Genomic DNA, 288,358 nt, shown 5'->3' with positions numbered 1-288,358 from the left:
TGCTAGGAGCCTCAAAAGAAGAGAAGTCACACAACTGAAACACAAATGCAGAGGGCCCAGGTCATTTCCATGCAAGTTTTCTGAGGCCCATGAAGCCATGTCAGTTGACTCCGTGTTTTCCTTGGTCCTTCTGGCTCCCGTATGCCTGCCTCTCCCTCCTCCACAGTACTTCCCAAGGTCTGTCTAATGTTTGACTATGGGTCTCTGTATCTGTTTCTATCAGTTGCTAGGTGAAGCCTGTCTGATGATAATTGGGCTAGGCAATGATCTGTGAGTAGAGTAGAATGTCATCAGGAATCATTTCATTGACTTTCCCCCCTTTTTCTCCAGTCATGTTTGGTTGTATGCTAGGTCTCTGGTATGTCCACCCTTTGGGTCCTGGCCCTCCAGGTATTGTCAGGGATGGGTTTCAAAAATGGGTTTCAAGCTGGACCAGTCATTGGTTGGCCATGCCTATAATTTCTGTGCCACTCCTGTTCCAGCATATCTTGTAGGCAGGGCAAATTGTAGGTCAGAGGTTATGTGGCTGTGTTGGTTTACCAATACTTCCATTCTAAGCCTTTGTTTTTTTTATTTTTTTAAGACAAGGTTTCTCTGTCACTTTGAAACCTGTCCTGGAACTAGCCTTAGTAGACCAGGTTGGCCTTGAACTCACAGAGAGCCAACTGCCTCTGCCTCCTGAGTACTGGCATTAAAGGTGTGCACCACCACCACTTGAGTGAATCCTGAGTTCCTGTCTCCTTGCACCTTATAGTCCTGTCTCTGCCCAGCCATATCACTTTCCGTTTCTACCTCCCTAGAGACGGGATTAAAGGTGTGGGATCCCAAGTGCTGGGATCACCTTAGTACGAGCTCTTTTTCTCTTTTAGACAGATTCAATCTTGTGTAGCCCAGGCTGACCTTGAACTCACAGAGATCTGCCTGCCTCTGTCTTCCGAGTACTAGGATTAAAAGTACGTGCCTCACTCTGTGGCTAACTAATGGCTCGCTCTGCACGCTGATCTTCAGGCAAGTTTTATGTGTTAAAGCACAAACAAAACATCACCACATTACTTTTGAGACCAGATTTTCTATGTAGTTCCTAGGGAGTTAGTCCTCCTCCCCTTTGCAATGAAAATATGTTTTCTAACTTCCTTGCCTCTTTAGCATTTCATATCCTATAGACTTAAATCCTGGCGCCTGGCTTGGCTCATACAGCTCTGTGTGTTTTACTTCCCCAAGGGTAGTTATACCACTTCTGAGATGAGATCAATATAGAATAGGGCTCTCTAAGAAGAACTCTGCACCAGACACAGCCTTTGGTGACTTCCTGTTGTGATGTTCAACACAGCAATAAAGCTGACTAATACCAGGATTTGATCTTTGCAGAGGTCGCGGTTACAAGAAACTGACAGGTTCTTTACCCTTGCCACGGTGTCTGAAGAGCTTTATTTTTTTTTACAATAGATTTCAGTGGAATTTCCCTTTGAAATTTTAAACACCTGATCAAACCACATTCCTCATTATGAACAAAGAAAGGCATGGATGTTACCGGTTGTGTAGTCGTCACTAGAGTGAGAACTGGGGACCACCTGCCATGCTTTAATTTCTTCATGGCTTTGAGAGTGTACCCTGGGATGCTTATCATATAGGAGATAGCAAATGCTCTTTGCATGCCTTTTATCTAATTCTCAGAATGATCTTTTCAATCCTGTTTCATGTATGGGAGACTATAGGATGAGAGGACTTTAAGCTTCTCACCCAAGGGCCAACACAGTTAAATAATGGACCTTGGATTGATCTGTGTGCCTGAATTGGTCTAGAATGTATTAGAATTGTATTCACCCGTATGTGTCCTTGTGGCTTTTCTTTTTCGTTTCTTTTCTTTTTACAGTGATTATTTCTTGCTTTTGTTCCCTGGCTTGGTAACACATTTTAGTTTAGTGCTGACTGATAATGCACTGTCTGGATGTACGAGAGCTCCTGGAGACAACTCAATTGCTTCAAGTTTTGGCGATTTTGAATAAAGCTGCTGTGAACATGTCTGCCAGGTCTTGTATGGCCTTACATGTTCAGCTTCTTTGTGTAAGTAGCATGGGGTGGAATTGCCAGATTGTGTGGTCTATCAGCTATTTTCTGTTCCTGTGATAAAACACTATGACCAAAATCAACTTACGGAAGAAAGACTTTATTTTGGCTATGGTTCTTGGTATAGAAGAGTCCAGCATGGTAGGGAGATACTGCCAGCAACTGGCAAGCATGGTGGCAGGTAGAGGAAGCTTCGAGATCACATTGCCACCCTCATGCAGAAAGCAGAGAGGGTGAACTAGACGTGGGGCGAGGTCATCAACTCTCAAAGTTTGTCTTTGCTGGCTTACTTCCTGCAGCGAGGCTGTACCACCTCCCCAAACAGTATCACCAGTCAAATACCTGAGTGTCTGAGGGACATTCTTGTTCAGACTACCACATGTAGGAAGAATATGTTTAATTTCAATGAATTGGCTGTAGAAATTTACATTTCCATTGGCAATGAATGAAGCTTCCCACTACTTCACATCCTTACAAGCATTCGGTACAGAAATGTCTTGGATTTGGACAGTTCTGTTAAGTGTGCATTGGTGCATGTGATCTTTATATATGCTATAATTTGCAATGCCTGACCTACACATGATGTTGAACACTATTTTTCATGCTTATTTGTGGTGTTTTGTCTTCTTTGCTCTCTTTGCAGGCCACTGGGATAGTCTTAAATTAGTTTGTTTCTTATTGATGAGTTTTAAAATTTCTTTGTATATTTTGGACAAAACCCCCTATCAGATGTATCTTGTGAAAAAAAACTTCTTTTCTCAATGTGTAGTTTATCTTCCTATTCTTTAGATTTTTTTTCTTTCAAGACCAAAAGCTTTTAACTTCGGTCAAGTCTATCATAGCTATTCCTTAGTCATTCATCATGACTTTCTAGGTGTTGAACCCAGAAAACTGCTAAACTATGGGCTGAGCTCATATGTGAGGCCCATGTGGTCCCCAGTAAAACACACACACACACACACACACACACACACATACACACACATACACAAACAGGCCTTTTGCTTCAACAACAGTTAGGTTTCTGTTGCAGTGATAAATGTTGTTACTGGGTTACAGTTAGGGTTAGGATTAAGGTTAGGGTTAGGGGTTAGGTTTAGATCGAAGAAGAGTTGTTTTTCATTTCTGATGTCTCACTGAGAAACTCAAAACATGTGGAACTTTTAGCCTATAGTTTCCTACTAGTTATTGAATTAGGTTGAATTCTGTGTGGTGGCATGCCTGGGATGTATGAATGAAAGGATGTGTGATTATTTTTTTATTAAAGAGTTCGATTCTAGCAGGTAGAATAAGTGGAGGGAGGTGGGGGAAGAAGGAGAGATAATATGGATGTGAGTTACAAACCCAACCACTCCTTAAGTTATTGCTCAATTCCTAGGAGTCCCTGAAAAGGCCATATAAGCATTTACTGTTCAATTGAGTCTGAGAGCTTGCGTGGGGGAATCAGGCTTTACCTGCTGACCCAGTATCCTGAATCAAAAGTTCACTCTGAAGTTTAGTCATTTCATCTGAACTTCTGGATCAGACATGGTTCAGGGGAAAGAACCATATCACTGTCTTCACTGGAGCATTCTCCTGAAAGTAGGGTCTGAATGATTGGGTGTGGTTATCTCATTCTGATGGGCAGTGATCTCAGGAAGCAAGAGTGAGGGGTAGACAGAGAGGGGGACAGAAGGAAAAATTAGGTCAAGAAGAGTGGAATACATGACTGAGGTCCCTGCTGTAAATGCAGACATGTGAGAAGTATATAGATGGTCTCTCAGAATTGACAATCCAATAAAAAAAGAGGTTGATCAATTTATTGTTGCATGGTAGTGTTGACCCAATGTTCCATTCCATATAAAATGTTAATTGCTCCTGGTGACCACTAATTTCTTGCAGTTGTCCTTAAATGGACATCTAGGATTTTACAGAGGGCTCCTAGTTGGAGAGATCTTCCATGCCAAAGGAATACCAGGCTTATATGCCATTGTTCAAAGAGAAGTGGGTTGAAAGAATGACACGTGGATTGTCGGATGCCTTGGGGAACAGGAACATCAGGAGAAATGATAGAATGTTTATCTTTTGTGGGTAGTGTGAGATTATATCTCTAGAATGGCACTCAGACGCTGACAGGGTGACTCACATTGTTTATATAATCAAAGGCCCTCCTACAATATTTGTTCAGGACTTTTCATACCCTAGAAAGAGCCTTGCCTATATGTAATAAATTGAAACTATGTAGATTTTCTGGTCATAGTTCAATCTGTAACATAAAAGTAAGATATAATTGAATCATGGAGGTAGTCAATATGCTTGTTTAAATGCTTCTCTGGAAAGGATTTTTTTTTCTGGAAGGTTTTTAGAGTTGTTTTTTCTATACTTGTAGAATAACATTTGACATTTTTTTATAAATGAGTTCACAAGTGAAATGAGCTGGAAAAAATGTTTAGCTTCAAATTCTTCTCCTTGTGTGGACACCCATTGAGAGGTGGAGACTTTCTTCACCCTCTTAAACGTGGACTAGTAGATAAATTTGTATAAGTCTATAGATAACAAGCCAGCAGAGATGTCATTTTCAAATTCTGAAGCTTGGGCCCCATCAGGTCTTGCAAGTTCTGTTTTAACATTCTCCAGTGAGACTACCATGGAGGCAGAGTGTCTAATCTACATGGTCAGATAAGAGTTCATGTAGACAATGACTGAATTACTTTAGCTAATGACCAGTACTCCTATTAGACATGTGCTTACAGCCACTGTTGATCTTTCAGTCTTCTTACTCCTGAACCTCAGTGTGACCACACAACGAAGACTAGGCAGAACTGGAGAGGGCTGCAGCAAGCCTCCAAGATGATGAAAAATACTGAATCCTTGATTCAATACACTCAATTTTGGGTTGTTTGATATATAGAAAAATACATGTGGATAAGTTCCTAATACCCTTTGGAATTATATCATGCCTCAACTAAATTGATGCTAAATTAATGCTTTCTGGAGAGTTCTATATTAAAGCAAGGAAGAAACTGTAACTGTGGAGTTGCTGCTCCATGTCTAAATGAAATCCTATGAAAATAATGCTCAGTGAAATAAAACACAAATATTAATGTAAGTTAATTTGTGAAACTACAAAAGATGATATACATATGTATGTACAAGCTCTTCTTGGTGTATAGGGAAAGAATATCAGTTTAGTGACTGCTGATTTGACATTGTAGACAGTTTAAGTCTGTAGTGTGGTCTGACTATAACTGATTTGGTTGATCATCACCAGAATGGTATGGTTGGTAGTTATCAACATTTACTGCAGGGATTTATGGGGACAGAACTATGGTGGTTGAGTTGAGACTGACATATGGTGTGAATATTGTGAAGGGTTCATAGGACAGCAGTGATAGGAGTGCAGAAAAGCCAAACAAAACAGATTCCTTATCTTTATGGTTTTGACTGTGTCTAGAATGCCCAAGCGGTCAGGGATATCAGATTTCTTCCTGATGATAGGGCACATCTTGCTTCCTGTTATTTTAGTTTGTATCAGCAGAAATTTGAATTTTATTATAAAATGGAGTGAAGAGTAAAGGTAAATTTTTACAAGATTAATAATTAAAAGAAGTCATTTCTGCAGAGTATCTTGTACAATAAATCGGTTCTTCTTTTTTTAACAAATAAAAAGTGATTATCTAGATCACACAATAAGAAGCGAGAAAAGTTCACAGTTACAAAACTACAAGGACATGTATATTTTGCTTTTGGTTTCCTGCGGAAGAAAACCTGAGTCACCTAAATGAAGCAGCAAAGATGAGTTATGAGAAAAAGCCAATTGAAGAGACTATTGTAGACTTTGAAGTCACTCATGTGTGTGCTGTTTAGGGATAGGGTATGCTCTGCTCATCTTTCCCAATGCTGAGTGGGAGGAGTTCCTTCAGTTTTTACAGAAACCATCAAAACCCAAAAGATCTGGTGTTAGGTTTTGTTAATAAGAAGGATTTGAATAAAAAATTATTACAAGTAATATGTTTTTAAAAACATGATTTAAATTTGAAACTATAAACTATATCCATTATGTTGTCTAAAAACTATAAACTTATTTTAGAGAGGTAAGGTGTATTACAATAAAGACAGTTTTTTAGTTTTTACAGTTGGGGAATTATTTTATTTAATTGCCCTTAAATAAATATATACAAGCAAACAAACAAACAAACAGAAAAGAACCACTCTGAATCTGCCCCCAAACAGAAGCTGACTATTGGAGTCATGATCCTGAGAGTTACATGCCTGCACATGTGTTTGTTCATTTACTGACAGCTTGGTATCTTTAAAGGACACTGTGGTGGCTAGAGAGAAAATGACCTCCAAAGGGAGTGGCACTAAGAGGAGGTTTGGCCTTGTTGGAGTAGGTGTGGTCTTCTTGGAGCAAATGTGTGACTGAGGAGGGAGGCTTTTATATCTCATATATGTTCAAGCCATGACTGTTCAATACTTCCTGTTGACTGTGAGTCAGGGTGTCGGAATCTCAGCTTCTTCAGCACCGTGACTGCCTGCACACAACCATACCCCTGGCCACCATGTTCCCCACCATGATAACGGACTAAACCTCTGAAACTGTAAGCCACCACCTCAGTGAAGTGCTTTCTTTATAACAGTTTCTCTTCCAACAGCAATAGGAACCCTGACTAAGACATACAGCTTTGTGTTTCTGCTTCTCATTAGGCAGAAGTATTTCCAGTGCTAAACACAGATAATGGCCCTTCCCATTATAATAACCATTGAGTTGGTTTTCAGATTTCTACAAGTCAGAAAACGAGAAAGATCTTCTTTCCAAACTAGTGGGTATGCTACTGTGTGAGTGGACATAGGTCATAGAGGAAAGTGCTTCCAGTCGTTCTAGGTGACTTCAAGGCATGGAGACATAGTGCTCTTTTTTTCCCTTAAAACTTCATTGAAAATTCCAGTGAAATTTAAATAATATGGAACACTCTGTTTGGCTAATATTTGATAAATGGAAACTATGAGTCCAAGATATCAAATCAAATAGCTGGTCTCTCAAAGCTGAGTGCCCTGGGTGAGAGATGAACATATATGCATGACCACATCAGAGGTAAACATTACAGGGGCGGATGCTAGGCACAGTACCTACAAAGGACATGAGTAACAGAGGTTGGAAAGTCAAACCAGGAAGGGAATTGGCAACATTCTAACAAAGTGGCTGCCAACATGTATTTTGAAGTAAGAAGTAAGAATTATTCAAGAAAAGAAAACAGCCAAATACTGGCATGCCTTGAATATTAAGGAATTTGGACTTCTTCAGATCTGAGGTCTTTTCTTGTAGCTCCATAAAAGGATTTTAAACAAGAAAGAGTCTTCACCTAAATTCTCTTTTATGATGAGGACTTTGGTAACTGTATGGAGGATAAGTTAGGAGGCAGGCAAAGTCAAAGAAAAGGGTGGCTAGGAAGAAATAGTTAAAGTAACTAAGATAATAAAGATAAGCCAGAATCACACAGGTGTGTGTGTGTGTTTCCAAATATATTAAGGAGAAAGAGAATCCATACTCAGAATTGGTTGTATGTGTGTGTGTTTCCAAATATATTAAGAAGAAAGAATCTATACTCAGAATTGGTTGTATACACTGAGTTAAGAATTTAATGGAGTCAGTGGTGTTCTCAGTATTCCTGTTTGAGTGGCTGTATGAATCCAACACTGTAGATATGTATGAATAAGATGGGAGAATTGAACCTTAGGAGCCAAAGGACAGTTGAATCTTTGGATGTCTTAAATATGATAGGCAAGTGGAAATTATACTTAATCTTTGAGTATGGAGACTTGGAGAATAGGGAACAGAGAAATAGATCAATTGCAAGAAAATGTTTTGAATTAATTATTTTTATTAATTGACAGTTTCATATGTGAACATAACACATTCTGGTTACTCTCACTCCCTATCCTCTCTTACCTTTCTTTCTCTAACCCTACTAATCCATCTTCCTCCCTCAAGTCATGTTTATGTTTTTTATTTTATTCTGTAACTATGGTTAACTATGACCTTCTGTAGGATTGTATGCATACTGTGGAACTAGTCATTCAAATAGTGAGCTCACCAATGGGTTTAAAATGACGGCAGTGACTTCCTATCCCCCAGAATTTGTAATGATCAATAGTTTCCTCTCTGGAATATCTTATGTTCCCTTTTATACATACGTCACCCATGTTTGATTAGAGCCAACCTTAATGATGTTATTTCAGTTGTCTATTGAAAGACCTGTGTCCAACCATCACACATTCTGAATTACCAGAGGTTAGAAATTCACCATATGAATTTGGAAAGGGCATTATTTAATATATAAAGTCACAAAAATCACTTCATGAAAACTCCCATATCTATTTATATAAAAGAGTAACTCATCATGATTTCTCTTCATTTTCTAAATGGTTATGCACACATTTTACCCAGGGTTTATCTTAACTTTTAATAAAATTGCATTACTGCATCTAACCACAGTGTCTCTAAAACCATGGAACGACTGCACTACGGAGTAAGGCTGTTCACAAGTCCTTGAACATTCTCACTACTGACAGGTAAAGGCCACATGTCAGTGTCTCTTCTTTGGACTCTGGCTGGGTTCTGTGAGTCAGGGCTGTTTTAGATAATAGTCTTAAAAGATTAGTAGTCAACACTTCATGTTACTTGGAATACTGCCTCTGGAAGGCTCGGATTGCCATGTCAAAGTCCACTCTCCTGAAATATCTTCTAGAAGAACATGTGAAGATCTATTACTGTGTGTCTCAAGCCATTTGGGATCTTTTACCTTCCAGTTGAATTTAGTCAATGGAAGATTGTCACTGGAGAAATGTTTTCTAGATTCTTTCTCTTGGAAATGAAGCCGTGAGTCATTTCTATACATTATTTTGGTTAATATGCAGCTGTCTCCAGTATAGAAGTCTTCTGTATATAGCTACAAACTAGATCCCATTTTAGTTATTTTGATTGTTAGAGGATATTTGTGTATGAATATCTAAAACCAAAGATTAGCTTTACTAATTGGGTATGTGTATCTTTTATCCAAGGTATATTTTGACTCAATATTTGACCAATATATCTCTAAAATCATGTATACCTGGTTCAGTCTTTCTTCCAGAATTAGAGAAAAGGAAGCTACTCTGTGACAAAAAGAACATGAAAAGTTCCCACGGAATTGGAAAAGTCACCAAGTAACAAGCTGGGACCAATGTTTCTGGAGAGTTTATATATCAGAAGGCCAAAATTTAATCCTGAATCCTTAACTTTAATTAATTACAGAAAGAATTCTCAACTGAATATCAGGATAATATAGCTTTATAAAACAGGTTTTACTCCAATATTAACTCTCTGAGAACAATGGCAAGAGTGGACATACTACTTTTTGATAACTACCCTTCTACTTTTACAATGGCGCCTCATAAATGCGACGTTTCACCTTAATGGTTGACCCATGTCATTATTTTCATTTCTGTGATTACTGCCTGTACTTTCCCTTGTCACCCTGCCAGTTGCTCCACCCAGTCTGCAAGAATATTCTGCATGCAATTCTTCCCTTCTCATGATGCTGACAGATGAACGAGCCCTCGGCATGTTTTACCATGAAGTTTGTGAGTGGGAAGGAGATGACGATATAGGAATGCATGAATATGAGTTGCGTAGTCAGTAAACAAACAAAATACCGTCAGTAGGAGTATCAGATACTTGTGCATCTTATGAAGGAAATGAGGTGGATTGGCAAAATAAGAGGAGCCGCTTGAGCTCGGATGGGTGCGGACACTCAATAAAGTGAGTAAGAATAGCAATGCAGCCTTTTCCTTGATGCTTTTGAAGCATTTGTAAGCCCCAAGTAAGGTGGCAAGCTCTCCCTCTTTTTTAGGAACATGATGGCTTGGAGTTTACCAGCACGGATTACTTTTCAGTGCACATGTGTTAGTGGCACACATCTCAGAAATAGCACAGCTTGTTGCTGCGCTTGCTGACTCTCTTGTGATTTATTAAAGCATAATGAACTAGGATAAGATTATATCTGGAGGATGTCCTTATCTGGACGTGTAAAAACATAATAGTTAACCTGGGCAGGGTGACTCAGGTGTAACTCCACCCCAGAAACCTCAGCCAAGAGGTGCTATGAACTTCAGTCTGACCTGGGTTATAGTGTGAGAACTTACTTGAAAAACTAAGCAAACAACCAGCAACCCCCCGAAGTTCATAGTAAAAATTTACTAAATACTCCATAGCTATGTGCTAGCTAATTCTTCTTATAGTCCTAAACAATATGGTCATATCAGAGATGAAGTAGGTTAGGCCAGAAGAGAACAGATTGTCTCTGTGACACAGCTTGAAGTTTAGGGAACAGGATATAAATGCCACACTCAAAATGCTATCACACTCTGTATACTATAGATTCATGGAATAATAATTTTTCCCGTATTCAAGGCTTAGTGTGACAGTATCAGTTGAGATTTTTAAAAAATATGGCGTGATCTTTTTCTGTTTAGAATAGTATTTTCATTTTTTTTTTCCAAAGTCCACAACCCTTTACTTGGTCTTGGGGAATTAAAAAAAAAAGGCATGCTTTTTAAAAGAAAATATGCCTTGAGGAAAAAAAAATGTGTTACATCCAAGCAAATATTCGGTGTAAACAGAAAAAGAAAGAAAGAAAGCAAAATGTTCATGGCAGTTTAGCAGCAAATGGGATTATTTGACCTGAAGCTTCCACATGGTTTCCCAAACAGCATGAATAATTTATTTTGAAAACATAGAATGATACGGGTTATGTTGTAATGTTTGATGATAAACTGCCACCAGAATTGGAGAAATCGCTTTTCCGTTGAAGGATAACCCGTGGAGGGAGTTGCTGCTCTCAGGATATTGTTTTTCCTCCTTGAGAATCTTGACTAAAACAACCTGTGAGTGATGGATGCCTGCTTTCCCTCAGCTGTGTTGCACAAGTTCGCTGCATTTTCTAGAAGACTCAGAGACCGTTGTACATCGAGCCCCTCCTGGCCTGTGGGCTGTTTTCTGGGAGCTGCTCCTCCAGTCCCACCCTCACATGCCAGAACTGCGGTTACATTTCCAGGGTCTTCACGAATGCAATGCTTTCCAAAAAACCAGGAGAAGCTGTCAATTTGTAGGGCAGTTCGGTTACGCCTTGGAATTTATGCCCTACGGGACCAGCACTCTACACAGAATTTTGAAAGCTGACAGCTTAGAGTTGGCAGCTGAGTTTTGACACGCACGCTGTTATCTAAACTCCCCACGACAGCTGACGCTGTAGGTATGTGACAGTTAAGCCTTCTGCGAGGCATGTTTATCTGGCAGGAAAAATGCTGTCAGTCCCCTTATTATTCTATTATCCTGAGCGGTTCAGCTGCCTTTTTGTTAATCAGCTAAAATGAACACAGCTTTTGAGGTATCTGACACGACAAGGCAAATGAGGAGCCTGGGTTAGGATTGCAGCCTTCTCAACATGGGGCTCAGGATGCTGGGAGGGAAGAGCCAGGGTTAGGATGAGGCCTTCTTAACATGGGGCTCAGGATGCAGGGAGGAGCAGCCAGGGTTAGGATTGTGGCCTTCTTAACATGGGGCTCAGGGTGTTGAGAGGGAAGGCCTGTTTCCTTCAAAATATTAGCTTGGAAAATTTACCTGTGGTTCTGGAAGAATGTAAAACCAACCCAAACACTCACACAGTTTATTGTCTTTATGAAGCTCACACTTGGTCCTGCCCCTGTGGACTTCAAAAGAGGAACTAAATGTCCCATTTTTACCCAGGATAGAGCTGACATAATTAGACATGCTGATACCTGAACATACATTTTATCAAGCAGAAGAGCTCTAAGCTGAAATGTTTGAAGAAGTATAACATGAACCTCAATTTGAATTCTATTATATGTTGAAACAAATCAATATTAATTAAGTGAAAAGGGAATTCGAATTCTTTTGAAAAAAATGTAGTAGACAGATTTTTTTGAGCAAAGTAATAGTCCTGCAAATACTGCTACTTTTTTGACTTTATTATTTTTCTTAGTGAAAAAACAAAACTAACCTACTAATGTTAAAGGAATTCATCTTTTAGTAAAATTGTAATTACCTTCTCACCTTAGGAAACATGCAAAATACACATGAGTATACATACGAGCCGCCCCCCCCACCCCCACCACCACACATACTCTTACCTACATTAACCACACCAAGTCAACTCAGAGACACAGAAACTTGCCCTCATCAAAGAACGCAGCAAAGAGCCCTATTGTACCCCGAAACACCGCAAAGGAACAAAATGTCACGGAAATAACTAGCAACAACATTCACTGCTTTCTATAAACCGAATGCAAAGCCTTGACCCTATCCTATAGCCATACTGATGAATATCTCGCATATCACCATAGAACCTTCATCTGGTGATGGATGGAGATAGAGACAGAGACCCACATTGGAGCACCGGACTGAGCTCCTAAGATCCAAATGAGGAGCAGAAGGAGGAGAACATGAGCAAGGAAGTCAGGACCACGAGGGGTGCACCCACCCACTGAGACAGTGGGGCTGATCTATTGGGAGCTCACCAAGGCCAGCTGGACTGGGACTGAATAAGCATGGGATGAAATCAGACTCTCTGAACATGGCGAACAATGAGGGCTGATGAGAAGCCAAGGACAATGGCACGGGGTTTTGATCCTACTGCATGAACTGGCTTTATGGGAGCCTAGTCAGTTTGGATGTTCACCTTCCTGGACCTGTATGGAGGGGGGAGGACCTTGGACTTCCCACAGGGCAGGGAATCCGGACTGCCCTTCAGACTGGAGAGGGAGGGGGAGAAGGAGTCGGGGGGAGGGGGAGAGGAGTGGGAGGAGAGGGAGGGAAATGGGAGGCGGGGAGGAGGCGGAAATATTTTTCAATAAATAAATAAATTAATTAAAAAAATAAAATAAAATAAAAAGCCTTGAGAAGCTGGTGTTCTTTTGTTCCTGGGAACTGAACTTGATGGAACGGCTTGGAAATGGATCATAATCTTATTCCCTCGTGTACTCAAAACCAAATAGGCAGTCCATCCAATAAACAAAACTTCCTCAAAAAAAATGCTCAGTGAGAAACAATGAAATATATGAAGTAAATATAATAATTTTCTCACGAAGATGCCTTGAAGACAGCAATCTGGAACTAACAAGAGCCGTGTGTTGCCTGAGCTGGAGGCTAGGTTTGACGCGGCAGAATTAATGACTTTCCTCACCACCGTGTCAGAACCCTGACACAAACAACCTAAGTGAAGAAGTGTTCATTTTGTCTCATGTTTTAAGGGGATAAAGTCCCCTTTATGGACATAGGGACACAGGACAGGCATGTCAGCAGGGAAAAGTGTGTATATTGAAGCAGGAGTGTAATGTATGAGGTGCACTAGACAGGAAAGAAAGCAGAGAAACTGGAGTTGGCAGCCAGGCTGAGGCATACTCCTCAAGCCCAATTCTCAAGAGACACTTTGCCAGCTAGGCCCCGCCCTGGGAAATTTCTAGAACCTCCCAAATAGCATCACCTATGCGAGAACCAAGTCTTTAAACACGAGTCTATGTGGGAAGTTTTATAAGCATTGCTTGCCAGTGTCCTTGCAATGCTCTACCAGTAATTAGCAGCAATCACAGTAGTTAATATTACTAGTGATGGATGAAGTATAGTTTAAGCCCCCCCCCCCCCCGGTGTGTGTATACACGTTATGTACACACATGTACACTCAGTTGTAATGTTGGATCCTCAACATGTTTGAAGTTTGTAGATGCCGACACAGTTACTCTTTAGAGGAGGAAGTAAAGGTTCAAAGAGGTTAAATAGTTTGTCCAAGGTCACAAAGCGAGGAAAGCAGAAAATAAACCTGGACCATCTGACTGTAAAGCCTGCTCTCTCTCTCTCTCTCTCTCTCTCTCTCTCTCTCTCTCTCTCTCTCTCTCTTTTATTTTTTTTTAAAAATAAAACGTTATCATTATATTCTACTGCACCTTGAGCCACCAGAGCATTTGCATGCTAAAATATGTTAATCCAGAGTTTATCTGCAGTGCAAGGATTTCAGAATTCCATATGAGTTCCTTAAAAAGGTGGCCACCGTAGTGAAAAGAAACAGCCACTATAAGCGGTGGTGTTTTCAGTTCCTCCGTACAGACATGCCCGGGGGCTAACTCGATAACGGAAACATATTGATGGGTTTAAAAGGCGGTGGACTTCAGCTCCGATGACTGCCAAATCTGGATCTCGGCAGCTTCCCTCACGGATTTTCTAATTCCCGTTGCCGCGTGTGAAATGCTGTTTTTTTTCTTTCTTTCTTTCTTTCTTTCTTTCTTTCTTTCTTTCTTTCTTTCTTTCTTTTTTTTCTCTGACGCGATGACAGAAGTTTTACAGAGGCAGCCCTAATCACAGCTGTCAGTTAGATTAGTGCAAAGAAAATTTCTTTTGGTCTCTGCCACACATCTGTTCTAGCTTGTATTTTTTTTTTTTAAAGATTTATGACTGGCGGGATGTAGCGTAGTGTAGAGAGTTTTCTTTTCTGCATTTAGAGCATTTTTCTGTGCTCTCTGTTTTCACAACGTTGCCTCATTTCCTGAAAGTTGTTCCATTACTGCAGTGTGGTCCCTCAGCTTCAGGCAGGCATGCAGGAGCAAAGAAAACTATATGTGTGGATGCCTCAAGTAGAAGAAAGATTCACTGGCACCGAACGAAATCTGCCTGGCTTTCTTGTTTTTATATTTGTATGTGGTTTGTCCTATGTCACTGTGCATGTTGGAGTTTGGAATGTTATTATAAGCCTTATTCCAGTACTGAGATAAAAGAGCTTTGAGGTTAAAGGTTGTCTTTCTCTTTCCCCTAAGATTTCTTTTTCTTTTCATTTTTGGTCAGGAAATGATATAATCCTGTCTCATTTCTTACTAATTTGCAACACACACGTGTGCATGCCTGCTTGGACACCCCCCCCCCCCAATACAGAAGAATAATAAGCAAGCTAGGCTTTGGCTGAAGAGAAGGCTTTTAGATTGCTTAGCTTTATATTTGCCGGAGGTATTTTCCTGAAAGTTTTTAAAGCACATTTATATTCAGTTGCTTATTTACACTATTGGCATAGAATTGAGCTCTGTTTGGAGATGCCAGTTAGGAAGACGATTTGAATATTTTCATCCTCCTGTCTCTAAATCTTCAGCAGAGAGCACTGTCTCAGGGGTGGCTATCTATGGCCATCATTCTACTCCACTTTTAGCACTTGGGAAGAGAGATAAATACAGCGGGGGTGATATGTTTGCTGATTTGCTTATAGGAATCATCTAGTAGCAACGCTGGTAAGGGGCGGGCATTGATTTGTATGTTGAAACTCATCAGGACTCATAACAGTCACTTCTGTAATCTAAAAGCTCCTGCCAATGCTTGGCCCTCTGGCCACCTCTGCCTCTGTCTAGATGGCAATCACGAAAAATGGAAAACATATAGACTTATACTGAGACTTAAGAAGTCTCAAATGCCATTCCAAATGGTTCTGGGGATTTGAAATTTGCTTTTCAAACCCTGACCCTCTGTTTTCTTTTTATTACAGTGAGAATAAAGCTATCTACTTATTTTTTTCCAAGGGCTAAAATGAGATGAAAACCTCTGATTTTTTTTGAGTCTCTTGATAAATGTTTCCGAGTTTCTCGATAAATAAATATATATATATATGTATGTATATATATATATATTTGCTTTGATACTAGTCTGAAAACAATTTCTACTTTTAGAATCATCATAAAGATAATAAAGTAGCTAGTCATAAAGAATAAGGAAATAGACATTGATGAATATATATTTTTGTTGGGTCAAGAAATCTTCTTATTCATTAGGACCCATCCTCTGGATTGGGTAACGACTGGCATTAGTATTTTTCAAAATATAGTATGTGGATAATTTATGTCAGGATCACTTCTGGTTCACGGTAGAAAAACCCAATGACTTGTTTCTCTTCCGGACTTATTGACTCATGATATCTCGGGAAGGTACCTGGAGAGGGGGAGATGTACTTAATAATGACAGCATCAGGAGGACCCTTCTCCCACACTAAAATTTGAAAGGCATTGCCTTACCTTGCAGATAGTGCATATAATTCACAAATCAAATTCACAGTGATAATGCCATGTGACTCTGCAACCTTGTTAAATTTAATGTGCTTATAGCAAGTATTTCCATAGAATTGATGGGGAAGCAGAAAGAGAGAGGTTTCTTACCCAATGTTACACAGGCAGTAAGAGGCAAGACTTAAGTCTTCAGATCAGGTCTGTATTCCAGTTCTACTTGCAATACATTTCTTTCTAGAGGAGGAAAAGGATTTTTAGCTAGAATCTGCCATAGAACGAATCTGAGCAGATGTCTCAGTTCAAGGGCGATGAGGTAAGAGTGAACAGGTGCATACTTTTATTGTAGCAGGTCTTCACCTGAATGGAGAGGCACTCTCATAGTATGAAGTACCATCCACATTAGGAGGTCTGCTTATGTAAATGATAAAATAATACCCTGACAGAAACATCCTGATTAATATTTGATCAAATACTCAGGCACCATAGGATCCAGTCATGTTGATTCATGAAAGTATGGTGTGGGAGTTCCTTCTGTTTATGTGTTGCTCTTATTGGTTAATGAATAAAGAAACTGCCTTGCCCTGTTGATAGGGCAGAACTTAGGTAGGCGGGGAGGGGCGGACAAACTGGACTGAATGCTGGGAGGAAGAAGGCAGAATAGGGGACTCCAAGGATCCACTGCCGGAGATAGATGTCCTGAAACTTTGCTGGTAGGCCATGACTTTGTGGTGATATACAGATCAATAGAAATGGGTTAAGATGTAAGAGTTAGCCAATAAGAAGCTAGAACTAATGAACCAAGCAGTGATTTAATTAATACAGTTTCTGTGTGATTATTTTGGTTCTGGGTGACAGGGATGAACAAGTGGCTCCCTGCAACAAACGTAGCCATTGCAGTCACCATTATCACCATCAGCACTGCTGCAATCATTATCATCGTCATCATCATCATCATCATCATCATCATCATGGTTTTCTTGTTTCTCAATGAAGTTTATTTTCTTAGCTCAATAATTTTTTTTCCCCGAACCTTAAAGGTCTAAATTAAAAATTAATCCAGGGTCGCAATGCATCACCACACTAGTTTGAGGTCTGTGAGTGAAACAGGTTTGGGTACCCATAGCGAGTAGATTAAGTTGGTAGCCTTCTTAATTAGACCACCATCATCGTTTTTCTTTTCCCCTTCCTTCCTTCCTTCCTTCCTTCCTTCCTTCCTTCCTCCCTTCTTTCCTCCCTTCCTCCCTCCCTCCCTCTCTCCCTCTCTCCCTTCCTTCCTTCCTTCCTTCCTTCCTCCCCTCTTTTTTTTTCTTCTTCTTTGGACAGGGCCTCACTATATAGCCCTGGTGAGCTCTGAATTCACAGTTATCTGCCCATTTCTATCGACAGAGGATAGGGATTAAAAGTATTAGCTACCATAGCTAGCTACACCCTCATAGTGATGATTAATAGTTGCCAGGAAAAGTGAGCACAGTCAGGCCCTTAAAAGCTTGTGAGAAACACAAGGAGCAAAGCTGACCCTGAAACTGCTGTCTTTCTCCTTGTTGCACTGTTTGCAGTAGTCATTTCACGTGATTTTGAGTATTGTTTGTAGCATATAGTCCGATTTTAGATGGATTTTCTCACTCACTCACAAGAAAGCAAGTCAGTTTCATAGCCTTCAGTCTCACAGTCTGCAAAGTCCTTATTGAACTGGTTCCCAGTCAGCCAAGGCAAGGAGGAGGAAATCTGCCCAAACTATTTGGGTTGTTTAAATAAAACAATCAGCTGGTTGACTTAATTCCCTACTTTCAGCCAGTAGACATCATGGTTACACAGATGAAGAGATATTCCAGAGCCAACTCCATCCCCAAAACACATTGGGCAGACACCACAATCCTGGAAAGATATTGTAGTCTTGGTGCCCAGAAGTCTAGCACACACAGGCTTTGTCAAAATGGTGGAGAAAATAAACGGCAGACACAGTGCTTTCCAGGAAAAGGGCTCCCTTTTCCCCCCTAGAAAACAAAGCTGGAAAATTTCTTTTAAAGGAATCCAGAAATCCACTTGTGTGTATTCTAACCTGTCACCTGTTGGACTGAACTGACCCATACATCTATGATTATTACTAACAAGTTGTTTGGACTGACACAGAAGGTGTAATCATTGGGCCATCAAGGTCTTACCAATGTGGTAAGGAAGTCATATTTCTTAGGGTGTCTCCCATTGTATATAGAACAATTGTCCTAAGACTGCCAAAAGGACATGAGTCACCAAAAATGTAGCATCATAGCACATACTTGGAGTGTTAATAAGAAGATCCACAGGCTAGAATGACTCCTGTCACTTTATTCTAAAATAAATTTAAAAATCAAATGCTCTTTCTTTTTTTGTTTGTTTTGGGGCAGTGTCTCACTATGTATTCCTGACTGTCTTGGAGCTTGTTATGTAGCCGCAAACTCACAGAGATCCTTCTGCCTCTTCCTCCTGAGTGCTGGAATCAAAGGCATGAACCACCCATTCTGGAGCAAATAAAATATATTTTATCATATAAAAATATAATAGGTTGTGATGTTTATATAAACTTTATATAAATATATGTCTTTAACAATGCACAGGCTTTGAACAAAACAAGTGTTTGAAGCCCTGTCAAAGGTGTATTGCTATCTTTGCTTGCTTCCAAAGGTAAGTAAATTCTATTTTGTGTCCCATGATGACTGTTGCTGGAGCCACAGAGAAGCTAAGCCACAGTCACTTGGTGATTTGGACACCAACACTTATTACGCCACTATGTAGGGTAGCACACCCATCAACCATAGGAATGTAAACTTATGACTTACAAGGAAATCATAGGCTGTTTATTGAGTTTTATAGTTACTGTGATTTACCAAAGGAAGGGTTCTGCACTGTTCGTCTACAGAGCTAAAAGAAAAAGCCTACTAGCATATACATAGTCATTAACATCTCACTTAGATCAATGTAGTCATATTTAGCAGGGGAGGATATATTTCACTCTAAACTAGTTACTCCCTTTATGAAGTTCTATGAGGATTTGGATATATATTATAAAAAAAAAACCTCTCACCTGGAAGTTTCCCGCAAAGTCATGTTTTAAAGTGGTTCAACTCACAAGGTATCATATAGGTGAGGGGAGAGAGTTAAGCTATAGGATGTTATAAATACTTAAAAATCAATTTGCTGAAAAGAAAACATGAAAAATTATACATATAGTACACATGAATTTTAACTAATATGAAGATTGTCAAGCATCCATAAGTAATTAAATATTTAGTAACCTTGATTATAATTATAAACTCCATATAGTTATAATGCATTCATTGTTGATTCTTTTTTTTTTGCCAAACATTTGTATTCCCTAGTCAAACTATGATTACAATTAAAGAGCAATTGCGAGAATGACGTGAATGTTAGTTGCTATTTCCAATCAGTAAAACATCAAAGGTATATTTTATAGCTTCATTCATTTCTCACTGGTTTGAGTGAGTTATTTAATAATGTAGTAGTTTTAAAATACTCAGTGTAAAGGGAAACCTTCAGTCACCATGGAAACACTTCTTTGGGTTTGTCTGTGAGGATATTTCTAGAAAGGGTGAGCTGAGGAGAAAAGACCTTTCCTGAATGGAGTGCTGATGGTGGGCATTACCCCATGGGTCCTAGAGTAGAAAGAAGAGAGAAAGCTGAGGCCAATCTCTCTCTGCTTCCTGACTGCCCAGGGCATGTGACTAGCTGACTCCCACTTCTGCCATGACTTGCTTGTCACAATGGATTGTGCCCTCATGCTGTGAGCCTGAATTCATCCTTACCTGTTTAGGTTATTGTCATCAAGTATTTTTGTCACCGCCATAGGAAGACTAATACACTGGAAGAACATTGCAGGTTTTCTCAACTGGAATGAGAGAGAGATGGACACCATTAACTTTCCTTCACACTTACAGCAGGTTTTCTTGGATCTCCAGTCACCAAATCATGAAATGGAGACTTATCATTAGTCATGAATGCTTGATATTTTGCTTAGCTTGTATCCAGCTGCCTTTTACACTTCAATTATCTTGTTTCTCATCTAAAATTTGCCTTGGGGCCTTTTACCTTTCATTCTGTATGTTCTACTTTCCTGCTTTCTCTGTGTCTAACTGCCTGGCTCTTTCTCCTTTGTTTTCTCCTCCCAAGCCTAGATTCCTCCTCCTTCTCCTCCTCCTCCTCATTTTCTCTGCCCCCCTAGCCCCACCTATCCCACTACTGCCTAACTATTGCACATTCAGCTTCTTATTAGACCAATCAGATGCCTTAGGCAGGCAAGGTGAAACAAATGTAATACATCTTTACATAGTTAAACAAATGCAACATAGACAAAGGTAACACATCTTTCCCCAGTTAAACAAATATTCCACAACAAACATTGCTGACAGTGTACTTTGTTGTTTTCCTAAGTCTCAGTTCAGGAAAATAGCAAGCCTATTACTCAGCCCTTGCTGATTTCAAGGGTGTCAATCTTTCATCATGGCTGACTTCAGGCCACTAATATGATGTTACTGGGCCTGGGGAGACATGGTCACTAGTCTACCATTGCTTATTCCCGTCATAATGACAGACATAAGTAAGCAATGGGAAAACAACAGTGAAATGTGGTGAAGCATAAAGAATTAATGGATTTATGTTTTTATTGCCTTGTTTTAATTTATGTAAGCTTAAATCATTTAAGTTTTACGTACTAATTGTGTTTCTCAGCTGACTCTTGAAAACCCCGAAAAATCAAACAACTTTCTGGGCTGCTGGTGCAAGCCAGCTCTTACTTGCCACTGGAGTGGGGATAAGATCATTTTTCTTTTAATCATATGTAGCCTTCACCAACTTCGATTTGATTTCACATAATTATATTTCTTTAACTCCTAAAGTCTTTTCAATTTCCAATAATATTTTTGATACTGTAAATGAAGTTGCAAATTTCATCAGTCAGCATCCATATTATCCTAATATGGTACCTCAACAAGCTCCCAGCACAACACACACTGCCATAGACACACACAGCACTCATTAAGCAAGCCTCTACTGAATGCAAGTAAAAATGCAGTGGTCTCTAATTTAAATTATACCTTAAGTACGTTCATCTTGAACTTGGGTTTAGCACTGGTTGATGTCTACAAGCTGAAGGTAATGCTGACTGAGTGGACCAGGATGGACAAGCAGCAGAGTGTGGTAGGCTCGAGAGGTTCATCCCTACTGAGCACTGAACACAAGAGGAACAACACTCATGTAGACTTAGAATTTAGTCCCCCAATGATCATAGGTCATGCATTCATTTATGATCATAACCAATGTTCTTGATTACATGAGGAATCAGAGACACAGCATTGTAAAAACCCAAGCCTAGTTCCTTTCAGAGCTTACGTCTGTGAGTCTAAGCACTTGTAGAGGCCAGGCATTGCAGAGACATGTACTTAAAGGCAAGTAAGGAGGCCACTGTAGCTAGAATGAGTCAACAAGATGAGGGTGTTAGGTGATAGGTCAGAGAATTAGCAATGGGGAAGGCAAAAAACAGACCCGATTGTTGATCTGTGAGTCACCCTCCTCTTTATCTAGTCTGGGTCCTAAATCCGCCTAGGATTTCCTAGGCTGCTCTTGATACCAAGTCCTTCTCTTCTTGTTTCCCACACTGCTTTGCATGCTGAATTTAACTACAGTCTCAGACTTGGACTCCTACCATTACATGAAGGTGGCCACACTCTCTATGTTCTGGCAACCTTGGTCATGAATGCTGGGTAATAGTTTCAATCAATAAAATAGTAAAGTCATATTTTGGAATTTCACTTGCTTCTCAGTAATAAGAGTGGGTTATTTACTGAGTTTTAAAATGCTGAGTGAAATGGTTGTGAGAAAATGATGCTCTCAGTATTATTTACCCAGCTAGCAGAAAGAATATCTTCTTTTGTGACTCAATAAGTATACTCAAGCTGCAGAAACAGCAAGTTCTGTTGTCATATTTCATACAGCATTTTAGACAGTTGAAAGGCATTGAAATGAAAATGGGATTTAATTGGTACACAGGGCAAGGCATGTTTCACATGAGCCTGATGCACAATGTAAATGCTTAAGAACAGGATCTGTTAGACCCCACCCAACACCCCAGCTTGGGGCTTCAGGATGGTAGTACATTTAGGTTCCTTCTTATGATCAAAAGTTAGTAGCTCCAGATCTAAGTTTTTTTCATGTTCACATCTAAGAGAAAAAGAGAGTTTCTTTTCCACTATTATCCTCATTTTGTCTGAGGTTTCTCAAAAAGCAGTGTTTGTCCTATTTATTTTGCTAGCTTTGATTACCCGTCTCTAATCCAATCGTAATTACAGGAAAATATGAAGCTGGGATTTGAATCAAAGCATGCATGCACCTATGTCATGTTCCCTTTTCTAGTTCCCTTTCGTACTTCCTCCAGGTCTGAACCCTCAATGTCAAAGAGCGCTCATGGCATCCACTCATCCCCCACTAACTGACTTCTGCTGTCACTTTCATGGTTCTTGCAGGATCCTTGAGGCTTGAACCTCTCCATGGTTCATTACAAGTGAAGTCAGCACCATCAAGAAGAGACCAACATAATTTTAAAGCCTTCCGCTCTCCATCCCAGCTGCCTCCCACAAAGTATCTGATATGCAGATGGAGAGCCAAAGACAGGGCCAAATATCATAGTTTGACAACTGTGTTCTAGGAGTTTAGAAATTTAAATGAGGTGGGATAACAGTGCTGCCTCTTCTGGAGTAGAACCACCATCTCAATGTCCTGAGAAGGACACCGAGGCTCTGAATTTCTGGTCTGCTGTAATCATTCCATAGATGAGAGTGCCATAGAAGGACAAGTCTATTTCTTCACTGCTTAAACCTGGGACTGAGCTTCCTCCTGGGGCAGGATGGGCAAGGCTGACATACTGTTCCCCCTTGAAAGAAAATCATTTGCCTGGAGCTAAGACAGAAGAGACCGTGTGTTGGCAGCTGAAGCATCTGTGCCAAGTATCTTTACCTTGGGCAGTGGTCTTGGTTCATAGTCTACAGTTTTCACTCTTACAGAGTTTTCATAGATATTTTTCTTAAGCAGATATTTCTTAGCCATTCCTTCTGATAGGAGCCCATATGAAAGGACATGAAAGATGGAAACTTTTCGCCTTTTGACTCTCCCTAACAGGTTCATCTATCCTGTTTCTGGGCACTATTGCTTTGCTGCTACTAGAACTTATTTCTTCAGGATTCCAATGCAGACTGAAGACCAGAAGCTTTCTATGAATCCGTTGAGACTCCAGGAGTTCAGACTGGGACTGCTGAGACATCTAGTCTAGTTGATGGAGCAATGACTGGATTCTTGGTCTTTTATTGGAAGACAATCATTGTTGGACTAGTTAGATCACAGCTTGTAAACCCCACTAATAAAAGCCATATAATAAGTATGCATATTCATTATGTCAATTCTGTTTCTTTAGATAACTTAATATACCCAAAGACCATTTCCACAGACTTTTCAATTTATTCATTTTTCCTTCCTTCCTTCCTTCCTTCCTTCCTTCCTTTATTCATTTTTGAGACAGTGTACTGTGGGAGTGCCTTCCACTCCTTCAGGCAGTAGCCTTTAAGATACTAGTCCACTTGGGGCGTGTTCTCTTACACTATAAATGCAGCTGTAAAGCCTGCACTTGCTCTCTCACATCCAGCTCTCATTTCTAGCTGCTAGACTCTGTTCCTGTTCCTCATTCATACAGAGGACTGTGATCTAGGACAGTGATCTGTAAGTCTCCCCTAAATAAATAACTCTTTATTATACATGATTCTGAATTAGTGTGAGATTATTTTGTAGCTTCCACCATCATCTGATGCCCAAACATGTGGACAAGTCCACACTTTTGGGATCGGTCCACCAGCTGTGTGGCACATTGGGCACTGACTCTCCTGCCCGCAGCTCTAGTTGGCCTGCAGACGCAGAAGGCTGCTGTTCAGTGTCCCTCTGCTCACGACCTGCAGGCTACTTCTTGGTGCTTTACAACCAGCCCACACACTGCTGGCTGTGATCCCCATGGTATACATAGTCTGCAACTCACACTGAGGGAAAACTTTGGGTTTTCTTTTCTTTTTCCTGGGCCCCAACTCTTGGAATCATTTGATCACCTTAATAACTGCTATTAATTTTTTAAACAAAGCATATTTTTCAGTACCTACATAAGCAAAACATGCTGTTTACTGCTGCTAACATCTCTCAACCGCATGGCTGCAACTGCAATACCTGCTGGCTAGCGATTATTATATCTACTCCAATTCATTGTAATTACTTTAAGACATTTAAGTTTTGAAAAGCTACAAAAATTACTGATAACATCCAGGATTTCAGTAATTATTTTGCTCATACTATGGAAAGTATTGTGCAAGACTTATGTGATTTTCCTTCTCTTTATTTGATTCTAGGAATTAGCTTTGTTTTCAATATTATCTCATTAAAAATATTCAATATTATAGAGAGGGATAGCATCAATTTGATAAAATTATCTGGAAGAATTTGTGTTGTTGAATCTAACTATTGAAATCTGTTAAAAAGTTATGATATGTCCAAGGATGAGACATTATCTTTACTGGACAAGTTTCATACCTCAGTACAGAATACTGGACAGGAGATTCAGACTTTTAAAAAGGCAGTAGTAAAATGATTTGAAAAGATTGAAGAATTTATTGAAATTGATGAGCAGGGACAGAAGGTACAAGGACAAGATTTAGCCTCATCAGTACATGCCAGACCCCAGGATGACTTACATAGACTTTCAATTGCATATCCGGTAATTTCCTCAGAAAGATCATCTGGCACAAAGTACCCTAAGGTAGTCAAAGAATATGCATGGGAACGAATATATGAGCAATCTAAAAGAAATACAACAAGCAATAGTTTCTTATGGACTACATTCACCATTTGTCAGGGAACTGGTGAAAACGTGGGCTTCAAGCTCTAAGGCAATCTCAGATGATTGGCTTCAATTAATATCAGCCATCCTAGAAAATGGACCTCAGCTGATTTGGAAATGTTATTGGAGAGAAGAGGCAAAAGTTTAAGAGCAACAGGGGAAATCAAAAGGATGTGAGACTTTCCAAGATCAAATTCTTGGCAAGGGTCATTACTCTGATCCTCAGAAACAGGCCCACTATGTTGAATGCACCTTGTTCCTATATAGCACAGCAGCTTTAAATGCATGAAACAGGATTTAGGAACCAGAAAGAGGACGGAGTCATATATTAGGGTTAGACAGGGCCAGAGAAAACCCTTTACTGACTTCTTACAAAGATTAACTAAGGCTGTACAATTAAGAGTGACAGACCCTGAAGCTAGACATGTACTAATTGAATCCTTGGCTTTTGAAAATGCCAACTTAGAATGTAAGAAGATTCTTGGGTCTAAAGGTTAGATCAGCACTCATAGATGAATGGATCTTGCATAAAATTAATGTTGAAACATTTGTCTATAGTACTGAAGCTTGGGTAGGATAAACAATTTCCAACGGTATGAGGAGACACCAAAATATTAAATGTTTTTATTGTGGAAGAATAGGACATCTAAGAAGGGACTGTAGATAAGGAATTCCTAGGAATAATGTCTCCTCTAGGAATGGCAAGAATAGGAAGACTCAGACTTCGGGTATATGTAGGAGGTGAGGCAAAGGCCAACATTGGACTAATGAATGTAGGTCAACAAGAGACAGACAAGGTAACCTGATACTAGCAGGAAACTCCTTGGGGAACCTCTTGCAGGCCCCAATGTCCAACAAGGCCCAGTCATTCCCAGTCACTGTAGAGAACATGTCTCACCTGAAGAATTAAACAATCCAGTGCCTACTGTAAAAAAGCTGTACTGTTTGGATGATAGAATAGACCTGGAAGATGAGTCAAAAATTCCAGTAGGAAAGAGGAAATATATATTTTGTCAGACTTCTATAAATGATCAAAGCTCAAAGCTAAGAGTGCATATAAATGACATTGTAATTGAGGGATTACTAGACACGGGTGTAGATGTGACTATCATTACTCCAGAATCTTGGCATCAAGATTGATCTCTTCAAGAGGCAGATATTCAATTTCTAGGAAGTGGAACCCTATCTCAAGGAAAACAAAGCCTGAGGTAGGTTTAATTCATAGGACCAGATGGACAGAAAGGAAGGCCAAGGCCAATGTAGCTAATATTCCAGTGAATTTATGGGACCATGACCTAATGTGACAATGGAATACCCAGGTTAATATTCCTGAAGTTCTCAAAACTCATGTTTCTGGGAAGGATATTATAAAATATTATAAACAAAGGTCACCAGTCATTCAGGCTGTACAAGAACATAAAGCATCAAGCAAACCTTCAGAGGTACTAACAGCTTTTCCTTTAAAATGGTTAACTGAGAAACTCATAAGGGTTAAACAGTGATCTTTAATGGAAAACAAACTGCAGGCTTTAGAACAGCTGGTACAGGAGCAATTAGATGCTCACCATATTGAAAAATCAATGAGCCCTTGGAATTCTCCTATATTTGTTGTTAAAAAGAAATCTGGAAAATGGAGATCTAAGAGCTGTCAACAAGGTTATCTAACCTATGGGACCTCTACAGTCTGGAATTCCTCTGCCTTCTCTATTACCAAAAGGATGACCTTTTATTGTTATTAATTTAAGGGATTGTTTCCTTACTATATCTTCACAGGAAAAGGATTGAGAAAAATTTGCTTTCACATTGCCTACTTATAATAATTCTCAGCCTACTAGGAGATACCAGTGGACCATCCTCCTACAGGGAATGCTCAATGGTCCCATGCTGTGCCAATACTTTGTAAATCAGCCATTGGAAATGACATGTAAGCAATTTCCTAAGTCTGTAATTTATCATTACGTGGATGGCATCTGTTATCTGACTCAAATGCAGATACTTTAGAAAGAATGTTTGAAGAAATAACAAAACTTTTGCTTAAATGAGGACGACAAATTGCTCCTAAAAAATACAAAAAAAGAGATTCTGTCAATTAACTAGGTTACAGAATAGGTTTACAGAAAATTAGAACACAAAAGGCACAAATTAGGAGAGACCAATTTCAGACTCTTTTTTTCTATTTTTTTTATTGAGAAAAGAAAAAAAAACAAATTTCCTCCTCCTCCCAGCCTCCCATTTCCCTCCCTCTCCTCCCACCCTTCCCACCATTCTCCCCCTCCTCCCACCCTTCTCCCCCTCCCACCACTCCTCTCCCCCTCCCTCTCCAGCCCAAAGAGCAGTCAGATTTCCCTGCCCTGTGGTAAGTCCTAGTTCCACCCCCCTCCGTCCATTTCTAGGAAGGTGAACATCCAAACTTGCTAGGCTCCCACAAAGCCAGCACATTAAGTAGGATCAAAACCCCCTGCCATTGTCCTTGGTTTCTCATCAGCCCTCATTGTTCGCCATGTTCAGAGAGTCCGGTTTTATCCCATGCTTTTTCGGTCACAGTCCAGCTGGCCTTGGTGAGCTCCCCGTAGATCAGCTCCACTGTCTCAGTGGGTGGATGCACGCCTCGTGGTCCCGAATTCTTTGCTCATGTTCTCCCTCCTTCTGCTCCTCCTTGGGACCTTGGGAGCTCAGTCCAGTGCTCCTGTGTGGGTCTCTGTCTCTATCTCTATCCATCACCAGATGAAGATTCTATGATGATATGCAAGATATTCGTCAGTGTTGCTCTAGGATAGGGTCATTTCAGGTTCCCAATCCTCAGCTGCCCAAGGAACTAACTGGGAAACTCATCTTGGGCTCTAGGGAGCCCCTCTAGGGTCAAGTCTCTTGCCCACCCTAAAGTGGCTCCCTTAACTAAGAATTGTGGTTCCGTGCTCCCCTATCCACCTTTCCTTTATCCCAATTCTCCTGTTTTCCAGGTCCCCCCTCCTTCCCTTCTACCTTTTCTCTCCCCATCTCCCCTTACCCCCATCCCACCCCACCCCCAAGATCCCATTTTCTCCCCGGAAATTTGGTCTACTTCCCTTAGCCAAGAGGACAACTATATGTTTTTCCTTGGGTTCACCTTCTTACTTAGCTTCTTTAGGTTCACCTATTGTAGACTCCGTGGTCCTTATTTCCACTCTACAACCTGCTGTTGGGATAACACATGACCTAATTGCTCATTTAAACAAAACCTTAGATGGTGGCAAAAACTTAAATAGTCCCAGAGAATTTACAGCTGAAGTGGAAAAAGAATTAATGGTCATTGAGGAGAAATTACAGGAGGCCACAAGTAGATAGAGTGAATCCAAATCTTAATTATATTCTAGTCATATTGCCTTCCAGAATTCCCCTACAGGAATTTTAATGCAGAGGGAAGATTTTATTATCTTAGAATGGATCTTTTTACCATATAAACCAAGTAAAAAATTAAAAACTTATGTGGAAAAAGTCTTTGAATTAATTATAAAAAGAAAATTAAGACTTTATCAACTAGCAGGTATAGACCCAGCAGAGATTATAGTTCTTTTTACTGCTGATAAAATTTAAAAAAATATGGCGAGACAATGAACCATAGCCAAGAGCTTGTGCTAAATTTTTGGGAGAAATTAATAGCAATTATCCCCAAAGTGATAGAATTAACCTTATAAATAGAGCTACTTTGATTCTCATCAAATTGTATGTGATGCACCAATAACTGGAGCCCACACATTTTATACAGATGCAAAAAATCAGGAAAGGCAGGTTACAAATCAGAAAAATTAAGTGAGGTGGAACAAAGCCCTGATAATGCTGTCCTAAAGGCAGAATTATATGCTATTCTCATGGTACTAAGGGATTTTAAAGAACCTCTCATTATAGGTACTGATTCACAATATAAAGAAAGAGTTTTCTTGCATATTGAAACTGTTGAATTTATCCCAGATTATACAGAATTGACTTCATTATTCATGCAGGTTCAAGATATAATCAGAAATAAGCTTTTTCCCATATACATAACACATATCTGATCCCATATGGGTCTGCCAGGTCCTCTAGCAAAAGGCAATGTAGAAATTGATTGATTATTGATTGGAAGTGTGCTGAAGGCCTCAGAATTTCATAAGAAACATCATGTCAATAGCAATGGTTTAAAGAAAGAGTTTTCTATTACATGACAACAAGCCAAGGGAATTTTAAAGAGATGTCCTACTTGCCCTTTCTATAACCAAACACCATTAGCAGCAGCAAGTACTCAAAGGGTACTCAAAGGAATGAGATCTGGCAGATGGATGTGTTCAACTTTATAGAATTTGGAAAATTAAAATATGTACACCACACCATTAACACTTACTCAGGTTTTCAGTGAGCAACTGCTTTGAACTCAGAAATGGCTGATTCAGTAATCATGCATTTATTAGTTGTAATGGCCATCATGGGTATACCTGCACAAATAAAGACAAACAATGGTCCAGCATGTGTGTCAAAGAAAATGAAACAGTTTTATGCTTATTATAATATAAAGCATATTACAGGTATACCAAATAATTCTATAGGTCAGGCAGTTATAGAAAGATCAAATTGAACTATAAAGGGTATGCTAAACAAACAGAAAGGAATGGAAAAATTGAATTTTCTTAATGCTAATGAGAAAGTAACAACAGCAGCAGAGAGACATTGGATAATAGAAAAAACTTCTGAATTAAATCAGCCAGTATATTTTAAGAATGTGCTGACCTCACAATGGAAACCAGGAGATGTCCTACATTGGGGAAGGAGTTTTGCTCTTGTTTCCATAGGAGAAGAAAAGCTATGATACCATCAAAATTGATAAAGATTTTGTTTTTAAAAAGAGAAACCTCTTGGGAAAGAAAATGATGGCTCATCCACAGAGGTGACATTTATACAGGTGGTAAGAAAACCTCATAATGGCTGGGGCAGGGTTCTGTTCTTGTCTTTGCAGGAAAATAGTCATCTTCAAGGAATGGAGAGACCTTGGACATCTAGATGCCTAAAGATAAAAGGATAGCTATCCAGTAAGAATCAACATGCAAATAGTAATCTGCCTTGTGATGCTGTATTATCTGCATAGTAAAATTTGATTATTTGGACTTGTATACATCCCTCCTTACAAATGAGATCTGGCTTTGGAGTTGGGCAATTCCTATCCTTCTCTAAATCCAAGTATGTTGTTAAAAGAAAAGCTCAGAATTTCTGTTTTATGGTCAGGAGCCATCTGGTATGGGATAGAAAGAAGATAAATTTTAAGGAAATATTTTACTTTTCTCCATACCCATTTTGTTTATATCATATCTTTCATTGAATATATGTTTATATGAATAATGCTTAAGTGTTCCACAATGAACAGTAGATTTTCCTGCAGTAATCTTTGAAGCTTTCAGGAAGAAGATGGGGCTCCACAACAATGACTCCACCTGGTTGATATGATGTCATGATGCTGATAGCACTACTATGAGACCAGTTTTTAGGTACCAGCTGAGGAAATGGTGCACCTTTTTACAATGTTCTGGCAAGAACTTCAAAACAAATAAACAAACAAAATGATCCTATCGACTACTCAGAGACCATTTGCAATTATACAAAACAGCAATCTTGATACTTAACCATCATTTTACTTTTAAATAGATCTTATAGAAAAAACATCACCCCAAAGACAGCAGGAAGCAATTCTATAAAGCGACGTCCCTGCTCCCAACAAAGTTTGTCCTCATGGTTAGAGATACCATTTATGGGTTGATTATTACTTGTATAGGGATGGGGGTTGGGGTGGAAATTATGTAGGCCTAGAGATCTCAAAGAAAAGGGAAGATTGAATAGGATAATAGGTAATTTAGTGTGAACTTATTCACACTAATAATAATAACAGTGAGTAATATAGTGAATACTTGTGAGCTATTATTTATGGACAATTTACACTGGTATAATTTCTTGTATATTGATATTGATATAAGTTCAAATTAGATTTGCTATTTCTGTTTACAATATTTGTACACCTATGCAAAGTTATTTTTGTCATATTGTATATATGCATGTTTCTACCACTGTTTAAGACATTTTGGTACAATTTTAGGATATATTTGCCATAATGCATTATATATTTCTACCTTTGAGTAAGATATTTATACAATGTTTACATTTTGATGTTATTGTCCTCCTTTACTGCACAGTTGTTGAAATATTATTTAATATTCTGATATTAAGTCTTAATCTTTAAGTTATATAGGTATTAAGTATTATAGGTCAATAGTCATTCATGTTTGTTAAACTTTTAGTAAGACTAATTAGGTTCTTTACATACATAGAGATTGTATTCTGCATAGATAGGTAACCTTCAACCACTTCAATGATCTGTAGAACATGATGTTTAAATAGCTTAGTATTCTGTTGACATGAGACAGAATTCCTCTTGGCAGCACTAATCTATTCCTGAGAGAGTGTTGAGCACCAAAGACACTCCACTTGGAGTTTGTCTTCTTGTCACAACTGGCCTTTGGGCAAGAAACTGCCCATGCCTCGACCACTCACAAAGTGCATGATATCTGAACTGGACAAGCAGGATACAAGAAAAAAAACTGTCAAATCTTGCCAAGACTGGGTAAAATGGTTTTGAAAAATTTCCTGCCACTGAAAATGGTCTGTAAGTTACTCTAGGCCTTAGCCAAAGTTGGTTGCTTCAACATTGCAAATGAGACTTTAGGTGATTGCTCAGGCAGTCAGTTGACTTTGTCATTTACTGCACATTTTGGAAGCTGCTTGATTGCACTTCCTTACTACTCAAGTAATATTATCTCCTTTCTCAGGCTTTCAATGGGATTGAAGATTAGATAGTCATAGTTATCATCCTCTTATGATCTAGTCAAGTCATTTCCAATATAAGACTTAGACTCTTTAGGATAGAATGTTTATTAAAGCATTTAGCAAGCATTCCTTGCTTAATATTGCTTATGCTGGTTGTAATTCTAATCTTAAACTTGATATCTGTTCCTAGTGTATATAGTTTTGTATTGCATTTGGAACTCTCTTATTTAAACAAAAAGGGGAGGTGCTGTGGGAGCTCCTTCTGCTCCTCCAGCCAATAGCTTTTATGATACCAGTCCAGTTGAGCATGGTCTCTCATACTATAAATGCAGCTGTAAAGCCTGCACTCAGTCTCTTGCTTCAGGCTTTCACTTCCGGCTGTTTCTGTTCCCCATTTGTGCAGAGCACTGTGGTCTAGGACAGTGATCTATAAGTCTCCCCTAAATAAATAACCCTTTATTGTACGTAATTCTGAACTAGTGTGGGATTATTTCGTATCTTCCATCATCAACAATGTTTTTCTCTGTATTCCTGGCTGGCCTGGAAATTGTCTTTTAGACCAGGATGACCTTGAACTCACAGATCACCACCTCTCTCTGCTTCCACACCTTGTTGGGATTAAAGGCCTGAGCTATGGCAACCCCAGCTCCCTTAGACTTAAAATGGTTGTTTTTCAAGAGCGATTTTCTACTTTCACTAGGAGTCAATCAGCAAAGCGTCTAGGTCTAGCTTTGCCATGCCAGAAGTCAATTACCCTATACAAGATTTCAAGGGAAATCAATTATTGTTTAATTTATGCCAAAAGTTTAGTGTGCTCTTTGAGCTACACAGGGCTTGACTGTTCACACCTGAGGAAGTCCTCTGTGTCCCAGCCAAGATGCTGGGTCTCAGGCATGCTGGTCTGACCTGAGACTTCTGACTTCGTTAGAAGTTCTGTTTGGCAATGAAGAATTTCTAGTGCCCTGAGCACATAGGCAAGAACTATGATGGAGCAATATCAGCAGGCAGAAAGGAGGGATATGAGACAACCACCTACAACATCTTGTTCAACATTAACCCAGTCCATGTCAGCTGAAATTACCATTGGTGGCCCCTTTCAAGTGTACACTGATGCCTTGTGATAAGGTCCACGTTTCTGTGATTTCACTTGAAGCAGCCATGCAGAAGTTTCTGTTCTCTTGATTAAAGGTGTTATTCTTAAGTGCTCACTATTCAGGGACACTTGGTGAAGATCACAACTCTCTGGCAAACAAGTATGTTGTCTCAGAGCCTTAATAGTCTCCAGTGTTGAACAGGTGCAGCCTGTAGATCAGGACTACCTCAGTTATAGCTCTCAGAATGCCTGGGGCATAGTGAACCCTGAACTGTCATTCACTTTTGCAGTTTGGAGACAATGGCTGTTCATGTATTCAGCTGATAGAAACTGAACAACTACAAGTCCCTAGGTACTTTTAAAGGACTGGGGCACTGCGGCAACCATCACAGCTCTGCAAGAAGTTTATGTTCGGGTGGAGGAAGTGAAAAAGTAAGGAGTAATTATAATGCCATGAGATATGTGCCAGGAGTGGGAAAACACAGACTGCCTGTTTCAGCCACCACCCCCTCGCACTGCTTTCCAGAAGCAATGCTGAGATTCCATAAAAGGGTATGGGAAAGTGGTAGGGTGTAGATCCTTTTTTTTTTCTTGGCCCTCTTTAAGGCTGAGGAGTGAGATGGGAATGAAAATATACAGGAACATGTCCAGGTAATCTTTTTATTTCTCTCTCTCTCTCTCTCTCTCTCTCTCTCTCTCTCTCTCTGTACTAGTTCATGGAAAGAAGGGTCTCTACCCTTGCCAGAGTAAAGCTGAGCTGTGGTATATGGCTCTGATTCACCAGTGTGAACCATGAGCCCAGGAAGACATTCTCTTTGGCAATGTGTAGAATGTAGCTGAGAGGTGTGGCATAGGAAATCGACTGTTTATCTGTCTTGTTCAGCCTTTCATGGCTCTTTAGGATCTGCAGCATGAAGCTCCTTAGCCCAATGCACAGATCCTGCACTGCTCTCCTGTACCTTGCTCCTTACTAAGAAGCTGTTACTCTTAACATGGACACATTTTATGTTCTAGGAGACAGAGTGTTCTGTCTCTCTCTGTGTGTATCTCTGTCTCTCTCACACACATACACACACATGGGTGAGAGGGAGGGAGGGAAGGAGAGAGAGAGAGAGAGAGAGAGAGAGAGAGAGAGAGAGAGAATGTCCTGCTCTACCCCAATGTCTCAGTGTTCTGCTTTTATGGCATTTTACCTTTGCTTACAGTTTTCCCTTGGGAGCATCCTGTTTCTAGCCGTCTCTCTTCTTCTAGGCATCAGTTGCTCTATGATGTCATCTCTGATTCATTAAATGCTCTCACCCTATGGATTCTGCAGTCAGTCTAATCCTACACTGACCATATTCGACCATATTATAGTGAATGTGTACATCTGCTAGCTCCCTAGGCTATGTCTTATCTATATTTATATAAACCCTAGCTGAGCACAGTTCCTGGGCAGAATTATTGCTCTCAAAGTATTTTGTTGTATAAATGAATCAAGTGATCCTTAATTGTCTCCTAAATGGGAAACACTAGACAGTATCAATTTTGTTTTCAACTAGAATCTGGAAGCAGGATTGAACTTTTGGACACAGGAATGTAGCAATCCATAGCCTGCCAGGCTGAATGCACCTGAAAGCCTTAGGAAATCTTGTCACTGTGCATTTTATTATGTGTCTACAATTCAGGTTGAATAGAGAGAAATGTATCCTGGCCAGCACCGAGCATCATGCCAAGAATAGAACAGTGGACTATTGCAGTCAACGAAACAAAAGGTTACCATGGTATGGCCAGGCAGGACTTTTGAACTGTGGATAGGCCATGCAGTCAGCAGCATACAAGGTTACCATGGTGTGGTCAGGCAGGACTTTTCAACTGTGGAGAAGCAGTGCAGTCAGCAGCACATAAGGTTACCATGGAGTGATCAGGCAGGACTCTTGAACTGTGGATAGACCATGCAGTCAGCAGCACACAAGGTAACCATGGGGTGACCAGGCAGGGCTCTTGAACTGTGGTGGAATCACATCTCCTTCCATCACTCCAGACTCTGCTGCCACCCTCAGCATTTCAAATGCATATAGGGATGTAGCATACCCCTTCAGCCTCCCCCCATGCATGGGTTGCTTGCTCTTGTCTCTCAGCAGAAAAGGGAATGTGGTCACTGCCCCAGGAGGCTGCACAAACACCATCTGACATGCAGTGTCTCAGTCAGGGGACAGAACAAGAGCTTGTCCCCCGGCAGCATTTCTACTCAAGACTCCCTTTCCTTTCTCTGAACTTAAGCTAGGTGGACCTCACTTAGCTCTTTCCTGAGGAGAGGGTCGGAAGGGTTAAACAATTGACCTGAGATTTTTTCCACCTGTGTGAGGATGGATGATAAGTGGGACTGCAGGGCAGGAGAGAGAACACAATGCACTCTCAAGTGTTAGTGAGGACATTTGCTGCTTCCTTCACAGTACCAAATGATTTTTTTTTCTTATACAAATGAGACTCTTAGATAACATCTAATTTTGAAATCCCACAAAAGCAAAACCTAAAGGAAACAAGAAGATCTCATATGATCTGCACCATAAAGGCCATCTCTTGAATTTGGACATTTCCCAGCGAGGCACATTCAGGGTGTCATTGCTAGCACTGCAAACCCAGAGCCAGCAACCTCCACACTGTGATTTAAAGCAGGGAGGGACTGGGAGTATTTTTGTCAGAGGAACTGTTTCTCTGCTCAGCCTCAATATTTCATAAAAAGCTCATTGCAGCAAATTTTTCATGTGGTGGCATCTGCTGTGCTATCATCTTTATATCCTCACATCGAAAGACACTGTCCCTTCGAGGTCACAAGAAGGCCAATTGACAGTGACTAATTAATTATCAGCTACCGTTAGTCCTATATATCTTTTTTTTTATTGAGAAAAAAAAATTCCGCCTCCTCCCAGCCTCCCACTCCTCCCCCCTCCCCCCACTCCTCTCCCCGTCCCCCCACTCCTCTCACCGTCCCCCCACTCCTCTCCCCCTCCCCCACACCTCTCCCCCTCCCTCTCAAGTCTGAAGAGCAGTCAGAGTTCCCTGCTCTGTGGAAAGTCCAAAGTCCCCCCCCCCCTCCATCCTGGTCTAGGAAGGTGAACATCCAAACTGGCTAGGCTCCCACAAAGCCAGAACATGAAGTAGGATCAAAACCCAGCGCCATTGTCCTTGGCTTCTCAGCAGCCCTCATTGTCCGCCATATTCAGAGAGTCCGGTTTTATCCCCAGCTTTTTCAGTCCCAGTCCAGCTGGCCTTGGTGAGCTCTCAATAGATCAGCCCCACTGTCTCAGTGGGTGGGTACACCCCTCTTCGTCCTGACTTCCTTGCTCATCTTCTCCCCGCTTCTTTTCCTCATTGGGACTTTGGGAGTTCAGTCCAGTGCTCCAGTGTGGGTCTCTGTCTCTATCTCCATCCATCGCCAGATGAAGGTTCTATGGTGATACGCAAAATATTCATCAGTATGGCTATAGGATAGGATCATTTCAGGTTCCCTATCTTCAGCTGTCCCAGGAACTAACTGGGGACCTCGCCTTGGGCACCTGGAAGCCCCTCTAGGTCCAAGTCTCTTCCCAACCCTAAGGTGGCTCCCTTAATTAAGATATGAGCTTCCCTGCTCCCCTATCCAACCTTCCTTTATCCCAATCATCCCGTTGCCCCAAGTTCTCCCCATAAAATGCTATTTTTCTTCCCTGTAATGATGCAGGCAAACGACACCATCAGCAGTGCTTTCAGGAGAAGAAAAAAACGTGCAGGCCTCCCAAAATTGAAGGGTAAATAAAAAGTCCAATTTTAGGATCTGAGGGGGATGATAGCAAAATGTTACAGCTGAGACTGACAGTTCCATCTCGAGCAATGTATTCCACGGTGACTCTGTTTCTAAGGATTATGAGCTATGAAACTGTGTATGGAACTTTCTTTTCTCTTATTTTTTTTTAAATTTAACTTTATTTTATGTGCATTGGTGCGAAGGCGTCAGATCTCCTGGAACTGGACTTGCATACAGTTGTGAGCTGCCAGGTGGGTGCTGGGAATTGAACTGGGGTCCTCTGGAAGAGCAGCCAGTGCTCTTAACCACTGAGCCATCTCAGTGAGGACAATGAGGACTACTGAGAACTCAAGAACAATGGCAATGGGTTTCTGATCCTACTGCAAGTACTGGTTTTGTAGGAGCCTAGGCAGTTTGGATGCTCACCTTACTAGAACTGGATAGAGGTGGGGGTTCCTTGGACTTTCCACAGGGCAGGGAACCCTGATTGCTCTTTGGGCTGAGGAAGGAGGGGGACTTGATTGGGGGAGGGGGAGGGAAATGGGAGGCAGTGTCGGGGAAGAGACAGAAAATTTTAATAAATAAATAAATTAAAAAAAATAGAATGGGTTAAATTAATATGTAAGAGTTAGCCAATAAGAAGCTAGAGCTAATAGGTCAAGAAGCGATTTAATTAATATGGTTTCTGCGTGATTATTTTGGGTCTAAGTAGCCAGGTGGCTGGGAAGAACAAGTGGTCCTTCCCTCCAAAAAGGTAACACCCTGTCACAGAGAAAATACAGGGCAGGGCCTCCTGACAAGAGCTAAAGCACAGACCAAGAGCATCACTGCTTACTTGTTTGCTCCTCAAGGCTTGTTCAGCCTGCTTTGTTATATAACCCAGGACCACCAGCCTAGGGGTGGTACTGCCTAAAGTGGGCTGGGATTTTCTACATCAATTCTTGATCAGGAAAATTACTTCACAGGCTTGCCTACAGGTCAGTTCGGTTTGGCCTTATCTCAACTGAGGTGCTTTCTTATCAAATGATTCTAGCTTATATCAAGTTGACAGGAAAAAACCAAATTAACCAGGACAATCTCTTTTTTTCTATAAGTTATTGAAGAACATCCAAAATATTGCAAAATACTGAAAAGGATATGGGGGAAAGGAATGTAGGATTTGTTGCTGCTGTCTGCTTACTTGTGAGTCTTTAAATAATAGAACAGCAGCTTCTTGAATGGATTATTGAATGAGGAGGAAATCATGGATTGTCTAAGTTTAGGGAAAGAGCTCACTGTGCTCAGAGATTAATTGAAGAGGAACTAAGCCTGTTTCTAATTTCAGTGGTAGCAGTGGGTACTACAACCATCCTAGGTTTTTTTTTTTTTTGTTTTTTTTTTTTTGTTTTTTTTTTTTTTTTCAGGCTTCTTTCAAGATGATCTGAAGAACCCTAGCAAGCAAAGGGCAGGATGTCAGGGGAACTAAACTTGGCCCAATGGCCCTTCCTGAAATAGTGTAGAAACATTGACTCCTAAACCCTCTTAGGAGGCAGAATACTCTATTTAAGGATGTGAGTGCTTGATTCTGGAATTCCGCCTCTAACCCTGAACATAGGAAAAGGTCACAGAGTCATTCAATCAGTGTTTCTATGAAAAAAACATCAGAAGAGTGTAAAAGAACAGTCATAGATTCTGTTACTGGAAGGACCATACTGTATTATGAGTGGAGACAACATATTTCATGGGATGGTGGGTTTGCTTGGGTGGTTTGGGCAGGTTTACTTGTCAGGAGCCACGATTAATGATAAGTTAAACTCCTGGGATCTCTGTACACACTGGTGATGCTGCACTGGAATTTTCAGTATGGACTTTTGTTCCCACCCTGACAGCCCATGCAGTTCTGCAGAGGTCCTTCTTGCATGTAATGGCAGTTTTGAGTACCCCAACAAAAGGACATCTTCAGAAACACCTTTTGTTGGTCATCTTACGTAGAATTCAGCTTCATTCTAAGAAACGGACTTGTCTCTGGCCTCAAGGTTTATAGGATTCACAGAAGTCTGCAGCTGTAGTTCTTCTTCCATGAATGGGTCGATCAGTTGTCACATTGGATGTGAAGCTGATAGGCATCACGGAAATGATAGGCCACAGAGACCTGTGTCCACAGACCCTACCTTCATTGACCTTGGCTTGTGAGGAAGGTAAAGACTGGAGAAGTTAAAAATGGATTCACGATGTTACCTGTGAGATTTGTTTTAAATATTTTGTTTATATTTAGGGTTGTATCTTGGAGAAATAGAAGTTTCGGATTGGTAAAACCTGATATCGATTGTTCTTCCCTTCTTAGCAGGCCTGTCTTGCAGTTTCGGTTCAGTGATGTAGACCAATCATGATCTCTCATACTGTTTGTCTAAAATGAGTTAGCTGGGTTGGGTGGGCTATGAGGGATTGGGGAAGAAAAGTAGAGCTGAGACATGAACTTGACCCTTGGCTTGTCTTTTAAAAGTAAAGATCATTGGGCAGTGGTGGCGTACCCCCTCGATCCCTGCACTTGGGGCAGAGGCAGGCTTTCTGCAAAGGTACTGAAAACATTTTCTGTTGCTGAGAAGTTGGGAATCATTTGGTATTGTAAAGGTTAGCAAGCTGGGACCACAAAAAAAAATTGGCTTCTTTGCTTGTTTTAAGTAAAATTTTATTAGAACACAATCAGGGTCATGGCTTGGTACTAAGACAGCAGAGGTGAATAGTTACAAAAGTAGCCCACTAATTGTGTTTGTTATTTGTCCCTGTAGGAAATGTCTTGACTCTGATGCTACTTTCCATAGGTGCCCATTCTGAAGACCTTTGGATCTTTGGTGATCTGCTGTGTTCTGAGTTACTTTAGATGTGAGAGGTTTTTTGTTTGTTGTTTGTTCCCATCCTTTTTTCCCCTTTTCCTGTTTGCAATTTGTTTGTTCTTTTTCTAATTATTATCCCTAGTGCCCTCATATATTTTACCTACTCCTTTTCTTTTCTGCTCTTGAAACTCTGATTAAATCCACCCGGTAGCCTCTCATTTCATTCTTCAAGGTTATTCGATTATACATACAATTATTCATACCAAAGTCTCTTATAATCCTATCTTCTTATGTTATTAGTTATACTATCTCATATTTAATTTCTCATTTTATTTACTTGGGTCATCTCTCTTTTTGTAAGTCAACCTAAGTATTTGTCCATTTTGCTTATGTTTTTCAAAAAGACAATTTTGTCTGTGGATCTTTTATTTTTCTTCTAATGTTTATTTCTGCACTGATACTTGTTATTCTCTGTTTTCTTTTTTTTAAAACTTTTTTTTTATTGAGAAAAGGAAAAAAAAAACAAATTTCCTCCTCCACCCAGCCTCCCATTTCCCTCCCCCTCCTCCCACCCTTCTCCCCCTCCTCTCACCCTTCTCCCCCTCCCCCCACTCCTCTCCCCCTCCCTCTCCAGCCCAAAGAGCAGTCAGGGTTCCCTGCCCTGTGGTAAGTCCTAGGTCCTCCCCCCTCCGTCTTATTCTCTGTTTTCTACCATCTTTTGCCTAAGTCTTTCTTTTTCTAGCTCTTTGACGTGGAACATTAGGCTGTTTATTTGAGATCATGATTTTATTTCTTCATGTAAACATCGCTACTGTAAGTCTCTTTTTTTGGGACTGCTTTTACTGCATCTAATAAGACTGTTGTGCTGTGCTACAATTTTCTCTAGTCTCATGATTTTTTTCCTTTTTCATATTTCTTGACTAACACTTTATTAATATCTACATACTTTGAGTGTCTCTACATTTTTTCCATTGATTTCTAATGCCATGCTATTGTATTTGGGGAAGATATTTGATAATGAAGTTTTATAAATCTTGTTAACATATGTTTTTTGACTTTACTTTTACTCTATCCTGAAAATGTGTGCTTGAGAAGAATGTATATATTATGGTTGCTGGGCAAAATGTTCTGCTTGTCTATTAGGTCCATTTGGCTTAAGGTATAGGTTAAATCCAATGCTTTTAGTGACTTTTCCCCTCCACAGACAATCAATGCACTATTTAAAGGAACAACATAACTACAAAACAGAAAGAAAAAATAACGAACAAATTTGACAAAATAAGTCCTTATCTCTCATTAATTTTCTTGAATGTAAACTCTCAGTCATCAAAGGATAGAAAGTAGCTGAATGGGGAAAAAGACCCAAATGTGTGCAGTTTAAAATACATTCATTTCTTCTTTAAGTACATATACAGATTGATATAATATAAGATACATTTCATTTGTGCTTTAATAAAGAAAGCTTGCCTGAGCATCAGAAAAGTAAATCAGTTACACTGACCATCCGTACAGACTGGGGCAGCAATGACACACACCTTTAATCCCAGTAGCCACACTAGCTTGCCGTAGAAACCAGGCAGTAGTGGTGCATACCCTTGTTCTTAGAACTAGAGAGGATTGTAAAATGGGAGGAGACAGCTCTCACACACAATCTCATTCTGAGATTCCTGGAAGCAGGATTGCCATTTTGGATTGAGGTAGAGGTTCTGCTTATCTGATCTTCAAATTGAACCCCAATTTCTGACTCTCAGTTTTTATTAATCCTGCTTTAGATTGAGAAAAGTGCAGGAAAGTTATTCTGTGCAAAGGAAAATCAAAGGACACAGAAGTATGTTACATGTACACTTAGACAAAATGAAATCTTAATTTAAAAAATATATAGAGGTTTTAATAATGCCATTAAGTAATTTAAAAAATGTCTCATTATGCTGACATTCTCTCTAGCCTTTGAGAGGCAGATGAAGGAAGACCGCTGCGAGTTCAAGGCCAGCATGCTCTGTAATGTGAAATCCTGTCTCAAGTAAGTAGAAATCAAAAAACAATCAACCCAATTAAAGAATACAAAATTATAATAATGTATACACCCAACATGAGAGACCTAAAAATAGAAAGCAAATACTAGCATACCCAAGAATCCATAACACAATAATTGTTGATGAATTCATGTACTGCACATGAATTATTGTGAGTCACAGGATACTATGTTATGTATAATCTTTTGCATAATCTATCATTGAGGTTTTACATTCAATGATTGTGATTTTCACCCCAGATCTAAACATCTCATTTGCTTCTTTTAGGAATCTATTTGGTCACCTTAGTTATATTTCATATCTCTTTTGATTATTCAAGTTATTTTAGAGTAGTTATTTTATTGTATGTGTATGAGTGTTTGCTTACATGTATGAATGTACATCATGTGTGTACCTGTTCCTGTTTATAGATCTCAGAAGAGGTCTCTGGGTTTCCTGGAACTAAGGTTATGATGTTTGTGAGCTACCATGTAGGTGCTGGAAACTGAACCCAGGTTCTCTGAAAGAGCACCAAGTGATAATAACCACTGAAACAATCCGCCAGCCTCTCTTTTGATTCTTTAAATATATCAGGAATGTTTCCTTTAAATTCTGTACTGTTAATTCTAGAACACAAAGCTAATGTAGGTCTGATTCTTTTCGTTTATCCTCATGGGATCTCTAAAAGCTTGCTTACTTATGAGTTTTGTTCTGTTTCTAGTGGTGATCTCATGTTCCTTGAGTATTTTAGTAGAAATTCGTTGAAAATCTTTAGTTGACATTCAGGATATTCAGTATACTGTAACCACAAGCAAATTGCTCTGAACCACCTTTTCCATACCACATTTTCCATCGATCCATAAATGTGGAAGAATATTTAACAGTTTCCCGGTAAGGCAAAATCGTTGATGTTAAATTGTCTTAAGTTTTTTTTTATAATGCCTTCAAATCTTTTATTTAAATCTCTAAGAAGGCAAGGTAAGTCTTCCATTTCCCTTGAGAGCCACAGAGAATGATGGAGACTAAGCATCACTCTATGGTTGGAGAGGTTTTGTTTGACTGTTCTTCAAGTTCATTTTGTTACAACTCCTCCTCAGCTTCTCAGAATTGAGCATAAATTTGCATCACCTTATTCCTGAGAGTTACACCAGAGGACCATTCTTCCCCTGCCATTGCAAATTATTCCGCTCTCCTGAGGCAACTGACACCTGGCTTAACTTTTTACCTCAGACTCCTTTCTTGAATTTGACACTCTTGTTTGCCCACTGAAGAGTCTACATCTGACTCACGAGTTTTGGTTCCATTTCTAGTTCTGATTAGCCCTGGCTAACTTCAAAATCTCATAGTTTTCCCTTTTCGATTTTCAGAATAAACTCGACCAGTCTACTGCAACTGCCTATTTCTGTGATCTCAAAGAACTTAACCGTCTTGAAAAACATCATACAACTGGGGATTCCCCTCTTAAATCACAACTTCCTATTTCTGTCCTGACCCTTTCATAATGTATCAGCTCTTTAACCTCATGGAGATACCCATTCTATTTATCTGTGCTTTCAATGTTTCAAATACTTCTCACAGTTTCTATCATCTCTACATTTATCTCAAATTTTATAATTCAAAACTTCAAGCACTGCTTCTTTGGTAACTAACTTGCCTAATGTTTCTGTTATCCTCACTTGGCAAAACTGTAGTCCTAGATGAAATAAAAATCTCCATTTCTTTACTTTGCTACCTGGGCTAATCAATGGTTCTAAAGTAGTTTCTACTTTGATAATGGTTGACTAGATTATTTGAATAATTTTTTTCTGATGAAAACTTCTAAACACAGTGAATACGTTATAACACATATTCCTTAAAACATCAAAGAATCTCAAATAATTTAAGGAATTTCAGGTCAAATTTAAGAACAAGTGAAAACTCAAAGTAAGCTAAGCTCTGAAGCCACTTGTCCCAGAGGGCATTCTTTAATGTGAGAAAATTAAACTCAGGTTTTGGTGGCCTCCCTGGGTAAAGGATCTTAAGGTGCAGAGTCAACTCGAGCAGAAAATCTAGTGAGAGGCTGATTGCATTTCTCGCCATAATTGCAAAGTGCTGCCTGTCAAAGAGAAAGATGAGTCACAAATAATCTATTAGAAAGGTTGCTTTGGAGCTGAACAGGGGAGGGAAAAGCAGGAAAAGAATAAGATTGCTCTTGGGACACTTGTGGTTACAGGCTTAGCTTTAAACGAAATAAGTCCTCATGTTTTGCGAAGCCTAGAAAAACTCAAGTAGCTTTGACTTAAGGCAGTTCTACACGGACAATGCCCATGGATTTCATCCAAAGGAAAAAAAAAACCCTCAAATTCTCTTTGAAGGAAGATAATCTTATTCTAGGTCTACAAGAATCTCTAGGTATAGTTCACAGAAAGTGAGAAGAAAAAAATGTAAGGTTGAATCCAGGCAAAAGAAAATCATGGGGAGAAAATGAAAGGAATAAGTGGGAATAGGTTTATGAAGTTTTCATGTACTGAAATCATTGCATAGTAATTATAAATATCCATGCTAACTTTATTTAAAGAGCATAAGAGATTTGAAGCTTGATCTAATAGAACTGAAAAAAAGAGTAAATGTCTATTCATGAAAAGTAGAATTACCCAAATTAAACTTAGTGTCTGAACTAAGCAAAGTTTACAAACAAGAGTAGAAGAAGGGCAGGTGAAATACAGGTGAGAAAGGGGGGCTGGTGGCACATACCTGTAAATTCTATCAGTCCAGAGGTGGAAGCTGTAAGATCACAGATCCAAGGCAGCCTGCCTTATATGGGCTGTGAGCCTGACTCGAAGCAACAGCAACAGCAACAGCAACAGCAACAAAAGATGTGAAGATGAAAAAAAAAAAAAGTAAAGGATGTACCGCAGGGACACAAAGAGTTGAAAGGTATAAAAGAAGAGGATGCAAGTCCTCGAAAAAGGCATGGATGAAAGTGAGAGCAGAGAGAATGAAGGCAAAGACAGTGTTTGAAGAAACAATTGAAATATACTATTTTTCCTGTAAATATTTGCCTTGAATAATACATTTGCAAGATGCCGTGAGCTGGGCATAGCGGTGAATACCTTTAATTCCAGCACTTGAGAGGCAGAATGAGGCAGATCTGTAAGTTTGAGACCAGTTTGGTCCACATAGTGAGTCTCAGGCAAGCCAGAGCTACATCATGAGACTGTCTCAAGAAAATGATAGTTTTAAAAATTCTTTTCCATCTAGGCATCCAGTTTTCCGAGCACCATTTGCTGACAATGCTGTCTTTTCTTCAATATGTGATTTTGGCCTCTTTGTGAAAAATCAGATACGGGATATTAGACATATTTTTCTTTTATTGTTGTTTGTTTTTCATGCTAATACCATATTGCTTTTATTACTACAGCTCTACAATAGATCTTGAAGTCTGGAATAACATCCTTCTAGTAGTCTTCCTTTTGTTCAAGATTGCTCTGGATACATAGTTTTTTTTTTTTCTGTTTCCATATATAGTTTTAGTCCCCCCCCCCCCCCATTTATCTAAAATAAGTTCTGGGAATTTTGATTGGTATTGAACTGAATCTGTAGATTGGTTTTGGTAGGATGGTTATTTTCACAATATTAATTCTACTCATGCATGAACATGGGGTGTCTGTCCATATTCTAGTGTCTCACGTCTTGTTTAAGTTTGTACAAAGATATTTTATTGTCTTTGACGACTGCTGAAAATAGGGGTGTGTGCGTGATCTCTTTCTCAATGTGTTTCTTGGTGGTGGCAGAGAAGATATATATTTTTGTAAGCTGACTTAGTACTCTGCCACTCTGATGAAACTGTTGATTGTTTCTAGAAGTTTTGGAATCTCTATATATATACATCATATATAGACTATATCATATGTAAATAGGGATAATTTGACTCTTTCTTTTCCTATTTGTATTCCTTTAATTTCTTTTTCTTGTCTTATTGGTCCAGCAAGAGCTTTCAGCACTATATTGGAAAGGGGTGGGGATAATGGACAGTATTGTCTTATTCTATATTTTAATGGGATTGATTTGAGTTTTCCTCAATTTAGAATAATGCTGTTTTTGAGTGTCATATATTGACTTGATTTTGCTGAGGTCTGTTCCCTTCAGTCCTATACTATTTAGGGCATTTATCATGAAGTCATGTTGGATTTTGTCAAAGTATTTTTCTGCATTTGTTGAAATGATCATGTGATTTCTTTTTGTTTTTAAGTCCATTTATGTGGTTTATTACATTTGTGTATACTGAACCAACCCCTGATTTTTGGGATAAACACAATTGGATCATGGTAGATGATCTTAATACCTGTTTATATTTGGTTTGCTAGCATTTTGTTGAAGATTGTTGAATTTACATTCATCATTGATATTGCTCTGTGATTTTTGTTGTTGTATCTTTACCTGGTTTGGGTATTTGAGTTTCTATTTTTCTAAAAAGTTTACGAAAGTTTGGTTGTATTTATTTCTTGAAAGTCTGGTAGAATTCTGCTGTAGAACCATTCAGGCCTAGCTTTTTTTTTTTCCGTTAGAATTTGTTTTTATTAGTGTTTCAATCTCCTCCTTATTATAGGCTTGTTTAGATTGGGAGCCTCTCCTTGATTTGATTTTGGTAGTTTGGATTAATTAAAATATTCATCTATTTCTTTTATATTTTCTGATTTAATGAAGTGCAAGTTTTAAAAAGTATTCCCTTATGATACTCTGAATTTCTCTTGTGTCTGTTGTGATGTTTCCCTGTTTATTTCTGATACTGCAGATTTGGGTCCCTCTCTCTTTCTTTCTTTAGGTTAGTTAGGTCAAGGGTCTTCTGATCTTGTTCATCTTCTCAAGGAACCAGCTCTTAAATTCATTGGCTCTTTGTATTCCTTTCCTTGTTTTTATTTTATTAATTTCTGCTCTGATTTTATTATTTATTGCCATCAACTAGGTCTGAACGTGGTTTGTTCTTTTGTTGCCAAATTTTTGAATAGCATCATTAAGTCATTTGTGCTCTTTCTGATCTTTTAATGTAGGCACTTACGGCTATAAACTTCCCTCTTAGAACTGCTTTTAATGTGTCTCAGAGGTTTTGTTGTGTCGTGTTTTCCTTTTCATTTGGTTCCAGCAATATTTCTATTTCTTTTTTGAGTTTTTATTTGACTTAGTCACCATCCAGTGAAGAGATGTTTACTTTTTGTAAGTTTATACACTTAATTAACTTTTATTTGCTGCCCGTTTTAAGTTTTATTGCTTGGTGACTAGATAGGATACATGGAATTATTTCAGTTTTTATATTTGCTAATGTTTGTTTTGTGTTTTACTGGAGGGTCTATTTTAGTGAAACTTCTACATGCTGCTGAGTAGAATGTATATTTTTTGGCCTTTGGGTGGAATATTGTGTAGAGATCTGTTAGGTCTGTTGGAATCAAGATGTTAATTAATTCTGAGGTTTCTCTGTTTGTTTTTGTCCAGGTGACAAATACATTGGAGAAAATGGAGACTAAAATCACTATTATTGACTTTGTGTTAATTTTTGTCTTTAATTCTGTTAGTAGGATATTTATGAAGTTGGTGGCATGAGAGTTTGAGGAGCATATGTTTAATATTGTTATATTTTCCTGATAAACTGACCTCTTGATTAGAATGAAGGACCCTTCTTTGTCTCCTCTGATTAGTCTTAATGTGAAGTCTATTTTGTTAGATATTAGGATGGCAATGCCTGCTTGCTTCTCTATTCCATTTGTGTCAAGCACCTCTTTCCATCCTCTCTTTTAAGGTGATGCTGTTTTTAGAGTTAAGCTAAGTTTCTCCTCCATAACAAATAGAAGAATTTTGATTTCTTTGTCTAGTAGCCTAGATTGTGTGTTTTGATTAAATAGATGGTCATTAATTTTAGTTATTATTGAAAGGTGTGTGTAGATTACAGTCATTTTGATGTTTTTTGCTGGTTTGTGTTTTTAATTGTGCTTTGTATTTCATTAAATTACAACCGTTTTGTTTTTATTCAAGACTCTCATGACTGAGCTTTTTATACTTCATTTGAAATATTATTTTCTTTACCATTCTTTTGTTGGGTATGACATTTTAGAGACTGTTTTGACTGTAAAATTTAAAAACGTTTTTCAATTATTGCTGACAGTTTTGGTTTTTCTGGGTTCTGTAGTCTTTATTAGCCATTGCGGTCTTTTAGAATTTGGAATTTTCTACTTCAGAATCTTCTGTCCTTTGGAGTTTCCATTGATAATCAGATGTCATTGTAATGAGTTTTCTTCCTTTATATGTAACTTGTGGTTTTTTTCTTTTGTCGTTTTCAATATTTTTCTTTGTTCTGCATAGTGTTTTAGCTATGATATGCTGCCATGGGGTGTTTTCCTTTTTGGTCTTATCTAGTTGGGGTTATCTGTGCTTCCTGTATCTACATGGGTATTTGTTCCTAAGTTTGGAAAAGATTTTTTCTGTGATCTTGTTAATGATCTTGTCTGTGCCATTGACTTAAGAAACTTCTTCTTCATCTATGCCTATAATGGAAAGATTTGGTCTTTGATGGTATTTTACATTCCCTTCATGTTTCTTTTCCATGGTCTTAAAAGATTTCATCTAGATTCTCTGCTTTGTCCCTTGAGTCCTGCTATTCTATCTTCTGCTAGATTTATTCTACTTCTAAGGCTTTGTCCTGAGTTTTCTAGTTGGGATATTGGCCTTTTCAATTCTGTCTCCATTTTAGATTGTAGTCTCTTCAATATTTTTATTGCTCTATTCAATTAAGTTTTAAAATCCTGAATTATCTTCATCATTTCACTCAGACATATATTTTTATTTTCATGGACAGCACATAAGCATTTGCTATTATCATTCTTGAAGTGAAGTGTTTATGTCTTCTGCGTTTTGTAGTAGATAGTTTGAAAAACATGGATCTGGAGATAGGACTGTAGGTGCAGAATAGCAACAGGCAGAGAGAAGGATGAAGGATGAAAGTAGAATCTCACCAGTCAGAGGTCACTCTTGAATAATGAAATTAGACCTACATCTATTACCCTACAAAAAATAGATTCAAGTGAATAAAAAACCTCAATTTGAAACCTGAGGTACTAATATTACCATAAGAAATCTTAGGCAGTACCTTGTACAGGTATAAAAAAATGACTTTTTGAATAGGATTGTTGCAAACAAGGGCTGCATGTTTGTCCTGGTGGCCTGGCTATCTTAGCCCTGAAATAACCACACAGAAACTGTATTAATTAAATCCCTGCTTGGCCCATTAGCTCTACTTTCTTATTGGCTAATTCTTACATCTTAATTTAACCCATTTTTATTAATCTGTACATTGCATGCGACAATGGCTTACTGGGTAAATTCCCAGTCTGTCTTTGGTGGATCAATGACAGCTCTCTGACTCCACCCTTCTTTCTCCCAGTATTCAGTTCTCTGTCTTCCCTGCCTACCTAAGTTTTGCCCTATCAACAGGTCCAAAGCAGTTTCTTTATGAACCAATAAAAGCAACACAAAGTGTGTGGGTGCACCCCTCGTGGTCCTGACTTCTTTGCTCATGTTCTCCCTCCTTCTGCTCCTCATTGGGACCTTGGGAGCTCAGTCCAGTGCTCCAGTGTGGGTCTCTGTCTCTGTCTCCATCCATCACCAGATGAAGGTTCTATGATGATATGCAAGATATTCGTCAGTATTGCTATAGGATAGGGTCATTTCAGGTTCCCTATCCTCAGCTGCCCAAGGAACTAACTGGGGACCTCAGCTTGGGCATCTGGGAGCCACTCTAGGTTCAAGTCTCTTGCCAACCCTAAGGTGGCTCCCTTAACTAAGAATTGTGCTTCCGTGCTCCCCTATCCAACCTTCCTTTATCCCAATTCTCCTTTTTCCCCAAGTTCCCCCCATTCTCCCCTTCTCCCTTTTCTCTCCCCATCTCCCCTTACCCCCATCCCACCCCACCCCCACGATCTCAATTTTCTCCCCGGCCATTTTGTCTACTTCCCATAGCCAAGAGGACAACTAAATGTTTTTCCTTTGGTTCACCTTCTTACTTAGCTTCTTTGGGATCACCAATTGTAGACTCCGTGACCCTTGTTTATGGCCAGAAACCAATTATGAGTGAGTACATCCCATATTCATCTTTTTGGGTCTGGGTTACCTCACTCAGGATTGAGACAGTGGAGCTGATCCAGCTTACCAAGGCCAGCTGGACTGTGACTGAAAAAGCATGGGATAAAACTGGACTCTCTGAGCATGGCGAACAATGAGGGCTTATGAGAACCCAAGGACAATGGCACGGGGTTTTGAACCTATGTAATGTGCTGGCTTTGTGGGAGCCTAGCCAGTTTGGATGTTCACCTTCCTAGAAATGGACGGAGGGGGGAGGACCTAGGACTTACCACAGGGCAGGGAACCCTGACTGCTTTTTGGGCTGGAGAGGGAGGGGGAGAGGAGTGGGGGAGGGGGAGAAGGTTGGGAGGAGGGGGAGAAGGGTGGGAGGAGGGGGAGGGAAATGGGAGGCTGGGAGGAGGAGGAAATTTGGTTTTTTTTTCTCCTTTTCTCAATAAAAAAAAAGTTAAAAAAAATAAAAAGCAACACAAAGGTAGAAGGACCTCCTATACCGTAGGACCCTTCTTTTTCCTAGGAATGAAGGCCAATAATTGACAACGGGGATCTCATGGAACTAAAAAGCTTCTGTACAGCTAAGGAAACTATCGATCCAATGAAGAAGAAACTCACAGATGGAAGAGAATCTTTGACAGTTATACATCTGAAAGATGATTAATATCCAGAACAATGGCTCTCAAACTGTGGTCAGGACTCCCCCTCCTCTACCTGAGGGTCACATATCATATACTCACATTGTGATTTGTTTCAGTGGCAAAAATACAGTTGAGAAGTAAAGTGAGAAGGGGAGGATGGGGAGAGCTTGGGGGAATGGGATGCTTGGAATAAAGGAAGGGTGGATATGAGAGCAGGGAAGCATATATCTTAATTAAGGGAGCCATTTTAGGGTTGGCAAGAGACATGACTCTAGAGGGGTTCCCAGGGGTCCAGGGAGATGTCCCCAGCTAGTTCCTTGGGCAGCTGAGGAGAGGGAGCCTGAAATGGCCCGATCCTATAGCCACACTGATTAATATCTTGCATATCACCATAGAACCTTCATCTGGCGATGGATGGAGATAGAGACAGAGACCCACATTGGAGCATCGGGCTGAGCTCCCAAGGTCCAAATGAGGAGCAGAAGGAGGGAGAACATGAGCAAGGAAGTCAGGACCACAAGGGGTGCACCCACTCACTGAGACGGTGGGGCTGATCTAATGGGAGCTCACCAAGGCCAGCTGGACTGGAACTGAAAAAGCATGGGATAAAACCGGACTCTCTGAACATGGCAGAAAATAAAGGCTGATGAGAAGCCAAGGACAATGGCACTGGGTTTCAATCCTACTGCATGAACTGGCTTTGTGGGAGCCTAGCCTGTTTGGATGCTCACATTCCTAGACCTGGATGGAGGGGGGAGGGCCTTGGACTTCCTATAGGGCAGGGAACCCTGACTGCTCTTTGGACTTGAGAGGGAGGGGGAGGAGAGTGGGGGGGAGGGGGAGGGAAATGGGAGGCCGGGAGGAGGCAAAAATTTTTAATAAAACAAACAGAAAAAATAAATCATTTACAAATAATAATAAAAAAGAAGTATCAATGGTATAAGTACATGGTTGGGGGTTACCACAGCATAAAAAACACTCTATTAAAGGGTTGCAGCATTAGGAAGGTTGAGAACCACTGATCCAGAACAAAGAATCCAAAAAATAAGAGTCAGGGCAACAAAAAAGCCAAATTGAAAATGGGATTTGAATCTAATAAATAAACCTCAACAGAAGAAATAAAATGAAAAAGAAATACCTTTAAAAATGTTTATTATTCTAGCACTCACATGTCAATATCTGTCTAGTTGGACTTAAGGATGACATGACTGGAGGAAAATGATGCCTGGGACTGGAAACCTAGCCTTCTTCCTGGGCTGAATGAAGTCATTGGCCTTAGAAAAAGAGTCTACTACTATCGTGTTGCTAGACCAGCATAAATTCTTTTTTATGTTCTAACTCTTGTGCATATACACACAGACTTGTGGCCACCTAACCCCATAAAAGAGATTTCTCTCCACAGCAAATGGAGACCATCAATGAAAATCATAACTTGATGCAATACAGAGCTCAAAAGACTATGAGGAACTCAACCTCAGTGGACACTTCTGCATCATAGTACTACGTCTAGGGCTCAGGAGAGAGGACTGTAAAATTGTAAGAACCAGGATACCAGAAAGTCTGCTGGGAAAGCATCTGTTTTAGGAATGGCTGCATGAGTAAGACTAGAACCACCACAATACCAATGAGGATGCTAATATGGAAGGAGAAGTTTTCAGGAAGTCTCATCCATAGCCAAAGAACTATAGGCAGTTAATGATGCTGAGATAGGGAGAATTAGCCTCTTCCAGTGATGAGGCTCCTTGTAGCTTGTCCATTGCAAAGTGTCCAGCCCTGAAACTATACACACACACACACACACACACACACACACACACAAATGAAAACTGAGGAAGAAGGTTGTATTTATATATTTCTGTATACATTAATGCATGTATATGTGACAATAATAATAGAGGAAAAGAAGTTATCAGTCTGAGAGTCAGTGAGCATAGAGGAGTTTGAGGGAGGGTACCTGGGAGTGGCTGGAGACAGGAGGGGAAAATATATAGTTCTATTTTAATTAAAATGCACTGAAGTAAACCAAAACAAATATGATTTGACTTAAAGTTTATCATTTACATATCTTTTTTTTTCCTGGAAAGTATCTACTATATAAAACAAATACAAGTAAGAAAACAGTCCTGTGGCCTGGAAATGAAAAAAAAAATTATTTTCTAGAACACATTTTTTCTCTTTCTTTCTTTCTTTCTTTCTTTCTGGTTTCTTTTAGGGGTGTTCAAGAAAGGGTTTCTCTTTGCTATCTTGGAACTCACTCTGTAGACCAGGATGGCCTCGAACTTAGAGATCTGCCTGTCTCTACCTCTTGAGTGCTGGGATTAAAGATGTGCGTACCACCAGCTGGCTGGAAAAAAATCTTAAGGAAGAATATATCAGTTAAAAGATTCAGAAGCTATCTAAATTGTTTCAATAGCCATATTAATCTCTCTAGTTTTTGAAACTTTGAAGCTTTTAAATCGTTGTGCATTGTTTGTAGCAAATAGACTGACCTAATTATGGTCTCTTCATCCAGTAAATAAGGTACTTTGATTGTATTTTCTATCCAGAGAAACCACACTTAATCCTTTCTTTAAGGTCACTTTCCTTTCCTCTAATAGTCCCTTTTCTGCATTCTTTCCACGTGTGAATGAAAACAAAGTACTTACCTCTCTCAATCTGCTTTATTTTGTTTAACACAACTGCCAGCTTCACCTATTTTCCTGAAAAAGATAGGATAGAATTTTGTTCTTTTTAATGTGCTCCAAATACTCCATTGTGAACATATGCCACGTTTTCTAATTCCATTCATCCACTGATGAGCACCTGGGCTGATTCACATGGCTGCAGTGAATAGAACATTTATTGTCATCTGACCTCGATTCTGTTGGGTGTCTACCCAGGAGTGGTACAGATGGATCATGCTGGGCTTCTAATTTAACTGGAAGTGATCAAATACAAATTCTATTTCTTGATGCTTTACAACAAAACCACAGAGTACTAATGAACAAAACAAAACTTTCCAAGTTGCCAGAGGACATGGTCAGACCCCTTTCAAAGAAGCAAGTTAGGGTGATTGCTGACTTCTTGACACAAGCAATGAGCACAATTGGTTATTAGAATATTTCAACTGTTTTTCATAAGAAAATAACTGTCAATTAACAATTCTAATGCGAAAGGAAATTCTTAAAAATTATGATATAATATACAAAATGGTGTATATTTTAAGACAAATGAAAATATGGTATGCTTACCTAGCATTTTATTATCAATGGAAGAAATTCTAAGAAAACTTGAGCACAGGTGGAAAGACTAAATGAAAGAAGGAACGATGAGCAGAGAAAGAGATAAACAGAAAATAGGTAAATATGAAGGGACACTTATTAGACAAAACATACACATATTGTGGAATTTAATTCCTTCTGGGACACTTAAGAATGTATGTTGCATTACTAAGTCCAGTAAAAGCTACCTGTAGCCCTTACAGTTTGATATGATGGTAGACTATAGAGAGACTTTAGAAATATTTGTTGTAGTCTAAATGTGATATATATATATATATATTTCTCTATGTTGTTATATTTTACAATAAAATATATTCAACCAACTTCTTTCACACACTGTAACTTGTGGGCTTCAGTTTCAGTCCATGAAACCATTAGTGTTCATGGAAGAGTCTCCTGGTTACAATCATCATGGTGTAGTGATATTTCATTTATATTTTAATAAATAAAACTTGCCTAAAGATCAGAGAGTAAAACAGCCCCACTGGCCAGCCTTACAGACAAGGCAGTGGTATCACACACCTTTAATCCCAGCAGCCACATTTGTTGCCATAGAAACCGGGAGGTGCATGCCTGCCTTTAATCCCAGTGGCGCACGCCTTTAACTCCAACCCTAGAGAGGAATATAAAATGGGAGGAGACAGTTTACAGACACAGTCTCATTCTGAGATTCCTGGAGGCTGGATTGCCATTTCAGACTGAGTTCTAGGTAACAGCCAGTGGCTGGATGTTTTGCTTTTCTGACCTTCAGGTTGGACCCCAATTTCTTTCTCTGAGATTTTATTAATCATGCTCCATCATGGTTTTTACATTTCCCAAGGGACTACAAGCAGATATCTCTCTTTACCTTACCACAACTTTTCTTTCCTCCCAATTCCTCTACTTCCTACCACAGAAACTAAAATTGTCTCAACATCAGAATCCACTTCTCCTGTCCTAACAATAAAGTAGCAACTGCTATGATCATGATTTAAAACAAACTCTTCTAATTTTCCCAAAGGATTTCATTCTCTCTCCTGTTTCCCACATTTCTCATGTAACATTCCTCTTTTCAGTGAACCCCTGGGTTTAGATGGCATTTGATCCTGGCATGTTTAAATACCCCACTTTTACCAGACATGCCCAAGTCCGAAAGTTATTTTTCTACTAATATCAATTTTATTTGCTTTTCATGACTAAATGTCCTGGCTAGTCTTCATTGCCCCCTTGACAGGAGTTAAAGTCATCTAGTCATCTAAGAGATTGATGAGTGTAGTGTGATGTTTTTCGAGGAGATTTGAAAAATTGTCTGTTCTGCCACATAGGGCACCAAAGCAGATCAAAGCTGTAGTTCCCTCCAGGTCCGTCCATCTTGGTGAACCAATGAGTTTATTAGGGAAGGAGTAAAACAAAGAGAGCTGCTTCGCTGGAAAATTTACCCTAGAGAAAAATCTACCTAGTGCTATCTCACAAAAGCCGAGTTTGTAGAAACCTCTGTTTCACTTGTAGGCAGCCTCTGCTGGACAGTCTCTTCTCTCCACAGATGATTTTTTTCTTTATAACCTCATAAATCTTATCACTACTAGGCTTCCTGAATCTCATAAGCTGTCTGCCCCCTTCCATGATGGAATGTTTTAATACAGAAGAGAGAGACGCCATTGTGAGGCATGTCTGGATGGAGGGTTGCGGGTACTCCCAAGGAGAATTTGCTGAGGGGAGAAGATCCACCCGCGGAGTGGGTGTCACCTCTTTGAGGTGGGGGTCTGAACAGAATAAAAGGAAAAGGAAGAAAACAGGAAGAGCCCCGGTGTCCCCCTTTCTTGTCCTCGTGGCCCCTGGTGATGGGAAATCCTCAGCCGAGCCCTAGCCTTCATCATCAGGATTGAACCCTCTGAAACTGTGAACCCAGATATATCATTCCTCCATGAAACTGTTTCTGTCAGGTATCTTGGTGACAGTGACATAAAACTAACTAAAGCAAAGACCCCTTTTCTTAAAGGACCCCTGTGGGGACTGATCCCTTAACATTTCTGCCTTTGTGAGAAAAAATCCAAACAGCACAGTCAGTATTAGCTCTGCCATTATTTTCCTGACCCCTAAGTTCTCTTGGTAATTGTGAAAGACTTAGCTAAATCCAACTGGAATTCATTTTGAATTTCTTTTTCTTAATTTAAGGCAGGATCTCATCTAGGTCAAGCTGGCCTCAAACTCACTATGCAGTTGATTCTGGTCTTGAATTCCTAATCCTTCTGCCTCCACCTCCTAAATTTTGAGATTACGGTTATGCACCAGCACCATAGCTGTTACATTTCTCTTGACATGAAGGTAGAGTGGGAACTATTTTGAAGAGGAAGGATACAAGTGGAGAGGGAGGTAAGGGGTAATACAAGGTGAATATTATTAAGATATATAGGTATATGAACATGTCTAGTGACATTTGCACAGTTATACATTAGGAAGTTTAAAAATTTATTTCAAACTTTGAAATGTTTCTTGTTTAGGTACTTTTTATAGATTTTCGATAAAAATGAATTAATCATTATGAAACAGACAAAAAACAATCCACCCAAATTTAGAAGACATGAAAAAAAGGGGGGGGGGGAAGGAGGTCTAATTTCACACTTCAACTCCTGTATCTAAGAAACCGCCCCTGGTGTCTACAGAAGACTTTCTGCTTGAGATCCTAGGATGCTAAAAGTGATTTCTCAAGGGGCGATATTACTCTGAGAAGTCCATGTTAACAGCAAATTAAAATAAGGCTACAGTAGAATATTAGCATTGTAACCAAATGTCATGGTTTAATTCCACCATCAGGAGAAGAAAAGGTCTGCCAGGATTCCAGGGGGAGGTGAGGCTGTGCAGGTGAATACTAATTTGTCAGGGTCTTGTTATAAGACTGTCTGGCCCTTGTCACTGCTGAATGGAGAGTTTTCTTTTTATTCCTGGCACCTAGCACTTATGTATATTTAAATATATATGATAAAAATGACTTGCAGAAAATTTTGCTGTTTGTATGAATGGTGCTGCAGCCTGATATTTCTGATGTTTCATTCAATTGCCCAGCCTGCCAATCCTTCTCTACCCCAAGACCTGAGGTAGGATGGGCAGAAGCAATGAAGGGGGCAAGGATGGGAGCAGGTAGGCCCCAACTGAGAACACAAACGTTCGAGTGCTTCTTGCAGATTTCGTATCTATGTAAGCCACCTCGAAGACAGTTAGCAACACTGATTTAGCTGTTAGAAATGGCATGGGCTGTGGTTGACGGTAGTGTGCTGGTAGATTAAAATTCGGTGCCTGGTTGCCACCTAAGAAGTTGCTTACTCTACAAAGCAACATTAAATTAAACGGTGATTTCATTCTTCCTAAGTACACCTAGAACAAGCCAACACAATACAAACCTTGATTTCCATCCAAGTTTACTGTTTAAATCTCAAGTACGGCAAGACAGGCAGAGAGAGCAACTTCCCCACAAAGCCTTAAGCGAGCCCTTTGTAGCCGCCAGCTTCCACTGCCTGTATGGGTTGCCCTAGTGATGAATGTCTTGCTTTGTGTGGTTTCAGCATTTCTTCTGGAGAGGGTGTTTTAATGAGAAGGTGAAGAGAGAGGGCTTCTTTTGAGACTGGAATAGCAGGAGGGTCACTTTTACAAATGTAGGCACAATGCTGCCGATTCCTTCTCACGGAGCTCTGACAGCCTGGGTCTGTGTCTTGGTCCCTGTCTCTCTCACTCTGTTTCCTTCTCTCTTTTCTTATCTTTTATTACTGGGTAGTTTTTGAAGCCTACATTGGCTAAGTACTATTTCAGAATGCCCTGTGGTCTCAAAGCCCTGGGATTCCTTTAGAAGAGAAAAGTAACTAGCCAGACTCCCCCCCCCCCCGTCTCTCTCTCTCTCTCTCTCTCTCTCTCTCTCTCTCTCTCTCTCTCTCACACACACACACACACACACACACACACACACACACACGCACACACTCACACACTCATGAAAGGGGGATGTGAGAATACTTTTCATACTTTTCATCTATTTGGTCATTTTGTCTGTAAAAACTAATTGAGAAATCTTCTGCAATGAAGATACAGCAGTAACCAACACAGCCAATGACACTGGATTCCATCCGTACAATAATCGCAATGGTAATACATCCTGCAACAGCACCATTCAATGCAAATATTAAATATCACTCATATTTTTTGCCATTTTGTGGCCTTAGTTGGGAGCTTTAGACTCTTACTTAGATGTAAGTATAGGACAGCATGCTCTTTAGATTACCTACCTTTCACTAAACCTTACTGGTTTCCTGTTTTCTATAGTTCATCATGGAAATAGGAGAAGATAAAGAGAACATATAATGAAGGCACCAGGAGCCTGCCAGGTATATTTGTAGTGTGGGAGTAGGAGGCAAAACATTGCTCTCTGCCATTTTACCTACAGAGGCAAACCCTGGCAACCCAAAAGTAATTTCCCTATTATCATTTGAAGTAAAGCTACCTGCCATTGCTTTTAAAAAAAAAACCCACACAGCACATTTCAAAGTCAGACGGAAATACTCACAGAGTCTGAATTACTCCTCCTTCCATTAGCAAGGATAATCAAGAGTTTACTGTGTGTGTTCAATCAAGTCTAGCCCCAAGTGAGCCCTAAAATATAGCAATTACGGACGTTCCTCCCACTCCTGCCCGGCATAATGGATCTGGAAGGAGAAAAGGTGCTGAAGCCCACAGCAGTGTACTTCCTAGTGCGTGGGTAAAGTTGAGAAAGCCCTTTCTCATAGGCAGGTGGAAGGAACGAGAGTCTGGGAAAACCAAGACTCAGTCCTTTGGGCATGAGTGATGACATTGGGAAGGAGAGGTGTGCGTGCGTGTGAGCGTGTGGCGTGTACACTGTTGCCATACCCATCCAGATTTGATTATACATTGACTATCCAAATCCATGCCCTCATGCTTACTGTCTGAGCCATCTCCCCAGTGCTTGCCCTCTACTGATTATTTCACTGGTTCATTTACATATAAACATTATGTATGACCTACCTACCTTCTAAGCAGCAATTCCTTATAAAGTCTCAATGGCATGTATAACACCAGGAGGGCTTTTCCGTGAACAATCTTGTTCAATTTCTGCTGCTTTGCACTCTGCTGACTTGTCAGAGAAAGTTCTCATCATCTTTCCCAAGGGCAGCTTTTCTCGGGTGGTTGGTGACAAAGCGGCACGCTGTTCGTGAGCCATTTCTGTCACTCCATCTAACCTGTCACAGGGTGGTTGTGTGTGATAAAGCACTCACTGCACAGACTAATAGGAAACTCACACCAGCTCTGCTCCCGCCAGCCAATTCTTGCCTTAATAACTCTCTCCTGTGTGCCACGCCAGTTGAGAAGAAACCAGAAAGGTCGAATTAGGATGGTACTCTCCTTTGTCACTTGTTTAGAAGAAGATGAGATGGCGAGGGCACAACAACTGGGTGGCTTCTAGTTCCACCAGAGGAGCCAGACACTCCCTCCCCTGCATGCACGGTGCTGGGGTTGAGCTAGCTGCTTGGCTTTAGAGAAAAGCCAGGATTGAGAACAGACCTTCTTTCACCCATTTTGATGGAGGAAGGCCATTGGCTAATAAAGAAACTGCCTTGGCCCATTTTGATAGGCAATCCCTTAGGTGGGTGGAGTAGACAGAACAGAATGCTGGGAGAAAGAAGCTGAGTCAGGCAGTCTCCATGATTCTCCCACTCCAGACAGATGCAGGTTAAGATCTTCCCTGGTAAGCCTCCTCGTGGGCTACATAGGTTATTAGAAATGGGTTAAATCAATATGTAAGAGCTAGTCAATAAGAGGCTAGAACTAATTGGCCAAGCAGTGTTTAAAAGAATATAGTTTCCGTGTAATTATTTCGGGGCATAAGCTAGCCGTGCGGAGCTGGGCGGGAACACAGCCTGCCACTCCGGGAGCCCTCCCTGGTGGTGGGACACAGCTCACCGCCACTCCTATTACAACACCATTTCACAAATGGATATTGGGAGGCCCTCACAGCTCACTTCCCCCATCTTTAAAATATTCATTGCAATAATATCTATTTCATCAGTAGAATTGACTTCTTGAGGGTCTGCAAATGGGTTTCCTTTCTTATGACCCCGGATTCCATCCCCATCTGCTGTGAGCAGTAATCATGGTGGACAACTTCAGCACTCTGTGATTTAATCCTTACACCAACTTATTTGTCCTATCGAGGAAACAGAGGCTCATGGAAGTCAAGCCATATATTTAGCATTACAAAGCATCTGGAGTCCTGGAGTATTCAATCTTTATCGTCTTCCTTGTATTGTATTCTCTCTGGGGTGTCAGGAACTAAACAATTTAAAGCCACTTAATAGCTATGCCTTACCAAAGATATATTGTACCTGAGCATTTTGGGGGAGTTGAAACAGAAAACAGTGGTTTGTTTAGCCAACAGGGCATCTTCTCTTCTTACATCGTTGATGCTGGTAGGGCTCAGCTGGGGTGATACTCAGAGACCTTGACCCTGTCCCAACCTGTGGGGGTTGCTATGTCATCATGCCGTAGCTCCCATTACAGCATTATCTAAGACCGGAATATTTAGATATATTTGTTGGTTTGCATCTTTGTGCGTGTCACACCATCTCACGGTGAGGTGTTTAGAAGAGATTTTTCTTTGTTTGCAGATACATTTTACACACAGGATGCAGAAGGGAACGGGGGTCTTAATACATAGGGGGATGATTTACATTGAAGAAGTCCAAGTGTTGTGCGGTTGCTGTGAAAGGCAAGCTGTCACACTGCCAGGTTTCCAGTTCTTAGGAGACAAAGAGATGGGGGTTGGGGGAGGAAAAGTTGCCTGAATCCTTTTCAGGGGTAGGTCTGCTTCGTGGCCTTTTCATGGCAGGCAGGAGAGAGCTGTCCTGATTGTATTGCCAGGGAATGAGAGCTTGAGGTGCAGCCTGTGGCTAAATATGCCCCAGCTCAGCTCTACTCCATCCTCATTAGCGCCACTTCATAGCTGGCCAGGGGGAAAGATTAATTTAGTGACCAAGCTTAATAAAGAGATGCTTCAGGTCCTACATTTCATGCATTGCCCTCAGAGTCAGGGAACTCATTGAAGCGCCAGCTTCAAGATGTCAAGGGCAAACAGCTGGGCTTAGGGGGAAGTGCAGAGATATTTCTGCTGAGTGTTGTAATCACCCAAAACTGCAGCTATGACAAGAAAGAAACATCAGTATTTATTATCTGTGCAGCCGAAAAACCACGCTCCTGAACTGGCTCGCCTTTGGGAGGCATGGCCACATGCGTGATTCTCCAAGCACTCTAATACACTTATCTAAGATACGCTGTCAAAAAATTGGTGACTTTGTCACTGTATGGCACCTCACAGAAATCTTTACTTTCTCCCTGCTAAAGGGTCTTAGCAAAAGTTTCTCTTTGGGAGAAGATTGCTTTGAGGTGGCTATCTCTAGAGAAAATTAAGTATGAGGTACAAGAGAGTAAACAACATCATGTTCCACAGGGGCTGAAAGGATTGGAGAAAATTCTGATGTGATTCCATGGCAGCAGCATTACAGTGTGTGTGTGTGTGTGTGTGTGTGTGTGTGTGTGTGTGTGTGTGTGCAAGCACGTGCAAGCATGTGTGTGCTTGCCCATGTATATGAACAATTGTATTGCAATGTATAATTAATATAGCTAAAATTAAACTCCTGTTCTAACAGATACTGGCATGTTAGAACAGCAGAGAAACATTAAACTCAGATAGCTTGTTTTCAACTGCTTAAACACACACTGCTTCTCTGGGCTTTGTGTGTGTGTGTGTGTGTGTGTGTGTGTGTGTGTGTGTGTATGTACCACTGAGAGTGTGGTTTTTGTTGTTGTTGCTGCTAACATTTCAGCCTTGAGGAATTAGAATTTTTGCAGTTCATACACCTTCTTTCCCCAGTGTCAAAGGAAACTTCTCTTCATTTAATCCTGTCCTCAGGCCACCTACTCTCTTCGGGATCCCTGTTAATTAATTCCTCCCAAATGGGGCTACTGACAAAGCAGGCGGCAACAGGGCACAAGCACAGCTCTTTTCTGTGCAGCCCTTTGCACAGAGAAGTACATGACCTTGCTCATGGTGACCTTGAATAGAGGCATCCATTAGACATCATTGTTTCTTTGATGATGAATGGAAGTTAGACACTGGGAGCCGGTGTCTTCTAAACAACCATCAAAATGACATAGCTTATTTTAATGTTTCAAAGTCAAGCATTATTTTAGCATATGTTTTATCAGTTGTGCTAACTATATTCTTTTTCATTTTAATTTTTAGAGAGAAGGTTTCATTATGTCATCCACCCCAGCCTCCAACTCTTGATCTCTTGCCTTGGCCTTTGGAGTTATGAGATGTATGCCCAGACCAGTCTTGCATGTACAGTCTTGAAGAAGTTGGAGAAAATATCATTGTCAGCCCTCTTTTCTTAGTGGGTTGAAAGTCACTGACAAGAGTGAGTGAGACAGAAAACTGGCAAGCTATGGCTGTTTTATCTGGCTTTACCGTTCATGCATCATTGACTCCTGGGCCTGTTTTGGTTGTGCCTCTATTAGTCTCACATATCTCTTTGTCTGTTTCATACATTCATTTTGTTTTCGCCATGTGAACATTGATCTTACTTTGCACTGGTTCTAATATTCTCTATCTTTTGGTTTAAAGGATGATTCTAGACCCCTCTTGCTCATTTTTAACAGGTGTGCTATGTACTAGTCACAACATCCTATGGTTTTCCCTGAATTCCAGTGGGGGTAGGGAGAAGAAGGAGAGAAGGGGGGTGGAGGTATAAGATAAAATAGAAAAAGAGGGGGAAAGACTTTTAGTTTGATATCAAATCTTCTGCATCAGTAGCAGAACTCAAAACAGATAAACCACCACCTCATGGTGCAGGAGAATATCTTTATTCTGTCAATCATGTTTTAAATAAACGCTGATTGGCCAGGGAGGAAGTATAGGTGGGTCAACTAGCCAGTAAGTAGAGGTGGAGCGATGAGAACAGGAGAATTCTAGGAAGAAGGAAGCCCATTCCTCCAAGTCTTGCCCAGAACATGGAAGAAGCAAGATGTGACCTTGCTGAAAAAGGTACTGAGCCATGTGGCTAATATAGACTAGAATAATGGGTTAATATAAGTTATAAGAGTTAATAAGAAGTCTGACCTAATGGGCCAATCAGTTTATAATCTTATGGAAACCTCTGTGTGATTTTCTTTGGGACTTGCTGGCTGTGGGAACAGGGAAGGACAGAAACCCCAACAAGCAGACCCTCATGTTACAACCTCAGAATGTATCTTGGTATCAATTATGATATATGTCTTGTCACTGGAAAGTCCATTTGAAAATATTAGTTTGCATACCACATCTGTTCATATAAAATTACCAACTTGGACAGTTGAATTATTTTTCATACTTTTACTAAAAGAACTTCTAGAAAGTTTCAAAGAACTTCTTGAAAATGCCATTTAATAAAAATGGGAAATAAAATACTAAAATAATACTACAAAATATATCATTGACTTAAGTATGGGTGATTGTATCGCTAGTCACATTTATTGATGGTCATTGGTATAATATGTCATTTTACTGTTAGGGTTAGTAGGACATGTTTATATTTGTTACCTAAGGTTATTCATAAAATTGAGATGCTTAAGTGACACTTGATTGTAGACTCATAGTGTCTGTAGAATAGTAATCAGGTTGGGTAGAAGACCCAGAACCAGTTTTAAAGTTGCGTTTGTTTAGTTTCTCTGCTCTTCTAACCCGCTTCTCCAGAATGATTGATGCTGAGGGGAAAGGTGTGTATCATAATACAATATTCAGTTGTAATCATAATATTATTACTTGGCTAGTATTTGATCAGATTGAGGGAGCAGGGGTGAAGTTGCAGTTGAATCTGCTTTTATCACCACCAAAGATAAATTCTGTTCAAGGTGTGTTTAGAGGTTTTGTTTTAAGATGCATTTCTTTGAAATACCGAGTTTAGATTAGATGTGTGAAGATTTCAAATGTTGCCTCTAGCTCTACAACTTGGAATGATTTTCCTTTTTTGGATGCAAGGTGTTTGAAAAACAGCTGAGAGTTCCAAATGTGCTCTCAGACTTAAACACGTGTTGTGACTTGATTCCTAAGACAGCATGTGTGCCGGCGATGCTTGCTCACTTAAACTTGAATGCTGGAATAATCCAAAAGTTCTTGACCTCTGTGTTAAATATGGTGAATTTACAGCTTATATTTCAAACTTCCGAAAATTACTGTTAGCATTTCAGAGAATAGTGATGGTATCCAGGAAAAGGTGGAATGGTGGAAAACAGGTTGACTAAGTACCTGACTTGACTTTGAGCCATGCTGTCCTCAAAACCTGCATCTTACACACGATGCCTAAAACCTTACATTGCCTAATATCTTTGTATAATTTACTACAGTTAAAATGCAGCCTGAGAGAAATTGAAATATATGTAACAAATCTGTGCACTAAGATTGATATTTAGTCATGGATACATCTGCCTTAAGAACTACACTCATTTTCGGATCAAGCAACTAAGCTTTGTATATTGAGGAATGACAGAACAAAGAGTTACTGTGCGTTTCTAATTTGGTGAATCAATAACATCAGTACAACAGTTAGTACTCTTTGAAAGTATAAGGTCTAGACATCAAGATTAAAGTTAAAAAAGATGCAATTACAATGTACTTTCCACACAAATAGCTATTGCAATTGTACAGTGACACCATTCTTGATTCTTCCAAAAGGCAGTTTTTAGATAGGAGCCCTTCTGAAATAGGTGAACATCAAAACTTAGAATATGGTAAAATATGCTAACAGATTTTTCCAACAATGTAACACAGTGTTTGTTCTTTGAACAGTTGTTGACATAGCTCTGAGAACATATTCTGTCAATTTGAGTTCTTACAATCATCCTCTCTTATGACAAACAGAGAAGGAAAAAAAGATCCGACTTCAGTATCCTTACAGACACAACACACACATCAGACAACAGTAGGAGCTTGTCCCCCTTTGCCCTATTTTCCCTACCTGGTCACTGAATTAGGGTTACTATGTGAACATACTGTGTCATTCCCAGTCCACTGTTTTAACATTTGTGGAGTTTTCAGCTTATTCTAATATTTCTAGATTGTAAAATTGCCTACTTTTGCTTTATTTTTTCATGTAACACGTCCCTCAGGAGAGGAAGAGAGGAAAGAGAAAGAGGAAAGGGCAGGGAAGAAGGAAATAAAAGAGAGGAAGAAGGAATGTAAGGAGGAGAGGAATCCTGTAGATTGTGTAGTTTGTTTGAATTGTCAACTAGAAGCACCTATGTTAATACAAGATGATTAGGTTGGATTGTGGGGGACTGTCTTAATTATGATAACTGATGGTGAGAATGTAGCCTGCTGTGGGTAGTACCATTGCTTGGGCAGGGGCTTATAAACCGCACAGAGTGACAAAAGTGAGCTAAGCACTGGGGGTATGCATGCAGATATTTTTCTCTGCTCTTGAAGTAATTGGCTCCTTTTAGTTTCTACTGCCTTAACTTCTCTACCATGGTGGACTGTTACTCAGAACTGGAAGCTAAAATCAACTCCTTCTTCTTTCAGTTGTTTTTGTCAGGTTTTTTAAAATCATAGATTAATATCCAAGAAGTAGATTAATTATGAGACTGGCTACAAGGTGGACATGAACAATAGACTAATATGGTGGGTGTGTGCTTTTGATGTTCTTCTTGACATTGAGCTAGAACGATTAAGAAACAAACAGTGACGGTTGGTGAGACAGTTCAATCCCCAGCACCCATGTGAAAAAGTCAGGCATGGTAGTATGGGTTTGTAACGCCAGTGCTAGCAGGGTACACACAATCAGATAGCAGGAGCTCAGGGGCTAGATAGCCTAGCTTGATGAGCGAGTATTAGCCAGCGAGAGACCTTGTCTCAAAAACAAAAGACAAAGTAAGAATCCAAGAAGGATGACAAGGTCTGAGGCAGACCTCTGACTTTCATAAGCATGAAGCATGTGCACACACATTCATGTACACCTTCGTGAACAGAGTAAGAGAAGGAAGGGAGGGAGAGGGGGAGGCACACAGAGAAGTGAATGGTGATAAAACAGAACAAGCCCACATCTTTTTTTTAGCAGCACTTACTATAGAAAGAAAATGGGGGTGAAGTTTGCACTGTGGATGCTCAGTCCCTTTCAGACTCATTGGTCCTCCTCCTACAGGAGGAGGATGGAGGGAGGGGTAGAGGGAGAGGAGAGGTGCTACTCTAGGTACTTCCTAGACTTACCGTGGTGAAAACATGGCATGTAATTAAGGAATCTTATCAGTTAATAGTTTCAATTTATGAGAGGGAAAAATGAAATGGATAATTTAGGTTTGTAAAAAGGAAAAGGAAAAGGTGCATTCTGGATAGGAGACCCATGGAATGAGAGAGTCAGTTAATACTTGGTAAGGTGTGGAAATCTAGTCAACGTAGAGAATGCCACCAAGAGAAGCACAAAGAACATTTCAGCTTTGGCATGAACATTCAGATGATTCATCATTAAGTCTGGCTGTTTTCTTTTAAAACTCAAGTTCTTGGTCTAACTAGATTTGGGTGCCCACACCTGAATTTTAGAATTTATGGTTTATTGACAAATTCAACAATGTCATACAGGATAGGAGTTTTTCGCCAAGTGAAACACCCTGCCTTTAAAGGACTGCCATTATCAGTTAGGATAGCAGACATCAAAAGGCTATAAGAAATAACCTGTCATTCATTGTATAATGGGGACGTACTGAGAAATGTGTGTTCTGATGATTTATTATTGCTTGGTATCTTAAAACACTCACAGAGACCTAGATGGCATATGCCAGTTGATACTATAAGATAGGTGAGGCAAATGCTAGAGTAAAATAAGATAATCTTTTGCAGTAAAATTTCATTTCAAAAATTACTTTTTAAAAGACACAGGAGTAGGAACTAAAACAGCAATAGGGTCTGGCTTTGTCTCAGCAGTTACTTAGCAGCTTCAAGGCTCAGGGTTCTAGTCTCACACCATGACATTAAAGAATAAATAACAGAAGACATAGTCAATACATAAACCAATATTGTATTCATTTATTTTTAGTCTCAATTGGTATGTGTTATACATAATTACATGGTATATACATTTTTATGTGACTGAAAGCATGAGGGCCTAGGCAGTGTGTTCACGGCAACATCATCACAGATAGGTATTTATATTAAAATGTCTTCTACACCACTAAGCAACAGAAATTTCTCAGCACCATCACAACGGTGTGGGATTACTGACTGCTGTCTATGTGCCTAATTATTGGCAGGGATGGACACAGATGTTTGTTTTATTTTATTATTATTATTTTTTGTGTGTGTCTCCCTGTGTTGTCCTGGCATGCTGTGAACTTTCAGGCACAAGCAATCTTGTCACTGCAAACGAAACCTCTCAGGTTAACTGGGACTTCAGCTGTATGTGACTGTTTTCAATTTATACAATTTCTTTTTTAAAAAATTGAAGAAAAAAATCTATTGTGTAGTTCAGAAAACAAATTAGCTTTTTTTGGTTGTTGTTCTAGATTGTTAAGCATTTCAAAGTTTGATACTGAAGGTCATCCAGCATGTCTCATTTTCCCTTGGGTTCTGGGAAATTGTGAAGCTTAAGAGTTTTGCTCAATTATTATATGCCCTCATGGCCTAGATGTTTCTATTATGTGTCTTTTTGTGCTTTTATCCCTGATTAAATCATATTTAAGCCTCCCACATTACAGCCAATTCAAGCTCCTTTTGGACGTAGGAGGGCTACAAAGTTAACATAATTATTTGGTGAGATGTTTGACTGAAATGTTTTAATGTAGCTGTAGCTGAATCAGTTCTGGGAAACAGTATGCAATACTAAATATCAATTGATATTAACATATCTCTCTTATCTAGATTGATACTTCACATTGTGATCCGTCATTTTTCCAAATCTTATGACTTGACTAAATTTTGTTACTGTCTCAGTTTAAAGTAATCGACCACTGGGGAAGAGTGGAGGATTTAGGGTCAGACCTAGTGAAGATTCCCTGATGAGCTCAGCGCTTTCCTTAGCATTGCAGCAGGCTGGGACACAGTGCCATTGCTCCTGTGTCAAAGAGTAAAGATGCCTTTTCTCCTCTGCTCCCCTATTATCTTCATTATCATCCAACCATCCATTTGGCTCTTTGAGCCCATACCTGTCTGTGGGAGTCTGAAAGAAAATGACCTCCAAGGGAGTCACACTGTTAGGAGTTGTGGCCTTGTTGGAGTAGGTGTGGTCTTGTTGGAGGAACTGTGTCACTGTGGAGGCAGGCTTGGAGGTCTCATATATGCTCAAGATACTGCCCAGTGATTTAGTCCATGTCCTTTTGCCTTCTAATCAAGATGTAGCCAGCACCACGTCTGCCTGCATGTCACCACGTTCCCCGTTATGATGATAGTGGACTACACCTATCACCTCAGTTAAGTTTTCCTTTTTAAGAGTTGCTGTGGTCTATGTGTCCTCACTAAGAGACTCTATCTAAGACACTGTCCGACATTTTAAAAAGAGGCAGGGCTTAAAGTTGGGAGCTCTGTGGGGGTGCTGTGAAGGGGAAGAAGGGTGGTGTATGTGATTGCGATACATTATACCAATACATGACATTTTCAAAGGAGAAATTGTTAAAAATTAAAAATAACAATAGTTACTCAAGATATTTAAGAAAATAGAGCATGAAAGCTGTTAAGGTAGAGACTGAGGCTCAAATGAGTGGATGTACTAGAGTAGTTGCTGTCTTCAGCTTGGGGGATGGTAACGTGCAATCTGCTAGAACAAACAAGTAAAGGAAAATTAAGTCTATCTGTCTCTTTCTTCTGTCCTCTCCTCTCATATCTATCTTTCTCCCTTTCTTTCCTAGAATGGGATAGCCTTCATCACTTGAGTTCGACCACCATAACCCTAGAATCTCAAGCCTTCAGGTCTGGGTCTTATACCAGCAGTGCCTAAAAGCGGCCAGGTCTCCAGTCTTTGACTGCGGGTCACACCAATGCAACACCTGCTTTGGGGGTTTTGAAATTTGGACTAAACCATACTATTGAACTTTGTAGGTCTTCTGATTACATAGAACCTTCACAGGATTTATTATAATCAATAATCTTGTATTCCAGAACATTTTAATTGATTTTATTGAGCTATACATTTTTATCTGTTCCCGCCCCTGCCTCTCCCCTTCCCTTCAAACCTCTCTCATGATCCCCATGATCCAAATTTACTCAGGAGATCTTGTCTTTTACTACTTTCCATATAGATTAGATCCATATATGTCTCTCTTAGGGTCCTCATTGTTGTCTAGGTCCTCTGGGATTGTGACTTGTAGGCTCGTTTTTATTGCTTTATGTTTAAAAACCACTTATGAGTTAATCCACATGATAATTGTCTTTCTAGGTCTGGGTTACCTCACTCAATATGATGTTTTCTAGCTCCATCCATTTGCCTGCAAATTTCAATATGTCATTATTTTTCTCTGTGTGTAGTACTTCATTGTGTAAATATACCACATTTTCTTTATCCATTCTTCAGTTGAGGGGCATTTAGGTTGTTTCCAGTTGTGATTATGACAAACACTGCTGCTATGAACAAAATTGAACACATGTCCTTGTGGTATGATTGAGCATCCTTTGGATATATACCCCAAAGTGATATTGCTGGGTTTTGAGAAAGGTTGTTTCCTAATTTTTGGAGAAATTGTCATACTGATATCCAAATGGGCTTGTAACATGAGGGCCTGCTTGTCGGGGTTTCTGTCCTGCTCAGTACCTGCAGCCATTTAGCCCCAAAGAAATCACACAGAGGTCTTCAGAAGATTATAAACTGATTGGCCCATTAGCTCAGGCTTTTTATTAGCTCTCTTAGCTTATATTAACCCATTATTTTTTTTTTTATCTATGTTAGCCACATGGCTCAGTACCTTTTTCATCAGGGCAGGTCACATCCTGCTTCTTTGGTGTTCTGGGCAGGACTGGGGAGGAATGGGCTTCCTCTTTCTCAGCATTCTCTTGTTCTCATTGCCCCATCTTTACTTCCTGTCTGGTTGTCCCACCTGGGGCTGTACCAGCATGCACTTTTACGAGCAATGCAGGTGTGTTTCCTTTACCCCACAACTTCTCCAGCATAAGTTGTCATCAGTGGTTTTGATCTTGGCTCTGTCGAAAAGTTTGAAGTCAGGGATTGTGATGCCTCCAAAAGTTCTTTTATTGTACAGGATTGTTTTGGCTATCCTGGGTTTTTTGCTTTTCCTAGACAGTTATGGTGCTGGAAAACAAATTCTGCTTATATATTTTAATATCTAGGTAATATAATTTTTCATCAAATGAAGCACCCCTTGGTGGGCTTCTAGATGAAACATGGCTGGAGCTTTAGCCTATTTGTCAGAAAGGGATGACGGGTTTGAAAAAGAATTAATACTTGATCATGTCTATTTACTGCAGCCTCAGTAAAGGTCCCTGAACTATGAGATTCAGAGTACCCACGTTGACAAGTACACATATATACCGAGAGGCTGATGAATCTTAAATAAGTAGAATAGAAGCTCCAGTGCCCAAGATCCTTCCAGATTTCATCTCATAAACTCCTGTTATGTCTCTGAGTTCTGCATCATCATATTAGTCCGTCAGTCAGTAATCATAGGGGAAGTTGTCTCTTTGAGTTCTGAGAGAGACTCCAACGAGTTCAACGAGCACAGTAGAGGCTTCTGAGAGTCACTAATTTACAGCCAATTAGTTAGAAGTGTGGGCTATATCCAAGGGTTAAAGGAGTGATATCTGGATTATGAACAACCTTGTCAGACCGAGTCTCTATCCTGGTATCATTTGCTACTACCACCAGGTAGATAATGTCAAGACTTACAGGACATCCTGTTGCTCTTCATTGAAGAAATGGTTGGCGGATATGTTGTGACATTATGCTAAACATATGATATCAGAGGTGTTGGTTTTGAGTTGTCTGTGACTAGAGGCATGAAAAGTTTTTTTTTTTCTGTTATACTGCTATGATACTTAGTCTGGTTTATTTCTCGTTCCTTTTGACCATTTATTTATAGTCATGCATATGTATTTATTTAGCATCCACTGAATTCCAGATAATGTGTTAAGCTCAAGAGACACAATGGGGGAAGCCAGATATAATTATTATTTTTGAGAAACTTTTATTAAGTTGGCCAAGTAAATTACTCAATAAAAGACCCTTAAAACTAAAACCCAACAGACAAACAAACAAAACACAGAGCAGTGTCATGGCAGTAATGATAAGAAATCAGAAAGCATATCTGGGTGGCAAAACAGACCTAAGTGCACCTGGCTGTGGGGCTCCATGAAGTCCTCACTGTTTGCCTTCTGGAAGTTTTACCGATTAAAGTTACAGCTCATTGACAGTGGATAAAGGCACTTGTCATCAACTTGATGATAAGAGTTTAATTCCCTGAAACCACATAGCAGTAGAGAACCAACTCTCACAAGCCATGATATGCGTGTGTATCTGTGTACAAGTGCACACGCATGTACACACAACACACACACATTGAATAAATAAATAAGCGTTAAGATGCTTAAATTGACCTTCAGCAATTCCTATCAAAATCTTATTAAATGATAAGACCAGTTTTTCTGTCATAGTTTGACAATTTGGCTGGGAAGCTAAATGTTCATTAAGATTACTTTTCCATTCTATGGTCATCTTTTCTCAACTGAATTACTCCTCCACACACACTTTTTGTGAGAAATCAAAAATAAGGTGAACAAAATAGCATGAATATTGTTTGTTGGACTCTTCGGCAATGTTGAAATAAGCAAATGCCACACAGAGAACCCCTTCAAAAAGGCAGGGATTAAGTGGGGACTGTAAACTGGACACTGTAAACAAGAAGCTTCCAGCTGTGTAAGTGGATTTTCTAGGTTTCCCCTGGCTGGCATTGGAACAAGAAGTAATTTTGGCTGCTGAGGTCATAGACCAGAACACCCAGGTGTGCTCTCCCACTGTGCTGTCTCAGTGAGAGCCTGTGTAGCAGGACTTGCTGCTGAGAGCAGTTTAGGCTTGCAAATGAGGTGGCTCTTTTTGCCTACTGTGGGAAATTTCTCCCAATTGGTCCTTAGCTGGCATCTTGCCCCAAATAAAATCGATGTAGTATAGTCTGTTGAATCTGGGCATGAGGCCAGCATGCAGAAGTATGGTTCTCATGTAGAAAGATGGACATGAGAGATATGCATTACATTATCTCAACAGTCACCGACAGGCTCTAAAATTGAAGAATTACACTAAAGAATGGGCATTAGGGACAATTGTTCTTCTAGTCTTCACACGGAAAGAAGATTCAGTGAGCATTTGTGGAGCAGTTTATTTGTTGTTTAATTAATCTGTTTGAACATATTTAAATTCCTACAATATAGTAGTGCATTGGCTGTTTTTTTTTTTTTTTTTTTTTTTTTTTTTTGTCAGCTGGACCCAACCTAGAGGCAACTGAGAGGAGGGAACCTCAATTGAGAAAGTTCCACTACAAGATCAGGTTATGAGCAAACCTGCAGGGTATTTTCTTAATGATTGATGTGAGAGGGCCCATCCCATTGTGTGCGATATTACCCCTTGGCTGGTGGTCCCTGGTACTTTAATAAAGCAGGCTGAGTAAGCCATAAGGGGCACTGTGCCATGACCTCTACATCAGCTTCTGCCTCCAGGTTCCCTTGGTGATGAGCTGAATTATGGAAGTCTGAGCAAAAGAAACCCTTTCCTTCCTAAGTTGCTTTTGGTCACTTTTGGTCATGGTGTTCCATCTTTCATGACAGCAAGAGAAAGCCTAAGTCACTCAAGTAGATACTGTTTGTAGGAAACAAACAGTTTAATGCTCTCATCAGAGGGACCTGTAGGCAATTCTGTGTGGCATTACTAGCTATTTTCTACCTGGTATCTTATAGTAAACAAGATGCAGAAGGTGCCTGCTGTCATGGAGATTATATTTTTGAAGAGGCAGAGGAGACACAAATAAACCTGAGTCAATAGGTAAGCAGTGATCAGGTGGTAAACAGTACTTACAGAATGAGGAGGATGTACTAGGAAGCATGTGGGCTCTCCAAAGGATGCTCATGAGAAAAGTTGAATTCTAGGGTGAAGTTACAGGTAGTGGGAAGGGAAGTCTGGGTGAAGATGGATGCCTACATTGGTGGCCATGCTGTGACTATAAAGAATAATCAGCTCCTGGCAAGTCTGAGTGATGAGACACACCTGCCCAGTGATCAACAGGAGGGGAGGGCAATAAAGATGAGCAAGACTCCCTTTAGATGGGAAGCAGTGGCCCAAGGCCCCTGTTGTCATGGCTCCCACTTCTCCCAAGAGGTGCCGTGTTGTGTGGGCTGAAACAAACTGCGGATGCTGCGTCTCATGAGGCAACCAGGTAACAGTTTCCAGGAAAATGAGCTCTCTTCCCACACACTGTCATCATTTCCCCAAGGGACTGCTCACCCAACACTTGCAGTATTTATGACCTCATCCCTTAGAGAGGTTGTATGAGCAAGAGATACATGATTTTTCCATCCTGTATATACACCTGCTATTAAGACTGGTAAGAGATTTCCTCTCATTGTGGGGTCAAGAAGTAAACAAATTGTGCATATTGTTAATTAAAAGTGTTACTGGTTCCTCCACATTTCCTTGTGTGTTTATCTAAATGTGTCCATAAGGCCAGTCATTACCAAGCCATCTAAAGTATCTGCCCCACCCTACCCATTCACTTCACATTCCTATTATTTCCTCCTTTTGGGCTTAGTTTTAAATTTTTAACATGAATTTATTTAGTTAATTGCTTTCACTATTAGAATATGTATGTATATACATATACATAAATATGTGTAACAATCATAAGAGTTTATGAACTTGAGAGGCAGTAAAGGAGATGTAAAAAGAATTGGAGGGAAGGGGTCAGATGAAAATGGCATAAATACAGAACTTATGTATGAAAATCCTGAAAATAAATGAAATTTAAAGCTTTTAAAATGTTAATTTGTTCTGCCTATGTTCTAAGTTAGTGCTCTGTGGTCACATCTAATTTATCTGTATATGTGTTGGACATGCCTAAGAAGTTCAAGTAAAATCAGACTCAGAAAGACACTTGTTGGAAGAAAAGAGAGCAAGAAGTGCTTAGGAATGGTGGACTGGTTAGTTGTCAATTTGACAAAAACTGGGGTCAGTTGGGAATACAGAACCTCAGTTAAGAAAATGCCCCCATCAGATAGACCTGTAGGTAATCCTGTGTGGCACTACTTGTTAATGATGTGAGAGGGCCCAGCCCACCCTGGACAGCACCATCCCTGGGCACTTGGGCTGTGTAAGCCATGGGGAACTCACAAGTCAGCTGCATTCCTCCATGGTTTCTGCTTTAGCTCCTTCCTTGAGTTCCTACCCTGGCTTTCCTTGATGATGCACCATGATGTGGAAGTGGAAGCCAAGTAGATCCTTTCCTCTCCAAGTTGCTTTTTTTCTTGGTGTTTTATCACAGCGGTAACAAACAAACCAGGACAGAAGGTTTTCAGGTTTCTGGCCACTGTCCAGGATTGACTTTGGAGAAAGAAGAGAGAAAAAGCATGGTGGGGAACAATAGACAACTGCAGTCCAGGTTGGATGGTCTGGGTGGATGGGATTACTTAGCAAGAGTTACCCAGTATAAGAGTTTCATAGTGCCCCTGGTCTTCCCAAGACATCAGAGTAAATAAATCAGAGGCCCAAAAGCTCAGTAGCTGGCATTGTTAGTTATTCTCAACAGATTCTTTTAATGGGAATTTTGAGTGGCATTCTGCTATGGCCTTTATAGTCATGGAAAAGTATTCTCAGAGCCATTAACAAAATTGTCTTGGGACTGGAAAGATTGATCAGTAGTGAAAAGCAGTGACTACTCTTCTAGAGGATCCAGGTGTTGTTCCCAGGATCCACAGGGGATCCAGTGCCTTTTTTTCACCTACATGGGCTGGAGTCATACACATGATGCATACATATGCATGCAGGCAAAACACCTACTCATATAAAAACATAATCTTGATCTTAGGGTCTATTTAATCTGCTATTCAATCTAACCACTGAAATTTTAGTTTCAAGTGTTCAGATGCTCATTTTTAGCAGTGATATTTGTTTATTTTGAAATCTGTGGGTATTCTTTTTTCAGAGTTAGTCTTCCCTTATGCTTTCTATGCAAGCCATTTTAATTATGCCTTTTTTTGGTGAGCTATACTTTCTGCTTCTCTCTCATCCTACATTTTTCCTGAACATGTGCTGTGTGCCTTTTGGTTGTTGTTGTTGTTGTTTTTTTTTTCTGATACAATCCAGACTAAATTACTGCTATCTCTTTCTCTAGCAATACCCTGAGCTCAGGATATATTTTATTTCTAAGCTGGGGAATTCCTATGCCATCCCAGTGGAAATGAAAACATATGTGTGGTAAAGTATTGGGTACAGAGATATTTATTTTTTCTATTCAGGAAAGAGCGGAGCTTTCTTTTTTTTGTGGCAAGTGACTTGAGTTTTCCCAATCTTTCTTATACAAGGATTCAACTGTTTCAGAGTCCTGGGTTTACATAATGTCTCAAGACAAACTTCTGCTTCATTTTCTCTTCTCCAGTGCTGGTCTTTATTAAAGTTTCAAACATTAGGACCAACCACTTTCCCCATCCTACCCCATGTCAGGATTATTTTTGATTTTATATTTTGATTTATTTCTCATTCCACTCATAGAATCTTAATCATATTTTTCAATCTTTCTTTTAAATAGGGATTTTCTATTTATAGCATCAGGACATCATAGTGGTTTTGTTTTGTTTTGCTATCTATTCCTTTCTGTTGGCGTCAGAGATACCATGTTGTTAATCTGATATGTGCTATTATTTTTTATTCATTAAATTTTCCCAATTGAACTCTTCAGAAGCAGATATCAAGGTGGAATTTGCCAAAGATTTATGGGGTAGCAAGCAGGTTTAAACGTGAGAGCAAGTCAAACTATAATGTGGGCTTAATTAAAGTTGAACCAACTGTTTGATAAGCTCTGGAGAAAATACTGTAAGGTAGGTGTGATGACTATTCTTGGTTGTCAACGTGACTACGTTTGGAACTAACTAAAGCCCAAGAGAGTACTCCTGTGAGGAATTTTTCTTAATTAAATCAGTTGAAGTGGGATGTCTTAGTTCGGGTTTCAATTGCTGTGAAGAGACAGCGTGACCACGGCAGCCCTTACAAAGGAAATCACGTAATTGAGATAGTGGCTTACTACTCAGAGGTTCAATCCATTATCATCATGATGTGGAGCATAGCAGAAGCAGGCAGGCAGACATGGTGCTGGCTACATTTTGATAAGAAGACCACAGGAAGACTTAGGCACTGTGCAGTATCTTGAGCATATATAAGACCCCAAAGCCCACCTCCACAGTGATGACATACTTTCTTCAACCAGACCACACCTACTTCAACAAGGCCACATCTCACATTACTGCTACTCCCTTTGGGGACAATTTTCTTTGAAGCCACCACATTTGAGCTCCCAAAGGCTTATAGCCATATCATAATACAAAAATGAATTCAGTTGAAGTTCAAAAGTCCCCACAGTCTATCACAGTCTCAATAATGTTTAAAAGATTAAAGTTCAATGTATCTTCAAAAGACATATCCTATACTTCCAACATATAATGGCACAGGATATATGTTGCCATTCTAAAATGTAACAATGGGAGCATAATGAGGAAATATTGGGTCAAAACAAGATCGAAAACCAGCTGGACAAACTCCAAACTCAGCATCCCAGTGTCTGATGTCAAAATGCTCTTCAGATCTTCAACTCTGTCTGGCTTTGTTGACTGCAGTCCAGTTTCAAAAGTTCCCACTGTCTATTGCAATCTCAAAAATGTTTAAGAGTTCAAAGTCTCTTCTGAGATTCATGCAATCTCTTAACTGTAATTCCCTATAAAAATCAAAATAAAACAGCAGATAACATACTTCTAACATATAATCACACAGGATATACATTGCCATTCCAAAACATAGGGAAGGGAGCAAACTGAGGACATACTGAACCAAACCGAGATCAAAAACCAAATGAACAAACAATCAATCAAACACTAACTCTCCATGTCTGGTGTTATAATGCTCTGCAGATCTCCAATTCTGTTCAGATTTGTTGATAACAACACTATTCTTTGACTTGAGCTCTTTCCACTACCTCTTAGCAGTTCTCCTCTGCAGGTATCCCATGTCACACAACTCTGGCATCTCTAACATCTTGTCATGTCCAAGGCAATCCAGGCCTCAATTTCACAGCTTCCTCCAATAACCTTTCTGGGTTATTTTTTGGGGGGCCTCCATTCAGGGACACCCCTACACATACCTGGCCTCAGTGGCTTTCCTTAATCCCTGGGTAAATCCATAGCCCATTTCTTTTATCCTTAACTTCAGAGCCACATGGCCAAAGATGCCATGTTCTGCTGCTTGCTGGGGCTATAACATGGCCCCTTGTTCAATTGCATATTCAAACTTTCTGTTTTTGATTTGTTAGACCAGACAACAAACTCAAACTCAAACTCAGAGATCCACCTATCTATGCCCCACCAGTGCTGGCATTAAAAGTGTGCCCTAAACTTTTCTTTAATTCCTGTTTACAAGTTAGAAACTTAGCTGGATGGGATCTTGCCCCGAGGTCATCATTCCCTTTATCCATTTCTTTTTATTTATTTATTTATTTTTAATGGAAAAAAAAATTTCTGCCTCCCAGCCTCCCATTTCCCTCCCCCTCCTTCCACTCCTCTCCCCCTCCCCCCACTCCTCTCCCCCTCCCTCTCCAGTCTGAAGAGCAGTCAGGGTTCCCTGCCCTGTGGAAAGTCCAAAGTCCTCCCCCCTCCATCCTGGTCTAGGAAGGTGAACATCCAAACTGGCTAGGCTCCCGCAAAGCCAGAACATGAAGTAGGATCAAAACCCAGTGCCATTGTCCTTGGCTTATCATCAGCCCTCATTGTCTGCCATATTCAGAGAGTCCGGTTTTATCCCATGATTTTTCAGTCACAGTCCAGCAGGCCTTGGAGAGCTCTCAATAGATCATCCCCCAAAGAAAAACATATAGCTATCCTCCAGTTATGGGAAGTAGACAAGATTGCCGGGCAAAAAATTGGGATCTTGGGGGTGGGTTGGGAGGGGGGTAAGGGGAGATGGGGAGAGAAAAGTGAAAAGGGGAGGATGGAGGGAACTTGGGGAAATGGGATGATTGGGATAAAGGAAGGTTGGATAGGGGAGCAGGGAAGCACAATTTTTAGTTAAGGGAGCCACCTTAGGGTTGGCAAGAGACAGACTTGGACCTAGAGGGGCTCCCAGGTGCCCAGGGTGATGTCCCCAGTTAGTTCCTGGGGCAGCTGAGGATAGGGAACCTGAAATGACCCTATCCTATAGCCATACTGATGAATATCTTGCATATCACCATAGAACCTTCATCTGGCGATGGATGGAGATAGAGACAGAGACCCACACTGGAGCACCGGACTGAGGTCCCAATGCCCCAATGAGGAGCAGAAGGAGGGAGAACATGAGCAAAGAAGTCAGGATCACATGGGGTGCACCCACCCACGGAGACAGTGGGACTGATCTATTGAGAGCTCACCTTTATCCGTTTCTTAATGTTGTTTATCTCCTTGAACACAGCATTTGACTCACTCCAATTAACTCCATTCCTTTTCTCCTCAAATTTTACATTTCTTGGTCTTTTATTATAAAGATTCATTAGAGTTATCACTAATTACCACACGACCGAGTCTATATCATGCTGTTTTGAGATTTTTCTCTGCCAAGGAAATCTCAAAATCTTCAATTATCTTCACTTCAGACTCAGGCAGACTCTTCAGACAAGGGCAAAAAGTGGTCACAATCTTTACCATATTGTCATAAGAATAATCTTTAGGCCACATATTATTTTTCTCCTTTGTAACCTCTTGAGCCAACCCCTCACTGTTCATCAGATCAAAGTATCTGTCTTTCATGCTCCTACTAGCATGGTCCATTAGGAAGTGCTTAGAGCATTCCACTACTTTCCTATCCCAAAGTACTGAAGTCCAAATTTCTCCAAGCAAAACCATGGTCAGGTTGAGTTTTGTGCAATAATATGTCATAGAAGTAAAAGGGACGCTATCTAGGGGGACAAAGGAGACTACTGGGAGCAGTAGAAGGGAGAAAGGAGGATGTAGAATAGTATATGTTCAGTGCATAATATATATTTTTGTGAAATTAGCCATCTGTAACAAAGATCCATGTGCAATAAATATACTGTAAAAATAAAAATTAAAGAAGTCCACTTTGGATTCTTTCAATATGAGCTAGGGAGTAACTGGACATTTTTTAAGAAGCATATTAGCAGAAAAATATTTCAGCATCTTTGCAATGCAAAAACATACAAACAGATGTTAATGGAATTGCAGAATTTTCACTTTCGTTGCTTAGATGGTAGAAACAAACACGTGTTTCCAAGGTCCTAAGTCCATCTCAAGTGTCATTTTCTCAACTGTCATTTTCTGCATCAATGAATTCCTGACAAAACAGCAAAAACTACATGTGTGATGTCTCAAAAGTGGTGTTTACAGCTATGGCTTCTGCAGGGTGTTTGGTGTGAGATTACTTCAGCTGCTCTCACCAAACGATGAAGAGAAATGTATCGGAGTAGTGTGCAAACAGCAGAAAGGCAGGAAACCTTTGCAGGGTGGGAGGAAGGTCCAGCCAGACTGTGTGCATACAGAAAGGTGAGCTGTGTTATAGCTTGCTCTCCATTCACCCCTCATTTTTTCCGTATTTTATCTTACGGGCAACTTCAATTTTTATCCTATCAACAACCTTAGGCAGCGTTATTTTCTACCAGAAAGTATGGGAACAGATTTATGGTTCATAAAATTATATCCCACAGCATTTTCACCTGCTTTTGTAGGTGAAATAAGTGTTTTGTGACCGAGACAGTGGGAGCTAAGCGGGAGGAAAGAGAGAAGAGATGATGTGGGTGTAACAGGTAAAACAGTTGGAGGCATCAGTAAAGGCTTGGTCAACAAAAGCTGGGGTCACTCAAGGAGCTGCCTCTGGGGCAAAGGCAGGCAGCAGCAAACCCAGCCTGCTTCTGATACATGTATGATAGCCTCATCACAAACATGGAAGGTTTTCCTAGGATCTTTCACTGAAGTTCTGGGTGCAGGACTGGAGAAAGGGCAATTCTTCCAGAGATCCCAGGTTTGATTCCCAGCCCCCACAGAGAGACAACTCACAACTATTTCTAACTCCAGCCCCAGGAGATCCAACTCCTTCTCACCTCTGTGAGCACTAGGCATACAAGCAGTATACAGACAAAATACCTACATATCATAAAACAAATAATAATATTTAAAAATTCTAGGTGAAGTATCTGGTCCTAGAAGAAACATTTAAAGAAGCAAAACAAATAAAAAAACTAAAATAGATACTTTCTGAACGTAATTCTTGAAGCAATCATTATAGAATGGAAGATGATCAGGCTAAGATGACAGATGAAAGGGAAAACCTCTTCAAAGCACTTGCCTCCAGAGAACAGCAACACCAAGAGGCTGGGAGGCTTCAGAGGCGCAGGGAGATGGAAGCTACTGAACATCCCTGAAGACAAAGCTGTAGAAGGATGTGAGCCTCGTTTGCATATTTTCTGGAAAGGTGTCAGGACGAGTGCAAGCAAGGCTTTGCCCAAAATAGGTCACTTGAGTGAGGACACTGGCCTGCGCATTGACTTTGATTTAACTCCTGTAGAAGAAAGCACACATTGGCAAGAGCTTTGGGAGAAAAAAAATGTATCTGATTTTCAACCACAAGAAAAGGCAACAGACTCAAAGCCAAAGCATATTCTTGGATTGATCTTTCACTGTGCCTTAATTTAGCCTGCTGGAGAAATGCTGTTTGCGAGTATGAAATTATTTAAACCTTCTAAGGAAAGCTTTCTATCTTAGTTGTAAACCTGGAATTTACTGCAAAAAGTCTTTCTACTAATTTGTCAAAGTAACTTTGGCTTTTAAGTGCATGTGTTTACAAAGGGGCTTATTGTGGATGGGTTGGTAAACTTATCCCTGCATACCCAGTAAATTGTATTACTTCCTTAGCAAGTAATAGGATTTTTTTCTCTTTTAGAAAAATGGGAGTTACAAAGCCCTGGAGCTATATAAATCATCAGGGACATGGCTCAAAAATTTAAAGTTGAATAAAAAAGCAAGTGGCAGAAGGATATGTACAGTGTGTTATTTCTGGAAACATATATTTAAGTATAAAATTTTGAAAAACTCATATATCTTAAGCTGCTTGCTGCCTTCTTTTCTCCTCTGGGGCACAGAACAAGGAGGGGAATCAAAAAAAGATGCTGGTGGTTGCTAAAGGAAACCAGTTCTCACCTTACATCAATGTCTTTTCTGCCTCCCCCACCCTTTTCCCCTAAAGAATGTGAGCAAAAAACGGCCTGTGCAGTTTTATTTAAGGTCAGAAGCCTCCATGTTCTAGGGAAAGAAGAGCATTAGCTAAAACTATTCGTGGATATGATTTACAAACTTTATATATCTACATATCTTCATATTGGTTGTATCAACTGCTAATGGTATGGATACACCGAGCTATTATTCTGCCAGGGGTCCTCAGAAGAAATGGGCAAAGTTCAGAATGATGAAACAAATCTCATCTGGATTTGAATGGTTATGTCAAGACTGAAGACATAGAAACATGGGGGTCAAAAAATAAAGGCGAGAAAATAAAAAAGGAGGCTACTGGTATAGGAGATTTCTGAGAGGAGAGACTATAAGCAGAAAGAATAATGTGGGACCCTCAGTAGCAGCCAGTCTAAGTGATCTCTCGGTTCAAGCTCGTTGTTGTATTGTGTCAATCCGACTGGTTGGTCAGTATTTTGCAAAACAAGTAAGCTGAAGCCTGTGACTTTAAAAAGTTTTCATTTGAAACAGATTTCATAAAATTGTATTGCTCTAAAGTGTAAGACAAATGGATTTGCTGCCCTGGTTTGACAGAAGTGTGTGACTCACAAATTTGACCAAACATTCTTTGTGTGTTCGGCTTTTCTTTTTTAAGTTCATGGCCGCAGAAGGCCCTGGCCCTGAGCCACTAGGCACATGACCCACCATGGAAGCTTTGATCTATGACCCAGACACCAGCAGCACAGGAAGAAGATACTCTTGTCTGGTTAAAAGGCGACTTTTGTCTGGAAAGTTCTCCTCTAGCAGTACAAAGACCAAAGCAAAAATATTAATAGGACTGTCCAGGGCAAAAAGTCTTAGGTTTTATAACTGATTTATTTGTCTATGGTGTCACACCATTCCAAGGTTACAAATTAAGCCATATATGTGAACCTTTATATGGGGTGAGCTGGTGGCAGGGAACATATACATTTCAGATCACATTTAACCCTTTATTCTGTGCTGGACTCATTCCCACTGATAACTGTCTCGAATAAAAACGGACAGAATTAAGGATCATCTTGGGGAAGAGAATGGCTGCTCCTACCCACTAGTGTCTACCCGGCCATCTACTTTCAGTGAGCAATGCATTTGTGTTGGATACAGAATTTGGAGAGGTAGGGGGGAGAAATGACATACTCCAAAGTAAGGGAAAAGGCCAACATGCTCTAGTGAGGCAGTGTCTTTCTTGGTACTTCTTTGCGTGTTCTTGCCTCCTTCAGGGTCTATGTGGTTGTTGCACGTGTGCCCTTGAGTTTCTTTGCCATATGAGTAGAGAGTCTCTCCTGCCACTGAGAGCAGGAAACGGAGCTCTCAGTGGGAGATAGTGGTAGAGTTGACCAAATCAGGTCCTGCCTTGGTTTTGTTTTCGGTAGAATTTTGAGTTCCAACAGATGGGTTTTACAATACAAGTGCACATATGATTTCTTGAAACTGACTAGAGCCTCTAACTATCTAGACACATCTAATAATAAAAACAAACAACGGGTTTCTGATAAGTGGAGGGCCGGACAGGAACTCTATGCCATTCTGGCTTTAATAAAACATTAAGTGGTTTAATTAAATCATTTATTCCACCCTCCGTTCCATTTTTCAAAAGACAACATAAAAACAACACCAGTATTTTTTTTTTTACTGGTTCTCTTTCCTCCATAATTCATTAGCTTAAGTCCATAGATTGACTTGTTGTTGTGCTCTAAAGCACTTGCGGCCATTTCAGGAAAACAGTACTTGAAGCAGGATGCAGGCAGGTATTGATCTAAAGGTGACCTCCTCCTTGTCTTTCCATAAAAGAGGTAGATAGGACTTTTATTTTTAAGGAAAACGCTATAAAAAGTATTTGAATACAAACTTTATATAAGATCTGTATCATCCATCTCAACATACCATTAAAATAATTTTAGTTTTTTTGTATGGGAACTTTCTGAAAGATTTAAGTTATCCAACATTCATAAAGGGTAGTTTTTATGTTTCACTTTTAAGTTAATTTTTATTTTATGAAATTTATCCGTGAAAATTGTTTTGAAAGCAGAAGGTATATAAAGGAAATTAACATTAACACATCTTATCCTCCTCACCCTCCTCACCCTCCCCACACACTAGTCTCTGGGCTAATTTGGCTTGAGTATAGAGCTTTGTATATAATGCTTTTTCAAAGCCAGGTCAACTCAGGATTAATGGTTTGATCCTTTATTTATGGGAGGGAAGCCTATGGATGTGAGAATGAAGAATAAGAAATGTGAGGTGAGAAACCAGTGATGCGGTGGAGTGTGATAGCCACTGCACTGGTATTTAGTAGCCCTGCCGCCTTGATGTGGGACTTCAGTACATGGGTTGTCATGAATGAACAAGTCATAAACAGCATGTGATGGAAGGTAAACTGATCTGTTTGCCACTTTTTTGTCTCCCGTTTCCTTGAGGTCATACTTCGTGTGGGATTGACTCTTCTGTGTTTGGAATCGTGTCATCTAAGCCTCTGGCGGTCTGGACATGTTCAGTATAATTCTTCTGAATGTTTTTCATCTGTAGTTGGTTGAATTCTTAGATGTGGAAACTCTTAAAATTTCAACTCTCTGCTAATATACTTGTATAACAATTTTGGTTCCAAGTCAAGGTCTGCATTATAATGACTAGGGAAATTATATTTTTGCTAAATTAAGCTAAATTAAAAGACTCAGAAATAATACAAGTTCTGCCTCATATAATTTTACTTTTTCCCAGTTACTATGTTTTCATTTATATTGTCTTCTGTGTACTTATTCTAATATTTTTTCCATTATAACTTGCAATGATCTTTTCCTCCCTATCCCCACCTCACCAGAGAGTCTACATACTGTTATTTCCTCCCCGATCACTTTCTTGGAGCCCTGGGTCTACCTATATTAACCTGGACCATTCGCTTTACACTTCAATGGTGAAGAGTCCTCGTCTTTTGAATGCCATAGTCTAGTTGTTATTGCTTCATACTCTTGCTTTGAATCTTTCAAAGGTGGTACTTCACTGCCTCTTGGCAGTTCTGCAGGGTCACTGGCTTGTTTTGGCCAATGAACTATGACTAGGAATCATATGCATGTACCATTGGTCAAAACAATTTCTTTCTCCATGGAGGAAGTTGAAAGATTTTTAAAAAGTATTCTGGATTGAAAAGTGCAGTAGAAGTCTTTGGCCTTGTAGACTCTCCTGGACTCCAAGAGATAAGCTTTTCAGTGTTAAGCAATAGAGGTTTTGTCATAGATTAAAACCTGCTCTGTCCCAACTCATACACAGAGCACCTCTGATTGGCAGTTTGGTTGGATATTAAATTTTAGATTATAGAAAAATCTGTTATTATTCTGATTTCTACTGGGTTGGATATATCCTAGATTTTCTGAGTTCTCATACTATATCTATATCTTGTGTTTAAAAACTTTACAATGCTATGTCATCCAATGGGTCTCTTGTTCTTTGGTTGTTGTTGGTCATTTTACCTATTCTGATACATATTTATATTTTTAACTATCTATAGCTATATAGTGATATGCATAAAGAGGGTCATTTCAGAGAGTTGTGTTTTTAATTATCTTGGTAGAGTTTGTATTATGTCTTTGACAATTTTAATTTTTTGATTTCTATACATTCTCTAATTTGGATATTTTGTAACTTGGAATTTTGTTGTATTTTCCTCAGTTTTCTCTTATTTTGTGCTTCTTTTTTATCTTTTGTTGCACGTGTAGAGGGAATCATCAATTTTATCTTTCAATTCTTTTAATGAATTGGGAGTTTAGAAATCCAGATATCTTGGCTCCTTGGGAAACTGAGGCAGGGAGATTTGAGTTTGAGGCCTATTTGGGAGACATAGCAATATTCTTTCCTCTAAAAAATGATTTGTTTTATTTCATCAAAGTTAGTTTTCATTATATTTATGTTGTATGCAGTTCTGTTTCATTTACCAGAGAACATAGTTTATATACTTTTAATTTATTTTAGTCCCTGGATTATATCAAATTTTAGATTCTTTTGTTTTCTTACTTTAAAAACATCTTTAACTTTGGAAATTTCTCTAAATAACTGAGTGGTAACTTGGTAGCTAATGAGTCATGCACTAAGATCCTAATCAGAATCTGTGTGCTTAGGGAATAATTGTTCACTTTAGTCAATGGTCTAGTGGACCCAGCTCTTTGAGTAAGATTGAGCATCAAAATGCTAGAACTTTTATATAAATTTGTGATAACAATTAAAATCCCTTCACGAATTAGTGAGGATTCTCTAGAAAAACAGAACTAACATAATAAGTATATTAAAAACATATTTATTTGAATAACTTGCACAACAGTTCTGGATAGATAAACATTGTGTGACTCCCCAAGAGAGGCTAAGAATCCAGAGGATTCTCAGTCCACAAGGCCAGGTATCTCATAATTCTAGTAGACTTTATAGGTCTGGATGATTCTTAGGAGGCTGCTATCTTCAGTCTAGGTTGTACACCTAAAGAAGCCAGTTCTGAATACCAACAGAGCAATGCAGCAATGGCAGCAGCAGAACAAATGAAATTGTCAACAAAGTAGAAGCAAGCAGGTGCAAAGCAAAGTGCCTTCTTCCATGTCCCTTTATCTGGAACCATTGAAGGTTCTGCCACATTTATGATGTGTCTTCCCACTTCAAAAAGGCTGATCAAGAAAGTCCCTCACTGGAGTGCCTTTGTCATTTCACTGATTCCAGATCTACCCAAGATGACAACCAAGACTAGCAATCATATTTGCCAGACATTTGCAAGTCAGCGCATTGTACTGTTTCTATGCTGCTTATCATACTATCCATTCTTAGGCAAAGGGCATTCCAGGAGAAGGTTGATGCCAGAGGATAAAAATAAGAGCTATGTAATGTTGTCTTCTGGACATGACATCACTGCAGTACTCATGAACTCATAGCAGCCATGTCTACCTGAACAAGGACAAGCCAGCCCAAATCGCAGCATGGATAGGGAAAGGCTCCTGGGGCCCCACCACTAGCTGAGGAGATATTGACAGTTGATGGATGCAGCAAGAAGAAGAATCATGTGACTTTGGTGTGTGCCATTTCTATATACTTTTGGGTAGCATTACCAGGGGTTAGTTGCACTAATAGATATATAAACACACACACACACACACACACACACACACACACACACACACACACACACACCTGTACTAATGTAAAAGTTAAACAGACATCTCACCAAGCAGGGAGCAGTTAGATGGGAAGAAAACACTACTGCAGGGCTCCATTCAGGAATCTTCTCAGGTGAAGAATCTTTAGAAGCTTTGCGGGTTCAACCCATGTCTCTCGTGAAGTTTCTCAGCTGTGGCAAACTGGAAGGATGGCACTGGTGGAGGTTTAGAAGGTCTAGTGAGTGTTGGCTAGTAACTAGCACTGATAGGCAGCCATGCATGAGCTAAGCAATGGTGCAGAAACTTTAGAAGTCCCTGAAGCCAGGGTCACACAGGGCCAGTCTCAAAGTCCTCTTGCTGATGAGCATCAAACAGAGGCTAGAGAAATCGGGTCTGAGGGGGTGCACGGCAGTGTGATCCTATGGGCCACTTCCAAAGACCCAACTTTTAAATTGTTTCACTAGGTTGTAGCTTTGTGTTATCCAACTCATAGCTTGCGCTGGCTCACTAACCTGTCAACCTCACCTTGAGTCTAATACATTAGCATATCAAGGCCTGTTGTGGGTTTGGTAAATATCTGAGCTATCCAATGACAGGCTAGCTTATAAAAATTACATTTTTCCAAGTAATACAAAAAATGGGTTCAGTTATGTTTCTAACAATATAAACACACACACACATATCCACACACACACACACACACACACACATATACACACACACATATACACACACATACACATACATGAGGGCATGAAGTTTAGCAGAGGTTGTGTTATTAGGGGTTGAGTTGGTGGGAGGAATAGTGAGTGGATATTAGAAGAATAGATTGTATACAATTATGAAATTATCAAATGCTAAATAAAAAAATAAATGTATTCAGAATAAAAGAGTGAAACATTATGGAGATATTATTGCACCAGTCTGTCTCCTTGGGTTGATTATATTTTATTCAAACTCCATTTTTTGTCATTTTGACTCCTATCAAGGAGCACCACTGAAACTTCAGGCTACTCATCTGCCTTGTAATATTTTGTCCCCAGTTCCTGTCTTAGAGTGTGGCACATAAGAGGCTCCAAGGCCATATAAATAATTGACTACTGCTCTCTCTCTGTCATCTCAGTTGAGAAAGAAGCCTTTGCAAATGACAGTTCGGCCAACTTTCAAGTACTCATCTGTGAACTAAACAACAAACTGATTCGTTGCTTGTTTTATTCTCTGTGTTATTTTTAATGAGATGATTCTATTTATGGCTTCTCCATCTGCACAGATTTTCCTGAACAGTCCCAAGCAATTAGCTTCTAGGAATATTAGTGTGTGACAAGTTTCTCTTTTCCAGACGTTCTTGCTCTTACCAGCCACAGTTACCACCTCTCCAGAATTTATAGGCAATGCCTTGCGACTTCTTTTCAATGTTTGAATACAAGATAAAGCAATTTTCTTGTGTCTTCATGATAAGAAAACTTATTGAGTCCCATCCATGACCAAAAACTTGACTCGTCATGCAATTCTGTTAATTTTCAACTAATTTCAATTTAAACCCTAATAGCTTACCCTGAAACTCTAACAGCTGACAAGGGTTTCTAGTTATCAATTATTGTACTAAACTTTCATACTTAATTTGCCCATAATAAGTTTATAGGCTAAGAACTATTTCTCCTCTGTGTGTAGGTAAAGTACATATATGCATTTGTGTGTGTGTGTGTGTGTGTGTGTGTGTGTGTGTGAATGTGAATACATGAGTTCCATGGTACACATGAAGTCAGAGGGCAACCTCATTACTCTGGTCTTTCACCTTACTCAATAAAGATTTTCTTCTTCTTCTTCTTCTTCTTCTTCTTCTTCTTCTTCTTCTTCTTCTTCTTCTTCTTCTTCTTCTTTTCAACACGGATGCCATTTTATGAGTTTCCAGTGTTTCTTCTTGTCTCTGGCTACCATCTCCCACAGCAGTGTTCAGATAACAAATGTTCACTATTATATCAGCTGTGTGTGAGTTCTGTGGATTTGGACTCAGGTCCTTCTACTTGCATGACAAGGGTTTTACGTACTGAGCCATCTCTCCATCCCTAGACATCATTTAAACCTCTATTTTGTAGTTGCAGAGACAGATATAAAATTGAGTTCTGATGATTCCCAGGTCTTCTTAATAAATTGCCACAGAGCTGCTGCTATCCTAGCCCTCAAAGAGCTACCAACGACCCAACTAATATTACAGTAGGAACGATCCTATCCTGTCCTTCTCTAGTCCAGACTCAGTCTTGTACATCTGAATTGGATCACATCTGGAGTCTAAGCTGCCATAGAGTTTGGGATGTGTCTACCACTGCTTCCTAGCCATGTGGTAGAGAGGAGTGAAAAAAAAGGTGCATGAGAATAGCAATTCATTTCTCAGCACATGACCGAGCTTCACTGATGGGATTGTTTACGCTTGTTGTAGCTAAAGATAAGTTTTCTATAGCAAATTTGCTGATGCATCCTTGAATACTTCTGTCTTAGTCAGAGTTTCTATTGCTGTCAATAAACACCATGACCATGACAACTCTTCTAAAGGAAAACATTTAATAGGGGTGTCTTTCAGTTTCAGAGGTTTAGTCCATTGTCATCATGGCAGGTGGCATGCAGGCAGACATAGTGCTCTAGAAGGAGCTGAGAATTCTATGTCTTAATCCACAGGTAACAGAAAGTGAGCCGAGTCTACACTGAGCACAGCTTGAGCATAGGAGACCTCAACACCAACTCCTACAATGACACACTTCCTACAACAAGGCCGTGCCCATTCCAGCAAAGCCACAGCTCCTAATAGTATCTCTCTCTGGACATTTATGGAGGTCAGTAACACTCAAACTACCACGCCATCTCACTCATTGTTGAGATCTGAGTCCTCGCAATGTTCACAATAGTTACAATTGCTACAGCTGTCAGAATAAGAGCTATTTACACAATCCCATTAACCCACTTTCTGTTGTTCTTTGCAAAGTCCTGGTACTTTCCAGATGGATGATTTGTTTCATTGCCCTCTGCTTTCTTTTATGCCGGACCCTGGTTTTCCTAATTTCTCACTCATACTGAAAATGTAGCCTTCAGTTTCTCAGCCCTGTAATGTTTCTGGATTGCATCGTGGCGCTTCATCTCTAGCCGGCACTTACTGTCAGAGGAAATTTATGTCTCCTCTGCTGTTTCTTCTGTCTCAGCACCACAGAGAAGCTATAATTTAGTACTATCCAATTTGTAAATATGTCCTGAGTCACAAACAGATGGAAGGCGTTCTTTAATTCTCACCCACAATTGACGAGCCATAGAATCACTGTGCTTGAATGTGTGGTCACTAATGGGTTTTCTATGATCCAATGGATACCTCCAAACCCAGGCACGTAGTGACTTTTTAAAATTATTAAACTTACTGGGGATAATAATAATATGACAATTACATGAAGTTAGGAGGGAGAGGTATTGAAGGGAATAGAGGGGGGATTGGAGAGTGGGCAATAGGGGTATATATAGGATCACATTTTACTGTATACTGTACAAAGTTCTCAAACAATTAAAATTGTAATTGAGATTTTAATAGATACAATAAGACATCTAAAACTAAAATAAGGAAAATCACTTTAATGATAAACTTAATTTAACTTAATGAATGCAATATTTTATCATTTTTAAATATAGCTAATACACAAATTACAAAATTCTTCATATTTTGTGTATAATGTCTTCTAAACCTAGCAGAATATTTATAGTAATGATACCATTACCAAATCTTAAGATATTCCCTTAGTGAACACAGGTAGACAGTAGCTTGCTTTGGCTCAGGGCATAATGGTCATGTGTATTTAAGTCTCAACTCTATTGTATCTTGGTTATTCACTGCCCATGGGAGAGGACTTCATCTTAAGATGCACTTCCCTAAATCCTGTGGACAGGTATGCTGGTCGTATTATTCTCCTTTTTGTTTCCAGGTCACTAATTAGGAATTTGATGATATAAAGAATGTTAGGTCTATTTGCGATATTTTATTTTTATTTTTTTTTTGAGTCCTATAAAAGTATCATCTCATTTAATCAGTCCTCTAAATGTATTATCACATTTAATCTTGCCCAAATCATAATTAGTTCCTATTATGAGATCCATTTTCTAATTGAGCATATAAAAGAGGGGTATAGAAGTTGCCCAAATTTGCAATGACAGTAAGGAAAAGGCTTTATACAGAGGATGTTTTCCCTAGTGTTCTCATTCTGTTTTTTTAAAGATTTCTGTCTCTTCCCTGCCACCGCCTCCATCCAGTTCTAGTAAGGTGAGCATCCAAACTGCCTAGGCTCCTACAAAGCCAGTGCGTGCAGTAGGATCAGAAACCCATTGCCATTGTTCTTGAGTTCTCAGTATTCCTCATTGTCCGCTATGTTCAGCGAGTCCGGTTTTATCCCATGCTTTTTCAGTATAACCCCAGTAGCACAGACATTAAGGACCTCATTGAATAAATGGGACCTCCTAAGACTGAGAAGCTTCTGTAAAGCAAAGGACATTGTCGCTAAGACACAAAGGCAACCCACTGACTGGGAGAAGATCTTCACCAACCCCGCAACTGACAAAGGTCTGATCTCCAAAATATATAAAGATCTCAAGAAACTATACCGTAAAAGGCTAATCAACCCAATTATAAAATGGGGCACGGAGCTGAACAGAGAATTCTCAACAGAAGATATTTTATTTTTAAACCATCAAAATTAGATTTAAGATCATGATTAAAATGTATGTTAATTACAACTTTTGAACAGCAGTAACAGATGCTTTAAAGACTAGTGATTTCTTTTAGGGGTCGCACACGTAACAAGCTATTTGAGATGATAGAACTAAAAATATGTTCACTTATTATGTGTGTATGTGCACGTTCATGAGTGTGCAGATGTACATATGTGTGCCGATGTGAGTGCATGTGCTTCTGTGGATCACACACCTGTGATAGCCGGATGTCAACTTCGGGTATTGCTTTTCTTGCTCAGATATCATCTGCTTCATTTTTTGAGACAGCATCTCTCCCTGGCCCTCAATTCTGGACTAGACTTAGTTGGCTTGCCTGCAAGTGCTAGGAATCCACCTGCTGGCGTTCTCCAGTGCATGGCTCACAAGGGCACAGCAGGGCCACGCTGCTTTTTAAAAATATGGGTCCGTTACTTACCTTGTAGTTTTGGCAAAATATCCGACAAAAGTTCCTTCTGGGAGGAAGATTTTATTTTTGTTTACAATTCCCAGAGACACAGTCTCCTGCAACAGAGAAGGTTTGGTAGTAGGACTAGTAGGAAAGTAGTCAAGTTGCCTCCACAGTAGGAAGCAGAACGTAATAAACTCTTGTGCTCAGCTTACTTCATTCTTTTTTTTCAGTTCAGACTTCCACCCATGGAATGGTACTTCCCATGTTTATGCTGAGTCATCCCATCTCAGCCTAATCGAGACAATCCCTCACAGATACACCCACAGGTTGGTTCCATGGTGATCCCGAATCCCATCAAGTTGATAAACAAGGTTTAACGGTCACGTCACATGTCACATACAGGTCCTGAGGATCAGGCTCTGGGTCTCACCCTTATGTGGCAAGCATGTGAGGGACTGAGCTGTTTCCTAGTCTGCCCACTTTCCCTTATAAACTGTTATCAAAGTGACTTTGCTTAAGCCCCTCTTTCCAGAGCACACAAGTGCTGGTGTAAAACTTAGCGACTGATGCCTTGTGGTTCCTACCCTGCTGCCAGCAGCTTGTTTGTTCCCCCAAACTCTGCTGTGATTGCTCATGTGAGTTCCTTGCTCTAGTGGAAATCTGGTTATCCCCAAATAGGCTTTTCCACATCAACTGGATGGCAATGTGGTGGAGGGAATTTTAACCTGTTTATTATTCACTCTTATAACGAGTTGGTTATTTTCTTTCTAGCATTCATCATTTTTGATTTATTCATTTGTTTGGCATATGTTTGATTTTCTTTTGGGCTCATCCTTGTTGGTAAGGCTAGCATTCTTCAGTGCCTTGTGTGCACTAAGAAAGAAGAAATGAAGGAATAAATTAGTGAATCACCATAACCTAAAAGGTTAAATGTACTTTAAGATTAATTTTATACTTTGACTCAATACATTGATACCATCATCCTATTTTTTAGTTGCTGGTTATATTTTAGCTATTGGATTTTTGAGGTTTTAATTTTTGTGTTTGTGATGCCTGTATGTATATGTTTCTTGGGTTTTTTGTTTGTTTGCTTGCTTGTTTGTTCACTTTTGAAAGAAAGAGAGAGAGAGAGAGAGAGAGAGAGAGAGACAGAGACAGAGACAGAGAGAGAGGAGAGATAAAGGGTGTGGAGTTGGGGAGGTTGGAAGGATCTGAGAGAAGTTGGGGAGAGAAAAAGCATGATAAAAATATAAAATATGAAAAATTCAGTTAAAACGTTATAAAATTTTAAAAGGGAGAAAGAAGAATGAATGAAAAAATGAAAAATATCTAGTGACAGAGCAGAGGAAAGAAGCAGAGTTTCTTCTGGCTCAGGCCCAGTTCACAATGCATCTGAGATATAGGATACCATTATCTCACACTCATTACAAATGTATGATTAAGTTCTCGCCCAGAAATTCTCATGATTTCAAGTCTTCTATGTCTTTGACCAAGTTCAAATCGAAACTCAAACTTATCAGATTCAAATGTCTTTTGTGATTAGATCAGCAAATGAAGTTCATTCATCTTTTTATAAAATGGAATTTTATTCATCATAAATATTAATAGCTTAAAATTTATTTGGGACCCTGAAGGCTTCCAAGTACATAGTGAGCAAGGTGTGTATGGTCCTTAATCATTGTAACTGTCAAATAGTAACTACAGAGATCTTTCTATTTTGCTTCAAAAGACTGATGGATAGCTTCTTTTATGAATCCTGGGCATATCTGCCTTGGGGTAATAACCTGTGACGAAGTCATTGATATAAAAATTTTCTGCCCAAGAATGGATTCCACTCTAAAAAGGCAGGTTTGAAAATTGGAGAGTATTAATATTAACCAATGTTGGTGTAAATAGTATTTGTGTTTTCATGTCCATGCATGATGAAAAGTTCTTGTGAGGACAGAGAGACTACTTTTAGAGAAAGCACTCTACAGCTTAACTGTTACACCTGAAGTGGACAAGTTGTTGAGAAGAATTCCACGTGGTCCCTGGGTAAACTCACACAGAATACACATGTCTATGATGTTGGGTAAACTTCTGCAAAGAGAGCATTTTCTTTCCTAAAAAGTTCGGGGGAAATTATTGTTGTGAGCCTCAGTTCAAATGGATGGTGATATGGGAGTGAGGGATCATGGAGGACATTTTCTCAGGCTAGTAACATTAATAAGGAACGGCGCTGAGAATTGTAGCACTCCCTTCTTTGGAAAACCAAGTATTGTGCTTTGGGTGTTTATTTATTTGTCTTCACCGAGTGTGATTCTAATGGGAACGTCAAGGGTAGTGGTCTAGTGGTTTCCCTAAAGTGTGCACAGTGTCAGCACAGGAACGAGAGTGAGACCAGAATTGCCATTCAGGCCGATGGGAATCTTATGAAAACACCAGGATATAGCCGTGGTTCTCAACTCTGGCTCGCCAGCCCCATGTGGATCACTCATCAGGTCTCCTACATGACAGATATTTGCATTATGATTTATAACACTACCAAAACTACAGTGGTTGGGGGGGGCACCACAACATGAGAGGCTTTATTAAAGGGTCACAGCATTAGGAAAGTCGAGAACCAATGAGTTTTGGATTGGCACCTCCTAGGATTGCAAATAGAAAATCAAGTTTACCAAGGAATTTTGGTAGCTATAAGACACTCTTGGTGGTTCTACCTAAGGCCAGATTATGAGATAGCTATACTAGCCCTTTCTGCATGAAAAGGTGAACCCAGATTTTTTTAAAAAAATATTTTACTTAATGTGCATGATTAGTAATGTCAGATAACCCTCCCGGGAATAAGAACAGTAAATTTGGGGTGGCGTCGCTGGACTTTGAAGGTTGGTATCATTTACTTTCAAGGAATTTATGTGAATGCTTGAATCAGAGTAAACTGTCTGTGCTTTCATTGGACCAAGGTGTTTGCTTTTCTTTCCCTCCCCTCAGGGGAGAGGGCCATGCCAGTGTCACAGTCGGCTGTGGTCACTAGTTGGCTGCCTGGTAACAGCACACTTTGTGCATTCCGTGGCCCAGCTCCAGAGAGGCAGAAACACCACAGGGGAGAGGAAGTGCAATCCCCAGGTTCCCGACATGAACATTCCTGATGCTTCAGCTGAAAGAGCTCATTTTTGTCCTAGCAGATACTGTGAGAACAAAGGCGGCCTTTTCAGGATCAAGGGCTATGTGTTGCTGTTAATTAAATAGTTTTTGATTATGGCATTAAGTTGGTCAGAGCATGATAGCACGAAGCTTTTGGGCATGAGTTCATCTAGGCAGCTTCTCTTCGTCCATTGAGCAAGGATGCTCACAAGACTCCTTTATTTGAATTATGACAAATAACAGGTACAGGCAGTGTTGGGGGTGATATATTCATTTTAACAAAGGCGTGATAAAGAATATAGGACAATGGCATGGTTTCCTTATTTCTTCCACACTTAAGCTTATCCAGCAAAGAATAATATAGCATGTAAGGAATTTCAAAGGGTCCGAAGTTTGAGAGAGAGCAAGGAGAAGTATATGGAAGGGTTTGGAAGAAAGAAAGGGGCATGGACGGGTTTCGTGATATAATGTAATTATATTACAATCTTGAAAACTAAAAGTAGTAATAAAAACCATGCAAAAGTAATATACAGAAAACTATGGGGTATTGCTACAGGGTTTTGCTGCAGACTGGACCTGTTTGACAGGCAGCTTTCAAAGTGTCTTTGTGTGACCCATCCCATTTTTCTGGGCATAGTGAGGGAGTGGGAACGAGCAGGAAAATGCTGGGTGAAGAGACGAAAGCTGGGCTCAGCTGCTTTTCCACCAGGAACCACTGGTATGACCATCAGCAGGAAATCAACTCCCTTTCCCGACTTCATCTGTAAGGAAGACTGCAAGCCAAGCTGCAAAGCTATTGCGGCTCAGAAACAGCATCCTTTATGAAACAACAGACTTGCTTTCACCTTCTGTCGTGCGTATCTGAGTTGCTTTGGGATCTTTTAATCTTACAGCTGAACACGAAAGAAATTTCTGGTTCACGTCCAGGACGTGGGACTTCCAACATGCATTGCAGCCTCCTCAATACCACAGAGGGGTCATTACACTGAGACCTTTGAATTTCCTTTAGAATTTGCTCTCTAGGTCTAGCGCAGTGAGTTCTTGGTTCATTTTGGTTTTGTAGAGATTCACATGGTGAGTCAGATCTATGTCTTTGAGATGTCTTCCTTAGATTCAGCCTATTTCCTCATTTCATTGTTTTATTATTTATTATTTCACTGTTGTATTATTCAATAGCTTCTAGAAACTGTTGAGAAGAACCCCACCTGAGAAGTCCTGGGGCGGTGCTTAGGCCTGTTCATAAGAGAGCCTAAACACGACCTCTTTTGGCCGAAACACTCACTAATTCTGTAAAAGATACTATTTCCATGATTTTAGCTTTTGCTAATGTCCTGTATTATAGCCCAGCAATACTCTTGGAAGCTTGTGGCCAAAGGTCTGAACGAAAGATTTTGCAAAGAACATAAAAGACAAAAATGAGATAAATCCATGTTTATTCTTGCTTTCAAATACTTGAGGAAGAGGAGCTAAGGGACCTTGACTTAATTGTGAACAGCCCAGGGAGGAGACTGTGACCTACGTGCAATACTTGAACACTGACGTCATTTGTTCCAACTTTTAACACCTAAAAAGTAGCTACATTTGGAAACTGTATTTCAGAAATGTTTCCTTTCTTTCCTCCAGTTGGGGATACCCTCATGGAACTTAGAACGAGTGCTTTTATTTAGAGTTCCTTTCACATTCTTGTCTCCTCTAGAGGTCTGTTCATGAACTCTTGAATAGCCTGGTCCAGAGGAAGCCATTTTTTGATAGATGTTTTCAAAGCTGTAATCCAGCTGCAAGAAGAAAAAAACAAAAACAAAAATAAAACACAATAGACCAAATCATTAAACCAGTCAGGCCCTTGGTAGGTAAAACATGACAAAATTCTTTAATTTATTTTCTAGTTGTTTCTCTTGGTTATTTAGTTTGGAATAAATGCGAAAAGCACACTTTATAGATTTCAGGTTGGATGAGAAGGTATAGAGATAGCTCTCTAATAAAAGTAAGGGATCTATGTAGTAGTAGAGAGGGAGATGTTGATAAAAGGTGTTCCATGGGGCTCTTTGCTTTTAAAAGTCCTAATAGTGTTTTGCTATTGTCATTTATTTTTAAGCTTTGCTGATTATACATACAACAAATATTGTCATACTGGAGAAAACATTTCTTTTTTAAGTGCGGTTTCTGGAACCACACTTACTCTCTAAATAATCCTCCTTGCCTTTCTCTTGCTTTCATTTTCTTGGACAATGTGTTTTTGAAATAGTGTTTCTAAAGGCAGGAGCTGTATTACTAGACTACCAGGAATAACAACCAGAAACGGTTACCCAGGAATATTTTCAGCAGACTATCTCAGAAACACTAATAAATGAATGTGTGCGTCTCTAACTTTCATCACTTTCGAAACTTCCTTTAGGGATAAGTGGGATGACAAACGGCTCTAGGTTGTATCTAGCTTTTGACTTTCCAATGTTACTCGTTGAAATATTTCTCTAATGGTTCGATTTTTGGTTTTTACTGTAAATGAATGCCCAACTATTGAGCCTGCTGTAATGGAGAAACCAGTAGGTTTTATCAGAGGGACTTAGATCAGTTTCAATGACCCCTGCTCCGTTGTGCTAGCTGGAGCCTTATCAACAAACAGTATCTGCTGACCAGATGTCCAGGAAGGGTGCCATGGCAACACAGCTAGCAGTAACACACCTTTTTCCTACTCAGGCACCTCTTTCAAAGGAGAGGCACAAGCAATGTTTACATAGTGGGGGAAAGACAGATGAAGTCCCCAGTCTCCTGCCTAAGTGGCTATTTTAGGGAGATCCCTAAAGTCTCACTTTTGGATTTTTTTTTTTTTTGTGTTTAATACCTAATTTCTTATAACTGTCCCTAGAAACTGGCTTTAGTAAGGAATTTCTTTATGGGATCAGTGGCGTTGTAATAAAAGGCCTGGAACAGGTGGGAGATTACCGTGATGCAGGTGAGGGCAGAGATGGCAGAGATGGGGTCTAGAGGGCATGGGCATCTTGGGAAGGCTGGAGCAGTGGCTGCTGCTGAGTAGCGCCTTCCCTGCTGTGTTGTGTCTAGTGACTTCACCTCCCTTGTATTTCAGAACCATTTGAACTAAATGCTCATTTCGAATGATAGCCTGAGTTGAATACACCACGAATTAAGTTAGTTTTATGTCCTTCATGGCTTACAATAATATCCTCAACCAAGCTAAAAATGGATAAATCAATGCGAGCGATGTGAAGAGGTCAAATGGCAGATCTATTTTTTTGTTTGTTTTGGCTTTGGTGTTTTTGAGACAAGATTTCTCTGTAGCTTTGGTGCTTGTCCTGGAACTCACTCCCGACCAGGCTGGCCTCAAACTCACAGAGATCCGCCTGTCTCTGCCTCCCCAGTACTGGGATTAAAGGTGCGTACTACCACCACCTGGCATGGATTTATGTCTTACACAATTAAGATGTGCTAATACATATGATTTAAAAATATATGGATCATTTATAAATTGTAAATGGTGTATATGGGGGGGGGGATGTTTGCTTTGCTTAGTGCTAAAGCTTAAGTTACCTATTGTCTTGACAGGCATTCTGGTTACTATATTTTCATTCGTGAAACAAAGGATCTCTAGAGAAGTCTGAAGAAGGGATGAAGAAAAAACTAGTCCTGGAGAACAGTCAAAGGATGGAGTTCTCTTAAGGAGTGGAGTTGGAAAATAAAGGGATGCGCTCCTTAAAGAGACCTTGTTGAGGCTGACAGAGAGGGAGGAAGGGGAGGTCTTGGCTGACCATTTGTCCAGACTGACTCATGCTGAGGGAGGAAGCAGAGGTCTTGGCTTACCGCTGATTTTCTGTTTTATTTTCTGCACAGAAATAGAAGGTCTTGAACTCTTCGGATGGAGGTTTGAGTTCAATTACTGACTTTTCAAAGCCGTGGGTCTGTTCAGTCACCCTATAGCCTTGAAGATACAGGCCTCCTGCACAGGGGGGAAGGAAAGAAGAAGCAGGGGTGGGGGATGGGGAGAAGTGAGAGCAGGGACAGTAAAGGATGAAAAGGTGTCAACAAAGGTGCTAAAATTCTGTGTATGAAAAGACTGCTTGGCCAGCCCTGTCCTCACAGGTGAGGAAGCTAGCTTCAAAAGAGGCTACATATTGACTGTGTCCAGCAGCAAGACTGGTAGCAGCATCTGAACTTCTTGGTTCCATTTGTAAACGATGGATATTTATCTGTGCTTGGATAAGCTTCTTTACCAGAAAGACATAGTTTTGAAATACACTTTCCATTATCTAGGAGGAACAGCTGATACCATATCAGAAGAAAATTAAATAGTATTTCTTGGGGGCAGAGTTATTAAAATATACTTCTTGGAGCATGATGAAGGCTGCAGGTACTTTCTACAACCAACCCAGATTCTCCCTCTTTTTGTATACTGCAAGTCCTACCTAAAATATGAACCCATATGGCGATACGAAAACACCAACTTGAATTAGCAAGGAGAATAGATGACTGATTATAAAAAGTAATTTGCTCATGGTCCTTTAAATCCTAAAATATTTCTTGGTCTAAATTTTGTTCCCCTTTGGGGGTTTGTAAGGATATTGATGTAGAAGATTCTGAAAGGCCAATACTCTTGTCTGTTTCTTCTACTCTGAGGTAGCCCAGATCGCTTGCAGAGACTCAGGCATTATTCGTGATAGTAGTGCTAGGATATTTAGAGATGAACTCTCTGGGTCACTTTGCTCTTATCCCCTAGCACCTCCAGCAGTGACCACAGTGCACTTCGTTACAAAAGCAACCAAGAAAATGCCACACTCTGCTTGATAGCCTCTGTGACGATGGTATGGCATCATGAAAGGAAACCTTGAGGAATGTTGACCTGGTTTCCTTTAAGTCACTCACCATCAACCTACTGTGTGAGGATGACAGGTATTTTCATTGTAAGCAGAATGAAAGATTTTACACTTTAGGAATTAGGGAGGTGTTGCTTCTTCTTGTGGAGAATGTGAGAGGTAATATTGAATTCCCTTTTTATGCTCACTTGAAAAGAGTTCATTTTGGAACTCTTGAGAAAACATTGACTTCAGAAATGGACAGATATTTTTTCTACCTTAGTTGGCCTCAGTGCTATGAAGCTCATACAATAGGATGGTATTATTCTCTGAGGTGGAGTGATGGATGAGGAGGGGATAGCATGGAAAAGACTCATTGCAGTATTATTGGCTTACTCTAAGGCGGAGGTGGATCGATGGTTTTACTGTTCTTCCGGGATCTGTGGGATCCTCGGTGTAGCTTTCCTCATGTCAGAAAGAGACACTTCCCATAAACAGCCACTCCTTGTGGAAGGTGCCACCCTAGCTGTTGGCAATCCCTACCTACTCTTCTCTCTCTGTTTGTTCTTTGTCCTGCAGTACCTGACAGAAAACCAGCTCACAGCACACACTCTCTTCAATGTTTTCTTCCTTTCACCCACGTTACTTCTTTTCAGAGTAGTATGATGTTCCATTGTATGGCCATCGTATATTTTTATCTCTGTGTTCACTAATTGATGGCAGCTGAGACTTGCTTCGAGAGGGGACATCATCGTCTTCGGTGGTGCTCCAGTAGATAGCTCCACAGCCCTGCTGATGGGGTTATCAGTGGATCACCAAACCAAAAGACAGGAAAGTGTGATGGGGACTTGGAGGAAAGGTGGTTGTGTTGGTATGGATGGGGGAGGACACAAGAGGACAGAGCTGTGTACTGGTTATCATGCTATTGCTGTGATAAAAATACATGACCAAAAACATTCATAGAACCAGGAATAGGGTATTTGGTTCCAGACGGTTATAACAGTTGGGGAGAACAGACTGACCTGTGGCTAGAGCGGAAAGCTGAGAGCATATAGCTTGAACCACAGACAAGAAACAAAGAGAGCTAATTGGGAATGGAAGTAGCTTCTGAAACCTCAAAGCCCACCCCCAGTGGTATAGTTCCTCCAGCAAGGTCATACCTCCTAACCACACCCAAGCAGAACCAACAACTGGAAACCAAGTATTCAAAGGCCTGAGACATAAGGGAGACACCGCATTCAGACCACCACAAAGTATATTACCAGAATATATTATATACATGTATAAAATAGTAAAAATAAATATTAATAAATAAAAATGCAAAAAAAATGTTGGTTCCTACGAACAGCAAGACCTTTAGCCATTTTCCTAGTCACTTGCAGGGCATAATAAGAGACAGTAAAGCTGGTGACTGTAACCACAGCATCTCATTTAAGGAAGTTTCTCTGGGTCTGTGCCCCTTTGTTATGTTAGTAGCAGTAACTATCAGCCCAGTCCAATATTAGTTGTAAGAATGGTGTAAGCATTATATACACTGTTTCCTGTAACAGTGCAGAGTGATCTTTCTGAGAAGTGCACACAGACCTTGATGTGATTTAGTAACATACAACAGTCAACAATTGGCTACTTCTAGCTCTTGCAAGAGAGAGATGAAAGGGAACAATGACAAGATCCTGCAACTTATGTAAAGGACCTTGACCAAAAGACTTTTGAAATATTCTTATTATTAGCAAGCACATGAGAGCCAGCAGTAAATTTTGCTAAAGGACAAATGCCTCTCTTGACACTTAGGCAAAGAAATTGTTCCGGAAACCAACAGTCTGTCTTTCCAATTCACCCACTGCACTTTAGAGGCATATATACCTAGTTGAAAGGGTGATGTGGGTTTATTGACTAATGCAGTTTTTACAGGAAATCAGGGCTATATTCTTTTCCACAGCTCTCCCTCTCCGCTGCCTCCTTTTCACTTTTATGTTTTCTCTGACTTATTCTCCTCAGTATTTTCTCAGCAGTGCAGATAGAAAGAAATGCCATGCCAATAAAACTACAGCTACATTTAGGGTCAGGTAATATCATGTGAGGTCTCCCAGCTTCGAAGAAAGATCAGTGGACTAAAATGAAAACCATTTAGAATATGTAAAACAGTAAAGAAACCCTGACAGGATGGGACCACAGCAGTCTGGTGTCAAGCTGGAAGCAACGAATGGCTGGTGTGTTACAATGTAATCCAAAAGCAGTGGCTAGCTTTATATTTCTTCTCCAAGATTCTGATATAGAACTCACCAATGGAGCAGGTGTGTATTCAGAGGCTAAAGGCTCTGAATACATATCAGTATTTTCCTAATAATTTTGTTTGTGGTCCAGAGATTTGAGAAATGAACATTGTTGTAGGTTCTAATAAAATTAACCAAAAATTTTGTGAAGCAGTATGATATACTATATTTTTTTTCTGTGAGAGAGAGAGGGAAAGGAAGGGAGAGAGAGAGAGAGAGAGAGAGAGAGAGAGAGAGAGAGAGAGAGAGAGAGAGACAGAGAGAGAGAGAGATGGAGACAGAGAGAGAGAGAGGTGTCAGAGGACCACCATCATGAGTCTGTTTACTCTTCTCCTTCTATCATGGTATCTGGGATTGGAACTCAGGGCATCCGGCTTGGACCTTTATTCACTGAGCCATCTCATTGTTGTGACCATGTTTTCAACGCAGTTGTTTAAAAAATAATCACAACTGACTACACTGATTATATGACTTAGAAACTGACTGAAAACTCTCAGCGTGAGAAACCCTGCAGTGAACGGTACTCAAAGTCTGGTCCAGGGTTATAACTGCTGGGGAACAAGGACACAGAGAGCTGTAAGTTACATTAGCGCTACGCAGAGCTCTTTTTGAGCACAGACAAAGCCATGAATTATAGATTAGACAAGGTAAAGTGCCACTTCCTTAGTGTCTCTGGTAAGAATTAAAGATGAGCACTAGAACTCTGGTGGGGGTGTGTGATGGTTCATGTTGCCAACTTGAAGGACCCATCCATGACAGAAGCCTCTGCAGATACTGTGAAGGGTTTCTGGATTAGGTTAGGATTTTCTTGGTTAGGGCTGAATTGAGAAGACTCCTCCATACATGGCAGGCACTTTTCCCAATGCTCCTGATGTGAGGAAGCACAAGGGACATAGTTTTCTACTTTTGTGCCTGCTAGCTGTCACCTCTTGCTGGTGAGTTGTTGCTGCTACTGTTGCTGCATCTGTTGCTGCCATATTCATTGACATGAGAACACAGTTTCTTCAGCTTTCCTGTGTGGACTGAAGACCAGTAGCCCTCAAGAATCTTCCAGGCCTCCAGCAACTGATTGGGACTGAGGAGGAAACAAGCCTCATTGCCTGAGCAGCTGCTGGCCTCCTCAGTAACAAACAGGCATTGTTGAACTCTCCAGTATGTACTATGTTAGCCAGTCTAATAAGTTCCTTTTGATATGTATTCATATCTTGGGTCACTCCTCCAAGAAAAGAACCAAGACCTGCTGAAGTGCTTGCTGAGGGTGTAGGGGGTACAGAATGAATAGTAGAAAAAGGTAGTTATAAATTCCAGCTAGGGCCATGTGACCAATTGTAGACACGAAAATTATAATTGACATAAATATTTCTGTCATATTTTGTTAAAATGTGTTTGAACAGATATTCGTGTTTTCTTTTCTACTTATCATGTATTGTTACATCAATTAAGAGAGTATCAGTGATTACTATATTTAAGTTTTGGGAAACTAACAAAATGTCCCTCAGGGGAAATTGCCACCTCATCTAAAGATTATAATTTGTTTGTAGTTGTACATGAGATAGTTAAAATGATAGACTCATAATTATGACCTAGCTAAACCTATTATTCCTTTGTGATTGTAGTTGGGATAGTTATACTATGTTAGCTATAATTATGACCTGGTTACTGTTTTCATTTGCAAATTAAGCATATCAAAAGGAGGCATGATTATGATAATATTCTAGGTTGTCAACCTAACTACCTCTGAAATTAAATAAAACCTAAGAGGCTAAATATAATTTTGAGGGATTTTTCTTAATGAAATCCTTTGAAGTGGGAAAACCCATTTTTAATCCAGAGGTGGGAAGATCTCCTTGCAATCTGGGCTATACCTGCTGGCAGCCTGTATAAAGAGCACAGAAGGAACTCTTTGCTCTTTGACTGCTTGTCCACACTCTCACTGGCAAGTTCACTCCTTCACTAGAATTAGAGCCTACTTTTCCTCTTTCTGGCATATATTGAAAGTCAACTGTGACATCCACCCTCATGGACTGAACAACTGCTGGATTTTTAGACTTTCTGTTGGTAGACAATCATTTCCAGACCATAACCTGTAAGCTAGTCTAATTAATCTCCTATAAATATAATTCATTTATAGTTGTACATGAGCTAGTTATATCATGTTAAGCATAATTATGATGTATATATATATATATATATAATTATGTAAATTTTCTTCCTCTAGTAAGCCCTGACTAATACAGAGGACAAATGTTTATAGATCTTGTTAGGGATTGTGCTGGTTTAGCAAATTAGAGTTGGCAGATTCTCCTCCAATAATCATGCTTTCATTAGCACTGACTAGTTAGCCAGATTTTCTGTTCCAGACATGGTATCTCTCTTATTGAGCAGATACTAGGTCCAATTAGAGAGCTCTTGGCTACTGCCAAGGTATGTGTGGCATTACTGTATCTCTAGGAATTCAAAATAGACCCAGGGGTTTGGAAGCAGTTAAAAGAAAGTTCTGAGTTTGGAGCAATCTGTGAATTTGGACTTAAACACTCTCATTGTATCTACGGAAATAATCTCTTGAAAATTAGCTTGATTGATTTGGTAATGACATTGATATTTTAAAATAATACTCTAAGTCAATAATGAATCTGTAGTTGTGACTGTTTTGTTTGCCTTCTTACTCTATGACCAGGTATTAAAATTTGAAGGTATAGGTTGTACAGGAACAGCCTGCTCTATTAGATCTGAAAGAGTCTGTTTATCACTTCCTAGCTATATGTTCATCTGGATCATGTCAAAAACAACTTCAGTGTGATTAAAAGAAGAATCATGCCACACTTCATCCAGAATGATAGGTAGAAAATGAGCCATGGAGTGATGTGAACTTTCTATCCCTTTAAAGATCCAAGAAAATCAGAGTTGTCACTGGATTCTTGCTTCCCATTTGGCATGTCTACTGGTCTTAGCTATGCATGAGCACTAATGCTAAAGATGGAGATCGAATGGCTCAGGTTGTAGATGCTCACTACTGCTAATTAGTGAACGATCACTCAAATAGACTTTCAACCAGAAATATGACAATGATGATTGATTTTATTAAAATCTAAAGGAGAATGGGAGAATGGGGCAGATTTAATCGATGGGTAGGTGGGATGTCAATACAGAAAGAGAGAGATGAAGGATAAATATCACTGAGGATGTATGAAAAGGCCTTACAAAGTCATATTGAGCATTTGTCTCAAATTATAGATAATACATATCTGTGTATATGTACTTTTGGTCAGTGACTGTACTGGATAGTTTTATGTCAATTTGAAACAAGTGTAAGTCATCTGAAAGGAGGGAACTTCTATTAAGAAGATGAAATAGAAAACACTATCCTGAGTGAGGTAACCCAGACCCAAAAGGATGAACATGGGATGTACTCACTCGTAATTGGTTTCCAGCCATAAATAAGGGTCACGGAGTCTACAATTGGTGAACCTAAAAGAAGCTAAATAAGAAGGTGAACCCAAGGAAAAACATATAGTTATCCTCTTGGCTATGGGAAGTAGACAAAATTGCTGGGGAGAAAATTGGGATCTTGGGGCTGGGGTGGGATGGGGATAAGAGGAGATGGGGAGAGAAAAGTGAGAAGGGGAGGATGGGGGGAACTTGGGGAAACAGAGTGATTGGGATAAAGGAAGGTTGGATAGGGGAGCATGAAAGCACAATTTTTAGTTAAGGGAGCCACCTTAGAGTTGGAAAGAGACTTGAATCTAGAGTGGTTCCCAGGAGCCCAAGGCGATGTCCCCAGTTAGTTCCTTGGGCAGCTGAGGATAGGGAACCTGAAATGACCCTATCCTATAGCAATACTGACGAACATCTTGCATATCACCATAGAACCTGCATCTGGTGATGGATGGAGATAGAGACAGAGACCCACACTGGAGCACTGGACTGAGCTCCCAAGGTCCCAATGAGGAGCAGAAGGAGGGAGAACATGAGCAAGGAAGTCAGGACCACAAGGGGTGCACCCACCCACTGAGACAGTGGGGCTGATCTATTGGGAGCTCACCAAGGCCAGCTGGATTGGGACTGAAAAATCATGGGATAAAACCGGACTCTCTGAACATGGCGAGCAATGAGGGCTGATGAGAAGCCAAGGACAATGGCACGGGGTTTTGATCCTACTTCATGTTCTGGCTTTGTGGAAGCCTAGCCAGTTTGGATGTTCACCTTCCTAGACATGGATGGAGGGGGAGGACCTTGGACTTTCCACAGGGCAGGGAACCCTGACTGCTCTTTGGACTGGAGAGGGAGGGGGAGAGGAGTGCGGGGAGGAGGAGAAGGTTGGGAGGAGGGGGAGGGAAATGGGAGGCTGGGAGGAGGCTGAAACATTTTTTCCTTTTCTCAATAAAAAAAAAGAAAAGAAAGAAGATGCCTTCATAGACAGCCCCTGTTCCCATTGCTAGAATTCCCACAAGAGGACCAAACTACACAACTAAAACACATAGAGAGAGTGCCTAGGTCAGTCCCTTGTATGCTTCCTGGTTGTCAGTTTAGATAATGTTATCCCCTGTGAGTTTTCTTGTTGTCTCCTTGACCTCTTGAACTCCCACAATCCTTTCTCTCCCCCCCTCTTCTGAACTCTGCCTAATGTTCTGCTGTGTGTCTGCATCTCTTTCCATCAGTTACTGGCTTTTGGGATACTATTCTTCATACTGAAAAGGAGTGGATTGAGTGGTAGGAGCAGAGGAGGGGTGGGGGAATGAACTTGGAGGAAAGGAGGGATGGGAAACTGAAGCCAGGATGTAAGATAAATAAATAAAATTATTTAAAAAGAAAATAGGCCCATACATTTAAAATGTCGTGAAGTCTGTAGGGTATTTTCTGAATTAGAGATCAATGGGAAAGCCCAGTTCATTGTGGGTGGTGCCATCCCTGGGCTGGTAGTCCTGGGTTCTATATGAAAGCAGGTTTAGTAAGCCATGATGAGTAAACCAGTGGCCTCTGCATCAACTCCTGCTTCCAGGTTTCTGCCCTGTTTGAGCTCCTGTTCTGACTTCCTTCAAAGAGGACTAGAAATATAGAAGTGTAACCCAAACTAAGACAAATGAAGTTAAGTTACTTTAGGTGATAATGTTCCTCTTGAGAACCATAGAGTGTCTAGCAAAAAAAAAATCACCAGGTATGAAAAATCTCCTCTTGAATTGTTGGTTAGAGGATTCAAAGAGACTCCCCAAACAATATTGGCTGTTTGCTGCTGCCCTTTGTTGCTTTCCAGAAATTGAAAGTAAGTCCATATTACTAAAAACACCATGAGCTTTGGATATAGAATTTGAGTGGGATCTATTCTGAAAGACTCCTTCTCTAGGATTAGTTTTTACAGTACAAGAAGATGCTGTAAAATCTGGAAGTGGAGGGAAGTAATCGATAGTCCTATCCAGTTGTGACATTTGTGAACTCCAACAATGACCAAGAATGTCAAGATATCCCTAAAAGTGCAATAGGGGCACTCATATCACAGCAGTATAACTGGACTTAAGACTTGCACAAGAGGGAAATCTTGTCTGGTACAAGAAACCTAGCCAATTCCCCAGGGGTAGTGAGGCCACAGATCTTAAAGAAGAACATACTACTGTCACTTTAGTAAACAAGTATAATTATGGATTGCATTCTAAAGCTTATACTTACACCCACAGATAAGTACAGCTCTCCGTGTTTACCAAAGAAGATTCTCTTTGCAGCAGAGTGAAACCACAACTTGTCAACATGTAGAGGATAATTAATCATGGGGTGCCAAGCCCTAGTAGATCTGTCTGCAATGTAAACCCTACACCAAAGGCTCAGAGAACATCATGGAGGAGAGGGCAGCAAGGTTTTAAGAGCTAGAGGAGAGGGAATTCTGTTGTGACATCTTGTTTCCTAGAAAGGAATGGGTTACTTCACTCATAATACCACCACAATATGGCTGCCCAAATAGTACCTGCATGGTGGTTAATACCAATAGACATCCTAATGTGGAAGGGGGCATTTCATTGCTACACAAAGAGCTAGTGACTTTGGCAAACTGAACTTAACTAAATCAACTAAAGACTGATGAGAGAAGAAAAATTAGTCTTAACCAGGAATTAAATCTTAATTGGTTATTCAATACCAATTGGTCAGCCCTCATATCACACACACACACACACACACACACACACACACACACATGCACACACACACCTAAAAAAAACTTAGCTTTTTATGTGCTTATATCTATGTAGAAGAAGTAATAAAGGAAAAAAGGGCCATTAGTTTGAGAGGAAGTAATGGGGCCATGGGAGAGATTGAAGGAAGGAGAAGGAAAAGGGAGAATGATATAACTGTATTTCAATTAAAATTTTGAAATAAATAAAAAAGACTTTTTTTAAATACAGGAAAACTCTTTTATAAATTTCAGGTATAATTATTTTATTATTCACATGATCTTTTAATAAGTATATCTTTTAAAGAGACTGTGTATTTCATTTAAAATGTATATATGTTGTGGGATATTTGTACACTTGTGAAAATGTATTGCTGTGATTGTTGAAATAAAAAAGACAAATGGCTAATACCTAGGCAGGAGAAATAAGTGGGATTTCAAAGGAGAAAAAAAGAGAAGATGAGTGAGAGATGCTAGGGTACTCAAAGAGGAAACAGGAGGTAAAAGATAGAAGAGAGGTAATGCCATATAAGAGAATGTAGATTTATATAAATGGGTTAATTTAAGCTAAAAGAGCTAGTTAGGAACAAGCCTAAGCTATAAGTCAAGCTTTCATAATTAATAAGAAGTTTCCATATCATTATTTGTGATCTGGTGGCCCAAATAAAAATCCAACAGCATATGGTAGTACTACATGTGAAACTTGAATATACACATAGGGTCAGGACTTCAAATAAGCCCTGGACTTTCCCACCACACAGAAACTGGACAACAAATAATACAACAAACTCTCCTGGGATTTGACTATTATCCCAATTTTCTCAAGACTCCTAAAGATGCCATCATCCCCAGACAACAGGAAGTAGTCTATAGAACACAACATTCACATTCCCAATAGGTGGGGTGGGTGGTTTTTGTTATTCAGTGGATTATGGATGTTTATCATCATGTAGAGAGGTTGGTTGCAAGTTGCTGTTGGACATGTTCAGGGGAAAAGCTGAACAAAGATTAAATTTAGGGATCACTTCCTGAAGGGAAAAGGCAGGCATAGAATGATAGGATAAAGGGTGAATTGATAAGTCTACTTTTGAACAACTGCTAGTCTCAAATATTTTACATTGGTATAGAGTTTTATATATTGAAACAAATTTAAGATTATGTTTGCTATATTGTCTATATATTTTTATTTTTATTTGAGGTATTGTGCTTATTCATTTATTTAAAAATGTAATGTAAAATTCTATTCCTTGAAATCTATTAAGGATAATTAAGAAGTACAGGTTAGTCATTAATCATTTATAATAATCAAACCTGTAGTCATGTAAGATATCTTTCCAAGGTTGAACAGAGATATAGTTTAGATAGATAGGTCATCTTCAAACACTTCGGAGGCCTACAGAATATAATATTTACAATGTTTAAATAACCTAATGTTTTTCATGACAGCGAGTCATGTCTTCTACTGGAACCACCAATTTACCTAGAAAAAAAAAGAAAAGATCATGTGCATAGAAGAACCTCCATATGGAATTTGTTTCCAATGTGGAAAAGTTAGTTATTTCATCAAGAAACTACTCTTGCCTCAACTGTTGATAGTATGCTGGTCAAACTGGACAAGTAGGACAGAAATAAAAGTGACTGCCAAGCCTTGCCAAGACAAGGTACAAAAGTCATTCAAAATTCCTGCTTCATAGAAAAATATGTCAGATAATCTAGGCCTGTAGGTCAAAGAGGGATGTACCAATATTGGGTGGCTGTCCAGGCAGTCAGATGCTCTATCATTTCTATAATTTTTGAAGTTGCTTTCTATCTACTTTCTGTTTATTCAGGTAATATTATTTCCTTCTTGAGTCTCTGATGGGGATTTAAGACTAGATAGCATATAGTAGTCCTTGTTAGCAAATTAGAAAAAAAGTACTTACATAAGAGATATAAAGTTTATAAAGTTTAGGAGCATAAAAGCTTAATTAGTCTAACATAATGTTTTGAGGTTTAAAAAGATAGTTTTATGATAGTAGTACAAGTTATGATATAAAATGGTTTAGGTATAAAACGATGAATTTATCAAGCTAGGATAAAAATAGAGTATTTTCTCTGAATTTTCCAAATACAAATGAACAGGACATTGTAAATGTAATTCTTACCTGACAATTATTATTGTATATAATTATACTATATTAGTTAAAACCTTTCCTTTTCATTTTGACAAAAAGGAGGAAATGTTGTGGGATATTTATACACTGTGTGAAAGTGTATTGATGTGATTGTTGTAGTAAATCCTGAATGGCCAATAGCAAGGCAGGAGGAAAAGGTGGGATTTCCAAGGAGAGAAAATTGAGGAGGAGGAATTTAGGCATTCAAGAGATACCAGGAGATCAGAGAGGAAACAGGAGGTACAAGACGGACAAGAGATAATATCACATGATTGATTGTAGATTAATATAAATGAGTTAATTTAAATTATGAGAGCTAGCAGGAATAAGCCTAAGCCATAGGCTGAGCTTCCATAATTAATAAGAAGTCTCCATATCATTATTTGTGATTTGGTGGCCCAAACAAAAACCTAGCTACATATATAACTTCATAGGAGTGTAAAGTAATTCTATGATACATGATGTAAAATGTATAGGAGCAGCTTTTTATATTCAGATCACTAAATGTAGAGCTAATGCTATTTCAATAACAATGGCTTAGTCTTCACAGCATTCTTATATAATAGGCAGATGTTATTTTCACATTTTATAAGTAAGAAAAGTAAATTGTGCGAAGTTGAGCAAACAGACCACAAAAAACCAAACAAGCAAAAAACCAAAATGAAAACCACCACCACCATCAATAACAACAACAACAACAACAACAACAAAACCAGACTGCCAACATCTAAGTTGGAATACTTTGGGGAAAAGATGGTGGTGTTTCTAACCCAAGAAAATGAGTAGCATTCCTTTTGAAAAGAATCAGTGACCCAAAGAATGAGGAGTTTGTGGTTTATCTTCTAAACAGCAAGCATGAGGCCTTGAGGCTACAACCCCTCTTCTGTGGAGCATCCATGAAATGTCGTACTTGAAACACTCACACAGGGCCTGCCAAAAGTTCAGTAAAGCTAAAGTGTTCTTCCCAGGATTGTCATCATAATTCCAAATGATATTGACGCCTTACCTGACGCCTGAGTTGAGCGAATGCTAGCATAGAAATACAAGCAGCCGTCCTTCAGAATGCAATAGTGTTGGAGCCACACCCCTGTGCTTCTCTCCAGCTGGTGCAGAAGGCCCAGACACTCGGGATGCTTGATAGCGAGAGGTGGGAGGCTACTGTTGTGCAGGGTAACATCTTCCCAGACGTGGCTCTGCAGGTGGAGCACAGCAATATGCAGGTCATCATCCTGCACCAGATGCCTTTGGCCCACCACACAGCAGCGATGTGGGGATAAATCTATTTGTCCTTAGGGAACCACTGCCTTAAACATTTCTATTGGTAATATAATCTCACTGCTTGGGTCACAGTCAGATTATCCTTTGCCTCTAGGTAAGACCCTCTTCTCTTTGGTTCCATTGTATCCTAAAGGAAACAAGAGTATCAGCCAAAGAACAGGAGATTGGGACTAGAGAGCCAATTTGCTGATGTGTTCTTTGTAAAGTGCATCCTGATAGGGGGCTCCTCACATCACATTGCTCTCTGAGGCTAGATCCTGGAATGTCCAGTATGAATAATAGCAGTTCCTGGTTCATGCTTTTCTTTATCTGAACCCTGACTTGTGCAAATTAAATACTCCAAACCAGCTCTAGCCTTGGGCTCGCACGATCATCGATGTGGAAGACTGATGATAAATGGAGACCCTCTACCCTGGAGGGCAGCCCTCAGTCCCCGGGCCTGGGAAACAGGCTCTTTCTGAGAACTCTGACCCACAGTTAGGGGCACTGCGCTTTATCTCTTCATCAGAACCGGCCTGCGCTTGCCAATTTCTCTGTTCCATTTTGGCTTTGCCCTTTAGTTTTAGCAAGGCAGTGAAAAGATAACAGAATACAGGCAGGGCTTGTGGTATTCTGTGCTGTGAAGAGGGAGCCTGCTGGGAGTTTGGCTGTTCATTTTTTTTTTTCTTCACTTGCTACAGACACTCTCGGTGCATTAGCAGAATAGATAGCTCTTAAAAGTGTCCAGGCTCATTAGGGTGGTGCCTGGGAGAGACAGGCCAGTGTACTGAGTGCCATGTTCCAGGTAAAATGAAACGAACGCCCTGCTGTTTGTTATTTGGCAATGCTTCTGATTGTTCTGAATGGACAGTTACAAGGCAAGGACATCCAGACTCCACCCTGAATTTCTGCCAATGCATAAATTCAAAGTGGGTAGAGAAGGTGCTAAGTGCATGCCATCTTATGAGGAAATGATCTCATTTAATACAATCTACAACTTCTTTGCAAATCTTATCCACAGCGTGGAAAGGAAACATGCAGGCTATAGAAAGGGTTCTCATAATGCATTACAACACAAACTCAGAAAGAGGGGCACCCAACGCTGTAGGCGCTGTGGTGATGGCTTACCTGATGATGCAAAGCAGCCACCTAACATTTTGCAGGAACAAATCTAACAGGGTGATGCTGCTCTAAAGCTGAAGATCATGCATGTGGAGGGATAGTGTAAGGTGACTAGCATGTCTAGAGAACAGAGATGAATGTGTCGCTGGCTGTGGGGATCTGAATGCAGTGCACAGGCTCCCACAAGCTGCTCAGATGGCAGCTGCAGCCCAGGACATCCTGGAGAGCCTGAGAGTGTGAAGAAACAGCAGTGTTCGTTTGTCGCCATGGTGGACTACTGCAAGACTCCGTGGGTCAGAAATTACACTCCTATTCATGACTCCATCCCAAGTCTTCCAGGGAGGGATAGAAAATGAAAAGAACAGCAGGACTCCAAGTTCCCCTCCCAGATCTGAGCAGAACTCCTGTTGACTCCAGGTCCTTTCCCCAGCATTTAGAACAGATCTAAGATGTCCCAGACTGGGTAACACAGTGTCTATCCCTTCTGTAAAGAAACACGAACTGGAAGCAGAGACCAGGACCAAGGAGAATGCTTACCTGACGTATGGGATGGGCTGCTTTGTGCATTGCCTCGAGCCACCTGAAAGATAGCAAAATGAGAGGGGCATCCCTGGAGGACTGCGTAGTGCCCCATATAGGAGCTTGCTCTTATTCAACCTTTCCTCAAGCAGAGCAGTCCTGTGATGTGGGATTCACCTCTGTATGCTGTGAATATGTTTTATTGCCATTGTTTAATAAAGAAGCTGCTTTCGGCCAATGACTTAACAGAGTAAAGCCAGGCTGGAAAAGATATATATATATATATATATATATATATATATATATATATAGAGAGAGAGAGAGAGAGAGAGAGAGAGAAAAGGCAGAGTAAGAGAGAAGCCATGTAGACACCACAGGAGACAGACACCGGATGCTGTACAGAAACTTACCAGTAGGCTACAACCACGTGGCAATACACAGATTAATAGAAATAATAATAAAATTAATAGAAATAATAGAAATTTAAGATGTAAGAGCTAGCTAGAAGTATGCTTAAGCTATTGGCCAAGCAGTACTGTAATTAATATAGTTTCTGAGTGATTATTTCGGGACTGGGCAGGCAGGAAATAAACTAACAGTCTCCGCCTACAGTCCTGAACCTCAGACGGATTTCTTCACATCATTCCTGGGTGAAGGCAACACATTCTTGCAAATTGTAGGTTAATTTACGTCAAAAATTATGCTATTAGGCATCTCTAAAGCAGCATTCATGCGATCCCCTACTACTATTATGTGATCAGTGCCTAAGAGAAAATTCACTCACTGTTTCTGAGGCTTTTAATTTATTAACAACAGCATGGCTGTTAAGAATTGCCATACTAAGCCGGGCGGTGGTGGTGCACGCCTTTAATCCCAGCACTCGGGAGGCAGAGGCAGGCGGATCTCTGTGAGTTCGAGGCCAGCCTGGTCTACAAGAGCTAGTTCCAGGACAGGCTCCAAAACCACAGAGAAACCCTGTCTCGAAAAACCAAAAAAAAAAAAAAACCAAACAAACAAAAAAAAGAATTGCCATACTAACCATAAGGCACGACCTACTAAAATATGGAAATACTGGTGAACGGCTATTGCCTTACCTCCTTTCTTAAGTGTTCTTTGGACATAGTGGCTTTATTCGTATGCCTTAGTGGTTCCATCTGGAGGCCTGAGCTCTTCCTTAGCCTGGCAGTGGCATATCGTCCCCTCCCCAGCCTGCCAAACTTTCAAAGGCCCCAACTTCCAGTCAAAGCACAGTGTTAGCTGCTCTCCCCACAGTCCACCGTGTCTCCCCGGCTCCCTTCTGCTCCATTTCTTCTTCTCTGTGTGCACCTCTTCCATACATATCTCCTTCACTCCCACGCTCACAAGCCGCCACCCCCATTCTCAGTTGGTATGCCGTAGGTCTTTTCTTAGGATGCTTCCCAGCTTTCGTTTGGTATTCAAAAGAACAAATGTTCTACCATTTTAGTTCCAACCCTGCATTTTGTTTGGTTTATTTACTTTTTTCATTTTTGAGATTATAATTTAAGTAGAGTATTTCTCCCCTTTTCTCACTCTACATTCCCCTATATACCACTCCCTGCTATCTTTCAAATTCATGGCCTCTTTTTTTCCCCCACTAATTTTTATTGCATGCACTATATATGTACATATGCATCTAACACATTCAGTCAATGTAATGCTACTTGTATGTGTATTTTCATCACTTACTGTTTAACACTGGATAACCAATTGGTGTACTTTTCTCAGGGGAAGACTATTTCTCCCATTCTCAGCATTCTTTAGCTACCTATAGTTTGTTTGCTTGTGTGTGTGTTTGTGTTTAGGACTGAAGCCTCTTGGTTCTTTCTCTGTCCACTCTTGGCGGCATGTCAATCAGTGTCAATATGGGTGTAGCTTCTGATGTTGCTAGGAGACACAATCTCACAGCAAACTCCATCATCTGCTGGATCTGACAATCTTTCCATTCCCTCTTCCACAATTTTTCCCATTTATTTACTTTTGGTGCCAAAGATGAGCTCTTCATTATACAGATAATCCATAGAAACTTTAAAATTGTACATTAGCTGTGTTTGGTATAAATAAATACTGTGCATTCATTGAAATAGAGCCAAGTTGCTGTCATATTATCCTGCTTGTCATTTACCTTATATTTTTTTAAATATATAATATTCCTCACATAAGGACACAATACCTTTTGATCATAATGTTTCTGATCTATTACTCTGTTTAAGGGTGGAAGGAGGTATTCTTTAAGACTAGACACACTGACATGCTATTTTTTCCATTGACTTTCTATTCCTTAGCCTCTCCTAACCCTCACTTTAGCATGCCAGTTCCTTTATTACAGTTTTCCCTTGGGTTCCTGAAGTGACCAGTGAACTGCATTCCCTTGGGGTAATGGAGTGTGTATCTAATAGTCAGAACTTTTGCTACCGTTTTAGGATGCCAAAGCATTCTCCCTCTTTGAGGAATATATGCTTATACAATTTCAATGCAGTCTTTATGCATCTACCTCATCTCACCAGAGGGCATTGTTCATGTAATGCTTCTTTATTTTTATACCAATAACTATCTATCTTTCAATATCTACACATGGCAACTTGTTAGGAATGAGATGCCTAAACAGGGAGCGGCAGTATTCTTGAGCTTCTGTCTTTGAAAGAAAATAAGAATTACGGTAGCAATGTTAACAGAGTATGTTCAGGGGCTTTGGAAATTCTGCTTGAAAAAAATGAACTCATGACATCCCACACTTCTTGTACTTAATAAAACATCTGCTACTGTATTTTGTTCTCTGTTTATTTCTGAATATGTAAGTCTACTTCTTAGGAAACATTCCCCTGACTGAAAGTAAAACCAGAGAGGCAGGAGATTCATGTATTACCTTTTCATCTCTTGGTTTGAAGTTGCACAGAGGCAAAATATTCTATTTCCAGACTGGGGCATACAGTTAAACACAAACGGTTTTCCCAAGCTGCTGTCAACGTCAATTTCTGCTCCTTCTAATTTTATTATGTCTAGAGGTGGCCATTTCTCTTCATCCTGCAATTGATAAAAACGATGTTCAGTTAGTAGAGAAAATAAAAAAGGAAGAAAATGAGTATTTTTAATTGATAATTTTTTTTCCAGAAAAAGAAAATAAAGTAAAACACACTTTGTAGATTATATAATCTTTAGTATATAACTCAATATACCAAACTATCTGTAATTCTTAAATACACTTTGAATAGCTGTTATGAAGATGAACTTTATTTATGCCCATTTGGGCAAGTATTATTAATGTCAGCTTTCCTGTCACCAAAAAGGACATCAAAGGAAACCTGTATCACAAACTATACATTATAATGACGTGACATCTAGAGTTAGCACCTACACCATTCTTACTGTGTATCAGGTCCCCTTTTAAACCATTTCCATCAACTGATCGGCCTGACAAAAGCTCATGAGATAACTAGGTCTGTCATCTCCATGTAATAGACTAGAGACAGCAACTCAAAAGGACCACAGAACAGTTTCCTGTAAAAAAACACTTTCACGGACAATGATATTCATGTAAAACTAAAATAATTTTATGGGTAAATAGTCTTTATTTTCATTGATTTTTTAGCTATTTCTTAAAATTCCCTTTTCATTAACATATCTGTTTTTACCACCCCTTCATTGAGATATAACTTACTTACTTATCATAAAATCACTCACTGTGCAGCTCCATATCATTGTTGTTTAGGAAGTTTATAGAGTTAAGACAATACCATTGTAATCTAGTTTGGAAATTGCTACCCCCTTCCCAAATCACAGATGAATAGACATGTTGTGTGTTCTTATGCATTTGGAATTCTTGGATATTTAATATAAGTGGAACCATATAACTTGTGGGTTTTTTTTTTTAGTTAGTGTGATTTTTTTTAAACTTTTAAGTTGCAGGAATTAGCACTTCATTCTTTTTTTTTTAAAGACAGTGATATTCTATTGTAGAAGATGTGACAGTTTGTTTCCCTTTGTATAAACTGACAGATTTTTTTCCTGGGGCTATTTTGAGTAACACCTCTGTGAATATTTGTGCACATGTCTTTCGCACATAAGTGAATGGATGCAAGGATGTTTTTCAAATACAAGTAGTATCTCAAAACTTTTATGGAGTTTTCGTAAACTATATCTTAATATTCACTGTTTTAGAAAAAGACTATTAGATCAAATGGCATGCTTCATTATTACACAGATGACATAGAAACAGAACATGATCCCTGTCTTCCATCAGCATCTTTCCGTACCACATCTATGTCTGGCTTCTTGGACCACTGGGATACAAGGGACTATTGGTTTTTGGAATCAATGATGAATGCTTGGGTTATTGAAAATTTTTGCTACTTAGTTGTATCTTCAGGAGCATCTTAACGGTGAATCAGAAATAGAAATGGAATCTAATGAACTTATTCTATTGGTGAGCAACTGATGTGTTCACCGTAAGTAATACCCCCCGAGTCTGTCTGGAGAGGGCCTACTAAACAGACTAGGTGATGCTGTCCTGAAGTGTCAGTAAGATGTGGTCACTCAGGGAATTCAGGGTCTTTCCACATCCTTTGATGTAGGAGAATTTAAAAGAGTTTGCTCATGGCAAACTCTACAACTAGGAATAGGTCCCTTAGTTATTTAAGAGGTTATTTTCTATTTGCTCAAGTTACGCGTGTATGAGAAAAATGAACAACAACTTAGTGGACTGGGCTTAAAAAACAGGAATACTTTCTCTTACAGGCTCTGCACCATGGCCAAGATGACATTTTTTCTAATCCCAGCTGCTACCTCTCATCCCCTGCTGATGAACCTGCTTTGTCCTTGGTAGCAACTGCAGTGAAACTTTGGTCACGGGGCATGGCAGTAGGTGTGGGATCTCTTGCAGCTGTGCTTTCTCAGCTTATTCTTTTATCTCCATTTCACTGGTACAAGAACCTTTAAACCCCTCTTGGTGAGATCCAGATGTTGAAGAAGAGATTCCATTTGCTCTAACCCTAATACTGCCTGCACTGTGGTGCCAGGCTCATCAATCACATGTTTTCTAGAGATAAAGGACAATTAAACCTGGCTTCAATTTTACTGTCATGCCTTAAAAACAATAACAAAAACAAACAAACAAAAAAGCTACTTCCTTGAGCCAAATCCAGTCTTTTTCCTTGGCAAAATATTAAATTGCCTCTATTTGATCCCTTACCTAACACGCCGCCAAAAGTCTTAGCCGTGATGGAACAATGAAAATTTCTTCAAGGCTGTATTCCCCACAACTTTATATTCTTTTGTCCAAGGCACAGAAATCCTCTGGCACTGCTTTCTATTCCTGAGCCAGTTCATAGGTTCAGCTGCTGTCTGTGTGAAGGATTGATTAAAATAGCATGGATGCTGAGGGGATTTAACTAGGAATTGTTTAGCGATGTCCAGAAGCTATAGACTGAGAATAAAAGAACTCGGGCTGTTTGTACCAGAAGACCTTGGGTAATGTTGGGGTTGTCTATCATGGAAATTATATTTTTTACAGAATGAATTCCAAAGGTCAGAGTGTTCAGACATGGGAAACATCAAGAGATAATGATGACAAAAACCCAACCTAGAGTGAATGTGCTTCTGAAATAGATTGTCTTTATGGAGAAGAATAAAGACAAGACAAAGGCATTTGTATTTTTGAGGATTTCTGCTAAAATAAAACTACCCGCAGATGCCTTTGAATTTCTGTTTTGGTCAAAATTTTGGTTTTAATATGATAGAAATTTGTTGTTGACACCTCTAGTCTTTGAAAAGGGAAAAACATAAAATGGGGACCCTGGGTGTATGTTTCATTTTATCTGGGCGTACAACTCTGAAAATTCACTTTTTCAGGAGGCAAGGAAAAGCATGAGAAAGAGATCATTCTGAGTGAAGAAAAACAGAGTCAAGACAAATATAGACAGAAAGAAAGACTGTCTTAAAGGGTAGCAACGCAGTAAAGGTGAATACATTGCAGAACTGAGAAGCAATGAAATTGGAGGGTTGGAATAAAATTGTAGAATTTTGTTAAGGACACTGGGCACCCTTTATCTCTAGGCGGCTGTTTGAAACAACTTCACCCTTCCTGCCACTAAAACCATCATTCTTTGATGGTCATGAGAAGATGCTTATGATTGACCATGTCCTAGGACCAGGGGAGAAGTCAAAGGCATGGGTGAGAAGGAAGGAGGGAAGGGAGGGCTTTCATTGCTGTGCCTTTTGCTATCTTTGTATTGTGGAGAAATAGAAGCCATGACTCTTGAGGGACTACAAGCCCCTCCCTAGATTATTTGAGATTACTTGTGTATGCATTTATTTATTTGTTGTTTGTTTGTGTTTCATTTTTCTCCCCCAGGCAGGCAGGGCAGGATGCAAATGATGGAAAACAGAAAGTCAAATGAACATGAAAATCACACACTTGTTTACGTGTAATAATAGTTTCTCAGTTAATGCTTCGTGATTTTTGACCTTCCCTTTTACTTTGGTTAAAAAACAATGAGATGGAGGCAATTTCACTGCAACCATTCACGTTTTAAAGCAGAAGTACACTCGTAAGGTATTTCATCTTTCCAGAGAGCTATGGCTCTTTCTCTGTTTTTATAAAAATCCCTGGCTGCAGATGTGACAGCAACAGAGGTAACTGGCTGCCAACTGAGAATTTTGTGCTTTCTTTGTCAGTTTGCCTGAAGTGGGGAATCAGGTTTGCAGTGTGATAAATACAGGCTGACTGCACCATGTTGTTTCCTGGCAGCAGCCAGATTCCAGGCTCCAGGAGGCCCTAGGAGCCCTTGCAGCTAAAGGAGTTTGTCGTCTTGGGAGTTCTTGAAGCTAAAGGAGCTTGTTGTCGTTGGGCAAATCCTGATGCTATGCCCAGACAAACAGGTTTTTTCTTGAAAGTTAGCCAAGAGGAAGGTTGCCAACAGTATTTGAGTTTGGACTACCCAACTCTACAGCTTTGAAGAGAAATTTATGTTCTCAATTGAATGGCCTAGTTGTTACATTTTCCTTGGCTCCCAAATTACTCCTAAAAGGATACCCACTACCATGCAATACTTATCTTTACAAAAGGAGACTAAAGGACTGGGAATGGTGGCATATGCGTTGAATCGCAGTACTTGCGCAATAAACACAAGATTATTATGAGATTGAGGCCTGTCTAAACTACACAGGGAGAAGAAGGAAAACCAAAGGTGTATGGCAAGACCTTGTCTCCACACTCATACTGTTAAAAATTAAAAAGCTGTGAAGTAGTGAAACTGAATTAACAGCCTGGAAGTCTTGGGTCAAACAAAAGCATTTTGTACCATATGCTTTTTGATGAAATGCTTGTTTTAAAGTGCCCTGTCTAAATGCACGATAGGGCTCACATATTCTCCCAGGATATTTTCCAAGGACGCCAGTGGACATGTGAAACAGAAAGTGCTTGATGCTGGCTATAAATATTTTTCTTCATGCCTTGCAATGTTGCCATATAACACAAGACTTAGTTGATCCTTCAGGGTTTTGTGGCACACATTCGCATCAATATGTCTACACATTATGAACATAATTAACTAAAGTAATAAGAACAAAAACCATGTCACCATGACAGGGAATCTGATAATCGAAATGGCTACTAGGTGACTAATAGCAAGGTAGTCTATAGAGTGCAGTACTTTACAAATGTCATGCTTTATGTCCAGAGAGGGATGCAGTGGGATGAGATACATTGTATTGCTCAGAAAGGCTTGCAATGAGATGGATTATTTGTTTCTGGACTTTTTCCTTTACAGTTTTTGAAACACAGTTGATAATAGGTTATGGAAACACTGAAACCTCAGAAAGTAAAATCATAGGTAAAAAGGGACTACCATGGTATTTATTTTTTTGGTGGATGGACTGACTCTACAATGGTGCTTGAATACTCCTTATACTACTCAGTGGGTCAATTGGTGATTTGCTATTGACTTCATAATCACTCCGTGCCCAATTTCTTTTCTGCAAAGTCAAACTATTATTATTATTGCTATTATTATTTTTTTTTGTTTTTTCAAGACAGGGTTTCTCTGTAGATTTGGAGCCTGTCCTGGAACTAGCTCATGTAGAGCAGGCTGGTCTTGAACTCACAGAGATCTGCCTACTTCTGCCTCCTGAGTGCTGGGATTAAAGGTATGTACCACCACCTTCAGGCTAAAATAGAATTATTTTAAGAGTTAACCAGATGTAAAGTGTTTAAGACAATGTCTGACTATTTATAAATGGCATATAAATGTTTGGGCTAAGAAGTTCCTGTCACCCCCTGATAAAGGCTAACTCCATGACAGAGAACCAGGCTTTGTTATTGCTGAATTGCCTAGAGAGGTAACTACTGAATCTTTGTCAAGCCTGCCTTTCCCATGCCTAGATTAACAACCTGAGCATTGGTGAGTTGTGCTGATATTTTGTTTGCACTCTAACAAATAAATCTTACCTGAAGATCAGAGTGCAGAGTTAAGTCACTAGTTAGCCACAGGAGCCAGGCAGTGGTGGCACACACCTTTAATCCCAGCACTCGGGAGGGAGAGGTAGACAGATCTCTATGAGTTAAAGAACACCCTGGGCTACATGAGATGGATCTAGTCTAAAAGAGAAACAGTGCCAGGTGATGGCGGCTCCTACCTTTAATCCCTGTACTTGGGAGTCACATAACTTTAATACCAACACTAGGGAGGTGGAGCCCGGAGAGGATATGGCTGGGTTGAGAGAGAAGTGTAAGGTGGGAGAAACTGAGCAAGGTATCATCAAGCAGACCCCCAACACCTGGATTCACCCCCAGAAAAAGAGGCCACTGTCCTCAGGGTCCTGTCCATTAGGTGGGCACCTGGTAAGCCGGTATGGGTGGGAAAGTGGCCATTAACAGAACTTAAACTTAAGATACTCAAGGAAATCACCAGAAATCTGCTTATGGAAGGACAGATAGGGCCCCCTGTGAGCCCCTGGAACATCCCTGAGGGGCGCTCCCAGAGTGTACTCTCTAGTTGAACAAATAGCTGATATGCTCAAGTTCTTGACATTTATACCAGTGTCTCGGCTCATCCAGCAGTTAATGTTGACTCTTCTGCCTTTCAAAGTGTGGGCTAATATTCATCACCAAAATAGGCTCTACCACTCCATCCCAGAGATCTAGACACAGAAGCCAATCAGTTATGAATAAGGACTGAGTGTCTCTTGTTGGCCTTCTGGTACTTTAATATGACAATCCTTTTGAGTTTTGTGGATGTTCAGAAGAGCCTAAAAATGTTGTTTCCTACCCTGTAGCCCTTGAGACTTTCTCTAATTGTAAGTGAAGCTAGTCCAGGGCTTTCCTTGGATAAAAATGACATGGTCAGGATTCCCAGACAATTCAGATGGGGTGCTAGTCCAGATTTCTGCTCTGTATGCTCTTCTATGATCTGCGAATGTAGACATTTGAGAATCTATTTTTTTCTTCCCTAAGAGTTACTCAAAACACTGGGCCCCTAAAGAAGATGGCTTCACCAACTACCCAATCAAATAGAATACCACCATTTCTCTTACGTCACACTGGACTTCCTCCTATTCCCAAGTACCAGTTATGGCTTAACTAAGCACTAAGAGTTCTAATGGCTGTCATGATGCAAGCCTCATGTTCTCTGGACTTCACTGCAGCATCAGTAACCTGATACCCTGCATACCACTGACCTGCAGCATACCTGTTTCACAACCTAGGTTCACCTGAGCACTGTTATTTTGCTTTTTGTTGTGGTTTTGTTTCCCCAGAGACTGTTGATTTGTTCTGATTGGGCACTCCAACATCCAGTGAGCCCTAGCAAACTTTTTCAATGATTTCTGAATTCTTCCCTCCAAATACGTCCTTTTTGAGCCTCTTTCTTCTGTCTTAAGATAGCTTTAAGGGTTCCCTATTTAATCTATAGTTACAGTTCCTCTTTCATATTCTTAGGCAATAATTCTTTGTATTATATTTCTTGCTTGTGTTACATTTCATTTTTTTGTTAAGTTTGTAATAATTGTCTGGTCAAACAATTCTATGTGTTCTAAGGAAGGTGATCTTTCAGCCATGATTAATGTTTGAATGATGAGAATTTGAGTTAAACAGTTAAGGCTTCATAATTTGAATGGGTTTCATCCAGTTGTCTGAAGGACTCAAAAAGAAATACTGACATTCTACAAGGAAGAAATTGGTCTTTTCATCCTCCCTCCCTCCATTCCTTTCTTCCTTCCTTCTTTCTTTCCTTTCTGTCTATCCTCTTCTGTGCTTGGGATCAGTTCCAGAGACTTAGGCGTGCTGCCCAACCACGAAGTTACCTACCAAACTCCACTAGATACAGTCTATCTACTGCATTAACTCAGATTGATATAGTATGAGACCATCAGAAATATACCCATGATGCTTTCCCCTGGTTTTCCAACCATCCTTTTTACGACTGTCATGAATAGACGAGCAGGGAAGTGTCACAGGCTCACGCCATTCTTCTCCATGCCTCTGCTCAAGTTCTCCATCACTTTCCCATTTCCTGTCTTCCATTCCAGTCCCAACCATCCTTCAAGGTCCCTGCTTAAATTTCTTTTCTTCCTGAAATCTTGCCTTTGTAACTTCCATCAATCTCTGTCTTCTCACAAAGCATGCCTGTGTCACGCTACTCAGTGTTGAATTATGTAGGCGGTATGCGGATCTCCTTTTAAAAAGATGATGTGGAGCTCTTATAGTGCGCAGGGATTCTGCTATGTACTTTTTTCCCCCATAGTGAATTTTAAGTAGGAGAAATGATGCTAATGTCACGAACAATAACTTCCTGAGTATGAACTATTTGCCAGTCATTTTTACATACATGATCCTGTTTCATGCTGTGACTTGGTAAAACACCCTCCATATTTTGTGTGTGAAGAAAATGAAGCCTAATGCTTGTCTTTGGGCATGGAGATGAAAGACTCTTCAGCAGAGGGAAAATTCATTCAGGTCAGCCTGATGTTTCCTTCTTAGGAGGTTGGAACACATTCAACAGAAACATTGTGAGAAGTTTTTCCAGATAAAGCAGTTGAGGGAGCAAAATTAAACTTTCAATTTTAATTATTCAGGACTATGGTTACATAGATATTACATAGGATTTATCACTTTAAACATTTTGAGTGAAACCATCTCCATCAATCATCTTAAGAACACTCTTTATCATCACAAGCTGAAACTCCAAGTCACCAATATTGAATCTCTTACCCCAGTTCCTGGCAGCCACTCCTGTATTTTCTCTTTCCATGACCTTGACCACTTGAGAATCTTAGGCAAGGGTAGCATAGAGTATTTGAACTTTTGTGACTAGCTTAGTTCACTTAGCATAATGTCTTTAAGGTTACAGAATGTGTTAGAATTTACTTTCTTTTAAGAAAATGTGATAGGAGCTGTAGAGGTGACTTGGCAATAAACATCATGTATTGTTCTTTCAGAGGACCCAAGTTTGATTCTCAGAATTCATGTTGAATGACTCCCAGCTGACAGAAACTCTAACTCCAGGGGAATCCAGTGTTGTCTTCTGGCTTTCTATACTCATGTGCATATATGCAGACACACAGACACCCACATACTTATAGACAATTAAAAATAAGATAAATATGTTAAAGATGTAATAATATTCCACTGAATATCTATCTATCTATCTATCTATCTATCTATCTATCTATCTATCATCTATGTATCTATCATCCATTTATTTTTACCTGTCATCTATAAATATATGTACTTCAGTTGCTTCTATCTCTTGGTGATAAAGAATAATGCTGCTTTACACACATATCTACAAGTAACTGTCCATGTTTCTGTTTTTGTTTTCAAGGCTACATTCCCAGAAGTGGAATGATTGGGCCATGTGGTAATTGTACATTTTAATGTTGAAGAGCTGCCATACTTTTATAACAATCATTGCATCATATACTTTACCAGCAGGGTACAAAGGTCCCACATTTTCTTTATCCTTTCCAGTACTCAATACTTGTTATTTCCTAGTTTTTAAATAATTGCTATTCTAATGGGTATGAAATTATGTGTTGATGTATTTTTTATTTTTATTTTCCTAATTATTAGAGATGAGACACTGAGTTCTTTTCCCCATGCTTGTGGGCAATTTGTACATCTTTGGAGAAATTTCTACTAAATTCCTTTGATCATTTTTTTAAATCAAATTTTTATCAATTAATTTTAATGGGCATTTGCCACATATAAGGTATTACTATGAAAATATATATTTATTGTAAAGTGGCTATTCTCTCTCTCTGTCTTTCTGTCTCTGTTTCTCTCTCTCTCTCTTTCTCTCTCTCTCTCACACACACACACACACACACACACACACACACACACTTTGGTGGTTTGAATAGGTATGACCCCCATAGACTCTTGTGTTTGAATTTCTGGCCATAGGGAATGTCATTATTAGGACGTGTGGAGTAGAATATTTTTGTTAAAGTAGAAATGGCCTTATTGGAGGAAGTCCTTTACTGTATGGGTGGGTTTTGAGGTTTCAAATGCTCAAGCTACACCAAATATGGAATACAGTTGCTTCTACTGCCTGTAAACAAGAGGTAGAATTCTCAGCTTCTTTTCTTGTACTATGTTTGCCTGCATACCACCATGAAGATAATGGACTAAACCTCTGTAAACTAGCCCCAATTAAAAATTTTTCTTTTTAAGAGTTGTTGTAAAGGTTTGTCTGGAGGCATTACCATCCCTGACTTCAAACTCTATTACAGAGCTACAGTATTGAAAACAGCTTGGTATTGGCATAAAAACAGAGAAGTCGACCAATGGAATCGAATAGAAGACCCTGACATTAACCCACAAACCTATGAACACCTGATCTTCGATAAAGGAGCTAAAAGTATACAATGGAAAAAAGAGAGCATCTTCAACAAATGGTGCTGGCAAAACTGGATGTCAATCTGTAGAAGAATGAAAATTGATCCATATCTATCACCATGCACAAAACTCAAATCCAAATGGATTAAAGACCTCAATATCAGTCCGAACACACTGAACCTGATAGAAGGGAAAGTGGGAAGTACTCTACAGCACATGGGCACAGGAGACCACTTCCTATGTATAACCCCAGCAGCACACACACTAAGGGCATCATTGAATAAATGGGACTTCCTGAGGCTGAGAAGCTTCTGTAAAGCAAAGGACACTGTCACTAAGACAAAAAGACAACCCACTGACTGGGAGAAGATCTTCACCAACCCTGCAACTGACAAAGGTTTGATCTCCAAAATATATAAAGAACTCAAGAAACTAGACCGTAAAAGGCTAATCAACCCAATTATAAAATGGGGCACTGATCTGAACAGAGAATTCTCAACAGAAGAACTTCAAATGGCCAAAAGACACTTAAGGTCATGCTCAACTTCCTTAGCGATCAGGGAAATGCAAATCAAGACAACTTTAAGATACCACCTTACACCTGTCAGAATGGCTAAAATAAAAAACACCAATGATAGCCTTTGCTGGAGAGGTTGTGGAGAAAGGGGTACACTCACCCATTGCTGGTGGGAATGCAAACTTGTGCAACCACTCTGGAAAGCAGTGTTTCGGTTTCTCAGGAAATTCGGGATCAACCTACCCCTGGATCCAGCAATACCACTCTTGGGAATATACCCAAGAGAGGCCCTATCATACAACAAAAGTATATGCTCAACTATGTTCATGGCAGCATTGTTTGTAATAGCCAGAACCTGGAAACAACCTAGATGCCCTTCAACGGAAGAATGGATGAAGAAAGTATGGAATATATACATATTAGAGTATTACTCAGCAGTAAAAAACAAGGACTTCTTGAATTTTGCATACAAATGGATGGAAATAGAAAACACTATCCTGAGTGAGGTAAGCCAGACCCAAAAAGAGGAACATGGGATGTACTCACTCATATTTGGTTTCTAGCCATAAATAAAGGACATTGAGCCTATAATTCATGTTCCTAGAGAAGCTAAATAAGGTGAATCCAAAGACAAACACATAGGCATCCTCAGGAATATTAACCTTCATCAGGCTATGAAAGGAGACAGAGACAGAGACCCACACGGGAGCACCGGACAGAAATCTCAAGGTCCAAATCAGGAGCAGAAGGAGACGGAGCACGAGCAAGGAACTCAGGACCACGAGGGGTGCACCCACACACTAAGACAATGGGGATGTTCTATTGGGATCTCACCAAGGCCAGCTGGCCTAGGTCTGAAAAAGCATGGGATAAATCCGGACTAGCTGAACATAGCGGACAATGAGGAATACTGAGAATTCAAGAACAATTGCAGTGGGTTTTTGATCCTACTGCACGTACTGGCTTTGTGGGAGCCTAGGCAGTTTGAATGCTCACCTTACGAGACCTGGATAGAGGTGGGCAGTCCTTGGGCTTCCCACAGGTCAGGGAACCCTGATTGCTCTTCGAGCAGATGAGGGGGGGGGGACTTGATCGGGGGAGGGGGAGGGAAATGGGAAGCGGTTGTGGGGACGAGGCAGAAATCCTTAATAAATAAATAAATTAAAAAAAAAGAGTTGTTGTAATCATGGTGTCTCTCCACAACAAAACCCTATGACCTAAGACACACACACACACACACACACACACACACACACACACACCCCTTTCTGTGAAAAAATATTTAAACTCTATTATTCATGAATTTTGTTATTTAATCATCTCTTCTGGAACATTCTCCATCATAACTCTATGGTTGTGCTTTCTTCACAACCAACATATAATTAAATATTTTCTTTTTTCCCCTTCTGAGGCATCAAATGACATTAGCAAATTGGAAGTATGGCTTATTGTTCACAAGTAAGAGCCCATAAGATTAGGGTACCCCCTTATCAAAAGATATAAACATAAATATAAACAAGGCAAGAAAAAATAATTCATGCTAACTTCCTATGTGAAATCTTAGTGAATCTGAAATTTATAGTGGTCTGCTGAATCAGTATCTTTAGTTAATGGCAGAGAATCCTTTCATAGATATCTCAGAAGAGAGACCCTGTCTGTGAGTTACAGTGAAGCCCCTGTAGGGAGGTTAGAAAAAGAATCAGAGTACGTATCTCTACAGTGTTTGCTCTGTCATGATCAAAGTTCTGGCTAGGAATTTCTACCTCTTTCTTTTGTCTAATCTCCAGAAGTCACCTAAAAGACTCGGATACTATCAATTAGGCAATTTTACTTGTCCAGTGATTAAAATAATACAAATGGTTTCTGCATGGTCTTTAACTTTTTCTCCAGTGAAAATTACTCATTGGCCCAGATTCTTCTTCCTGAAATATTTGTCCTAATGCTCCTTAATCATTCCGACAACATTACAAAGCAGTATACGATGAGCACCTCATTCACTGTGTTCTACAAACAAAAAAACAGGCCAGTGGAGTTAAATGATTTGACTAAGGAAATGCTGTTAATAGATGGAAAAATCAGGATGTGAATAAAAATTTACTCAAGCACTGTCTCCATGAAATGAGATTTCTTTTATAAATGTCTGACATAGTAAATGTCATATTCACATTAACCCTAGGGGCCAGAGACGTCATTATGCTGATCTCTTAGCTGAGAGTAAAGGTTTCGTAAGCTCCTTAGGGACTCAGCGTCTTGACAACCTAGCACTGGCCTTCTTAATCTCTTGTTAGACAATCTGGTTTTTTTACATCTTATAGATTCTTGTGCCTATAAGCTCATCAGAGTAGGCTTCTGCTGCTTGCCCCATGTTGGAGCTGGGGCAGTGCTAGGTCCTGAGGAAATGCTCTCTTAGCAGTTGATAAGCTGTTAAGGGGATTGCTCTCATCCGTCTCAGCATGACTGTTTCTTATGGTTTAAGTATCCGGCTTCTTACTGTATTACTTGGCAATAATGTTTGTCCCTCATTATAGAAACGAGTAGGCTTCATTCTGCCTCTGTTAATTTCACCTCTCCCTGAAGTTGGGGGAATGGTTCTTCTAGTAGCATTGCCTTATTTTAATACTTAGGTCTCCTCTAAGATGGAAGCCTAGATTTATAGGGCATTCTACTCAGGACAGATTATTGAATATGGGGTACTTCAGAATGTTTAAAGATGCATCAAAGGCGTTCCAATCACTGCGTCTAGACCAAGGCTTTGGGATGTGGTATAGATTTATTTAGCATGTATTCTGCTCAGTATTTGCACAAAAGCAGAATTGACTGGTTCTAATCTTACTTCAAAGAAAAGCGTGTTGAACCCCAGAACCAAGTGATATTTTCTTACAAAATATTTTAACTGCATAAGTTACACTTTCATTCTACTAGCAAAATACTAAGAAAAATTTAAGACTTCTCTGGCTGGTATCTGGGGGCAATAGTTTAGGACGGGAAAAAGTGATTTGGTGAAAATATTTTCAGTTACATTAGCAATAAGCAGAGTTATTATTTGGTTTTCTACCTATTTTTCTTCCAAGAATGGTACTAATTTCTTTACATGTGTGAACTTAGATTGCCCCAATATCTTCAAGACCTCACAGTCACCTTTTATCCCAACCATAATTATGCAAATTTAGAATAGTATTCTATAACCATCATATACAAAATCATAAATAAGGTAAATATATATCCACAAATTAGGTTTAAAAAACAAGAAAGTTACAACATATGGGCTATGAAACTTTGCCTAGTCTGTGGCCTCAGATATTATTACTTTAATTTTTTAAACTGAAGTACCTGCCATTCTTGGTAAAGACTAGTTTCAAATTTTGTCAGCATTAAGAATATGTGCCATGCATAAAATGCTATCTTCTCATGGTAACATCAGAAATCATGGGCAGGGTATTCCTTCTACAAGAGGGTAATAACTACACGATTACTTGTTGGATTTGGACAGAGAAAAATAAGGGTCTCCAGGAAGAAGCTGAGCAGTCATTTACTTTTGGAAAGTGAGCTTACCTAGTCTTCTTTCATCTTTTCACAGCCTCGGGACAGGGTCTGTACTTCCAGCTGAGGTCACTTGATACCTTGCCTGGTTTAACTGAACACATCTGAGAGCTGTTAATTTTATCTTCTGATTCTTGCTCTTGGATTCTCTTCCTCCCTCATTGCTTCCCTCCCTCTTTCCTTTCTTTCAAGAAGTATCATAGACATGCATATACATACCTTTGTATGTAAGTTATATATAAATTTACACTTTTAAACAACTGTAAGCTCACCAGAAAACATGCAGTCATCCTCCATATTGGTAGAGAGTTGTTTCATGGTCCATTTGTGGATAGCAACATCTGAAGAGTATTAAGCCCATCAAAAATGATACATGACTTGTATATAACCTATGCAAACTCACCTATATATTTCAGATTGCCCCAAGTTATCTAATACAATATACATGTTGTGTAGTAATGATTATGTTGGATTACTTAGATAATAATGAAAAGAAGAAGGTATACATGTTGAGTACAGGTACAATTTTTCGAATACTTTTGTTATTGGTTGGCTCCAGACAGAGGTGTGGAGGGTAAACTGTAATGTAGAGAACTTCATATGTACACCCTCTACTCTGTTCCCCACAATGGTAACACTTCATCTATCTGTAGCCTGCTACAGTTTAGTACCTAAGGATAAAAGTCTATAGTGGGATGCAGTTTCTTTTCTTCTGGCCCAAACACAAAGAAGGTGTCATGGTGTGCTAAGCAGAAGGATATAATCCTGCTCTTAAAATGGTTTAATTGTTGCACTTTGAGTTTGTGTGTTATAAATAAGTTACTGTAGAGTGTAATTGGACTGTGGTCCATTATCCCATTAATGTCGGACCCTAATTCAAATCACCTTCCTTGTCATTGTGGGACAGTCTTACGCTCTTGCTGCTTAGCCTCTTCCTAGTGTCAGCTACCCTTTACTCTTGACAGGTTGTGGGTCATGGGTACGAGAGAGTAAAAGTGGGAAGGAGGCATCTGATACCTATGGAAGTGCAACAGTAACTAATTAATATAGAACACAGCAATACATCAAGACCAAGATAGTGGGTAGAAAATAATTAAAAAGCATTTAATCTTTACTTTAAATGGGGAGCCTGGAATTTTTTATGTAGTTCTAGATTGCAGCCAGCATACTTCAAGCCCAATTTAATGTTCTTTTATAGCCCATATTCTCAGAGCAGAGTTAGACATGAAGATGAATAATTACCACTCAATAAGAAGCTTCAGGGGGTGTCTCCTTGTCAAAGGTAGCACTAGTTCCTACTATTGTTATAGAAATCTTCCTTAGGCTCTTTTTCTTTTTTTAAATAGGACTTGACAAAATTAAGTCACAAACTGCTCTACATTCTAAGTGGTCTGTTCTTACAGAACCAGTATCCAGCCAAAAGCTGGCTTTAAGATGGCCCCCATCATAAAAGTAGCCGCTGATTTTCAGGCTTCAGGACTTGATCCTGACATGCTCTGCTTCTGACTAAATGCATCTCTAGCTTTTCTAGCTCCAACCTTCAACTTCTGCTTTGTTATTCATTCATTGCGGTTGAACTATCACGTCTCTCATGAGACCCCTAGACTCTCACCCTGGGGCCTTTATAGTTTTTTCATCATCCTGTGTTGTTCTTTCTCTAGGACATGACTGGCTACGACTGTCTCATCATTTAGTGAGACGGTGGTCTCTCCTCGGAGAAGTGTACCCAAATGGCTGTTCCTATTCAACATTCATCCAACCCCAGTTCTGTTCTCCTAACTGTGGTTGTCACTTTTAAAGCTAACATTCTATTTAAGTTTCTACTGATATAAAGATGATATTGCCCCATGAGAACAAGTAGCTTTCTTCATCACTTCTGTATTCTTGCTACCTTAAACTATGCTTAATGTTCATTCGTTGAATTAAAGAAGACATTATTTTTTAAATAAACCCCGGGAATACTGAATGTCATGTTTTGTGCCTATGCTTTCCCCTTTATCCAGGCTTTCAACATCTTCAATGAGGGATGGCTTACTTTCCTCTCTCACAATATCTGGGAAGGGCAGGCTGCTATAAGACTTCCTGAATGAATGTGCAAAAGCAAATGGTACTGAGGCAGAAAACTCCCTTTCTTTTATAGAACGAATAGACCCAGCATTAAGTCAAAGAGATCAGAACTAATAGCTGGCACAAAAGCTCCACTCCACTTAGCATTCCCTGCGTCTGAAATGTGGCATCCCAAGTGGACCTTAGTGCTCATCAGAGTAATTCCATTTAGGCCTTTGTGATGAAATATTTCTTAAATTAGAAGCTAGGGCTAAAGGTTTTCTTTTTCTGAAGAATTATTTATATTTATTTTACGCCTATGTTTTGCTGCATGTAAGTGTACCACATGCATGCAGTGCCTAAAGATGTACTTCTCTCTGAGAAGGCAGTGTTGATTATATGGCTTGTCATCAATTCTGGACCCCTGTGGGGTTTCTTCTCTTCTCTGCCTCTCTTCTGTCTTCCAGTTGAGATTTTTTTAAATATTTATTTATTTATTTATTATGTATACAATATTCTCTGTGTGTGTGTGTGTGTGTGTGTGTGTGTGTGCCTACAGGCCAGAAGAGGGCACCAGACCTCTTTACAGATGGTTGTGAGCCACCATGTGGTTGCTGGGAACTGAACTCAGGACCTTTAGAAGAGCAGGCAATGCTCTTAACCTCTGAGCCATCTCTCCAGCCCCCTCCAGTTGAGATTTTAAAAGCCTCATTACAGTCAGCCTGGTAGTTCCCTCATTGGTACAAGGCAGAGTGCTGAAAGTAGTGCCCAGGAAGGTCTGAGAAGTGGCACTGTATAAGAAAATGATTGCTTTTCCTCTCTTCTACTATGAGGAATAGCATGCCCACTTCCTATAAAGAAGTTATATGTAACTGGAATTATTCTTTACCTGTGAAGGCATCCATGCGTGTTCTACTTGCTATCCTTGGTCTTGCTTTTCTTCTTGTTAAGCCCTTGCAGAGCAAAGTTGGCCATAGACTGGCAGATTCTGGGCTATGAGCTGTTTTTCTAGTGCCTAGATGTGTCTGCCTGGTAAGTTTCTTATCTGTCAAATTGGCCACCTAGTTTAGCAGCCCTGACTGATGAGGACTGATGGTTGCAGTGTGCCAAGTAGTACCCAGGGCTTCCTACTTCTGCCAAAGCAAAGAGTGGTTTTGGAGCTAAGGGAATCTGGCAAGTCCAACCAGCCTTGCTTCTAACACATACCTCCAAGCTTCTCTCTTTTTCTCAGTATGCATCACTGTTATTTACAGAGGTCAGCATTGTTAGGATTGCTGGAATCACATGCCCACAGGTCTTTCAGTTTCTTTGGTGCCTCTTCAAACCATCCTTACATTGGAACTGTAGGCATTTTATTAGTCTCTTGCTGCTGCTGTAATAAATATGCCACAATACAGTGGCTTACAACTAAAAAGATGGGTTGTCTTTACATTCTGGAGGCAAAGTCTGAAATTAGTTCCATTGGGCTAAAGTAAACATATTGATGTGGGAACTATATCTTCTGGAGATTTTGGGGGAGAAGCTACATCTTTACCTTTTTCAACCGTAGTGGCTGCTTGAATACCCAGCTCATCAGTTCACCTTCGTGTCCCTTGTCACACTCATCTTTCTATTTCCCTCTCATAAAGACTCTTAAGATGACACTGTGTATGTCTGGAAAATCTAGGATAGAGTCTACATCTCGGCTCTCTTAACTAAGTTGATCATATCCACAAACTCCCTTTTGCTGTAGTACATACCATAAAGCCTCTCCAGACTCAGTTATAGATCATTTCAACATCTTAGGGAGAAGTTCAGTATAAAATATATTTCTCATCTTTCTATGTTTCTGACTTCTGCCATTCAAACTGGCTCGCAAAAGTCATAAGTGCTGGATTCGCTGGTGAGAAACAGCGATGAATCTCAATATTTACTGTAAGGTTATCAAGGAGATCTTATGTTGGTTAGGTAGCTCCTCCAAAGTGTCTGATAGTCAAAAATTCTGAGTCCCTCTTAAAGAAGAAACCAGCTTCCTTAGATTTATAAGACTAGAAGGTGAAATTCAAATATAGATTTTCTGAGACCCAATTCAGTACTGTTGCCCGGCGGTGGTGGCGCACGCCTTTAATCCCAGCACTCGGGAGGCAGAGGCAGGCGGATCTCTGTGAGTTCGAGACCAGCCTCGTCTACAAGAGCTAGTTCCAGGACAGGCTCCAAAACCACAGAGAAACCCTGTCTCGAAAAACCAAAAAGAAAAAAAAAAAACCAATTCAGTACTGTTGGTTTTAAAAGTCTCTACACATAAGAAATAACACAGCAAAGAGGCCAGATCTAAGACCGTGGCTAAGAATTAAGTACTGACCATGCCACTGAGCATTTGTGTGAGCGCACTTGTACTTCTATAGCACATATCAGCCCTTGGAAAAACAATAAAATAAGATAAGCCAAGTGTTCAATATCATGCCTTGTGTTAAAGCTAATGCTTCCCATGTGGTAGATCCAAGTAACAATTAAGAGAAAACAATGACCCATTGGTGGTGGGGGGGGTGCATTCTTACTTTTCTTTTTTTTTTTTGCCATTCTCTAATTTTTTTTTTTTCGAGACAGGGTTTCTCTGTGGCTTTGGAGCCTGTCCTGGAACTAGCTCTGTAGACCAGGCTGGTCTCGAACTCACAGAGATCTGCCTGCCTCTGCCTCCTGAGTGCTGGGATTAAAGGCATGCGCCACCATCGCCCGGCACCATTCTCTAATTTATAAAAAACTGAGTGAGAACCTTGGTACATATACTTGTCCAAGTCTGTGATGTTTTTCATCATCACTTCTTGTTACAGTTGTGTTCAAGCTCAAAGTTACTGAAACAGGTTTCCTCATCAGAAATGAACATTTTGCAACTCACCCAGAACTTACAGGAAAGAAACAAAGTTTGCCAGTACAGAAATACTCTTTGGGGAAACAGCTCATGTGGATAGTAAAGAAGGGAGGAAAGATGGTAGAGAATTCCCTGGGCAAATGACAGAAAATTGATTTTCATTTTCCTAAGACTGGCACCCTTGTGAGACACTTCCAGAAGGCTATATATTTTCTAACCACCCACCCCCAGAACAGTGAGGGAAGCATACACCTCAAGGCCACATGCTAATAATTTCTTTCAAGGCCAGTGTTCATGCTATCTGGTTTAAGAAACGAATTGTAAGAAACGAGTAGCCTCCAACAAGTCTTCATGACTTTCAGAATAAATCTTAAGCATTACCAATGCTTTGCAATTCTCCATGCTTCCTTTTCACCTAACCTTCAGAGATCCATTTCTTGGTCTAGTTCACAATTCCTATTGGTTCAGTATACTCTTTTCTTCATGGAAAAGGTTCTGGTAGCAACTTCCTTACAGTGGGAATTAATTGCACCTTACACAGAAACCTCTATATTCTCACAAGAACTCCATGAAAGTTCTCCATTTCAGGAGAGCAGAGTTCTGAAGACCTAGATTCCACCAGCATATGGCACGGTTTGATGGTCTGAGTAGTAAATGCAACAGCACATGGTGTGGATTGATGATCTATGACTAGTGATACAAGCCATTGGGATGGTCTAGACTTTAAAGAAAATTCCAGAAAAATAAGAGAGACCTTGACAAGTTATACTTAAAGTTTTTACTGATTAGTAAATTGCCAAATACTCAAATGAAGTCTTTCCTGTGGAAATTTTGATCATTTAGAATTGTTTTTATTTCGTTTTGAGAATTCCATATAATATACTTTGATCATAATTCCTCTCTTCTAATTCCTCCATATTTGTCCTCCAACCCTACACATCCAACTTTACGATCTTTCCCTCTCTCTGTAAAACAAAACCAAACAAAACTAGACCAAATCAAAGTACAAAAACATGAAGAAGTTAAATAAGCGCAATCAGTTTAAGCAAGAGTTTAAGAAGTCTCCATTTCCTGTGTAGAAACCTTTCTGAGACATGCCTAATTCCCAGCTAGATACTCATGACTCTTTCCTTTCAGTTCCGTTATCTAATTTTTTGCCAAACAACTTTCGTGTGTGTAAACAGTTTCTTGAGGAAAGAGGCACATAGAATAATGGGGTAGGAGTAAATTTGACCTGAAGATACCAAGGTCTAGTTCAGGAGGCTGTGTTTTAGCAAAGTGTAGGAACTGAAGTTGAGAATTACCAAGGAGAAGGAAATGGACAGGATTTTTTTGTGTGCTGGGGTAGCAGTGTATGCTGTGGGTTAGATGAGAAAAATTAGAAAAGAGGCATTCCTAGGGCAGGTTTGAAGGTAAGGTTCAGACTGCAGAAATTATAAATGCCAGACTGAAGCATTTGCCCTTGTTTTGTGATTGAAAAAAGATTACTGGACTTTTTCAGACAAAGATGTGATACAATTTCCAGTTATTTGTAAAAAATCATAGAGAGGAGCCAGCCACATATTTAAGGTATAACAAACCACATTTACCACTTATATCCCTTAAAGCAAAAACATTTTTAATTTCTTCCTAAGAAGGCGTTGTATACTCAAATGAATGGATTACTGAGGAAATAAGATAAAAACAGAGTATTATCTGCAAGGCAGCATTTTGTTCTTTTGTATCTCACAGTCTAGAACATTGTCTGTAAAATGACTGTTCATGGTCAAGTTTATAAGAGCCTGAAGGAGGGACCAGTTGTCTTAAAGCCATAGTTGAGTTCCATTCACACAATGGGATAGCAACTGATTTAGAAACAGAGTCTCAGATTAACTCCTGTAATGCCGTATTGCATAGAGTAGCAAGGCAGTCTGATTTTGTATCTAGACAGAGACTGTGCTCAGAGATCTCGAGGGTACAACTCCCGTTCTAAGCCTTGCTGTTCCTGAAATGGAATAACATTAACTATACTCATGGTTGTTAGGATTAAATGTTTCTTATGTGCTTCCTGGATTCCTATTTTGTGTATAATAAGCTCTCAGCATGTTATTTTTACTATTGTATATATGTCTTTTAATAAAATGTAATGATGGAAGAAAAATCTTTTACTTTCTTTAGCTTATTAATTTAGGACACAATGGTTTGTAAGGAACAGTAGATATTTGTTATCTGGGGATTCCATATTTATGAATCTGCCTACTTTCTAAAACTTATTTGTAACTCCCCCAGATCAATACTCACCCCACTGTCATGGTAGCTTCTTTATTTTTATTGTTTATTTTGTTTTAATACATTTTCTTTTCATTTTGTTTGCTTGAGTGGTGGTTTCACTAATTTAAAATGGTCCCTAACTATGGTGCTGGAGTACTGTCCAGTACAAAACACAGAGTATTCCCAAGAACCAAAAGGTAGTGTTGTTTCTTATATACCATCCATAGCAGGTATGGCTCAGGCATGAAGTACTGAAAGATGTGTTCAGTACAATAAACCAACTACATATTTAAATAAGGGGCATCTTTGAAAAGAAATGTATGCAAAACATTGCTAGGTGTTGTTTAGTTGGTGAAAAAACTTGATCCGTGCCCTGCAGGAACCCAACACTGGGTTTCTTGAGAAGCAGTGATTCTGTTTTCACAAACCTCTGGGGTCCTGAGGTAAGAGAAGCTAGCTCCCAGAAAGAGTGAGAACACCATATGTAAGAAATTTGTCCTGGCTACAATGATTATGACATATGATATGTTGGCTTTGTAAATAAATAACCATTGTTAAGAATATGTATTTTTTGCACATTGAAGACTATTTCTTTTTTTATTTTATTTTACTTATTTTTTCTTGGAAAAAAATTTCTGCCTCCTCGCATCCTCCCATTTCCCTCCCCTTCCTCCCACTCCACTCCCCCTCCCCCCCCACCTTTCCCCCTCCCTCTCCAGACCAAAGAGCAGTCAGGTGTAAAGTCCAAGGTCCTCCCCCCTCCATCTAGGTCGAGGAAGGTGAGCATCCAAACTTGCTCATCCATTGCTGGTGGGAATGCAAACTTGTCCAACCACTATGGAAATCAGTGTGGCGGTTTCTCAGGAAATTCGGGATCAACCTGCCCAAGGACCCAGCAATGCCACTCTTGGGAATATACCCAAGAGATGCCCTATCATATTACAAAAGCATTTATTCAACTATGTTCATAGCAGCATTATTTGTAATAGCCAGAACCTGGAAACAACCTAGATGTCCTTTAATGGAAGAATGGATGAAGAAAGTGTGGAACATATACACATTAGAGTACTACTCAGTGGTAAAAAACAATGACTTCTCGAATTTTGCATGCAAATGGATGGAAATAGAAAACACTATCCTGAGTGAGGTATCCCAAACCCAGAAAGATGATCATGGGATGTACTCACTTATAATTGGTTTCTAGCCATAAATAAACGACATTGAGTCTATAATTCGTGATCCTAAGGAAGGTAAATAAGAACGTGAACACAAAGAAAAACATATAGTTATCCTCCTGGATATGGGAAGTAGACAAGATTGCCGAGCAAAAATTGGGATCTTGGGGGTGGGGTGGGATAAGGGTAAGGGGAGATGGGGAGAGAAATGTGAGAAGGGGAGAATGGGGGGAACTTGGGGAATTGGAATGGTTGGGATAAAGGAAGGATGGATATGGGAGCAGGGAAGCATATATCTTAATTAAGGGATCCAGCTTAAGGTGGGCAAGAGACCTGAACCTAGAGGGGCTCCCAGGTGCGCAGGGGGATATCCCCAGTTAGTGCCTTGGGCAGCTGAGGATAAGGAACCTGAAATGGCCCTATCCTATAACCACACTGATGAATATCTTGCATATCACCATAGAACCTTCATCGGGCGATGGATGGAGATAGAGACAGAGACCCATATTGGAGCACAGGAATAAGCTCCCAAGATCCCAATGAGGAGCAGAAGGAGGGAGAACATGAGCAAGGAAGTCAGGACCGTGAGGGGTGCATCCACCCACTGAGACAGAGGGACTGATCTATTGGGAGCTCACCAAGGCCAGCTGGACTGGAACTGAAAAGACATGGGATAAAACCGGACTCTCTGAACAATGAGGACTGATGAGAAGTCAAAGACAATGGCACTGGGGTTTGATCCTACTTCATGTTCTGGCTTTGTGGGAGCCTAGCAAGTTTGAAGACTATTTCTTAAAATTTCTAGCAACTTTATTTTTTTCTACTTTATACAGCCCAATTATGTTTATCTCATTTGCTTTAGTTTGTATAGCTGTTTATTGGACATTCCTAATTTATACAACCAACTTTATGGTAAGAATCAAAACAAAATATAAAAGGTGAGCATTTTCAGTATTTTTTCCTTGTATGTTGCCTGAGGCTGCTCATAAATGTCAGTAACACTAAGTTATTTGTTGTTTTTAAACTCAAACGATTGAATAATGATTATATACCTGCAAAGAACAACAACAGCAGCAACAACAACAACAACAAGCAACAGTGGTCTTGAAAACAGTCAAACCCTTGCATTGAATTAGGCCCTGTGGATGTTCAGGGCACATAAGCTCAGGGCTGTGTCTTCAGTGCATCGGCAGGAAAGCAGCCTCAACACTGTGTTGCAATGGCTGCTTTCTTTCAACTCCAGCACTAGGGATTTCAAAAAAAAAGATCTTTTTCATGTTTTCAACGTTTGCTTTGCTTCTGGTAGAATTGCAGAACTTAGGAACACACTGTCTTTGAGAATCACCATGTCCAGGAAGAAAACTGAAAGCACTAATAAATGGGTGGAGTCATTGACACCACGGGCCTTTGGCAGTCATTTAGAGTTTTAAACTACCCAGGTTAAGATCATGGCATCCTTGTGATACATACCCCAGAGACTGAGCTATAGAAAGAAAATTATGTAATTTCTCTTTTTATAGCTAAAAGTAGTTGCCCAAAACATAGTATTAATTAAGCGTTAGGAATATTTTTACATTGCCTGTCTGTGTTATCATCATATAGCTTGCACTTCTGAGTCACAACTTGATTACTTTGAGCCTGAAACTCTACTGACTAAAAGCAGGCTGTGAGTTCCACAAAACGGCGGTGTGACCCCACACTCACAGGCAGATGTGTGCTCGTTCTCCCCAGGACAATGCTATCTTAGTTTGTGGTTGAGTTTCCGGATTAATTAGCTTTCCTTATTTAAAAAAATTACAATGATTTTTGCGCTGTGAGGCAGTAATCATAGCATTGTTTTGACTAACATTGAAATGTTTATGGCATAACAGAAGGTTTGTTAAACTTAGGGATGAATCATCCACTTGTAAGTTTCCTTATTACTAAGAAACACTTAATAATAATCAGTCCTCCACATTTACTGATGATTACTGGTGCGTGGGTGTGTGTGTGTGACAGAGAGATAGAGACAGAGATAGAGATAGATAGATAGAGATAGATAGATAGATAGAGAGAGAGAGAGAGAGAGAGAGAGAGAGATACTTGTCAGTCATGTCCTACAGTGAATATTTCAGGGAAAATGAGATGTGATTTGCCCCTTGAAAGTAAAGTCTACATTTTACTTATAGATGAGAAAAGAATTCCTTTAGACAGAAATTCATGATATAGAGAAAACACTTTGGAATATTGCTAATGTTATTGGCTAAGTTGGCTTAAATACTGGGATTCATTAATGAAAAAAACATACCTGCACTATAAAAGCATTTGGATCTCTTAAATAAGATGTTTTGTTCAAAATCACTCCCACTTCCTAGTTAGTTTGTATGACTGACTGACTGATTGACAGCAAGGAGGGTGGAAATTTACTATCTAAATTTAACAGAAAGGCTGTCAAACTTAAGAATGAATCATACATATATCTCATTCCTTACTACTAATAAAAACACTAGTAACAACCAGTCCTCCACTTTCGCTGCTTGAGACCATAGATGTGGACCTTGATCTAGAGGGCTCAGCCAGTGAAACACTTCCTGTATTTGGATGTCTGCTACCTCTGTGAAATGTTTGTTTTAGTCATTAAAAAGATTATGTAGAAAAGTAAGTTAAATTTTGAATTTGACCTTTGAATTCTCATCTAACAAACAGTTAAAGATGTTTAAAAACAATGAGTCACATTCAATAAAGTATTTTTAACTACAACATTTTAAGATAAGAGAGCACAATAGATTTTAGCTGTGCTTTCTGAATGCTGATGGTTAAATTTAGTCCTTTGCACTTCTGTCCTGTACAGGTAATCATTGGCTTTTTTACTCAGTATATATTCCCCAAATAGCCTCAAAGGCAAAAAGCATTGGAACACTAAGCCTACCTACCTTGGGTGACCTGGCTCTGAGTTTTCCAAACTTCTCTACCAATTTTCTTGGTTATTACTAACAATGGCATGTTACAAACTTTCAGAACAGCTTCAGAACCATCACTATTCCCTTCCAATAATGCAAAAGAATATTCAGAAAGTTTTGGGTGTACCTTTTAGCTATGTTTTCAATAGTCAGTTTATGTCTATATTAAAAGAAAAATCTCAAAGCAGTGGGCCCTCTGGTGTGTCCTAGAGTGTGCACAGCATTTTCTGTTGCCAACGTCATCTTATTCCCACAGGAAATGAAATTAATGCATGGGAACTCCATGAATGCATGATCTGCTGACATTTTCTTAATATTTAGCACAAAGTCAAAAAAAGAAGACCTATTGTGCTTTTATCTCTTTAAAATTTCTTTGATCAAAGCTGTGGTCTTTGGTGAGTTACTAGCAGGGACTATGAGTTTGTGTACGTGTGTTCGTATCTGCAGCACACAGGTCAGCAGAGCAGCCGCAGTCAGTCTGAGAGGAAATCTGGCACACTTCCTGCCCTTCCCCCCAGGTATCTTCTTTTATACTTTTCTGTTAACAGTTTTCTTCATGCCCCTCTTTCCATACCACATCAGCTGTCTTCAATTCGTTATGAAACTTTATTGCCAGCAGGTAATCTCCCCTTTTCCTCCTCCACCTATAAGGAAGTCAATCAATGGAGACTTGGCATTCACCTTTGAGAGAGGTTAGCTTCTGGTATGCAGCAACAACAAGTGGACTTTGATCCAGGAAGAACGCAGCATATTATTTATTACGGAAACAACTATTCAGAAGGAAAGTAGGGAGACATAGAGATTAAGATTGGGTTTCGCTACAAAGGCAACAATATCCTAAAGGCATTTCAAAGACATGCTCATAAAACAAGAAAATTCAAAGAATGAAATGAAGTAATGAAATTAGTAAGGTGGTGGCAAGAGAGACCTCTGTGGGTGAGGGGCAAAGGCAAGGCTGCCTCTAGAAAGTGTGAGTGATGTCACAATGTTCTCACACAATGTGCAAATCTAGACATTGGTAATCCGGGATCTGTGAGTTCAGCGATGACTCAAAACATGACCTAGACCCTTGAAGAATCTGTAGGGTCTTGATCTTCCCCATCTTGGGGATTTCAGACACACATTTTGAAATGTATGAATCAAATGATGTAAGATTGCAAACAAACCAACTGTATGGAAATACCATTATTTAGCCATTAGAGAGAACGATAGGAAAGTGATAGTATCTACTTCATTGATAATGTACTATTAGAACTGGTTCCTTGTAGTAGTCAGGGAGCAATATCAGAGGGTATCTAAGTGCTAGAGATGGTTCATGACTGGAAAAAGGAGCAAGAAAAGGAGGAAGATGTTAGACGAACAGATATCATATTAACATATGCTTGAGGTCAGTCTTCTTGCCTGAGTTCTTAGTCCCACCACCAGCAATCAGTTTCTTCTCTTTCAGATTATCTCTTGAATTATCTAACTCTCTGACTTAATTAAAGGTGTCTGCTTTACCTTACACCCAAGCTTCTAGTATCACCCCATAGCACTAAAAAATTTCTTCACTTGTACTTCTGAAATCATAGACAGCACTCAAGTACAGTGCAGTTCTTTAGTCTGAATTAAGTTTTGTCAGCACCTGTCTGTCCTCAGTCATGATGTAACCAAGGGGATCCATTTCCACCTTTCTGGTTGGTCCCAACACAAGTCTGTCTAGCTTTTCCTCACCCTATCTACTTAGGATTCTCTTTGTCCCATTTCCAGATACTCTTGCAACTCCTACCCATTTTCCAAGTTTAAGATCAATTACCATTGGTTATGAGAGGACAAACTTTTTATTATTCAGCCTTGCTTCTGAAATAATGATTATCCACAAATACAAATTTGTCAATAAGAACATTTAAAAATTAATGAATGAGGAGATTAAACATGGTGCTTTGGAGAGGACCTAGTACCATAAATTAGGAAATTGAGAAGACAGGGTTAGACATATTGCGTTTCAGCAGACTAGAACTCAAGTTGTAGGTTCATGTGTTTTTATTCATTAGCCCTTGTTCCAATTATTATTATCTCCTCACTCAGTGATGATATTCTGACACAAAGACCCAACAATATTGGTCATAGTCAATTTCACAGTGGTGAAATGAATATCATTCTTTTTTATTTGTTTATATTTTTTAGAGTGAGGACACTTTTAATGTATTCTTCCATAGTTTTAACTTAGGGTTTCCTTTTCTAGAATCTGGCCTATCTGTATCCTGCATGAGATTCTGGATCGACATTCTTGTACTAACCAACTCTGGCTTCTCTGTTCTCATAGCACCCATTCTAGAACAATACAATCTCACGGCTGCTGATAGTATCACATCTGATGAATTCACTGTTCCCTATAAATTATTCAAAAGCAATTTCAACTTAGCAGAAATGAATTTCCCTTTCCATGAAAAGGCAAGTTTAGGTCACTTTCGCTTTAAAATAACCTAATGATATTGAAGACGAAATAGACAGATACAGAATATTTATCAAGAAATTTCTGCTTTGAAGGCTAAACTGACCTACATACATAACCTTTTGCCAGATCCAAATGCAACTTGATATCTAGATGAAAGAACCGGGGAAGAATTAATATTAAACTGACCTTGAGCTTCTTCTATTTCTGATAAAAAAATTTCACATTGCAGATGTTCCTCTCTGTGATTTCTGAGCACAGTGTTCATAGCTAGATCAGGCATTCCTTTTGCAAACTTTTTATTTTAAGATTACTGGAGTAGCACTTTGTGTAACTCATTCAATACTATAATTCTTAGCAATGTAATAAATCCATCTGACCACCACACAGAATAGCAGAGGTGCAAAGAGATTTAGGAGCCTCAGCCTATTTTGCCCTGTCATTGTGGTTGGCCAAAGCAAACGGGAGATGGCAGACTGTGCCATTATGCAATATTTAGGACAAGGATGACTCAGTTTAAATTGAAACTTTATCTTAGTTCTGAAGTAAAAGGGCAGATCTGCAAGCAGACACTTTTTATGTAAACAATGAGGACAAATATATCCCAAAGGGAAAAATGCAAAGGACACTTGTACCTCATGGATAATTTATCTTAATAGTGCACTCTTGAATGTTTCCTCCAAGATTTTTTTTTGAGGGTGTGTGTGACAAATAAAGGCATTTTAATGGGTTTATTTTCCTTCTGTTGAAGTAACATATATTTTGTTCAAGTGAGAGGAGAGTATCCCTACGAGAAATAGAGCTGTAAAATGTTTTCTATCCTGATGACCTTTTGGGTTGAAGTCTCTAAAGATGTATGCACAGGAGTGCAGTAGTCCTTGAAAAGTGGTTTTCAGACATCTGGACCAAGATTTACAAAAGCACTATTGTGGCTGCTGTCCGTTACAAAATCCGAGGAAGTTCAGTACAAGAAAGAAGTCAGAGCCTTTCTTGCGTGTTTCTGAGGATATAGAAATAAAAATGAAAAGAACCATAAAGCTTGTCTTATGACAACATACCGAGCTGGCAGGCATCCCTGACCTTTTCTTTGATTATTGGAGTTGGATTGAAGGGTTAGTAAACATCCTGATAGTTAATTAAAAATAGGAGGTAGGTAAACAATCCAAATTTACTTTAGCTTATTTTCTTCAGAGCCTGCCTTCTAAGTCAAATACAAAGACACCAGTGCACACAAATAATATGGTGATTTTCTTTATTATCTCAAAAACATCTGCTATGTCATGAGGGTTGTCTGCAGCACACGAGGACCGTGCAGCTTCTCAACCCACTGGGTCCCTGTCAGCAGTATCAGGACTTCTTCCTCAGTGTGCCCCGAGAACAGGATGATGTGAGAACTCAGTGCTCTGGAGATTTAGGAAGGGTACATTACTGATCTCAAGGAGTGCCTAATGCCCCAACTTTGTTCAAACACAGAAAGAAAAAGGCCCATTTGCAGACTAGCAAATCACAAATCACCAGGAACACCTGCCCTTTAAATCAGGAAAATCCAGGCTCTCTCAACAACACGAGCATTTTTGTAGCTCTTTCATGAATCGGTCTCCTCTCTCTCTTTTGAAGAATGGTACCGTGAGCAGGAAGGTGATTTTGTCCTTTTTCTTCCTCCTTCCTTGCTTTCTTCCTTTCTTTCTTTTTGAGAGCTGAAGGACTGATAAAAATGTAACTATTCAATGGAGCTTCAGCTGTCTTTTGGCACACATAAAGTGTCACCTGAGATGTGTGATAAATGCCTGATTGGGTCTAATTGTAATGTTCAACCAATATTTCAGGAAATACTGAGGTAGAGGGGAGATGAAGCAGGTTGTTTTGAAGGCCCTCACATGAACTTCAACACCACAGTTTGTCCCTTTTCTGATTTTTTTTTGATGCCCCCTTTCCTTTTAGCACATCATCATGTTTTGGCACTCTGCTCATCTCAATTGTTTGCTTCTGTCATGGTAGGAAGAGAAACACAGCCACTGGGTTTCAGAAGGATGCTTCTCTTACACTTGATTTCCTTGGCTATCTTTCTCTGTGCCAGATAACAACACCTATGATGTGAGAGTCCCCTCTGTGTGCTGTCATTACCATTAACAAATAAAGAAACTGCCTTGGCCTGTTGATAGGGCAGAACTTAGGCAGGGAGGACAGAACTGAATGCTGGGAGAAAAAAAGGGCGGAGTCAGAGAGACGCCATGGAGTCACCAGAGTCAGACATGCCGAATCTTTGCTGGTAAGCCACTGCCAGATTACTAGATTACTAGAAATGGGTTAAATTAAGATGCAAGAGCCAATAAGATGCTAGAGCTAATGGGCCAAGTAGTGTTTTAATTAATACAGTTTCTATGAGTTTATTTTGGAGCTCAGTTAGCCTGGTGGCCAGGATGAACAAGAAGGCCCTCCATGCAACACACTTAAGATGCAAGTAAATGAACTTTCAGTACTTATTAAGAAAGCAATGACTAAAATAGTTGCAGGTTTTACTTCATGTCCTCAGTTCTACCAGTTTCTTCTGATTACATCCTTTTCTTGGATCTTTATCAGACCTACACATTCTTGTATGAGCAGACAGCTTCTTTGACACCTGATAAATGCACTTCCCACCTCATACCCCACCCTCCAGTGCGCTGTGTTGGTACCTAAAGTTCCCAGGTTTCTTTTCTGCATTGTCCTACGGAGATGGTTCATGAGACCTGTGAGCCCTTTTTACCACTTTTACACTTCTATCCCAGGCGTAAAGTAAGCTCTCAGGAAGTATTTGGTGAATAAATAAATAAATCTAAGTTTCTCCAAAGAATAAATCTCTTAAAGGTAAACAGGGATTGTGGCCTTGTTTTTGTCTCCAGAATTCCAGGCACTGGCCACTCTGGGAAGAAAGTCATTTGGGAAAATATCCTTCTTATAATTGTATAAGTGTACATTTTCTAAAAGGAATGTTGGAGAGGAAAAAGCAGAAGGTAGTAGAAGAATGTGCTGAAGACCAAGGGGGAGTGCTTATTCCAATCCGCATGTCCCTTTGCCGGGAAGAGCCCTCTTAATGTTGTATAAATAGCTTAAATGGAGCGTCACCACCGGAATGTGCTTAGCCCATTATCTGACTCCTGTCCCTCTCTCATACTAGAACAGGTTGCCTGTGTCATTGCCTATAGGGGCTCCATAGCAGAAGGGATCAGAAGCTATAAGCTAGTATCAGCGGGGGGAGGGAGTTGGGGGGAGTGTTTCTCAAGCGAGCAACTGCATAATTTTATTAATAGGTTTTACATCTTAAATTGCATCACCTTTAGTCTTCATTTTCTTCATTGGCGGTTTACTTTTCATGTTTCTTGCAGCCTCTACCAGGCGTTTGTTTCTAACTACTGTGCATTGGTAACTTTGAAAACTGTGAGTAAGCTCCTCCACCTACTGGGCATCTCTTAAATTACACCAAAGGTTCCAAGGAAGGAGAACCGCGACTTGGAGATGATCTTCAAGACGCAGGAGCGCATAAACATACCCAAATCCACCTGCCCACTTTGTTCTGAGTGCTGCAAGTGTTTGTCCGCTGTGTGTTTCTCTCGTCTACTACTGAGATCTCAGAAAACAATGAGCTCAGCATTTACCTAATACTTTTCTAACTTTCCTTCTTGTAGACTTAGACCTTTCTTGGCAGCCTAATTTTAACTGAATGTGGGGATTGAAAATTGAAGGCAAGAGCAAAAGGCTTTCAACAGCAGAAAACCAGGAGTTTAGAGGAAAATAAAAATGGAGTGAATATGGGTGTTTGTAGTAGGGCCTGCCGACACCTGCATCTTGTTTGTGATTTGGTTCTGTACACTTGGTTCTGGACATGCTATCACAGCACCCAGTGCCAACAGACATTGCTCCGAATACCTTAACCTCAGATTTGAGACGACTGCATATTTTGAATTACAGTGTATTTACTATAAGCACAGAGGTTTCTGCTCTTACAGAAGTAGAAGGGGTTAATTTTTAAAATTATATTTTTTTTAACCATCATTCCCCAAGTGGAAAGTGTCAAATGTTATCTTTTGTACTGTGTTAGAATGTCTGATTTTTAAAATTTTTGTGTTTGTTACTGACTTGAATTTCATTTTTAAAAATGTTAGCACAGTTTCGACTTGTCATTAAGACAGAATTTCCAATAATTCTAAAATTGCCCTAAATATATTTTTGTCATTTTGAACTTTGCATTTATATGAAGCAACAATCTCACCATTCATGATTATAAACTCAAAATATTAATCAACCCTGAAAACTTAAGCTGTTCTATACACTGGAGCACCAAATATTCAATTCTTTCTTCTCCCTCCTTCCCTCTCTTCCTCCCTACCTTCCTCCCTTCCTCCCTTCCTCCCTTCCTCCCTCCCTCCCTCCCTCCCTCCCTCCCTCCCTTCCTTCTTTCCTGCCTTTCTTTCTTCCTTCCTTTCTTCTTTAATTTCTTTCTTCCCTTCTTCCTTCTTTCTTTTTTTTTTCTACAGGGTCTTACTTTGTAAACCTGGTTTGCCTGGAACTCACCATTTAGATCAGGCTGGCTCTAATTCAGTTAGAGAAGACCCGGTTGCCACTGCCTCTCAAGAGCTGAGATTAGAAGAGTGGACCATCGCCCTGTTTAAGATTGGATTTTCATGTAAAAATAAAGGATCACATCCATCTCATTGGTATCAAAATTTTCGTTCATCTTTAGTAAACAGTAAAATTATATGTATCTAAGAAATGGTTTTAGAATGAAGTTCTTTAAGATTTATTATCAGTAAGTGATTGATTTGTGTACTTATATGTTGTGTGATCCAGGGTCACACAGAAAAATTGGGGGCTAAACTGGAGTCCTGATTGGGAAGAATCCCTGTTCTGAGGGATTCTGACAAGATGTGTGAGCAAGTGGGCTAGGCAACCAGAGTAAGCTGGGATCTGGAGAGGCATTGAAGCAGGGTGGCAGTAAGGCCTTGAGATGCGCCCTTGGAGGGTTAGGTCACGGTTTGTGGTCTCCAAGGACAATTTATTTCCGTGTAGGCACAAAAATGGAATAAAAGTTCTAGATGGATGCTTGGCATGGTGAGAAGAAATTTCTAGGACCTCTTAGAAAAGCAAATCTGAATTTATTACAATTTGACATTTATTTGTGACACATACACAGACTCCTTATTGAGAATGGGGTGAAATGGAAAGAGAAGGTGAAGCCTAGCATAGTGTTAGAAATCATGCACCATGTCCTGTAATAACTGATTTAGCTCTTAATTTAATCCACATAGAACACTTATCAGGTAAACCCAATTTCCTATTACACACTGCTAGCCCATTGCTACCACGTTCTCACTTTCCACTGTTTCTGGATAATTTGAACATGCTGGTCATTTCACCAACCCCTGCCTTCCTCAAGCATTTGATGGCAGAAGGTGTGGAAAGGCAGTAGAAGAAAAAGGTGTTAGAAGACTCTTTCAGAAGCGTTGGCATCAGAAGAAAAGCTATAGATTAGCAGAAAGCTAATTATAAGGAATGTTTATTCAAGAGATGACCATGTTTTTAGACTGGAAGAAAAAAAAAAAGAAATGAAATGAAACACAGAAACACCCAGGCAAGAAAAGGCCAGTTAGAAGGACCGCCCACCCCTGCTAAGCTCATCTCTCAGCTGTCTAACAGCAGCACGCACTCCGCTGACCTGTGAACTCTAGATTGCAACCTCCTCCCTTTGCCAGAGACTTCAACTCGGTTTGGTCTTTGCTCTTGTAACCTACACACCCACGTTGTTTTTAGGTGACCTTGTGGCATATGACAACATCTACATGGTCACGTGACTAACCCACCTGACTCTCCCTCTACATATCTCTTGGGGCTCCAATGCTGTCTTTGCCACTCTATCACTTGGGTGTCTAATAATTGTATTTAAGGAGACACGTGAAAGTTTAGGTATCTATGGAAACCAGCTGTGTTGCCCCCTTCCACCGTCTAGTCAAGGACATTCTTTGGCCCTGGTTTTCCTCTGATGAACTTCAGGATTAGGCCGAAGAATTACATATTTTTCTGGGAACTGTTAGTTAACCCGGATTGTGACATAAATTCTTCATTGTATTATTGTGGGCTGCAAAACTAGACTGACCTTTAGGGCCCGCATTAATCTGTTTCTCTACGCTGCCCACATGAAGTCTTTGCAGTTTACGGACTTGGAAAGTACATGGGAATGTAGTTTAACGGCAGAGTATCTGCCTAGGAGGCACAAGGCCCTGGATTGGATCCTTAGAATCGGAGAAAAATTGAATTGCATCACTTTATGATTCGCTTTGCATTTATAAATACGAATGAGTAGTCTTAGTTACAGGAGATATTTAAGCTACATCAATGAACTGGTACTATTTCATCCTCCAAGTTTTATTTCCTGTTCATAAGGAACTCTCCTCTCACTGCGTGCCATGACACCATCAAACTACTCCCCCCAACACAGCCAATAACACGGCTTTTGAAACAGAGCCTAGCATTTTAAGCAAAACAGTGTTTATCTCTCTCAGCATCTGCAAGGCCTCATGGATGCCATGCCTCCAGGTCCTACACACACCCCCACATTCGGGTTTGAGCATAGAGATTCATAAGACATAACAAACAGCGGTTTGTTCTGAGCAATGCATGAGGAATGCATCCTCTTGTTTGGAGCCTGCTTGAAAAGTCAGTCGTCTCTTTTATTTAACCTTCTGCTCTCAGTGAGGCGCTAGATACAACCTACTTTTTTTGATCCATGGTAAATACATCTGTTTGCTCTCCCTCTTCTTTTGTACCTCCATTTTATCCCCTCTGCTAACTTTAAGTACTCCCTGACAGCACTCATATTTAAACGAATGTCTGACAACTTAGAACTCATTACAAAAAACCAGCTCTGCCCTCAAACCACCTTCCATCTCAGCTGTCACTCAAGCTCTCTTTCTAATCATGTCAGACTTGATTAGTATCAATTTGACTGCTAGAAAAGAAGCCAGGGAAAGCTCGCATATATAAATACTTTTCAAATATCTCAGAGAGTTAGGAGGACAATAAAGACTAATGACACCAAAGTCTAGCAGAATTTAGTTTAATGTAAGGATTACTGCCATCTGAAAAGGCTGAGAAATGAGCAGAGCATTCAACAGACTCACGGAGTGGAGAGACTATCCAAGCGGTGGTCCTGCAGACCCTTTTACTCCCAGTTATAGTCGAACAACATACAGAGACTCCGTGGCAGAGGGGACTCAAACATGGCTGGATAGGAAGGTTAGTGGAGCTACGGTAAGACAGAGGTAAGGAGGACATTATGAGATGCTCAAAAGAATTAATAAAAATATCTTTAAAGGTAACATAAAAAAGAGAAGGTCCTGGTAATAATGAATGATGCTTGAAGTAAGGGTGTTGGTGCAAAGGTCAACCCTCACAGGAACTGAAGGTTGACTTTTCCATTTCTTCTAACTGATAAGATTGTGGGGGAACAGGAGTCTCCAGCACTCTTATCTTTTATGACTGGAACAAGTTTGCAGAGAATACAGAAGAAGGTAGGAAGATTTACGGAGAATGTAGATAAAGGAATGATTAGAACTAGACTTTAATATGACTATGATAAGGATGTCCAAAGAAATAAAAAGGCCAGATTGATAACTGCAGCATAAACAAGAGGCTGTAAAAGAGAATCAAATGGGGAGTAAAGTAAAAATGCAAGATTTAAATTGAGAGTTTGTGGAGCAAATTAGCTATTAACTATAGCTTGGAAGCAAGCCGAAGACACACACAGCACATGTCAGAGGCTGCTCTTTTGGAATTTCCTGTTTCTACGGATAAGTTAGCTTATAAGCGTCACAGGAAAAATACCCATTCAAAATTCACTGGAAAGAAATAACTACCAAATTGAGGATTCTGTAACTAATTTAAGAATTTGAAAAGTCTAAGGAAAGATAAACTGATGGTCACTCGCTAAAAATGCTGTAACAGCTGGCCTTGGTGATCTCCTAATAGATCAGCTCCACTGTCTCATTGGGTGGGTGCACCCCTTGCGATCTTGACTTCCTTGCTCATGTTCTCCCTCCTTCTGTTCCTCATTTGGACCTTGGGAGCTCAGTTTTGATCCTACTGCATGTACTGGCTTTGTGGGAGCCTAGCCAGTTTGGATGCTCACCTTCCTAGACCTGGATGGAGGGGGGAGGACCTTGGACTTCCACAGGGCAGGGAACACTGACTGCTCTTTGGACTGGAGAGGGAGGGGGGAAGGGAGTGAGGTATGGGAAGTGGGGGGAGGGGGAGGGAAAAGGGAGGCGGGGAGGAGGCAGAAATTTTTAATTAAAAAAATTTAATAAAAAATGCTATAACAGAAGAATGATTCAAATTCAAATGTTTGAAGAACCAGGAAAGGACGTATATTTGAATGTGGTAAAAATATAGTTAAAAATAAAGTGAATATAATGTTAGGAGTATAAAAGAATATTAACAACATCTCATAGGTTTGCAATCTATATAAAACTAAAATATATAATATTATATATTCATAACATAGTATGGAGGATATGGTTAAATTAAATGCCAGAATGCCCATAAAACACTATAGGTAATATTATAAAATACACATACTCTTTTGTATCAGGCTGTAATAGTTTTAACACTGTATGGCAATCTTTTAGATAGGTGTTAAAATGATACAATAAAAACTAATTTGCTGAAAGATAAAAGGGTAAATAAATATAAAAGTGAAGAGCAACATGGGAAGCAAAATAGTAATAGCATTTTGAAATTCAGTTGTATTGATAATTACACTAACTGTAAATGGACTAAATATTTTTTGATTACCCTAGTAGTCCCATCTCTTTCACTGTCAAACTTTTTGGTAAATTCTGGACTTTGAATGTTTTTTTTTTCAACATTTAACTCATGTTAATGAATTGGTTCCTTCCAAACTCAGTTTATATTATGCAGGCTGCTTTTGGCAAGATGATCATTTAGTGTGGCCTCCTGGTAGATTGGGAACTTAACCACCTTCCTTTCTGAAAGTACAATCTTGTATTATTTTATGACACATTTTCCCTGGGCTTTGCTTCTGCTTCTCTGATTGCCTTGCCAACCTCCTTCTCTGCAGACCTTCAAAGCCCAAGTTAAAGAAATGCTTCCTTAGTACTTTTGTCAACTTCTTTAGCTGAATACATTTACCATCTACCATATTATAGCATATATATATATATAATTTATATACTACATATGTATATATAATTACTTCCTAGTTCTAAACTTGAGTATCCTACAAAGGCATGCCAATTACAATATACATCAGTTCAACCTAAACTTTAGATCTACTCTTACTTCAGCGAATCATTAAAATTTTACCTCATCAATTATGCTTTCCAGGAAACTGGGAGTCATCCATACTACTTCTCTTAGGATATAAACAAAATATTTGGGTTTCCTGCATTCATATGCCCAAATCTAATTCTCAGGGTGTAGGAATTTGGAGGTAGGAGTCTTGGTAGATTAAGTCACAAGAGTGATAACTCACGAATGAGATTAGGATCTATTCAACTACCAAGACTCTTCCCCCCCCCTTTTCCCATGCAAGACAGTAAGAGGATGACACCCTAAAAAGGCAGGATGTGCACCCTCACCAGGTGTTGAATCTGCTGGCGATTTGCTCTAGGACTTAGCCTCTCCTCCCCCAGCACTGTGAGAAATACAAATCTGCTGCTAGTGAGGTGCTCTATTTGGTACAATGACTTAGCATATTCTGTCAATGATTCTGATTTTTGTTCTGAAACATCTTTTGAGAGTTTTTTTTTTTTTTTTTTTTTTTTTCCTAGTCAGGACTACTATATAGCCTGTTGCCTCAGTGGCAGCCCTGGCTTTTTTTTTGGGGGCTGTTACTATCACATTAGAGGATATCAAGAGGATATCACCCTCTAATTCATTTTCAGAAAAACTGTGAGAATAAACTTGAGAAAATCCCATGACCTAGGGTATTTTCTGTTTTAGTCAAAAGACGATCATGAAGTGACTATCTTGGTCTGGATAACAAATGTTTATTCAAATTTTCTGTCTTGCTAACTTCTACTGAATTCTTTGGTCTCTGCTGAAATGTTATATCCTTCCATACATGGACAGGCTCTCTCTCTCTCTCTCTCTCTCTCTCTCTCTCTCTCTCACACACACACACACACACACACACACACACTCCCCCTCCTACTGGACATTTTGTTCATAATTCCAATCAGTGTTCTTAAAAGGATACAAGGCTTCAGAGCTGGAAGGGTACAGGTTATGAGCACTCCCACTGGGTCTTGATTTGCACTCAGCCCCAAGGAGGACATTTGTTCCAGTGTCCGGTTTCCATACACACCCTCCAAAGAATTAGTTACATATTCACATCCTTTCCTAATTTTTGCAAGCTTTTAAATCTTTTTCCAGGTGTCAATTTAGTGCTCTCAGTGTGTCTCAGCTTCTGATCACCCCTTGCTCTCTTTATTTTTCTTTTTTAATGAACTCATTTCCTAGCTCTGTACAAGCACGGTGGTGCTAAGATTTCTCAGCAGAGGGCGCTAGAGGAACACTGCTAGGGAGGGAGCCACTTGCTCTGTCCAGTAGCTCTATGGTAGGTTTGTGACCAGCAGAAGGTGCTTTATTCCGGCCTTCATTCCCTCACGTGCTGTCCCTCTGGGAACCTGCCGCTTTAGCCGACTCAGACGTTTACCTTTCTGTGACCCTTACCATACGGACAAACTGCAGGTCTTCTGTACACTCTGAGACCCTGATTTTCCCTGCTTCCTCTCCTCTTCCCTGAGGTTTGTCTCCTATAGTCCGTAAACTACTTCCTTTGACAGAGCCTTGGCGACGAGGACTTCTCATGTTTCAGGTCTTTCAGCCACACGTGCATTCTCATTCCTCTGCCATAACTGCACCAGCCACCAACTGAAGGTTTCCTGCCCTGTGGGGCCCCAAAGTCTTGCTTTCTGTTTGTACCCAGACTGTAGACTGTTCTGGCCTGGCAAAGCAGTGAGCTGCAGGCCGTCCAGCTGATTAACCTCATCTTTCCCTGGAACCCCAGCTTTGGAAGAGGAAGGGACCCCTACAGCGTTTGCCCTTCCTGGGATACCCTCTTTGACAAATACCCAAGTCTTCTTATATTCTAGAATTATTCATCATCAAGGTTTAACAACTTGGCAGCTGAGAGCAGCATGATGGTACTTGATTCACAATGCTGTAACTATTCTTTCTATGTTTACTTTTATTTGTAATACTAATAAAATTCTGTATTTACTTGTGGATTTGATTTCTTACCTTAGCTTCTTACATGGACCTATAAGCACCAACAGGGCGGGCACCATGTTTGTTTGCTTCCTTCCTGGTGCTTACGTAATTCGTGGCATTTAAAAACTATCCCATGATATTTGCTGCGTGACTAACTCCTGAATGGGTGAATGCATTTTCTGCTAATTTATTCAGTTATGTACTTTGTATGCCTCATTAGCTCTTCTCAGACATTGCTATCTGTTTTATAGATCAGGCATAATGTGTTCTGGAATGGGTACCGGTGTAAGGCGCCTGATTTGGGCTCTTTAAACATGAAATCATGATAGCTTTTTATACTCTCCCATAGTCATGTCGAAAGCTGATGTAGCAGTGACAGCCACAGTTACATTTCTCATAACAGCTTTTTCTTACCTGTGTGCTAATTACGAGATCCCCAAAGAAGACTAGGAACAGATGGAAGTGTTCCAAATTTAACTGAAATTACTACTATGGCTTAAAAGTTTCACATACCTTCTACTCCAGGCTTCATACTTTCAAATGCTAAAAGTTTGGTAGGTAAGAAAAAAAAGTAGATGAATCAATAAAGAGTAGTGGGGACTGTGGTAAACTATGCCACAAGTACTTCATCTGAATGCATTTAATTCAAAGAGCCAGAAAAACACCACAGAAGCTAGACAGCACCAGTGCCCTGACTGTCACATAGCAAACCCAAATTGGAAATACTAGGACCCTGCTGGATCTCAGCAATCAGAGATCTTAAAATAGGAGATAGTTAATTCAAAGACGTTTCTTATGTTATTTCGTTGAAGAAGAGCATAAAAACTAACATTTACAATGATCCCTATTTTATAAGAGGAGACAGAAATTGATTAACTAATGTAAGGCAAGAGAGACAACTTCAGGATTACAGTCTCCAGAGGACAGTGTGCAAGGTCAATTCATTATTATTATTAATTATTATTGTTATTATTGTTGTTGTTGGAATACACACATTATTTACTCAATTTACAAATTAGAATTACCTTAAAATCTTAAAAACAAAAAAGTCATCAAGTTTCTGGGGCTACACTCGTGCCTATTGAGGGTGTGGGGAAGGAAACTGCAGGCATTGTTCCAGGACTCCTCTGGGCTTCTGAAACAGGAATGTACATGTTTTCACAGATTGGAAACTCGTGTCCAGTGTTTCCACAAATGTTTTCTAGATTGAAAACTTCTTGTTGTTCCACTTTAATACTCAAGAAAATAGAAACCAAGGAGAGATAATAATTTCTCATCTTGTTTAGAGGAAATCCTATTTTCCCACACTGGAGGGAGACAAAGTTTCTCAAAAAAGCTGGACGGTTCACTTTCCTACGAAAGGCAGAGCAGTTCACAGAATGTCACAAGGAAGTGGCTCATAATGCAGGAATAGAAAGTCCCCACAGTCATTCAGCATCAGACTTTCACAATACACTGATTTCTTTTCTGGCTTTTTTTTTCAGGAAGAAATTAAGTTTGTTTATATATGCACCCAAGTGCATGTATGCACATGTGCTAGTGTGCACAAGCTCTTCCTCCCTCCCTCCCTCCCTCCCTCCCTCCCTCCCTCTCTCTCTCTTACACACACTCACACACACACACACACACACATGCGTGCACACACAAAATGTAAAATAAAGGCAGAAGAAAAAAATAAGATTGTTTCATGAACGATGTAAATAGCCAAAATTCTTTTGTTGACCCCGATTAGAGGTGGGTCATGCATGTCCCTGGAGTGGAGTCAAAAGATCACAAGGCTGTGGGGCACAGAGCATCTTTTGTGCATGTGCACTAGGACAGGGAGTCTATTTGACCACTGACAGCTGCTGAGACTATTTCGTGGGAAGTTAGGGAGTGGGAGTTCTGTATGAAATTGCTGCTGTTAGCTTTAAGCATGTTTGCATTCACTTAGCAAAATTAGACACCGGATTGCATCTGGGTGAGAAAACACACACACTACCACGATGTAAGCTGTAAAGAAGGTCCCTCCAAACGCATGGACCCATCTCAGACTCAGTCACAAACATCTGGGAGGAGCGCTGCCTTAGCACAACTGTGGCGACATTCTTTATGCTACCCCAGCCTTCATGCAGAGTTGGACGTCATTGGTTTCCTGAAATCTGGACAATGAAATAGGTATTCTAGGTGACTTGTTCAGTTCTCTACCTCAGCAGCCTCAACAGCCCTGAGTTCTACCTCCCATGGTCCATTGCCTACCCTGTGGCTTAAAGAGCTATGCTTTTACAGATCCACATTGTTTACCAATGGTACTAGAAAATTATCTTTGGTTCTTATTTTCTTTACAGCGATAGACAATTTTCATAGAGGATGAAAACCGAAGCAAAAGAGAAGAAACATGTGCCTTGATTTATGCAGCTGAAGAAAGCATACATTAACATTCTTCGATTTTTTGAAGAGAGAACAATTCTTGCTCAGTCAGAAGGGAAATTATTGTTTCCAGAGTCCTGCCGTATAATTCACTGAAGGACAATTCTTGGGCATGGAATAGCTCAAGGAGGTTTTACTTCCCAGTGTTCTTTATTCTTACCCGTATCAGTCATTACCTTTCTGTGTTTGTAATAGAGAAGATAGCCGTCATGCTTCAACACGAACCACCTCTTCCTCCAGCCCTTCACAAAGCCCGAGTGAGTCCTCTTATGCAGGTAGCCGCGACAGGTGGGCCACGGAGTATTAGGACAGCGGCTTATGTCGGATCCCACCACCAGCGTCAAGATGTCTGGACCTACAGGCATGAATTTAGGATAGCTAGTTCAGTGACTTAATATTTTATAATCTTCTGGAGGTACAGAGTCTATGCAGAAGTAATGGATGGAGAAACAGTCAGAGTTTCTGAAGTAGTGAAACAGAATTCTGCCATTGGATTAAACCAACTTCCTCAGAAATTCATTCCTATGTGTTTATGAAGAATATAAGAACCACAATTATCTCACTGTGGAATAACTCTCCTTCATCACAGCCACAAGGGCTCTGATGACAGAATCAAGTCTGTGCAATGTTACTGATGTAGTACCAACCTAATTCCTTAAACATCTTGATTTACTTCCTAAGAAGAAGTGGGGGTGGGGTGTGCCTCGATTTTTCTACCTTACTTTTATTTGCAATAATTAGCCTTCTTAGTCTAGTTTAGCCAAAGGGAGAGTCATATCACAATCTACCTCTCTAGCTGAAACTACAGTTTATCAAATCACTCGAGTCTGGAAATAGCGGTTCCGGGTGGTCTTAGGTACTGCCTCTTTTCTGTGTCCACATTAACGTGTGAATTTACCCTGAGCTTCCTGTTCCTGTCTTTCTTGGAACATCTTCCTGGCTAGACTTTTGTGACACAGAACTGGTATACAGTACAGGTTGTGGAAATTGTCTCTGTCCCTGTTAACATGGGGTCACTGCCTACCTTACTGTGCTTTGCGACTGCCAGCGTGGGCACCACATGCCTACCTTTTGATGTTTGAAGACTGCTCTCTGAATGCCACGCCGACAGCCAGCAACCCTGACACACTTTGAAGATCGCAAATGGGCGATGACTTCATTTACAATTCCTCTGAGAGGGAGGCCACATCCCTGAAGGCGGACATTTGGCCTTGGCAGCGCTGACTTCATCATGATGGTTGACATTGAGATTACTGATCTGTTTAGAACTGTCTATGGAAATGGGGGTCAGCAAGGAGACTCATCTTCCATAACTGACAAGCTCCAACCCAGGGGATCATTCCTGGCTGAGCCACATGGCCCTGAAAATAAAGATTTGTCCCAGAAAGGCTGACACAGTCTTAACTTTAGCAGCACATGAAGCACCTTGGTAATTAAATAACTCTCAGTATGTCAAGATAATTCTTCATTGCCATGTAAATACATTTTAATTTATTGAACTGCCCTTAAGCTCCTGTCAAAAACGCATCCAGAAAAATTAAAAGGAATGCTCCAGATTGACCGGCAGCCCACACATGTCTTTGTCTTTGGACTGTAGTCCCCAAAGAACTGCACTCCTGGACTAATGTGCTCGGTTGACACATCTGCCAATTTATTTATGGTCTACTGCAGTGGGCTGCCCCTGAGGTCATTTTCCTCTTGCTTACACAGACTGCATGAGAGTTTCTCTGATACCGATCAGACTCAGCTTGGGCTTCAGCCTGGCCATAAACATAACTTGGTGCACTATGAAAAATCCTCTCTGGGGCAAGGATGTGCAGCGGGCCCTGATGCAGCCTGGCTTCATCATGTGAGAAGAAAGTTTCTCATACCCAGAGCGAGGGCATGAGCCTGATGCATGGGGAGTTGCTGAGCTCTAAGCAGCTGTCGGGAGAGGGTACTTTTATCCTCTTTACCACATGCTACTCGGGGCCCAGAGGACTTGGGCTTGACATTCACAGAAGAGCTGGAGTTTAGACTTTGATACTGTGTTTTGAAGAGAGAGAGAGAGAGAGAGAGAGAGAGAGAAAGAAAGAATCTGCTTCTGTAGTCATTGTGCACTGAAAGAACTAAAATTTTAAGTGTCAATGTTTAAAACCTAATATTAGGAACTGTCTGAATTTGGGACTTTAAAACTAACACAAATTAAACAGTTTGCCTGCATTCAGTAGGTGCAGACTGAGCCTTGACATTCTTTGTCTGTAGCAAGTTCTTAGATGATGTCCAAATACAATTTCAGTTTCAAGCCCGCAGGCATTTCTGTCTCCACGAGACCCCTGCTGCTTGGTCTTTGCCACCAACCATAATATATCTTCATTTCTTCATCTGTGATTTAGTTTCCATTGACCACATTTATATTTAACCTCAACATAATTCAGTTAAGAAAGAAACTCTTAGTTCCCTCACCTCATATTACTACTTCTGCTTCTCAATTTCGTGAGCCTGGGAATTGAAGTAGACAGCCATCGCCTGTATCTACTGGGCACCCTGCTTGCTTTGAGTAGTGGGTGGGATAAAGCATGCAGATAGGTGACTATCTACAGCGTGAGGTGACAGAGTCAAGAAAATTATCGGTTTTGTGAGATAAAGAAGTTTTCGAATCACATCTTTACCCACTGTAGTTCTTTCGTAACAAAGTCCTTCCAAACAAAAGCTCCCCAGAAACATCTTCCCCCTCGCATGTTGGCCCATGTTTGGAAGTGTAGCATTCGGTGAGGTTATTTGCAGCTACAGGGAACAGAAAAATAATTTCTTTTTCTAATTCACACTTTCTCCTTGGCTCCCTGTCTGATTATGCCACCAATCTTAAGCTGTGTCGGAGTCACACCTCCGCTGCCAGACAAACTCTACCGCCCTCACACGTGTGGAAATGTGCAAGATGCCTTCTGTCCCCGAGGGCTTGCACCGTGTTCAGCAGCAGAGAACCTGGCCTCCGGAGGCACTTCAGCGTTTGCTTTTACTAAAGCCTGCACTTACTGAAACAAAGGCCTGATGGAGCGGACACTTGCCAGCTCCCTGAGCTTCAGGGTCTTCCCTTACCTCCCAGATTGGTGATTAAATCTCCTCTTCGAATCTGCTAGTAAACAACCTTATTAAAAATAAGCCAAAACCACTGTATGGGGCAATCTAAATAAAGACTCAGCAGAGTGTGGTGCTGTATACCTGTAATTCCAACACAGATGGCTGAAAGCCAAAACAAGAGGACCCCAAGCAGAAGGTCGCCTTTGGGCCAAACAATGAGAATTTGTCTCAAAATGCAAGTAAGCTTAGAAAGCCCCAAAGAGTCACATAGAGATGTGGTCATTTTCAGTATGACACTGAGTGCCTTTCAACAATCAGATTTGTTTTCTTCATCATCACCAGAATAAAGGTCATTTGTGCAGGGGTGTGTATAGTACTATGACTAATAATGCCAATTACAAAATAAGAGTTTGGAGTGGGGTCCCCCTTTCTCGTGCTACTCTGTTGAGATAAGATAACAAAGTAAAACTTTCAGTTATAGGGCTGTAACTGTTTGGCCACGTCTTTAAAATTCTGGGCAGAAGAAGAAGGTTCAGCGGGAGGAAGGGGACGAAAACAACAAGGGTCATTAGATACATGCATGAGACTGTCAGGAAACAAAACCAAAAATAGAAAGATGCTGACTGTGTTCTGATGTCAGGCTGGTTGTGAAAAACACAACACGGAGAGCTGAAGAAAGTTGATCAACACTACAAATATGGAGGGATCACTCATCATTCCATATTTAAGAGTTGCCCCCCGAGTCTCGCATACCTGGCTGTGCCATGTTTTCAGCGTTCTCTGGAAAGTGATTCGATGTCCGTAAATATGAAGCAGTCATAGCCAGGGATGCTCTTACGGAATCAGTGCTTCTGAGTGACCCTGTTTACTCAACTTTCTTTTACCACTACGGCCTACATATTTCAGAACGAGGCTTTAGTTTGCAGTTGGAGTATGGTAGACTCCATTCAAGGGGCCTCTTTTTGTTGCTGTTAAATCAAGGACAGAGTGCCCATCATAATGTTTAGACCACGCCACCGGGTTGTCTTTGGAGTTGTGAGTTCCTTGCTCTGTTTTTAAGTTATTTCTTCAACTACGACAATTTCTCTTTTTCAACAGGTATACACAAAATGGGCTTGATATGGGAATGTGACCGCACTCTCTTGTGTGTGTATGTCTTCTTATGTTACGTAAATGATGTCATGCTGTTTTTCTGTATGCCTGCCTGATTCTCTTCCCCATCTCCATCTTCCCCTTTTGTTTATCCTTGTTTTTTCTTTTGTTTGCAACTTGAAACCATTTTTTAAAAATCTATTCTGAGGCTTCAAAGTGAATGGAAATGCAGAGTGTGTGTACATTACAAAGGAGGTTTACATATTCCCTTAGTGACGGTCACCCTGCTGGCTCTCATTCCTTTCTATCACATAAAATACTGCGCGAATGCCCCTGTATTTGTCCCTTAAGTAGTTTTTGGGTTTCTCTGTCCAGAAGTACAGCTTTTAGGACATAAGATTTATAAGGTACTTCACTAGGAAGTGCAGATTGCTTGCCAAGCACCCTATATCCCAGTAAGAGTGTACAAAGATTCTCATTTTCTTACCATTATGCCCGTCAAAGCTTGCTGTTATATGATACTTTTCAAAAATGTTATTGAATTTGAAACAAAATCTTGTTGGCAATTTACCTTTGTTTTGATTAGTGGGAAAATTTGTCTATAATTTTTTTAATGACACTGCTTTTACCTTTAAAATTGAGGCCTGGTACAACCTAAGTCCACCTCTGTATATAGAATAATGTGTACAGAACTCAATGTATGACACCTTTGCCAAAGCTTTGATGCATATTTGGGTATTTTTGGAACTTTCTAGTCCTTTGCAGATCACTAATCTATTCTATGTTCCTACAAAAGATAAACATTCTTACCTGTTATTATAAGTTTGGAATATATCTTAATATCTGGTATAAAATGTTGCTTTGCCAACTTGTCTATTGGTGAATCGGGCATCCATTTAGAGATATTTAATCTTTTGGATGCTTATAAGTTTTCCAAACTATCTATACATTTAATTAAATTTTATTATGGTATCATTGAATTCTTGGAGTGATTTTGGGAGAATTAAGTGCTTTACACAGTTTTTACACATAAGTGCATAAGATAGTATTAATTTCCAGGCCTTTAGTTTCCTCCATTATACTGGATTGAACGTAATGCCTTCAACACAGCACACAGCACTCTATAACAAGCTGTGCACCTAACCAAGTTCTTCTTTTACAGACCTCGAGAGACTTAGATTTTTCCATAAGTTTTTCATTATTTGACAGATTAATTCTAAACACTTAGAATTTTTGTGGCTATAGTTAATCACATGTAATTTTCCCCTTTCCTTTTTCTTGTTGCTTGCATAAATACATACTTCTGATTTTTAGAAAGTTATATTATTTTGGAGATTATAGTTACATCATCTCCCCTTCCTTTTCATTCCTCCTAACCCTCCCATACGCCAGTCTTTGCTCTCTTTCAAATTCATGGCATCTCTTTTCAATAATTGTTGTTACATTCATATATATTGCTAAATATAACCTGATCAGTCTGCATAGTGTTACTTGTGTGTATGTTTTCATGGTTCTCCATATCGCATTGGACAATCAAATTGTACAGGAGGTCTTAGTTCGATGAGTAATTCTCTTTTAGTCGTAAGTTTCTGTCCCTTGTAATCACTTAATCTTCAGAAAGAATGGTCGCTTCCTCCTGAGAGTGTATACACACTGTTTCTCTTGCTTGTATTATATTGGCTTGGTTAGGCGTTTTGTTATTATGATGAACAGGTCTGTTATAATTAGCATTCTTCTTGTCAATTGCAAAAGAAATAGTTCCAGGATTTCTTTGTTAACTATTTTTGTTTATATGTATGTGCTTTTCTGTTTTAATGGTTGGGATTTTTGTTATGCTATGGTTTAGAACATAAATGTTCTTCAAATTCCTACATGTTCAACCCATGGTTGTCACCCCGTGGCACTGCTGGTAGGTGGACCTTCTTAGGAAGTAGGGCCCAGTATGAGAAAGTTAGTTCATTGAGGTGGATCAATGAAGCATTTCCTGGGACAGTGGACCATTTTGTCTCTGTGTGTTGGCTTCTGGTTATGATAGGGTGAGCATCCTCCTGTATCACATGCTGCTGACACAACAGATACTTCCACAGTTCAAAGCATCAACATCAAATGACCACGGATTGGGTCATAGCCTTGTAGGCTGGCTATCTAAAACATTTTGTCATAGCAATAAAAAGCTACATATTAGATAGACTTTATCAGAGATAAAGGGAACTGCTGCTTTTTTTCTCTATGTTTGGGACATTAAAATTATACAAATGCATTGAATTCTATTAAGTAATTCTTTTGATCAATGTAGGACCAAAAGCTCTAATAGGGAACTTTAAACTTTTTCCTCGCACCCATTTTTCAGGCTTAATATAAAGCTCTTGTGTTTTATAGTTCTTCTTGGCAAAGTGTTTTATCTGAGATTCCTTGAGGTAATTTTTCTAAAGTCATGAACACCAATAACCCTTTGCCATGTACTTACATCAAATAATTCTTTACCAGGATATTGCATGTGAGTTTCTTTAATATTTGGAGAATATTACTCTATACTATTCTAGAATCTGGTGTTACAAAGTCTAATTGCATTTTGGTTCCTTTAGAGGTGATGCAATGTTTCCTTCCTGAAGCTTCAATAATTTCCTCTTTCTCTTTACTAGTCTTAAGCTTCACTATAGACTCCCTGCCTAAGAGATTTTTATCCCCATCTAGTTGATAACCTGTAAGTATTTTCTGATTTCTTTTCTCTTTCACTGATCCTGGAACATCTTGTTTGGTTATGTTTCTAATAATTTTCTCTGTGGATTAGGGCTATAGCTTTGTTGGTATAGTGCTTGCTACACAAGCATAAGGACCCAAGTTGATCACCACAGCTATATTTTAAGTGCCATGTATGGTAGCTTGTGCTTACAATCCCAGCACTGGAGAACCTAAAATGAACAAATATCTTGAGCTTATTAGCCAACTAACCTCTCAGATCAGTGAATTGCATGATACTGAGAGATCCTAGCTCACAAAACAAGGTGGGGAGCACTCTTGGAATGACACCCGAAGTTGATCTCTGGCCTCCACAACACACATGTCCACCCCCACCACAAACACATAGATGTATGTACACACACACACACACACACACACACACACATATCCCGATTTTTTTCTTTTCATATACTTAATTTTTTTTCTCTCAGGAATTATTAAGATAGCTTTTTTTTTGTTCTTCTGATTTTACTCTTTGTGCTTGTTTTTATGTCTGTCTGACTTTTATCTTTTCTTCTTGTTCTTTATTTCTCTCTCTCTTTCTTCCCTTTTTCTTTCTTTTCTTTTTTCCTTTCTTCCTCTCTCTCTCTCTCTCTCTCTCTTTCTCTCTCTCTCTTTCTCCTTGACAGTTTCTGGGAGGGTTTATTTTTATTTTTTAAAATTTTTATTGCTTTATAAATAATACCATTCAAAATTTCCATTTTCCCCCCTCACATTTCCCTCCTGCTCCCCCACTCACCCTCTTCCCTCCCCCTTCAGTCCTAAAAGAGGGCAGGGTACCCTGCCCTGTGGGAAGTCCAAGCTCTCTCCCCTCCATCCAGGCCTAGGAAAGTGTGCATCCAAACAGGCTAGAATCCCAAAAAGCCAGTACATTCAGTAGAGACAAATTCCCATGTCATTATCATTGGCTTCTCAGTCAGCCCCCATTGTCAGCCACATTCAGAGAGTCCGGTTTGATCACATGCTCGTTCAGTTCTGGGAGGGTTTATACACTAGTCTGGATCACCCAAGATCTCTCCATTGTATTCATTTTGTTATTCAGTTCACATACTGCTTTTTTTTTCAATATTTGTCTTCTTTATACTTAGCACTGACAACTGGCTCTTCTTTACAGCCACTTTTCTGTTTCATATCTTATAAATGTCCTCCTTGACCAATTCAGTGATTATATTGATCTTATTTTAAATTGTAAATGTCTGTTTCCTCAGATGTATTCATTTACTTGCTTATTAAAGATTATTCTTACATTGACATTCTTTCCCTGCCCTGTTTCCCAGATTTTTTATTATTTTGACTAGATAGCATCTTTTGCTTAGGGGTTGCTATGGAAAATATACTCTGGAGCAAGGTTAAAGCTGCATCCCTCTCTGGCATTTCTCCTGGTGAGCGAGGTGATGCTCTTCAGGGCAGCACACTTCTTTGGCTGCTACCTTGGTCCAGATGCTGTGTTTGCCTTGTTTGCTTTCAAGGCAAGTGACCAAGAATCTCTCAATTATTCTATCAGATTTTTCACTGTATCTGAGTTAAAAACTGTGCTGTGCTGTAGTGAATTATCCCTAAGTATATGCAGGACATAGTTCACAAATACAGAATGATCTAGGCCTCCATCCAGTTGGGCACATCTCATTGATTGTCCACAAGAGGTGCTGTCCACTTTCCAGTGCTCAGTGATATTGAGGGAGCATGAGGCTTTCAGGAGCACATGAAGGACAAGATCAATAATAAATATCCCATCCCAGCCTATTTCTTACATGAGATACTGAGCCCTAGTCTGCTATTTAATGTAATTCCTACCCTGTCACAAATACAAGTATGACATCATCTCTTCTATCTCTTTCTATATTATTTGTTGATATCTTAGATCCATAATTTACCTTCTGCTTCGAAGGTGTCTCCAGTGTTGAGTTTGAGGATTGATAAGGACAAGATCTTTCTTTCTTTCTTTCTTTCTTTCTTTCTCTCTCTTTCTTTCTTTCTTTCTTTCTTTCTTTCTTTCTTTCTTTCTTTTTGGAGAGGGAAGTTAAGGTTGAACCCAGATGATATCAGAGTATAACCCATTCTTTCAAGTAACTCCCAGGAGCAATGAATTCAAGCTAGGGTGTTCAAGTCACTTTTCTCTACAGTCAATGTTATGTTACCATTTTATCAAGGGCCAGAGGCTCTGTGTTCAGGTTTGGAGATAATCTCTGTTTTTTTTAATTTCCAGGAATGGTTAAGTATTATAAACAACATATGCTTTTTAAAGGAAAAATAGAAAAAAAACACTAGGAATAAAAGTATTAGTAAATTATTATTTAACACAAAATGTAAATTACAAGGAATTATCTTTGAGAACAGTTAAGTAGAAAAGTTATGAACAGCATTGCCTTACTGTCTTATACTATCAATTTACTACTGTAAGTATGATAATAAACCTTATATTTTTAAGCTGTGCTTCAGAAAGGATAACTATTAGGGTAAGACCTTTGAGAGCTATTGCACTTGCTTATTGATTATGTCCTTGTGTTCCTGGCATACCCAGTGTACATCTTATAGATGAATAAAGTGCCGAGCTAAATTCTACCTGAAAATAATTCAGAGTAGTTAAGAAGAATGCTTACTACCTTAACTTATAAGTGGTTTTCAAATGTTAGGTTCTATGTGAGAACTCTTAGCTCTTGGTAACCCCAAAGCCAGAAAGAAGGCTACTGACATATGGCAGGGCACCCGAGGCTTATTCCAAATGGACATTTGAAATAATATCTCATTGTCTAAAAATAATTCAGCATCCATATAATGTTCAGGAGAAAGATGCCACATTAAATAATCACGTGACGGAACAAAGTATTTTCTAGTTGAATATGTTTATCTATTATCTATGAGACTTTAAGGACTTCTAACATGGTGCTGAAGGAAGTTGTTTTCAGAGAGACCAATGACATTAATCTTTTCACAAGTTTTCTGTGGATGGATGCAACGATACAGGGGATGCACCATCGCCACTCCTGTGGTTGCTTCATCTATGTTGGAACTGCTTGACACATAGACCTCAGGTGGCCCTATGGGAGTTCTCTCTCTCTCTCTCTCTCTCTCTCTCTCTCTCTCTCTCTCATGTGTTTGCACACACACACACACACACACACACACACACACACACACACCACAGTGCCACAGTAAAACCCTGAGATCTTTACCTCTACAACCTTTCTTTGTTAACCAATGGAAAAATGAAGGGGAGGAATATATGTAAAAAGAAATGAAAAGCAATAGTAAACAAATTCTAACGAGGAAAATATCTCTGTTTTTTAATTAAAGAAATGTTTTGGTAGTAGAGTGTATTTTGCTTGCTGACAAAAATATTTTATGGCTGATGATACAAAGTGTGTGTGGTTCAGAAGAGAGATTCAATGACTAGGATAAACTGTCATGTGGTTCACAGCGCATTCAAGGCACCCTTCTGTATCTGTCATGTTCTCACGCTCAAGCTTCCTGTGTATTGCATGCTCAGCATTTTCGGTGAACTCTGGAGTCTTTAACCGACCCACTTACCTTTCTTTGCAAGGTGCACAGCTTCTGCGTGTTCAGCACTGGTGACCTCAGTGCCATTGACAGATAGCACCACGTCTCCAATCTGGAGTCCCGCTTCTTCAGCAGCACTGTCTGTAAGTAGACAGATGACAACAGTCTCTTTGACAGAGGGTCCCAAATTGAGTGTCCTGCTGTTTGTACTTTTTTCTAAAAGAGACTCTTTTTCTACAGGGTCTTTCTTTCCAACTTGACAATTGTTTATGTCATTAATGAGAAAGAAAACGCTCTTCTTGTGGCCTCCCTTTCACTTCTAGGACTTACACATTCAGCCAGGCATTTGAGTGACTCCTTTGCAATACAAAGGCAAAGCTGCTCAGAAACTCAATCTATTCATCCACAAGAAGGTTGAACTAGTGATTCTCATTCCCTCATTGCTGGGAGGTCCCTTTGTAACCCTGAGAAAAATCACTTAACCTCAATATCTTCATCTATAAAAAGGGGGCTGGGGGGCAGAGCCTCTCTGTAGAACTGTTCAGGGAACAAGTAATTGAAATACTTACGAAGTTGTGGCAGAAACAGATCTTGGAGTAGTTGGGAGGGGGTGAGAAAAGAAAGAGCGAAGGAGCTGCTTTGGCTTGCATTGTTTAGGCTCCTTCCTGAGTCTTTTCAGACAGGAAACTGAAAATAGCCTCAGCTCTCTGGTCCTTAGCTGCGGAAGAGTGGGGCCCCCTTTCCACGGGGTATTTTGTCCCTTGCATTTCTATCAAATTCATTTATGCAGCACAACCCTATTTTCTATGAGCTAAAAAGTCAATATACTATTTAAGGTTAGTTTATTTAAAAAAAATGTGCCTCCCAGAGATTGGACCAAAATTCTTCCTACAGTAAGAAGTTGAATTCTACTTTTTCTTTCTTCCTTCATTTAAAACTCCCTTTCTCTCTCTTTGATGCATATGCTCAATACATAAATGCTGTCTATGGACTCATAGAGATGTGTGAACAATAGCAGGCTTTTAATATGCAGATCACCACTGCTCTCCTCAAATAATATTCATTTTAAATAATACTTTTCAAATTGTATTTTCTTTTACTATGTTTTTATGCATATGGATGTCTTGCCTGCATGTATGGTTATTCACCAAGAGAACGTCTGGTGTCAGCAGAGGCAGAAGAGAGTATTAGATCCCTGGAACTGGAGTTATAGATGATTGGGAGTCAGCATGTGAGGGTTGGGAATCAAACCAGTGTCCTATGAAAGAGCAACCAGTGTTCTTAAACACCAATCTATCTTTCCGGCTACAAAGAATGTTAATTTACTATTTTACTTTTTTATATTTCAGTTCTTTAAGATGGGACTTTTCTGTATAGCCCTGGCTGACCCGGAACACCCTCTGTAGATCAAGCTGGTCTTGGACCTATAGAGATCTACCTGCCTCTGCCTCCAGAGGGTTGGGATTAAAAGTATGCATTATAATGCCTGGCCAAGAATGTTCTTTTTAAGATGTAACTCAGTCACTGAGGGCAACATGATGCAGAATTTTATCCTTAGTGACTACAATTTGTCTAAGTCTGTTTTAATGGTAGAGAGGTTTCTGATTAATAAGTCATGACTCCTTTAGTTCACAAAGGGGGAAGAAGCAACCTCTGATAGTCCTATTCATTTATATACTATGCTGCTTGGAGTAATATTACATCATGTCCTGGTTGGTCGTATGACTCAATTGCAGTGAATACATTGTTCCACTGTCTTAAAGGACTTAGAGAATTTGTTTATGGCATTGCAAATAACAACATAGATTGAGTGAAGTTTCTTATTGTTTTTTACATCCCCCATGAATGAATAAATGAACCACTCCAAATTTTATGCTATAGTTCTTTTCATCATGGACCTTCAGTTTTACTGGTAATGAAAAGAGAAGCTACCTATCTATAGAGCTAGTTCCAGGACAGTTAGGACTGTTAATAGAGAAAAACTGTCTGGAAAAAAACAGAGAGGGGGGAGAGGAAGGCATAACAAAAAATATACACATGTAGTATATCAAGTGACAGATATAAAACAAATTACAAAAACAGTATGAACTATGATTTTTGCAAAAGAAATTCTTAATTTTAATCCAACTTGGAGTAATTATAAAATGATTTTCAGAAAAAGGAGAAACTGGTCTGATATTAATAGGTAAGTGAATTATGTTTCATGAGTATCGGGAAGCCAGAGTAATGGAGACTACAAGGTTTACAAAAACTTAACCTCTGTTGTCTGGGCTCACATTTAGTTAGTCTTTCTCATATTCTTTTACACTCGGGCATGCAATTTGAGAAAGGCCTAGCCACTGGAATGTGAACAGAAGTGGTGCTCATTTCTAGGCCTAGACCCTAAAGATACAGGAAGACCGCCCTTTCCTATGGTTTTTTTTTCATCTGTCTGGGAGGTGCCAGTGACTTTGAGATCCCAGGGGTTGATAGATTTGCAAAAAAAATTAACCCCATGATGGAGGAAGGTCATTGACTAATAAAGGAACTGCCCTGGCCCATTTTATTGGTTAGAAGATAGGTGGGAGGAGTAAACAGAACAGAACGCTGGGAGGAACAGGAAGTGAGGTCAGAGACTCCACAGTGCTCTTGGGAGCAGACGCCTGAGAGAGACGCCATGCCCTGCTCCTGGCTCCTGGGCAGACGCACGCTATGAAGCTCCGACCCAGGATGGACTAGGCTAGAATCTCCCCGGTAAGCGCACCTTGGGGTGCTACACACAGATGATTAGAAATGGGCTAAATTAATATGTGAGAATTAGCCTAGAAGAGAATGGGCCAAGCAGTGATTAAAAGGATACAATGTCCCTGCAATTATTTCGGGGCATAAGCTAGCCGAGCAGGCAGCCGGGGTGCTGGGAACGCAGCCCCGCCACCGCTCTTATTACTACAGTTGGCGCCCAGACATGTGGACAACTAAACCCACTTAAAAAACCTGAGAAGGCTTAAAAATAAGGGAGCAAGAGTTTAACACAGATTTTTGCTGTTTGTTGGTGGCGTGCTGTAGAGAGATTTCCTGATTCAGCAACAGTAGCAGAAAAAAACGCTGTGTCATTTTGAAGCGCGACTTCCTGGGGCTGTGCCACCATTGCGATCTCTGTCTGGCTCCTGCGGGAGACAGAGCTTTTGAATAGAGCATTTGGAGTAAAGGGCTATGATTTGTTTGATGGCAACTAGACTCGCTGTGTTCTTGGGTCTGCTCTGCTTGTTAGAGGCAAGCAAGCGCCTCATCTAAGAGAGGCTTCCTGACTCAGCTTTAGCTGCAAACCCTGCAGCTCATTAAGAGTTCCTGCCAGGAAACATTTAAACGGTGTTGACGAAAAGCTGAACACATGCTTTTCGGTTTTCAGCCATAGCAGGAAAAAAGCTGCGCCGTTTAAAAATGCCGGCTTTCTGGGCCATCCTGCCAGGGCAAACTCTGACTGGTTGAGGCAGGAGGGCCGGCTACCTAGAGAGGACTTGAGTGTTGTCTGTTGTAGCTCACTTGCTGGCAGGGACCTTGAAATGCCATACAGTTGTTGCATTAAACATGGCTACAGCCTGTATATCCGCCATGAGGCTGGAAAGCTAAGGAATGGACTGGATCTAGCTGGCAAAGCCACGCCTTTAATCCTACTGATATTGCTTGGTAAATTAAAGATTCATGTGGTCAGAAAAAGAGAGATATACAGTAAAGAGAGATTCAAAGACAGAGAAAATTTATGAATGGTTTGAAGTGTGTTAAAAATATATGCAGACTAAAAGTTGAAGTTCTTAAAGTAAAAAACATAAAAAAAGGAAGAGAGTTGTTGTGTGGTAGCACACGCCTTTAATCCCAGTGCCTAGAAGGCAGAGACAAACAGATCTCTGTAAGTTCAAGATGTAGTAGCTTACACCTTTAATCCCGAATGCCTGGGAGGCAGAGACAGGCAGATCTCTGAGAGTTCAAAGACAGCCTGGTTTACAGAGTTACTTCAGGTCAAAGATACAGAGAACCTGTCTCAAAAAGCAAAGAGTTAAAAGTAAAAATAAAATAGAGGTTAAAATAAAACAAACAAAGATGGAAAATACACAGAGAATTTTGATACTGTATGCTATTATGCTCTCTTTAAATTATTTAAATGCTGAGGAAGGAGCAACAGATGCTAAAAGATATTTATTTATAAATGCTGCTAAACTAATCCAACATAGATATTATGAATTTGGATCTAAGGACATGATACTTTGGAAAGGAGTTTCTTATTTTGTTTGCACAGAGGATGAGACGCTGTTCATTTCTTCTATTCCGATGTGGTATGATGGACCACGCCCTCCTGAAGGGTTGGTGTGAACGCCTTCAAAAAATTGCTTCGCTCAACTGCCAACTGAGATGAAACTAGCACACGGGTTATACCATGAAAGACCTAATTAACGACTCCCCCATTCAGCAGGAAGCAGCTTGGAGAGAAAAAACTGCGCCCATGTTCCCAAATATGGTTTATAAACGTTCTTTTACATTTAAAGGGGGATATGATATAGATATGAATAATTTGCATTAGTATAGATTTTCCTTTATTGATAGAGATTTATGGTCAATTTTGTTATATATATAAGTGTTTCTGATTTTGATTAAGGTATTGTGATTGTGTAGTTCATTTAAATATCTACGGTATAATTAAGAAATATAGGTAGTTAATAGATAATCATAATAGTCAAGTTTGTAGTCATGTTAGTTAATATTTTCTAGAAGATAGACATTCTTCATGTCTTTCAAAGATTACAGAATAGGACATTTAATGTTTTAATAACTAAGGACTTTTCATGACTATGAGACACTCTGCTCCTGGCAGCACCAATCTACTTCAAGAGGAAGATGGGCATCGAAGAGGCTCGTTATGGAGTTTGATAGCCAGTTGGGCAAGAAACTGCTCTTGTCTGGACTATTGCATAAACTGGACACAGAGAACCCACAGAGAGAGGACTACTGAACTTGCCTAAGGTGAGATGATCTTTCGGGGTTCCTGATTCATGAAAGAGTCTGCGAGACATTCTGCAGGATACAACAGATAGTGACTGAACTGACTTTGAATTTTCCTGCTTTATGGAAATGTCTGCTGGATAGCATGGGCCTGAAGGCTGAAGATGGATGCCCCAACGGTACAGAGGAACTTTGGTTGACTGTCCAGGCAGCGAGATGTCTTTGTCATTTCTAGAGTTCGAAGTTTCTTAGTTCTTGTTTACTTAGGTAATATTATATCTTTCTGGAGTCTTTGATGGAGTTAAGAATAGTTAGTTATAGTTATAGTTTTTCTTAGTTATGATAAAGATTATTGTAACTTTTACTTGATAACTGTTTTGTTATATGTAATTTTGCTATGTTAAAGTTAAAGCCTTTTTTTTTTTTGGTTTAAACCGAAAAAGGGGAAATGATGGAGGAAGGTCATTGGCTAATAAAGGAACTGCCCTGGCCCATTTTATTGGTTAGAAGATAGGTGGGAGGAGTAAACAGAACAGAACGCTGGGAGGAACAGGAAGTGAGGTCAGAGACTCCACAGTGCTCTTGGGAGCAGACGCCTGAGAGAGACGCCATGCCCTGCTCCTGGCTCCTGGGCAGACGCACGCTATGAAGCTCCGACCCAGGATGGACTAGGCTAGAATCTCCCCGGTAAGCGCACCTTGGGGTGCTACACACAGATGATTAGAAATGGGCTAAATTAATATGTGAGAATTAGCCTAGAAGAGAATGGGCCAAGCAGTGATTAAAAGGATACAATGTCCATGCAGTTATTTCGGGGCATAAGCTAGCCGAGCAGGCAGCCGGGGTGCTGGGGATGCAGCCCTATTACTACAACCCCAGAACATGAAACATTAGGTGAAACTATCTCCATCTAAGAACATCTACATTAGACTACTACCATAATTAATAACCTTTTATTTTGTTTGCCTTGAGTCAAACATGTATTTTTAATTGCCAAAGAGAGCACCATTTCAAAAAACTAGCATACCTCAAACAGTAAGTATTCTGAACAAAGGTATCCATACTTTCCAAATCCCAAAGCTAGTGACCCAAGTCAGCTAGTATAGATGCTGTGGGCCAGTGGCTAATGTCCTTGGTGACAATATAAAGGAGATGGACAAAGGAGAAAGGGTGTATTAGGTAAGAATGTAGAATTTGCTTTAGATCCTCTGACATTAGAGAGATACAAAATACTGTAAGCATAAAACATGTATATTGTTTCATAATTTAGGCTTTACGAAGATTAACTTTGAATAGAGAGAGATAACAGATCAGCATGGCTATTACTACTAGAATTTATACAAGCCTATAACATAATTCTAGAGATTAGTGGAAGCATAACAGTCTTTCATATGACCTGAAATGGTCTTCCGAATTCATTTAGATACCTGTCAATCAATCTTTAATGAAGCATAAACATACCACCAAGTAAAATTTTGCATTTTGTTTATTATGGTATTTCAAAATAACCTCTGACATATGAAAGAAAAAAAAACACTAGTTAAATGTGTATTTGCTCTTAGATACCCTACAATAACCATGGTGTATATGATCTTCAATGTTCATTGGGATGAATGAAAAATATAGTTGGGCTTGTAGGGGAAGCAAAGTGATAGAGTGCTTATCCAGAAGGAGTGAGACTCAGGGTTCAATCCAGGTAGAAGTGAAAAGAGAGAGGATTCAAAACACAGATATTAAAGAAACATAGGTGTTAAGATAGAACTAACAAACACATTCATAACTCAGACAATGGAAGGAGAGAAATTTAAAGCTCTGAAGATAAAATTTAAGGAATAATTACTATTAGTAAGAGAGAGAAAGGGGACTGGACAAACAAAAACAAAATCAAAATGTATCTATCTTAAAAAATATAGTCAGGGGAGACCAGAGTGAAGAAGGATGAAGTACAATCTGCCGACCTGACCTTGGATGCCCAGCGTCTGTGTAAAAAGCTAGGCATGGCAGTGAACAACTGTAATCTCGGTGCTGGGGATAAACACACAGGAAACAGCCCAGGATTCAAGTGAGACAGTCTGTCCAAATCAGTGAACTCAAGGTTCAGTGAGAGACTTGTTGGAAAATAAGATGGAAAGCAAGTGAGAAAGGCATGGGATATTGAGTCTGGCTTCTACATTCATGAACACATATGTGCTTGCACAATTATACACACAGAGAATATGAATTCATGTGGACATGTGGATTCATATAGTTACACAGGAGGGAGGAAGGAAAGGGGAGAGATAGATAGATAGATAGATAGATAGATAGATAGATAGATAGATAGAGAGATGGGGGGCAGAGAGACACAGACACAGAGAGAAGAAAATAATTCAAGATGAAGAAAATATCAACAGTTCTATATTGAAGCCTTAAAGGAGACTCTAATAACATCATCATTAATTTTAGTCTGTTCAAGACATTAGGAAAAATGAGGACTAACTAAAGCTTTTAAAATAATAAGGAAAGTAGGAGGAATTTGAGAATTTGTACTAATCAATATGTTAAATGTTTAACTAGATAAGTTAATAAACACTACAAAATTAAAACCAAGTACATGTTTAATAGCAGGCTTTCTAAGTAAAATTTGTTTTAAAATAATTTTTAAACCTAATCCTAAATACTAAACCTAATATTTAAAGGTTCTATCACTCTGAAGATAGTTCTATTTTGATTATACAACTTGAAGTTGTTTTTTTTTTTTAATGTACAGTGTACTGCCTGCATGTATGTCTGTATGCCAGGAGAGGGCACCAGATCTCATTATAGATGGCTGTGAGCCACCATGTGGGTGCTGGAAATTGAACTCAAGACCTCTGGAAGAGCAGCCATCTCTCCAGTCTTACTAATTAGTGAAGTTTTTACTGTAGTTTTGCATGGTGTTCTGTATTCCTTTATATTCTTGCTGGTTTTATTATCTGGCCTTTTATTATAATCCTATTGTAAACAAAATTAGTCAGTCCGTGGTTTTCCTTTCTCTGGTGAATACTGATGCTGTCAAATTGTTTATTGATTATTTGTTTATCTTTTTCAGGTAAATAACTATACAAGTCCTCTGTTAATTTTAAATTTTGTTACCTCTGTATTTTTGTTTGTGATACCGAGAATAATTATTGCTGGTAGGGAATGATGGTTTGCCACTCTTGTGACTGGTTCATAAAACTGCTTTTAATTTTAAATAATGGGCACTGGTTGTGGTAGTCTGGACTGTCATGCATCTTATGAGGTTCACCTTTATCTACTAATGATGCTGGAGTTGTAGTACAAGGGCTTCACTGAGGGCAAAGATGGTTCAAGGTGACTTGATAACACACCACACAAATGCTTGCCCTTTGTGACTCTGGTTTTGGTACAGAAGCGATCAACATAAATTGCTTAGGAAGGTATGAGGTAGTAGAAAGACAAGAGTACGATTTTCTAAAATTTACAGCTCCCTCCAAATAGATGCACTTGTAATTTTATTATTAAAAGCTAATAGAAAAGTTACTTCATGCTTTCATTTCATGCATATTTACACATACTGCAGATTCTGAAAACCTACTTTAAAAATAAAAAGAGCTTGTACTTTTCACTTGGAAATTTGTGCTCTAACAGTAGCCCTTTAAATTTGGGAGCTTCAGAAACATGGGCCTCTTCATCATTTCCTCCCTTGCTTAGCCTGCCTTAAATGTATAGTTCTCTTTCCGAGTTTGCTTGCTATCAAAGTTGGAACATCTGTTTCTTTTGTTTATGCCAACAGATCTCGCAAGCACTTAGGCTTTCTCAGAAACTGTTCATGCAGATGCCAGCCGGGTGTGGGCAATTAGTTGCGTGAGTGCCAAGCAAGCTCACACTCTGTATACTTATGGATAATCATTTCCACCCCACCTACAGGTCTCTTCTCTTTATCTTTTTTATCTTTAGTGTGTAATTAAGCCTCTCTGCTGCCTCCAGAACAATGTTTTATAGCATGAATAAGATTCTCAGAAGGGCTGAAAATATGTGTAATTTGAAAGTCCCTCAACCCCTCATTTAGTAGATTTGAGTAGACAATGGATTTCAGAGGGATTCTCAGCACTGAGAAATACATTTAAGAAAAAAAAAATGAGAGAAAGACACTCAGTAGCTAGGCGAATCCCTGCCAGGGCAGCACTTTCTGATGCTGAATAAAATCCTGGGTTAACTATGTACTGTCACATCTCTGTGACATAAAAGACACTTCAGTTTTCTTATTGCAAAAACACCTTTGGGCCCACTGAATAAAAAAGTTCCCTGCAGAGCACACAGAGTTATTTGTTTTGTGTTAGAACGACAAAGATACAGTTAACCGTCGACACTGAACAGTTACAAAGATATCAGAAATTGACTCTGTGATGGTGAATTTTCATGATTAAATTGACTAGAATCGCCAAGGAGACACACCGCTGGGGTTTAGATGAATGTGTGCAGTACTATTCCGTCCATTTGTTTGGGTATCGAATTGAATAAAATGGAGAAAGGGGAGAGGAGGGGGAGAGGGACGAAAGGAAGGGCAGCGAGCGACACGGAGACAGCAGAGAATGAGACAGACACACAGGGAAAGTCACATCAAGCACCTTAGCCACAACTCTCATCGTTCATTGCTTACCGGCCTTCCCAGATATGAGGAGTCCTAGTCCCAAACTCCTGCCACCATGGCCTGTATCAAAACTTCACAGCTACCACAGGCACTATCATACCTTCCCAGACAGAACACAGAAAGAATATGAGTTTTGCATGAATGTGTGTAGTACTATTTGATCCATTGGCTTAGGTATCAAAAAGAGAAGGGGGAGAGAGAAGCTAAACATCAACTTTCATTTCTCATTGCTTTCTGGTCTTTGCAGATACTAGAAGGCCTAGTCCTACTGCCATACATGTATATATGCATGTGCATGATATATATGTACACTGTGCTATTTTATATGTAATATATGCATTCATTCATGTATGTATATTCATCTCTCTCTCTATATATATGTATGTATGTATGTATGTATGTTTGTATGTATGCTCTACAGAGAGCAGAAAAAGCAAAAAGAGCAAGATTCCTTCTTCTCTGTTCTTTATATAGGCTGTCAGTAGAAGGTGTGACCTAGATTATAGATGAATCTTCCCATTTCAAAAGATCCAGATTAAAAGTGGTTCTTCCCACTTCAAATAATATAATTAAGAAGAAAATTCCTAAAAAAAACCACCTCACAAATATACCCAGATCTTTGGGTTTTAATTAATTCTAGATGTAGTCAAACTGACAAACAAGAATAGCCATTACAATTTCACCCCTTGTCATTTTACACACAATCCTATCTTTTTATGTCACGTTTAATTTCCAAATGACACCAATAAACAGGTCATAATTATGCCAAACATGATATAAGTATCCCTTGTATAAAACACAAACACACTATAAATTTTAGAATAGGTGGCAATGCCCTTGGAGGGACATTTTTAGTATCTCAAACTTAAATATGATAGCCACCTATACTCTCTTAATTGGTGTTACATTGCATGAAAAAGATTCAAGGATAGAAAACATAAATATCTGTGTAAAACATATTCTAACCAAATATAACAGAAATACTCATGCCATTTATAATCGTCTTTTTGCAACTGCTTGGGGATAGTTTGCATTTATAACTACCTTCTTCTACTGCCCTTTTTGTTTTCTTCCACCCTCACCAAGCACTTCAGCTGGCCTTGGTTCTTTTTTTGGAGGAATAACTCATACCTTCAATCCTGAAGGGTCCATGTACATTATCATCCTTCCTGGATTAGGGTGCAGCAGTCTCTCATTTTCTTCAAAGTACGTAGTAACACAAAGAGATGTCCTAAATGATTTCCTTTACACAAGCCATAATCTTTCTTACATCAATAATGAAGAAGAAATCTAATTTCATCTTGGTAATCTGGATCAATCACATATCCCAACACTGTTAATTCCTTTTTTGGTTCTTTTGGTTTGTGGGCATCAGAAGCCAAAAGTGGCAAGGGGGAAATCTGGGCTTCCAGTTCAGTGGCTGCTTGTTGTGTCTCTCTCCCTGGAACCAAAACTTCTAGGTAAGCACAGCTTAAGGTCACAGAAATAGGAAGCAGCTTAAGGTCACAGAAATAGGAAGCAGCTTAAGGTCACAGAAATAGGAAGTAAAAACTCAGTAGTTGGTCATTGGGAGTGATAATGAGTGGAACCATTCTGGTTTCTACCCTTTGATCAATGGCTTTTGGCTGTGGAGAAACTGCACCATAATCTGGATGCTGATTCAAGGAATATATCACCTTCTGGAGAATCCTGTCCCATCCCTCTAGGCTGCTGTCACTTAACTGTGCCACAAGAAAACAACTACAGCCTTATATCATGGCAGCTTCTTCAGGATGGTGAGGAGCATGGTAAGTCCAGTGGACTCTATAATTATGGGTCCACTGTTGCCCTTATCTATCTGTGAAGTGAATTCCTTGGTCAGAAGCAGTATTGTACGGAATACCATGATGATGGGTAAGGTATTCTGTAAGTCCACAGATAGTGATTTTGCATAAGCATTATATGCAGTAAGGCAAACCCATAACCAGAATAAGTTTCTACATCAGTAAGGAGAAAGTGTTGTCATTTCCATGAAGGAAGTGGTGCAATGTAGTCAACCTGCCACCATCTCACTGGCTGTTCACCTGGAGAAATGGTGCAATATCTGAGGATCGATATTGGTCCCTGATACTGGTATATCTGGTATTCATCAGCAGCTGTAGCCTTGTCAACCTTGGTGGTTGCAGGACATTTTGTTAAGCCCATGCATTACTTCCATCTCTGTCACCATGGTCACTTTTCTTATGAGCGCAAGGGGTTGAACAATGACAGAGATAGCTGGGGGAAGAGGTTGATTATTCACAGAACAGGTCACCTTCTCTCTTTGTTGGCTGAACTCTTCTGCTGAAGTCACTTTTTGATGCTCATTAATGCAGGACACAAGTATCTTCACATCCTTTGCTTATTTGGAGAGATCACAGCTATCCAAATAATTCTCATCCAGATGTATTTCTCACCAATTTTTCCAATACTGGTATTCCCAAGTCCCTGACTATCCATCCAGTCCATGGATACAGTCCATGAATTAGTGAACAATCTCACATCTGGCCATTTCTTCCTTCTAAAGAAAATGTGTGATCATATGAATTGCCCGAAGATCTGCCCACTGTGGAAATTTCCATTTGCTGGAGTCTTTTGGGGTTTTTCTCAGAAAGGAGTTGTAATTCTGCAGCTGTTCACTTTTAGGTGGAGCCTGCTTAATGTGCAGAACCATAAGTATACCTGGCCCTTGTTTTTTCTTCCTTAGTCAACAGATCATAGGGTTCACCCCATGAAGCTATAGATGCATGCTTGATAGCAGAGGGCATTGCAATGGGAGTAGAAACCATAGACATTTGGGCAACGTCTTCATGTAGCTTGCTTGTGCCTTGAGGGCATGTTTGGGTTTGACCATGAATAAAGCAATTCCATTTAATAATAGATTCCTGCTGTACCCATTCTACTTTAGGACTTGGTGGGTCAGATATCACCCAGCTCATGATGAGCAGCTCAGGTTGCTTGGTAACTTGGAGGCTCAATGGCAAATAATCAGTTCCCACTAAGGTCAAATAACAAGCCAAGAGCTGTCATTCAAAGGGAGAACAGTTGTCTGCAGATGATGATGGAGCCTTTCTCCATAATCCCCAAATCCAAAATCTTCTGTGATTCACCAATAGGAGCCTGCCAAAGGCTCCAAACAACAGCCGTCACTCCCACTACCACTTCAAGTACCACCAGGTCTTCTGGATCATATGATTCAAGTGGTATGGCAGCGTGTACAGCACCCTAGACTTGTTGACGAGCTCTCTGCTGTTCCTGACTTCACTCAAAGATAGCAACTTTCTGGGTAACCTGGTATATGGGCCCGAATAACACACCCAAGTGGGGAAGGTGCTGCCTTCAGAATCCACATAGGACCATTAAATGTGCTTCTTTCTTGGTGGTGGGAGGGGCCAGGTACAATAACTTATCTTTCACCTTAGAAGGAATATCTCTGCATGTCCACACCACTGGATTCCTAAAAGTTTCACGGACGTTCTTGTTTTGGTTGACTTTATTTGCCTTTCTCTGATGCACATATGTGTTACCAACAAGATACCAAAGTTTTCTGTTTACATGGCCCAATCAGATTAATGTCATTAATATGGTGCATTGATGTGATATTTTATGGAAAAACAGACCACCTAGATCCCTTTGAACTAAGCTATGACACAGGGCTAGAGAGTGAATATATACCTGATGTAAAAGTGTGAAGGTATCATTCTGGTTGTGACAACGGAAAGCAAATTGCTCTGGTGGTCTTTATGGACAGGTACTGAGAAAAGGCATTTGCTAGAACAGTAGCTGCATACCATGTACCAGGAGATATGTTAATCTGCTCAAGTAAGGACACCACATCTGGTACAGCAGCTGCAACCGGACTCACTACCTGACTGAGCTTTCGAAAGTCAGCTGTCATTCTCCACGATCCATCTGTGTTCTGCACTGGCCCGACAGGGGAGCTAAAGGGAGATGTTGTGGAACCATCACCCTTCAATCTTTCAAGTCCTTGACAGTGGAACTAATTTCTGCAGCTCCTCCAGGGATGCAACACTCTTTTTGATTCACTGTTTTCCCTGGCAGAGGCAACTCGAAATGCTTCCATGTAGCCTTTCCAACCACAAAAGCCCTCACTCCACAGGCCAGGGAGTCAAGGTGAAAATTCTACCAACTTCAAAGTATGTCTATATCAATTATACATTTTGGAACTGGGGGAATAACCATAGAATGAGTTTGGGGATCCACTCAACTTACTGTGAGTCAGATGTCAGTTAAAACTCAATCACCTGACCTCCATAAGTCCCTATTTTAGCTTGAGGACCATGTTGCTTCTTGGGATCTCCCAGAATCAGCAACAATTCAGAACCAGTAACCAACAGACTCCAGAAAATCTGATTGTTACCTTTCTACTAGTGTGCATTTAGCTTTGTAAAAGGCCATGAATCCCTCTGTGAAGCACTGGAGAAAGGGTAACAGTAAAACAGGGAACCTGATGGTTCTTGTATTCAAGGTGTTTTCAAGGTGTTCTGGTCTGCAAATTGGCTCAAGCTTGGAACTCGGCCACCAGGCTAAGATTCCCATTTGCAACAATATGGTGTAGGTAGGCTTTCTCCCATTTGTCTGCATCATTCCCTTCCTGCTACCATGACATTTTTCATGCCTTCTCTGCCAATGTGACCTATATCGTGCCTTTCTGGCCACAAGGACTACATGCCTGCAATCCAGGAGTTAGAATAAACTCTTTCTTTTGCATTTGCTGGCCTTTTGCCACAGCAAAATAATAATAGTTAATGCAGAAAGTTATGCCAAGAAACGAGTTCATTGGTGTGAGCAACCTGTATCTGCCTAGTGTGCAGCTCTGAAGTCACCCATACTCCTTTTCTCAATAAACTGGACTCCACCCGCTGCTCTCTGTCAGTGTAAACCCAGAGAAGAAGCATGTGCAATGACCGTACCACAGCCTGGAAGCTGTGTTTTCTTAAATTTTTCTCTGTCAAACAGCTGAGTCCATTACGTTTGAATATGGCCTTCCTTGAATTCTTAGGACCCTTCCCTTTCTTCACTCAGGCCATGCTCTGTATGACTGCTTCAGAGAGTAAATGGACTTGGAGGGATTGACAGAATCAGGCTATTGACAACCAATGCAGCATTCCTCAATGGATGCTCAGTTCCGGTCAATATTTGATTACTATTAGCCCGCTTTGGGATTTGTCAGTAGTACCCTAAGTTTAGAGGCTTCTCCAATATAGTCTTGCTTTTTTTCCTCGCTCAGCTTTTGGGCTGGAGCCTCTCTGCATACTCACCCTCTTCCTTCATTTGGGAAGGCACAGCAGCTGCCTCCCAGTTACATGTTGTTAGATTTCACTATATGTTCAGATGGTATGATCTGGATAAATGGAACTTTCTTTATTATTTTTTTCTCTGATTCTTTTGCTTATCAATATGTTGTAAGTTAAGAGAAGGGTAGTGGAAAGATTGTCTTTAAATTGGAGAAAACAGGAGGAAAAGATACAAATTGAAGGTACCAATAAATAGAAATTAGAAGTAGAGAAAATAATCAGGAAGCCAACATATGTTTGCATACTGATTTCAAATGGAAAGCTAAAGGAGGAGCAAAGGACACTGGAAAAGAATTCTGAAATATCTGTGACTATATTTAACTGTTTTGTCGTAATTCTGTGGTTATGAGTTTAGTCTGTATTTTTAATTACAAAACAGAAGAACAAGCCATTTATTGCCTAAGAGAGTAGACAAAAGTTTGGATTCATTTTAGACATTTCAGAATGGGAAAATACATTGGTAAAGTAAATTGAGTAAATAATATGGAGAAAAGTTATTTTTATAATAAACAGATTATTCCATGTTAATTCCATAATAATTTATGTATTTTAGGCAGTGTTAATCCCTCTGTGTGACTAGGAACACATGATATAAGGCTTAATGTGCTTACTATTCCCAATAGTTGAAAATAAATTAGGTCAATATCTAGCCAAGAAAGATTCAAAGTAGTTAATTATTTGATAGTAGGATTTTTGTTCATTTGAAACATTGGTCATATGTAGTCCAAGTCAGCCTTGAACTTGAAATTTTTCTGCTCTACTCTCCAGAGTGTTGGGATTACAGAAATATACCAACATGCTTGGGATATGATAAATTTTTTTCAAAAATAAAATAATATGCCAAATACTAATAAATCAAGAAGAGGCAAAACCTTGCGTTTGAATAAACTGTATGATGCTCTTTGGGTGATTGTTATTGACAACTCACTGGGTACTGAGTGCCCTTGTATCAGTATGTCCTGAAATGAAACTTACACTTCACAAGATCACCTCTTTTTGTTGTCTGGTCTGTGGAAACTTGTATAAGATGAAGGGCCTCGCTCCACTTTCTGGTCTATGGAGGCCTTAGCTTTCTAATAATTCACTCCAAACAACCTCAACTGATCTAACCGAGCCAGTTCAGTGAGGTCCCCAAGAGGTTATTTGAGGTATCAAGCTTGTCCTCTTTCTCTGACTCTGTAATTTGTGATAGGAAAGCCAGAGCTGCTGAGATTATTTAGGTCCGAGTGGAAGCTTGCAACAGCAATGAAAAGAATGAAACGAGTCATGCTTCCGATGAAAGAACTGCATCACTGAAACAAACCCAACATCTGCACTCTCTTTGAACCTTCGGTTTTGTGAGTCAGCTCATCTGCTCCATTGTTTAAATCACTTTGTGTCAGGTGTTTGATTGTGTCCTAACTGAAAAAACTCTGCTTCAGTAGCTTGAGTTCCTAAGACTTGAATCCTGGTGCTTAGAGACATAAAAACTTAGACAAGTTGTCCAATGACTTTGATCATTTATATAACCATTTGTAAAATAATCATGATAATATCGTTTTAAGTTCTTATATATGATGGGGAACCTCCTTCAGGCAAAGGCCCTGGAGAGGCTGGACTAGGTTGTGCATGGTTTTGGGTACTAAAGGTGTGTTCCCGCTCCTCTCTCTCTCTCTCTCTCTCTCTCTCTCTCTCTCTCTCTCTCTCTCCTCATACCTGGATTCTGGATTCCATTTCTGTTCCTCATTGTGATCTGTGAGTACCCCTTAAATAAATAACCCCTTTATTATACTCTATTTGGAGCTAGTGTGGGATTATTTGATTCACATTCCCCTTTATCTAGTGTGTTTACCTTCATATATACATGGAGAACAAATATAAATTATTTTGTTCAGAACATTTATCTATAATGAATACTACTCCTTTCATCCCTGGTATGCAACATGGGATTTATATTTAAACGCAAATTAATCAATTTACACTCTTAAATTATAAAATTAATACTGGGGTGCCCAGTCCCAGCTGATACATCTACAGTAAGACTCCTCCATACAAGGCTCAGGAAACATTGAAGAAGAAGGGATGGAAAGAATGCAAGAACCAGATATCAGGAAGTCTGCTGTGAGAGTATGTCTTTTAGATATGACAAGTAAGTCATGACAATATGGCTGCCTCAACAAATCCTGAGCAATTTTAACACCAATAGATACCACAACATGGATGGGAGAAATATCACAAGGCTCCTACCCATAAATGAAATCAGTTAATGACTGGCTGAGAAATAGTCTTCTGCAAAAATGAGCCCCTTAATTTGTTATCCAATAACAAATGGTTAGTCCTGAAACCATATGCATAAAAACAACACAAAGTGGAATCAGCAGGTTGTATTTATATATGTATTAATGTATATGTAGCAATAATAATAATAAAAAGACCAGGAATAAGACAGAGAGCTGGAGGGTAAGGAGGGGTTTGATGGAGGAGAGGGATGATATAATACTTTAGTTAAGAATAAAAATTGAAAAGAATACAAGAAGAGACATGATGGATATAATTCAGTGCAAATATAACTCCCAGAATCTTTTGCATAGCAACAAACAGTCAGCATCTCTGTTTTTATCAGAGGAGTGCACTTCATACAGGAAGTCTGGACTTCAAAATAATACGTGGTCATGGTAGGAACACTTCTCAATATTGTTTGGTAACCACTCTTCGAAGTTGCTTTTACTGTACATGTGCACGTTACAAGATGGAGAGAGGGCAGGTTATTTTGTACATTTTGATAGGGGTGAGAAGACTGTTGTGGTATGAATTGACCTTGTTATGATAGCACTTACTGGTATCCACTTCAGTTACCACGATTGGTTTGGAGAACTGAATCCGGAATCCCCAGGGGTAATCTCCGGTTCCTTTGAATAGTCTCACAGTTCGCTCTCGAACTGCAAGAAAGCAGAGGATGAATTGCTTTGAGCAGCCGTTCAGTGCTACACACTGCTTCAGAACTGTAAAAGTGCCTTGTTTGCCTTACTGATTGCATGTCAGGCCTAATAGAACGGTTTCCAAGCAATGCGAGGCAATAGACTACAATAAATATACGTGACTATAATCACCTACATTTTTTTTACCAAATTCTATTGATGTGACTCTAATCATATACATTTTTGCTGACTCATATTTTTATTAAATTAATTATTTTCTTAAAAATTATCTTTTCTCATTTAACGTATCTATAGTCACATCAATACAATTTGGTAACACAGAATATGTAGATAAAATTTCTGAGAACAAATGAATAGTATGTAGATTAATAATTAAGTAGCAATAAAGATGTTTTATTCCATAGTAAGCTATATTTAGAAATTACTTTTCACTAATTCTTTAGAATCATGAGGCCGTTTAATTAGAATTATTGTATCTTTATTACCAGTTTCAGCATCAACAATTATTAAAGTGCTTTTGTCATTATTATTAACAATGAAATTTCCATTTGCAAATATTAACGTATTATTTTCTATATTATTGAAGGACCATATTCTAGAAAAGAATACATTAAGTATACAAAACTCTGCATTTCATTTTTATAGTTTTATAATGTGGTATAATTTAATCTTCACAAAAGATGATGATGATGATTACTATTTAGAGAAGAGACTTTTGAGAGGTAGAGTGGTTAAGTACTCATGTCAAGAAAGTAAAGCTTACCGCTGCTGGGCAGCAATATACCTTAGGTTTCAGCCTTAAGTACTCTGCACACAGGTCTAGCAATGCGGAGTTGCTTAGATTATATAAATAAGAGAACTTATTACAACATTATTCATGAAAAAAAAAGAAAACTGAAACAGTCCACAAACTGAAGTTTTACAGGAGCCTAGAAAAGTAAAAGACCTGTCTCACTCTGAAAAATACAAGAGTAATTGGCATTGGAGAGGTTGGAACACGTAGGTTTGCCTACACTGTCAATGGAGAATCCTAAGCTCTTCATAGTAACGGTACATGGATTTTTACAGTCACCAAGCTAACTTCAATTATCGTAGCCCAGTTTTTTCCTCCCATAATTGTTTTCTCCCTACTACCTCCACAGCTTCTTTTCTGTATCATGTTCTCTGGTGTGTGTGTGTGTGTGTGTGTGTGTGTGTGTGTGTGTGTATGTGTGTTTAGTGTGTGTGTTCCTCACAACTTCTGCTTGTTAACCAGTTTAACTTCTTCACAACATCAATCCATTCATTGACCTTCTTGACTTTTCTCTACCTTCAGGCACATTTCTCTTTATGCCCACGCCCACTCTGAAGAACAGCCTCACAGATCAGTCTTCTCTGTTCAGAATGATTAGGGGCTGCTATTCCTCAGAAACAGGGAAAAAGCTTAACTCCAGATTGTGAACATCATGGGCATTTTGCCTTGGAGACTTGTAAACAGTAAGTAAAGAGCAAGAGATAATAAAATATAACTAATGACTTTCCCAAGCCTCAGAAGAACATTCGAAACAGTAGTTCGGCTCCCAGGTACTTGTGTAAATGCTCGGCAAGTATAAGATAAGAATGTCAAGCTATTGAAAAGAGTAGGGTAACCTAACATCTTAAAATGGAAATTTAACAGAATTCCCTTTCATACAAAGTAAGAATGCGTTATAATTTCCGAGTAATATATTTTACTGCCTTTTCTCAACCTGCTGCTCCCTTTTCTTCTGTGGATATTAGTTGTTACTTCTTAGATTCAGATCCTTCTCCAGGCTGAAGTGGAAAGAATTTTCTTTTTTGTACAGTTGCCTTATCTTAAAGTCCACATCCAAAGGTACTATTTGTACCCACGTGTAGACAAAATAAAGGCAGAATTAAAAGCACAGAGGATATCAAAGAAACTTTGAGTCTTTGAAGTGATGGACAACAATGCTCCTGAAGGTAGTGAAAGTCCTTAGTTTGGTCCTTCACATGTTGTAGAGCCTTTTCTTCAACATGGCTGACAGATGGTCTTAGATGCATGTCTCCTAACATTAGCAAAAACATTATTCATTATAAATTTATATTACTTTGCAGAGCTTGTAAAATGATTTGCTTGATTTTTCTCTTAGATATTCTGGGATGAATCATTATATTTCTTGTGAGAAGCAACAAATATAGCAGAAGGCAAAGCTTTCTGCTTAGGCATGCTCAGTTGTGACCACCTGTTTGGTCAGATAAGGAAGACAAGCATCTGATACAAACAAGGGGACATTCATCCATTTTCACAGGTACTTTGCAGTCCAACGAAGAGTCATTAATTTACAAACATTTGCTGCACACTGTTTTTCTGCAAGGCACTTTCTTATATAATAGGATTGTAGTAGAAAGGTCAGAGAAGGACCATTTTTTATTTCCTTTTGAAGCTTTAGTGCTTACACCGACAACGGGATGAGAGGATACAGTGTCTTCATGTGGATTCTGGAAGGGATGTTTGTTTTTGTAAAATGCCTGAAGAAAACATGCTGTTCTCTTTTTGTCAAGAAAATCATAACAATATAGCCGAGAAGGTGTTCTATGGATTCTGGTTCTGAAGTTCTGTGTTCTGCAATGCTCTGTGTTTCTGGGAGTTTGTTACTCATTAAGGGAATTCTCTCTTGGCATTAACTATTTGGACAGTGTCTTATTGGATCTCATAATTTAAGAGGCAGAACTGGGAAATTCAGGGACTTAGGAATTAATATTTCAACACTCTGAGATAGGCTGCTAGCTAATCAGCAGAAAAAGAAAAGCAGAAATCCATTTCTGACTGTTGTAACAATAATTTCTAATATCTCTACTTTTCAAGGTTTCTTGTTCCCTCTAGGTTACTCTCTTGATGCTCTCTTCTGCTTTTGACAGATCGATTTACCCAGCACATATTTGATTAATGGAAGATTTTTATGTGCTGATTCAAATCAAATCACATTTATTGTTTTATTTTTCTATTTCATGAGATTATTAAAATAGCTATCGCTTTCAAGGTCGTGTTTCTGTGGTTTAGGTTTTTCAATCAAGCAAACTGAATGTCAACAACATGTATAGAAGGATAAACATTTCCATAAAGTCTTTAAACGGTGAGCTCATCTGTAGAACTCTCCTGTGGGAGAACAAAATCAACATGTTGGTAGCGTGTTCCTCTCCCATTCTGAAGACAATTTTCTCATATTTTAAGATTTATAGTTTTTCCTTTCCCGTGGCACTATCTGGTGAATAATCTATAAGTGCCACACAGCTGCTGAGGAGCTACAAATGAATGTCATTGTTGTTTCACAGACTGTGGATGTATCGTCAAGTAATTTATCCCTCTAGACAATACTTTCTTGGCATCATATTGTTGGCCTGAAAAATACAAATAAAGAGCAAATATTTCTATAAAAATAATGAAACTCACACACCAAAACATCCTACATCTTTAAGGTTGCTACAGCAATGTAGCTTTGCAGGAAGAGACACCTTGGTTTGACTATTTTCCAACTCAGAACTAGGAAATTAAGGATTGAGCTTTATTTATAAGTCTAAAATCTATTTTCCTTTTTAACACATGTAGATTATCATTATAGTATTTCAAAAATATTATGAGGTAGTTAAAATGTTTTACTTAAAAACTGTCCATTTGCCTGTGGCTCACTTTCCAAATGTCTACATTAATTTTTTGATCTCCCAGTGCTACTCAGTCAAGAAGATGTGTACATCCCAGCATAAGTAAGTGATGTAGCAGATTCTAGAGGAAAAAGTTAGTCAAAAATATTTGCTCCTTTATTAAGTGTATTATGTAATTAAATTGTGTAAAATTTACACATGAATATACAAATATATTTATGTGAATATACTTACTATTCTGCACAAAATGAAATAGCCAAGAGATAGAAATAGAGAAGATATATAAAAAATTCAATTTCATTTTTGTGTCCATAATTTCAAGTTTTATAATGCTTTAAATCATGGATAAAAATATCAATGAGTATCTTCTTATAGTAACATGGCTGGCGTTACTCAATACTCACTCCACAGTATTTCTTACTTACTCTACTTACAGTGTCTTATCCATTCATTCAACACCATGAATTGCCTTTCTAAGACGAGACAAGTCCATAGTAGGTGCCTGATCTCCATCAGTGAGTTTGATAGATTCCTGGCCATGAGGCTCCTACTTTAAATCTGGGGTTCTTCTATTATACTACAAACTCAAATAAAAATTATACATAGAAACCTTAATTTTTTAAGATTACTCTTGGATCATCATCATTGATCTTGTAGCTTTTCTGATTTATCTTATTTCCTTCTCAAAAGAAAACTTGCTATAAATTTGTCACATTTAATGTTCTTTTTTGAGGCAATTTTTATGGACCCCAAGATGAACTTATACTCACCATGAAATCAAGGCTGATTTTGGTTTCTTTTTAATAAAAATTATTTTTACTACTTTTAAATTGTGTATTCCTGTGTATTTGGGTGGGGTATATGCATGTGTATAGGTGCCTATGGAGGTCAGAGGCTTTTGAGTACCCTGCGTGAGGAGTTATATGTGAGCTATCTGACATGCGTGCTGGCAACCTCACTGCAGTCCTCTGAAGAACAGTGTGCACTCTACTGAGTCATTTCTCTGGTTACAACCTGGCTTCCACTTCCTGCATGCAGAATCTTGGGTATATACCATTATCCTCAATTTCAATTATCTATTTTCTCCAAATCTGGAGTTACTATTCTGAAGAAAAAGCTCTTTTTTGATTTGTGAGACTTTTGTATGATATATATTTACATAATTTCCCCCCTTCCTCTCTTTCACTCTAGGTGTCCCCATCCCTCCCCAACTCCGTCTCAAATTCATGGCCTCTTATTCTCTTATTATTAATGTTACACATACACATACAAATTTAGAAATATAATATGATGGACTCAGTCCTCTAGTGCTGTTCATAAACATAAATGCTTAGGTCTATCTATTTGGAATTATATGACCTATCATTAGGCTTGTCTCTGAAGAGTATTGATGTTTCCCTCTCTCAGCATCCACTGATTACCTGTAACTTTTCATCTAGGAGTAGAGGCCATATGGGATTTTCCCCATTCATGCTGGCATGTTAATCATTGTTGTCTTAGCTAGGATTTCTATTGATGAAATACCATGATCAAAAATGAAATTGGAAGGATAGAGTTTATTTAGCTTACACTTCCACATTGCTGTTCACCAATGAAGGAAGTCAGGACAGGAACTCAAACAGGGCAGGATCCTGGAGACAGGAGCTGATACAGAGGCCATGGAGGGTTGCTGCTTACTGGCTTGTTTCTCATGGTTTGCTCAGGCTGTTTTCTTATAGAACCCAGGACCACCAGCCCAAAGACGGCACCACCCACAGTGGGTTGGGCCCTCCCCATGATAACTGACTCTCAATGAGGCTTTTCCTCAAGTGAGGCTCCTTCCTCTCAGATTCTCTAGCTTGTGTCAAGTTGACACACAAAACCAGCCAGGACAATTGAGTCTTCCATCTTAGTTAGGATTTCTATCTATTGCCATGAAGAGATACCATAACCATGGCAACACTTATAAATGGAAACATTTAATTGAGATGGTGGCTTACAATTTCAGAGGTTCAGTCCGTTATTATCATGGTGGGACATGGTGGCATGCAGATAGACATGGTACTGGAGAGGTAGCTGAGTTCTACAGCTTGCAAACAATGGGAAGTGGTCTGAGACACTGGGTGTCACTGGAGCATATATGAGACCCCAAAGCCTGCCTCTGCAGTAACATAGTTCCTCCAGTAAAGCCACACACACTCCAAAAAAGCCACAACTCTTAATAGTGCCGCTTTCTTTGGGAGACATTTTCTTTTAAACCACCACACCTGATAGCATATTTTTTCAGGAATAGCTTTTAAAATAGTTTCCATTTAATAATTTTAGATTTTTAAACTCATGTCAAGTTCCCATATTCTTCAGTACTCAGTGGCTCTCAGTTTTCTAAGTCATATGCATCTTGCTGTAACCGAAAGTCCTTACCAGCTACTGGTCTTGGCTTTTTACTAAGACACCTGGGGCTGTCTTCAGGGTTCCCATCATCACCCCGGAAAACCCATGCTGTTGAATGAAAATTCTCTGTGTAGAATCCTTTCTCTTCAATATCAACTTGAAAGCCAAAATCCACAGAATGAGCATCATCTGAAGTAGCTGAGGAATAGAAAAGTTGAGAAATCAAGTTATAGCTTGGCAAGAAAGAAGATTCAGTGCTCTCGCGGACAAGGTAAAAAAGCTTGCAGATGTGGATAGGGAGGCGAGGTCCCTTTAAATAAAGAACAGCATCCTGAGATATAAGCAGCTAAGTTTGCTGCACATTTCTCTTGGGAATAATTTACATATTCTTAAAATATCATAGCAAAATAAATATTCCTATGGCTGTAGAGAAGGGCTAGCAATTAGAAGCATGCAAGTTCAGTTCCCAGCACCTACATCTAGTGGCTCACATCTGACTGTAACTTTAGCTTCTGGAATATTTCACCCTCTGCTGGCCTTCACATGCATTGTACCGACATGCATGCACACACACACACACACACACACACACACACACACACTTAAATAAAATGAATCTTAAAAAATACAAATATTGCTTCAGAGTCTGTGTTGTGGGAGTCTGGGAAGTGGATAAAGTATGGAAATACGTTAGTCAAAGAAAAATGCTTGCCTTGAAAAACAATATATTACTGTTTGGAGGTCAGATTGAAACCAGGTAAGAATAGGAAATTAACTTTAAGGATCCATTTCAAAATTCCATGTAGGGGCTGGCGAGATGGCTCAGTGGTTAAGAGCACTGACTGCTCCTCCAGAGGACCCGGGTTCAATTCCCAGCACCCACATGGCAGCTCACAGCTGTCTGTAGCTCCAGTTCAAGAGAATCTGACATCGTTATACCAATGTGCATGAAATAAAGTTGTAAAAAAAAATTAAAAAACCCACCAAAATTCCATGTACAAGGAAAAAGATCGTCAAGTAAAAAAATCATGTCCCTCTCTTTGTGCTAGAAGAGACAGTAGTAAGTGTATTTCTAGAAATCTTACCATGGGTTTACAGGAATAGTTTCATCTATTAGATCTATAGATGCTTAGTGCTTTCTCTGTGTGTAGGCATTTCTTGGATCCTGTGGAAAGTTGTGTCCATAAAAGAAATGAGCTTGTCGTTCCACATTACCTTCCTTTTTTCTTTGTGCTCTGGTTAGGAGGTTCAAACCTGAGAAAAACCCTCCTCCAAGCCTTTTAGTTTTTCATGCAGACAGGGTTGAAAAATCACACTTCAGCATCAAACATTAATTTCAAGAAAACTACAGTATTTATTTGCATTCTTAAATAGCATTAGGAGTCGGAGGTATAAAGAACACAACCACTCTCTCTGTTTTGTAAGACAGAAAGCACAGGCTGACCTCCCAATGTCCTGTTCCTCCTGACTCATCTCTCCAAATCCTGGGACTAAGTCCTGGGATTATAGGTAAATGCTGCAGCAATCGTCCTTAAAGCATAATAGAACACCTTACTTCCTTCTCTGGTTTTACTCATACACAGTAGTAGTTCCCACACCTTTCTCAGAAAGTCTCTGGGTGAAATCTCTTATTCCCCTCAATACAACTTAGACTTCTGCTATGGGTTAGGTAGATAAGTTAGCCCCTTTCCCACCTCCCTAGACAACTATTGGTCTTCTGATCTCTGAGTTTTCCCTTTGGAGAATCATTCTTCATGGTTCTTGTTCATCTCCACTTTTGCTTTCTTAGTACTAGACTTAAAAGAATAATTATTAGTCATTGTCCTGACCCAGAGGACAATCTATTTGAAACAATAGATTTCAAACTTTTCCATTTACTTATCTTATGTGAGACTGCACTAGACATTTGACGGCTTGGGTGGTTTCAGGCACATTTGCTCACTCGCTGAATTGATTTGAAATAAATGCTCTCCTCTTTTGAACCAGGAGCAATTTTGTGTACATTGGGGATAGAATGATGAATGAGACAGGGGTCGTGGTGTGGTGCAAGGGTTCAGAGAAAACCAGAGCAGCTAGCTGTAAACAGAGGCATATCTAGGAAGTATATCACTATAATCCATTCAGAGAATCAGGTGAGGAAGAGGAAGTGGATACACAGGGGGAGGGAAGCACTTTTGTCATAACAATTTAAGTTTAAATGACAAATTTGACACCTTTTGAGTATTAATATAAAACCCAAAGTGTAAAAATACCACATCTGTTCTAGGGAGGTCCCAGTCAGAATGTAGGTGCACTACAAAGAGTGTATAGAATCATATAGAATTAAAATAGGTTAAATAGATATCCATCCTAACAGGATTTTGCTTTTACATTTGGACCCTATCTCCAGATACCTTATAATATTTTTACAAATACTCTAAAGTCCCCTAAAGTAAGAAATCTTAAATAAATGTATTCAGAATATGATACTTTCTTCCAAATAGCATGTTTTAAAACCCTTTAAATTGTTTTAAGTAAATCTAAGTGTAACATTTGATTGGGACAGGAAAAGTAAACCAAAAGTTTTACAATAATGGCTTTCTGAGCTCTAAGGCTAAATTAAAGCTTTGTTTTCAGCTGTAATAGGACTTTCTAAAGTTTTAGGTACATTTTCTGTATTCTGTACCTCAAAAATTCAGTTCATAAATGTTCATTGACATAGCTCACACAGATTTCCTGGACAACTGGTTTATCGACACTGTTTTTCCCTTCAGCAGTAAATGCCTGTATCGGATGTGCAGTCCTTCCTTGGGATGTGAGGGTCTGAGGGCAGGGCTTTATGTGGATCTTTGCTTTTATCAATATGTATGAGGATGATCAAACAGCTCACTTACTTACCAACAGATGTGATTCTGTGGATGAGTAGCTCTGTAGTCACTCAGTTAGCAAGACAGAGCTAATGAACATACCCTTACATAAGCGCAGACATAAAATTGGTGTTAAACGTCAGTGAAGCAGCAAGCCACACACCTGCTAAAAATTTATAGCTGCTCGAGGGCTCAGCATCTGCTCCACGTTGAACCATGGTCTAAGCAGGCTAGTCCAAATAACTCTTTGTCAGAAAAAGGTTGCTACCAAATTAGGTTTGCTAGATTAAACACTTAATAAATGAGCATTTCAAACATGAGTTATTAAATGTTTTGATATTAGTGAAATTGTGTCTTAACTCTTTCTTTATCAGAAAAATACAGGTATGTTCTTTTCTTTTCATTTGAAGTTTTGTTCTCATAATAATATATGTTTTGGTTAGAACTGTCTATAGTTGAAATTCAGTTCTAAGGCTAATTATGTGTAGCTGCATGACTTTGGAACCATCCCTTATCCTCTGCATGAGGCCCTGATTAGCACAATGAGGTTTAAATACAGAACATAACTCATAATTTTACAGGGAATGCCAACGAGAAAGCACATGGTAAGTGGTTTAGTATAGAACCTGGCATCAAGTAGGCACATCACCATCCCTAGGCCTTGCTATTAAAAGTTTTTAGATATTTCATTTTATATTAGATAGATTTTTATTTTACTTTATGTGTATGACCTTTATATGCATGTATGTGTGTGCAACATGTACATGTCTGGTGCCCAGAGAAGTTGGAAGAGGGCAGGGGAGCCTGGGGAATTCCATATGGTTTTGAAACATCTAATGGGTGATTGGAATAAACATGGATCTTTTGCAATAGCTCTTAACCTCTCAAATACTCTCCAGTCCTCTCAGCTTTTATTATTAGAAATTAGAATTAATTCCCTTGCTTCCTCTCTTTTATCTTCCTCCTTTCATTCCGTCCCTCTCTTCCCTTCCTTCCTTTTTTCCTTCCTTCCTTCCTTCCTTCCTTCCTTCCTTCCTTCTTTTCTTCCTTCCCTCCCTCCCTCCCTCCACCATTCTCTCTCTCTTATTTCTTCCTAATTTTTTTCTCAATGGCAACTATCATCTTAAAAGTACAGTTCTATAATAATTTTATTAACTGAGTGAAGAATGAGAAATGTTATGAAGTATTATAACATGATTAAATCCAAATTTCTGTCACATCTGATTGTGATACAGGAGCCATTAAAGATTATAAAACATCAGAGCCCCATTTCCTTACCACTTCCATTACTAACCTTCAAGTTTTTACCTCGTACACCTTAGTCAGCATTGCCCACAGTCAGGTGGATTGATCAATTGTGTCAACACACATAAACATGTCATTCTTAATGTCTTTTCCAGTTATCACATAGGAAGTCAGAGATGAGCGAGCTTAACAGAGTGAAAATGCCAGCTGTAATGATGCTCAATAAAGCTGTCAGGTTTTACATCATATATTAGTAGCATGAGCTGAGTCTACACATGAGAAAAGCATGCAAACCACACATTAAACAATACTAGCCCAAGCTGCGCTGGCTGAACTGCAGGCTGTACTGAAGAATTTCTCAATAACTATAGCATGCTTTCAATATGTCTGTGGCTTGGATCAGCTGAAAGAGAAGTGGAAGACTCTTGTTCTCATGCTACCTTGAACAAAATTGTTAGGATAAGTTTTCATTCAAAACAAAGCTTACTCCAAAGAGGGGACAATCATTGTTTAGTTAAAATTATTATGTTTGGGCATTAAATTTGAATTTACATTAGCGTTACATTAGCTGATCTTGTATTATTTCAAGTGGAGTATTGGTAAATGTTTTAAATAGCTTTCCAAATAAAAAAAAATTCTCTGATATGCTGAGCTTTCCAGTTTTCATTGTATAAATATTCCCACCATGGCCAGTATCACTGAGCAGTGATGTAGAAACCATTTACAGCTGGTTTTGTGAACCACCACAAGATGACTCCAACACATGTGTTGTTTTTTCTTATTTCATGAAGTGTAAAGCAGACATGACTGCCTATGAGCTGTAGAATGGAAGAATTTGCCACTAAAATGAAAAAACCTTGCAATAACGTCAAGTCACAGAAGGACACAATGTCCTAGAAAGAACCAGACTCAATCTGAGATCCCAAACAACCTAAGCAAAACCCTAACACCAAAATGTGAAAGCACTCCTTTGAATTGTTGGTTAAGTTTGTCCAGGAGATCCCCCAAATATTATAGACTATTGCTATTACCCTTTGCTGCTTCTCAGGGTTGACAGGTTAAACTCTAGTGTTTCAGACGCCTGCTTCAGACACAGATCTCAGAACTGGAACTGACCTGAATGGTTACAGAAAGGTCCATGAAAGCTTCCTAAGGAGGAAAGCAAGCAATAGTCTTTCACAGATGTGAGACTTCTGAATGCTTATGAATCACAATCATGACCTGGATGGTATGATAATATAAGGTGCAGTAGTGTCACATATGCCTGGGTGGTAACCAACAGGTCTCTAATCACACCCACCTGACAGGAAGGAAACTATGCCCAGGACTGAAAATATATCCTGCTACTCAGACATGGATCTTGGAGGAGAACCTACAACCACCACTTTACTAAACCAATATAATCCTAACTACATTCTTAATATTTGTCCTTATATTTATTGAAAAGTATAGTCCTTTTAACATTAAGAAACATTTCCATCTACAGAAGGAAGTAAACTACAGGATACAGCAATGACGCTTGAGATACTTCTGTCATGTTATGAGAGTGAACAACGTCAGATACCAGCATTGCTTGGAGGAGTGCACAGGAAAAGACAACGAACATATGGTCCCCAAAACGCTGGATAGAGAGCAGAAAAAAAGACCGTGGAATTTTGGGTATTGTAGTAATAGGAGCGGCGGGGCTGCGTCCCCAGCACCCCAGCCGCCTGCTAGCTTTTGCCTCAAAATAATTACATGGACACTGTATTCTTTTAAACACTGCTTGGCCCATTCACTCTAGCCCTTACTGGCTAATTCTGATATCCTGATCAACCCATCTCTAATAAACTGTGTAGCACCGGTCTTACCAGGAAAGATTCAGCATGTCTGACTTGGCGGCTTGCTTCATCGCTTGCATCTCAGAGAGCAGAGCTATCGCGTCTGCCCGGGAGAGGGGAGCATGGCATCTCTGCTCCAGAGAGCAGAGCTGTCGAGTCTGAACTCACTTCCTCTTCCTCCCAGCATTCTGTTCTGTTTACTCCTCCCACCTATGTTTTAACCTATGAGGCCAAGCAGTTTCTTTATTACTTAGCCAATGACCTTCCTCCATCAGGGTATGACAATAACACAAGCATCTAGGACTGCCCAGGATAGGAACAACTGGAGAACCATCATAAACGGGCTGCCCACGCATGTTTAAGCATTTCTGGGGCATAAATGATGATGAAAATGATGATGATGATGATGATGATGATGATGATGATGATGATGATGATGATGATAATGATGGTAATCCTTGCCCTTCATCAAGGAAACTTCTCTTTCTTAAAAACAGAGACCATCACAGAAGACCATGGTCATTCAAATGTAGAGCTATTCAGCCCAATCCCATCTATAAAACACTCCTGCACCTAAAAGTGCCCAGGGAACTTTGCAGAAAATGGGGTGAGCATATTGTAAAAGTTTGAAAAATCAAGAAGCTGTCTGTGAGATTGTGTTTTCTAGGAATGTCAGAAGCTACACTCAAAGTCTCACCAACATGACTGCCTAGATGTGAGCTGAACAAGGACAACAATAGACATGCTATAGAGATGGAGGAACGCCCAGGAGGACTCAGCCCTTCACAAAGAACTACAGAGAACTAAGGAATGCTGACTGGGGAAGAGTACACCAATTGCTTATTTCATTACTGACAGGTAGCCCTGAAAACACATGCAACATCACACTGAGCAAGTTGTGTAGGAAGAGTATCTATGTGTAGAAATATATACATGGCCATGTGAAAACAGACAATTGAAAAAGAGGCCATGAATTTGAAAGAGAGCAAGGAGTAGTATACATCAACAAGAAAAAAGGAGCAAGGAGAATAACTATCAGCAACGAGTATATCAGTGGTCAGGAGGGTGGAAAGGTAAAGAGGAAAATGATGTAATTATCTTTTAATCTCAAAGAATAAGTGAAGTTATTATAAAAGAAAAACATCAAACCAATGAAATGAAATAAGCCAAAATAGCCTGACAATTCAAGAGAAACCAACATCAGACAATATATTTCTTTGGACTCTTTTTACCATTAAAATTCTTTATACTGGTATTCCTGTTTCCTCTAAACCACTAATTCATAACTCTTACCTATTATAACCAAGATCTCACATTGAAAAATCTTAAAAATTTTCAAATTCCAATAAATTTCAACTTTGTCCCTCTAATTCTGAGTAACTTTAAAGGCTATGTTGGGGGGTATTACTTATCCTTATAGGCATAATAACCCAGAACTGGCTTATTTATAGGTGGTTTACAACAGCATCAGAATGTGAACTGCTGGTCTACTATAAGATTATGGCAGAAAAAGATGGTGCCCTCTAATGGGTAACTTAAAGATAATTAGAACATTCACAAAATTTGGACAGGCTTTAAGGAAACCAAGTATGCTAAATTTGAATTGATAATAGCTTACCTAAGGACAAAAACAAGTGGGTAATATCAGTTCCAAGAATTTAACATCACAGAACGCAGTATGGTGTGGGTTACTGTATAGGAACATTACACACACACACACACACACACACACACACACACACACAGAGAGAGAGAGAGAGAGAGAGAGAGAGAGAGAGAGAGAGAGAGAGAGAGAGAGCACCCATGCCCTCCCACACAGAAAGACCAGGAGCAATAATGTTTGGACCTAATTCACATCAGTAGTCTCTTGATATTACTACCAACCAAATCTAACAAAAAGCCAGAGAGCCCCTTGACATAGGTCAAAGAGGAGAGACTCTTGTGCTAGAGAAAAAGCATTAGAAGCATAGAAAAGGATCCCATAGAAGCAAATGAAAGGTATTTTCTGTGATGATTTCAAGAGAGTGGAGTAGGCACAGACTATAGCCTCTCATTTTGATAGAAACGCTATACAACATGAGTGTAATTATCTCCTAATTTCTGCAGGGTTTAGATTAGAAACACTGGATGTTCAGTTCCACATATTTAGAAGCAGAATTTATATCTGAACTCTGTGCACAATAAAAGTATGAGGTGTTTAGAAGTCCAGATAAGTGTTTGAGAAAGGATAATCTGTCCCCCACCTTCTCTCTGTGTAGTGTGTTGTGAGATGTATAAATGAGTTTATAAACAGGAGAAGAATTCACATTATGCCACGAGCTATGTATCACCTGATACTCAGATACAGTCTGTAAATTATGATTTGAAATCTCAGCATTGACTATATTTGAGTGTTTTGGTACAGGATTATATGAATATCACCAAGAAGGTCGAAAATGTGAAAAGACAAGAACTAGAGAGACCCAAGGTATAAACAAGACAGTGATAATTTGGGGTACCATCAGAAACTACAAGGTAATTTCATGAATACAGTACCCCCACTTTGAGGCCCACCATGATACAAGCAGCAGCAATATCTATGCCTAATCTGGAAATGCAAAATGTTTGCTATTAAGGACAGGAGACACAGTAGGAAATGGAATCTCCTGGGCCAGAGCTAAACAAGTCACTGCAATAGGAGAGTCATTGTAGTGGATGAAGCAGAATCAATTCACGATGTTTCATTGCCCACATAGTTTGCCCAATTGGAGGTAATGTGCCAAATAATTAATATCCAACTGAAACCCAAAGAGAGACAACAAACTCAGCCAATGTGAAATGTGTATTAGCAGAAGTAGTTAGTAGCTTATCAAAAATAAGTTTAACATTTTATACAAAAAAGTTAATATTCTCAAAGGCATTAAAATGAGAGTCATCCAAAAAGTAAAGTTAGTTTATAAAAAATTAAAATACAGTTGCCAGACTTGGTGGTGCACACCTTCAATCCCAACACTGCCAAGGCAGAGGCAAGAAGATCTCTGTGAGTTTTCAGCAAGCCAGATCTACACAGGAAGTATAGGACAGTCAAAGCTATAGAGAGAGACCCTGCTTTATATATATTTTTTATTGTTTTTATTGAGCTACAAATTTTTATCCACTTCCTTCCTTTTCTCTCCCCTTTTTCTACCCTCTCCAATGATTCCCATGTGACAGAGACCCTACTTCAAAGACCAAGCTCCCAACCAAATAATCCCCAAAGAATGAGAGTTGCAAAAAAAAAAAGAGATTAAAATTTTAAAACAATAGGCAAAAACCCAAGAAGGACTTATATGTGTGCTGAATTACACACATATAAGAAAACAGAGCATTAGATTGTCATAGACTGTGGCAAAGACAGATGAGGGGAAACATTGTAGAAAGAAGCTGTTAATGTGTGCAGGGAATGGATCCGAAAGTTAAATGTCCATTAGAAATAATGCCAGTAAGACAGAGACAAAAAGAGAAAGTAATGAAAGCAGACGAACAGCTGAGAATCTATGAGCTGAAGACAGTTATGAGTGAGCAAATCCCAGTGAGCTCCTGGGGCCAAGCATGACAATATATTTAAAAAACACATTCTGATATTCATACGAGAAGTCAAAAAGAATAATAAGGATGATGAGAAAAATCCTTAATGTACATGAAACAAAATAGGATTAATGACAGAAGTCATGAAAATCATATTGAACGGAAATTCTTCTCTGGTACTGCTGTTAGTAGGGCAATGACCCAGTTTCTTACATGCTTTGAGTCTAGAATTCAATATCCAATTGTCACTAAAAGTTAAGAGGGCAAAAATACTTTAAGATACATAATAAATCAGTTTTTCTTTCTACACGATTTTTCTTGAAAAAGTTCTTAGGCTTTTATTAAAGAAGGGAAACTAATAAATCTTGTTAAAATGGTGAGGAAAATCAATGAAACGTATTAACAATGTATTTAAAAACATGTACAAGATCTCATAGTATATAAATAAAACAGTTGATAAAGTAAAAGTGGAGCATATTGTGGAAGAAAATGAACATTAAAACAAATTAGTCATGTGGTAGGAGCAGAGCCTTGGGAGTCTAATAAAAGCTGTGCGTTCTTGGGTAGGTATTTCAAGTGTATATGAACAGCAGGGAAGATTGGAAGTGTCAAAGACAGCAGTGTATGCAGCGTATAAATGATCCAGTTCCAGTTGTAGTTCCTTGCCGCCCAACATAAAGAAAGACCTGGAGAGTTAGGTACAGCTCAATGGACAAGAATAAAAACCCTCACAACAAAATAAAGCATTGAATTTCGTTCTTTGTGATCACATGAATATAAAGTTTTGTGCTGGAAAGATCATAGCATTCGATTTTTCACATTACTTATAATCTTTCCCCACAGATATATGACTTCTTCCAAACCTTAGTTTTTGTCAGGCTCCTGTTTCATTCTGGGAAATGAACAGCACCCCTGCCTGTGATGACACTTGTGTCCTTCTGTCAGCTTGTGCCTCGCTTTCTCACCACTGTCTTTTCATAATGACATTTTCTGTAACACAACAAGGTTCTGTTTCTGTTTTCTTCCTTCTAAGAAAATCGCAGTGCACCGAGGTTTAGGTATGGATGTTTTCCAAAAGCACTTTGCTTTTGTAATTTGCAAACAGCACATCCCTATTAGTAAGCCAAGTCTAATTTAATATCAACAGCTGTAATATCACATCCAGCGTAGTTGTAGCATCTACATTTCCTGCCCCCATGTGTCGGCTCGTGTTTTACTTTAGTCAGTTTTCATCAGTAATAGCTTACCATCCGTTCTCACTGCCATTGTTTGTAAGGCTGAGGTAGAATGCTGGTTAAGTAACACACTATAGCCTCAAGAAGCTCTATTTCACAAAAACGCAGATCTGTTCTAAGACACTTCATTTAAGAGATATTAAAATGAGGAGACATTTTTCATATAATCAACGATATTGATTTTACCTTTTTATTTTATGCATATTTTATAATACAAATGTATTTTTTTTAAAGAAAGTAGAACACCAATTTAACTCAATAAACAATCCCATAGCTAGCTACTTTAGTATTTAAAGAGAAAGGAAGCCTAAGCAGGTTGTTGCAGGTGTATTCTGAAGGTCATTTACCATGTAGAAATTCCTTAATGTGTAACAAAGAGCTGATTATTTTAAGAAGTATCATTCATTAAAAAAACATATAATCACCACATCACCATGTTCAAAAACCAGAATCTATATCTTAGAGATGAAGGGAAAGGAATTTAATTAAGACAGTGAGTGGCCTTTGTTGTTGCTTAGGAACGCAGGTTGCTACTCACTGGAGCCTTCTGTGAAGTTGCTGATGACAGAACTACCCCCAACCGAGCTGCATCTCTTGCCATCCTTGAATTGCTGCCTCCTCCTGGCCCACTGGTCTATTGCTTCTTCCTGGGAACCATCACTGGCTCTTTCACCTCTTAGAGCCAATTCTTGTGATAGCTTTCGGGGGTTATTGTTTTCCAAATTCTGGTCTAGAATAAAACATATTGAATATCAAAGTGAGACACACCTTCAAGATAGGACATGAAATAGTCTTTGAAACACAGACCAAAATATCATTCAGATCCTTCATGTTCCACTTGCTAAGTTGGAGAGAGAAACAAAGATACAAATTAAGATTTATTTAGTCCCAAAGTATTGCTTTCTGTGATCACAGGCAAAGAAATTGAATTATTAGGTGAACAATATTACCAATAAATTATCACAATGCATTTAAGCTGAAAAGGATTTAAAAGAAAACCTCAATCACATCAACATAAGATCTAGAAAGTTAATTCATTGTTTAAAATTTTACTTTTTAATACTATACAAAAGCCAAGCAACATAGATTTGAAAACTTGACTTTTTATTTATTCGGCTCCTAGAAAAAAAATGAGTTTTTATAATTTTGTGTTTGTTTCCCTTTAGAATCTTCTCACATAATCAAACTGGTAGAAAATGCATGACCTGCCCTGCATATGTGTGTGTATGTCTGTAATACATACACACACATACACATATGTATATTTTGTTTCTGAGTTCTTACTGTGATTACTATGTGAGAAAGAAAACATAAGGAGACAAGCTAAGAATGAACCTGTTGCTATATGGACAAAGACTGGTCCAAATAGGATAAGCACCCCATGTTAAGGGCCTGAAGGAGCATGGTGGATCAAGGGTTAAGAAGTTCAAATAGGTCAGCTGTGCCTGAAACTCATTTACCAAGAGAAAAAGAGTAAAAAGATTGTGGGACAGACTTTGGATGAACTGTAGAAATGCAGGAAACAGTGGTTGCCATTGTTCACCAATGAGGACAATTTCAGTTTATTGAGAGTAATCTCACTTGATTGGGTTCCTATTTGAATTTTTAATTGTATGCAGTGTTGGGAGAGGCAGTAGAGGGAACAACACACTTCTGGGGATAGGAAAACAGCTTGTGGGGGATATTCATCCAGATGTGCATGTATCTCCTCCAGGAGGCATAAGTACTATAGGTTCCCTTGCAGTTCTAAAATAACTATGCACTGACACAAATCTTGAATTTTTTTTCTAAGCTCTAAAACTAGGAGCCCAAGGGAACCTCCTTCAAGTGAACAAATCTTGGAATTTATGTGTCTGCCTGGTATTTGGAGTTATACAGGTCATGGCAAACAGTCACTGGGATCAGCAGATTTTGCATTGGGGCTTTATAAAAAGTAGAAAAATGTACAGTTTTTATAAGTTTTATATTGTTTTTAGATGATTATTTTTTTATGAATCAAATTTCATATTTTATGGCAACACATGCAATATATAATGCTTCTTGTATTATATTTTTATGCCTAAAATTTCAAAAACTTTTGAGTAATTAATTTTGCTCCTGCTTTTAAGTTATTCCATTAAAATCTTAGAGAGAATAGAGGAACAGGAAAGATGCTATATTTCATAAGTTTCTCCATTCTCAATCTCGTTTCTGAGCATATTCGGTATGCTAGCTGCAATTTGAGAGACAGTTTTTACTTATTCAATATGCATTTTTAATTTACGCTATGGAATAATGCTAACATTAAGTATCAAATAATTTGGACACATTGAGAAGCACAAGGACCTTTTATGAAGTGACCAAAATGGTGTTTTGCTGTACCAAGATTGAAACCAGACAGACAGCGTTATGTACTTAGGACAAAGCTTCCATCTTAGCCGTTTTGAGGTCTCAGACGAGCCTGCATTGTATCAATTGTTTGAGCAAGACCAGCTAACACAAAACAAAGGTCAAAGGCTGCTGGAGTTAAAGGTCCAACGGGTGGTTCAGTTAGGATTAGTTAAGGCTGTCTCTGGTTTTTGTCCCTTGCTTTAATGACTATTCCATATGGCCCTAGGGACATGAATGACCCTCTCCATGCAACACTATAGCAAGGTTAAAATCACATTTTATTACAAGCATATTCCTCCCATTCAAACATGCTTACCTTGCAAGGCTGGAAGAAATCATAGATTATTTATGAGAGGCACAGGCTAACATTTTAAAGAAAATCGATTTGCCAATATATTGATCTTTTAAAGAGAACACTTTTTATTTTATAATAAGCTACAGCTATAGCAACTTCTATACATACTACTTATGGGTAGGGTTGATTTATTGAGAAGAGACAGGCTGATATATTCTTGCCTGTGTTTGTGTAAGTCAAAAATACTTAACACATCTTGCCAATAAGAAAAAGATCCCAAGCAGTAAAATGTATTTCACCCAAGACCATCCTGGGCTCACACACATAATGATCATAAAAGCTTAACATCCTATTTAACCCACTGTACCTTTCAGAGCCTTCTGTCGCAACAGCAATACATCCACAGGGAGAGAGGAAGCTTCTGTGGGGTCACGTTTGTTCTCACTTTCTTCAGGGTTTCCGCTTGATGCAGTTTTTTGGCACTCTGCTGGCTCCTGTTGGAAGTCGTTCAGCCCAAGACTTTTGTCACCTCCATTATTATTTGGAGCTGTCTCACTGCTTAGTGTCTTATCAATAAGAAACAGCTTTTCTGTAGCACGTCCTGTACAGGCAGACTCAATGGAGTCTGGTGGCAAGTCCATTTGAGAACAGATTTCGTTCTGATTCTCACCAGTTAGGTCTTCAAAATCCCTGCGGCATGTACCCTTTACCACTGTTGGTGCCTGATAGTTGTCATCTTCACCATTTTCCAGGTACCCTGCTGGCTCGCTAGGGTTTCTTATTCCCACGGGGCCATTAGAATCAACTGTGCCTTCGCTGCAATTTTGAGGAGTGACTTTCTGCTCTAATTCACCAGTTTTGGAGGCCATGGCTGGCATTTCTGTTCTGCTGAGGGCTGTCATCTCTACATGATTTGTACAGCTCTCTGTTTGATCCCATTCCACAGAGCTGTGTATATTGCCATGACATGGGCTCTTCGAAGTTAGGCGGCTGCAGGATGCAAGCCTGGCAATTGGATACTGTGTGCTCTTCATTTGCAATTGCGGTGTGTTTGCAGAAGAGTCTCTATGTAACATAGCCTCATTAATGTCTCTGAAAGTCATATCACCATGTACTTTCTCCTCCTCTGTCTCAACTCCATCATATTGGCTAAAGGAAACTATGTTCTCGGGTGTCTCTACAAGTTCTGAATGTCTGGTGACCCAGTGAGATGAACTGAGCAAAGGAGAAGGGTTCAAAATGTGTTCACTGACAGGGAAAGATATAGAATTTGAGTTAGCACAGCCTTCTGCTGGTCGAGTTCTATCGCCTCTGCAGCTGATGCCGGTTGCTTCTTTTCCCAAGAGCTGCATGGTCAGGAAAGTCAAAGAACAAAATTCAGAGTCTGAGGCATCCTTAATGGGAATTCCAGCACCCGTAGTACTTAGGGGATCATTTGTTTCTGCTGTGCATGGCTGTTCTTGGGAATCTGAGGTGATATTTTCCCTGACATCAGAGCTGTTTTTCCTCTCTTTATCCGCATCTCTAGAATCCCCAAAAGACCTTTCACTTAAATCCGTATTATTTAAACTTGTGGTCCTTAAGATTTCAGATGAGGTAGGAAGACAAGAGTCAGCTGTGAAGAAATGTTGCTTTGGGGGATTGTCTAGAATAATTTGAAAGACCTTCTGCTGAGATGTGGCACAATCCCTGTCTTCAGAATCATCTGGGGGAAGAGGCTGTGTGTTGAGTTTCTTTTTCTCTCTCCTGAGAGGTGAGCTTGGAGAAACCACAATTTTGTCTGAATTCGTTTTCTGGGCAGTATTCACACTCCAGGGAGCATCATGCAAACCGTCTGAACTCTGGTTCTGGTTTTCAAGCCTGCAGTTTTCAGGAAGATTTATGGCAGACTCTGAAGGAGACTGACAAGGTTCATTTTTAGTGCGATTCAAGGACCTTTTCCTGTATTTTGCCGATTTCCCTATGCTTTTAGGATGAGATAAATTGATGAATATGGTCTTTTGTTTACTTACATATTCAACCATTATTTCTTTACCTACAATGCTTATGCTTATTGACGGGATATCACTTCTTGAAACCTCTCCTTTGCATGCAGATGGAACCTTACGTTTTAACCCTTTTGCTAACACAGTACTGTGTTTAGGGAAGTGGCCCTGAGATCTGGAGCCTCTCTGTACTTGAACAGAATAACGCTGGTGACATGTTGGGCATCGCTTTTTCACGGGAACCTGTGCTCCTGTTTTACAGAAAATGCTTTCTGTGGTTTCCACTTGTACATTGAAAGCCCCACATTTGACTGCTGTAATAAATTTGTCTTTTGTTGGCTCAAAGGCTTCTACTGTGTTTGGAATATCCTGTGTTGTAATTTTGCCTGATAATGATTTTTCACAGTCATTAAACATGGCCATTGGTAAGACTTCCTCTGGTGGATGAGAGATGGCCAGAGGAGGGTCATCATTCTCCATCCTCTTGTGTATTTTGCTGTCAGATGGAGGTTGTTTCTCATCTTTGGGGAGAAAAGAGGAATTCTGTTTCCCACTTCTGGAAACAGATATATGCTCATCTCCATTTGCCTTCGATTTCCCCAATGCTCCAGTCTGATGAAACACAGCCGCCGAAGTGTGTCCCTTTATGTCCTTTTCAAAATCTTTTACAATTTTTTGACATGCTTGACCAGATGGCTGAGACGTACCTAAAAAGAAAGGAGAGAGGAAGGAAAAATGTTTTAGGTCCACTTAAAGAGCAGATGTTTCAAATCATATGATGAATATAGGAATATCGTTTGTAAGCATTTGGGTAACAGTTTCCTTCAGTTTTCATGAAAGTCCATTCCAAATGAATGTCTTATTTTAAATTAATTATCCTGGGGTGCATAAGAACACTTGATAGTTTAGAAAATAAACTTAATTAGGCTTTATTCAAAGACAACTTCTGAATTGGAGAGAAATGCATGCTTCAAAAGAAATGTATGTAACTAGAACCTAAAGGTAATTTCTTGATAAGAAACAAATTGACTTGTCCTGAAATTTAAATGCCGCATTAATTTAAAGACTATGTCAAACTCCATATAACTTCATAGATTTAAAAATGCTGATAAAGAGATTGGACGAGAATCAGTACAACCTGTAGTCTGCCTTTCAAACACATTTCATTGATTCCATTGCCTTCTAGTTTTTAAAGGGTATCTTCACAAACACAAATTCCTGAGGCACCCAGGCAATATTACAAATAAAATAGGCTTGGTATGCATGTTTAGCTCTAGCCAATAGCTGCTGCGGGAGAAACAGATCGCTTATTGCACATTCTCTCATTTTCTAAGAAAGCACTAGACTCTCTCTTCATATTCTTACTTCTCGAGGATTGACTCAGATTGTTAAAAATCTCTATAAATTCGAGGCCAATGAATGCAGGGCCCACATATGACCCAGGGATTGTCAACTGGCACGTTGTGTTCTTCTACTTCAAAATGCTAACTATTTTACTTTTACTTTATGAAGTTTGTTAATGTGGACATGAGGCATCTGCTCTTGTACAAAATATGATGGAGAAAATAAGATATAATATTGTATCTCAAATAATACATGAGAGATTGCTGAAGAAAACAGAAAAGAAGAATGACAATAGCTACTAGGGCCATGGCAATCAATGAAACAGATGTTCAGTGTTCGTAGTGATAGGTTAAATATATTTTGTCCTTATTTTGTTGGTTTGTGCATGCATGCATGTGTGTGTATGTGTGTGAGTGTGTGTGTGACAGAGAGAGAGAAAGGAGGGAGGGAGAGAGAGAGAGAGAGAGAGAGAGAGAGAGAGAGAGAGAAAGAAAGCCATGACATGCATGTGGAGGTCAGTGATCAACTTGCAGTTTGCCCCAGAGACTGAACTCAGGTCACAAACTTTGGTGGCAAGGATACTGGACCATCTTACTGGTCCCTCAAAGGGAATATTATTTAATAAGCTGATTAACTTAAAATTGGTATTAATTTTTTTAAATTAATTCATCTTAAATGTTACAGATTTAAACATAATATGCATATAGTTATGTGGTATATACAATGCTTGTAGCTTCATGAATCCCTCCCTACACAGAAAGGAAATATCCTTTCACAGAAAAAGGAGAAAAAGAATACTGCAGTTCTTGAAGACTCTGACCATTCCATTTGGCACCCTTCATCCTGAAGGAAGGGCATCACTTTGACAGTTACTAGGACAATTTCAACGAGCCTGCTGCCAATTTGAAAACGATAATGTGGGTACCATGGGAGGGAAGACAGGGAGAAAAATCTCTCTAAAGTCCATTTATAAACAATCATGGACATGGTAACAGTTTATGGACTAGCAGGTTTTATTTTCCAGAACTAGAGATTATGATTGAGTCTTAAAATAATGTATTATATAATAAGGGCAATTCAGTATATAGCTTTTAGCATTTGATAATTTTGCACTTAGAGTGGTTTTTGATTGACCTCATTCCTAATGTGGGATCCCCCTCTGTATGCTATGAGTATGTTTTATTAACATTGGTTATTAAAGAAGCTGTTTTGGTCAATGGCTTAGTAGAGTAAAGTCAGGCCAGAAATCTGAACAGAGATATAGATAGAAAGGAGGCAGAGTCAAAGAGATGCCATGTAGCTACCAAAGGAGAAAGACACCAGTCACAAGCCAGAACCTTACTGATGGGGTGCAGCCTAGTGGTGATACACAGATTAGTAGAAATGGGTTAGTTTAAAATGTAAAAGTTATCTAGAAGTATGCCTGAGTCATTGACCAAACAATGTTGCAATTAATATAGTTTCTGTGTCACTATTCCAGTCTCAGGCAGTCTGGAATGAACAAGCAGTCTCTGTTTACAAAATGGCACACCAACATGAGCCGACTACATGGCATACCAACATGGGTGGACTACATCCACATAAAACCTGAGAGAACTTGAGAAGGAATTCTAAACATAAAAAACAGAGTTAAGCATGGCTTCATGGTAGCTGTATTTTCTCAGGTGGGCTCTTTTTTCTAGAAGCAAGCAGAGGCATGATTCCTTTAAAAGAAGGTTTCCTGACTCACTGGTTGTGGCAGAAACTGTGTGACTCCTTTCAGAAGGCTTCCTGGTTCATGCAAGTTGCACAAACAGCTCCGGTTCTTTCAGGAGGAAGAGCACTTGGATGGGGTTTGTGGACAGCATGCTGCAATTAACTTGATGACAACATGGGCAAACTGCTTACCAGAGTTGAGGTGGTGAGCATAGCTCCCACCTGGAAGTACCAGAGCTGGTGGTAAAGATATCTCTGCCATATGAAAAGGCTGAGAGAGGTAAAGCATCCAGGGCTGCTGTGACCAAGCTGCTTATCATTTTAAAAGCACTCCTGGGCAGAAAATGATTACAGATATGCAATAAAGATAGATTAGAAAGAAATAAACCTCTGAATAGGTCACAGTGTGTTTTTAAATGTATGTAGGCTTGAGAGAGAGAGAGAGAGAGACAGAGACAGAGAGACAGAGAGAGACAGACAGAGAGACAGACAGAGAGAGAGAGAGAGAGGTATAAACAGTTATAAAAGATGGTTTTTAAAAATTAAACAAGGTATTTAAAGAGACAGAGTACAGAGCCATAGATTAAAGGAGTAAAAAAGACTAGGCCATGTAAAGATAGAGGGAGATAGAGACAAAGTCCCTCATCAGAGCAACAGACTGAGCCCCCAAGGTCCAGTTGAAGAGCAGAAGGAGGGAGAAGATGAGCAAGGAAGTCAGGACCGTGAGGGGTTGGTCCACCACTGAGACAGTGTGCCTGTTCTAATGGGAGCTCACCAAATCCAGCTGGACCTGGACTGAATGAGCATGCAAACAAACCAGACTCTCTGAATGTGGCTAAAAATGGGGGGCTGACTGAGAAGCCATTGATAAAGGCACTGGAACTTGTTTCTACTGCATGTACTGGCTTTTTGGGATCCAAGTCTATTTGTCTATTTGGATGCAAAGCTTCCTAGGACTGGATGTGCGTGGCGGGGCTTGGGCTTCCCACAGGACAGGGTTCCCTGCCCTCTCTTAAGGAAGGAAGGGGAGGGAGGAGGGGGAGTGGGGGAACAGAAGGGGAATGGGAGGAGGGGAGGAAGTGTAAATTTTTTGAATGGAAAAGTAAAAAAAAAGATGGCAAATACACAGAGAGTCTGGATTTTGTATATTATTGTAATTTCTTTGAAATTTTTGACTGTGAATGAGTTAATTACAGTGAGATATTTCATTGTACTGGCTGCTAAGCTAAACCAACCTATATATTCTAAAGATATTTTGACATTAAAATTTGGGTCTAAGGATATGTTGCTTTGCAAAAGAGGTTCTGCTCTTATTCCCACAGATGATAGAAAGCTGTGGATTCCTTACTGTCTTATATGGCTTGATCAAATAAGACCCACTGAAGAAATGACCCAGATGGTCCAACATCCATGACAGCTTTAGGACTGCTGGCTGAGATGGACCGACAATACAGGATATTCCATGAAAACCTGATTAACAGTGCCCCATCAGCAGGACATAGTCTAGAGAACAATGCCCAAATTACCTAAATGATTGTATATAGATGTTTGTTTATATTTAAAGGAGAATATGCTATACAGATGAATACTTTGCATTGATATGAATCATGGTTTATTGATAAAAAATTTAAGGTCAATTTTGTTATATGTATATTTCTTCTCTTGATTAAGGTATTGCGTTTGTGCAGCTCATTTAAAATGTAATGTATAATTAAGAAACATATTAATAGATAGTCATCTGTAATAGTCAAGCTTGTAGTAATGTTAGTTAGGTTTTCTAGATGTGCAGAGATTTATTTAAGGTGTATAGGTATTCTTCAAACCTATCAAAGACTAACAGAATATGACATTTAAAATGTTTTTAAGAACTTAGGACTTTTCATGACAATGAGACACAACTGTTCCTGGCAGCACCAATCTACTTCAAGAGGATGATGGGCATCAAAAAAGCTCATTATGGAGTTTGTTAGCTATTTGGGCAAGAAACTGCTCTTGCCTGGACTGCTTGATAGTAGGATGTATGAACTGGACATGCAGAACCTACAGAAAAATGACTGCTACTGTTGCCTAAAGGTGAGACAGTCCTTCAGGGTTCTTATTTCTTGAAAGAGTCTGCCAGATGTCCTGCAGATATAGAAGAAAGTGACTGACAAACTGACAATAGAGGTGAAACAGTCTTTCAAATTTTCTGCTTCATGGAAAAGTCTGCCAGATATTATGGGTCTGTTGGCTGAAGATGGATGCCCCAATGTTATGGAAGAACTTTCAGTGATTGTCCAGGTAGTGAGATATCTCTGTCAATTCTAGAGTTTTAGAAGTTGCTCATAATGGACTTCCTAGTAACCTAGGTAATATTATATCCTTCTGGGGTCTTTGAAGAGTTGTAGGAGATAGTTATAGTTTTCCTCAGTTATGTTAAAAGATAAATTAGATATAAAACTTTAGACTCACAAAGATAGAATAGATAATAGAATATTTTCCTTAATTTAACAAATGTAAATGGACAGAATATTGTAACTATAATTCTTGCTTGATAACTGTTTCATTATATGAAATTTTACTATGTTAAAGTTAAAACTTCCTTTTTATTTAGAAACAAAAGGGAAGATGATATGGGATTCCCCTCTATATGCTATGAATATGCATTATTATCATTGGGTATTAAAGATGTAGTTTTGGTCAATGGCTTAATAGAGTGATGGCAAGAAGGAAATCGGAACAGAGATAGAGAGAAAGTAGACAGAGTCAAAGGGACGCCATATAGCTATGGAAGGAGAAAGACTCCAGTCACCAGTCAGAACCTTACCAGTGGGCCACAGCCTAGTGATGATGCACAGATTAATAGAAATTGGTTATTTTAAGATGTAAGAGTTAACTATAAATATGACTGAGTCATTGGCCAAACAATGTTGTAATTAATATAATTTCTGTGTGATTATTCACATCTGAGTAGTCGGGAAACAAAAAAGCAGTCTCTTTCTATACATTTCTGTGTTGAGATTGCAGAAGACTAATTGAGAAAGTTATATAACAATGCATTAACTACAGATTTTAATAATTAGGTGGATGTTTATTTGATTATGTCCAAATGAGTAAATATTCTACTTAAATCTTTTAAATCCACAATACATATAGATAATAATTAAAGTAGAAATTCACTTATGTAAGTAAAATTCTGTGGTGTTTTGAATAGAATTGGGAACCCTAGACTTATGTGTTTGAATGCTTGGTCATAGGGAGTGGCACGATATGGAGGTATGACCTTGTTTTAGTAGGTGTGGCTTTGTTGGAGAAAGTGTGTCACTGGGAGAGATGTTTGAGATCTCAAATGTTTAAGTTAGGCCTAGTGGGTCACTGTTTCATCCTATTGTGTGTGGGTCCAAAACTCTCAAAAATTTCCCCAGCCCCATGTCTGCCTGCATGCTGCCATGCTTTCTGACACTATGATAATGGACTAAGTATCTGAACTGTAAGCCAGCCACAATTAAATGTTTTCCTTAATAAGAGCTGCTGTGATCGTTGTGTCTCTTCATAGCAATAAAACCCCAACTAAGACAGGAGTTGGTACTAGGAGTGGGGTGTTGCTGTGACAAGCCTGACCATGTTTTTGTTTGGAGGAATGCAGACTTTGGGAGTTCTGGTTAAAAAAGCAGATTCCCTAGTAGAAACGTGGAAGAAAGTGGCGCTGAGGGTCACATTGTCTCTTCACAGAAATAAAACCCTAACTAAGACAAAACCACTTATAGGTGGAGGCTGTTTGTTCATTTCCAGGTCACCCAGACCCGAAATAAGCACACAGAAACTATATTTATTACAAAAATGCTTGGCCAGTTAGCTCATACATATTTCCAGCTAGCTCTTACATCTTAAATGAACCCATTTCTATTATTTTATATAGGCTTGTGGTTTACTGATAAAGGTGTAGGGCCTCTGTCTCCTTTGGTAGCTACATGGCGTCTCCATGACTCTCCCTTCTTTCTCCCAGCATTCAGTTTAGTTTTCTCACCTAGCTTTATTTTGCCCTGCCACAGGCCTAAAGCAGATTCTTTATTAACAAGTGGTAATAAAACATATTCATAGCACACAGAGGATAATCCCACATCAACCTTTAAATTATTTGTATAGCATTTCCTAATACAGATCTACCTTTTTCAGATATCTCTAGGATAATGAACAAAGTATATATAGATGTAGTTAATTTTGTACATACCCTCCACCAAAGCATGAAATTGGACTTACATACTGTAGTATTCAGGAGTTTCCATTTCCTATAGGCTTTTCTTCTTTTCCTTCTCATTTTTAGTAGATGTATATCTCTTCATTTATCTGTACCTTTTGAAAGTACCAAACTTAAAATTATTTTCATTCAGAACTTAGATTTCATCAAATTATGAATTAGCTCATTTATCTATTTGTCAGGATTCTATCTTTCTCTGGCTTCTCTGCAGTATTCTACTCTGACTATATGATATTGTCCTATGAATATTCTATCTTCCTATTTAGTCGAATCTCAACTATTTATTGCAATGAGTCATACCAAATGAAAACTCAAGTATATATAAGATATATATATATATATGCAAACACAAACACAGGATTTTAGATGTTTCAGATTCAAATTATACAGTTACATTGTTTTTTGTTTTTTTGTTTTTTAATAGATTTTTATTGAGCTCTACATTTTTCTCTGCTCCCCTCCTGGACTCTCCCCTCCCCCTTTCAACCCTCCCACAAGGTCCCCATGTTCCCAATTTACTCAGGAGATCTTGTCTTTTTCTACTTCCCATGTAGATTCGATCTATGTAAGTCCCTCTTAGTTACATTGTTTAATAAATTTGTTTGTATTTTATGAGCACAAGTATTTGTCGAGATGGGTGCATAAATAACTAGTGTCTATCAAGTCAGGAAAGGTTATAAGATAACCCGAAACTAGAGTTGTGGACTGTTATTAGTTTCCATGTGGGAGCTAGGAACAAAACCTAGGTTCTCTGCTAGAGGATAGTTCAGTTTTTCGGCCACTATTTAATTATTATTTGTATTTTTTATTATTGTATTTTTCTTCTGCTAATAAAATACTCTAATTTTTGTGATTTTGACCTAAGTTTAAAGTAATTAGATTTTTAGTCTCATTGAATTAAGTGGTATAAGAAACGATGTTTTGCCTCCATTATACTATCATCCTGCATACAATATTTAAATATTGTGAGACTGGATACACACGTTAGCAAAATTGGCAGTTCTTCCTAGCAGATAAAATTCTTTACCTCTGTTGTAAAACAAAGGCTTACATTCCCTGTTGCTGATGTCTTCAGTAACAGCAAGCATTGGAAAGAAGTATTTGGGAGAGGGTAGTATCCTTACTACTCATGCAGTGCTGTTGGTAGGCATCTGCCTTTGTGTGCAGTTATATCTGATTTTCATTGCCCTTGTGTCCTACATTGAATAAAATCATAGGAAAGAAGTTTGCATGGATAGGAACAGGGGAGTTTTATGTGTAGGACTGAGCAACCTTTGTCTGTGGACCAATCAATAAAGATGCTTATTTTGCCAAATTAAATGGGGCTGGCTTATTGCCAGTTTTCATAAAAATGTACTTAAATTCCTCTCAACTCATTTCCCCCATATTCCTCACATCAAGGTGTCTATTGATTCCAAATCATCCATATTCTAAAAAGTATGGTAGCACTATAACTTTTTGCATTATAACGTTTTCTTCCTTACAGCATCTTTGTTCTCTGGAAAAGTTGACATTCAGTGGCACTTCCAGTGGCTTTCTACTCTCTCCCTAAAAGCATGAATAAGTCCATAGAGCGGATATAAAAAGTAATAATATTTTCCCCTTAGAAAGACAATGTGGGAATTTGATTTGGGACAGATTACAAATACATAATTTGACATCTTCAATCATTGTCTTATTTGTATATTGGGTTTGCAAACTTTGAAAATGCTTCAAAATAACTTGGGTGGTTTATAAATTATTTCTGTATAGTTTTATACAGTGGGAGCAGAAAATGTAGCGATCCTACTGTATTCAGTGGAGAATCCTTTGGGTGTACACTCAGAACATCTGGGTTTGTCGTCTGGCTCAGATGGCTACTTAACATTTCTTACAATCTCTGTAAAACTTTTTTTTTAACCTCTGAGATAGAGATGGGAATACATTTTTCTTGAAATGGTTTTCTTGAAGAAGCACAATGCAAAATGCTGCAAACCGTCCTCGTCGAATAACACCAGTTATTCTTTATGCAATCTTACTGTATATGCCCATTTAATAAATTATGTTCATAACTATCACTGTACAGTGACTAGTTATGACAAGGTCATCACATACAAGACTGTCGTTTTGAAGATGGGAAACGGAAACTCAGATTAACTAGATTTAGGCCCAGATTATTAGGAATTTGGTGAACTCTCTCTTTGAGCAGACGCACAATGTTTAGGTGCTCTGGATTGCTTCTTCTCATACTGTGAAATTTTAGAGTTGATTTGTGTTTTCGCTGTGAGAGAGCACAACTTTGTTATAGAAAATTTAATGTACTGATCAACGTGTACCCAGTATTTTGCATGGTGCTCAGCACATAAATATGCATGAGTAAATGAATTTGATGGTCTGTGCCAACATGCACCTAATTATGTTTTACTATGGTGCCCTTTCTTGTTTCTAAATGTATTTGATTTGTCGGTAGCTAATAAAGTTCCAGTTTTATAGCAAAACATGTTGAAAATGTCCTCTGTATCTCCCTTGTTTTCTACTTCTACAAAGGGGCAAAGGTTAACTCATGGCAGTGCCCAGAATAATTGGCTTATGTGAGTCACATGAGCAGACAGAAGGGTATAATTAATCCTACAGCACTGGAAGCAAAGTGTATCTTTTTTTTTTTTTTAAGACAGGGTTTCTCCGTAGCTTTTTTGGTTCCAGTCCTGAAACTAGCTCTTGTAGACCAGGTTGGCCTCGAACTCATAGAGATCCGCCTGCCTCTGCCTCCCGAGTGCTGGGATTAAAGGCGTGTGCCACCACCGCCCTGCTTAGCAAAGTGGTATCTTTATTTGTCTGTTTGGCACTGTATGCTGCAAACACATTGTCTATTTTTTTTTTGTATTTTTAATTAAAAATTTCCACCTTCTCCTATTTCCCTCCCTCCCCCTCCTTCTCCAGTCCAAAGAACAGTCAGGGTTCCCTGCCCTGTGGGAAGTCCAAGGTCCTCCCCGCTCCATCCAGGTCTAGGAAGGTGAGCATTCAAACAGACTAGGCTCCCACAAAGCCAGTGCGTGCAGTAGGATCAAAACCCAGTGCCATTGTCCTTGACTTCTTGGTCAGCCTTCCTTGTATGCCACGTTCAGAGAGTCCGGTTTGATCACATGCTCTATGAGTACCAGTCCAGCTGGCCTTGGTGAGCTCCCATTAGATCAGCCCCACGGTCTCATTGGTTGGGCGCACCCCTCGAGGTCCTGACTTCCTTGCTCGTGTTCTCCCTCCTTCCCGCTCCTCATTTGGACCTTGGGAGCTCAGTCCAGTGCTCCAATGTGGGTCTCTGTCTCTATTGAACCTTAATAGAATGAAGGGTTGGAATAGCCAGCTGTCCCTTAGTATCCCCGACTCCTGTTTCTTTTGTCCCATGTGAGCCCTTCTTCAAGACTTTCAATCATTTGAATGCTTTTTAAAAATTATCTCTACTTTCTTTAGAAAAAAATTCTAACAAATCTATCTTTGAGTTCTTAAAGAAAATAACTAAGGCAGAGGAAGTTTTTTTTTTTTTACAATGTTAAAGAATCCTACTTTTTCAAAAAGATTTAAAGTTATGATTAGAAAATCAGAGTAAAATCCTCGTACATAGTTTAGAATTTCTTTTAGATTTATTTATTACATATGCAGTGTTCTGCCTGCATATACATTTGCATGACAGAAGAGAGCCCCAGATCTCATTACAGATGGTTGTGAGCCACCATGTGGTTGCTGGGAATTGAACTCCGGACCTCTGGAAGAGCAGCCAGTGCTCTTAACCTCTGAGCCATCTCTCCAGCCCCTAGTTTAGAATTGTTAAATTTTTAATTTCATTTGGAGGTGTTATAGTCATTCCAAAAGTTCCCTACAAAAAATTGATAAGGTTTCTTATTTCTTATCTTTTTTTTTTTGTTTTTTTGTTTTTTTGTTTTGTTTTTTGGTTTTTCAAGACAGGGTTTCTCTGTGGTTTTGGAGCCTCTCCTGGAACTAGCTCTTGTAGACCAGGCTGGTCTGGAACTCACAGATTTCTGCCTGCCTCTGCCTCCCGAGTGCTGGGATTAAAGGCGTGTGCCACCACCGCCCGGCTTATTTCTTATCTTTTAAGCAAGAGTTTTGCTTTCTTTCTCAGTCCCCTACCTGCCCACCCTCCCCCAACTTTCCTACATATGAGAAGATGAATTTGCCACTTAGTTCGTGCTAAAATGAAGCTGACTCTGAGTCTCTCTCCTTTTCAGCTATCATGACAAATTTCTTTGAATCTGTATCATGATCGATCAAATTCCTTATTTTGTGGATGATGTAAGCATTTTTTGAGAATGTAAGTATCTCTGGACCTTTCTTCCCCCAATTATCCCCTTTGCCTCAGTGTCATTTTCTCTCATCAGCCTGACGTCTCCATCAGCTGTCACATACCTAGACAACAACACAGATTGAAGTTTGGCTATTTTCTGACTCAACACTCTTCACCTTTCGACTTTTTCTCAAGTTCCTTTCAAGCAGTCTATTATCTCTTTGGACTCCACTGACAGGACTCTTGCCTAGGTCCCAACTGACATCTAGATTGCTAAAACTCAGCCACGTCTTAGTTCTTTAGTAGGTAAGAAGCGACACACAACAGTTAAAAAGATGCATCTTCCTGAAAATTGAACTATTGTTCCCTGAGTCCAGATGACTTCTGCTTTCTCCCCCGAGCCCGGATCACTCCTGCTTTCTCAGTTTTCTCCTCTGATACTGTGCATCTGTCAGCGGCATCTCCATCCACTCAGTCACAGTCATGCTTCTATTTATCATATTAGATCCGGCAAGTTCGTCTCACTCTGTCTGCAAGTGCACACACAGAACATGTACTATGCATAAACAAATGCTTAAAATCTGGATTATCACAACAGCTTTTCAAGTACTTTTCTTCTAAATTCATAACCTTTTAATATTTACAGAGAAGCCAGACTAATTTTTTTTTAAAAAACAAAACTAAATTATGCCACTTCCATTTTTAATGATTTTTAAGGACTCCCCATTTCACATTTGAAAAGTTCTAAGCACTTTATTTTTTATACGCATACCCAGGATTTAGTTTTATCCACAAATAATGTGTATCGCTACTAGGGTTTATGATATATATTGGAGGAATCCATTCCGTTATGGATCTTCTGGGTTTGTATCTTTATGAATATTTATTTGTTGTGTTCCAAGAATCAGTGGCAGAGCTCAAAAAGTGGCAGTTGTAGAAGCTGCTGTGTCGTATCTGGTGTGTTGTTCTTGATGAGCTTCTATCCCAGTGGGCTTTCTCCCACTATGCTAATTCACAGAAAAATAAGGAAGAGGGTAAATAGGCTGTGCTAGTACCCTTTTCTGCTGCAGAACAGAGGCATGGTATCATTACACTCAGAAAACAGAAAGGCATTCTTAAATTTTTTTACTGGTTCTGACAAATAACTTAAAATTCTTCCATTTTACTGATAAGCTGAATCATTCCCTTGAAACATTGAAATATAATATTATGTTACCAATAAAGGAAGAAAAGTTCACAAATGAGAGATATTTATCACTATTAAAATTCTAGGAAACTAAGTTATGGAATAAATTCATATATTAAAAACTCAAATTCCAAGGCAGGACACCATCCAACACTATTTGTGAGGCATGCTACTTCTAGTTTTCTATAAAATCAGCAAGAAATCAATGTTTCCTTTGTATTATTTCCTAGATCTTAGCACAGAGTTTGCAGAAGAAAAACTGCAAGTTCTTGCGTTTCTGTGTGCATGTACACACACACACACACACACACACACACACACACACACACACATAGAGGCCAGTGATAGATGTTACAGTCTTCCTCAATTGCTGTGTTTCTAGTTTTGTATTTACTCTGCACAAGCTTGAGTCATGTGAAAAGAGAGAGTCTCAGTTGAAAAAATGTTTTCACCAGAGGACTATAGGCAAGTCTGTGATACATTTTCTTGACTGATGATTGACATGGGAGGGTCCAGATCTCTGTGGTGCCACCACTTCTGGGTTGATGGTCCTGGGTGCTTTAAGAAAACAGACTATGGTATGTACTCACTCATAAGTAAATACTAGCTATAAACAAAGGACATTGAGCCGATAGTTCATGATCCTAGAGAAGCTAAGTAATAAGGTGAACCCACAGAAAAACATATATAGATCCACCCGGAAATTGGAAACAGACAAGCTCGCCTGACAAAGTTGGAAGCATGGGGGTTCGGGAGAAGGTAGGGTGGGAAGGAAAGAAGAGGGGAGAAGGGGAAGGGTGAGAAGAACTTGAGGGAATGGGATAGTGGAGATGAAGGAAGGACAGAGATGAGAGCAATGAAAGAGATATCTTGATTGAGGGAACCACTATAGGATTAGCAGAAATCTGGCTCTAGATAAATTCCCAGGGATCCACAAAGATGACCCCAGCTAGGACCCTAAACAACAGAGGAGAGAGGGCCCAATCTTGACTTGCCCTGTGATTAGACTGATGAGTGTCTTGGACTTCACCAGAGCCTTTGTCTGGCGACTGATGGGTACAGAGGCGGGGACCTGCATCGGAGCACTGCACTGAACTCCCCAGGTAAGTTGGAGAGTGGGAGGAATGAGAATGTGAGCAAAGAGGTCAAGATCATGATGGGTTCACCCACTGAAACAGTCTACTTGAGCTAGTGGGAGCTCACCAACTCCAGTCGGACTAAGAAGGACCAAGTCTGGCTGAGTGTGGTTGACAGTTTCATAGCTGGGGCAGACAGAGGGGCCACTGTTAGTGGCATCGGGATTTGTCCTTACTGCGTGTACTGGCTTTTTGGGGACCTATTCTTTTTGGATGGTGCCTTGCTCTGCCTGGATATAGTGGGGAGGGCCTTGGACCTTCCACAGCGCAGTGTGCCTTGCCCTCTCTGGGATTGGATAGAAGTGGAGTGGGAGGGTGTATGGAGGGAGTAGGGGGAAGTGAGGAAGTGGGAGCTTGGATTGGAATGTATGGTGGAAGAGGAAAGTTTTTTTTTTAACATATATTAAAAAAAAAAAAGAAAGAAAGCAGACTGAGCAAGTCATGGAGAACAAGACAGTAATCAGCCTTTCTCCATGGCTTCTGCTTCAGTTCCTAAGTCTAGGTTCTGGCCCTTAAGAGGCGTGGGTGATGAACTTACAATTTGTAAGAGAAAATAAACTCTTTTCTTTCCAAATTGCTTAAGACCACAGTGTTAGATCACAGCAATAGAAACCCTATCTAAGACATGCTGAATCTCACTATCTTGAAGAACCTGGAGCTCATCGATCTGGGAAGACATCTGGGAAGTATTTTAAAGAACCTGGAGATCATCGATATACCTAGAGCTAGAAGGCTCAAGGGTTCCAAGAATCCCTGACTCCATTTCCTCAGTGCTAAAATAAAAGAAGCACTCTGTCTGTCACTCACTCCTGGGTTTTCTGTGGATTTTGGGGATTCAAGCTTAGGTGTTCTTGCTTTTCTGAAAAACACTTTGCTGACTGAGCTAATTTTTTTTTTAACCCACACAAGTAAAACAGATTCTGAAAAGTACAAGTTTAAAAATATTAGTGGTATGGTATTCACATTCAGTTTGAAAGTATGCTCAAAGCTTAAAATCCTGCCCTTGAACATCATTCTTGACTTTGGGTAGCATGGGAGTTAAAAAAAAAAAAAACTATAGCCTTTTGTCCTTAATTTGTACAAACATAAAAGAAAGGGATATGGATAATTTGTAGGAAAATAGCTATTTCAGTAATGCCTACATATCACTTCATACCTGCATTCATTGGGCAGACAGTGATGAGGATGTAAACTTCCAAATACAGAATGTGAGAGTAATTCTAACCGAATTGCTTGTAGTGTCTTAGAATTAAGCATCCTTAGTGAGCATTGTTTAAGGAACCCTCAGTGCTTTTGGGAAGTTGTCCTTTACTCCTCTGTTTCCTTGCCCTTGTGAAATTTGAATATATTCATATTTTTATTTATACACATTTATATGCACAACAGGTTGGAACACATTCAGTTGAAATAGAAACAACCAAACTTCATATCTAGTAAAAACCAATTTTCTTTTTCTCCAAACATTTTATGAATAAGTTTCTAAGCCATATAAAGAGTATTTAGGTTGATCCTCTAATGAGGCCTTTGGTGTTCACTGGGGTACGAATGTGTTAGGATTTTGACTTCTGAGAGCTAGGTATGTAAGAGTCCTACTATGAACGTAAGTGTGGGACCACCACAATCCTTTACACATAGCAGACCAAACAAAATTCAGAGGATGAGACTAAATCTTGAAGGGTAGAAAGGTCTACCCCATGCATATTAAACTAGAGTCTCTAGACTGTAGAGTCTAGAGGAATAAAATGCAGGTAGGAACGAGTACTGCCTAGTATAATTTGCTATTATTCATTATTATTGGCGTTTCAAGGTACTGGGAAACAGAATTATACTAGTAAACCAAAGAAAGATGAATTCCACCTGTAGTCAATTTGATACATTAGGTGGCACCAGGAAGAAAAGAATGAACTAAAATAAGAATCCTTTGTAGTTTCTGTGTCCATTGTGTGTTTGAGGATACCATTTATTCCCTCATTTCACATCAGAGGAAACAAAAATATTGCAAAGTATCCAAGGAAACGATGCACCAAGCAGCTTCAGTTCACTCTTTACCAGGTTGGACTCTAAATATCAAGGATGTTTTTAGTTAAGATGCTTTAAAGATTTTCACTGCTTTGCACTGTTAAACACAGGAGGTCCCTTACATCAGGTGCTCTTGGCTTCCCTCTCACTCTCCTACAGGATGACTCTAGTGAAAAATATGAAATTAGAATTGGGAACATCTTGTATACTTATAATAGAGATAATCTTCAAATTTTCTATATTGAGTTAGGGGCTAGTATGTAGGTTAGACTTGATGTAAGAACATGAATATGATGCAAATTTCAAGGACTATACTCCAATCTGAATTATTTGAGTTGAGCAACATAATAAATATTTATATTTATAGCCATATATTTAAGATTTCTGATTCAAGCATATGCATTTTTAATACACACCTACTCTTCTGCCTCACACATTCCAGGAAACTTTGAGTTGGCCCACCCCAACATCTACACCAACTATGACCTGCTGGCGTATATGAAGGGACCAGTCCTGTAGAACCACAGCCACAGGATCTCCATGACTCGGAGCAACATCAGCATATCCAAGAGGAGTTTTACAAGGGTCCAACACTGATGGTGTAGTAGAAGCCAGAGGGTTTGAACCAGATCAACAACTCATTGCAATGAATATTTGCAAGTAAAGTTGCTTGGGCAAACGCAAAAGGGTCTACTACTTGACACATTGCAGCTTTCAGTGTCTCTATGACTAATGAGTATGTGATGGAGAGACAGGTAAGATGGAGGAGCACAATTCTTGTTTGTTTATTTTTTGTTTTTGTTTCTTTTGCCAGGGAGGCTACTATAAGGGTGGAGAGCAGACATGGAAGGCCTGGGAAATGAGTGGGATTGGGGCCCAAGATGTGAAAGTCCCAAAGAATTAATTAAAAAAAGGTAGATTAAAGAAAAATAAAATAAGGGCAGGGTGAATGGAACTTGATCCAGAGAATCTTGGCAATGTTAATATGCCGAGGTCTGGAAGCCCAGAGGAAACTTGCTACGGATTCAGCTTTGCTTTGTTCCACACTATGTCCCTTCTTTCAATCCTGGCACACTGAGCTTATATATATTTTTCAACGTTTTGATGCAACAGCAGATTCTATTTCTTCCTGTATCAACAAGTTTCTAGGAAGAAGACTTAGTGACAGATAATTAAATTCTCCCCCTCAGTCCCGTGGATGTTCACAGGCTGTACCCAAACTGTGTTCTAATCTCAGGTGTTACCTCCCCAATATCCTTTCACCTCCTGCTAACCATGACTTGTGACAAAAATCTAGCAAGTCAAATTAGCAGGCCAGGGTTGCTGGAGTAAGAAGACAAATCATGTTGACTTTTTGATTGCTTGTGTTTCTTGTGACATTGTGTTGACATTCAGCTTCACAGAGTCAAGGGTTCCTATGATTTGAACCTAACTGTCTGCATGAGCTGAAATTGTTGGTGAATACATGGGGGATTGCAACACAGTGGAAGCGTTTGGATTGCTCAGTGCAAAACCCTGCAGCATCTTTCTGTTTTTTTTTTTTCCCTGCCTGAGACTGAAGGAATGCTGATCTATAACCACACCAATCAATTCTAGACAGTAGTAAAAATCTCACATACTATTAATAAATACCAAGCAATCTTTACAAAGCCCTGCTTTGCTTATTGGATGCTAAGAAGGACTTAATTTTACATCTTCAAATCATTTCGATGAACATGACAAACTTTATTTAAAATGCTTTAATGGCAATAATATTGCCTGCTACTTATTGAGCCAAGTATTTTAAACAATATTTAAAGAACTGTGAGCAATATCACACCTCATTGCTCATTCATAATTTTATTGTTAGGTACCTTAAAATATTTTTACATGAGATAAGTAATTTGGTAAGAATATTAATGTAAGGAAGAAAAAAGTGCCCCAAAGAGACTTGAACTAAAAGATTTAATAGAGAAACTTCAACAAGGTTAGCAACACCATTGAAAATATTTCCTATGTTCACTTTATCCATTAATAACCATCTGCAGAATAATCCAAACACTTTTCCTTATAAGCAAGGAGAAGTTGTTTTTAAAAAGTCATATGGTATTTTCTGCATTATCTTTTTTTGTTTGCAAATTGGACCAGCAGGAAGGCTCAGTGTGGAAAGAGGCTTGCTTCTGCACAGTCTGATGACCTGAGTTTGAGACACTGAACCCACACAGTGGAATAAGAGAAGAGACTTCTAAATGTTGTTTTCTGACCTCCACATGCTGCTTTGGTGTGTGCACACATGCGCGCACACACACACACGCACATACATGTGCAAGTGCACAAACACACACAGGAACACTAAATTAATATACTAAGTTAACGGAGTTCGCAAATTGCATTCTGGTCAATGGTGAAGGAAAATGAACAGTTGTTTAGGATTACTTTAGGACTGTGTTTATGTTAGACAAATAATCAGTGCTAACTTTCCACCTTAGAATCTCTGAATTCTGGCCATTCTCATAAGAACATCAGTGCACATTTGACAGCATATGCATTTCACAAATCAGAACACATGCAGAACTTTTATTCTGCACATTGCAAAAAAAAAAATCAAGGATGTTCTATTGGGAACTCACCAAGGCCAGCTGGCCTGGGTCTGAAAAAGCCTGGGATAAAACCGGACTCGCTGAACATAGCGGACAATGAGGACTACTGAGAACTCAAGAACAATGGCAATGGGTTTTTGATCCTACTGCACATACTGGCTTTGTGGGAGCCTAGGGAGTTTGGATGCTTACCTTACTAGACCTGGATGGAGGTGGGTGGTCCTTGGACTTCCCACAGGGCTGGGAACCCTGATTGCTCTTTGGGCTGATGAGGGAGGGGGACTTGTTCGGGGGAGGGGGAGGGAAATGGGAAGCGGTGGCTTGGAAGAGACAGAAACCTTTAATAATTAATTAATTAATAAAAAAAAGAACCAGACCATGAAAAAAGGATATTTTATGAAAGAGTCTAGAAGCTTATCCACCAAAGTTACATTCCTGTTGTATCATTTTAAAGAAATTTGCAAAGTTACCAATTGAACAACTTTTTTTTCTAGAAGAGAAAGAAGCCAAGACTATTTCATGAGCACCCTAATTGTAAGTTCATTCACAGGTTATTAAAATCTTATTTGAATAGTTAAAAGGCTTTATTTTACAGTTAGCATAAAGGTCAGCTGCTAGCAAGAAGAACAAATAAGGGCAGATGGTAGAGACTGGTCTTTTTTTCTTTGTTTCCAAATAAAGAGTCTAGTGTAGTTACTTGGTATTATAAAGTTAAAATTCTCAGAGAGGAAACGGAGATTAAAAAGTATCTGTTAAATTCTGTTTTGTTTTTATTTATTGAGAGAAGGCTTTTCTGTGTAGCTCTAGCTATTCTGGAAGACCAGACTGGCCCGGAACTCACAGAAATCTGGCTGCCTCTGCCTTGTTCTAGGATTAAAGACACGCACCACCACTGCCTGGCTAAATAGTTAGAGTCTTAATGAGGAAAATGAGGATCTTTTTGAATCCTAAGTGATGAAAGAAGTCTTGCAGAGAAAATGTATCTTGTCATAAAAATCTTGGGGCACATAAGATCATCAGGCAACAACATTAGTTTATTTTAATAAGGTCTGATTGGAGACTATTTACCGCACATGCCATGGCCAGAATATCTTCCTATAAAATTGACATAAACCATATAACATTTGATACTGTCATTAAAAATTTTATGTCCTTAGCTTTTCTTTTTCTTGAGCTCAGTTTAATCTTTTAGATGATTAATATAAGGCACCAGTGAGCGCTCACGTAGTATTAACTCTGAAGTAAAGAAACATTCTATGAACATAGAGAAAATCATTTTGATTCTCATTAGTGAGTTTAATTTTGCAATAGAAACAAGGCAGACTATAGGAATTCAAAACAAGGTCTACAGCTTAGAAATGAAACTGACCCTTCCTGCATTTAGAGTGAATTTCAATTATGCTTAGAAGCTTGGCTCATCATTTGCATTTTCCTTGCTTTCCAAAGGCACAATGTATTTGGAATAACCAAATTATGATATGGAAAATGCCTCTTCAATTGAACATGTGATGTCTTTCTTAGCATAAATAAAAGCAGCCTGAATTCATTGTTTAGGCTACTTTTCAGGATGTCTCCATCTTGTTTGTTCACAGAGTAAGTTACAAACACTGTTGGATAGTTTCTCATTAGGACACATAGTGAAAATTGTCTTCATATACAACATTCAAGTCATTTTTCTTGACTATTACCCTTTGTCACACAAACATCTCAGACCAGCAAATATTAAAATAGATACTATTTCAATTCTGAAATATACACTTACATATAATCATACATACATATAATCAGTTTACCTGAACAAAGCCTTGACAAATTGCTCAGCTCTGAGGGAAACATTGATACAATTCAAGTATGCAGCTTGAATGGCAAGAAGATAAAGTAGGTTTTGAGCGGCTAGTCTTGTTCTATTTTGGTTTTATCTGGGTTTTCCAGGTCCCAAATCTGATTAGCATATTTAATCTTATGCAGTGTCAGGAATGGTTTACCATCCCTTAATCAGTCTATTATTAGCGCTCTTAATTGTTCCTAATAGCTTATTTTTTAAACACACCATTAGGATACAATGAAGTATTATGGATTTTTTTTTATGGTTTTGGATTTTGACAGTGGTATGTGAGAAACATAGGCATAGCATACACATGATGCATACAAGGAAACTTAAACCAACACAAACATGTACATGATCTAATTCATTGTTTATGAGTTAGGTTAATTAATAAGGGATTGCCATATCTTTGTGTTGCCGTCAGGGATGGAAGCAGCAAGTTGCATAAGGGTTAGAGCTGATAAAGATTTTGATCTGGAAGACTAGAACTATAGCCCCATTTCCACATTCCATGACTCAGAATTTTTGAAATTCCATGAAAGGTGTAGTGCATTTTAGAGTTTTCGAATGGACAAAAGTCTGATTGCTATTTATGTTATGGAAGGGGAGGAAGAATGGAATTGGAAGGGTAGACAGATTTTTCAGAGGCATCTTGAGACTTCCAGCCAGGCAATGGTGGTGCAAACCTTTAAGCCCAGCACTCTGGAGGCAGAGGTAGGTGGATCACTGTGAGTTTGAGGCCAGCTCACTCTACATAGCTAGTGCCCAGACAGCCAGGGCTACATAGAGAAAACTTGTTTGAAAAACAAAAATAAAAAGAAACCAGCAAGCAAGCAAGCAAATAAACAAACAAACAAACAAACAAAAAAACAAAAAGCAAAGCCAACCAAACCAAACCAAACCAAACCAAACCAAAAAACTTCTTTCAAACACCAGCAACCCTCAAACTGCTTGTCGTGCTAAAAAAAAAAAAAAAAAAAAAAAAAAAAAATGTGAACCAGAAGAGAAGAGAAGCCTGGGGTCCTAGACTATCCACAAAACTGAAGGCCCACAAATCACAATCCCAGAGAACCTAGACAACAAATGAGGTCCCTAAGAGAAACATACATGGGTCTAATCTACATGGGAAGTAGAAAAAGACAAGATCTCTTGAGTAAATTGGGAGCATGGGGACCTTGGGAGAGGGTTGTAGAGGGGAGGGGAGAGGCAGGGAGGGGAGCAGGGAAAACTGTAAAGATCAATAAAAATCAATTAAAAAAATTTAAAAAATTAGAAAAGAACAAAACACTGAAGCTGAAACTGGCGACAAAAGACACATGAGTTGTTTCTTCATGGTCCAAAACTAAGGAAAGCTAAATGGTGAACCCAGGTAATAGTTGTGGTTATCCAGTCCTGTCAAACACCCATCCTGAGTTTGGTGTTGCACACCACAGCTTTTAACTAAAGGCAAACTTAAACCACAGAAACAGAATGTGGTTAATTATTTCTCTGTTGGTTGGGAGTGGAATGTAGTTTAGTGTCTATGGTTCCTGTTGTCCTGGCAAGTACAGAGCTCATTCCCACACTTGTAATAGCTTGTGCAAGGGTCTGAGACTCACAGTTCTATGTCCTCTTTGCTGTGCTCATCTGAACTTCCATGGAGAATGTCCCTATGGAGACTGTATTAAAAGCCACCTTAACCTGTCCTCTGTACTTGAGTTCATTCTTTAGTAAGCTACCATTTGAGATCGAATGATCTTTACCTTAGATTTCTCATCCAAGCACCAAGGTGATAATCCAGTTCTCTAGGAATAGCAGCATATGATTTTGGAAATAATTATTAGGGATATTTTTATCTTTCTGGAAAAAAATATTTGAGACAATGAGACCAAGTGTCATTGTGTAGCCCAGGCTTAACTTAAACCCAAGACATTTTAAGGAGTCCCAGCCACTCAAAGGCTAGGATTACAGCATGCAATACCATACAGGTTCCCTACGATCATCTTTAATGAATGTTATTAATGCATAAAAATTAACAATTTCTGTCATTCTTTTCAAGGTTTTAAATTATGGTACACAAGTTTCAAAAAGAAGTTGTGAGTTGAAATTGGGGAGCTAAGTTATGCTAAGCAATAGGTTGTTTTCTTTTCCCAAAAAAGGTTTCCTTTAGAAGAATTTTTGTTTTGTTTTGTTTTGTTTTTCGAGACAGGGTTTCTCTGTAGCTTTGGAGCCTGTCCTGGCACTAGCTCTTGTAGACCAGGCTGGCCTCGAACTCACAGAGATCCGCCTGCCTCTGCCTCCCGAGTGCTGGGATTAATGGCGTGCGCCACCACTGCCCGGCTAGAAGAATTTTTAAAACACCTAAAGCATTCTATTTTATTTTTATTATGAATATGTGCATATGGATGTTGGATGAGTATGTGGATACAGTTGTCTACAAGAGACCAGAAGAGGGGACTGAATCCCCTGAGCTGGAGATACAGACTGGTACGGTCCTTGATGTGGGTGTTGAGAAATGAGCTTGGATCCTTTAAAAGATACACTCTTTTTTTTGTTATGTTTTTATAACCTTATTTATTGTAAGCAGATATTGAATTCAATCTAAATTGTTCAACTTCAGTTTAAAACCTATTTTGTTTGTTTAGTCCCAGTTTTTTCTTTTTTAAAAAATTTATTTATTTATTAAAGATATCTGCCTCCTCCCCGCCACTGCCTCCCATTTCCCTCCCTCTCCCTTAATCAAGTCCCCCTCCCTCATCAGCCAAAAGAGCAGTGAGGGTTCCCTGCCCTGTGGGAAGTCCAAGGACCTCCCACCTCCTTCCAGGTCTAGTAAGGTGAACATCCAAACTGCCTAGGCTCCCACAAAGAGGGTGAACCCCCCCAAAAAAACATATCGTCATCCTCCTGGATATTAACCTTCATCAGGCAATGAAAGGAGACAGAGACAGAGACCCACATTGGAGCACCGGACTGAAATCCCAATGTCCAAATCAGGAACAGAAGGAGAGAGGGCACAAGCAAGGAACTCAGGACCGTGAGGGGTGCACCCACATACTGAGACAATGGGGATGATCTATCGGGAGCTCACCAAGGCCAGATGGACTGGGCCTGAATAAGCATGGGATGAAACCGGACTTGCTGAACATAGCAGACAATGAGGACTGCTGAGAAGTCAAGAACAATGGCACTGGGTTTTGATCCTACTGCACGTAGTGGCTTTGTGGGAGCCTAGGCAGTTTGGATGCTCACTTTAAAAGATACACTCTTAACCACTGAGCGTCTCCCAGTCCCTTTGTCAGCGGTCATTTCCAACATGGGAGCTCAGGCATCATGATCTTTTACTTCCTTCCTTAAATCCTTCACAACACTGCACCTTGTTGTCATCCTCAATGCTTGAATCTCAGTATCTCTCTCTCCTACTCAGACATACTTTTTTCGTCCTTCTCCCTTCCTCCAGTCTTCCTTTCCCTCCTCCCTCTCTTCCCTCTACCTTTTCCCCCCTTTCCTCCCATTTCTTCCTTCACTGCTGCCATCTTTTCCCCACCTTTCATCTGGTTTCTACATCGGCTTCCACAATTGTCTCACTGCATACACTTTTAGTCCAAACCCATTTTTTTTGTATCTAACAAGGATGTCCTCTGGGGAATTAATCTTATTCTTTGGCCTCACTGAAAACTTCAAGGGAGGAGCAAGGACCAGAGGAGAGGAGGATGCCAGGGGCCAACCACCCAGCCACCCAGCCAGCCTCTATGTCTTGAGTTATAAGACAAAATAAAGGATTCTTCTTTTAAGTTGTTTCTAACCAGGTATTTTGGTCATAGAAATGAGAAAAGTGAGTGATGTAAGACCCTTACTTTAACACTTAGAAGCAACATGGAAAGAAAGGTAAAATACCTATAAAGCCCAGAAGAATGTGAAGAAAAAGTCCAATTTATCAATATCAAAATATTAATGATAGATGAAGTGGCTAGGAACTTGAGAGAATAGTAAGGCAAAGATAAAAATATGTACAAAACAAATGAAAGGTCTCTTTGGAAGTGACCTTATACTACAGCAAAAGCAACTTTGAGGTTTCCAGACATTTATCTTCTCAACTCTGCACAGCACATGGGATTCTTACTGGCTTCACAAGGATGGTGACACTTTCAGTGGCGTCCTTACTCATGATGTAGAGGAGATGGCAGTGGTCAGGACCAACCAAGCCCCTGGGGTTTCCATTTACACATGTCTTTGGGGGCATCATTTTTAACATGATGTTCACAATTTTTCAAAATAAAACCACCAAAACCAAAAGCCAAACAAACAAAAGAACTGGCACCAACTAGAATCTTTAAACCTGTTCTACAAAGACAAAGAAGCAGTAAAGCTGCTGGGTCAATTGCATTTAATTCACCATTGTCTCCATTGACAGGGAAGACATCTCCTATCACCTGAGTGAATAAATATTTATAAGGCTCTCTACTGAGTCTGTAGGACACCACATTGCTCCAAAAGGAGGCAAATTCAGGATAGAGTGGAATAGGCAGGTTAAAAACAACAAAAACCGCATTCCATCAGCGGCCCATTTTCTTCTCTAATACAGGTAAGAGTGCTATTTTCAATTTCTAGTCCTGGGTGGAAAGTCATCCTGAAATTGAAGCCACTTCACGGGCTAAGTGGTTAGAAGAAAGTTAATCCATCAGGACTGAGAGAGTAAGTTGGATAAGTATAGTTCCCTTGAGCTACCAGGAAGAGCCAGGATAGTTTTCCATTTCTTCAGCTACAGTTTTCTATCAGACTTCTAGTTAAAAGAAAAAAAATTCATTAGCAAATAGGTTTATTTTTTAACTTAAATTTTATGATAAAATTTCATAGCCACCCCCCAATATTCTGGAGTACATTACTATCATGGGACTTGTGAAAAGGAAACATACCCACTGATTGTGCCTTGGATTCACTGAACAATGAAACACAAAATATAGTCTGGAAGGAACAAAAAAAAAAAGTTCACAATGCTAGTTCTAACCCCCCATGAATAGTATGTTCCTTCAGTTCTATGCATGCATAGAATGAGCAAACTACATGCTGGTCCAGTTAACATGTCTAGATGCATATTCTACAGCTGAAAATAAATGCTTCCCAAACAAGAATTCAGGGTGCTGATCACATATTTTCCCATGTCTTTGACCATCTGTATTTAAATAACAACAAAGAATCACTAGAAAGCCTGCTATATTTGACAAAAGTCTGTACAAAATTTAGCCATCATTTCAGCTTAGATGGAGTGGGCCAGGAGACCTTACCTCTCTCCTGGGGGAACCTACTAGCAGTTAATGTTAGCTGGGGGTGGCGGTTGGTGGGTGGGGGCATTTTCTTCAGTGGTGTAGTCGCTGATAAGGTACCCATGCTCCAGTAAATAACTTCATCCTCAAAATCATAAGAGTAACTCTAAACTCACGGGCCATACACAAAATAGAACATGAAAAGAAGAGGATTTGTTGCAAGATGGAGGTGGTAAAAGAGAAAAATGGGAATACAAAATGGTTAAAATTCATTAGATACACACACACACACACACACACACACACGAAACCATTAAAAGACTTTAAAATTAAAAATCAACAATCAATGTTTATATTTTGGAATCCATTTTATTTCTCCCTTAATATTCGGAGAAGGAAGAATACAGAGCGGTACAGAAGAGGGAAGATTGCTCTTGGTATTTGTCGCCACAATTGCTTTCTGCAGTTCTTTCCTGTTCAACAACTTTGTCTTTTTTTGTTTTTTGAGACAGGGTTTCTTTGTAGCTTTGGGACCTGTCTTGGAACTAGCTCTTGTAGATCCACCTGCCTCTGCCTTCCGAGTGCTGGGATTAAAGGCATGCACTACCACAGCCCGGCATTTAACAGCTTTTGGAAAACACAGGCATTTGCTACCATTACGTAGAAGCTCTGCCTCCTCTAAACAGCCCAGCTCTCATATGCCCCTATGGCATCAAGCTTATGTCTTCCTTTCCCCTCATGGTCTCATCTGTTCCACTCTCTTTTCTCTCAGCTCACAGTTCTATCTTTAACAGGCTGACTGGTTTTCACAGCAGTGCGAGCTCCTACTCTCTCTGGGTTGATGTTGCTGGAGGTTGAAGCGCATGCTCCGTGAGGCTTCGACCGCTGAGTGCTTATGTCGCCACTTTTATTTCTTATTTGGAGACAGGGTTTCACTAAGTGTCCCAGCGTGGTTTCAAAGTCACTCTGTAGTTCAGCTAGCTCTTGAATGTGAATCCTCCAGCCTCAGGCCTGATTTTCAGAAATTATAGGCCTGCTTTGCCAGGTCAGGCCACGGGCTTTCTATGCATCACAAACTATGAAGAAGTGAAAACGTAAAAAAAAAAAAATGCAAATATTGACCACAGTAGACAAGTAATTAAAGTAGACCGTGCTACACAAATAGCTTCAAACCTTAAGACTTTAATTATCGATGACATTAGTCCACACAGTCCCACGTGCTGGTACATTTTACCACAAACTACAAAACTTAAGATCCAAATTGATTTCTTTTTTAAAATGCTTAAGGTCAAACCCAGAGCCTTGGAGACATTACATACATATATTACCACTGGGAAACACCCCTGCACCAAATCAAAATTTTAATTTTCTCATCAGGTAAGGTTGGACACACCTATAATTCAAGAATTCTACAGGCTAAGGTATGAAAATTGCAATTTTGAATATTTCTTGGGATACAATGAGACTACAGCTCAAAAAAAAAAAAAGGAGAAGACAATCTTCCATACACATGAAAATGGTAAAGTTTCTGTCAAAGAAACACATCAGGACATTAAAAACATACACAATCCACAAACAGAATATATTTTATTGCATTGTTACAATGATTTCTGAATACCTGTGTACTTGCCCCTCTAGAACTAGTGAAAATATCAATCATTACTATGAATATCTATCCTCACCTCTCAAAGGTCACAGCTAAGGAATGATTATTAAAAAAACAACAATTTACTCAAGCTGGGTGGTGTTGGCGCACCACCTTTAATCCCAGCATGTGGAAGGCCAAAGCAGGCAGATCTCTGTGAGTTCAAGGCCAGCCTACAAGAGCTAGTTCCAGAATAGCCAGGGCTGTTACACAGTGAAACCCTGTGTCAAAAAACCTTTACTCATTGATTTTCTACAAGTATAGAAGGAACCTAAAACTAAATCTATACATTTTGACATCTGTATTTTACTCTTTTTTAACATTAAGGACACTAGAGTCTACAAGTATTTAAAAGCACATTTGGAAAAAAATGAACTTCAATAGATCATATTTCATAATAATCAAAGTATATTAGTTCAGTATAGCTATATGGTTCCAACTTACCAAGTACATAAATGTCCTGTGTAGGTTTTGGTTTGACCTAAGGTTCTGATTCTAATAAGAATATTCATTTGTGCAATAAATTCTCTGAGAAAGTTATATTTCAGTTAAAAATATGAATGATATTTGATAAACTAATTCTTCCTATTAGCACTCCTGTTAACCTATTCAACGTGTGTGTGTGTGTGTGTGTGTGTGTGTGTGTGTGAGTGTGTGTGAGTGTGTGTAGGCCAGAGGTGGAAGTCAGGATCCTCTTCAGTCATTCTATGCATGTGTCTGTGTCTCATGTAAACATGCCTGCAGGTGCCTGAGGAGGTCAGGAGGTCGTGCTGGATGCTTTGGAGCTGTAGTAGCAGGTGGATTCAGTTGCCTGAGGAAGATCTTGAGAACAAAACTCTGGTCCTCCCCAAGAATGGAAAGTGTTCTTCATCACTGAGCCATCTCCAGTCTTCCACCTTGTGTTTTGAGACAAGGACTCTCATTGAGTTTACTGATTCATTAGACTGACCGGACAAGCCCCCAGGGTACACACGTCTCTGCCTCTTTAAATCTGGGATTAGATATTTATGTCTCTAAATCCAATCCTTAAAGGGTGCAGAGGATCTGAACTTAATTCCTCATGCTTGCACAGCAAGCGCCTTAGTGATGGAGCCATTTTCTAGCCCCTATTCTATAGATGTTTTTGGTAATAATTTCTGTTTCCCACTACAGAAAAAATCTAGTTCTTACGTGCAGACTACAAACTGTTACATTCATTATGTTCAACATTTATTGTGCCTAAGGTCTCTTCAAGTTCGAACAGAAGAGCGAAGATGGAAAATGTGTACATTTATATAAACAACTGCAGAACAACCAACTAAAATATATGTGGCTATACTGTAAAACTGTGACATACTACAATTACTTCCCAAAGATTTTAGCAATTCGATTCTAAAATATACTAATTAAGGGTGCTTAGAATTTGATGAAATAAGGTCAAAACTAAGATTCATATTTCAGTGTAATGAATACTGATGGGAATATATATAATACATCCCTCTTCAGAAAATTAAATACAACCAGTGATTTATTTAGTATGTAAATATACTTGAAATTTAGTTCCCAAACTTCAGGGATTCCTTTCTAAAATGTTAAAGTCCAGTGGAAAATTATAGAATCTTCACTTATCTTAGTCACAATTTTAAGTAGAATTAAACCAGACAGATGTAGTAGTTAGCTTTGGATTTAAGAGTGAGGTCTTAGAAACAGTGATGTTAGTTGCCCACACATGACTATTGTATTCTGAGGTCAGTAAAAGTAAATTGTTAGAATAAACCATTCTGAACACTAGTCAGACTAAACTAGAAGTAACTTTACCAGTCCTACCACTAGTCCACGAGGCCAGGGGAACAGGAATGAGACGACTAAAAACACCCTGGAGCTCCAACCCCATTAAAGCTATGTTGACGCATTTCTCCAACAAGGAATCTCATCTTTGCAAGCTGTAGCTTCATGTTCATCCTGTTTCTAGAGCACACTTCATCCCAACATGACCTTTCTTCATAGGAATGCAGTTTTATGAAATAAAATTGTGACCCACAACAAAATTGTTCACAGGTTTGCTCTAAATTTAAGAAAATCTGAGGCATCATTCTAATTTACAAAACTATGGATTTCATAATTAATAATGGAAAGAATGCTTAAAATATTTTTGAGCCCCCCCAATTTTACAAAATTTAATGATCAATAAATACATCTAAGCTTATTTGAAAATAGATAGTATTAGAAATGAAATAATACTCCAACAGATGCTATTATTTTTCATTTAGAGACTGGGGTTCATTCCAACCCAGTGTTTGATTAACTGGTGAGCAATAGCCCGGCTTGGTGGTACAAAGAAAGCTTGCTGCTTCCCTTTGGTAAGAACATCCATAACCTACAACACAACCAGAAGACAACACGTTAGAGGGCCAGGTTTCAGTTGCTCCAGTTCTGCATTTAACTTCAAAGCAAGGTTAACTTTTTAATATAGGTTCCTTTTTCAATAATTCTGAAACAACAATCTAATTTCTTTTGTGAGTACAAAATAAAAATCAATTTTATACAGGCAAAGGCATAAATGATTCTATATCTTTAATACTACATTGTTATCCTTTTTTCTATAAAAATTTTGGGCATTGTAAAACAAACAAACATAACAAAACAAAAACAAAAAAACCCAAACTAGCCAATTATTTAATCTCTTTTACTTAGAGATATAATTATAAAAAGTTCTTAAGAATACGTATTATAACAGATTTATATACTTAATGACATTTTTGTCTTTCTTGCCCTGGGGTTTTTTCCCATTTTTTCGACTTCTTTACACACACACACACACACACACACTTTAAAGATGGAGTCTCACTACGTAGTGCAGGATGGCCTGGGAATCACTATATATTATACTCAAACTCTTGGCAACCCATATGCTTCAGCCTTATTTTTCAGAATACAAAAGAACTTCAAAAACTTCAAGCTCTTTTACTGTATTTTTTGCAAATATCTGATAAAATAGCTTTAATGTAAATATCTAATATTAATATTTGATATGTCCAAACAAATAATATAAATACTTAAATTGACTAAAAGGGATTATTATTCATTCATCAGCCAGTATGAACATGTGCAATTTGAAATGGTACACAATCATTCATTCCAGGAGAATCTCATAGAATGAGTCAAACAGGACACATCAGCAACACACATTTTCTATATGGAATTATCAATTACATTATAATCCATTCATAATGAGAGGGCTGCAGCCATTCATTTGACTTGTTGAAATTTGCTTCCTTGCTGTATGCCCACACCAATACTATCAGGGAACAATCAATAGAATACGGAAATTAAATTGAACTTTACCTGTTCTCTAGTGAACCAACGGGCATCCTCTATTTCATTCTTGTCAACTTTAATTTCTGTGGACACTGCCACAGCTAAGCAACCAATCATTAAAGAGGAGGGCATTGGCCATGGCTGACAAGAGACATACTGAACATGGCCAACTTTGACTCCACTTTCCTCCTCTACTTCTCTCCGCACAGCATCTTCTATTGTCTCCCCTAATCAGATGAGGCAAAGGAACAAGTGGCTGGTCAACATGGCTTGGACACTGTGAGCGCCAAACAGTTCAAACATTTTGAAATCACTCTGGAAGGAGCCCCCACTCAATGAATGCTAACTCTCGACTGGAAGTGAAGAAAGCATTACACGTGGAAGTCTGTAGCCACAAATAGAATATCAAAATGCAAACAATCAACTGACATTTCCTAAAAGTTCTGTAAAAACACCAGAAAATCTACAACTATCTATCACATACTGTTGACTAAATGTCATTAAAATTTTTATTATTTCATGCATCACTATTTATAGGTCATTACTTCCCAAGTTTTATAAATGGTTAGTTTTCTCTTCCATTAAAAATCATCTTTTGTATAAGTGCTGCCTGCTAACCAATTACTGGGCTGAGCTCCTGGAGTCCAACCATAGAGAGGGAGGAGCGATAATATGAGCAAAGGGGTCAAGACCATAATAGGGAAACCCACAGAAACAGTTGACCTGAGCTAGTGGGTGCTAATTGATTCTGGACTGACACTTGGAGAACCTGCATAGGATCAAATCTAGGCCCCTTGAATGTGGGTGACAGTTGTGTGGCTTGGGCAGTTTGTGGGACCACTGACCAAGAAACAGCATTTATCCCTAGTGCATGACCTGGCCTTCTGGAGTCCATTCCCTATGGAGGGATACCTTGCTCAGCCTTGATACATGGGGTGGGCCTTGGTCCTGCCTCAAGTGATGTGACAGACTTTGCTGACTCCCCATGACAGGCCTCACCCTCTCTGTAGAATGAACAGGGAGTGGGATGCAGGGAAGGTGGAGAGAGCAGGAGGAAGGGAGGGAGTGGGAACTGATATTGGTATATAAAATAAAAAAGATTGTCTTGATAAAATAAAATCATCTTTTGTTTTACTCCAAGAAATGGTCTTGTGTAGCTGATGTTGGCTTTGAACTCACTATGCAGCTGAGGCTAGACTCCATCCATTGATTCTAGTGCCTCCACTTCTCAAGTGTTGGAACTGCAGACAAGCATGTACTATGACATGCAATGTTCATTAAAACTTTGAAACTCAAATCACAATTCAGTCCTTATAAGCATTGATTTCTTTGTCAATAAATGTTCTGGGTTTGCTAGAACTCTAAATAATAAAAATAGTTTGAGTAAAATTAATTTGAATGTTTACAAATTTAAAATTTATAACAATATTTAACGAAACATTTTAAAATACAACTTTTATTTCAAGTAGATTGATGCATTCTCTATACCTAAGTTCTTGTATTTACTATACAAAGTACACAAGGAAAACAAGTCTTAGACTAATAGAAGAGATCTCTCAGACCATAATAACAATAAATGCCTAAAATCAATTTTAACTAAGGCTAAGAGACTGGAACACAACAGACAAAGGACACAATTCTCTACAATGAAAAGAGCAGGAATCCTGGATGTGAGAAACACATTTGACTATGATGCTCCATCAAGGTAGCAATAGAAACACACACAGTAATGACAAACTATTACCTACCACTTTGAAGCACAAGCTATAAAATCTGAAAATTAGAAACCCCTTGCTGGGCTGGGTGGCACTTGCCTATAATTCCAGTATTTGGTAGGCAAGAGGATAATCTGGAAGCTCCTCTGGGCTATGGAACAAACACTCAAGTACTAAAGTGTGAAAATTCCAAGGTGGTAAGGATATGGACTAATGTAACATTCATGCACTACTGGTGGGGGTGTGAGCTATCAGGGACGATATGCTAATACATGCAGTGACAATTCTACTCTGTATACACCTGAAATAGCTCTTGCAAAGGTACATAAAGAGAGGAACAAAAATACCACACGTGTGCTATTTTCAATAGTCAAAATCTTTAAATAAATTAAATATTCTCAGCAGAACAGATGAATATACACCAGAGGACATTCAGATATGAATGTGAAATGCTAATTAGTAGTTCAAAAATGTCTTACACTTTAAAAAATTATTCATTTTTTCACATATCATGTTTTGATTATATTCTTTCTGTTCTCCCAGTTCTCCACAGAACCTCCTCATCTCTACATCCATCCAACTTCATGTTCTCACTCTCAAAAAAGCAAAGAGCAAAGCAATGAAAATCAAAACAGACAAAGAGAGAGAGGAAGAAGGTGAAGAAAAAGGAGATCAACAGATGAAGAAATACCAAAACAAAACAAAACCGCACGGAGTCAATGTAGTGTTGGCCAACATGTCCTGGGAGTGGGACTTGCTCTGGATTGTGGTTGACACACTCAGTGATGCTCCAGTGAAGAAAACTGATTTTCTCATTCATGGAAGGTATTGATTGCAAATAACTTCTTTGTTAGAGGTGGTAATTTGTGTGCACATCTCCTTCCCAGAGCAACGTGGTGATTAGGAGCAAGGACTCAGAAGTGGAACTCCCTGGGTTTGATTCCCTTCTTTATCACCTTAATTTGGGGCAAATTATATAGCCCTTGTGTGATGCTCCCTCCCTTGTGAAAGTGCTGTAACAGGGCAGCAAAAGGATCACAAGATTTAAGAGAGGCAAGTTTCCAGCTGAGTGCCAGGTAATATATATTTACTACTATAATTACCCAACGGTGCAGATTAACATTGGATGTTGAGATTAAACATTACTAATCCAGATATCCATTCATTTGCTCTGGGATACCTAATAAAATCCTATTACATGTGAGGCATTGGCTTTGACTGGTGTGTAAAAATGGTTGTAGGAGAACTTTAGAACTTTCATCTTACAGAAATGAAGTGATATTAAAGTTGGTAATCTATACATATGTATTATAAGGTGGTGTTGATCACCGTAGGGATAGTAAGGTAGGATGCCTAGGATTGTGAAGGCAGGTATGGAAGCTAATGGCTATTTGGGAAAATCATATAACCCTTAGAAAGGGTGCCACTTACATGTAGCACTGAAGAGAGGCGCAACCACCTGGATTTCTAGTCAAAATGCAACGTATGACAAATCAAATACTAAATTTTTAACATAACAGATTAGCTTGTCAAAATTTCAAAATGAAACAATGCTTAAATTGCGTGATTAAAATACTGTTTAAAATATTTTGGGGTTAGCCAGATGGTTTAGCAGGTAAAGGCACTTGGCACCAAGCTGGATGACTTAAGTCTGGGAGTCACATCACACACAGATGAGGGAGAAAACTGACAAAGTTCTTGTCTGTCCTTAACAGTGAACACCCTCATATATACACACACATGTACATACACTAAAAAAAAAGCAGTAAAAAAATTTAAAATTTAAATGTTTTCATTTTATAGCATGGCTTTTAATGGAGACTATATATCTCATGAGTGATCTCTTTCAGAATTCTAAAAATTATGCATAAAAGGCTTACCAGGTTCAATAAATCCAGCGAGACAAGTAAACATGCCTGGGGGAAATCGCTTTTGCCTGCCTAAAAGACATTTGGTTCCATCTGGATGGATAACCTGCATGATTACGACTGGATCTGTTTAAAAACCAAAACCAAGCCAAACAAAACAAAACAAAAAGACACACAAGTAACAGGAAATATAATTAGATTCATTATGCAGTAATAATAGGCAGGTATATTTCTTATAGGAACAAGATTTCTGTTTATATAACACCTCTTTTCTGCTCTCATGTGCTTGACAAATATCTGAGAAACTGCAAAAATACTTTTAGTGAGTGATTTTGCCATCCTTACTTCCAATCTTAGCAACATTTACTCTGTACTTAGGCCATACTTGGCACAAGTTCAAGTAGATCATGGACATTGAAAAATGCCAATTTTACTACAACAAATTACAGTGAATTTCTTTCCCCCTTTTATTCCAGTCCTCAGCAAAATCCTTTTAAAGGTGAGCATGGCTTTTTAGTTAGGTTTGAATCATTAAAATAATAACACTTAGATAACAGCCAATCTCTCTAGCCGTCATGAGCTTAAAAACCCTCCTCACTAGATCCTGAGGAGAGCCAGGAACCAAGTTCCTTAGCAAGGAAATCAGACAGTCATTAAGCCACCCACTTCCTTCCTGGAGACTTCATCTGGGCTTGCCGAGTTGCTCTACTTCCCCAGCAATTTTAAGGGCAAGATTATGAGATTTCTCCAGCTAGAGCAGAAACAGCAGCAATGGGGAGAGGCATAACCACAAGAAAGGGTAATGTCCCAACAGGCACTGAATCACTGGAGACTTCACTTTCTCTGCCTCAAGAGGAGTCACACTGACTATATGTGAAGTATTCCAACACAGCAGATTCATTAACCGATTAAACTAAAGGTAAGACGTGACTAGTTGTGAACAACGCACTCTTTTACTGAGTAATCATGACAGATGTTCAATAAAATGTAAACATTTTAGTTTCATAAAAATTTGTTTCCAGACTATCTTCTGCCCCAAGATTCCAGGTAGCTGAGATCTCATTATCAAATGAAGAAACAATCCCCCTCAAGACAAAAAAAACAAAAACAAAAAAACAAAGCCTTGGGGCTGCAAAAGCAGCTCAACAGTTAAGAGCTGCTCTTAGAATTTTTAACCTGACCCACACAGGGTAGCTCTCAATGAACTGTGACTTCCGCTCAGTGGAATGACTCTCTCTTCTGGTCTATAGGGCACTTGCACACACGTTCATACCTATATGCATGTACGTACATACATACACATACACACACACACACACACACACACACACACACACTTTAAAAAAAGAAAAGCCTTACCAACTCTTGGATAAGATGTATTGTGGACGCCATGGAGACTAGGACAGTTTTCTCTTAAACACACTCTTTTATAGCCACCTTCTTCAATTTTGGTTGCGCTGCCACAGGTTGGGCAGAACTTGTATCGACTGTGCCATGCAAGGACAGATCTTGCTTGAGCTACCACACCTTTTAAAAAGAAGTATAAGAAGATTTATTTCCATGCAAAACTAAGTAATATATTGAGTACAATGCTTTGAAACTACAGTAAGCACATACATTGTTTTCTGAGTTGCTGCTTGACCGATGGCTTTAGAATTTATTTTATGATGTATCATTATTATTAATTTTTACATTTTGTTTTTAAACACTTTATTGTAATAATCTCACAAATAAAAATGTGATTATATGATTATACAGCTAGATTATGATAGTCACTAAAAAAAGCTATTTTCCTTTTTTTATTTAATTTTCAATATGACAAATGAAAATCTATCTTCCATGTCACCATTCTAATCCGCTGTGTCTCCTAGGCCATTGCAGTGACGAATCCACTCTTAATATGGCTTCTCATATCCACTCTACCTATATACTTACAACCCATGCTTTATGAAGTAGCTATCATTAACCTTGTTCCTTAACACACACACACACAAACAACCACACATACAAATTCACAGGCACACACAATGTGGGTGTGCAGGGGAGGCACTGTTCCTACAGGAGCAATACATGGGCACCCCAGCTGCTTTTCTTTTTCTTTCTTTCCTTTGCTTCATGATCATAAAAAGCACAACAGAAAACAAAACAGCGGAGGTCTTTGGCATCATGTTCAAAATATCACAGGGACTCAAACATTAGGAAGAATTAAATGAAACCATCCCACACGGAGGGCCACTCTAAGGAAACTGATCTTGGCTGGCTGAAACTGTTGCCAGCACTACAAGAGTGTCCAAGCGGGTAAACTCGAGGGAGTTCTCATGCCTACTGCTCACTGGCATGTACCACCCAGGTGCCACCCAGATGCCCCACCGGCACACAACTCCACACTCGCTTTAGAACCAGACTGTTCTCGACACAGGCACACACTTCCTTTCCTCACCGGCTTCTTTTTCTTTCAACTGCAAAAGAGCTGGCATTGGAGGGTGAAGAAAATAACAGTTTTCATGTCTTTGCTTAAACTCCTCAGCGGCCACAGCTTCTATGCTGAGAGCAAACCAAGCAACCAAACCATCCTCATCGTCCAAGGGGACTCCTCCTCCTCTAGCATCATTATGTAATCCTTTTCTCATCTCAAGTTCGACTCCAAGGAAGACCAAGGTGATCTTCTCAGGGTGAGCCAAGTACTCCTTGACATCTGCATAGTTCAGCTGGCAGAGCCTGACTTCCGGCTGCTGTGAACTCTCTTTGTTCCCACTTAGAGTAACCAGGGGGTTTAAGTCTGTGAAGAGGATATAGACCGTGGCTGGGTGGCTCTCTTTAGCTTGTAGCCAATCAGAATTATTTCTTTTCTCACTTTTCCGGTCCAGTAGCGTTCTGCTAAAATAATTTTCGCATTCGTCCACTTCATTGGTTAGGAACCATGGCTTCTTCCCACCTTTTGCATTAGCTAACATGTTAGCGATATGCTTATAGCCCCAAAATACAGCGATATCTAGTGCGGTTTGCCTTGACTTATTGACAAGTGATCTGTCACATCTAGACAAAAAAAAAAAATAAATGGGAAGGAAAATAAAATGAGAAATAAAATTTTTCGCTGTATTTTAGTAAAATGCATACATTGCAACACTATTTAATGATTTTTTTTTCTTTTCCACCATCTGGTTCATAGTTTACTACTGAAGGTTAAAAGAATCATGTAACAGTTTTAAGATATGACAGGTTAATGACAGTAGACATTTAAATAAAACAAAAATATGTCTATACATGCCATAAAGCAACGCAAACATTCTATATACTCCACGGTAGCCATAATGAGACTCACACTTTTTACTTAAAAGAAAGGCATTAAGGTTTTCATAGCCATTCTTTTTTGACAAAGCATGAAGGGTTAATTTCTCAATTAATTATTTTCAATTAATTTCTCAAGTGTAGCTCAGAGCTAGAGAGCTTGCCTGATAATCACGAAGACTTGTGTTCAATTCCTAACGCTGACCAAAGGGGGGGGGGACAAGAAAAAAACGTGGCTTTAGTGAGAAATTCGGCTGCTTTTCATATGATAAACTGAACAATGAGCTATTTATTAGCCCATCAGTATAAGGGCATCTACAGGAAACTGGGAAGGGGCCCAAGAGCAGACATGAAAGCACAAACCCTTTTTGGCGGTACTGTACACCCTGAGATGTTTACCCTTTCTCAAGCAGAAGCTGGACGGCATCGGCATGCCCGTTCCTTGCAGCATACATTAAGGCGGTCCAGCCATTGTCGGAGGCTGCGTTGAGAAGAGAAGGAGAATGGCTGAGTATGCCTGCCAACTTGGCAATATCTCCCTCTGCAGCGGAAGAGTGGAGTCCAGAAATTAGCTCCTTTTTTATGGACGACATTTCTCCCTGAAAATAAAACAAAATCCAAGAAAAACCTTATTTGCAGTTGCTTTTTGCATGAATGGATGAACATTATTTAAGTGCTGCTCTTGGAAAGATGTAAGTTTCCAAACCAATACATCCGTCAAGAGATAATTCATAGTCAACTGCTGTTGCCATACAGATTTTGAAATTGTTACCAGTTGAGAATTATAATTCAATATGTGCCTAAGAGTAGGTTCATAGAATAACAAAAGAGCTCTGGTACTAGAGACAAGCTTGGGATGGTAGAGGAGCAGTACCACACAAAAGGGAGAGGGCACAGAAGAACAGGGCAGGGGCACTGACAGGAGAGGCGAGAGCAGAGGACATTAGAGACAGATGTCTGAGCCGATGATAAGTAGTACCCCATACTGTGTCATAGATAGGTGTCATTCCTCAAAGAAATGACGGCTCTACAGTTATTCAAGAGCTTTTAAAACGTCACATAACAACAAGTTACTGGGTAACCTTACATAATTAATTTTGCAATCCCTATGGTACTGGGTTTCTTCCACAGTGTGAGGTAGACTAGGTCGGGATTTATTTTCATTCGTGGATAATTCATGACTCAGTACCATTCCTGGAATTATCTCACTGTACTGCACTGTTATCCTTGCCACAAACTAGACGACAATGCATTTTTGTATCTATTGCTGGATACAGGTTTTGTTGGCCACTCTATGGTCGTTGAATCAGTTTTTGAAACGATTAACCATGTCTGCCTTGGTATTCTGTTTTGTTGGAAACAAAGCAGAGCTATGGTTCTTAATGAATGCTTTGTAGTCTTGAGCTGTGTTTAAAAAAATACAGATTAAAAATGGTTCATTTTTCCTGCTACCTACAAAATATCCGATCCTTCTTCTTAGTACCACTGCAGGTTCGACTCAGAGCCTTATCTCTTGAATTTTGAAATAGTGATCTGGCTTGTTAACTTCACAGTGCAGTCTGTACCAAGTTGAGGAAATGGACGAGTCAAAGATCAGCTTTCTGATTTGGCATCTGCTTTCCTGTTGGAGTCCTCCATTACCGATAAATAGTTTAAAACTGGTCAAGGGAACCAAGACACTTGTTTCAAATCTGTTCACAAATGCAGCCAGGAGTAAGCGCTACATCTACCAATTTGCTTTCATTTGATTTATTTTACTTCTTTCCCCACTTTTTTCATAGTGAAGTTTTAAAATACTTTAAAAACATTGTAGCCACGGCTGTAATGTTCCAGGACTTTATTGTGAAGCGTGGCTAAGTGTCTTCCTAACTCCCAAACTTCTCTTCAGTCACATTAGCAAACCTGTCACACAGCTTCTCCAGGGACGTTTACTTTCAATGCTTCACTGTTTCCTGTTCAGAGGTCATGGTTTCAGAGTTCACGGTCACTCCCTCACTGTTCTCAGAGACAACCCCAGGTGACTGCAACATTGGTCGTCCAAACATGTTGTGTCATACACTACCAACGATGCAATATGTATGCACAAAATATTCTCTGGACTAAGAAGTGAAAAAATAAGCCCCCTTTCCTTTAGCTCTAAATGATACACAAGTCATTTAGAAATTAATAATTTAGCCAAGACGCCTTCCAGGGAATGCGGCTGCACGACTTCAAATCATTTCTTAGTGATGGTCCTGTAAAAGGCGAGGATGGGCGGGCAGGATAAAGCCTTGCCCCTGCTTTTCAGGGCTATTCGGAGGAGGCGATCAGAAGAGCCTCGAGTTTGAAAGGAACTAGAGTTTAACCAAAGCAACATCCATTTTTACTAATAAGTAACCTGGGGTTCTAGAACAGCCCAGCACGGCTCTAGCAGGCTACAATAAGTCCTCAGTATGGATCTGTCAGTTAGGACAGAAACCATCATTTAATAAATTCTACTCGCTGGGCTGTCAAGACCAATTTAACCCATTAAGAGCAACCCACTCAAGCACGGTCTCTCCATACGGCCAAATGCCTTGAACAGTTACTGTTTCTTCCATTGGACGATTCCTCCTTTCAAGGAGAGACACATTAGAAGTAGTTTGCTTTACCCCATCGAAAACTTGGCTGGAAATTTTAGCAGCTAAGTCCCGCAGACAGCGACAGGTCCGCTTGCCGCGCCTGCGCCCTCTAAGCCCGCGTCAGGCTGCGCCACAAGCCCGCGAGGGACGCCCAGGGACAGCACGCCCTGGAAGGTGTCGGGGTCGGCTGACGCCACTGGTGCTACTAACCCAAGGATGACCAGAGAAACCGCTACGGCGACACAAGACTCCACAGGCAAACTCAGCTCTCAACGTCTCCAGTGCTGGAGGTAACCTTTGGGACTTCCGGCGGAGGGCCACCGTTCTCGCACAGCTTTATGGGAGATGTAGTTTAAAGACCGTCCGCTGTGCCTGGCTGGAGATTGGGGTGGGATGGGGTGAGTTGGGACGTGGATTTACCCTGTCCGAAGGTGGGAAAGATCGCTAATCCCTCCCCCAGGTAGAGGTGTGCAGAGAAAAGTGCTGACGATGTGATGACTAGGTCTGTGGAAATTATCTTGTCTTCCAGTGTTTCTCATCCAGCTCCCAAACTTTCCTTCATGTGCCATTGAATTTTCTACAGTGTAGTATAAAATATTAAAATCTGTTCAGACGTTAGATTAGGAGAAACCGCTACATCTGCCGATTAATTTTCACTTGATTTCCCAGTTTTTTTTTTTAATTTTTATTAATTGAATTTCCTATGATTTTATCTTTCAAAGCCTACATAAGTTATGCAACTGTTTGAGTAGCTTGGTGTTTAATGGTCTTCTGATTCCCACACCAGGGAATTGTACTTGCCAGTCAGCAACAGCGGAAACATGTCTTGAGACTAAGGATTGCGTTCTGTATTTCCAGGCTCTTTCTTACTTTCAAGTTACATATATCTGTTGACAGTACATGCATGATGCTTGACCTAGGATTGAACCCAGAGCCTCATGTGTGCACAGCAAACTTTCTATTGCTGAACTACAACCTACTACCCAACTATACTTCAATGATTGTTTCTCAACTTTGTCCTCTGCTTCTTTCTGCTAGTAGCTGTTTGAATAAGAATGGGCCCCACAGGCTCATATAATTGAATACTTTGTCTCCAGCTGGAAGAATTCATTAGGAAGCATTAGGGGGAATGGCCTTGTTGGAGGACTTGTGTCACCTGGAAATGTGATTTGAAGTTTCAAAAGCCTGTGCCATTCCCAATTAGCCTTCTCTGCCCACACCCCTGCCTCCTGCTTGCAAATAAGTATGTAAGCTCTCAGTAATGGCACCAGTGTCCTGCCTGCCTGCCTGCTGCTTGCTCTCCACCATGGTGCTCATGGCCCTTCTGTAGAAAATGGAAGGAATCCCTCATCAACCCTTTGTGTCATGGTGTTTTGTCACAGCAGTTGAAAAGTCGGATGTAATTACTAGACATATCAGAAATACAGCTGTCGAATATTTCCCCATTCCGGGCATTATTCTCCCTCCTCCACCATTTGTTGGTGACAATATCTTTTTTGTACTTCTTGCAGGAAGCTTCCTCCTCTGAGACTGCTCTAAGAGCTTCAATGGCCACCCTTTAGGTTCCCTTCTTGACTCCACTCTCAACCTCTTCAATAGATGCATGAATATTTATGGATTTTGAAAGTACTCTAAGTAGGTATTGCAACCTTTCGGGATAAACAAAAGCCTATCCTCATTACAACAACAGCATGGGGAATGAGCCAAATCATTTTTCTTCATAGGTTTTGCTCTTCTCCCTTGACAACCCGTGTTGTTTTGAAGCAGTGAGATCACTCTCTGTATGGTTTAAGAAATTTAGTGTAAGGCCTCGTTTAAAGAATTGGTAGGGGTAGGGAATGCTTCCTCTTCTGGTTTTTCTAATTGTTGTTTGAAACATCTATGGACTATTTCTCCCCTAGCCTCTCCCTGTAGGTTGTAAGGGATGCTTGTGCCATGAACTAGTTTATGTTGAACAGAAAAGTTGCAAAATGCAAAAGAGTTAAAGCAGGAGTGTTGCCTGTCTGTCTTGAGGGTTTGTGGACAGACCAGCAGTGGGTGCATTGCTTAACTATTTGCCTAGCCTGTTCTCAGGAGAAGGAAAAAAAGGAGGCACTATGATGGTCCAGAGCAAGCATGGCTATTGGAAGCTATATTAAGGTAGACTGCACAGTGGCAGGGAAGCAGAATAGAGACCTCAAGCCAAGACATTGTCTCGAGTGTTATTGTCAGCCAATGGTCAGTGAAATCTGAATTTTAAATTAATGTGCCCAACAAAAGCAAGAGCACTGGTGGTGATGAAGGATTTCCTGAGTCCTTTGGAAAAGATGGTATCACCCGTTGATCCTGGTTCTAACAAACATAGGCTGTCTCCAAGGCTTGCATTATTCTCCCTACACAGGGGCGGTCACTGTAAATACTGATGGGAGAAATGACAAAACCTTCTAAAACCCTGCAAACTGCAAAGAGTTCTGCTCATTCACTGAGGCATTGGAGCAGTAGAGCTATATCCTGATGCACAGGTAGAGAGAGAGAGAGGGAGGGAGAGAGAGAGAGCGAGCGAGAGAGAGAGAGAGAGAGAGAGAGAGAGAGAGAGAGAGAGACTGGTCCATGCTATGTACCCAACCTGTAACTATTTCTCCAGCAAAGCAGCGGGAGCAGTCAATTTAACCCCACCCACATCCCAGGTTGACATATGCCTAGCAACAAAGGCCCATATACTCAGGAATGTCTTGGGTCTCATGTTAGGGCTTGTGATAAATTGATTGGTGGAACTGACGTTCAATCTCCCACTAACTGATACTTCCCTGTAGAGATGATGAATGGTACAATTTGGTGGTTGAGGGTCATCTATCTGCCCTGATGGTTCTTGGGGCTCCACAGTGCGGTACCCCCTATTGTTTGATTGGCCCAGGACTGGCTACAGAGGATGTTTCTCCAGTTTTCCCAGAGGTTGTCCATGAATATTTGCTTTTGAGTAACATTCAATATCCCAGTGGGTTCTTCTCTGACATCTCAGGAATAGGGCTGTATGGACCATTTAGGAGAAACAAGGCTCTGCTTCTCTTTTAATTTGAAATTCATGGGGTGGCTCTCATTGGCAAAATGTCCTGTTTCTTCACGTGTCTAACAGGTACCACTTGTTCCTTCAGAGCATACAATTTCCTTAAGGGTAGTTGAGACAGCCACTAACCTTGACAGTGGCTGGGACATATAATGTTACACAATCTAATCATCTTTTGTACACTCAAGCCTTTATAGAAACTCCTGAGAGCCTCTTTACAAGTCTCGTTAGCATTTTCCGAAGTCAATTGTTTCATAAGCATCCTTTCCTCTTCAGGGTCATTTATAAGAGCTGGGCTGTAAAATCTGTGTAACTGTTCTAGGTCCTGGTGACTATCAGTCAGTGACAAGGCCTTTTCCTTTTAGTGAGCAACTGTCTCCGTGCCCGTAAGACAGCTATACTAATTTGTTGGTAGGCCTATGTTATCTGTAATTTAGTGGTAAGGCGGTGTTGTAATTGGTACTTAGAAACATGTCTGGAGCTGTATTGTATTCCTTTATGTTGTATTTGTTTAACACTGTGAAGTTGTGTTCCTGTGCCTGCCTAATACAGGCACAATTATATTATTGGTCTAATAAAGAGCTGAATGGCCTATTGCTAGTCAGGAAAGGGATAGGGGGGACTGACAGGCAAAGAGAATATATAGAAGAACAAAGAGAGAGAGAGAGGTGTGAGGGGAGAGGAAAGGAGGATGCCAGGGGTCAGCCACACAGCAACACAGCCAACCACAGAATAAGAAGAAAAGAAAGAGATAGAGGGAAAACCCTGAAGTAGATGAGATAATTTAAGTTAATAAAAACAATCTAGAAATAAGTCAAGCTAAGGCCAAGCAGTCATAAGTAAGAGTCTCCTTGTATTTATTTGGGAGCTGGCTGGTGGGTCTCCAAAGAACAAAGAGTAAGAACAAACAAACAAACAAACAAATCCAATGACTATCCCTTCTGGAAACCAGTATGTCTCATGAACATAATCTAAGAGTTGATTGAGCTGTAATGTTTTACTCTGCACCCATAGTTTCTCTAAATCTCTCACACTGACATATGACAGCCTATCTCTAGATTCTGATTGTCTGATGTTCCTGACACCCACAGACCGAGATGTGCTTCCCCATGCTTGTATTTGATTCTCTGTCCTTTTTTCCTTCTCTGCTTTGGTCCCTCCCTTCCCCTTTATTTCTTCCTTTTCCTTTAATTCTTTTCCTATCTAAGAGTGCTTCTCTTGGGCTTGCTCCCCCCATCCGATGGATGAGAACTCCCCACTGCCAATACCTACATCCTTATCCCTGTTCTGGTGTCACTTGCTACATCCAGTGTGGCTCCCAAAATGGACCTGACTGGGGCAGTATGAACATGAAGGAAAGATGAACACACTCATACCTGAGAGCAGAGAAAAAGTGAGGTCAGGTGGACTGAATCCCCCGATGGAGAAACTGGAGCACTGGTGAGCTCAGTGTGCACCACACACAGCTGAACAGGGAGGCAGTGTTATTGCTAAAAGCTGAACAAGGAGATCAGGTTAGCTCATGTCTGGAGGAGCGGCTTCAGTAGGGAGCAGTCTTAAAGTCATAAGTATGCAGGGGAGGGAAGCTTTGGTAGACATTTACTGCACACACTAAAAACTTCGGCACAAGGACCAGATGAAGGCTCTACCATCTCTCAGCTTCATTTCTGAGGGAAGATTTTCCATTTCTCCAAGTCTCATACCTAGAGAAAAGGCTTTGCCATTTTCCCATGGATATGAAGTGAGGGTTCATTACATGATCAGCTCATGTCAACAGCACTCATTCACTTAGCACCTCACATACTTAGTGTTTCCTTCCTGATCAGTAATACCTTTATGACTCCAGGTGGTCCTTAGTACAACATAATTTGACATGTAACTTCAGATAAAGGATTTTCTAATTAGAATTTACTAATTTTTAATATATCATTATATGCATCAATAAGAGAGCAACTACAGATTGAAAAATGCACATATTACGATTTGGAATATGCCAGGTTTGCCCTGGTCTTATAACCCTGGATCTAACTATTCTCTCATAATCATCTTCCCCTGGGATTTTCTAACTATAAGACCTTGCCATTCATATATAAATTCAAATGTTCTCCAAAAATATTCCCTACATTCTAGAACCACTTGGGGAAATAGGCACCTATGCACGTGTGTAGGAAATTTTCTGGACTGTATTAATCGAGGTGGCAATGCCGACTATTGTGGGTGGCACTGTTCCCTTGCTGGGATCCTGAACTGTGTAAAGTGGGAAAGGAAACTGAGCAGCAACATTGACTACATTACACCCCTCTTCCCAACTGTGATGGGTTGTGACCAGCAGACAAAGCTGTCTATTGCTTTGACTTTGGTGTCCTGGTGGTTCACCCTTGAACTGTGCACTAGAATAAACCCTTTCCATCCTTAAGTTGTCTTTGTCAAGCATTTCATCCCACCAGCAGGAAGAGAAACCAAAATAAGCACCTATTGCTATTTTATTCTCTTTTATATTTCTTGTGTCTGATGTTTATACAGTGTACTTCCCAATTAGGCTGTAACTAACGCTTAAGAACACCTTCATCTTTCTCATTGACTCTTCTTGTACAGTTTTCACTTGACATAGAAGAAACATTCAGTGAGTGTTTGTTAATGTTGGACACATCACTGTCTTCATATCAAATCTGGTGTAGTTAGGATATTGCTACCACACTCTCTCAAATAACATTTATCATTCACTTGATTTTCTGTGGTTATGTTATGTTGACTTCATGTTTGTAGAAGTTAGGTAGTGAAATCTCTCTCTCTCTGTCTCTCTCTGTCTCTCTCTCTCTGTCTCTCTCTCTCTGTCTCTCTCTCTCTCTCTCTCTCTCTCTCTCTCTCTCTCTCTCTCTCTCTGTTCCTTGTCTGATGAAGCAATTTAAGGGACAAACAACTGTTTGTGCTATATATAAAAAAAAGTAGAGAATTTATTGAGCGCACTAAATACAGATGCACAGGGAAGGGTCAGAAAAGGTCTAGCAGGGACTTAGTGTTTACCTTTGCTCCACCCTTTCTAAAGAGGCCCTCTGCAAAGGAAATGTGACTGAAGTCTCTTTCATAGAAGCATGGCCTCGGAGGTTGATAATTTTTAGTTAATCGTCAGAAGTCAGTCACGTGGCGATCTTCTGGCTGAAGCAGTTAAGGGGACACGACTCCACAAATCGTTGTCACCTTGCGATTGCAGTCTGGAAGCATATTAAGATAAAGGTACAAGGACAGAGGACTGGCCTTCACCCTAGGAAGACAGGCATCAGCGAATGCTGGCAGCTCTTCAAGAGATTTGTATGAGCAAGAAATAAAGCTTTGGAGAATAAGCCGTGAAGGCAGGTTTAACTTAGCCCCACACTGTGCACAGGATAGTTTCTCAGCAGTACAGAACACAGCAATGAGATGACCTCTGAACTAAGTTTTAAAGGGCCAGTAACAGTACAGGGCACCTCTGTAGAATCTGGTCATTAAAACAAAATAGGAAAAGTAAGTTGAATACGCTACATCGTAAGGGGTTAGTAGCAGAGTGTGCTAGTGTCAGATGTAGGAGAAAAACACACCATAAAATCTTGACCTAAAGTTCTGATATTCAGGAGTCCTGGCTGGACAAGGGATGACAGGGCTCACTCAGCACTTCCCAGCTTCTCTGCATTAAGGCCTCTCCTGCTCCCTCGGCTCTTGCAAACACCTTCGCCTTTACTGAAAATGGCAGCATGTAATAGCAGTCAGCGGAGATGAACAGAATAAAGCATCTTACCCTTTGCAGTGTGTAACATCCAGAAGCGCCCTTAATCTTTAAATGCACTCATTTATGGTTTTTATGGGTACCAAGCCACTTTTGTTCATTTTAATGGTGATTTCATCTGTCTTATGATGTTCCAAAACAATTTTCAGTTTTTCACTCTTGGAAGTACATGAAAATGACTGTATTTTTCACACACACACACACACACACACACACACACACACATCAATTTAGTTTATGCATTTAGGTCCCAAACATCACTTTATTTTTATTTACAGATCATCTCTCTACTGTGCTGTATGAGTTATGTTTTATGAAGCAACAACCATGATGTGAGGAGAAATTTGTCTGATCAGAGATAGAATTACCATTGCTTGAGAGAGCAGCATTCTTTCTGTGTACTCGAGTTAATTGATGCAGTAATTTTATCACCAAGATGCCGCTCACATTCGTGTATAAGTCACTTACACTTGATCTATTTTTTTTTTATTTTTAGAATGTCTAGGTTGATGAGCATTTAAATGGATTTGTCGCATTTTAAAATGCCCTCAAAACTGACTCTGGCGTGACATCCATCAGATTCTGTATTCAGTTTTAGTTCAGTTATTTTTGAAGCCTTCAGATGAAAAAAAAATCTACATTTAATATTCTGCAACAGGTTGTTCCATCACCTTGCCAAAGCCCAGAGGAGCGCAACATATTTTTCTTTCTTTTTTTTTTCTTTTGAATTTCAGTATTCTTTTTTTTTTCCTCGGGATATTTTTGACCCTAGATACTTTTTTCCTTTAAATTTGATGGAGCTGTGATCATGGCTCTGACCTCTAGCCTTGAAAGAAGCCGAGTTATGCCTCTCAGGAGTGATGCCTCAGGCACTTTGCAAGTCGGGGCGGGCAGGGATTATTTCCCAGGCTGTGAAGTGATGACCTTCTACTGAGAGTGAATGTCTGCAGTGCACGTAAATTCTCTCAGCCATGATTGAGAGCCTTAGGTTTGGTACCTGCTCTATGAATCAGAGTCCGTTTTTTCTCTACTGAGGATGGGTAATTTAGTGCTGTATTTAAAGCCACACATTATATGCTCACAGGTGGGTTAATTTACTGTCGCGGGCGATTGTATTCTGTTTTTGTGCCCGATATAAGGTTACTTCGGATGTAAATTTAGAATTTTGGAATAAATGGCTAGAATGAAGTGCCCGTGATCCGGGGACACCTTACATATTATTTCTAAACAAAACGTTCTGTCCTGTTCTTCCAGCTGTCCACAGCTTCCCTGATTTTATATCACAGAGAGGATTTCTGGTGCCTCCTCAGCTGTCATTACAACAATAATATGTTGCTGATTGCTAAGATATTTTCAGAATACATTAAAAAGAGGAATAACATTTAGAGTGATTAGTAAACACTTTTTGAATCTGTAAGAGAACATTTGTTGTTATTCTTTGAAGAGAGCTGTCAATCTGAACTCAATTCGTTTACAGAGTTTTGAAAAAAAAAACAATATTCTATTTCTTTTCCTAAGGAATATAGTTATTCCAAAAGCCATGCATACATGTTGATAAGTACATCTCTCTATGCATGCATATAATACACATACACAAATATACACACATATAGGTAGATGATGACAGATGGATGGATGATAAATAAAATGGATTTTTCAGCATTTTCTAATGACTTTTAATGCTGGGGTCAAAATGTTTTATCTATTTTAAGTTCCCAGGAAAGATTCTTGAGAATATATTTATTGTCAATATACTCTTTAGCTAGTTCCAATATAAATCCACCTGGCAGGACTGTGGGAAAGCTGGCTTGTTACGGAAGGTCATGTGAAATACTCAGAAAGCCAGGATGAAGAATGATTGCCTGTTTAAAAAGTGCTGGTAGTGACAGCTCATAGCATATTCCATTTTGTCTTAGTTCAAAAGTTGTCTGCTGTGGGTAAAAATACCTCCGAGTTAAATCACACAGAGCTCTCGTGGAGGCAGGCCTCCAGTGTGGTGCTGCCTATGAAGGATCAGACTCGTTGACCTGCAGTAAGATTTAGACTATGACTCGTTCGTTCATTGAAAAACCCATAAGGAATTCTTAAAATATTGGTGGTGAGGAGAACCTGAAGGAAGGCAAAAATGGATCAGATTCAGCTACCAAATCTTTTCCTTTTTCAGAATTTATACTTAGTGAAGACCGGTTATACTAAATATCTCTGATTTGTTAAAAGCGTATTTAACCTCTGCTGGATAAAGCGTGAGTTACCTACATTGTTTCTTGGCATTTTTTTTTTACTCATTATCTTATTTCCTTAGCAACGGAAATTTGATGCACTAAGAGACACATTCACTTGCAAACCCCTGACCTATAGAACCTATAGAACCTGTCAAGCACAGAGGTAAAGAGACGCAGGACCACTTTTGCCCATTCTTCAGGGTGATGCAGGAGTAATGGGATTCGAGACTTTACTGTATGTTAGCCAGTAGCCTCCCTTTCTCCTTCACATGACCTCTGCCTCCCTCCTCTTTTCCATGATCAAGTTTTAATTTCACTTACAGGGGAAGCACAGCTATCATAATATGGTCAGGTAGGTATGAAATCATAGCAATTTTCCCATTGTGTTTTTATGATCCCAAGTATAATAGTATATTATAACTTGACTGTAAGCTTATGTTTTGGAAGGATGTGGAATTATCTAGAACCAGAGTGTTGAAAGTCAGCCTGATTTATACTTTAAAACCGCTCATCATCAGTCTTACCTTATCCTTGTCACTTTGACTGGGCCCAACGCTTCCTTAAGGACGTTTCCTAGGCATTGCTGTACTGGCTTTGTAACAGTTTATGGATCCCATAATTTACCTGCCAGAATAGAGCCAAATGGTATTTTAAAATCTACATGTTCTCCAGTTTTCTATAATGTTTAATTATTATTCATTGAGCTCAAGAGAACACACAGAAAGTCCTTGATTTTGATAATTGCAATGCGTCACGAAGATATATATTCATATTACTTATACAGTATGTACATATAAAGGTTTGTAATGCGAAAGTATTATATATTATTCTATTCTGTTTATGAAATTTAAAAGTGGGGTGGTAAGAATTGTTTTAACAAAATTATTTTATTGTTTATTTCACAACAGTTATTTTAGCAATGATTATTTCTTGAACGCTCCTCTGTCTTGTGTACTTCTAGTTCCATTTGTCTATAGCTTTGACAAACTCTCTTGCTTTGTATCAGAGACTCAATTGTGTAACACAGAAACCATCATATCTCAGCTTATATTTCTTTTGTTAGGAATACCTAACTCTCTGCTCTCTCCTCTCTTACATGTACCAATTTCTTGTGTATGTCTCATTTTTTATATACAAGACTAAGCCACGTGTTAGCATCTCACTAAAACATCTATATCCTGCTGTCTGCTTCCACCAAAACATTTATAAACTAACATTTCTTTATAGCATATATCTTTCTTCATACCTTTCCAAATTAGTTCTTTGAGAGTATTGTAAAAACATCTTTTGATCATGTTTATCTCTCTCCCACAGCTTTTCCAAGATTGACCCCTCTCTCCTACCCATCTTACTTTGTGTGCTTTAAAAATTTTAACCACCAAGACCAATTTGTGCTTCTTAAATAGTCTGTGAATGTGTGGTCTTCCCCTGAAGTATGGTCAACATGCCAGAGGTTACATTCTTAAAGAAAATTGTCTTTCCCTCCCTCGCATAGCAGCTAAAAATTGATGACGGCTCCATGGCTTGGGATAGGACTTTGTAAGCCTCTCCCATAACTATGTGGGAGCGATCACATCTCCTGTGGTACCTGCAAGATTAGGAATGCCTTTGAAAAACATCTGTCTTTTCATTATAGCCTTCACAGTGTGTCAGGTCAGGAGGAAAGAAAGAGGAGGAAAATAGAGGAAGGGAAGGGAAGGGAAGGGAAGGGAAGGGAAGGGAAGGGAAGATTAAAAAGCATGTTGTTAAGAGATATATAGGGGCCAGGACTTAATGATCAGACATGCTCGCTCCTAAGACCTGAGCTTGAACTTCAGGGTCCACATGTCAGGAGAGAATCCATTTCCACAACTTGGCTTTTGATCTTCTCATGTGCATGCAACCCCCACAAAAAGGGACATAATCAGCAAAAATATAAGATATGTATTAACCAGTAGAAGTCTGATTTTAATCTACATCTCTATGGCTTTGCCTGATCAATGGTAAATATTCAAGGAAGGAAACTTCATGAATTATATATCACTACCAATCATTGTGTCGATGTTTCTTTATCTTGGTTTTAAATACTCACATGTAACTTTCTTATTAAAAGCTTCATTGTTGTTATTTAAAAATAATATGTTTTAAACTCAGCCTACACTTCTGTGTTCTGCCTAACTGTTGGGCCAACAGTTTACATCTGTAGACCTAGACTATTGTCAATCCTTATCAGAGAGGTGTCTGCTTGTAATGGACAACAGTCAGCAGAGAGAAGCATAGCTTGTCAAAATGCCCAGAAAAGGAAACTGAGTGCTCTGTCTCAAATGGAACATAGAAATCCAGCTTCTCTCCCAAGGCCCACAGAGTACTGCGGAGGGGAGGCAGGAAGAATGTTAGAGCTTGGTGATGGGAAGGAATGCTTGAAATGCTGTCTTCGGGACATGACTTAGCTATCACATGCATGAACCAGCTGAAATTACCTGCAGAGGACCCAAACCATATCATGTTAGCTAGAATTTAGCATACAGGAGGTAGATCATCTCTAGCTCCTTCCTTTCCCACACCTTCTGAGGAACTATTGACAATACAACAATACATAGTTGCTGGATGAGGGAGAATCATCATCATCATAGTTATCATCATCATCATCATTATTTGATGATGCATCCACTAGTTAGTGTCCCATGCTCTAGTCCATGGCCTCATACTCATGCACATACATGCTGCACTAGCACAATTTAATGGTTGTGAAAAAAGGACTTGAAATTAGGAGGGGGGAATGTTGTGTGTGGAGATATGCAAAGGTATAGGTGGTGGAAGATAGTAGATCTGACTGTATTTTGTTGTATACATATATAAAACTCTCAAAAATAAAGAAAACTTAAGAATAATACTTTCTTTTACTTTTCATATAATTCCGCATTGCTAGCATATGCACAGAAAATATCAAAGTCCTTACAGTTCTTTTCCAAATGCGTGAGGATAGAGCGGATCGCAGGGAGCAGACTATGGGGAAGGATAATGTATTTTGATGATATTCAAATTCATTCAGCATAGTCTAAGTAAGTCAGAGCAGATTTGCTGGTTCATCAGTTGTGCCGCTTCTGCATTCTTAGTAGTAAACTGTAGCACATTTTACAAAGACTCAATTTTCCCCACAGGTCACAGCTCTAGGTTAAGCCTAAAGAGCAGCTTTCATTATAGATCACTTATTGAAAGTGGGCTGAAGCAATTGCAATATTTCCCTGGAGCAGTATTTTGGTAACACATTTGACTTTGGAATAGTGGATTAGTTACTTAATACATTAACTGTTATTAAGACTTATAGATATCCCTTGGATTTACTGACAGAAAATCCAACAGATACATGTTGAAAAAAAAACCCTCACCAGGACTCTTAAAAAATTAAAATATAAACATCTTCCAATTATTGCTTTGGTAAGAAAACTTGCTTTGGGAATTTACAGAAGCTGATATTTATTGATTTAATCCAGAGTAGTGATCATTATTCAGTTGCATATTAAAACAATTCATTTTCCATTATTTTGGTATCTTAATTTTGAGCAAAGTTAGGTATGAAAATGTAGGGTATTTTTTCTATATTTAGTGTATCTGAGCTTTCTCATTTCAAAATTAGCATTAAAACATAAATCTTTTTATAATATAGCAATTAGAATTTCAATTCTTGATCATATATAGGAAATTAGTTTTTTGGATAAAATCTAATAATCTTCTAAGTGGTTGGCTGGAGCAAATAAAATTTTTTCACTTTCTCTGATCTTTTCTTTTATAATTTTTTGAATGCCAAACTGAAACTATATAAATACATTAAATTTTAGTTGTTTAAATTAAACTGTATTTTTGTGATTCTTTTTTAATGTTTAAAAATATTCAAACGGTAAATACAGATTTTTGTCAACTAATTAATGATTTATCAAACCATGAATTGAAAAATTTCTACTTGAGGAACATATCTTTTCAACAAAAACAACTGTTTGTGAGAAGTTGCCAGTGATGTTCAAACCTCAATCTAAGAAATCTTTAATAAGTATTTTCACACAGTAGTTGTATTTATATTAAGAAAACTATGACTTATTTTACATTATCATTATTATTTAATGAATTAGCTATGTGACTGATGGTGCTAGACAGAGCTCGGTGCATGGCAAGTCCACCCTGAGCTATAGCCTAGATTCAAGCATTCTGTTTTAAAAGTTATGGCAGACATGCACTGTCTTGCGGCCTGGCTGGATTCCTGTGTCATACTGTGCTGCAGCAGGGACTTCTTCTCGGCCATGTGGTGTAGCCATTCCTTCCACTTACATCACGACTGTATGCTTGTTCCTGGCTTTAACTTTTCCAGCTATATGTTTTCATTACCGCGAACAAAGTCTGCTTTATAAGCTCATATTTTCTAACCCCATCAGTGAAATAAAAATGGATCCTTCAAAGACAACAAAGAAAATACATTACAGCAATTGTTTTAGTTTTATTTCTGGTTGCTGTGATAAACCACTCTGCTAAAAGCAATATAAGGAAGAAAGGTTTATTTGGTTTATGATCCTGGGTTACGGTTGATCATTGTGAGTAAATCAAGGCAGCAGAAAGTTGAAGCAGTTAATCAAATTACTTTCATGGTTAAGAGCAGAGAGCAGTGAATTAATGCTCGTATGCTAGTGCTCAACAGCTCTTTCCTTTTCATTCAGCCCAGGACCCAGCCTTGAAATGCTGCCACCCATATTTAGGGCAGTTCTTCTTCCCTTAATTAATCCAAATAAGAAAATTGCTCACAGGCAAATAGACTAGCCTGATCTAGATGATTCTTCATTGAGGGTCCTTTCCCCAGTGACTCTATTTTGTGCCAAGTGGACATTCAAAACAAAACATCACAGTGCTGGAGTGATAAATTTAGAAAAAACAACATAAATTGGTTAAATTCATGTTCTTTCCTTTTTCTCAACAGTTTAATTTCATTGTACATCAATATAACAGCATTTGACTGATAAAGAGTTTTGATACTGCCTGCCTGGGTTCAAATTCCTTTTGCTATTTATAATGTGTGGTTTTTGATGCAATGAATTAATCTGTGCCTCAGTTTTCTTCTAGAAACACTTGGATGGTCAATATTCAATTGTTATATGTACACATGCAAAAAGCACAGAGTAATAGTAGTTATTATAATTTAAGCATTTGGTTATTTTTTAATCTCCTTATTGGTATGGAAAATGATATAAGTCCTTGGAATGGAGACTAGTTATCTAGTGATCACCTAGAATAACAGGGTGCACTGAAGAAGTTAGCTCTCTCATGAATGTGGTTTATTGTAGTTGTTATGATATAGGTAGTGGTGAAGTACCCATAGTTCAGAATTTGGTAGTACAAGCCTGTAATCCCTATACGGAAATAATATCAAGGTCATCCAGGTTTACATAGAAAGTTCCAGGCTAGTTATGGCCACATAAGAAGACTATCTCTAAAGAAAAAAAATAAGGAAGGAAAAGAGAAAGCATGTGGTTCTTTAATAGCCTGAACTTCGCGCTAAGGTTTGTGTAAGACTCTAGGTGGCCATCAATTCTGTGGCTTCACTCATTATCACATGGCTCCCTCTTTTAAGATTGGTAATCACAGTTACATGCTATAGCCTTTGATTTAGACCTTTAGCATGTATAATGGGCAACCCAAGGTGCCTGAGAGTGAGCCACAATTAAGTAATTGTGATGCCTCTAAGAAACCAGAGATATATTGTGATGTTTCCTACTTTATGTCCCTAGGCAAACTTATAAAATATTTTTCTGATGAAATCTTACCAGCTTAGAGAATTAATGTGACTTACATGGAATCAAGCAGCTGATCAGGTGACAGAATATATAGAACTGATATCGCCTTTATGTTTACATTTTCTTGACAATTTTCATAGCTGCAAAAACCCTATTAAGTATGACACTGCTTTAAGAAAAAATTGCAGTTGCAGGGTGATGAGATGGCTTAGCTGGTGAAAGTGCTTGCCACCAACACTGATTACCCAAGTTTGAGTCTTGGAATCCATATGATGGAGTCTTGCAAGCTGTTCTCTGACCTCCGTATACACACTGTGACAAATGCCTCCCTAAATGTATCAATAAATAATTTCTTATTCAAGATACATAATGGTTCTATTTTGATAAAGTTACATTTTTATTACATTTAAAGCAGTAGTCATAAATTGACTGAGAGTAAAGCTAGTGCTAATCGCTAATTTTGTTGGAATTGTTGGAGTCATACTGTTTGAAAGTCTCAGAATCTTGGTGTTAGGGGGTTTTCAACATATACAGGGCAAGTATAAACCCTGTCAAGACCTTTTTTTAAATGTTTGGTTTGAAAAGTAATGCTTAGTTTTTAGTAAAGAATGCTAAAATTCAATGTCTTTGAAATATAATTTTAAGAGTAATTGGTTTATTAAGACTTATTTTTATTATTAGCTGAGTGGTGGTGTTGTGTGCCTTTAATCCCTGTACTCGGGAGGCAGAGGAAAGTGGATGTCTGTGAGTTCGATGCCAGCCTGGCCTATAGAGCGAGTTCCAGGACAGCCAAAGATACACAGAGAAACTCTGTCTCAAAAAAACAGAATACCAAAAACAACAAAAAGATTTATTTTTGTTTACGTTAATGTGCATGTGTCTGTCTATATGTCCACTAAAGCTGGAAGAAGATGTTGGATACCTGCAGCTGGAGTTACAGGTGTTTGTGAGTTGTTCAACACAGGGTAGAAATTAAATGAGGGTCTTCTGGAAGAGCAGTAAGCATTCTTAATTTCTGAGCTCTCTCCAGTCCTGGAAGCAGGTCTTTTTGATAAATGTATTATCAATTTTTAGAAATTTGGGTGAAGTATAAATGTATCCCTTAGCAAACACTGTGGGCAAAGAATTTTAAAATCATTAGCAGCATAATTGCTCAAAAACTAAAAGGGTTTATTTAAAGTGCAAGCTTATTAGTAATGAATAAATGAACCTCCCAGTGAAATATTTATATTCTTGTCCATTGCCATTTTTTTCTGGCAAGTATCTATTAAGACATATGTAAGTCAGCCTAGTGAGGTTATATTACATACTAATATATCCCCAAATTCCAGGTGTAACAATATAGACCTTTTTCTTGTTCATATAGTGAATTTATTGAAGGCTGACTTAGAAATGTCCTTACATTTTTTTTAAGTTTTTTTTTTTATATGTGGTTAAAGAGGAATGAAAGCCATGGAGGAACTGTGATGGTGCTAATTATACTTCCTGGAGTATTATGAATATGTTTCAACCATATCTGATTGTCCAAAAATATGTCACAGGGTCGAGCCTGGGATAGAGGGCATAAGATTACATTTCTTTCCATAAAGGATTGCAGAAGGAACTCATGAGGCACCGAAGTGACTACTTAGAATTTCTCATATAGTCCAGTACAGGTACCTTTACAAGTCCTGGATACGGACTCTATTCAAGATAAATATTATGGTTCTCTAGAAAGTGTGACTTTCTCTAAAACTTGATTTTACAACTAAAAATCTACATCTTTCTGTGTTTTATTATTGGCTAGGATTCTAGTTTTTGTTGCTCTTGTGTCAAAAGTTTTCTTGCATCATTTATGTCGGTCAATTGTTTGGGCATTAATGAAATAGATCACACATGAAGCTTGTGTTACTGCAATGGACAGTGGTGTTTGGAATATAGGGCCTGCCTATGGGAAATTCTACATGTGCTCCTAGAGGGCTGAGAAGCTGCCAGTGTTTACTGATCTTCTTTGTGTGGTCACTTTTCTCTTTCTTTCCTTATATATGTGTTTTTCACTGTACTCTTCTTATATAGACATTTCTGTTTTATTTCCATATATTTAACACTTGAAGATCACATTGTGTATACTTCAAAACACACCAAAGACTGAACTATTGTTTCTAAATCACCATTCAAATTTCTGAGAGGACAGAAGCATCAGTTGTTAAAGGCCATGGCTATCTGGGGTGGTAGAATTTAAGTTTCTAGGGATAGAGGAAGTAAGAGGGAAAATTCCCAGTCAAAAGCTGTCTGCTGCAGCCCAGTGGTTAGGTTTCTATGTCAATGAAATTTAAAATGAAGTTTCATTTTAAATAGTAAGAAATTCCTTTATCCTTATGAAGAATGTATTTGAAACTTCTCTTCTTCTTCTTCTTCTTCTTCTTCTTCTTCTTCTTCTTCTTCTTCTTCTTCTTCTTCCTCCTCCTCCTCCTCCTCTTCCTCTTCTTCTTTTCTTTTTTCCCCCTATCTACTGGGGAGCTAAAGTTCTTTGACAATGGTTTAAAAGCAACTAAACTGTCAGGTTTGAAGCTGTTAAATTGTTAAATAAAAAAGCACTGGGCATTCTCAAGTTCTTTTATATACTTTGTTTCAACTTTACCCCAGAGACAATGTTAGGTCAATGTTTCAGCAACACAACTGGCACCTCCTGAAAGAACTAAGGCTGCTGTAAATCATGCATCCCCGAAACAGGGAGGGGAGGGGAGAAAGCCTTGCCATTTTCTACAAAAATATTCTCGTCATTCCTACACTCTGAAATACGTATTTAGTCTGTTTATCAAGGTCAGTGTTTCTTTCAGGCCCATGAAGTTAAACTATGTCACCAGGGGATCAGGGTCCCTTTTGTGGATTGCTGGCCTCCTTGCTAAATGCATTAAAAAAAAAAACTTGGAAAGAATCTCAGGATGGTAAGATTTTTGGAGCAAGCAGCAAGGGAGGTGAGTCGTCAGCCTTTGCAGCTGCTAGGAGGAGAAGGTGGATCATAGAGGAGGAAAACACAGTCATGAAAGGAGAAAGAAGGGCATGGCTTTTGATTTAGAACCTGTAGTGTTTTGGAAGATAGTGCCCCCCAAAGGGATTGGAACTACTAGGATGTGTGACCTTGCTGAAGTGGGTGTGACCTTGTTGGAAGAAGTTTGTCACTTTCGGGATGGGCTTTGAGGAGGCCTTTGCTCAAGCGAGGCCCAGGGTCTCAGTTCACTTCCTGTCGCCTGCAGATCAAGATGCAGGACTCTCAGCTCCTTCTCCAGCACTATGTCTGCCTGCATTCCACCATGTCCTATCATGAGAATAATGGACCTTACCTCTAAAACTGTAAGATACCCCCAATTAAATGTTTTTGTTTGAAAGAGTTGTCATGGTCATGGTGTCTCTTCACAATAATAGAAACCCTAACTTGAAAAGAATCCAGCGAAGCAGGCAGGTTCAGCAGTGAGGGTCTGTCAGCAGGTTAGAGTGGGAGGGTCATAAAAGGCTAGGCTCTGAAGAGTCTTAAGGCAACTATGCTTAGAATTTTGACCTGACTTCAAAGATGAGGAGAGGCTATGTTCTTTTGTTTGAAAAGCAGAGCAACTTTGTCTGCCTTGGAGAGGTCTCGGCTTATAATGAGATGATCTCATTATGGCTCAATTATTCCTCCCACCTTAGTGTGCCTTTAGGTATATGGGCTTCCCTGAAAAGTGATCTGGCCAGCTTTCTTAGTTATGGTTTCTATTGCTTTGATAAAGCACCATGGCAGAAAGAAAGTTGAAGAGGAAAGGGTTTATTTCAGTTTCCAGTTCCACAGCATTGTTATCAATGATGGCAACAGAATTGGAACTCAAATGGGACAGGAGTCTGGAGGCAGGGGCTGATGGCAGAGGCTATGGAAGGGGCTACTAACTGCTCTCTCAGAATGCTTTCTCTTTCCATGTCTCCGCCCCTGTGTCTGTCTGTCTCTCTGTTTCTGTCTCTCTCTTCTCTTCTTCTTCTTCTTCTTCTTCTTCTTCTTCTTCTTCTTCTTCTTCTTCTTCTCTCTCTCTCTCTCTCTCTCTCTCTCTCTCTCTCTCTCTCTCTCTCTCCCTCTCCCTAGTCTGCTTTCTTATAGCACCAGGATTACCAGCACAGGGGTTCCATGACCCAGAGTTATCTGGGCTTCTCGCGTCAGTTACCGATGAAGAAAATTTACCACAGGCTTGGTCGGGGTATTTTCTCAGTTGAGATTCTCTCTTCCAAACTGACCCTAGCTCGTGTCAAGTCGACATAAAACTAGCTAACACACCAGCCAATTGAGAGAACAGAAATATGTTCTTGTAGTCTTATATTTTAGGTATCTTGGAATGTCATGTCTCCACTGTGGGTCAGAAGTAGAGCTGAGATTCTACTCTATTGACCAAGAGGAAATACTTCTTCATCAATGGACCTCAACAAAGTTCTGATTACTACAACCTCACCAATTTCACGTGGTGTTTTAAGTTTAAGGAGAGGCAAAGGTGATTACGAGGGCGTGATCTACCCCAGGTGAACTCTAACCCTGTAATGCCTGCATAGCTACCTGAAGTAATAAGGGCGGCGGGGCTGCTTCCCCAGCACCCCAGCTGCCCGCTCAGCTAGCTTATGCCCCGAAATAACAACACACAAACTATATTCATTTAAACACTGCTTGGCCCATTCTCTTCTAGGCTAATTCTCACATATTAATTTAGCCCATTTCTAATCATCTGTGTGTAGCACCCCAAGGTGTGCTTACCGGGGAGATTCTAGCCTATGTCCATCCTGGGTCGGAGCTTCATCCCGGGAGCAGGGCATGGTGTCTCTCTGAGGCGTCTGCCCCCGAGGGGAGAGCTGTGGAGTCTCTGAGCTCACTTCCTCTTCCTCCCAGCATTTTGTTCTGTTTACTCCTCCCACCTATCCTCTAACCAATAAAATGGGCCAGGGCAGTTCCTTTATTAGCCAATGACCTTCCTCCATCATTTCCCCTTTTTCGGTTTAAACAAAAAAAAAAAGCTTTAACTTTAACATAGCAAAATTACATATAACAAAACAGTTATCAAGTAAAAGTTACAATAATCTTTATCATAACTAAGGAAAACTATAACTATAACTAACTATTTTTAACTCCATCAAAGACTCCAGAAAGATACAATACTACCTAAGTAAACAAGAAAAAAGCAACTTTTAAAACTCTAGAAATGGCAGAGACATCTTGCTGCCTGGAGAGTCACCCAAGGTTCCTCTGTACCCTTGGGGCATCCATCTTCAGCCTTCAGGCCCATAGTATCCATCAGACATATCCATGAAGCAGGAAAATTCAAAGTCTGTTCAGTCACTATCTGTTGTGTCCTGCAGAATGTCTTGCAGACTCCTTCACGAATCAGGAACCCTGAAAGATCATCTCACCTTTAGGCAAGTTCAGTAGTCCTCTCTCTGCAGGTTCTCTGTTTCCAGTTTATGCAATCGTCCAGGCAAGAGCAGTTTCTTGCCCAAATGGCTATCAAACTCCATAAGGTTCCTCTGCGATGCCCATCTTCCTCTCGAAGTAGATTGGTGCCGCCAGGAGCAGACATGTCTCATTGTCATGAAAAGTCCTAAGTTATTAAAACATTTAAAATGCCATATTCTATAATCTTTGAAAAATATGAAGAATGCCTATCTAAAATATATCTCTATATATCTAGAAAATCTAACTAACATGACTACAAGCTTTACTATTATCGATGATTATCCATTAACCTATATTTCTTAATTATACAGTACATATTTAAATGAACTACACAATCACAATACCTTAATCAAAATCAGAAACACTTATACATATAACAAAATTGACCGTAAATCTCTATCAATAAAGCAAAATCTATACTAATGCAAATTATTCATACCTATATCATATCCCCCTTTAAATGTAAAAGAACATTTATAAACATTATTTGGGAATATGGGCGCAGTTATTTCTCTCCAAACTGCTTCCTGCTGAATGGGGGCGTCGTTAATTAGGTCTTTCATGGTATAACCTGTGTGCTAGTCTCATCTCAGTTGGAAGTTGAGTGAAGCAATTTTTTGAAGGCGTGCACAGGAACCATTCAGGAGGGCGTGGTCCATCATAATATATCAGGATAAATGCAATCCACAAGGTCTGATCCTCTGTGAAAACAAAATAAGAAACTCCTTTCCAAAGCATCATGTCCTTAGATCCAAATTTCAAAGTCAAGGCATTTTCAAAATATCTATGTTGGATTAGTTCAGCAGCATTTATAAACAAATATCTTTTAGTAGCTTTTGCTCTTTCCTCAGCATTCAAACAATTCAAAGAGAGCACAATAGCATACAGTATCAAAATTCTTTGTGTATTTTCCATCTTTATACAGCTTTGTTTCAACCTCTATTTCTTTTATTTTTACTTTTAACTCTTTGCTTTTTGAGACAGGTTCTCTGTATCTTTGACCTGAAGTAACTCTGTAGACCAGGCTGTCTTTGAACTCTCAGAGATCCGCCTGTCTCTGCCTCCCAGGCATTCGGGATTAAATGTGTACACTACTACACCTTGAACTCACAAAGATCTGTTTGTCTCTGCCTTCTAGGCACTGGGATTAAAGGCGTGTGCTACCACACCTTGAAGTCACAGAGGTCAATCTTCCTCTGCCTTCCAAGTGTTGGGATTAAAGGTGTGTACTACCACACACAACAACTCTCTTCCTTTTTTTTTTACTTTAAGAACTTCAACTTTTAGTCTGTATATATTTTTAACACACTTCAAACCATTTAGAAATTTTCTTTGTCTTTGAATCTCTCTTCACTGTATATCTCTCTTTTTCTGACCACACGAGTCTTTAATTTACCAAGCAATCTCAGTAGGACTAAAGGCGTGGCTTTGCCAGCTAGATCCAGTCCATTCCTTAGCTTTCCAGCCTCATGGCGGATATACAGGCTGTAGCCATGTTTACTGCAATAACTGTATGGCATTTCAAAGTCCCTGCCAGCAAGTGAGCTACAACAGACAACACTCAAGTCCTCTCTCGGTAGCCGGCCCTCCTGCCTCAAACAGTCAGAGTTTGCCCTGGCAGGATGGCCCAGAAAGCCGGCAAAGCGCAGCTTTTTTCCTGCTACGGCTGAAAACCGAAAAGCATGCGTTCAGCTTTTCGTCAACACCGTTTAAGTGTTTCGTGGCAGGACCTGTTAATGAGCTGCAGGCTTTGCAGCTAAAGCTGAGTCAGGAAGCCTCTCTTAGATGAGGTGCTTGCTTGCCTCTGGCAAGCAGAGTAGACCTGAGAAATTGCTGCTACCAAGAAACCAGGCACAATGCTTTCATTTTGTTCTAGAATTACTTCCCAAGCTGTCTCAGGCTTAATGTGGAAGCAGTTGTCCACGTGGGCACCATATGTAGTAATAAGAGGTGGTGGGGCTGCATCCCCAGCACCCCGGCAGCCTGGCTAGCTTATGCCCCGAAATAACAACACACAAACTATATTCATTTAAACACTGCTTGGCCCATTCTCTTCTAGGCTAATTCTCACATATTAATTTAGCCCATTTCTAATCATCTGTGTGTAGCACCCCAAGGTGTGCTTACCGGGGAGATTCTAGCCTATGTCCATCCTGGGTCGGAGCTTCATCCCGGGAGCAGGGCATGGTGTCTCTCTGAGGCGTCTGCCCCCGAGGGGAGAGCTGTGGAGTCTCTGAGCTCACTTCCTCTTCCTCCCAGCATTTTGTTCTGTTTACTCCTCCCACCTATCCTCTAACCAATAAAATGGGCCAGGGCAGTGCCTTTATTAGCCAATGACCTTCCTCCATCAGCTACCCCTCACAACCACAGGCGGTGTCCATCCAATGACCTCCTAGCCTGTAATCTCTGTCTGGATGCCTCATGGCTGCAATTCAAAGTGTAATTTGTATTTTCCTGTCTCATCAACTTTTTTTAGAAGTTTGTCTAAGCCTAAGAAAGACAAAACAGGTTGGACCCAATGAGTTCCCAAATCTTCATCCACCAGATTTATCAGTTTTGATCATTTAATTGCATCTCTCCATGTATCTTTATATTGTCTTGTGTACATTAAACATTATTTCCTCGAAGGAAATTGCTCAGTTCTTCCCAAAGAACCCACTGCCGCCATGTCTCTCCTAGTCTGTACTGTCTTATTAAAACTTGCTTGATAAAAATCAAAATACCAAATAAAATGTGATAAGCATGAAGGATTAGAGGTCCTTTCAGTCTCCTACTGTAGCAGAGGTATACTTGTACTTTTTTTCCGGGAAAAAGCCTGTCAGCAGCTTGCTCAGAAAATGCCGTTGTCATCATGTTGATGTTTGTTTTCTAGACAATGTGTTTCCACTATTTCAAGTGTTTATTTTCTTAATTTTTTTATTTTAAAAGGACTTCATGCAATATATTTTGACCATAACTTACCCTTCCTTCAATTCCCACCAAGTCCTCCCCACCTGCTTACCCAATCCTATTTCTCTTCCTAGATGCTGGAAAATTATTTCTAGCCAACAGCAGGTGGCAGTGGTAGCTAAGGTTGTGCCTCTGGTATCCAGTCTGAGCCGGCATTGTCTTCTAAACCTGTGTGCTATTAGCAACGAATATTTGGATAAAGATGCCTATTTGTCTCAAATTAAATTTATTTTCGAATTACCTTAGAAATAGGTTGAAAATTCTTAAGGAAATGTATTTTAAATTGATGTTTTAGACACCGAATCTTGATATAATCGTGGCTCTAGCAATAGAGACTACACGTGTTGTTTTACCCCGTTCCTTGCCTATTTATACCGAGAAAGAAAAAGAGAACACTTTCAATTAGAAACATTAGGCAGCTTAAATCCCGTTAAAATTTATAGGAGAAATGCCACGGCAACATCATTTGTTTCTATTGATGAATGGTAGTTGTTTTGAAAATTTATGGCAAAGGTCAGTAAAGCTGTTTTAAAACAAAACTACTGGGTTCAACGGGGCAACAATTTTTGGAACATTTAAATTGTTCCTGACATTTATTAGAGTAACTAAAAAGTCTTTAGTTATCTGTTGCATAAACCACAGTTTCGGTCACAATTCTGTCTCCTTCCACTTTCAGGAAACTAGATAAGAAGGCCGTTTTATTTTCATTGCGTTTTCTACTTGATTTTTCACGTTTTTGTTCGTTTGACTAGCATAGTGAAAAGTTTTTGAGGAGGCACGCCCTCACATTTTGTTAGGACTTTGACAGGTCTACATTGGTTTTCAATAACTTACTTGTGACTTAACCAAATTTTTGTGTTTATATGTCCGCTTATCACTTAGATATGAAATTGGTCTGTTATTAAGAGAGAGCAGGTTGATTTCTACTATTAATGTGTTTATTTGACTTATAAGGATCTTGGAGCAATTAAAATAAGAAAAAGATTCTGAGGTTGCCCAGTTTAATGGCGTCATTGCTTGGATGAAGGGAACTGAGCTCCAGGAGAGACTGTGATGAGGGAAAGACTTAGTGACATAAGAAGACCTTGTTATAGTCTGACTTGAGCTCTGCTGCCTCAGGAAGTGTGCAGGTGGAAATCATTGCTTTACTTCATTAAGCTCTTAGGGCACCTGTGTTCACTGGGCCTTATCTTTCTTTTTAGAAAGAAAATGAGTTAGGGCTAAAGATGTAGCTTGGTTGGTAGAAGGCTTACCCAGAATACAGCAAGCTGTGGGTTGCAATGCCAGTACCGTGTAACATGAGTTAGGTGGTACAAATCTGTAATTCCAGGACTTGGGAGGTTGGGGCAGGAGAATCAGAACCTTAAGCTTACAGTTGGTTATTACAGTGTGACTTCCAGGACAGTTTACAATACATGATGTGCTGCCTCAGAAATGGGAAGGGAAAGAAAGGAAGGGAAGAGAGGGTAGGGAACAGAATGGAAGGGAAAGGAAGGAAAGACAGAAAGAAAATGATGGCATTCTTTCCCCAAGAATCATTTAGGCTAGCCATTTCTCTAATTACCCAACTGACCTACAGTTCACATTTATTTGATGTATTATTAAATTTTGGTGAATCTTTCTGAACTCCGCATTCTGTGCTATTTGAGAAGTGCCCTGTGTAGTTGCAAGTTTTATTGTCTCTACCTTTCAAGACTGTAAATAAAAAATTGGACAAACATCTAAATCACAGTAAAATAAGAGATCAAATAGTCAGGAAACTTGAGGAGGGCAAAAAGATGTAGGTGTAATTACCGAGTCCCAAGGACCACACCCCCCAAAATAAAGATGGAGCCAAGTCTTAATTTTTCCTTTCAACATTACATTAGTAGAAAGTAAGTTGTGATCGTCTGCACATTGTTTGTTGGCTAAATCATTTTCAAATAGAAACACTGTTTCTTAATAAGACATCAATAGTTTATTGAATTGATTAACTCAAGCACACTCGTTTTGGGATACTTTTCAAATTTAGTTATTACATTTTTAATCCTTACTCTATTAAAACCCATTATTTACATACAGTGGTACTTATTAAGGTTTGTAAAATGAGTATTTATTGAAAATTCTCAGGTCAAGTATACAATCAAATGAAAATGTCTTTGAAACAGAACTTTATTATTTATCTTGTGTAATCTATGTCTTAAATTATAGTGCAACTCATTCCAAATCAATGTAATGAATTGATCTGTAAATGTTTCTGGCAGGATAGCTTTCTTTAGATTTTTGTTTATTGAATATGCATGGCAGTTAAATCATCTTTTTCTGTATAATTAAGTCTATGTTTTTGGCCTTTCACAGAGTTTAAACTGGTCTTAAAAGGCAAAAGTGTATGTTAAAGCAATATTATGCACATCCATTATTCTTAGTCTTATAAATATGGAAGCATAGGATTTTTTTTTTTACTTGTGAGAGAAATAGAAGAGAAAATAAATGTGAATTCCCTGGGCTTTAGTGTCCTTTTCTGAGGACATTTTATTTAAAGTATTTTAATTCTTGAAAAACCTGAACTTAATGCCCTCAAGTGCCTAAATTGTTTGAATACACAGCTACTATCATTATTTTTATATCTATGGTTATGTTTAATTTATAGCATATGACAGAAAGTAAAAAATATGGTAATTTGAATTTTGAGACTTCTGAAAGCATTTGCAGTTGATACATAAATGGAAATATATGCTGTGAAAAATAAATTTAAGTAACATTCATTGAGCATAGCCTGTGCATCAGGCACTGTGCTATGTGCTTTTTGGTGTCTCCAAGATACCAACACGTATTTCATGATGCTAGGACCTTTTATCACAATGATAAAAGGAGAAGATTATTTATAATAAGGGAAATAAATTTATAATTACTTAGTATGAAAGGTATAATTCTAAATAAGTAAAAAGTAATATTATATGACTAATTGCAAAGCCTGGAACTTTACTCTAAGTGGATTAGAACTCCTAAGTAAATACGCTTTGGAACAGCTTCCTTTGGCTTCTTAAAATGAGTTTTATAGAAATATGAGTATATTTAATACTTATATATCTTGAATATAGACTCAAATGATGAAAAACTCCAGGTTATTTGAAGTTGGTACTTAACATGAGTGTTAAGACATCAAGTATTTGTCTGGTAAACTTTTATTGGATGTGTAGACATGGTACTTTTTAACAATGGTTATTCTCAATGCCCCTTTTCAGAGCATATTTAAGGTATTTAAAAGACGTAGTCTTCATTAAAAATTCAGATAAATTTGAATTTTCAGTGCTAATTACTATGAAAGAATGAATAGATGACAACACTGATGTTGTTCATTTGTAATGTCAGTGTTTATGAGACAGACCTGTGGGATAATATACAATAGCATACAGGTTATATTGTGAGACAGGTTTTTCTACCCTCTTTGGGATATTATATTTTGGAAGTATAGTTTAACTATAAGTTTAACTTTAGAAGAATATATCTGGAGCGAAAACCTTTATGGTCTTATGTATTTTCCATGTTTGCATACAAAACATATGGACACTGCCATATAAGATATGACCTTGAAGAGTTCCAGAACCTTGAAAGTCCTGAATTTGTCTGGCCCTGAAAATAATAATATTTTCAGGCAGGCCGCTCAAATTCATTTATTTTTTAAAGGAAATGCTTGCTTGTGTGTCTACATGTAGGTATGGGCATGTGAGTCTAGGTGCCCTCAGAGGCCAGAGAGGGTGTTAGAACCCCTGGAGCTGGAGTTACAGGTAGTGATAAAAGGGCAAGAATGGGAACTGGGAACTGAAATCAGGTCCGTTTAACTCGAGTTTCTTTAGGTCCAATTTAGTTTTAAATTTTACTATTTTATCTATCTATCTATCTATCTATCTATCTATCTATCATCTATCTCTTATTTAATTTAGAGTGGGTCTCATGTAGACCGGGCTGGCTTCTAATATGCTATGTAGTTCAACCTGACCTTGAACTGCTCATTACATTTTTCCCTTCCAAGTCCTGTGACTGCAGACACGAGCACACCAAATAATAGTCTCATTTTAAAACCCAAATTATTACTTCATGCATATACACACACAGAGACACACAGACATACACAGACATACACAGACAGACACAGTTCTGCAAGATTTCAAGCATTTTTCTGTTGGAAGTATGGATGTAATATAAATTAGGAATATGAGATTCAGAGAGGGCTCCTGTTGTAATTTTGCAATGTGTAACATTAGCACAGAAAGAAAAAAATACATAGAAATGCTACACTTGTTATAAACATTTCCAACAGTAGTTTCTCTGATGTGATGAGTTTCGTCAGTTGTTTTTTTCTTTATCAGGAAGTCTATGTCCTTATCAGTGTCAACAGCATGAACTCTGGAATTAGACTTGTGGTGACAGATGGTTGTGAGCCAAAGTACATGATAGATATGCATGTAAAATACAATGACAGTATTTGCTATAATGAATATTTGTTAATAAGATGGGGGAGATTTTATGATTAAATTTCTGTTACCTTTACATGAAAGTGTAAGTAGCTGAAGCAAGGAAAAGAAACTTCCAATATTGATACCAAATAGAATAGAAATGTAATCATTTGTCATTAGATTTAAAATGATCGATGTATGGGTTAAAGGAGTTTAATGTTTCTGAGTTATGAGGCAGCATATAGCTAAATTACAAAGTGAGTGTGTGTGTGTGTGTGTGTGTGTGTGTGTGTGTGTGTTTGTTCATGGGCACACAGGTGTAGCACTTAATGGAAATCCTCATTTCCACAATTCTTTTCCTCCACTGTTCTTTTTAGGATATAGGGCTGATGACAGACTTCATTTCTATGGCTTACATAAACAGGCTCATAATGATTTTATCATTCTTGTATCAGGAAATAGTAACTGTGATATCAATTGGTGGTTTTACTGTTGAATAATTTTGGCCTAGAGGCAGAATCTAAAGTTCCTGTTAGTATGTCAGAAACAATTGGAAAATATAAAGTGTTTCCTAGTTATTATCCTACTCCAACTCTACGTATTTCTATTTTCTCAACAGTGTGAAGAGGTGTGAGCTTCAATTAATGTTTGGGATTATGAAGGCTTGGGATTATGAATATTTAAAGGTGCAAAGTGTGTAAATGTCATTATTTTAATGAAAATTGAAATTTACAAGATGAGCTCTTTGACTAGCCTTGAATAACTTGTTCTTAATAAAAAAAAAATCTGAAAATGGCCATTAGAGGGTGCAGGGGCATTGCAGAAACGAAGGAACTCTTCCCAGAGTAAAGAGTAGCTCAGAATGCATTGTCACCACCAAATGCTCAACATTTCAGAACACATTCAAACCTTAAAGAGTATGTCCTTGAGCATGTGAGGGGTGTACACTCCTCTGAAGATAACCTACTTTTATTACTTGATTTCCTTTGTCTGGGCAAATCGTTACCTTAGTAGTTTTTTAAGAGCTTAAATGCAATAAATTTGCAAAGTAGTGTTAAAGTGGGTAGAAGCTATTCAAACAACTTTGGCTTTCTTAAGTTCTAAGTTACCATTTTAGAAACATTTAGATCCTCACTCTTGCTCCTTATCTGTAAAAATGACACTTGATTGGGAACAGGAAATTGATTCTTAGGAAAAACTTGGAGAAATTTTCTGAATGGAGGATCAAAATGCTGAAAAACATCCTAACTAAATACAAAATGAAAATTTTCCATGTATTTTTTTTAATTTTTGTTTTTAAAATTCTTGCCAGGTTTGTGGAACAGATATGTATACTTACTAATAGAATAATCAGACCTCTGTAAATGAAAAAGAAACAGTCTTATTCTAAACAAATTATAATAAATTTATAAATATAACTGGATTGACAGAAGGAAAATGCAAACTGATCCTAAATGAGCAGTAGTGTTTTATAAGTTCTCATTGTGTGGCTAGCCTTAGTTGCTACATTAAGTGATGCTAACATTTTTTTCAGTGTAATAGATTTTGTTTATTTGTGCTGTGATAAAGAGAGATATGTTTGAGCACTGCATTTTTTATTAGTTATGAGTGGAAACATATAGAAACGATTGCTGAACAGCAAATTTTCAGATCATGCCTGAAGAAATATTTTAGACATAATCTTTATGGTGATTTTATGTTGGTTTTAAATAAAGTCTACTTTTGAGGGGACATAGGAGATAATCAGGCAGGGATGACATTTCTTGTTCTTGTTGATTGTCACCGACAGAAGTGATGCTGCAAAGCCCATAGTGTGCCTTGTTTTTTCCGCTCTCAGGGTCCTCCAGCCACAGGAAGACTCTTAGGTCTTCATTCTTGTCTCATGACCATCATTCCTAAGAGCTCGGTTAAGTGAAAGTCGGACAACCTGGTGCTTCACATTCACATAAATTTGGGAAGCAAATTCACTGAATTTGCTCAAAGAAATGGGTGTCTAACTATAGCCGATGGGTTCTAAGAAGAGCAGAGGCCCTGTTTATACCCCTGAGCAGTTTCATTACAGAGAGGTAATAATGGAGAATTCGTGGGGTGGTTAGATACACCACAGAATTATACATGAATTCTAGAAATTATCACTGGGTCTTGTGGTCATCCAGCCCCTCATCTGACCTTTACATTTATAGATGAAATAGAGGAAGATGGTTATCTTAGAGAATAAATTAATCCTTAATGAATTTTCAAAACCATATTTTAGCCACAATTTGGAAGACCCAAAGTTTTCAGAATTAAAACAAAATATAATACTGAACAAACTCAAACAACCGCCCAAAATACCGAAAACCTCAGCTGTGTAGCACAAGTTATGAATATTATACACATAAACAATTATATTCTGAAATGAAAAGGAAAAGTTACATCAACCCAGATTTTATGCGTAGGTATGCTGGAAGGACTGGGACAAATTCTCTGCAAGGCTAGAAGACACACATCTTCTAGGTCTAGCCAAACCACTTACATTAAGTTACTGTAACATTAAGTTACAGACATTGATCAACCAATTATTAGCTATCATGTGCACAGAGATAGGTTTTCAGCTGACAGAATTTTTTCATATGCTATTTTCTGATCATTCTTTCCTCTCCCCCCAACTTCTCTCAGATCCTCTTCACCTCCCCACCCACCCAACTCCAAGGAATTTTTCTTTCTCTCTTTAGAAAACAATCAGGCAAACAAACAAACCAGAATAAAAACAACAAACAAGCAAACAAAAAAACCCACAAGAAACACACACACACAATCCATTAAAATTTAATTCAGAATTCATTAAATACAAGCAAAGGCCAGTAAGACAAAAAAAAATTTCCCAAACAAAGCAATGTTGGAAAATAGGTCTTCAAAAATACCATTAAGTTCATTTTGTGTTGGTCACCTGCTGCTTCAGATGGGGTTTGCCCTTAACTTAGTATACCCAGTGAGACGCCATTGGAGAAAACAGATATTTCTTTTTCAAATAGATGTCAACTGGAAATAATTTCTTGATGAGGGGATGGTAACCCATGCCCACTTCCATCTGCCTGTGTTGGCCCATGGAATTTTAAGGAGGTGACATTACTTCTTTTTAGGCTCTGTGTCCACTCAGAAGACAGTGATACCTTAGTATTTATACTAAAACACTCTATTCACCCTGAGTAATTCAGGAAAGATCAAACTCAGGTACAATGGTGGTATGAAGATGCTTGTGTTTTCTAATTTCTATGAACTATTGCTTTGTGTGCCTCATCATGCTACTTTGGCATAATGTATAGTAAATAGTCAATTAATTTTGATCCTTAAATGCACAGCATTTATGTTGTTTTGACACCTAATGTCAGAGTGGTAGGAAATCTCATTTTAAGAAGAGGGAAAAAAAAAAGCAATACTGGAAATAATGAGTGAATGTTTAAGAGGAATAGCGTCGTGTTTATACTGTAAATTTATCTCCCCCTCCCACCCAGGAGACACTGAGAACAGCCAAGTATTACTTAGTTCATTCACTAACCTTTCCTAAGAATTCCATGCTCTCCAACAAGCTTTGATTGATGGTCAGCTTCTTTAAAGGTGTCCAGGGACAGGAAATCTATAAGTTACCTGGTGACTCATCTCAGTGGGGAATAGCCCTCGTATATTTAGCCAAGAAACAATGAATAAAATTTCTGCTTGATGTGAAAGTGATTATTTATGATGAGCCTTCCCGAAAGAAAGGGGACAACTACGTATTTCTTTTACTCCTTTATGGAGAAGGTGCATGATCTCTGTTGGACCTAACAGTTTTGGTGTTCTAACTGAAATAAGTTTGATCTCATGCTTGCCAAACAAAAAAGAAAAACAAGAACAGTTGCTAGGTAAGGTACAATTTGTGAGAATTAGAGGTTAGAAATATTTCTGAGTTTCTTCTATATAATGTAAAGTCACAAAACAACAAAAATCCCTATAGTTCTTTGTTCTAATGTTCTGGCCACATCTATGTCTTTCCAACCCTCTGATATTGAACACATCCTTTGATATTCACAAGGTGTGGAACTGTGTTGGATACTGATATCAGCTCTTAAAAGGGGGAGTCTGTATTGGCTTAAATTCTTGATGAAGCCCCAGAGTAGAGTGGTTAGGTGGTGGGTATAGTAAACCCATTCCAAGAAGGATCAGAGAATAGACAGGCCTTTATAGTATCCTAGCTGCCTTTTCTAAGCTTTCTGGCTTGTGGGGTTGATAAACCTGAACTGTGTAAAATTGACCCAGTATAGTTTCTGGAGTTGTAACATATAGGATTTTTTTTTAAAAAAATACAAGTTACCAGAGAAATTTACATGTTAATCTTGCTTTTCATCTGTAGGTATTAACAGTTGCCATCTCTCCTGAGTGCGGGGTAGGAAGGGCAGGTTTCTTGCTGTAGTGTCCAGTGAGGGGCAGGGCCATCTTTCCCAGAGCCTGGGAAGTACACATCTGGTTCAGTATGGCCCTCTGATTTCAGCGTGCTTGCTTCCTAGGGTCCTCTGAGGTGACAAGGGCCACAGACATCAACATAGACCCGAGCTACAGCAGGACCACAGACCCAGACATGGCCTGGGCAGCAGCTTGGCTCCAGACAACATCCTGGCTTCTGACTCCAGGTAGAAGCACAGGGCCACTCAGATCAGGATGGCTATGGTGGTGGCATGGCCCCCAGCCACCAACAAGGCCATTGGTTGTGGCCACACCCCAGGCTTCCCTGTGATCTTTTATGGCAATGTGGAACTTAGAGTACAACAGAGACTTCATCTGTTGTAGGACCAAGGACCCAGGAATGGTCTTTGGCAGCACCTGGGTCTGGATGTTACCATTGCCTTAGGTGGCTGTGCAGGCTACTCAGATCAGGATGGCCCTGGTGTCAGTGTGGCCTTCAGAAATGAACAATGGCCCCAGATCTCTGCATCTGCATAGACTTCTGTGGTAACAGGAGCCTCAGACATCAACACAGACCATGGCTACAGCAGGACCACGGATGTAGATATGGCCCTCAGCTGTAGTTCTGGCCTAGTCATCACCATGGCTTTTGGTAGCAGTGCAGGCCATTCAGATGTGTGTGGCCCCAGCAGCATGGACTCAGGTGGCCGACCTGATCCCAGGCATTCACACAACCCTGTTATAGTTCCATGGATCCAGACTTATCCTCAGCAGCAGTCTGGGCTGGGATAACACCATGACACTTTGTATTCCAAGAGGTTATTAAGACATCTTTACAGAACTTACTAAGATATCCATTCAGAATTCTTAAGTCTCTTCGGTGATTTCCCAGTTACTGATTCAAACCTCAGAATTTCCCTGTATTCCAGAAGTAGCTCCCACTCTTTATCTGGCTCATCTTTTCAGTATGATCTCTATTTTTTTCTTTCCCCTCCATCCAAGTCTTTCTCTACCGCTGTGGTTAATTTTTAGTATTCCCTCTTCCACTCCTTTACCCCTTTTTTTCCTGGTCCGTCTCTCTTCTGCAGGGTCTACTCGGACATCGTGTAAGTAGTGTTTGGATTTTCACATGATGGCATGCATGGACGCTGACATGTACATGGGGAACTGATTTTCCACTCAGTCGAATCCCAGTTGAGAAACTAACATAGCACATAGCCAAGGCTTCATAAGTACTTGACGAGACAATGCTATTGGAAGAGTTGCTGCAGGTTGTTTTCACTAATCGTGTTTGTTTTGTCCTTGTAATGAGTTTGACATTTCCCATGTATCACATCTTTTTCTTTGTGGCCTAAGTCTCAAAGGAGCCATGGGTGTCCACGGCAGTCCTAGCCTGGGGGCCTCCACTTGCCATTACTAATCTTGAAATAAAAGTGTATTTTGGAACATTCATACTTTATTTATAAATGAAGATTTTGAATTCGTAAAGGTCTAAGAGACCGAATTGTTTATTTATGTATTCATAGTACAGAGCATGAAATTTGTGTTCAATAAATGCTAAACAAATAACCTTCAATTATACTTTTCATGTTCTGTCTAAATTGACTTACTCAAGATGGTGGGTAACAAAATTTTTGCTGACTTTCCATGCTATTTATGTTATTTTCATGTAAAATGCATGTTTGTGTAGTATATATTGTGAGTAATATAATCTAGTTATGCTCACAATATAAATTCCCAGAGATTTAGTGTTTCCCACCTTTTCTTTTTTAAAAGAGTTTTTAATTTTACGTGTGCGTGTGTGTGTATACTTATGTGTATAGGAACTGATGAAGATCAGAAATGCTTGTCATCCTCCTCAGAGCTGGAGTTGCAGGAATTTTTTTTGAGTCATCATATGTGTGTTCTGGGGTCCTCTGATAGAGCGGTAAGACCTCTCAACTTATAATATTAATAAACACAAACAAAAACACAAGAGATTTGAACTGCTGAGCCAGCTCTTCATCCTCTTTTATTTTTGCTATGAAACTATTTTAAGAATTTGAAGGCGGGTAAAGATTGTAATCCTACAATGATTAATGCCCACCTTGTCACATAGTCACATGTGAGTGGATTGGCTTTCTTCAAATAGTGCCATGTAAAATGGTCAATTTATGTATAATTCTTTGGTAAATATATATATATATATATATATGTAGTTTTCTTAAATATTAACTAAATATATATGCAAAGCTCAAGGCTTTTATTTCCTTCTGTTTGAGGAAAACAAAAATAGTTAAAAAAAGACAATGTTATTTTCATAAAGAAGCAAAATTCACTTTTGGAAGAAAAGTGATGAGCATTATTTTTCTCTTGTGTCAGGGTTTTTCAAACAGGGATTCGAGGTTCTAAGGCTGCCCAAGCACTTGTAAGTCTTAAAAAAGTCGTTCTCATTTGTGTCAGCAAAAGCAGGTTCAGTCTGTGCGGTTACTCATTTGCAGTTTTCCCTTCTCGTCCTCATTTTCACTCTTGGAATGCCTTTAAACCACTCACCCACTCTGAAGCTAAATGATTCCTTCCACAAACACGAGGTTTTCTTCTAATTGTAATATTTTTGCTAAGCCACGGAGTTCATAATAGTGCAGACCCAAGTGAGCCCATATATGATGACTTCATTTTTATTGCGTGTTGAGGAATACCAGTTTCAGGTGTGTGACTTTTGTTTACGCTTCATTTGCTTAACTCTGTGAAGCTGTGTTACTGGGCCTGTTGAAGACACCTGATGGTCTTAATAAAGAAATGAATGGCCAGTAGTGAGTGAGGCAGGAGCAAGGGTAGGCAGGGCTAGCAGGTGCAGAGTATAAATAGAAGGAGAACTTTGAGAAGAGAGATCAAGGAGAGGAGGACAGCAGGGACCAGCCACCCAGTACTCAGCCAGCATGGAGGAAGGAGGAAAGTAAGATATAGAGAATTAAGACAGATAAAAGCCCAGAGGCAAAAGGTAGTTGGGTTAATTTAGGTTAAGAAAAGCTCGCAAGAAAGAAGCCAAGCTAAAGCTAGGCATTCATAAGTAACAATAAGCCTCCATGTATGTGATTTACTTGGGAGCTGGGTGGCAGGCCTCCCAAAAGCCAAAAGAGTATAATATCACATAATAATTGTGCCTTTTACCAACAGGATGCCCAAAGGTTCCATAACATTCTGTGAATGTTGCACAGTTCACCCCACTTCCTCAACCATGGCTCACTCAATCAGCATGGTTCACCAAAAGAAATGCCCTAAGTCGCCTGTACTCCTGAAAGTCACGACATTGCCAGCTCTGTGTACCATTATGACAAGCCTGAGGAAAGGCAGGAGAATTCTTGGTTACTGTGGGTTACAAAATTATTTTTCATTTCATTACTGCACCTATCCAAGAGAACAGTCCATAAAATAATCGCATATTTATAGCTGCTTTCTCGTCTAGAAATCATCTTGTACAAATAACACCATGCATTTTGCCTCTCTTTGCCCAAATCACCTTTAAAACATCTGAGAATATTAGCTTCTTCATTCCCGCCTGGGCTTGTGATGCATAAGCCTGAACAGGAGAAAGCCACCGCCAACTCTGTACTCCACGTTTCTTCTCTCTGCTCTTACCGCGTCATCAAAATTGAAAACCACTCGTGTCTCAAGTTTTCTTATCTAATTCCCATTACCTCCTCTCACTAACACCTAGTCATCTTTAAGGACACTGGTAACTTTATTCTCTTGCCAATAGTGCATCCCCGTTAAGACTTTCTTCCATTTCCTAGTTTTTGCTAGATCATCCACATCTCCTTGCTTCCCAAAAAAACCACATTCCTTCGGAGCACATCCCTTCTTGAGTGCCTACCAAATTCTTCTGTAGTTATTGAGGTTTTGAGTCCCCAGATTGCCATGAGAGACTTCACTAGTAGATGAAACCACCACAGACTGCTGAGCTCCTGCTAGGCCTCACAATTCCTGACCCTTTCTCTACCCATGTCATTCCCTGGGCTGGGATTTACCAATAGTTTCATTACCATCTATAAGTTAACCTTGAACTGTCAACTTGATTGGACTGGAATCACTTACCTGATGAATCTCTGGATGGGTCTGGCGAGGTCTTCCCAGAATGGATTAACTGAGAAGATAAGACACTTTGCCAAAGTGGGTAGAACCTTTCAGTGGCAAGTCATGCATAAATAAGTCCAATGAAAAACATCAGTGCTTCTTGCTTGTCTGACCTCATTTCTTGCTGGCCAGTGCATCTACCCGATTATTATGTTTGCTGACATTCTTTACTGATTCCATTCATCAGCTTCTCAGCCTTTCATTGTAAACTAATGATCAAAAAATTCCTAAGAAAGTTTCAGGCCTTTATTACCAGAGTGAAACTCCTGAGGCCTCCAGATTCATGGACTACAGATACTAGATTATCAGCCTGTATATCATGGCAATCAATCCTTGCTTGACCACTTAGCCCTGGTTATGTTAGCCAAATGAACAAATCATTTCTCTCTCTCTCTCTCTCTCTCTCTCTCTCTCTCTCTCTATCTATCTATCTATATCTATATATATATATATATATGTTCATAATCTGCATAATATGTGTATTATATAATTTTGTTCCTCTAGAACCCCCTAATACATTGTCAAAATACTGAATTCAAAAAACCAGCTGTTAGTGTTATTCTCCTGCTCAAAGAAAAATTCATGGTTTCAATAAAGTCACAAATAAATCTTGCAGTTCAGGTCTAAGACACCAAAAATGGGTCTCCTAAGCTAAAAACTAAGGTATAATCAGAGCTGAGCTGTTTTCCTTACAAGAGATGCGTTTTCCCAGCTTTCGAGACTTGCTTCTATGACCATCTGTTGGTTGTGGCTTGTGACCCTCATTCCTTCTTCAAAGTCAGCAGCACAGAATCTTTCTCTCCTTACAGCATCTTTCTCACTGGCCTTCTCTTGGCTCTCTGATCCTTGTGATCTCTGTTGAAAGAATTCAGACAAAATACATGGAATACAATATAGAAAGCAGACTGTATTGAAAAGGAAAAAGAGGGATACTCTAAAGAGATAGGAGTGGGCACTGGTCAAAGAGTTTATTGCAGGGGAAAATAATCTCCCAGAAGGAGGGTGCACAATGGCTCGAGAGACAATTGTATAGGTATCACTCTAAGAGGTGAGAGTGAACTGTGGTCAAAAGACTCATTGTGCCAACTTTCATTTTTGGGTTGGTTTTATAACACTTCTTCAAGTCTCTAGAACAGATAGCTTTACAGAGGAGGCATTTTCCTGTCTGGATGACAGAGAGATCAGTTTGGATGAATTCTTAAGGAGAAAGACAGTGATGTATCTTTCTTCTTTACCCAAAAGTCTCCTGTGACAAAGTGACTTTACAGTCTTTGGGAAACAATGTCACACTAAATCTTTAGGACTGGAAACTGCAGTACTTTCTCCCTTCTTTTTCAGGGCATTTGGAGTTCTAAAGTGGAGGACCTGATACGTATCTCTTTTTCTACCTATCATAGTTTTCCACGTAGAATTAGTGTTAACAGGGAAGTAGGGCTGAACGTGGATTATGAAGGACAGTTCCGCTTTCACTGATCTCCAAAGCTGGCAATTTCTAACTACCAAGTGACCTGCTGTAACCTACCGTTTATATTGACACATTTGTGTTCTCTTTTTACTTCTGAGTTTTTCTTTTTTAAAAAGAGTCCTTGTGATTATACCATTCCACTCAGAAAAATCCAATGAAAACTCTCCCTATCAAAATCCTATATTCAATCACATCTACAAACTCCCTTTTTCCATGTGGGTGAGGTAACTTTTTCACAGGTCTAGGAAACCGGATGTAAATATCTGGGGTAGGTTATTATGCCGTCTCTCATTTGATTATCTGATATTTCCAGGCCCCTTATACAAACCCTGTTTCTTTCTTTACTGTAACACTTATTCATTATATTAATGAAGTTGGCATCTCCCCATCCAGTTTATGTTTTATAGTTTGTTAGTATATTCACTTCCTGTACACTTTTCCACTGGGTCTCTTCCCATGCTCTCCTCTGCTCCCACCTTCTGTAACTCTTAGACTCTCTGTATTCCCTTCTGTTTCCTTCCAAATAGAGGGATTTTAATGACAGGCCTTTCCTGTCTCTATTCTCTCATTCACTCTGCACTACAGAGTGACTTTGTTAAATTATGCAACTCAAAGGAATTGGCTGAGTACTGGAGACATGACTCTTTTCCAGACCACTTTTTTGCTATGCTTCTGTAAGAGGAGTCTGCTTTGTGGGATGTGTGCAATATTCTATCACTGAGAATAAATTACTTGATGTGGTCTCTCCAGCTCAGGCCTTTAGTGTTGAGGAGTCATGTCCCCAGGCATCAGGTATATTTCACTAAATCAGCTTTATCAATAATAATTGTGATATTTAGTTTCTTATTTATATTTTTCATCAATGAAAATACAGCTCTGTTCATTGTTTCTTGAGTTTCTTAACCAAATTATGAACAATCTGACTAAAATTTCACTCCTGATTACTTTGTGTGTTTTATTTCACAATACTTATCCATATTGGAAACCAGTATATTAATTCGTTATTTTATTCTGTTAAATACAAGGTCCAAAAGTGCAGGAGGTTTGCCTCCATTTCTAATAGTGAAATAGTTTTTGGATCTTGCAAGAATCTCAATGTGTGTCACAAAATTGTTGAAGGAATAAATACAGAAACATTCTTAGTATTACATAAGGGTTCAATTTATTACAAATACACCAACTCTCTGTCATCCAGGGTAAAGTTAATTGATAAAAAGTAAAAATAGACATGCATATTATGGTTTTAGCCTGAAAGCTGCCTCCACAGGATTATATGTCTGAATACTTGGTTTTTAACTGGGTGCACTGTTGGCAGAGGGTATGGAACATTTGGGGACATGGGGCTTAGCTGACAAAAGTAAACTGCCAAAAGTGGAGGTTAGATCTACTTTCAATTTTGGCATGTGCTCTGTGCTTTCTGATCTGCCCAGATGTGGACAAATGTATAGCAAGTTGTTGCCACCATAGATGGAGTGTCCACAATGCTCCCCACCATCACACTCTGTATCCCTGAAATAAACCTCTCCTTCCTCAAGGTGTTTTTGCCCAGGTACTTTTGCCTCAGCTATGGGAGAAATAACAATGTGTTAAAAGTTAAAACAAAATGAAGTGACCAAAAAGTATCTGCATACTAAAGTCTTTTATAACTGAAAGATTTATTGATATGCCACATGCCATGCTGCAATATGAAGGTTGGAGGGTCCCTGTATGGGTTCTGGGGATCAAACACAAGTTGCCAGGGTTAGTGTTAGGTACTTTTACCCATTAACCATCTTGCTAGTTTAGAGTCTATATTTTAATATTATTTATAATAACCAACATGTCAAATCTTCTGTTTTAAGTTGAGAACACTTACCCACATATCAGTCAGAAGTCTCGTAATTTGAATGTTGGCAAGAACTTTTTCTCTTCATACAAATACATAGCTGTATATATCTGCCAACTTGGGCAATTCACAGGCCTGTATATATCTAACCTGTATTTTTGGAAGTGAAGAACTTCAAAATCAGACAGCAGACCTGGATCATAGCTGTTGTTACCCCTTCATAGACAGTTTGTTTCTGATATCTGTTGGTTCATCTCTCAGTCTGTTGATTCAGTTTATCTAGACCACTATGCAGTATGCCTGCCCCATAGACTCAAAGGGGTAACATTAAATTGATGAGCAAATACAAACACCAGAACCTGACTTAACGACCTCCAAAATAACTACTGGCACAGGATGAAGGGGGAGGGGATGGAGCTTGACTGTAGCTTCCACTATGTGACCATTTCAGCAGGAAATAGCCAAGACTGTCATCAAAGCAAAAAATTGCTTGGGTCCCAGTTCCTTCTAACGTTTCAAAAAGTTATTCTTTCTTTTCAATCTAGCAAACAAACACAACAACAACAATAAAAATAAAACCCAAACTTGGACTGTTAGATCACAGAGACTACTCTGGTGAAGTGATCAGCCGTGCCTTGGATTTTACGATGTGCCTTCCCCAATCTGCTAAACCTCTTCCTCTAAATTCTATAAATGTAAGAGGGGCCCCTAGTGGGTCTCCTATCCCAACTTCTGCCACAGGGGTGGCCGGTGTTAACGTGGCTGCAGCTCTAAATCAATTTCACTATATCACTTTATCAATTTGGGAAAGAATATTTATTATTTATTCCCAGCAGTGGCAAGTGTGACGAAAGTTGTCAGTCCAGCCTGTTGTGATGACGTCAAGGCCTCTGCTCAAGTTCATTGGAACGAAGCCTCTGGTTATCTGTAGTCGGTCTTCATAGTAGAGCATGAGATTGCTGTTGCCAATGGCGAACATAAAAATAAGTTCTCCAAAAAGGAATTTTCAAAATTTAATTTCCCAAATGAAAATTCTTTGTATGTAAAATCTCTGGATTTAATAATCTTATTTCTATTAAGAATTTACAAAGGTTACCATAATTTATACTGGGAAGAAAGCTTTCAAAGTTTTCTGATTTTTGGTTTTCTTCCTAGAAGCATTTTAATGAATGTTTTAACGGTTGAATTTTAAGGAATATGGAATGATTTACCAATTATATATATATATATAAAACAATATTTCTTTGTCAATAACAAATATTAAAATGTTTTTAGTTTCGGACTTCAGATATTTTTGTTGCAATTTTTCTTGTATCATTGTATTTTAGTACTGCCAAGAGTTATCTGCCAGTCTACCATTTAAATATCAGTTTACTTATGAAATATGACAGAAAAATTGAATATATAGAATGAGTTTGCCTCTTATTTTATAGCTAATTTTATGTTTTAGGCATCACTATTAGGGTTGTAGTTGATTATTTCTTCATCAAATTCTTGCTTAAAATCTTGTGTAGTCACATAGTAAATAGTATTGATAATAACAAATTATGACCATCATGAAATGTTATTTTTTGATTAATCCTTCCTGACCCAGAGTCTTTCTATGTTCCAGTTTACTTGAAATTGATACCTTAGATTAGGCTGTACTCAAACTTGTGATAAACCTCCTGCCTTTCCGTCCTGAAGGCTGGGATATCAAGAGATCACTGCCATACATGACTTCTTAATTTTACCTTTTAAACAAATCTTATAATGAATCATTTCCAAGTTCTTACATCCAATTAATTTTTATGAGAAACCAAAATAATTTTGTATTTCTTTTGGCATAAATTTTCCCTAATATTAGCATTTTAGTTGCCTATTGACTATCTCTCAATTAACATATCAGTTTGCTTCTCTAGTGATCATTTATCAAAATTTCTGCAATGTAATTATAATTTGAAAAATTATTTTCACAGAATTGATTGTGGCAGAGAATTTGAGTGAAATGTGCTGAAATTGTCATTCAGTCACAGAGTGTTGCTTTGCTGAGATGAATTTAATGGAGAACTGAAAAATAGAGTCAAATTCTCACAACCTCATTGAAACAGTGGATCCCGCTGTGCTTAAAGGCAGAGGTTCCAAATTGGCTTTCCGGGGAAGGGAACTGAGTGGCACAGATTATCACGCAGGAAATATGCTAGGGAGTGCTTTCAGGGTCAACATCTGGGATGCCAAGTGAGGGGAACTGACTTGCCAGCCAGCAAATCTCTCCCAGTGACTGGAATGCGCAACACTTTCCCCAGTACTACGGAGCTAAGGAAACTGAATTATAATTACACATTCATGCTTTAAAAAAAATCACGAAATGAAAAGAGTA

At 39.3% G+C, this 288,358-nt stretch overlaps 2 protein-coding genes across 3 annotated transcripts; both read right to left on the bottom strand.

Annotated features, from left to right (window-relative positions):
- Positions 1–96,130: 96,130 nt before the first annotated feature.
- LOC121433387 lies at positions 96,131–231,149 on the bottom strand. Its single transcript, XM_041631752.1, has 13 exons — positions 231,018–231,149; positions 215,382–215,445; positions 205,004–207,328; positions 202,510–202,701; positions 191,310–191,477; positions 185,169–185,270; positions 167,440–167,550; positions 157,194–157,372; positions 115,626–115,783; positions 112,760–112,802; positions 110,850–111,036; positions 98,272–98,407; positions 96,131–96,230 (listed from the first exon to the last, which is right to left on the bottom strand). The coding sequence occupies exons 1-13, from the start codon at positions 231,147–231,149 to the stop codon at positions 96,131–96,133; spliced, it is 3,897 nt and encodes a 1,298-aa protein (XP_041487686.1).
- A 2,171-nt stretch (positions 231,150–233,320) lies between these two features.
- Nudt12 (nudix hydrolase 12) lies at positions 233,321–246,866 on the bottom strand. Of its 2 annotated transcripts, none has more exons than XM_041631908.1 (7): positions 246,782–246,866; positions 244,371–244,570; positions 243,124–243,719; positions 242,043–242,210; positions 240,696–240,809; positions 237,128–237,327; positions 233,321–236,159 (listed from the first exon to the last, which is right to left on the bottom strand). In XM_041631908.1, the coding sequence occupies exons 2-7, from the start codon at positions 244,562–244,564 to the stop codon at positions 236,049–236,051; spliced, it is 1,383 nt and encodes a 460-aa protein (XP_041487842.1). In that variant the 5' UTR covers positions 244,565–244,570; positions 246,782–246,866; the 3' UTR covers positions 233,321–236,048. The 2 variants fall into 2 exon arrangements, with proteins under 2 accessions (XP_041487842.1, XP_041487841.1); XM_041631907.1 differs by lacking the exon at positions 246,782–246,866 and adding an exon at positions 246,602–246,712.
- Positions 246,867–288,358: the final 41,492 nt, after the last annotated feature.

This window comes from Microtus oregoni, unplaced genomic scaffold, assembly GCF_018167655.1.
Source record: "Microtus oregoni isolate MIOR12 unplaced genomic scaffold, Mior012 000038F_ref0000394, whole genome shotgun sequence".
NCBI lineage: Eukaryota > Metazoa > Chordata > Mammalia > Rodentia > Cricetidae > Microtus > Microtus oregoni.
This window is presented reverse-complemented; position numbering and strand designations above follow the sequence as displayed.

What these genes read in the sequence shown, in the direction of transcription:
- LOC121433387 (XM_041631752.1), bottom strand. Translation starts at nt 231,149, where the DNA reads ATGTTAAAAATGATGCCCCCAAAGACATGTGTAAATGGAAACCCCAGG. An exon ending in TTCCAGAGAACAAAGATGCT is followed by an intron (nt 207,329 to 215,381) that starts GTAAGGAAGAAA and finishes CTTTCTTTTTAG; the next exon opens with GTACGTCTCAGCCATCTGGT. An exon ending in CAGCCCATCCCATACGTCAG is followed by an intron (nt 111,037 to 112,759) that starts GTAAGCATTCTC and finishes CTCCACCTGCAG; the next exon opens with AGCCACGTCTGGGAAGATGT.
- Nudt12 (XM_041631908.1), bottom strand. Translation starts at nt 244,564, where the DNA reads ATGTCGTCCATAAAAAAGGAGCTAATTTCTGGACTCCACTCTTCCGCT. An exon ending in TACATCTTATCCAAGAGTTG is followed by an intron (nt 240,810 to 242,042) that starts GTAAGGCTTTTC and finishes GTTTTTAAACAG; the next exon opens with ATCCAGTCGTAATCATGCAG. An exon ending in GTTGGTTCACTAGAGAACAG is followed by an intron (nt 236,160 to 237,127) that starts GTAAAGTTCAAT and finishes GTTGTGTTGTAG; the next exon opens with GTTATGGATGTTCTTACCAA.